The sequence below is a fragment of the Hemiscyllium ocellatum genome, chromosome 44 (genome assembly GCF_020745735.1).
Source record: "Hemiscyllium ocellatum isolate sHemOce1 chromosome 44, sHemOce1.pat.X.cur, whole genome shotgun sequence".
Taxonomy (NCBI): domain Eukaryota; kingdom Metazoa; phylum Chordata; class Chondrichthyes; order Orectolobiformes; family Hemiscylliidae; genus Hemiscyllium; species Hemiscyllium ocellatum.
The window spans coordinates 11347109-11583316 of record NC_083444.1 but is presented as its reverse complement, the minus strand read 5'-3'; the positions used below and the strand labels follow the sequence as shown (position 1 = coordinate 11583316).

General features: G+C 49.9%; 2 protein-coding genes across 3 annotated transcripts; one reads left to right on the top strand and one right to left on the bottom strand.

Moving 5' to 3' along the window:
- The first annotated feature begins 21316 nt into the window (after nt 1-21316).
- tfr2 (transferrin receptor 2) lies at nt 21317-76970 on the top strand. 2 transcript variants are annotated; one of them, XM_060854778.1, is made up of 19 exons: nt 21317-21390; nt 37730-37839; nt 38434-38644; nt 41190-41394; nt 42754-42894; nt 45096-45204; nt 45617-45739; nt 47734-47850; nt 50882-51021; nt 53735-53913; nt 55807-55926; nt 57756-57838; nt 60366-60429; nt 61414-61481; nt 61663-61736; nt 64799-64883; nt 68910-69140; nt 70326-70466; nt 72368-76970. In XM_060854778.1, the coding sequence occupies exons 2-19, from the start codon at nt 37807-37809 to the stop codon at nt 72611-72613; spliced, it is 2370 nt and encodes a 789-aa protein (XP_060710761.1). In that variant the 5' UTR covers nt 21317-21390; nt 37730-37806; the 3' UTR covers nt 72614-76970. The 2 variants fall into 2 exon arrangements, with proteins under 2 accessions (XP_060710761.1, XP_060710762.1); XM_060854779.1 differs by having other exon boundaries at nt 21360-21386.
- Nucleotides 76971-84633: 7663 nt separating this feature from the next.
- LOC132835344 (phosphatidylinositol 4,5-bisphosphate 3-kinase catalytic subunit alpha isoform) lies at nt 84634-160273 on the bottom strand. Its single transcript, XM_060854789.1, has 22 exons — nt 160113-160273; nt 127884-128139; nt 126416-126578; nt 122764-122973; nt 121577-121827; nt 119270-119515; nt 116034-116119; nt 113763-113868; nt 111203-111355; nt 109625-109759; nt 108355-108479; nt 107030-107111; nt 101349-101513; nt 99465-99568; nt 98023-98194; nt 97094-97200; nt 95635-95756; nt 94186-94264; nt 91741-91911; nt 89909-90026; nt 88612-88763; nt 84634-85721 (listed from the first exon to the last, which is right to left on the bottom strand). Exons 2-22 carry the CDS (start codon nt 128070-128072, stop codon nt 85457-85459), a joined length of 3201 nt encoding a protein of 1066 aa, XP_060710772.1. The 5' UTR covers nt 128073-128139; nt 160113-160273; the 3' UTR covers nt 84634-85456.
- Between the last annotated feature and the right edge of the window lie 75935 nt (nt 160274-236208).

Sequence of the window (236208 nt, the reverse complement as noted above, 5' to 3'; positions counted from 1 at the left end):
CGATCACCGTTTAGATCATATGCCACCTTTGCTGTTTCTGCTGTGAAATCAGTCAACCTCGTATTGATCCATGTCAGATGTCATCTGCCACACACTTGCCCACTTTGTCCAAGCTGCTGTGCTAGTGTTGCTCATGTAACCGACCCGCTCACCCCCTTACACCCCACCTCAGTGCAGCTTTTCCAGGACTCACACCTTCAGGAGGATGCCTCTGCCCCAGCTGGGAACAGACCCCAGTTATTACCCATGCTGCCGTGGAGGTAGCTTCCAAGCCCAGGATATTTCCAATCCCAATGTGACGGGCATCGAGCAGATCCATAAGAGACCGCGTTCTCTCACCCACAGGGCCACCCTGGAATGCCAGGATCTGATTCCCAAAAAAGCTGCTGTGGTAAATCCCCCAGCAGGCAACACGCGACTCAACACACAGGAACCCGGGAGGAGTGAGCCATTTCTAATCACCGCCCTTGCTCTTGACGGTTCAGAGTTAGATTACATGCAGTCAGACAGCCTGGATATAGCCTTCGGTCCAACCCGTCCATGCTGACCAGATATCCCAACCTAACCTAGTCCGACCTGCCAGCACCTGGCCCATATCCCTCTAACCCTTCCTAGTCATATACCCATTCAAATGTCTTAAATGTTGCAATCGTACCAGCCTCCACCACTTCCTCTGGCAGCTCATTCCATACAAATACCACCCTCAGTGTGAAAAAGTTGCCCTTTAGGTCTCTTTTATATCTTTCTCCTCTCACCCTAAACCTATGCCCTCTAGTTCTGAACTCCCCGACCTCAGGGAAAAGACTTGGTCTATTTACTCTATCCATGTCCCTCATGGTTTTATAAACCTCTATAAGGTCACCCCTCAGCCTCTGACATTCCAGGGTAAACAGCCCCAGCCTGTTCAGCCTCTCCCTGTAGCTCAAACCCTCCAACCCTGGCAACATCCTTGTAAATCTTTTCTGAACCCTTTCAAGTTTTACAACATCCTTCCGATAGGTGGAATTTAATGCAATATTCCAACAGTGGCCTAACCAATGTCCTGTACAGCCGCAACATGACCTCCCAACACCTGTACTCAATACTCTGACCAATAAAGGAAAGCATACCAAACGCCTTCTTCTCTATCCTATCTACCTGCAACTCCACTTTCAAGGAGCTATGAACCTGCACTCCAAGGTCTCTTTGTTCAGCAACACTCCTTACCATTAAGTGTATAGGTCCTCCCCTGAATTGCCTTTCCAAAATGTAACACCTCGCAGTGTTAAATTTCAGGGCTGGGGAGGAGGCCATTCAGCCCACTATATCTGGGCCAACCTCACTCTGCAAGCTTTCTGCAAATGGTTTTAGCCCTCTGCCTTTTTTGATCCCTTTGAGTGTTTCCCTGAGGAAGTTGCAATTTAATCTCTGGTTGGCAGCACTGGGGCATTACCATCCTCCCACTTATGGGACTTTGTGCCCTCGAGTTGTTTGAGGAGTTCACCTAGACTTGGCTGGGTTCAGTACACCTGAACCCTGACTGCAGTGTCCCCTGGGATGTGCCCCTGTCAAAGTGTGGGGCAGAAAACCAGGCTAATTCCCGCTGTGTGACTTTGACCTGTTGTTACGGTTCCTTCTCCTGAGATCCCTTACATACTTGATGCAACTGCAACACACCAACTTCAAAACTTTTATTCAGCGCAAACTTTCAGGAGGAACTTTGAACACCCACACGCACAAAACACACACCTTGCAGGGAGTCGTGTCAAAGCTCTTCCTGAACAAAGGAAACAGTCCTTCCTTTATACAAAATCTTTACATCACAGGTTAGCAATGCCCATAAGACAAACCTCCAGTCACTCCCCCAACAGCCACTCAAGATACAGTGCAGTGACCTGACCATCTCCAGAAACCATATAATGTCAGTAATCTGATAATGGTCAAATCTGTTACAGATAATTTATTTTTAACGACAGGGAGTGGTCAGAATTCCAACTATAATGTCCTGATTGATTTCTGAATAGGAGATGATGACAATGCAACTGGCTGTGAGTGGCCAGGAAATGGTCATGTGAATGGCTCGGAATAATAGGAGATGATAATATAAATTCCTTTCAAGCTACCTGTAAGTTAGAGACATCTCACCCTAGCCTCAGGACATCCAGTTTCCTGCAGGTCAGCAGAGCAAGTTAGCTCTTTAATATATTACTGTGACCTCTGACGTGACCCAGCAGGTCAGGGTCAGTTGGCTAGTTTTGCGATGCGGAGATCAACCAGGTCACTGTGTAAACACTGCCTTCTCACCCACACCCTCGCTTGATGTGTGGTGACCTCCAGTTCTCGCTCCCTTGATCCGGTCTTCACTGTAAGCTGGGGAGGGGTGACAGTGAGAGGAGAGCGACAGCCCTTCGATGCAATATTCGACCGAATGTGGCATCAAGGAGCCTCTCCCAAAGCTGGAATGGAGGAGCAGTTTCTCATACCTGGCATCGTTGTTGGAGATCAGTCACCTCAACTCCAGAGCATCTCTGCAGAGATTCCTCAGGGGAGTGTCCTGGGCTGCTTCATCAATGACCTTCCCTCCAACATGTGGTCAGAGATCGGGATAATGACACAATGTTCAGCACCAATCGTGACTCCTCATATACTGAAGCAGTCCGTGTTCAAACGCAACAAGATTGGGACGATATCACTCACAAATGATGCACTCCATGAATGACCTCCCTATCACAAGGTTTACCACTGAACTGGACTTGCTACATTAACACAGAGGCTGGGAATCCTGCAGCGAGTAACTCCCTTCCTGACTCCCCAAAGCCTGCCCATCATCACACGGACACAAGTCAGGAGTGCGAGGGAATACTCCCCACTTGCCCTGGATGAATGCAGCTCCAACAACACTCAAGAAGCTTGACTCTCTCCATGACTAAGCATCCCCCTCTTGATTGGCACCACACCCACAAACATCCCCACCATCCACCACCAACGCTCCGTAGCAGCAGCGTGTACCATCACCAAGATGCGCTGCAGAAATTCACCACGGCTCCTCAGACAGCACCTTCCAAAGCAAAGACCACTTCCATCTGGAAGGATAAGGGCAGCAGATACAGGGGAACACCAGCCCCCTGCAAGATCCACTCCGAGTCACTCTCCATCCTGAGTCGGAAATACATCAGCCGTTCCTTCACTGGGTTAAAGTCTTGGAGTTCTCTCCTTAATGTCTGGAGGGAAGTGGGTTTGGAAGGTGCTGTCGAAGGTGAGTTGCTGCAGGGCATCTTGTAGTTGGTACGCACATTATCAGGCACAGTAATCTGAAGGAGGTATCAGAGCTGATGAGTTTAGTTGTTTACCACACAATGTTAACACACAACTCCGGGACTGGGTGGAGACACTGCCCAGGTGAATGCGAGCTGGGTCAGAGGGAGATTTAAACGGAGTGAATGAAGGCAGAGAGGGAGTCTGATGAGAGTGTATTTGACAGACTAGGACATGAGCATCTGAAAGTCCAGGAGTGGAGGGGTGGGAGTTTGGAAAGGTCAGACCTGGACTGAGTGACTTACCAAGAGGCCGAAGGAAATGAGAGCTCCTGGAAGAGCTCCTGGAAAATGGATTGGGAACATTGAACCCATGAAATGCAACAGGTGTCAGGGAGAAAATGGGAAGAGCTGGTGATGGCCAAATCTGTACAGTCCCAATTCCCAAGGACTTGGATCCTGACTGATTCCCAAGCATCGGGATCTATCCTCATTCCTGAGCAGTGGAATCCATATGAATTCCCAAGGACCAGGATCCCTCGGAATTCCCAAGAACTGGGATCCATCCCAATTCCTGAGCACTGGGATCCACATGAATTCCAAAGGACCAGAATACATCCCAATTCCTGAGCACTGAGATCATATAAATTCCCAAGGATCAGGATCCATCCTAATTCCCAAACACTGGGATCCATCCCAATTCCTGAGTACTGGGATCCATTCCAATTCCTGAGCCTGGGGCCAATCCCAATTCCCAAGCACTGGTATCCATATGAATTCTCAAGGACTGGGATCTATCCCAATTCCCAAGAACTGAGATCCATATTAATTCCCAGACACTAGGATCCATCCCAATTCGAGAGCACTGTGATCCATATGAATTCCCAAGGATCAGGATCCATTCCAATTTCCAAATACTGGGATCCATCCCAATTCCTGAGTACTGGGATCCATGTGAATTCCCAAGGATCAGGATCCATCCCAATTTCTGAGCACTAGGATCCACACAATATTCCAAGGACCAGGATCCATTCCAATACCAGACACTGGGATGCATATGAATTCCTAACAACTGGGATTCATCCCAATTGATAAGCACTAGAATCCATATGAATCCCCCAAACACTGGGATCCAACCCAATTCCCAAGGACCAGCCACATCCCAATTCACAAGCACTGGGGTCCATATGAATTCCCCAGCACCAGGCTCCATCGCAATTCTCAGACACTGGGATCCATATGAAATCCCAAGCACAGGGATCAATTCAAATTCCAGAACACTGGGATCCATCCCAATTCCTGAGCACTGGAATCCATATGAATTACCAATCCTTAATTACCATCCCAATTCCTCAGTTTGGGATCCATTCCAATTCACAAGCACTGGGATCCATATGAATTCCTAGGGACCAGGATCTATCCCATTTCTCTAACACTGGGATCCATATGAATTCCCAAGCACAGGGATCAATTCAAATTCCAGAACACTGGGGTCCATCCCAATTCCTGAGCACTGGAATCCATATGAATTACCAAGCCTCAATTACCATCCCAATTCCTCAGTCTGGGATCCATTCCAATTCACAGGCACTGGGATTCTTATGAATTCATAGGGACCAGGATCTATCCTATTTCCCTAACACTGGGATCCATATGAATTCCCAAGCACCTGGATCAATCCCAATCTTAGAGCATTGGGTTCCATATGAATTCTCAACAACCAGGATCAACCACAATTCCCAATCACTGGAGCCATATTAATTCCCAAGGACTATGATCCATCCTGATTCCCAAGCACTGGGGTCAATATGACTTCCTTAGGACCAGGATCCACCCTAACCCCCCACTCTTGGAATCAATTTAATTCCTCAACACCAGGATCCATCCCAATTCCCAAGCACTGGGATCCATATGAATTTCCAAGCACAGGGATCAATCCCAATTCCTGAGCACTGGGATCCATCCCAATTCCCAAGTCTGAGATCCATATGAATGCATAAGGACTGGGATGAATCCCAATTCACAATCACTGGAACCAATCCCAATTCCTGAGCACTGGGATCCATGTGAATTCCTCAGGACCAGGATCCATCCCAATTACTGGGCACTGGGATCCATATGAACTCCCAACGATCAGGTTCCATCCCAATTCCTATGCACTGGAATCCATATGAATTGCCAAGCACAGGGATTAATTCCAATTCTGGAATACTGGGATCCATCCCAATTCCCAAGTCTGAGAGCCATATGAATGCACAAGGACTGGGATGAATCCTAATTCACAAGCACTGGGACCAATCCCAATTCCTGAGCACTGGGATCCATATGAATTCCTCAGGACCAGGATCCATCCCAATTCTAGAGCACTGGGATCCATATGAATTCCCAAGCGCCAGGATCCATCTCAATTCCCAATCACTGCGATCCATCCCAATTCCTGTGTACTGAGATCCATATGAATTCCCAAGGGACAGGTCCCATCACAATTCCCAATCACTGCAATCCATCCCAATTCCCAAGCGCTGGGATCCCTATGAATTCCCATGGACCAATATCCATGCTCATTCACAAGCCATTGGGAACCACATGAATTCCCAAGGTCTAGGATTCATCTGAATTCCCATTCACTGTGATCCTTATGAATTCCCAAACACTGGGATCCATCTCAATTCCTGAGCACTGGGATCCTTATGAATTCCCAAGCACCAGGATCCAACCCAATTCCCAAATACTGATATCCATATGATTCCCCAGCACATGGATCCATTTCAATTCCTAAATACTGGAATCATTCCCAATTCCTGAGCACTGGGATCCCTATGAATTCCCAAGGACTGGTATCCATGCCAATTCACAAGCACTGGGATCCATTCCAGTTCGCAAGCACTGGGATGCACATGAATTCCCTAGGACTGGGATCAATCCCAATTTTTAAGCACAGGGATCCATATTAATTCTCAAGCACTGGGATCAATCCCAATTCCTAAGCACAGGGATCCATATGAATTCCCAAGCACTGGGATCCATTCCAATTCCTGACTGCCAGGATCCACATAAATTCCCAAAGACTGAAATTCCTATGAATTCTCAAGGACTGGGATCCAATCCAATATTCAAGCACTTGGATCCATCTCAATTCCTGAGCACCTGGATCCATATGAATTCCTAAGGACCAGGACCTATTCACCAATTCCCAATCACTAGGAGCCGTATTAATTTCCAAGGACCAGGATCCATCCCTATTCCCAAGCACTGGGGTCCAAATGAATTCCCTTACACCAGGATCCATCCCAATTCCCAATCACTGGGATTGCTATGAATTCCCATACACCAGGATCCATCCCACTGCTGCGCTTTTCCAGCAACACATTTTCATCGCTATGAATTCCCAAGCACAGGGATCAAATTTGATTCTGAACACTGGGATCCCTCCCAATTCTAGACCTCTGAGATCCATATGAATTCCTCAGGACCAGGATCCATTCCAAATCCCGAGCATTGAGATCCATATGAATTCCCAACGACCAGCATCCATCCCAATTCCCAATCACTGGGATCCATATGAATTCCCATACACCAGGATCCATCCCAATTCCCTCACACTGGGATTGCTATGAATTTCCAAGCGCAAGGATCAATGCCAGTTCTGGAACACTGGGATCCATATGAATTCCCAAGCACCAGGATCCATCTCAATTCCCAATCACTGTGATCCACCCCTATTCCAGAGTACTGGCATCCATTTGAATTCCCAAGGGACAGGTCCCATCCCAAGTTCCAAACACTGGGATCCATCCCAATTCCTGAGCATTGGGATCCACGTGAATTTCCAAGCACTGAGATCCATGAATTCCCAAGGACCGAGATTCATCCCAACCCCCTAGTGGTTGGATCCATATCAATTCCTAAGCACCAGGATCCATCCCAATTCCCAAGCACTGGAATCCATGTAAATTCTCAAGCACAAGATCCCTATGAATTCCCAAAGACCGGTATCCATGCCAATTCTCAAGCACTGGGATCCATATGAATTCCCAAGGTCTTGGATTCATCCCAATTCCCATTCACTTTGATCCATATGAATTTCCAAGTACTAGGATCCATCCCAATTCCCGAGCCTTGGGATCCATTTGTATTCCCAAGCACAGGGATCCATTCCAGTTCCCAAACACTGGATCCATCCCAATGTCTGAGTGCCAGGATCCATATGAATTACCAGAGACCGGGATCCAATCCAATATCTAAGCACTGGGATCCATCTCAATTCCTGAGCACTTCGATCCATATGAATTCCTAAGGACCAGGACCCATTCACCAATTCCCAAGCATTGGGATCCATACAAATTCCAAAGGACCAGGATCTATCCCAATTCCCAAGCACTGGAGTCCATACAAATTCCAAAGTACCAGGTTCCATCCCAATTCCCAGCACTGAGATCCATATGAATTCCCAAGGACCGTGATCCATCCAAATTCCTGAGCACTGAGATCCATCCCAATTCCCAAGCACCAGGATCATTCCCACTTCCTTAGCACTGGAATCCTTATGAATTCCCAACAACCAGGATCCATCTCAATTCCCAAGGAGCTGGTCCCATCACAATTACCGAGCACCAGGATCATTCCCAATTCCTTAGAACTGGAATCCATATGAATTCCCATACACAGGGATCCATATGAATTCCCAAAAACCAGGATCCATCTCAATTCCCAAGGATCTGGTTCCATCACAATTCCCGAGCACTGGGATCATCCCAATTCACTTGAACCGATGGGCTGTTTCCAATTCACTGGGACCCAGGATCCATTCTGATTTCCTCAGACTCTTGGCCCTTGTGGAATGTTTGACAATCTTGGAGCCTGGTATTTAGAATTGTTTGTTTTGAATTATAATTGTTATACTTTTTTACCAGGACAGACTCAATGGGCCGAAGGGCATTATTCTGTGAAGCAAACCTCATCAAAGGCCACATTCCCCAGCCTTGGAGTTAGAGTCTGGGCAATTTAGCATGGCCAACTCACCCTCACCTACACATCCCTGAGCACTATGGGTAATTTAGCATGGCCAATCCACCCTAACCTACACATCCCTGGGCACTATGGGTAATTTAGCACGGCCAATCCACCCTAACCTGCACATCCCTGGGCACTATGGGTAATTTAGCACGGCCAACTCACCCTCACCTACACATCCCTGGGCACTACGGGTAATTTAGCACGGCCACCTCACCCTCACCTGCACATCCCTGGGCACTACGGGTAATTTAGCATGGCCAATCCACCCTAACCTGCACATCCCTGGACACTATGGGTAATTTAGCATGGCCAATCCACCCTAACCTGCACATCCCTGGGCACTATGGGTAATTTAGCATGGCCAATCCACCCTAACCTGCACATCCCTGGGCACTATGGGTAATTTAGCACGGCCAACTCACCCTCACCTATACATCCCTGGGCACTATGGGTAATTTAGCATGGCCAATCCACCCTAACCTGCACATCCCTGGACACTATGGGTAATTTAGCATGGCCAATCCACCCTAACCTGCACATCCCTGGACACTATGGGGTAATTTAGCACGGCCAACCCACCCTAACCTACACATCCCTGGGCACTATGGGTAATTTAGCATGGCCAATCCACCCTAACCTCCACATCCCTGGACACTATGGGTAATTTAGCATGGCCAATCCACCCTAACCTACACATCCCTGGGCACTATGGGTAATTTAGCATGGCCAATCCACCCTAACCTACACATCCCTGGGCACTATGGGTAATTTAGCATGGCCAACCCACCCTAACCTACATATCCCTGGGCACTATGGGTAATTTAGCACGGCCAAGTCACCCTGACCTGCACATCTTTGAACTGTGGGAGGAAACCGGAGCATCCGGAGGAAACCCACGCAGACACGGGGAGAACATGCAAACTCCACACAGAGTCATAGAGACATAGAGATGTACAGCACGGAAACAGACCCTTCGGCCCAACCCATCCATGCCGACCAGATATCCCAACCCAATCTAGTCCCACCTGCCAGCACCCGGCCCATATCCCTCCAAACCCTTCCTATTCATATACCCATCCAGATGCCTCTTAAATGTTGTAATTGTACCAGCCTCCACCACATCCTCTGGCAGCTCATTCCATACACGTACCACCCTCTGAGTGAAAAAGTTGCCCCTCAGGTCTCTTTTATATCTTTCCCCTCTCACCCTAAACCTATGCCCCTCTAGTTCTGGACTCCCCGACCCCAGGGAAAAGACTTTGTCTATTTACCGTATCCATTCCCCTCATAATTTTGTAAACCTCTATAAGGTCACCCCTCAGCCTCCAACGCTCCAGGGAAAACAGCCCCAGCCTGTTCAGCCTCTCCCTGTAGCTCAGATCCTCCAATCCTGGCAACATCCTTGTAAATCTTTTCTGAACCCTTTCAAGTTTCACAACATCTTTCCAAAAGTAAGGAAACCGGAATTGCATACAATATTCCAACAGTGGTCTAACCAATGTCCTGCACAGCCGCAACATGACCTCCCAACTGCTGTATTCAATACTCTGACCAGTAAAGGAAAGCATACCAAACACCTTATTCACTATCCTATCTACCTGCGACTCCACTTCCAAGGAGCTATGAACCTGCACTCCAAGGTCTCTTTGTTCAGCAACACTCCCTAGGACCTTACCATTAAGTGTATAAGTCCTGTTAAGATTTGCTTTCCCAAAATGCAGCACCTCGCATTTATCTGAATTAAACTCCATCTGCCACTTCTCAGCCCATTGGCCCATCTGGTCCAGATCCTGTTGTAATCTGAGGTAACCCTCTTCGCTGTCCACTACACCTCCAATTTTGGTGTCATCTGCAAACTTACTAACTGCACCTCTTATGCTCGCATCCAAATCATTTATGTAAATGACAAAAAGTAGAGGGCCCAGCACCGATCCTTGTGGCACTCCACTGGTCACAGGCCTCCAGTCTGAAAAACAACCCTCCACCACCACCCTCTGTCTTCTATCTTTGAGCCAGTTCTGTATCCAAATGGCTAGTTCTCCCTGTATTCCATGAGATCTAACCTTGCTAATCAGTCTCCCATGGGGAACCTTGTCGAACGCCTTACTGAAGTCCATATAGATCACATCTACTGCTCTGTCCTCATCAATTTTCTTTGTTACTTCTTCAAAAACCCAATCAAGTTTGTGAGACATGATTTCCCACACACAAAGCCATGTTGACTATCCCGAATCAGTCCTTGCCTTTCCTCATGTACGTCCTGTCCCTCAGGATTCCCTCCAACAACTTGCCCACCACTGAGGTCAGGCTCACTGGTCTATAGTTCCCTGGCTTTTCTTTACTGCCCTTCATAAACAGTGGCACCACGTTAGCCAACCTCCAGTCTTCCGGCACCTCACTTGTCATTATCAATGATACAGATATCTCAGCAAGAGGCCGAGCAATCACTTCTCTAGCTTCCCACAGAGTTCGCGGGTACACCTGATCAGGTCCTGGGGATTTATCCACCTTTAACCGTTTCAAGACATCCAGCACTTCCTCCTTTGTAATCGGGATATTTTGCAAGATGTCACCATCTATTTCCCGACAGTCTATGTCTCAGACGGTCACCTGAGGCTGGAATCGAACCTGGGTCCCTGGCACCGTGAGGCAGCTGTGCCAAACACTGAGCCACCGTACCACCCTTCAGGCTGCTTCTATTGTTCCAATTTTTAAAAAAAAAACCCCAAGGCCTCACGAGCTGTGGAACAGCCCACTCTGTCTCAAATCTTTTACATAAAAACAGACCAATCTACACCTCTTACAGCGGGAATGTCTTTATAAAACGGTAGCTACTGTATAACTGTCTCTACACCTCGATCGAGTCCTACCAGCTGCTGGTTTAAGGAAGGGCGCGAGTACACTGCAGGGAATGAGCCAGCGTGACACTTGGAAGGAGGGAGTTGCCTGACCAGGGAAGGTCAGACAGATCTGCTGGAGGGCTGGGGCAGGTCGAGCTGATCTTGAACCTCATTGACAAAGTGGACTGTGGATCCACCCAGATCTAAAGGGTATGGCTTTAAAATTCAAGTGGATGGGTTTTGATAAGGGTGGCACAGTGGTTAGCACTGCTGCTTCACAGCGTCAGGGTTCCAGGTTCGATTCCAGCCTCGGGTGCCTATTTTACTGAATCTGCCTTTGCCAAGGGTGTGTTTATGGGATGTTGCTGTATTGGGACAGTTAAAGTTTAGTCTCTAAATAATATATTATTCTGTTAACAAGAATAGAAATTGCTGGAAAAGTAAAGGGTCACTTGACCCGAAACGTTAGCGCTGGTTTCTCTCCACAGATGCTGCCAGACCTGCTGAGCTTTTCCAGCAATCTCTCTCTGTTCTTGTTTCTGACTTACAGCATCGCAGTTCTTTCGGTTTTTATTATTCTATGACGTTGTCCAATGGAGGTAAGTTAGATCAACAATTCTCGGTTTTGCTTATATTTTAACTCGTCTGAGAATAAACTATGTTTTGCTGAAAGTTGAGTCGTTTGAGGAGTCAGGTCATATCTGGAACATGGCATCCCTTAGACCTGCCTTTCAATAAGATAGAGAATAGGGGCTAGGCTATCTCCTTGTTATATTTGAGAGGGGTTTGGTCGAGTCCATCACAAAAACATGATGACAACTCTGTCGGATTTAGCAATGTTGATGGAGAGGTGAATTTTCACACCAGGAGGTGAGGCATATCCCTCAGCTTGGATAAAGAGTTACACAAGGGATGTCTCTTGGGCTGAATCTGCCCAGACATGGAGGCAGATTGGTGTCAGTGGGTAAGTCCCTGTGGATGGACCCAGCTGGTTTCCTGTTGACCACCTGGGACAGGAGGGAATGCATTGCTAGGCACTGCCCAGGCATCCTCCCATTGAGGAGGGGGAAGCGAGGATTGCATTTTTCTAGCACCTTCCTGAGCGTCCCAAAACCGCTGGGGAAGCACGTGGTCACGGTTATGAAGGGGGAGCTGAGGTGCGGATTCCGAGTGTCACAGAGCACAGGGAGAGACGCTGCCAACCAATCAGCATCCCTTTCTCCCACGCTATCAATTGTTGCAACAGTCTGAAGCTTGGCATTCTTGCCAAATGTGTCCTGAAGAGTGTGAGATGAAAGGCATCTGTTGAAAGGTAATGATGGCTCAGTAGTTAGCACTGCTGGGTACCCATCCACTACGGGTTAAGGTTAGTGTCAAGGTCAGGGTTATGGTTAGGGTTAGAGATAGGGGGTTAAGGATTAGGGTGAGCATTAAGGGGTAGGGCTAGGGTTGGGTTAGGGTTGGGGGTTAAGGATTAGGGTTAGCATTAGGGTTAAGAGTTAGAGTTGAGGAGGGGTTAAGTGTCAGGGCTATGGGTTAACGATTAGGGTCAGGGCTGAGGGTTTAGGATTGAGAAGGGGTTATGGGTCATGGTTAGAGGTTAAGGGTTAGGGTCAGGACTGTGGTTAAGGATTAGGATTGCAGTGGGTTTAAAGGTTTGGGTCCGGGTTCGGACTATGGGTCAAGGGTTAGAGTTAGCATTAGGGTCAGAGTTTAAGATTGTGGTTAATACTTGGGATAAAAGATTAGGTTTAAAGCTAGTGTTAGGGCTAGCATTTGTGTTCGAGTTGGGGCTAGGGTTGGAGCTGGGGTTAAAGGTTAGGGCTAGGGGTTAAGGGTCAGGGCTAGGGTTAAAAGTGGGGAATGGGCTAAGGATTAATGCTCAGGCATTAAGGGTTAAGGGTTATGGGTCTGGGTTAGCGCTAGGGTTAGGGATAGGGTTACAGAGAAAACTCAGCCCCTTGTGTTACACCTGAGTCCCATCACCCCTGGGCAGGCATTTGAGACTCTCCCAGTGTTCCAAGTCACTCTCATTGCTTTTTCAAACTCTGAGCTTGTCTCGAATTCCTTGCGCATTAGTTTGTAATGTTTCTGCATCCCGTTCTCCCTCCCCCTGCATCCGTCTGAAATCCTCCCCAGCTCTCCCATTCCCATTCCATGTTAATCGCTGCCTCTGCGAGACCGCAGTTTGGGGAGGGAGGGTGACGGGGTCAGTGTGTTAATGTTGTGTCAATTGCCCGATGTCAAGTTGACAGGGAGGGAACCTTTCACCCCCACCACTCCCCCCCCCCCCCACCCCCCTTCCTCCTGGCCATCGCCCGTGTTTGTATCTCCAGGTTAATGATTGTCTGGCTTGCGTTCCCCATCTACACTTGTCAGGATTTGGAGATGTCGGTGTTGGGCTGGAGTGTACAAATTTAAAAATCACACAACACCAGGTTATAGTCCAACAGGTTTATTTGGAAGCACTAACTTTCAGAGTGCTGCCCCTCCATCAGGTGGCTGTGGAGAATGAGGTTGTAAGACACGGAATTTATAGCAAAAGTTCACAGTGTGATGTAACTGAAATTATATATTGAAAAACACCAGGATTGTTTGTTAAGTCTCATCTTTTAGAATGACCATGTTGGTTTCAGTTCTTTCATATGTAAATTGCAAAACCTTTTTGAAAAAGTTGCATTCTCAAGTGCACTTTAACAATTGGAGTCATGTCGGCCCAGATAAAGTATTGAAGGTGTTAGCTGCCCTGTGTGAGGCTGTCTGTGCCACACTGTAAACTTTTGCTATAAATTCTGGGTCTTACAATCTTATTCTCTGCAACCACCTGATGTAGGAGCAGCGCTCCGAAAGCTGCTGCTTCCAATTAAACCTGTTGGACTATAACCTGGTGTTGTGGGATTTTTTTTTTATATAGATATTTTTATTGGGAATTTAACATTTTGACAAATTTACAAAAATAAGCAGAATTTTCAAGCACAAACATTAATATAAAAATAGATCTTAAATATATAATCATCAAAATTCAACTAATCCACAATCATCCAGCGTGTATAGTTGAGTCGCTTACATCCTTCAAATAAGAGAAAATGTTCTCTAATACACTCATAACAGTATGATTAAAAGGAAACTATTTCCAAACAATAAGAACAAACAAAACAAAATTAAACATGTTTGAATGGAGATCTTCCCCCTTGTTCTCAGGGGGCCTTACTACCTTTCCAACGTTCCACCATATCCTCTCCCAAACAGTGTCCCACCCTCAACCCGGGCGCTCCTTAATAGGATTTAGATATAATACCAAGCTAGAGTTAACAGTGAGCGCTGCACCCCCACCCCACCCCACCCATACCTGAGTATATCTAATAGCATCAATGCCACATACAAACACACATAACTATAAAATTACTTCTGAGAACTGCGGGGTCCCTTTGATTTACTCATTATCCACTCAGTATTAGACTATTTAAATATAATATTCAGCAGCTAATTAAGATTAAATAAATTTTTTGGGTGGTTTGGCAAGTGTGGTGGGGACAGGAAACCCACTTTACCCAGGTTTTGGGAAGGGCTCTGTAGACTCAGATTTGCTGAGTCGCCGCCATCTTGGATCTCCGTTGTGGGATTTTTAACCATCTGTGTGGAGTTTGCACATTCTCCCCGTGTCCGCGTGGGTTTCCTCCGGGTGCTCCGGTTTCCTCCCACAGTCCAAAGATGTGCAGGTTAGGGTGGATTGGCCATGCTAAATTACCCATAGTGCCCAGGGATGTGCAGGTTTGGATGGATTGGCCGTGCTAAATTGCCCGTAGTGTTAATGCGTTAGTCAGAGGGAAATGGGTCTGGGTGGGTCACTCTTCGGAGGGGACTGGTTGGACCAAATGGCCAGTTTCCACACTGTAGGGAATAAAAATCTTTAAAATCTTTAAAATCTTTAAAAACCACCTGATGAAGGAGCAGTGCTCTGAAAACTAGTGCTTCCAAATAAACCTGTTGGACTATAACCTGGTGTTGTATGATTTTTAACCGTCTGCACTGTGACTCCGCACCAATCAATACCAAACCCCCTCAGCAGGGGGTGGTGCACCTGACGTGGACTGGGCCTGGGCTCCCGTTATCTGAACTGAAATGAATCATTTACTGTCACATGTGTATTCAAGATAAAACAGTGAATCCTGTCGCCTTGCTTCGTCGCCATTCTCATTAACTTTAAATAAAATTTAAAAAATAAAGAGAGTCCAATTTTTCCTTCAGTCCTGTCCAGCCCACCCTGTAGCCTCACTGTCTCCAAACACTCCACAACGCATTGCAGCGACCTCCCTACCGAGAGAGCTCTCTGTCGTAGGGGAGACTGCAGTAAACTTCAAAATGAAACTGAGAAAAGATGAAGGGGAGCAAAGGAAAAGGGAAGGAAAGGGAAGTGGGTGAAGGGGGGAGGAGCCCGGACGCCAACTACTCTCTGGCGGCCATCTTGTTGGCAGGTGACATTATCCTGTTGACGTTATCTCCACGTTCCCAAGGGGTCAGTCAGGATTGATTACACAATGAAGCAGCCTGAGAGCTCCCAGAGAGAGGGAGAGAGACAGAGAGAGCGAGACAGAGACATAGAGAGAGACAGAGAGAGAGAGAGTGAGAGAGACAGAGAGTGAGAGAGACAGAGAGAGTGAGAGACAGAGAGAGACAGAGCCACTGCTTCCCTCCCCAACTCACTGTCCCCAAAACAGAGACCCCTCCCCAACTCACACTCCCCAATACAGAGACCCCTCCCCAACTCACTGTCCCCAATACAGACCACTCCCCAACTCACCATCCCCAAAACAGAGACCCCTCCCCAACTCACACTCCCCAATACAGAGACCCCTCCCCAACTCACTGTCCCCAATACAGACCACTCCCCAACTCACCATCCCCAAAACAGAGACCCCTCCCCAACTCACACTCCCCAATACAGAGACCCCTCCCCAACTCACTGTCCCCAATACAGACCACTCCCCAACTCACCATCCCCAAAACAGAGACCCCTCCCCAACTCACACTCCCCAATACAGAGACCCCTCCCCAACTCACTGTCCCCAATACAGACCACTCCCCAACTCACCATCCCCAAAACAGAGACCCCTCCCCAACTCACACTCCCCAATACAGAGACCCCTCCCCAACTCACCATCCCCAAAACAGAGACCCCTCCCCAACTCACCATCCCCAAAACAGAGACCCCTCCCCAACTCACACTCCCCAATACAGAGACCCCTCCCCAACTCACTGTCCCCAATACAGACCACTCCCCAACTCACCATCCCCAAAACAGAGACCCCTCCCCAACTCACACTCCCCAATACAGAGACCCCTCCCCAACTCACCATCCCCAAAACAGAGACCCCTCCCCAACTCACACTCCCCAATACAGAGACCCCTCCCCAACTCACTGTCCCCAATACAGACCACTCCCCAACTCACTGTCCCCAAAACAGAGACCCCTCCCCAACTCACACTCCCCAATACAGAGACCCCTCCCCAACTCACTGTCCCCAATACAGACCACTCCCCAACTCACCATCCCCAAAACAGAGACCCCTCCCCAACTCACACTCCCCAATACAGAGACCCCTCCCCAACTCACCATCCCCAATACAGAGATCCCTCCCCAACTCACACTCCCCAATACAGAGACCCCTCCCCAACTCACACTCCCCAATACAGAGACCCCTCCCCAACTCACTGTCCCCAATACAGAGACCCCTCCCCAACTCACCATCCCCAAAACAGAGACCCCTCCCCAACTCACCATCCCCAAAACAGAGACCCCTCCCCAACTCACACTCCCCAATACAGAGACCCCTCCCCAACTCACCATCCCCAATACAGAGATCCCTCCCCAACTCACACTCCCCAATACAGAGACCCCTCCTCAATTCACCGTCCCCAATACAGAGACCCCTCCCCAACTCACCGTCCCCAATACAGAGACCCCTCCCCAACTCTGACCCCAACTACTGAGACCACTCCTGCAAATGTGTTGCTGGTCAAAGCACAGCAGGTTAGGCAGCATCTCAGGAATAGAGAATTCGACGTTTCGAGCATAAGCCCTTCATCAGGAATAAGCTGGAGACCACTCCCCAAATCCAAACCCCATTACTGAGAGTCTCCACACACACACACACACACTCCCATACACACTCTCCCACACACAATCTTTCACTCACACACACTCTCACGTACGCACATTCTCTCTCACATACACATACTCTCTCTCAAAACACACTCGCTTTCTCTCACATACATATACTCTCTCACACACACTCTCTCACTCACACATACCTTCTCTCTCTCACACACACACTCTCTTTCTCCCTCTCACACACATGCTCTCTCTCACACATGCTCTCTCTCTCACACACGCACTCTCTCTCACATCTACTCGTTCTGTCTCACACTCTCTCTCTCACACACATATACTCTCTCTCAAACACTCGCGCTCACACACTTGCTTTCTCTCACACACGCTCTCACATACACATACTCTCTCTGTCTCAACACACATACTCTCTCTCACACACACTCACTCTCTCTCACACACATACCCGTCCCTCTCACAACACATACTGTCTCACACACACATCCTCTCTCTCTCTCTCACACACACACCCTCTCACACACACACTCGCGCTCTCACACACATTTTTTCTCTCTCTCTCTGACACACACGTGCTCTCTCTCTCTCACACTCCCTCTCTCCTCAGAGCGTCATTACCTCCCCCAGGCCCTCAACAACCACGGGCAAAGACAAGGGTGAGAAAGTACCTTGTTCCACCCAAAGGGCCAATACTGGACATACGTTTTAAATGCATTCTGGGGCCTGATTGGCCAAACATTTATTGCCCCCTTGAGAGGTTGGGGTGAGCCCGCTGCAGTGTGTGTGCTGTGGGGAGACCCACAATGCCCTTAGGGAGTGAGCTGCAGGACCCTGACCCAGTGACACTGAAGGAACAGCCGATATATTTCCAGGTCAGGATGGGGAATGACTCAGAGGGGAACTTGCAGGGGCTGGTGTCCCCATGTATCTGCTGCCCTTGTCCTTCTAGATGGAAGTGCTCATGGGTTTGGAAGGTGCTGTCTGAGGATCTTTGGTGAGTTTCTGCAGCGCATCTTGTAGATGGTACACCCTGCTGTTACTGAGCGTCGGTGGTGGAGGGAGGGGATGCTTATGGATGTGGGGCCAATCCAGTAGGGGGCTACTTTGTCCCTGGATGGTGACGAGCTTCTCGAGTGTTGTTGGAGCTGCCCCCATCCAGGGGCGAGTGGGGAGTATTCCCTCACACCCCTGGGTTGTGGGTGTTAGACAGACTTTGGGGAGTCCGGAGGGGAGTTACTCGCTGCAGGATTCCTCGCCTCTGACTTGCTCACGTGTACATCGGTGAGACCACGCGTAAACTCAGCAGGTTGTGAGTTCATGGAATGCCCTGCCAGTATCAGTGGTGGACTCTCCCTCTTTATGGTCATTTAAGCGGGCATTGGATAAGCATATGGAGGTTATTGGGCTAGTGTAGGTTAGGTAGGCTTCGGTCGGCGCAACATCGAGGGCCGAAGGGCCTGTACTGCGCTGTATTTTTCTATGTTCTATGTCTCACCAAGTATCTCAGCCAGGCCCGCAGGAGCCAACTGGACCTCCCAGACCCGGCCCATTTTAATTCCCCCTCCCCCTCCCTTTCCAACATGACCATCCTTGGCCTCCTTCATTGCCACAACAAACCACACCACAAAATGGAGGAACAACACCTCATCTCCCTCCTGGGCAGCCTACAGCACGGACGACTCAACATTGGGTTCTCCGATTCCAAATAAACTCCTTTCCCATCCCCCTCCCCTTCCCTGCCACCAACCGGGTCCATTCCCCCGACTGACCAACCTGGTCGTACCCTCTACCTGTCTTCACCTATCCCCACCTCACCACCCTGCTCGCGCCACCACCTTTACCTACAGCTCCCCCCACACCCACCACCAGTCCTGAAGAAGGATCACACCCTGAATAGTTGACCTCTCCACCTCCTGATGCTGTCTGGGCTTGCTGTGTTCCTCCAGCCTGGCTGATCTGACCCGCTCTGGTAGCCGTTGTGTTGACGTGGTGATTTCAGCTGAAGGTCTGGTCAATGGCAACCCCCAGGATGTTGATGGGGGGTCGAATTCAGTGATGGTAATACCACTAAATGTCAAGGGGCCAGTGGGCAGATTGGTGATGGTCACAGCCTGGCATTTGTGTGGCACAGATGATACTCGCCACTTGTCAGCCCAAGCCTGGATATTATCCCCATCTTGTTGCGTTTGGACACTTCAGTATCTGAGGAGTGGCGAATTGTACCGAACATTGTACATTCATCGGCGAACATCCCCCACTTCTGGCCTTATGACGGAGGGAAGGTCATTGCTGAAGATGGCTGGACCTAGGACAATATTTTCCCAAAGGAAGGTTCAGGTGGTAGTGTCCCCACGTCTGACCCAGGAGACTCAGGTCCAATTCCCACGTGATCCTGGGGATGCTTTAATCCCACTCTCTGATTTGAAGCTGCCTCATTTACTGAAGGCCCCAGTGGTTCTCGTTTTGAGTTAGCTCACCTCTAAACTTGAAAAGGTTCAGAAAAGATTCACAAGGATGTTGCTGGGGTTGGAGGGTTTGAGCTATAGGGAGAGGCTGAACAGGCTGGGGCTGTTTTCCCTGGAGCGTCGGAGGCTGAGGGGTGACCTTATAGAGGTTTACAAAATCATGAGGGACATGGATAGGGTAAATAAACAAAGTCTTTTCCCTGGGGTCGGGGAGTCCAGAACTAGAGGGGCATAGGTTTAGGGTGAGAGGGGAAAGATATAAAAGAGACCTAAGGGGCAGCTTTTTCACACAGAGGGTGGTACGTGTATGGAATGAGCTGCCAGAGGATGTGGTGGGGGCTGGTACAATTACAGCATTTAAGAGGCATCTGGATGGGTATATGAATAGGGAGGGTTTGGAGGGAAATGGGCCGGGCAGGTGGGACGAGATTGGGTTGGGATATCTGGTCGGCATGGACGGGTTGGGCCGAAGGGTCTGTTTCCGTGCTGTACATCTCTATGACTCTGTGACCTCGGCGAACTCTGAGGTGGCATTTTACAATAATTTCCTCTCTCTTCAGGGAAGCTTGGTGTGGTCAGGCCCCCACCTCCCCCCTCTTCCCCCTTCTCCGTCCCCACCCCCCACTATCTCTGTGACCATCCCCTGCCACCTCAAATGTGGCTTTTATCTGCTGAAGTAAAGTGAAACGGTCACCTTATCACCGTGGCCCAGTGCCTTCAGCTTGTCAGTCACCTCGAATATACCACATGCAAGAGTCAGCCGTTCGGTCCGTCTGCTCTGTACTAGCCCTGGAACAACTTCTTCTCCTTCCCCACCACCTCCTCTCTTCCCTCACCCTCCCGCCAATACAGCTTCTCCTTAACTCATGGGTGGCTCAGTGGTTAGCACTGCTGCCTCAGCGCCAGAGACCCAGGTTCAATCCCCACCCCGGGTGACTGCTTGTGTGGAGTTTGCACATTCTCCCCGTGTCTGCGTGGGTTTCCTCCGGGTGCTCCAGTTTCCTCCCACAGTCCAAAGATGTGCAGGTCAGGGTGAATTGGCCATGCTAAATTGCCCGTAGTGTTAGGTGAAGGGGTAAGTGTATGGGAATGGGTCTGGGTGGGTTGCTCTTCGGAGGGTCGGTGTGGACTTGTTGGGCCGAAGTTTCCACACTGTAAGTTACCTATCTATCTAATCTTAACTCTATCCTCCCTATCCACCTCAATTCCCCGTGGGGGCAATTCCCGCTGTTCCCCGGCTTCTCCTGACTGTATTTACTGAGGTGCTTATTTCAAATATATACTTTGTTCACAGCAAAAATATCTTCAGAGTCACAAACGCAGTTCCGTTCTGCACATCCCAGAAACAAACAAATACTGGAATTTGACTCTGTCCAAAAACTAGACCAAATGCATCCCTCTTCGACAAATACCACCCCTCGCTTCTGCGCCCCTCCTGCTGCAATCTCATCTCCGCTCTCTTCCCCGATGTCAAAGACCCGAGCAGACCCTCGGAATCTTCCCCTCAAACTGCCCCATCCCCTCAAAGGTGGGGCGAGTCCGTAAGGCAGATGGGAGTTACCCTATCTCCGGGCCACACCAAGGGTTAATCAGGCAGCTCAGGGGGTGGGAGGAGACAGATCAGCCAATGGCTGACGGTCTGTCAGTAAATTGGGAAAGGGCTTGTCTCTGTGACACCTCTGACACTCGGGACACGGACCTGCTGGTGGGTGAGTCGTCCTTTTAATGTGCAATCGCTCCTCGTCTTGGTTCGTGTCAGAGTGGGGAAAGGTATGGGAGAGGGTGTTTAATCAGGACGGGGGAGGGAAGGGGACCTGAACACCTCCCTCCCCAACCCCCCCAACTCCCTCACGCCCCAGAAAGAGAGAGGCGGGGGGGCTATTTCCGAAGCAGCTTCTATTTGGAGAGGAACAGGCAATTGTCAAATGTAGAATTGTAAAATGCTACGCTTAGAGTTCACTGAGTCTAGAACCATCTGAGCTCAGTGCGGTTCAGGACATTGGTTAGGCCACTTTTGGAGTACTGTGTACAATTCTGATTGCCCTCCTGTAAGGAGGATGTTATTAAACTGGGAAAGGTGCAGAAAAGGGACTGGTTGGTTTGAGAGGCTGGGGCTGTTTTCCCTGGAGTGTTGGAGGCTGAGGGGTGACCTTATAGAGGTTTACAACATCATGAGGGTTGGGGGTAAACAGAGTCATAGAGATGTACAGCACGGAAACAGACCCTTCGGCCCAATGCCGACCAGGTATCCCGATCCAAGTAAATCTTTTCTGAAGTAGCCACGCTAATATCCCCCAGGGTAAGGGAGTGCAAAATCAGAAGTTCAAGGCGAGAGAGGAATGAGTTAAGAGGGGACCCGAGGGGCAATGTTTCCACGCAGAGGTTGGTGCGTGTTTGGAAGGGGCTGTGAGACAAAAGTGCCAGGGGCTGGTACAATTATGTTACAAAGATAAGGTCACGGAAAACAGAAGGGTTTACAGGGAAGTGGCCCAAACGCAGGCAAGTGGGACTGGTTCAGTTTGGGAAACGTGGATGAGTTGGTCCGAAGGGTCTGTTTCCGTGCTGTACGACTCTGTGTAAGCGGGTGAGGGCATAGAGTAACGTCAAAGGGTGCGGGGATAGAGAGGGCAGAAGACACGCTAAGCTCAGGGGAAACTCCCGAGGGACGGGGCTCTCGGCTTTGGACCGCACCCCTCCTCAGCTAGACAGGTAGCCCTGCTCAAACTCACCAGGAGCTGAAACTCCCTTGCGTCGAGGGAATGAAGGTGCAAGCTCAACCAGGTGGATTGAAAAGGATGCGAAAAATTCAGACGTGTTTGCTGTCTGAGCTAGGGGTGGCAGGATTGGGGGAAAGGAAGTTGGCAGGAGGAGAACGGCTGCGAGTTGACCGGGTGCTAGGCAAATGCACATCCACGTTGCTGTCCCCGCCTGCAGCTGTGAGATAGGGCAGTCTGGGGGCCATTGATGGCTGCTGAGAGGGAGGCGATGATGTAACTGTGATCCAGAACTCTGGGCTCACACCGTAATGACAGGAGCTACAAATTGGGGCAGCACGGTGGCTCAGCGGTTAGCACCGCTGCCTCACAGCGCCAGGGACCCAGGTTCGATTCCAACCTCGGCTGACTGTCCGTGTGGAGTTTGCACATTCTCCCCTTGTCTGCATGATTTTCCTCCAGGTGCTCTGCTTTCCTCCCACAATCCAAAGATGTGCAGTTTAGGGTGGATTGGCCGTGCTAAATTACCCATAGTGTTCGGGGATGTGTAGGTTAAGGTGCATTGGCCGTGCTAAATTACCCATAGTGTTCGGGGATGTGTAATTCAGGGGGGATTAGTCAGGAGTAAATATAGAGTAATAGGGAACGTTTGGTTGGGATACTCTCCGGAGGGTTGGTGTGGATTTGTTGGGCCGAATGGCCTGTTTCCACACTGTAGGGATTCTATTAAATCCCATTTTAAAAAACCTCGACTTAAACATTTAGCCTCAGCTGTCACTTGTGGTAGGAGTTTGTACATTGTGTATCTGCCTGTTCGATGGATCCTTCAGGTGTTCAACTGAATTGAAAGGCTGTCTTTGTGACACTGTCATCGATGGCTGTGGGCTCTATTATGCCCCTTTAGGGAGGTAAATCCACCATCTTTACCCCCCCCCGCCCAGCCTACATGTGATGTCAAGCCCCACAGCCGTGCCCCTCTGACAGGGCCCAGAGTTCAGTCCAAGATGTAATTAAGGGGTGGGCAACTTGAAGGGGTGAGGGGGAGCAGGGAAATGCAAAAGGATGAAGGGGGAAGGGGTGGTGGTGAAGGAATGAGGGGCTAAGTCCCCAGCTGGTCTGCGACGTTCCTGGATTGGATGCCACATGGTTCTGAGGTAAAGTGATCTCGACGCACATATTTCAAAGCCACCCCCCTCACTATCTCGCTATTCCCCATCTCCTGCAGTCCTGTGGGTCTTCACGTCCCTACAAATCCAATTTAAGTGTCTCCCCTACCACCCATGGGCTTGAATCCCCCCACCCCGCCATTGCCCACTGCTCCTTTAGCTGCCTGGAACTCCCTCCTTCAACCTCTCCGCTTCCATCTCTCTCACGCTCCCTCTTGAATCAGGGGTGGAGGAGGGGTCCTCGTTTCTCCTGAGTCGGCCCAGGATCCTGCGAAGCACTTGGACGCAAAAGGGTGCTAGGCGAATGCACATCGATGTTGCTGCTCCATCTGCAGCTGTGAGATATGGGTGCACTGCCTTTTCTCTGACTAATGGCCCTCAGTCTCTGGGAGGGCGGGCATTAATCCTTTGCGGTTTTCATACTTTCAGCGATATTTTGTTAAGCAGCCTACTCTGGCCCGTAGCCTGCAGACATTTGGCACGGTAACTAGCAACCGAACCGCTAACACATGGGGCAGTTCCTCACGCGCTTTGGGAGGCGGGTTCGATGGGGTCGGTTAGGCCAAACTCAGTTTACCCGAAGCAGGGGTACAAACGAGACGTATAAAACCCTCTCACGCTAAGGACTGAGAGTTCGTGACAGGCAGGAGCCTCCTTTACCGAGAGGAAATGGCTGATCATGGCTGATCTGAGAGAGGGCTGCTAAAATGACCAACGGGTAGACATGCAAAACAGTCACCCAATTCAGGAAAAATGTCTGCGATTTATTTTCTCGTTTATGCTTTCACAGCACAACGTTTGTTACCCATTCCTAATTTGGCCACGCCACTCACTTCAAGGGCGTTTCAGACAGCAATGACGTGTCGGCCATCTTGCTGCAGGGCTCGGGTCAGGTGTAGGCCGAAGCCAGGGTCAGGACAGATTTTTCCCTCCCCGAAGGGCCATTAGCAAATCAGATGGGGCTTTTCTTTACGGTGGTTGGCGCCTTCCAAATTCAGTTGAACACCTGGAGGAGGTAGGGTATGTTGAAAGGCAGACACAAGAAGATCCACCCTGCCACCTTTCCCTGGCCGCCATCGCTTCCTTTGTCAGCCAAGAGTCTACTTCTGCCTTAGTCAGGTCACAACGTAGAGCGTCCGTGCAGTGTATAAATCCCAGACGGGCTGAATAGCCTGTTTGATGGTGACTGGAACGTTATGATATCTGGGGATTTTTCTACAGTCCGAAGATGGGTAACCCAGAAGCTATTGTGGCTGGCTACTGCAGCGTCAGCCCTCTTTTGGTAGGCCTCAAAACCTGCTTGGGGTTCACAAGACCCTGACTCTGAATCCCACTGAGCCTCCACTGGCAAGAGGTGACCTTTTAACAGCTCAGGGATCTTGAAGTGCAGGGGTCGGCCGCACACATTTCCCGATACAACCCGAAATGGCGGCACATCAGTTTGGCAGCGTCACAAGCACGTCGATGAAGCCAACGAGATGTCAAACTCAATCCTTTCCACTCTGACTGACTGACCAGCAGGGGACTGGCGGTGCTCGCCAAGACCTTCTAGAAAGTTCCATATGTCGGCTCCCTCGCGCTGACAGCGAGAAAGCAGTCATGCGCGGAATAGAGGGGCAGCTCCGCACTTCAGCCAGCCCTCCCCACGGTCATACCCAACACCATCCTGATTGCTAAACCAGCCTTGAGACCCACTCTGCTTCCTGTGGTGGTCAGTGGGCGGTCGCCATGGAGATGGGAGTGAGGAGAGGGGCCTTGCAGAGATGTGGGCCGTTCCCACTCTGCCTGTCTCCCTAAAAACTTACCTGGCATGGCACAGCACGGGATAGAAGCCAGAGGGAAAACGTAGGCCGTTCAGCCCATCGAACCTACACGCCGTCTTAGAAACGTGGACAACAGGATCAGGAGCAGGCCATTCAGCCCTCGGAATGGGGTATCAGGAACAGAGCCCCCACCCCCAGGTCCGGTGTAACACACTGTACCCCCAACTCAGCCAGGGGAATTGCCCTGCTCCATGGCCTCAGCCGTGATGAAAGTGACATGCATTTATGTACCAGCCAGGCTCTCCACAGCAGCGATTACCCGAAAGAAACCAAGGCGCGGCAGCAAGGGGATGGCCTGGGCCGCGATTAAAATCCGAGGGAGCTGGAGGGGCTGCCGATGTTGGAGGGCAGAGATGTCAGAGAGAGAGGGACGTGGGAATGAAGGACAAGCAGGGGAGAATTTTAAAATGGAGGCGTTGGTGGACTGGAATGTGGCAGTGTGAGATGTTGTGGCAGTGTGCGCACAAGGGCTGGCGATACATAGGTAGAATGTGGGCCCACAGAGGTCAGGCTGATCCAGAGCCCGGGGAAGGAAGGACATCTCCGGAACCTTTACTGTGGTGGGCACCTTCGGTGTGAGGAGGATCTAGGGAACTGACCTCCACCCTCTGGGATACTGAATCCTCGATTTGTGACGTTCGAGGTAAATGAGTAGTGAGAGGCAGACGGGCCAGATGACCTTCAGCCTTTGACCCTTGTGACAGCGGCCATATTCTGGGGCCACCCACATCGAAGCCGCGTACGTTGAACTCCCCCACCCCGCCACTTCCTGCCCCAAGTCGAAGGTCTGGAGATCGAATCCGACTGGTATTCCAGGGAGACTATTCCCTGACACGTGGCTCCCCCCTCCCCCACCCTGAGAGCTCTCTCTGCCTCTCGCACGTCCCAAATCGCGTGGACCTTGCCCCTTGACCCATGACTCTGGAATAAATAGCGCAATGATAATTACAGCGCAGCAACAGGCCCTACGGCCCACCAAGCCTGGGGTGATTCCCTTATCAGACCCACTACTTGGCCGCTTTCTACAAAGAGAATAAAGAATAGGAACAGTGGTAGGCCACTTGGCCCCTCGAGTCTGTTCTGACCCCCCCATTGAACTTCATCAGGGAGACTTTGGATGTGGTCTGTCCACACTGCGGCTTGGACAGTAACTATCCCTAACCTTCAACTCCTCCAATTCTGGTCTGTCAGACATCTACCATTTAAGACACCGAGTCAGGCTATGGAGAGGCTATTCTACAGTGGGAGCTATCACACTCGCTTGGAGAGGGGAGACGGGAGAAGGGGTACACCTTTGGTGACTGGGAGGGTCTCACGGTCGAATTTATTTTGCAAATTACAAGAGTAGGAGGGGTGGAGGAGGAGGGAGCACGTTTGTAAATTATTCTTTTCACGGGACGTGGGCATTGCTGGCTGGGAGCAGCACGTGTTTCCCATCCCTATCCGCCCCTTCAAGGGGCTGGCTCGCTCCCCTCACTGTGGGTGTGGAGTCACGTGTAGATCCACACCATGTAAGACTGGCAGATCCCATTCCCTCACTCAGTCAACCTGATTGGAAGTTTATAGACAATTGAATTCAGAGCTGCCAATGGTGGGAGCTGAACCCATGGCCTAGAGCTGTAGATCACTGGCCCAGAGACATTCCCACTGCACCGTCACCATCCAACTGAATCATAGAATCCCCTACAGTGTGGAAACAGGCCCTTCGGCCCAACAAGTTCACACTGACCTCCCCAAAGAGTAACCCACCCAGACCCATTCCCCTACCCTATTACTCTCTATTTATCCCTGAATAATCCATCTAATCTATGCATCCCTGAACATGATGGGTAATTTAGCACGGCCAATCCACCCTAACTTATACATCCCTGAACACTACGGTTAATTTACACGGCCAATCCACCCTAACCTGCCCATCCCTGAACACTATGGATAATTTAGCACGGCCAATCCACCCTAACCTGCACATCCCTGGGCACTATGGGTAATTTAGCATGACCAATCCACCCTAACCTGCCCATCCCTGAACACTATGGATAATTTAGCATGACCAATCCACCCTAACCTGCACATCCCTGAGCACTCTGGGTAATTTAGCACGGCCAATCCACCCTAACCTGCACATCCCTGGGCACTATGGGTAATTTAGCATGGCCAATCCCCCCAACCTGCACATCCCTGGGCACTATGGGTAATTTAGCACGGCCAATCCACCCTAACCTACACATCCCTGGGCACTATAGGGTAATTTAGCACGGCCAATCCACCCTAACATATACATCCCTGAACACTATGGTTAACTTACATGGCCAATCCACCCTAACCTGCACATCCCTGAGCATTATGGGTAATTTAGCATGACCAATCCACCCTAACCTGCACATCCCTGGGCACTATGGGTAATTTAGCACGGCCAATCCACCCTAACCTGCACATCCCTGAACACTATGGGTAATTTAGCACGGCCAATCCACCCTAACCTGCACATCCCTGAACACTATGGGTAATTTAGCATGGCCAATCCACCCTAACCTGCACATCTTTGGATTGTGGGAGGAAACCAGAGCACCCGGAGGAAACCCACGCAGACACGGGGAGAACGTGCAAACTCCACACAGACAGTTGCCTGAGGCTGGAATCAAACCTGGGTCCCTGGCGCTGTGAGGCAGCGGTGCTAACCACTGAGCCACGGTCCTGTTTAGTTTGTTCAAAAATAACGCAGCAGATCCTATACATGGGGCAGGTCTCTCCCGGTTTACCAGAACCACTTTAATTTAGTTTTGCCCCATATCTTTCCCAAATCCCTCTCCTGCCCAGGGTGGGTCTGATCTGGGGTGGGATAGAATGTTAAAGCTGACTTGAGTTGGAGTCACAGTACCGAGAGGCCTAGATGGAATGGAGATTTTTCCACTAGGTGGGAGAGAGCAGGGCCTGAGGGCACTACCTCAGGGTGAATGGATGACCTGAGATGAGGAGGAACCTCTTTAGCCAAAGGGTGGGGAATCTCTGGAGTGATTTGCCCCAGAGGACTGTGGAGGGTAAGTCATTGAGTGTCTTTGAGACAGAGATGGATAGGTTCCTGATTGATGAGGGGGGATTCAAGTGTTACGGGGTGGGGGAAGGCAGGAGAATGTGGTTGAGAAGCATGTTAGCCATGATCGAATGGTGGAGCTGACTTGATGGGCCGAATGGACTAATTCTGCTCCTGTGGTATGAAGCTCGATTTAAGGAAGCAAGGCCCATGAAGTGGGGGGGGGGGGAACAAGAGGAGTTGAGGGTGATCAGTTCAGCCATGATTTGATGGTCCAATTCTGCTCTGAAGACCAAGGCTGGAGCAATGTGATGGGGATCCATCACCAACCAAGAGGGAAAGGTGTGAGGGCATTGGCGAGGGGCAGAAGGAGGTGAGTGGGAGGTTTGTGAGGGTGGGACTGGTGGGCTTCAGCGATGATGTTTGTTACTCTTGGAAGGCTGAGATTGAGGTCTACGAACCCCCCGGTGGCCCTGGATGGGGCAAACATTGTCCTGACCAGGAACACACCCATAAAAACCGGGGGTCGCAACGTCAGCGGAAGGTTTGGGGAAGCCATGGGGTGGGGAAAAACCATCTCACCCTGAGGGTAGCGCCCGGAACTAAATTATTGGGTACCCACTTGGCAAGCTGTGAGGGGAGGGGGGGGAGGAGGACAACAGAGAGCAGGGAAGTTGAGCAAAGCCTTCATCCAACATGCCTTCCCACTGATGCCTCATTGGGGCCTGGGATTCTGAGGCTTTGGAGGAAACAGTAGAATTCAGCGCCCGCTTGCTTGGGGGGCTTTCTCCAGCTCCTCTCTGACACCGTTCCAGGAAGTCGAGCTGCTGTGCTCTCACCCGGCCTCCTCCGGGAAGAGTCCATGGCTTGCCGGGTCTCCGCATGGTGTTGACGCCCAATCTCATGGGCGTCTCTCTTCCATACACGTTCCCCTCCCCCACCCACCGTGCCCCATCTGCACTCCTGTTCTTGAGAGATAGGCCAAATACAAGGCAGAGAGAGACACAGAGAGAGAGAAGAGAGAGAGAGAGGTCAGTGACCAGTTCACATTACATCTGGGGCCAAGAGTTACACCCAAGTTACAGTGTGGAATGTCTCTGGGGCAGGAGGGTCTTGAACCTGGATTGTCTCGGCCCAGAGGTAGGGGTTCTGCCATCCAATCAGAAGGTTGGGGAACCGAGAACAAGACACATCAGTTTAAGGTTAGAGGGGAAAGAATAAAAGGGATCCGGAGGGCAACTTTTTTTACACAGACAGTGGTGCACGTATGGAGTGAGCTGCCAGGGGAAGTGGTTGAGGTGGGTACAGTAACAACATCTGAAAGGCATTTGGACAAAGAATGGACAGGAAAGGTTTAGAAGGATATGGGCCAAGTGTAGGGAAATGGGGTTCGCGTGGATGGATGTTTTGGTCGGCATGGACCAGTTTAGGCTGAAGGGCCTGTCTCTATGCTTTAGGTGATGACAGAAACCGGCCATTCTGCCCATCAGCTCAATGCCTGCTCTCTGGAGAACATTGTCCCTTTGCGCTCCCTCCCCTTCTTGTATTATGCCATGAAATAATACCCCAATTCTCTTTTAATCTTATACCCCCTCCCCACCTCGTAGGCATCAGGCCTCTCACTGTTGACCCAGAAAAATGGGTCAGCCTTGACGTTTCCTGCCAACGTCCTGAAAGCCCGCTGACCCCCATCATACTGGTCCAGTGAGGAGATCAGCCGCAGCTCCCTCAGTCCAAACCTGGTCAGTCAGGAGCCTTCTTCGTCTACCCTTTCTGGTAGACCTCCTTCGGCCCTCTCTCACGCTCAAAGTCCCTCCCTTTCTCAAATGGTGGAACCCGCACGGGGAGGGCACTGGATGTTGGTCGTGGTGAGAAACCGGGCAATGTCCTTTGGGTATAGGGCAAGGGCCAAGGGCTGTAGTAAACAGGTAATGCCACAGAACCACTAATGAACGATTAAGCCCAGGTTAGTGACGTGGGTACAAATCCCTAAATTCAATTAGTAGATTTGGAAGTAAAAGCTACCATCAATGATGGTGACCATGACAACCATCATCAATTGTCATAAAAACTCATCACTCCTTTAGGGAGGGAAATCTGCTGTCCTTCTCAAAATTGAGACTCCAGACCCACAGCGATGTGCTGGACGCTTATCCACATTCTAAAATGGCTGACCAAGCCACTCGGTTCAAAAGTCAGTTAGAGATGGGCAGTTACTCAGTGGCAGCCACATCCCGTGAACTGGATGAAGTCCCAGTATAATTGCTCCCATGGTCATTGAACTTTCACTCCTGGGCGTTTGTTCCCACCATTGCGGGGGGGGTCAAATTCCGTCAGCGCACGTTGTGTTCTGAGCATAGAGACGAGGTCGAAATGTTGGTGCCCGTTCAGGAAGTCACGGCAGCACAGCTCAGACTCGGGGAGAGAGTGTCCCGGCCTATTGGAAGGGCCTGAGCCTGACGCAGTTCAACCCTCACTCGATCTTGCCTCACGATGATACAACTCAGCCAGCAGACCAAAGGAAGTGCATTTGTGTAGCACCTCATCGCCTCAAGGTCACCAGGGTGCTTCCCAGTCAAGGTCACACTTTTACAAAGCACAAACAGGAATGTAATATTAGAGAACATTTTCACCAGCCATCTTTTACACAGTACAATCCCACAGTCAGATCCTTGAAAGTGGATTCGCAGGCGGATAGGATAGTGAAGACGTATTTGGTATGCTTTCTTTTATTGGTCAGAGCATTGAGTACAGGAGTTGGGAGGTCATGTTGCGGCTGTATAGGACATTGGTTAGGCCACTGTTGGAATATTGCATGCAATTCTGGTCTCCTTCCTATCGGAAAGATGTTGCAAAACTTGAAAGGGTTCAGAAAATATTTACAAGGCTGTTGCCAGGGTTGGAGGATCTGAGCTACAGGGAGAGGCTGAACAGGCTGGGGCTGTTTACCCTGGAGCGTCGGAGGCTGAGGGGTGACCTGATAGAGGTTTACAAAATTATGAGGGACATGGATAGGGTAAATAGGCAAAGTCTTGGGGGAGTCCAGAACCTGAGGGCATAGGTTTAGGGTGAGAGGGGAAAGATATAAAAGGGACCTAAGGGGCAACTTTTTCACACAAAGGGTGGTACGTGTATGGAATGAGCTGCCAGAGGAAGTGGTGGAAGCTGGTACGATTGCAACATTTAAGAGGCATCTGGATGGGTATATGGATAGGAAGGGTTTGGAGGGATATGGGCCGGGTGCTGGCAGATGGGACTAGATTGGGTTGGGATATCTGGTCGGCATGGACCGGTTGGACCAAAGGGTGTGTTTCCATGCTGTCTCTATGACTCTATAACTCAGAAAATGTTTCTCTTGGTGTTGGTTGTGGGATGAGTTCCGAGGACACTACTCTTAACCCTTACCCTAAACCCATTATAGCCATCTTTAACACCCACCTTCAGGGGTTCCTTGATGTAAAGTCTCTTCCAGAAGACCATGCCTCTGACAATGTGGCACTCCCTTAGCACCACACCATCAGCCCGGATCATGTGCCTGAGTCTCTGGATGAGAATATTGGGCAGGGAATGTGACCTGACCTACTCTGACCAGCTCCTGAACTCTCAATAATCTAATTCAAATTACTTTTCAAATTTCTTAGTAAAGAAACGCATGAAAGGAGGGTGACTGGATCCGAAACATTCACTCCAATCTCTCTCTCTCCCTCCCCCTCCCCCGTCTCCCTCTCTCTCCTTCTCTGTCCCTCTCCCTTTCTCTCTCTCACACACACACACTCTGTCCTTCTCTCTCCCTTTCTCTCTCTCTCACACACACACTCTCTCTCCATCCTTCTCTCTCCCTTTCTCTCTCTCTCCCTCTCTCACACACACATTCTCTCTCTCTCCCTCTTTCTCTCTCTCGCGCTCACACACACTCTCTCTCTTCCCCCTCTCCCTTTCTCTCTGTCCCTCTCTCTCTCTCAACACACACTCTCTGTCTCTCTTTCACACACACGCTCTGTGTCCCCCTCTCTGTCTCCCCCCTCTCTCTTTCTCTCTCTCTCCCTTTCTCTCTGTCTCTCACACACACACACACACACAGACTCTCCCCTCTCTCTGTCTCTCCCCCCTCTCTGTCCCGCTCTCACCCTTTCTCTCTCTCTCACACACACACACTCTCTCTCCCCTCGCGCTCTCCCTCTCTCTCTCCCCCCCGTCCCTCTCTCACCCCTTCTCTCTCACACACACACACACTCTCCCCCCTCTCTGTCCCTCTCTCACCCTTTCTCTCTCTCTCACACACACACACACACTCTCTCCCCTCTCTCTCTCCCTCTCACCCTTTCTCTCTCTCTCACACACACACACACACACACACTCTCTCCCCCCTCTCTTTCTCTCTCTCGCTCTCTCCCCCTCTCCACGGCTGCCCAGCCATTTTTGCTTTTGTTAAAGATCCCGTCTTTAAACCCTTTGTCCTCATCGTCACAACCTCCTGCAGCCCCACAACTGTCTAAGAAAACTTTGTTCTTGTATTCCTAACCTTGTTGTGATGACCCCCAACTTTAATCGTCCCTGTTAGACCCTTCCTCGGCAATGAGATCTAGAACTGCCTCCCCTAGGAATTATTTTTAATCAGTTCAGATGCAGCTCAGGGTCAGGAGGGATTTGAACCTTGACCTCCTGCCCTCAGCCCACCTTTAAGGCCCTCTGTAACCTAAAGGTCCCTTTGGTTATCATTGTGCTCTGTTGCTCAATGGCCCTTCATTTTTTGGCTCGGTGTCACACGCGGCCGGACTGTGGCCCTCTGGAATGTGTAAAGGTGGCATGCAAATCCCAGTTGTTGTTGTTGTTGCCTGGCAGAACCTTCCAGAAGCTTGTGGCCAGCAGCAAAGGCGTTGTCGCCAACGTTTACCTCCTGACCATATCGCAGCGCTGCCTGAATGAATCGATTAGTGAGAACGGGTGGAGATTAGGAAAAAGCCAAATGCTCAATCGCTGATAAGGAATTGTGAGCAGCCTCTATCACGGTGAGACCAGGCCTGGGTGTGTGCGCATGGGGCTCACTTGTTGCAAAAGGCCTTTGGGGTGTTGAATGGAAAGCAAACTCGATTTCAGACTGTCAGACTCCCCGACGGTTAGGCCTTGCTGCTCTAAATGGAGGAGCTCAGGTAATTTTTTGAGGAGAGAGGACTGTGGGGGGATTCTGGGAAGAAGACAAAATGGAGGCAGGTGCTGCCCTGGTACAGCACCAAGGTGAAGGCTGGACCTCTGTCAGAAATAAGCTGCCAATTGATTTGAGGCCACTGCTGCTTCCCTTCCTCAACCCCAAATCCACCTTGACAACACTCCCCTATGAGCTCACTTCATTCTTCCCCCTCCTCCATCTCTGTGGCAGCTCTTCCTGTGATCTTTGACCCCCGGCGGTACTGGATTGTCCTCCATCTTCTTCAGCGGCGGATTCCATCCTAGCTGCTATGGGAACAGCACTGGGGAGTGGGGTCTTCGACTGTGTCAGTCCCACCATCTCACAGCACTTCTGCCTCTCCCACCCCAGCTCCAGCCCTCCCCTTGTCACCGCTTACCCCCCCCAGTGGGGTCAATGGTCAACCAACCCCATGTGACACCAACAGACATGCCATCCCCTCCCTTTCCTCCGTCACATTCCAAAAGGGAATTCCCTCTGTGGTATTCCTCAGTCACCCCAAAGATCCTAGCACCTTTCCTTGCAACTAAGGCCTGGGCAAGGGGTCAAAAAAACTGAGCCTAGAACGGGGCGCAATAACCAGGACCCGGGACCAGGGGTAAAAAACAGGGTCTGGGGTAAGGGAGCAGAAACCTGAGTCTGGGGCAAGGGATTAAAAACTAGGGCCTAGGGCCAGGGGAAATAAAGCACAGCCTAGGGCAAAGGGTCAAAATCCAGGGCCTTGTGCAGGAGACATTAACTAAGACCTGGAAAGGGAGCAAAAACTAGGGTCCAGGGCAGGGGGCAAAAAAAACAGGCCCTGGAAAGGGGGTAAAACTAGGGTCCAGGGGAGGGGACAAAAAAACCAGGCCCTGGAAAGGGGGCAAAACTAGGGTCTGGAGAGGGGGCAAAATCCAGGCCCTGGAAAGGGGGCAAAACTAGGGTCTGGGGAGGGGGCAAAATCCAGGCCCTGGAACGGGAACAAAACTAGGGTCTAGGGGAGGGGACAAAATCCAGGCCCTGGCAAAGGGTCAAAACTAGGGTCCAGGGCAGGGGACAAAAATCATGGCCTTGTGCAGTGGGGCCTGGAGTGAGGGTAAAAACCAGGGCCTGGCACTGGGAGGCAGAAACCAAGGCCTGGGACATGTGGCATACAACAGGCTCCAATGACCAGGGCTTGGGGTACCAGAGGTCCCGTTGTCAGTGCTGGGGACAAGGTCTGATGCCTGGGCTTGGAGTAGCAGCAGGGCCTGTGATTTCTGCAACACCTTTCCTTTCACCTCCACCCCGAGCATTCCCTCTGGGAGGGGAGCGAAAAGATGGAATGATCCGTGGCAGGCAGGAGCTGGCGGCGTCAAGGAATTGTCTCTAGGCTCAGGTTCCTGGGACATGGGTTCAAATCTCACCAGGGCAGATGGTGAAATCCGAATCTGATAAAACCTTGAATTAAATGGGTGGCCATGTAGTCAGTATCAAATCACTCACTGCTGCTCTCTCGGGAAGGAAATCCATCGCCCTGACCCACTCTGGGCCTACACGTGACTCCAGACCCATGGCAATGTGGTTTTTGATTAGATTAGACTCCCTACAGTGTGGAAACAGGCCCTTCGGCCCAACCAGTCCACACCAACCACCAGAAGATTAACCAACCCCGATCCATTTCCCTCTGAATAATGCACCTAACACTATGGGCAATTTAGCACGGCCAATCCACTCTAACCTGCACATCTTATGTTATTGTGGGAGGAAACCAGAGCACCCGGAGGAAACCCACGCAGACACACGGAGAACGTGCAAACTCCACACAGACAGTTGCCCGGGGGGTGGAAGTGAAACTGGGACCCTGGCGCCGTGAGGCAGCAGCGCTAACCACTGAGCCACCACGCCGGACCGTTGACTCTTAACAGCTCAAGGGCAATTAGAGATGGGAAGTAAATGCTAGTGGGAATGCGACAATGAAACTGTTAAAAAGTTAGCCTGGCTTTAGTTATGCGAGGGGCACTGGAACGTAGCAACAGGAATAAGGGGCAAGTCAATTCAAATGTGGGATCATGAAAAGAAAACATATGTTTTACAAACCTGCTATGAAGTTGTGCATAGTTGTAGCTCACTGAGGCTGGACAAGGGGGAGCCAGTAGATGTAGTTTATTTGTGTTGCAATATTCCAAAGGTGCCACATAACACTTGGGATTGTGGGTAATACTGCAGCAGGGCCGGAGAACAGGGCATCACTAAATGTCACGTTCTCAGTTTGGGGACTAGGGCCCTCTGCCAGATTTACGTCGGTGACAGACTTTGAGTGTCACTTTTCCAAAGTTGCTGACGGTACAACGTTTGGCGGGAAATTAATCGGAAAAAGAATCTACAAAGTGATTGGTCGAGAACACAAAAATATTCGTTTATCTTGCACGGGACGTTGCTGGCTGAGTCCAGCAGTTATTACCCTGTCCCTAATTACCCCTTGAGAGTGTAGGGGTCACCCACCTTCCTGATCCGCTACAGTCCCCTGTTATGTAGAGACCCCCACACAGAACCCTTAGGCAGGGAGTTCCAAGCTTCTGACCCAGCGACACTGAAGGAATGACTGATATATTCCCAACTCAGGATGGGGAGTGGAGGGAACTTACAGGGGGGTGCTGTTCCTGTGTATCTGCTGCTCCTTGTCCTCCCAGGTGGAAGTGTTCGTGGGTGTCTGTCTGAGGATCTTTGGTGAGTTTCTGCAGTGCGTCTTGTGTATGGTACACACTGCTGCTATGACACACTGTGTCGGTGGTAGGGGGAGAAGATGATTGTAGGTGTGGTGCCTGGATGGTGTCGAGCTTCTTGAGTGTTGTTGAAGCAACTCCCATCCAGGGCGAGTGGGGAGTATTCCCTCACACTCCTTACCCGTGCCTCGTCGATAGTGGGACAGACTTTGGGAGTCAGGAGGTCATACACTCATAGAGATGTACAGCACAGAAACAGACCCTTCGGCCCAACCCGTCCATGCCGACCAGATATCCCAACCCAATCTAGTCCCACCTGCCAGCACCTGGCCCATATCCCTCCAAACCCTTCCTATTCATATACCCATCCAGATGCCTTTTACATGTTGCAGTTGTACCAGCCTCCACCACTTCCTCTGGCAGCTCATTCCATGCACATACCACCCTCTGTGTGAAAAAGTTGCCCCTTAGGTCCCTTTTATATCTTTTCCCTCTCACCCTAAACCTCTGCACTCTAGTTTTGGACTCCCCGACCCCAGGGAAAAGACTTCATCTATTTACCCTATCCTCGCCCCTCATGATTTTATAAACCTCTATAAGGTCACCCCTCAGCCTCCGACGCTCCAGGGAAAACAGCCCCAGCCTGTTCGGCCTCTCCCTGTAGCTCAAACCCTCCAACCCTGGCAACGTCCTTGTAAATCTTTCAAGTTTCACGACATCTTTCCAATAGGAGGGAGAGCAAAATTGCACACAATATTCCAACAGTGGCCTAACCAATGTCCTGTACAGCCGCAACGTGATCTCGCAACTCCTGTACTCAATACCCTGACCGATAAGGGCAAGCATACCAAACGCCGCCTTCACTATCCTATCCACTTGAGTTACTCAGTGCAGGATTCCCAGCCTCTGACCTCTTGCAGCCACTGTGTCTATAAGGTGTGAAGGCAGAAGACGTTTTAAATCTGGTACATGCTACTAATTGGAGACATTTAGATATTCTGTTAGATAAATCACAGAAAGCTGGTGCAGCAAGGAGGGAAAATGGTACGATATCAGCCCGTGCTGAGGCTGTAGGTCTCCTTCTCTAAGAAAGGTCACAGCCTGCCCTGGATGGAGTTTGAGGTTCCTGGATTAAGGACTCTTTCCCATGAGGAGAGATTGGACAAACTGCACCCACGTTCTCTCGAGTTACAAAGCATGGGAAATGATTTTGTGATCTCAGTTCCCTTGCTGAATAGCAGAGCGAGCCCTGTGGCTTCATCCTCCTCTGGTTTTCTTTGGGAGAGGGATGATGTGGCCTTAGTTTAACATCTAATGTGAAAGGTGGGTACCGCTGGCAGTGTGGCATTCCCTCAGTGGGAGGCTGGGCCCTGGACAATGTGCTGAAACCTCGGGTCTGGGGGTCCGGATCCATCAGCAATAATTCTTGTCGTCTCACCCTCCAGGATCGAACAGTGTGAGGGATTAACCTATCCAGGACACAGAGAACCCAGAGAGCGGGTGAGCGCTGCGTTTGTGAAGGATGGAAAGTATCAGGTCAATGCTCCTGAATGTGGTAAGGCCCGAAACTCAATTCCTTCCCCTCTCCCCATTCCTTAGTGTCCTCCCCTCTCCTAACCCAGAGGCTGTCCTCTGACCTGTCTCTGGGGAATGTGACCAGTCCAGGGGATGCTGGGATGGGATGCTCTGCACCCCGACACCGGGTTTGGTGAGGCCGACGAGGCTCCCTCAGCGTACCTGCCCTCACAGGCCCAATTGGGGACTTTTCCTCCTCCTTCCGTACTCCCCAGTGTGGCCTATCGATCCCACCTCACCTCCCTCACGAAGACACCCCCCCTCACGAAGATGCCCCCTCCCTCTGCCCTCAGCTCACCTTCGCAAGCCCCCTCGGGTGGGGGAAGGTGTGAGCGGGGCACTCTGTCCAATGCCTGGCGAACCATCGGCCCACTCCCCCCCATAAGCCCCACCTCGAGTCCAAGCCTCAGGGCTTGTGCTGCTGAGCCACCCTCTATACCCATCCCTCCCCCCCCACACAATATACCTCCTCATAATCCCCCTCCCCACTCCATCCCCTCGGTCGGCCCTTGTGCGGACTCCCTCCCCTGAGAAAGGTGCAGCTCACTCACCTCCGTTCGCTTGAATCTGACAGGGAGCCAAGGACCACTCGTTCTCGACCTACAGGAGGGAGAGGCTGGAGGACGAGCAGCAGGCCATCAGGATGGAGACCAAGCTGGATGGTGCTGAGCAGGAAGACCCCGCGGGGCATGGCGACTCAGTGGGCCTGGTGGTGCGGAGATCCCTGAACCAAAAGAGATGCCTGTTCTACCTGGTGCTGGGAGCCCTTTTCCTCCTCATCATCGGTAAATGCCGGTTCCGTCGAGGCGGTGCGCGTGAGGTGGCCTTTCACTGACCCTACCCACGCCTAGCGACTGACCCTAACCGTGCACTTGGAACAGGGCCCGGCCTGATGGGTCATTGCCATCGGGTGATTCATGTGGGATCTTGCTGTGTGCTGGATGGCAACCCCCCCCACCCGTATCCCTTGTGGTTGCAAAGTGCATTATCGTTCATGATTGTTTATTTATCATTACTGGCAGCACAGTGGTTAGCGCTGCTGCCTCACGGCGCCAGGGACCTGGGTTCAATTCCACCCTAGGGCGACTGTCCGTGTGGAGCATAGAACGTTACAGCGCAGTACAGACCTTTCGGCCTCGATGTTCTCCCCATGTCTGCGTGGGTTTCCTCCGGGTGCTCCAGTTTCCTCCCACAGTCCAAAGATGTGCAGGTCAGGGTGGATTGGCCATGCTAAATTACCCATAGTGCCCAGGGATTGGCTATGCTAAATTACCCATAGTGCCCAGGGATGTGCAGGTTAGGGGGGATTGGCCGTGCTAAAGTGTCCCATAGTGTTCAGGAATGTGCAGGTTAGGGTGGATTGGCCATGCTAAATTACCCATTGTGCCCAGGGATGTGCAGATTAGGGTGGACTGGCCATGCTAAATTGTCCCATAGTGTCCAGGGATGTGCAGGTTAGGGTGAATTGGCCGTGCTAAATTACCCATAGTGCCCAGGGATGTGTAGGTTAGGGTGGATTGGCCATGCTAAATTACCCATAGTGCCCAGGGATGTGCAGGTTAGGGTGGATTGGCCATGCTAAATTACCCATTTTGCCCAGCGATGTGTAGGTTAGGGTGGATTGGCCATGCTAGATTACCCATAGTGCCCAGGGATGTGTAGGTCAGGGTGGATCAGTCAGTGGAAATGTAGCGTAATTGGGTAGGGGATTGAGTCTGGGTCGGATAGTCTTCGGAGGGTCCGTGTGGACCTATTGGGCCGTAGGGCCTGTTTCCTCACTGTAGGGATTCTATGGATGCTGAAAATCAGAAACAGAAATCGCTGGAAAATCTCAGCAGGTCTGGCAGCATCTGTGGAGAGAAATCAGAGTTAACGTTGCGGGTCAGTGACACTTCCTCAGAACTGATGGTAGCTAGGAAAACGTTGGTTTATATACAGAAGATAGAGTTGGAAGAGAGGTGGTGATAGAGCTCAAATAGAGAGTAGGAGTGGATAATGTTCAGCCTAGGAAGGTGACTGGCTGCTCACAGGGACTGATAGTGGCTAACCATGGGTTGTGTGTAATAGCAGACTGTGTGACAAGGCCTGGTGTGTGGGGGTGGGTGAAAGGACATGGGAGATCTCAGGCCCGAAGATTATTGAACTCGATATTTAGTCTGGAAAGCTGTAGAGTTCCCAGGTGGAAAATGTCGGAGAAATTAGCCCAATAAAGCCGAGATCACAAAACACAGATCGAGGTGAAATGAACACAGCGGCGTCGCGGAGGTGAAAATGACCAAGCTGAAACAGCACCGACAGTCTGCCTGGGTAGCTGAATCTCTCTTCCCCGAGCTGAGAATCAAGCCAGGTTTTAGAGGAATACCGTAGAATAATGCTAATGAAAATTAGGGAAAATACAATGGTCTTGATTGTCAAATTCCAATGGTGATCATCGCAAAGCAGTTATTAGCAGAATGTCCTGATTGTAGATACAATGAAGCTTCCTGGCAGCATCAATCAGTTCCTGATGGGATCGGGAGATTCCAGCTCTCTTCCAGGGTAGGTGAGAATGTCCCTTTTCTTGGCAGTAAGGTGTTTCCATTGTTGCCCTCCTGTGAGCGAGGTATTCTGGTGCCTCTCGGTCTGACCTGAGCTCTGTGTGGCTCTGGTATCACTGGGGACTGAGGCTGCCCTAAGGTAAATGTGTTTATCATGTCCAGGAAGCTTATGCCTTGGGAAGTGTTTTCCCTGGTCTGTGAGTGACAATGGTCATGTCTTGGTTTCCCTTGTCAGCCTGTCTGGTCAATGCTGAGGCATTCTGGGTGTTTCTTGTCTGGTTTGGACAGGCTTTGATTTTCTGTGTTCTGTGCGGCCATGTCCGAAGTCAGATCTTCTCCTACAGAAAGTGAGATGCTACTCTTCCAGCTTGTGCTGAGCTTCACTGGAGCACTCAGCAAGACTGAGACAGAGATGTTGGCCAGGGACACGGGTAGGGTGGCGAAGGGGCAGGCAGCTGGGAGTATTGAAGACAGAAAGGAATGATGGGAAATGATGAGTGGGTGGGGAGAGCAAGAGTTGAGATTAGTGACTCCTGATCAGTTCTGAAGAGGGCTTACTTTGGGAACTCAGAGCATTAAAGACCAGACCCTACTGAGTTCCTCCAGCACTCTCTGGTGGGATGGGCTTCAGATTAGTATGACAGGGTGGCGCAACATCGAGGGCTGAAGGGCCTGTACTGCGCTGTAATGTTCTATGATCTATGTTCTCTGCTCGATTCCACATCTCCAACATCGCTTTCTGATATGAGTGGGATATTCTGTGACCTGCTTTTTGGTTCGATTGCCTCCCCAGCCTTTATAATTGGCTACGCCAGCTCCCGGAGATCCTGCAAGGCCTGTGAAGAGGTTGGCCTAGATAGTACAAGCGCCATGGTGAGCAGCGAGTGTGACTATCAGCGAGACACAGACACTGACCCGGATCCTGTCCTGCACTGGGGAGACCTCATGGCAATGCTCAAGAAATATACCAATCGACAGAACATCATCGAACACATCAGGTTGGGTCTGTCACTTCTGTTACCGAGTATTACACCGCAGAGTGTTTGTGGGTGTCACAGAGCAATTGCATTTGAGTATACCTTCTTTTTAACCTGAAACGTCAAATTTTGCGAGTTGAAGGCCTGATCCAACTCGTAGAGGGGTCCGAGAGGGGAAGGTGAAATCTGCAGCATTTGTCTCCAGAGAAGTTGACTCACCCAGCCATAACTGATCCAGGAAGACACCCAGCTCCAGCCAACACAGGGCAGGGTGAATTGATTCCATCCCCTGCTGTAGTCCACCACTGGTCACGACAGAGTTTGAATGGAATAGTATTTTCAAATGCGGCAGACCGTGGCTAGTTACAGTATGGGGAGCTATATAGCCAGCCCCTTCAGACAGCAAAGAAAGATCTAGTTGATGCAAAAAATGATCGACAATAGGTTTAAACTGCAAAAACAAGTATGACTCTCCTTCTCAAAAACACGAGCTCAGAAACCGGGGAAATGATACCAATTCCACAGGGTTTTATCTGGAAAATACTTTGGTCAAGTTACGGTGAAATTCATTAATAAAAAAAATCATTCACAGATTGTCCAGACAGTTGGACTCTTGCCGAAGTCACTTCCTACAGAAGGTACTGACATAAGAGTTTGGATCATTTCTGGGTTGGTTACAGCTGGCCAAAGACAGTTATCTCGATCAGTTATGGTTGAGGTCAGTTAAGGGCTCAGTGGTGAGCACTGCTGCCGCACAGCACCAGAGACCCAGGTTCGATTCCAGCCTAGTGTTTTGTTTGTATTTCTGATCTAAGGGCAGCACGGTGGCTCAGTGGTTAGCACTGCTGCCTCACAACACTAGGGACCTGTGTTCAATTCCCTGTGTGGAGTTTGCACATTCTCCCCGTGTCTGCGTGGGTTTCCTCCCACAGTCCAAAGATGTGCGGGTTAGGATGGATTGGCCAGGGGAAATTACCCACAGTCCCCAGGGATGCGCAGGTTAGGGTGGATTGGCCATGCTACATTGTCCCATTGTGTCCAGGGATGTATAGGTTAGGGTGGATTGGCCATGCTACATTGTCCCATAGTGTCCAGGGATGTATAGGTTAGGGTGGATTGGCCGTGCTAAACTGTTGCTTGATAGTTTATGTTCATATTTTCAGCAGACTTTCATCAGTTTCTAGCTTGTCTTCTGTTGAAGTGTAAATTCGGAAGAAGTGGGATGGAGGCCAACTTGGGGTACACTTGCAAAGAGGGCTGTTGGACGTACTGCCAACATTTTGCCTCTGTTGCTCCTGCCAGATTTCAGGATGAGTCCTATTCCCAGCAGGACATTACAGAGCTCAGCCTAATGGAGTGAAATCTCTTTCATTGTTGCAGGATGGTGAGTGAAGAACCACACCCTTCTGGCTCCTCGCGGCTCCATGAACTCACCACCACCATTCACAAGAAATTCAAGAGCTACAACCTTCATCACGTCTGGGCAGACTCACACTATGTCTCACTCCCAATTCCAGACAGGTCTGTACAGGGGTCAGGGTGCAGAAAGCCCCTCACTGTGACACCCTTCATCACTTTGACAATCTCCCCCCCCGCTCACTGTAACACTCTTCACTGTAACACCCCCCCCCCATTGTAACACTCTCTGATATACCCCACACCCCTCACTGTAACACTCTCTGATATACCCCACACCTCTCACTGTCACACGCTCTGATATACCCCACACCCCTCACTGTGACACTCTCTGATATACCCCACACCCCTCACTGTAACAGTCTCTGATATACCCCACACCTCTCACTGTAACACTCTCTGAGATACCCCACACCCCTCACTGTGACACTCTCTGATATACCCCACACCTCTCACTGTAACACTCTCTGAGATACCCCACACCCCTCACTGTGACACTCTCTGATATACCCCACACCCCTCACTGTAACACTCTCTGATACACCCCATCCCCTCACTTTGAAACTCTCTGATATACCCCACACCCCTCACTGTAACATACTCTGACATACCCCACACCTCTCGCTGTAACTCTCTCTGATATACCCCACACCTCTCACTGTGACACTCTGATATACCCCACACCCCTCACTATATCACTCTCTTGATGTACCCCACACCCATCACTGTAACACTCTCTGATATACCCCACACCCCTCACTGTAACACTCTCTGATATACTTCACATCCCTCACTGTAACACTCTCTGATATACCCCACACCCCTTACTGTAACACACTCTGATATACCCCACTTACTCAATGTAACACTTTCTGATATATCCCATACCCCTCACTGTGACACTCTCTGATAAACCCCACACCCCTCACTGTAACACTCTCTGATATACCCCACACCCCTTACTGTAACACTCTCTGATATACCCCACACCCCTGACTGTAACACTCTCTGATATACCCCACACCCCTCAGTAACACTCTCTGATATACCCCTCACTGTGACACTCTTTGATATACCCCCCAGACCCCTCACTGTGACACTCTCTGATATACCCGACATCCCTCACTGTAACACAATCTGATAAACCCCACACCCCTCACTGTAACACTCTCTGATATACCCCACAACCCTCATTGTGACACTCTCTGATATACGCCACACCCCTCACTGTAACACTCTCGGATATACCCCACACCCCTCACTGTGACACTCTCTGATATACCCCACACCCCTCACTGTAACACTCTGATATATGCCACACTCCTCACTGTAACACTCTCTGATATACCCCACACCCCTCACTGTAACACTCTCGGATATACTCCACACCCCTCACTGTGACACTCTCTGATATACCCCACACCCCTCACTGTAACACTGATATACGCCACACCCCTCACTGTAACACTCTCTGATATACCCCATACCCCTCACTGTAACACTCTCTGATATACTTCACATCCCTCACTGTAACAATCTCTGATATACCCCACACCCCTCACTGTGATACTCTCTGATGTACCCCACACCCCTCACTGTGACACTCTCTGATATACTTTACACCACTCACTGTGACACTCTCTGATATACCCCACATCCCTCACTGTAACACTCTCTGATATACTCCATTGTAACGCTGTGTTATATCTCACCACTGTCACTGTGACACTCTGATCCCTCACCCCACTCCCTCCCAGACAGTTTCCCTCACACACATACTGCGATACAAACATACATACAAATAGACGTATCGTGAAAACACATGCACACACATACTCACACTTATAAACATAGAGACACATGCAGAACAGACTCACACAAACAATCAGACACATGCACGCTCTCACACAGACACACACACTCATAAACACACATACACTCTCACAGAGACACACACGAACACATCCAGATACTCTAGCAGACATACCCTCACACAGACACAGACACACAACGACTCACACACACAGACACACACACATAGACACGCACACACAGAGGCACGCACACAGGCACACACTCACATTCACACACTCACCCAGACCCTCACACACACACACACACAGATACACACACACACTCCTCACCACTGTGCCATTCTCCCAAATATTTTTCTGCACCATCTTTTTTGCCTTTGTATATTTCTTAATGAGCAATGTCCATAACTGAGGCCAGTTGAGGGTGCACTGGAGTGGTACAAATTTGAGCTTCATAAGATGACTGAATGTTTGTCCTCTTCCCAAACGTAGCTCTTCTCCAAACTACCTGTGGGTGACCAATGAAAATGGCACAATTCTGGAGAAGGTGGACCTTGACAACGAGGCGTATTTTGCCTACAGTCCGAACGGAGTGGCCTCGGTGAGTGTTGTGGGTATGAACATGGGTAACCTGCATTAACCAATCACCTCCATAAGATGGAACCAAACCTCCAACTGCAGCTAAGTATTTGATTAATTCTTTTATTTTCAAACTCCGTGCTGTCCCTGTCCTGAGAGTGTTTGATGGGGGACAGTGTAGAGAGAGCTTTACTCTGTATCTAACCCTGTGCTATCCCTGTCCTGGGATGGGGGGAACTGTGTAGAGGGAGCTTTACTCTGTATCTAACCCCATGCTGCCCCTGTCCTGGGAGTGTTTGATGGGGGAGAGAATGCAGAGGGAGCTTTCCTTTCTGTTTAAAAGCATAGAGTTAGCTGTACTCTGTCTAACCCTGTGAAACTTTGATGATGTTCAGAGACGGTAAATGATCAGGCCTGTTTTTGTGATTTTGCAGGGAGGATTGGTCTATGGTTACTATGGGAGAAACGAGGACTTTGAGACACTGAAGAAGCATAATGTTGCTGTTCAAGGCAACATTGTCATTCTCCGGGTCGGACGCATTAGCTTTGCTGAGAAGGTTGGTCCAATCGAACTTACTGAAGGCTTTAAGATGATTACATCCAAAAACTAATGGAAACGGAGAATGGGCAAGGAAGGGGGTGCCAGTCACACTGGTTGGGGGAGCATGCCTGATGGGCTGATTGGTCTCTGTTGCTTATGTGTGTGTTCCAGCAGGATATTCCCTGTGGATCTCTCAAGGTGATGGTCTACATTTTTTTCTGGATGAGTTTACTCGAAGGTGGTACGAGTGAGGAAGCCTGGTGAAGGCCTCAGGCTTGAGTTCAGACCGCACGAGAGGCTGGAGTGAGAGACTGTAGGGAGGCTCCTGCTCTGTCTGAGCTGATCCAGCCCATCACTGATCCCACGCACATCAATCAAATAACCCCCTTCCTCAGGACCAGGATTGTCACCTGGTTGATAGACAGGACAGACAACATCATAACACTGTCTTTGTATTTTACTCTGTATCTAACCCTGAGCTGCCCCTGTCCTGGGAGTGTTTGATGGGGGGACAGTGTAGAGGGAGCTTTACTCTGTATCTAACCCCATGCTGCCCCGGTCCTGGGAGTGTTTGATGGGGACAACACGGTAGAGGGAGCTTTACTATGTATATAACCCCAAGCTGTCCCTGTCCTGGGAGTGTTTGATGGGGGGGGTCAGTGTAGAGGGAGCTTTACCCTGTATCTAATCCTGTGCTGTCCCTGGGAGAGTAATTCCTGCTGTAAGGTGACCTGATAGGGTTCTGAAGAAGGCTTTTGTTATCCTTCCCTTCATTGGTTAGTGCATTGAGTATAGGAGTTGGGAGGTCATGTTCCATCTGTCTGGGATATTGGTTAAGCCACATGTAAATCCAACCTCCCTGCTATAGGAAAGATGATGTGAAATGGCACAGTGGCTCGGTGGTTAGCACTGCTGCCTCACAGCACTGGGTCCCAGGTTCGATTCCAGCCTCGTGACTGTCTGTGTGGAGTTTGCACATTCTCCCCGTGTCTGCGTGGGTTTCCTCCGGGTGCTCCGGTTTCCTCCCACAGTCCAAAGATGTGCAGGTTAGGGTGAATTGGCCATGCTAAATTACCCGTAGTCTTAGGTGAAGGAGTAAATGTAGAAGAATGGGTCTGGGTGGGTTGCTCTTCGGAGGGTCGGTGTGGACTTGTTGGGCCAAAAGGTCTGTTTCCACACTGTAAATAATCTAATCTAAACCTGAAAGGGTTCAGTAAAGGTTTACAAGGATGTTGCTGGGGTTGGAAGGTTTGAGCTACAGGGAGAGGTAGAACAGGCTGGGGCTGTTTTTCCTTGAGCGTTGGAGGCTGAGGGGTGACCACATAGAGGTTTATAAAACCATGAGGGGGCAAGAATAGGGTAAGTAGACAAAGTCTTTTCCCTGGGGTGGGGGAAGTCCAGAAATAGAGGGCATAGGTTTAGGGTGAGAGGGGAAAGATACGGAACGGTGGCACAGTGGTTAGCATTGCTGCCTCACAGCACCAGAGACCTGGGTTCAGTTCCCGCCTCAGGCGACTGTCTGTGTGGAGTTTGCACGTTCTCCCCGTGTCTGCGTGGGTTTCCTCCGGTTTCCTCCCACAGTCCAAAAATGTGCAGGTCAGAGTGAATTGGCCATGCTAAATTGCCCGTAGTGTTAGGTGAAGGGGTAAATGTAGGGGAATAGGTCTGGGTGGGTTGCTCGGAGGGTCGGTGTGGACTTGTTGGGCTGAAGGGCCTGTTTCCACACTGTAAGTAATCTAATCAATATAAAAGAGACCTAAGGGGCAACGTTTTCACACAGAGGGTGACAAGTGTATGGAATGAGCTGCCAGAGAAAGTGGTGGAGGCTGGTACAATTGCAACATTTAAAAGGTGGATGGGGACATAAATAGGAAGGGTTTGGAGGCCAGCATTGGACCAAATGCTGGCAAATGGGACTAGATTGGGTTGGGGTATCTGGTTGGCATGGATTAGTTGGGCCGAAGGGTCTGTCTCTGTGCTGTACATCTCTATGACTGTTGGTGTTCACAGGTAGCCTCAGCTGAGCAGTATGGAGCGACTGGTGTTCTGATCTATCTTGACCCCAGTGACTATCAGCAGGGATTTACAGGCCAGGATTTCTACAGCAGCAGCAGTGTCTCAGGACATGTAAGTACACACCAGTGAACCCTGGCACCTCCCCGCCTTCCAACCCCACCTGGATTCATTTCCAGGTCTCACACACACACCCTTCCCCCCCCCTCCCCTGCCCATCCCCCACCAAGGAGGTCTCGGTCTTGTGGAGGGGATGGGACCTTGCCAGTAATGTATTGTGAAATGATGCAGACTCAACATGTATTCCCGGGAGCAAAGAAGGTCAAAGAATCGAGATGATGAAAGCTAATAAAGGCATGTTTTGTGGAAGTGTTCAATCTTGCACTCACTGGGCCAACTGGCCCACTCCTGCTCCCAGTTCCTATGTTTCTGAAAATAAATTGTGTTGTAGATTCACCAGATCCCTGTTTACAAGGGTTTAAATTCCAAGGGGAGGTTTGTCACAAACCGGAGTTCTATCCCTCTGGTTGAATGGGTTAGATCTTGAGGGGAGGGGTTTGGGTGGATACCAAGAGGAGATCAAAACGAATGAGTGTGCTTTAAGAAGAGGTCTCGCCATCGGAACAACGATGAGGGGGACTCTTCTTTATCTCTCAGAGGGCCATTCAAGTGAGGAATCCCCTTCTAGAGAAGGTCGGGGAGTTTGGCAGATCTTTGAGTGACAAGGGATTGACTTGATTGCACTCAGTGGTGGAGCAGGATGGACGGGCAGGGAACACCCTCTCAAAAAAAGGCACACAAACCAATCCAGAAGTGGGAAAGGGATTATTCATGAGAAGGAACATTTGAAAAGTGGTATGGGTTCATGAACAAATGGAGGAACTTGGATTTCTATATTCGTCCTCAGAATGCACGGTGGCTCAGTGGTTAGCACTGCTGCCTCACAGCGCCAGGGACCCGGGTTCAATTCCTGCCTCGGGCAACTGTCTGTGTGGAGTTTGCACATTCTCCCCGTGTCTGCGTGGGTTTCCTCTGGGTTCCTCCCACAGTTCAAAGATTAGATTAGATTACTTACAGTGTAGAAACAGACCCTTCGGCCCTACAAGTTCACACCGACCCGCCGAAGCGCAACCCACCCACACCCCTACATTTACCCCTTACCTAACACCTTACGGGCAATTTAACACGGCCAAGTCACCTGACCAGCACATCTTTGGACTGTAGGAGGAAACCGGAGCACCCAGAGGAAACCCACGCAGGCACAGGGAGAACGTGCAAACTCCACACAGTCAGAGGCGGGAATTGAACCCGGGTCTCTGGCACTGTGAGGCAGCAGTGCTAACCACTGTGCCACCGTGCCGCCCACAAATGTGCAGGTTAGGTGAATTGGTAAAATGCCTGTAGTGTTCGGTGCATTAGTCAGAGGGAATGTAGGGGAATGGGTCTGGGTGGGTTGCTCTACGGAGGGTTGGTGTGGACTGGTTGGGCTGAAGGGCCTGTTTCTACACTGTAGGGAATCTAATCTACGATCTCAAATTATGTTGTGGCCAATGTGAGGCACTTTCTGAGGCATAGTGGCCATGGTCGCTGTTAGGATTCACTGATCCTAGATAGAGTCATCCAGCAGGGAAACAGACCCTATGCTCCAACCAGTCCATGCCCACCATTATCCCAAACTAAACTCATCCCACTTGCCTGCGTTTGACCCATATCCCTCTAAACCTTTCCTATTGATGTACTTATCCAAATGTCTTTAAACCTTGTAACTGTACCCACATCCAACACTTCCTCAGGAGGTTCATTCCACACATAAACCACCCTCTGTGTAAAGACATTGCCCCTTATGTCATTTTTATATCTTTCCCCTCTCACCTTAAAAATATGCTCCCTAGTTTTGAACTCCGCCCCGCACCCCCCCCCCCCGAAATCCTAGGGAAAAGACCATGGCCATTCACCTTATCTATATCCTTCATGATTTTATAAACCTCTACAACGTCACCCCTCAGCCTCTGACACTTTCCAGTGAAAATTATCCCAGCCTTTCCTTACAACGCAATCCCTCCAGTCCCAGTAACATCCTGGTAAATCTTTTCTGAACCCTCTCCAGCTTTAATAGTACCCTTTCGACAGCAGGGAGACCAGAACAGGACACAGCAGTCCAAATGTGGCCTCATTCATGTCCTGTCCAACCTCAACGTGACATTCTAACCCTGATCTCAAAGATCTGAGCAAGGAAGGTAAGTGTGTTAATCTGCTTCTGAACTACATTGTCTTCATGTGATACAAGTTTCAAACAATTACAGAGTTTGGCATTTTACCACACTGGTTGCAGGAAGGAAAGGTTCTCAGATTGCAGTAATTGTGATGGGGTGAAAGAGGAATCTAGCCCTGAAAGAGACAAGAAGGAAAGGAGTGGATTGGTTAGGCCACTTTTTGGGATACTACGTTCAGCTCCGCTCTCCCTGCTACAGGAAGGATGTTGTGAAACTTGAAAGGGTTCAGAAAAGATTTACAAGGATGTTGCTGGGGTTGGAGGGTTTGAGCTACAGGGAGAGGCTGAACAGGCTGGGGCTGTTTTCCCTGCAGCGTCGAAGGCTGAGGGGTGACCTTATAGACACAGACACTTACCAAATCATGACGGGCATGGATAGGATAAATAGACAAGGGCTTTATCCCTAGGGTAGGGGAGTCCAGAACTAGAGGGCATAGGTTTAGGGTGAGAGAGGAAAGATTTAAAAGGGACCTAAGGGGCAACTTTTTCACACAGAGGATGGTAGGTGTATGGAATGAGCTGCCAGAGGAAGTAGTGAAGGCTGGTACAGTTACAGCATTTAAAAGGCATGTGGATGGGTGTATGATTAGGAAGGGTTTGGAGGGATATGGGCCAGTTGTTGGCAAGGTGGGACTAGGTGAGGTTAGGATATCTGGTCAGCACGGACGTATTAGACTGAAGGGTCTGTTTCTGTGCTATATGAGCCCGTTCAGAGATAGGGAACCGGAGAGATGGGCTGATGGGCCACTCTGTGCGGTTGCCTGACTTTGTTCTGGCTGGGTCTCCAGGTGAATGGGGAGAGACGGGTGGGATCCTCAATGTTTTTTTGAAGAGACCGCTGAGTCACTCCTCCACATCTTGTCTCCCATTCAGGTCCACCTTGGGACAGGAGATCCTTTCACACCCGGCTTCCCTTCCTTCAACCACACACAGTTCCCACCCATCAACTCATCGGCCCTTCCCGGAATTGTCGCACAGCCCATCAGTGCCAATGCCGCCATTCAACTCATGAGGTAAGCACAGAGTCCAGCATACACATACACACACACACACACACACACAGACACACACACACAGACACTCACACACACACTCACACACAGACACACACACTCAGACACAGACACACACACACATAGACATAGACACACACACAGACATTCACACACACAAGACACACACACGCACAGACACACACAGACATTCACACACGCACACAGACACACACACACACACACACAGACACACACACACAGATACATACACAGACATTCACACACACAGACACTCACACACACACAGACACACACACACAACAGATACATACACAGACATTCACACACACACAGACACTCATACACACCGACATTCACACACACAGACACACACACACAGATATACACACACACACATTCACACACACAGACACACACACACAGATACATACACAGACATTCACAGACACTCACACACACAGACACACCCACAGATACATACACAGACATTCACACACACACAGACATTCACACACACACAGACACACCCACAGACACTCACACAGATACACATACAGACAAAACACAGACACACATACAACACAGACACACATACAGGCACACACACACATACACACACACACAGACACTCAAACACAGACACGGACAAACACACGGAGACATTCACACACACAGACACACACGCACACAGACATTCACACACACACACAGAGATACATACACAGGAACTCACACACACAGACACACACACAGACTCACACACACACACACACACACACAGACACTCTCTCTCACACACACAAACACACACAGACACAGACAGGCACTCACACAGTCACACACACAGAGACACACACACACACAGACAAACTCACAGACACTCACACACAAAGACACACACTCACACACAGACACACACACAGATACACATGCATAGACACACACAGACACACACACAGGCACTCACACACACAGACACACATAGATATTCACACACACACAGACACATACACTCACAGATGCACACATAGACACAGACACACAGACACTCACAGGCACACACACAGACAAACACACACAGACACTTTCTCTCACACACACACAGACACACACACACACAAACACTCACACACACAAACACACACACACAGACAGACAGACATACACAGGCACTCACACAGTCACACACATACTGACACACACACAAACACACTCACAGACACAGACACAAAGACACACACACACTCACACACAGACACAGACACTCACACAAAGACACACTCACACACAGACATACAGACACACACAGATACACATGCATAGACACACACACACAGGCACTCACACACACAGACACACATAGATACTAACACACACAGACACATACACTCACAGACACACTTAGTCACGCACACATAGACACAGACACACAGACACTGACACAGACACACTCACACACAAACACTCTTTCACACACACACATACACAGGCACTCACACACAGACATTCACACACACACATACAAAGACACACACACACAGACAAACACACACACAGACACACACACACAAAGACACACACTCAGACACACACAGACACACACACACAGACACAGATACATACACACACAGACACACGCAGACACTCACACACAGACACTAACACACACACTCACATAGACATTCACACACACACACAGACACTCACACACACAGACACGCACATACAGACACTCGCACACATAGATGCACACACACAGAAACACACACACTCAAACACACAGACACATACAGACACACACAGACACACACAGACACTCACACACACACACACAGACATTCACACACAGACACAGACACACACACAAACACTCACACAACCGCAAACACAGACACACACACACAGACACTCACACACAGACACACACGCAGACACACACAGGCACTCACACACACGGACCCACACACAGACACACATACACACAGACACTCACAAAGACACACACACAGATACACACACACAGGCACTCACACACACGCAGACACACACATACAGACGCATGCACACATAGACACACGCACACACACACAGACACTCACATACAGACACACACACACTCATACACACACTCTCACACTCTTACACACACACACACACTCACAGAGACAGACAGACACACACACACACACACACAGACACACACTCACAGACAGACAGACACACACACACACACGAGGGGAGGGGTGGTAGTGTGTGTCAGTTTTTAACGGGGGATAGAAGGAGGGGTTTGTGGTGTCACTCCTGGCCAGGATCCATCAGAGGATTTGCCATAGCACCTGGATACATGCAGAAACGTGCACAAAACTCAGAGAGAGAGTGAGTGCCCCCTTTCAGAAATTGCGTGTGGAAACTCTGAGCATTATCTCAGTCTTGTTTACTGAGGTGCTGTCTAATTTCATAGGAAGGGTTTGGAGGGATATGGGCCAAGTGCTGGCAGGTGGGACTGGATTAGGTTGGGATATCTGGTTGGCGTGGACGGGTTGGACCGAAGGGTCTGTTTCCGTGCTGTAAGACCCTGTGACGATACGTACACTGGCCAGTTGAAGGGGTAATTACGGACAATCCCAAAAGATAGTGTCCAGTGGCCTCCAGTGGAACAGCCAATGAAGGTCCAGTTCTCACAGCATGCTCTTTTCTCTGGGATTTGCAGCAAGTTAAAGGGTCCTGCGGCACCCCCACTCTGGAAGGGCAGACTCCCTGGCCTCTCCTACAAGCTGGGCCCTGACTTGGAGAATCCTGGAGATCAGCTCCAGCTCAGCATCACCAGTCGCATGGTTCCCACGATGATCAACAACATCTTTGGCTCCATCGATGGCTTCTCGGAACCCGGTGAGGATGGCGCTGTGTTCTCGTGACTAACCAGAGGAGTAGGCTGTGGGAGGGACTGAGCAAGGGGTATCCAGCCCCATGCTTCCTGTCCCTTACCCACCCAGCGAAATCCCACCCAACCCACACCCCATCTCCTAACTCTTACCCTGTCCTGTTCACAACCCTGTGCTGCATTTACCCTGAGCCCAGCAAAACCCCCAAGTGTTCGATTCTCGCCTTCTGTATCTAACCCTGTGCTGTCCCTGTCCTGGGAGTGTTTGATGGGGGACAGTGTAGAGGAAGCTTTACTCTGTATCTAACCCTGTGGCTGTCCCTGTCCTGGGAGTGATTGATGGGAGGCACAGTGTACAGGGAGCTTTACTCTGTATCTAACCCTGTGCTGTCCCTGTCCTGGGAGTGTTTGATGGGGGACAGTGTAGAGGGAGCTTTACTCTGTATCTAACCCTGTGCTGTCCCTGTCCTGGGAGTGTTTGATGGGGGTATAGTGTAGAGGGATTTTTACTCTGTATCTAACCCCGTGGGGTCCCTGTCCTGGGAGTGTTTGATGGGGGACAGTGTAGAGGGATTCCTGAAGAAGGGTTCATGTCCGAAACGTCGATTCTCCTGCTCCTTGGATGCTGCCTGACCTGCTGCGCTTTTCCAGCAACACATTTTCAGCTCTGATCTCCAGTATCTGCAGTCCTCACTTTCCACAGTGTAGAGGGAGCTTTACTCTGTGTCTAACCCCAGGATGTCCTTGTCCTGGGAGTGTTTGATGGGGACAGTGTAGAGGAAGCTTTACTCTGTGTCTAACCCCAGGCTGTCCCAGTCCTGGCAGTGTTTGATGGGGGACAGTGTAGAGGGAGCTTTACTCTGTATCTAACCCCGTGGGGTCCCTGTCCTGGGACTGTTTGATGGGAGACAGTGTAGAGGAGGCTTTACTCTGTATCTAACCCTGTGCTGTCCCAGTCCTGGGGAGTGTTTGATGGGGGGACAGTGTAGAGGGAGCTTTACTCTGTATCTAACCCTGTGCTGTCCCTGTCCCTGGGAGTGTTTGATGGGGACAATGTAGAGGGAGCTTTACTCTGTATCTAACCCCGTGTTGTCCCTGTCCGTGGGAGTGTTTGATGGGGACAGTGTAGAGGGTATTGACAGTGTATTGATGCAGGCTGTCATGGTGTGTGCGTGTGTGTCAGTGAATGTGTGTATTTGCGTGTGAGTGAATGCGTGTGTGAATGTGTATGTGTATTTGTGTTTGTGAAGGTCGGTGTGTGTGTGTTTATGTGAGTGTGTGTGTGAGTTTCTCTGTGTGTGTTTATGTGTGAGTGTGAGTGTGTGTGTGTGTGAAATCCCGGTGGCTGAACTGGAGCTGTGAAAGTGACTGTGGAAGCACCCTTGCCTTCTGAGTGATTGATGCCAGAACACTGTGTGACTTCAAGAAAGAGTTGGATTTGGGACTGTAGGGTTTGGGTAGGTCAGAGGGACAGGGGACAGTCGGTTATCAGGCATGATCAGTGGTGGAGGCTCCAACGGCCAATTGGCTGACACTGCCTACCTTTGTGTGAGATGGGGAGCAGCCTCTCTCTCTCTGTCTCTCTCTCTCTCCGGGCTCTCTCTGTATCTGTGTCTCTGTCTCTCTCTCTCTCTGTCTCTCTCTCTCTGGGCTTTCTCTCTCTCTCTCTCTGTCTCTCTCACGCTCTCTGTCTCTCTCTCTCCGTCTCTCTCTCTCTCTGTCTCTCTCTCTCTGGACTCTCTCTGTGTCTGTCTCTCTCTCTGTCTCTCTCTCTCTGGACTCTCTCTGTGTCTGTCTCTCTGTCTGTCTCTCTCTCTCTGTCTGTCTCTCTCTCTCTCTCTCTGTCTCTCTCTCTCTCTCTGGGCTCCCTAACACTCACTGCTTTCTCTTCCCTTTTACAGATCGCTACATCATCTTCGGGGCACAGCGAGATTCCTGGGGGAAAGGGGCTGCAAAGTCCGGGGTGGGCACTGCCATTCTCCTCGAATTGGCCCAGACCTTTTCCCAAATGGTGGCAAACGGTAAGAACCAGCCCCTTTCCCCCGGCTTGGAAACGGCCATTCAGCCCTCTGGCCCCGTGCTACCACTGGTCCTTCCTTCTAGCCGTAGGCCACATCTACACATCTCTCTCTGTTCCATCCTCCTGCTCCTGTTTATCTTGCCCTGACCGTGCAGAGATGTTTTCGACCCAGTTTATGTCCCTCAGGTCGCCCATCCGCTAATCCTCACCAGCGGCTGGTCGCCCACGGGGGTCTTCACACCCAGCTCTGACTGATGCTGGATCACTCTGTACCCAGACAAAGCTGGGTCACTTGGTGGGGTGGAGTGGGGTGGGGGGTGTCGGGGTGAACTATGGGACCTGACTCCCACCACCCTATCTCCAAACCCGGGCGCAGTGCCGCTTCCACTGTCCTGACGTGACAGAGAGCGGGTGAGCCCCGGGTGTTGACCCATGACCTTTGTGCCTCTGGTGTTTCCCTCAGACCTCAGGACCCCCCCACAGTGTCTATACTCCTCCACGTATGGCCGCGTGACCTCTGATGACCATCACCTTGAACTTGTGACCCCTAATAATTGGGTCCCCGACTCTGGGAAAAAGCCTCTTGCTATCCAGCCTGTCTATACCTCTCATGATTTTGTCAACCTCAGTCAGGTCCCCCCCTCAGCCTCCATCTTTCTAATGAAAATAATCCTAATCTACTCAACTCCTCTTCATAGCTAGCACCCTCCAACCAGGCAACATCCTGGTGAACCTCCTCTGCACCCTCTCCAAAGTGTCCACATCCTTTTGGTAATGTGGTGACCAGAACGGTATCAGGATTCCAAATGTGGCCGAACCAATGTCCTGTACAACTGTGAAATGACATACCAATGATTTGGAGACGCTGGTGTTGGACTGGGGTGTACAAGGTTAAAAAATCACACAACACCAGGTTATATTTGGAAGAACTAGTTTTGGAGCGCCACTCCTTCATCAGATGGTTGTGATGACAGCTTCCTGATGAAGGAGTGGTGCTCTGAAAGCTAGTGTGCTTCCAAATAAACCAGTTGGATTATAACCTGGTGTTGTGTGATTTACGACATACCGGTCTCTTGCATTCAATACCCTGTCCGATGAAGGAAAGCATGCTGTATCCATTCTTGACCACTCTATTGACCTGCGTTGCCATCTTCAGGGAACAATGTACCTGAACACCCAGATCCCGCTGTACATCAATTTTCCCTAGGGCTTTATAACTTACTTTCTGAAGTAACCTTGTGACCCTCTGCCAGGACTATCTCGGTGTCAGACCTGCTCCTGAGAAAGGGGTCCCTTCACTGTGTTCAAGGATTATCAGCACGGGTTATTGTGGTCGGACGGTCTTGCTAAACCATTCCCATCGAAAAGACGTCTGGGTGACAGCAGCTTGCCCTATAATCATAGGTGGTCACATCTCACTGAGGGGGGTGGGTGGGAGCTTTGCAAATGGGTATGAGTGATTGCCAGCTTTTCTGGATTGGTCCGGAGCATCCTTATGCCCAGAGGTGAAGGAATAATCATGCCTTCAGAACCAGCAACTCCCAGCATGAACGCTGTGGAACAAATACTTTCCCAACTTCCACTGATCAGGACCAATTGCAAGAATGCCAAATTTCAGGCACTTGCACAGCAATTTATACCTCAGGGGAAAAGGGTGCTGATTGGTTGGCCAGTTGACTCTGATTAGCTGAGAAATTGCAGCATTGATCCTGATTGGCTGAGGCATTGCCAAGTTGATTACCAAGGGAGGCAGGCCAGGTTGACGTTGAGGATATTTACCTTCCCGCTGCGCTGACCCCAGCCGACACTAACTGTGGCCTCCTCCATTAGGGTTCAGGCCGCGGAGGAGCTTGCTCTTTGCCAGCTGGGACGCAGGTGAATTCGGCAGCGTCGGCGCCACCGAGTGGCTGGAGGTAGGGCATGGGGCAAAGGGGACTAGTCAGGGGAGGAGAGGGAAGGGGTCATGGTCAGGAGAAGGGAGGGGTCATGGTGAGGAGAGGGGAGGGTCATGGTGAGGAGAGGGGAGGGTCATGGTCAGGAGAGGGGAGGGGTCGTGGTGAGGAGAGGGGAGGGGTCGTGGTGAGGAGAGGGGAGGGGTCACGGTGAGGAGAGGGGAGGGGTCGGGGAGGAGAGGGGAGGTGTTGCAGTGAGGGGAGGAGAGGGGCCACTGGAAGGAGAGCGGAGGGTCATGGTGAAGAGGGGGAAGGGTCACTGGGAGAAGGGGAGGGTTCATGGTGTGGAGAGGGTAGGGGTCACTGGGAGGAGATGGGAGGGGCCAGGGGAGGAGAGGGGAGGGTCACTGGGGAGATGATTGAGGTCAAGGAATGCGTTACAGGGGTGGGATAACAGGAATGAGAGTGGTCATGGGGAGGAGAGAGTGAGGGGATACATGAGAGTGGTCATGGGGGAGGAGAGAGTGAGGGGGTACAGGAGAGTGGCCATGAGGAGAGAGAGTGAGGGGGTACAGGAGAGTGGTCATGGGGAGGAGAGAGTGAGGGGGTACAGGAGAGTGGTCATGGGGGAGGAGAGAGTGAGGGTGTACAGGAGAGTGGTCATGGGGAGGAGAAGGGAGGGGGAACAGGAGAGTGGTCATGAGGAGAGAGAGAGAGGGGGAACAGGAGAGTGGTCATGAGGAGAGAGAGAGAGGGGGTACAGGAGAGTGGTCATGGGGAGGAGAAGGGAGGGGGAACAGGAGAGTGGCCATGGGGGAGGAGAGAGTGAGGGTGTACAGGAGAGTGGTCATGGGGAGGAGAAGGGAGGGGGAACAGGAGAGTGGTCATGAGGAGAGAGAGAGAGGGGGAACAGGAGAGTGGTCATGAGGAGAGAGAGAGAGGGGGTACAGGAGAGTGGTCATGGGGGAGGAGAGAGTGAGGGGGTACAGGAGAGTGGTCATGGGGGAGGAGAGAGTGAGGGGGTACAGGAGAGTGGTCATGGGGGAGGAGAGAGTGAGGGGGTACAGGAGAGTGGTCATGGGGGAGGAGAGAGTGAGGGGGTACAGGAGAGTGGTCATGGGGGAGGAGAGAGTGAGGGGGAACAGGAGAGTGGTCATGGGGGAGGAGAAGGGAGGGGGTACAGGAGAGTGGTCATGGGGGAGGAGAGAATGAGGGGGTACAGGAGAGTGGCCATGGGGGAGGAGAGAGTGAGGGGGTACAGGAGAGTGGTCATGGGGGAGGAGAGAGTGAGGGGGTACAGGAGAGTGGCCATGGGGGAGGAGAGAGTGAGGGGGTACAGGAGAGTGGTCATGGGGGAGGAGAGAGTGAGGGGGTACAGGAGAGTGGTCATGGGGGAGGAGAGAGTGAGGGGGTACAGGAGAGTGGTCATGGGGAAGGAGAGAGTGAGGGGGTACAGGAGAGTGGTCATGGGGAAGGAGAGAGTGAGGGGGTACAGGAGAGTGGTCATGGGGGAGGAGAGAGTGAGGGGGTACAGGAGAGTGGTCATGGGGGAGGAGAGAGTGAGGGGGTACAGGAGAGTGGTCATGGGGGAGGAGAGAGTGAGGGGGTACAGGAGAGTGGTCATGGGGGAGGAGAGAGTGAGGGGGTACAGGAGAGTGGTCATGGGGGAGGAGAGAGTGAGGGGGTACAGGAGAGTGGTCATGGGGGAGGAGAGAGTGAGGGGGTACAGGAGAGTGGTCATGGGGAAGGAGAGAGTGAGGGGGTACAGGAGAGTGGTCATGGGGAAGGAGAGAGTGAGGGGGTACAGGAGAGTGGTCATGGGGGAGGAGAGAGTGAGGGGGTACAGGAGAGTGGTCATGGGGGAGGAGAGAGTGAGGGGGTACAGGAGAGTGGTCATGGGGGAGGAGAGAGTGAGGGGGTACAGGAGAGTGGTCATGGGGGAGGAGAGAGTGAGGGGGTACAGGAGAGTGGTCATGGGGGAGGAGAGAGTGAGGGGGTACAGGAGAGTGGTCATGGGGGAGGAGAGAGTGAGGGGGTACAGGAGAGTGGTCATGGGGGAGGAGAAGGGAGGGCTGGAAAGGGGTTGAGGACCAGAGGGAGGGGGGGAAGGGCTGGGGAAGAGGGGTAGGGGCCAGTCCCTGGTGTTGTGGGGGGCTGGATAGGGGGAGGGAAAAAGGAGCAAGTGGAACCAAGAGAGAGGGTATTGCCAGGAGGGGAGTGGGATGCTGATGTCATGGAAGGGGGAGAGGTCACTGGAGCGAGGGTGGTGAGGAGGGGCGGGTTTGGAGGGGGTGCAGTGAGAAGTGGAAGGATAGATGAACGGTTGGAAAAGGGAAGGATGATGGGAGGGGTGACAGAACAGGGAGAATGGGACAGATGAAAGGTCAAGGAGACAGAGTGAGATAGGGACTGGAGTAGAGAGATGCGGAGGGGATAATCCAGGCCTGGAGCAATAACCCTTTAAGGTATGTTTCAGGAGCTAATGGCTTCTGTAAGCCCTCTAGGATCTTAAAGCGTCTGAGTAAATCCTCTGTGAATCTGCCTGCAGGGTTACCTGACTATGATGCACCTCAAGGCAGCAGCTTACTTCAGCCTCGATAAAGCTGTCCTGGGTAAGAATCTTCCTTCCCTTCCATCCGAGAATATCCTGAGCAACCCAGTCGCTAATCCCTGAATCCAAGGGTCTCTTTCTTGGCCATTTCCCCATCAGCCTGACCTGTTCCCTACCACTCGGTCACTTTTCTGAACTTACACGGTGGATGTGACATCGTAACATCAAAGTGCTGAATCCACAGCCCAGAGACGCTGACTGTCATTCTCACATTGAGCCCTTCGGCCTGTTTAGAAATCTAGGCTGTTTGGCTCTCTCCACCCCATGGCCCAAGTGTCCACAAGGCTTCCCTGGACTAGGCCCAGAGCCTGCTGGGAATTGGCCAAATATTGAGCCTTGGAAACAGGATTCCTCCCTATAAAGCCTCCATTTTCAGTGACATTCCCAGAGGTAACTGGCCCCTCAATTGCCCCACCCCCAAAGGCCCCTCAGAATCCTGGATCACCCCAGGGCATCAGCCGTATAAGGTAATGAACCACAAAAGTGCAGGACTGTTCCCTCTCTAGCAGCTAATATCTCAACTGGGTGATCAGGCTTTGCGGCCTGCTGTTCTCCCACCTCAGTCTGAAGATGGCTCTTTGAGCTAGGCTTCAAGCCTGTTGCTTCTGTTCAAGTCATCAGGCTTTGCGGCCTACTGTTCTCCCACCTCAGTCTGAAGACAGCTCTTTGAGCTAGGCCTCAGGCCTGTTGCAGCTGTTCAGGTCCGTCCTGCGTTGTCTGACCCAGCTTCAGGCCTCAGCAGAATAGGGCTATGTGGGAGCGTACTCAGCTGAGAGCCCAGTAAATCTGAGAAACTGTGACTGCAGGCATCAGAAGACCTCAGAACTACCTGAAGCCTAACTACTGTAAGTTCAGACTCCATGTCTTTGTCACACTGTATAGTTCCCCAGAAGCATTTTGTTCTTTTTTTTAACAGAAACAATTTTCTATTTAATTCGAGTCAACCAGCGTGTAGTGCCTGCACTAATATTTATTCCTTCTCCAGGGAAAGGCAAACTACACACTGAGTCTAGTCCGCTCCTCCACAATTTGATAAAGGCGACGATTAAGCAGGTTGGTTGTACGAACCCCAGCTGCTGCTGGTTTGTTATACCCTTCTCCCCACATCCCACTGCCACGGCCCGTCCCCATTCCCCACCTCACCCCCTTTCCCAAGCCTTTGGCACGCGGTGTCTGACGGATATTGACGACTAGGGCCAATGTCTCTAACCCGGTGTGTCCTCTGTTATGGCAGATCAGCGACTCTTTGCAAGACAATTGGCGGTACTACAAACAGATCGTGAGTCGGCCTCTGGAACTCACCGAAATGTAGGTAAAAACTGGGCGGGGGAGGGGAATGTGGTTGCCACAGGGGGAAGGAGTTTAGGGGATGTTACGGGGGAAGGGGCATATCCCGTGTCTATTGAGGGCTGAGATAGATTTCCAAATGGTTGGGGAAACAATGGTGAAAGGGTAGGTATCGAAGGGGTGGAGCAGAGTCGAGGGGTGGAATGGCCTCCTCCTGTTCCTATTTCTTATAGTCTATATCCCAGCAGTGAAATCTCATACTCCAAAACGAAAGGGGCGACACGGTGGCTCAGTGGTTAGCGCTGCTGCCTCACAGCACCAGGGACCCGGGTTCGATTCCAGCCTCGGGCGACTGTCCTTGTGGAGTTTCCCCGTGTCTGCATGGGTTTCCTCCCACAGTCCAAAGATGTGTAGGTCAGGTGGATTGGCCATGCTAAATTGCCGGTAGTGTTGAGTACGTTAGTCAGAGGGAAATGGGTCTGGGTGGGTTAGTCTTTGGAGGGTTGGTGTGGACTTGTTGGGCTGAAGGGCCTGTTTCCACACGGTAGGGAATCTGATGTGGCTGGACTGTTGTAGGCAAGAGCGGGTGTGAGGTTGGGTTCGTGTCATGGGACCCTGTTTTTATGCTCTGCAGAAAAAGATCTGGTTTAATTTGACCGTTGGGTGTTAGGAGTGAAGCCTTATCGTTGGAGACTGAGGCTGGACTGACGTCGATCTGCTACCCTGAGCATCTCGTGGGTGGTGTCTGTGCTCACAGAGTGGTCACACTCCATCCTGAACCTCAGTGCCTGGGAAACGATTCCTGGTCCATTGTCCAGCACTGACTCCAGGCCCAGTCCTGAGAAGGAGGTTTGGCAGCACGAATTCCCAACCACCCATCCCCGGTGTCTGTCGGTTAGACATCGCATCACCTCGACCAGACCCAGAGGATACCGAGCTGGGCAGCTCCTGGGTCTTTTTCAGGGAGTGAGCTCCGTCAGTATGATCTGATGAACGTGTCCCATTTATATATAAACCCAATCATCACCGGATCACCCTGTGAGGGCCTGGCTATTGAGCATGACTATCCAGCGAGCCACCATCCAAGGTCGTGTTTGGGACATTTCAGTGCAATCTGCCCAGGTCAGGGGATGGATAGGTAGGCTCTGCAGCCAGACTGGGGGGCAATGGTTCCACTGTGCCCAGGTCAGGGATGAGAGAGCACATGTCCCGGTTAGGGTTAACGGCTCACTGTGTCCAGGTCATAGGGGTTAAGGGGGTGCTAAGTCCAGGTTAGGGTTAAGGGGCACTGTGTTCAGGTTGGGGTCAGGGGGCACTGTGTCCAGGTTAAGGGGCACTGTGTCCAGGTTGGGGTCAGGGGGCACTGTGTCCAGATTGGGGTCAGGGGGTACTGTGTCCAGGTTAAGATTGAGGGGCACTGTGTCCAGGTTGGGGTCGGGGGTACTGTTTCCGGGTTGGGATCAGGGGGCACTGTGTCCAGATTGGGGTCAGGGGGCACTGTGTCCAGGTTAAGGTTAAGGGGCACAGTGTCCAGGTTAGGGTTAAGGGGCACTGTGTCAAGGTTGGGGTCAGGGGACACTGTGTCCAGGTTAGGGTTAAGGAGCACTGTGTCCAGGTTGGGGTCAGGGGGCAATGTGTCAATGTTGGGGTCAGGGGGCACTGTGTCCAGGTTAAGGTTAAGGGGCACTGTGTCCAGGTTGGGGTCAGGGGGCACTGTGTCCAGGTTGGGATCAGGGGGCACTGTGTCCAGATTGGGGTCAGGGGGTACAGTGTCCAGGTTGGGGTCAGGGGGCACTGTGTCAGGTTGGGGTCAGGGGCCACTGTGTCCAGGTTAAGGTTAAGGGGCACAGTGTCCAGGTTAAGGTTAAGGGACACTGTGTCCAGGTTAGGGTTAAAGGGCACAGTGTCCAGGTGGGGGTCAGGGGGCACAGTGTCCAGGTTGGGGTCAGGGGACACTATGTCCAGGTTAAGGTTAAGGGGCACTGTGTCCAGGTTGGGGTCAGGGGGCACCGTGTCCAAGTTGGGATCAGGGGGCACTGTGTCCAGGTTAAGGTTAAGGGTGCACTGTGTCCAGGTTGGGGTCCGGGGGCACTGTGTCTAGGTTAGGGTTAAGGGGCACTGTGTCCAGGTTGGGATCAGGGGCACTATGTCCATGTTGGGATCAGGGGGCACTGTGTCCAGGTTAAGGTTAAGGGGCACTGTGTCCAGGTTGGGATCAGGGGGCACTGTGTCTAGGTTAGGGTTAAGGGGCACTGTGTCCAGGTTGGGGCCAGGGGGTACTGTGTCCAGGTTAAGGTTAAGGGGCACTGTGTCCAGGTTAAGGGGCATTGTGTCCAGGTTAAGGTTAAGGGGCACTGTGTCCAGGTTGGGATCAGGGGGCACTGTGTCTAGGTTAGGGTTAAGGGACACTGTGTCCAGGTTGGGGCCAAGGGGTACTGTGTCCAGGATAAGGGTAAGGGTCATTGTATCCAGGTTGGGGTTAGGGGACACTGTGTCCAGGTTGGGGTCAGGGGGCACTGTGTCCAGGTTGGGGTCAGGGGGCAGAGTGTCCAGGTTAAGGGGCACTGTGTCCAGGTTGGGGTCAGGGGGCAGAGTGTCCATGTTAAGGGGCACTGTGTCCAGGTTAAGGTTAAGGGGCACTGTGTCCAGGTTAAGGGGCACTGTGTCCAGGTTAAGGTTAAGGGGCACTGTGTCCAGGTTGGGATCAGGGGGCACTGTGTCTAGGTTAGGGTTAAGGGGCACTGTGTCCAGGTTGGGGCCAGGGGGTACTGTGTCCAGGATAAGGGTAAGGGTCATTGTATCCAGGTTGGGGTTAGGGGACACTGTGTCCAGGTTGGGGTCAGGGGGCAGAGTGTCCAGGTTAAGGGGCACTGTGTCCAGGTTGGGGTTAGGGGACAGTGTGTCCAGATTAAGGGGCACTGTGTCCAGGTTAAGGGGCACTGTGCCCAGGTTGGTGGGTGCCCCGACCACGGGCAGCACTAGGCTCTGGGATTTCTGCCCCTTGCCCCTGGGTCTAACTGTCTCTCTCTAATGGAGGCACAGTGTTCCTGAGCTCTCTCCCTCACCATGATTCTCCTCCACAGCCTCCAGCCCCTGACCATGGACAGCAGCGCCTACCCTTTCACCGCCTTCGCCGGAGTCCCCGCCATGGAACTCAGTTTCCGTGAGGTATGCCAGAGCGGGGACCACCACCCCAACACAACAACAACACTCTGCATTTCCATAGAAACCTTACACAGCGCCATTGTATCACCACGAGCTTGCAGGGTGCGATCTGACACAGGGTAGACCACAGAGCAGAACAACACGGGGGGACCACAGAGCAGAGCAACACAGGGGGGGACCACAGAGCAGAGCAACACGGGGGGACCACAGAGCAGAGCAACACAGGGGGGAGCACAGAGCAGAGCAACACAGGGGGGGACCACAGAGCAGAGCAACACAGGGGGGGACCACAGAGCAGAGCAACACAGGGGGGGACCACAGAGCAGAGCAACACAGGGGGGACCACAGAGCAGAGCAACACAGGGGGGGACCACAGAGCAGAGCAACATAGGGGGGACCACAGAGCAGAGCAACACAGGGGGGGACCACAGAGCAGAGCAACATAGGGGGGACCACAGAGCAGAGCAACACAGGGGGGGGAACCACAGAGCAGAACAACACAGAGGGGGGAACCACAGAGCAGAACAACACAGGGGGAACCACAGAGCAGAACAACACGGGGGGGGGGGCACAGAGCAGAACAACACAGGGGGGGGACCATAGAGCAGAGCAACACGGGGGGGACCACAGAGCAGAGCAACACAGGGGGGGACCACAGAGCAGAACAACACAGGGGGAACCACAGAGCAGAACAACACGGGGGGCGGGGGGGTGTGCACAGAGCAGAGCAACACAGGGGGGAGCACAGAGCAGAACAACACGGGGGGGGGCACAGAGCAGAACAACACAGGGGGGGGACCATAGAGCAGAGCAACACATGGGGACCACAGAGCAGAGCAACACAGGGGGGACCACAGAGCAGAACAACACAGGGGGGGAGGGGGGGGCACAGAGCAGAGCAACACAGCGGGGGGACAACAGAGCAGAGCAACACAGGGGGGGACCACAGAGCAGAGCAACACAGGGGGGGGGAACCACAGAGCAGAGCAACACAGGGGGGACCACAGAGCAGAACAACACAGGGGGGACCACAGAGCAGAACAACACAGGGGGAACCACAGAGCAGAACAACACAGGGGGGGAGGGGCACAGAGCAGAGCAACACAGGGGGGAGCACAGAGCAGAACAACACGGGGGGGGTGCACAGAGCAGAACAACACGGGGGGGGGACCATAGAGCAGAGCAACACATGGGGACCACAGAGCAGAGCAACACAGGGGGAACCACAGAGCAGAGCAACACAGGGGGGGACCACAGAGCAGAGCAACACAGGGGGGGACCACAGAGCAGAGCAACACAGGGGGGGACCACAGAGCAGAGCAACACAGGGGGGACCACAGAGCAGAGCAACACAGGGGGGACCACAGAGCAGAACAACACATGGGGACCACAGAGCAGAGCAACACAGGGGGGGAGCACAGAGCAGAGCAACACAGGGGGGAGCACAGAGCAGAGCAACACAGGGGGAACCACAGAGCAGAGCAACACTGGGGGGGGCACAGAGCAGAACAACACAGGGGGGACCACAGAGCAGAGCAACACAGGGGGACCACAGAGCAGAGCAACACAGGGGGGGACCACAGAGCAGAGCAACACAGGGGTGACCACAGAGCAGAGCAACACAGGGGGGGCCACAGAGCAGAACAACACAGGGGGGACCACAGAGCAGAGCAACACAGTGGGGGACCACAGAGCAGAGCAACACAGGGGGTCCTCAGAGCAGAACAACACAGGGGGGGACCACAGAGCAGAGCAACACAGGGGGTCCTCAGAGCAGAGCAACACAGGGGGGGACCACAGAGCAGAGCAACACAGGGGGGACCACAGAGTAAAACAACACAGGGGGGACCACAGAGCAGAGCAACACAGGGGGGGACCACAGAGCAGAGCAACACAGGGGGGGACCACAGAGCAGAGCAACACAGGGGGGACCACAGAGCAGAGCAACACAGGGGGGACCACAGAGCAGAACAACACATGGGGACCACAGAGCAGAGCAACACAGGGGGGGAGCACAGAGCAGAGCAACACAGGGGGGAGCACAGAGCAGAGCAACACAGGGGGAACCACAGAGCAGAGCAACACTGGGGGGGGCACAGAGCAGAACAACACAGGGGGGACCACAGAGCAGAGCAACACAGGGGGACCACAGAGCAGAGCAACACAGGGGGGGACCACAGAGCAGAGCAACACAGGGGTGACCACAGAGCAGAGCAACACAGGGGGGGCCACAGAGCAGAACAACACAGGGGGGACCACAGAGCAGAGCAACACAGGGGGGGACCACAGAGCAGAGCAACACAGGGGGTCCTCAGAGCAGAACAACACAGGGGGGGACCACAGAGCAGAGCAACACAGGGGGTCCTCAGAGCAGAGCAACACAGGGGGGGACCACAGAGCAGAGCAACACAGGGGGGACCACAGAGTAAAACAACACAGGGGGGACCACAGAGCAGAGCAACACAGGGGGGGACCACAGAGCAGAGCAACACAGGGGGTCCTCAGAGTAGAACAACACCAGGGCTGGAGGGGGTGACAGACATAGTGAGGGGGTGTAGGGGCTGGAGGAGGTTAGAGAGATAGGTAGGGGGTTTAGGGGCTGGAGGGGGTTACAGAGATAGGGAGGGGGTGTAAGGGCTGGAGGTGGTGACAGAGATAGGTAGGGGGTGTAGGGGCTGGAGGGGTTTACAGAGATAGGGAGGGGGTGTATGGGCTGGAGGGGGTTACAGATAGGGAGGGGTGTAGGGGATGGATGGTGCGACAGAGATAGGGAGGGGGTGTTGGGGCTGGAGGGGGTGACAGAGATAGGGAGGGGGTGTAGGTGTTGGAGGAGGTGACAGAGATAGGGAAGGGGTGTAGGGGCTGGAGGGGGTGACAGAGATAGGAAGGGGGTGTAGGGGCTGGAGGGTGTGACAGACATAGCGAGGGGGTGTAGGTGTTGGAGGAGGTGACAGAGATAGGGAAGGGGTGTAGGGGCTGGAGGAGGTGACAGAGATAGGGATGGGGTGTAGGGGCTGGAAGGGGTGACAAGGTAGGGAGTGGGTGTAGGGGCTGGAGGGGTGACAGAGATAGCGAGGGGGTGTATGTATTGGAGGAGGTGACAGAGATAGGGAGGGGTGTGGGGCTGAGGAGGGGACAGAGATAAGGAGGAGGTGTAGGGGCTGGAGGGGGTGACAGAGATAGGGAGTGGGCGTAGGGGCTGGAGGGGGTTACAGAGATAGGGAGGGGGTGTAGGGGCTGGAGGGGGTGACAGATAAGGAGGGGGTGTAGGGAATGGTTGGTGTGACAGTGATAGGGAGGGGGTGTTGGGGCTGGAGGGGATGACAGAGGTAGGAAAGGGGTGTAGGGGCTGGAGGGGGTGACAGACATAGCGAGGGGGTTTAGGTGTTGGAGGAGGTGACAGAGATAGGGATGGGGTCTAAGGGCTGGAGGAGGTTACAGAGATAGGGAAGGGGTGTAGGGACTGGATGGGGTGACAGAGATAGGGAGTGGGTGTAGCGGCTGGAGGGAGTGACAGACATAGTGGGGGGGTGTAGGTGTTGGAGGAGGTGACAGAGATAGGGAGTGGGTGTAGGGGCTGGAGGGGGTTACAGAGATAGGCAGGGGGTGTAGAGGGTTACAGAGATAGGAAGGTGGTGTAGGAGCCAGAGGAGGTTACAGAGATAGGCAGGGGGTAGGGGGTTACAGAGATAGGGAGGGGTTGTAGGGGCTGTGGGGGTTATAGGGATATGGAGGGGGTGTAGGGGCTGTGGGGTTACAGAGATAGGGAGGGGGTGTAGGGTGTTACAGAGATAGGGAGGTGGTGTAGGGGCCGGAGGGGGTTACAGAGATAGGGAGTGGGTGTAGGGGCTGGAGGGGGTTAACCCCTACCCAGTCTCTCCACCTGTACTTTTCTCTGACAGGCTGTCTTGCCCTGTAGTTACTGGCAGTACCTGAGCAATGTGAGAGGTGTGGTGATGTGTGGAAAGGGGCCCATCACTGTGTGGTATTGCCTGATCACAGCAGCCTGCCCTTTCCTCCCTCCTTTAGCAAGACAACCTGGTCTATCCCTTCCTCAACACTGCACAGGACACCTACGAGAACCTGAGAATCAAGACCAAAAACAGACTGCCAGATATTTGTGAGGGAGTGGCGAAGATTGTTGGCCAGATAGCTCTTGAGCTGACATTTAATGACCGGCTCCATCTGAACTACGCAATCTACAGTGAGGTTACTCTGGATTACCTTAACCAGTTCCGAACGTTCATGCCAGAGCTAAAGGTAACAAGCGCGAGATAATCACCAGAGCTTTATATTTCAGCCGTTACACCGGAGAACCCAGAGCCAATCAACCAACATACACAACATATCCAACCGCAGTCCCTGTCCTGGGAGTGTTTGATGGGGACAGTATAGGGGGAGCTTTACTCTGTATCTAACCCAGTGCTGTCCCTGTCCTGGGAGTGTTTGATGGGGACGGTGTAGAGGAAGCTTTACTCTGTATCTAACCCAGTGCTGTCTCTGTCCTGGGGGTGATTGATGGGGGACAGTGTAGAGGGAGCTTTACTCTGTATCTGACCCCATGCTGTCCCTGTCCTGGGGAGTGTTTGATGCAGGGACAGTGTAGAGGGAGCTTTTCTCTGTATCTAACACCGTGCAGTCCCTGTCCTGGGAGTGTTTGATGGGGACAGTGTAGAGGAAGCTTTACTCTGTATCTAACCCAGTGCTGTCTTTGTCCTGGGAGTGTTTGATGGGGACAGTATAGGGGGAGCTTTACTCTGTATCTAACCCTGTGGCTGTCCCTGTCCTGGGAGTGTCTGATGGGGACAGTGTAGAGGGAGCTTTTCTCTGTATCTAACACCGTGTAGTCCCTGTCCTGGGAGTGTTTGATGGGGACAGTGTAGAGGAAGCTTTACTCTGTATCTAACCCAGTGCTATCTCTGTCCTGGGAGTGTTTGATGGGGACAGTATAGGGGGAGCTTTACTCTGTATCTAACCCCGTGCAGTCCCTGTCCTGGGTGTGTTTGATGGGGTCAGTGTTGAGAGAGCTTTACTCTGTATCTAACCCCATGCTATCCCTGTCCTGGGAGTGTTTGATGGGGGACAGTGTAGAGGGAGCTTTACTCTGTATCTAACCCCGTGCTGTCCCTGTCCTGGGAGTGTTTGATGGGGACAGTGTAGAGGGAGCTTTACTCTGTATCTAACCCCGTGCTGTCTCTGTCCTAGGAGTGTTTGATGGGCGACAGTGTAGAGGGAGCTTTACTCTGTATCTAACCCCGTGCTGTCCCTGTCCTGGGAGTGTTTGATGGGGGACAGTGTGTTATAATTCTGTTATGAAGCCGGTTGGAAAGAATGACCAATACTTGCTTCTGTTTCACATTGTCCTGTTTGGTTTTCATTCTCTTTGTCTCTCACTGATGCCCCCCCACCCACCCACCTCGCCCGTCCTGTTTGGATGCGTATCAGAGTCGCGGACTCACTCTCCGGTGGCTGTATTCTGCCCGTGGGGATTTACTGCGTGCGGCCGAGCGACTGAACAACCTCATCAGCACGTCGACAGTGGACAATGAGGCCCTGAACCGCATGTACAACGATAAGATCATGAGGGTGAGTGTGAGACTGGGGTATGCCTATCCCAAAGGGGTTTGCAATGGTAGTTCTGTCTTAGGACAGCCTCTGACCACGCTCTCTATCCTGTCGCAGCAACAAATCGACAGTCAGGGGGTGCTTCGATTGCTCTTAAAGCCAATTGCAGAAGGGGACAAAGGTGGGACAGGAAGGGGCTTCACTCGCTGTAGGACCCTGGGCATATGGGATGGCAGACAACGATGGGATGGCCAGAACTGTGCTGGAGCGAGGGTGGGAGACAGAGGTATCTGTGTCGAACAGGGAAGGGCTATATGTGAGGGAGGGAGTGGGGTGAGGGGTATTTGTGAGAGAGGGATTAGGGAAAGAGGTATTTGTGAGGGACAGGGAAGAATGAGTATATGCGAGCAAGGGTGAGCAGACGGGTATTTATGAGGGACGGGGAAAGGACAAGAGTATATGTGAGTGATGAGGGTAACTGTGAGGGATGGGGGTAACTCTGAGGGAGGGGGTAACTGTGAGGGATGGGGGTATCTGTGAGAGACAGGGGTATCTGTGAGGGACGGGGGTAACTGTGAGGGACGGGGGTATCTGTGAGAGACAGGGGTATCTGTGAGGGACGGGGGTAACTGTGAGGGACGGGGGTAACTGTGAGGGACGGGGGTATCTGTGAGAGACAGGGGTATCTGTGAGGGACGGGGTAACTGTGAGGGATGGGGGTATCTGTGAGAGACAGGGGTATCTGTGAGAGACAGGGGTATCTGTGAGGGATGGGGTAACTGTGTGGGACGGGAGATATCTGTGAAGGATGGGGTATCTGTGATGGACGTGGGGTATCTGTGAGGGACGGGGAACACTGGGAGGGACGGGGGTATCTGTGAGAGACGGGTGGTAACAGTGTGGGACAGGGGGTATCTGTGAGGGACGGGGTATCTGTGAGGGATGGGCGTATCTGTGAGGGATGGGCATATCTGTGAGGGACGGGGTGTAACTGTGAGGGATGGGCGTATCTGTGAGGGAGGGGGGTAACTGTGAGGGACGGGGGGTATCTGTGAGGGATGGGGCTATATGTGAGGGACGGGGGGTATTTGTGAGGGAGGGGGGTATATGTTAGGGGCAGGGGTATCTGTGAGGGACGGGGTATTTGTGAGGGACAGGGGTTATATGTGAGGGACAGGGGTTATATGTGAGGGATGGAGGGTATATGTGAGGGACGGAGGGTATATGTGAGGGACGGAGGTATCTGTGAGGGATGGGGGGTATATGTGAGGGACAGAGGGTATATGTGAAGGACGGGGATATATGTTGAGGGACGGGGGGTATATGTGAGGGACAGAGGGTATATGTGAAGGACGGGGGTATATGTGAGGGACGGGGGTATATGTGAGGGACAGAGGGTATATGTGAAGGACGGAGGTATCTGTGAGGGACGGGGGGTATATGTGAGGGACAGAGGGTATATGTGAAGGACGGGGGTATATGTGAGGGACGGGGGGTATCTGTGAGGGACGGGGTATATGTGAGTTACGGGGGTATATGTGAGGGACGGGGGTATCTGTGGGGGACAGGGCGTATCTCTGAGGGACGGGGGTATCTGTGGGGGACAGGGCGTATCTCTGAGGGACTGGTGGTATCTGTGAGGGACTGGTGGTATATGTGAGGGACGGGAGTGTATGTGAGGGACGGGGGTATCTGTGAGGGACGGGGGGTATCTGTGAGGGACTGGTGATATCTGTGAGGGACGGGAGTGTATGTGAGGGACTGGGGGTATCTGTGAGGGACTGGGGGTATCTGTGAGGGACGGGGGTATATGTGAGGGACGGGGGTATATGTGAGGGACAGGGGGTATATGTGAGGGGGGTGTTGGTGGAATGTGCCTAGGATCTCCTGAAGCCCTCTGTGCGCTGGAACATTGCCAACAGGTGGAGTTCTACTTCCTGTCTCAGTACGTCTCTGCCACTGACGCACCGTTCCGGCACATTCTCCATGGACGGGGTGACCACACACTGGAAGCCCTTTACAGACATTTCCAGCTGCTTAAGGACAATCCGAGCAAGTTTGACGAGAAGAAGTTCCGGAAGCAGTTGGCCCTGGTGACATGGACCCTGCAGGGAGCTGCCAACGCTCTGAGTGGAGACGTCTGGAACATTGGTAACAACAGCTTCTAGAACATCCAGATCCTCAACACCATTGTCTCATTCTTCACTGACCCTTCACTGAGAGAGGGAGCGTGCTGTGGGCCTCCTCAAACCCAGACAGACTTGGTTCAATCATCACTTGTTCGAGGCTTCCATTCAGCTTCTCTCCTCTTCCATCTCTCCCCTCCTTTCTGTCCTCTGCTCATCCTTCACTCCTCTCCCCTCCTTTCCCTGCCTTCTCATCTCTTCCTCTCCTCTCCTCACCCTTCCCTCCTTCTCCCCTCTCCATCCCCACCTCTCCTCCACCAGTCTCCTCTTCTCCCACTCTTCCTTCACACACTCGGACGGCACGGTGACACAGTGGTTAGCACTGCTGCCTCACAGCGCCTGAGACCCGGGTTCAATTCCTGCCTCAGGCGACTGTCTGTGTGGAGTTTGCACGTTCTCCCCGTGTCTGCGTGGGTCCCCTCTGGGTGCTCCGGTTTCCTCCCACAGTCCAAAGATGTGCGGGCCAGGTGAATTGGCCATGCTAAATTGCCGGTAGTGTTAAGTAAGGGGTAAATGTATGGGTGGGTTGTGGGTCGGTGTGGACTTGTTGGGCCGAAGGGCCTGTTTCCACACTGTAAGTAATCTAATCTAATCACTCGCTCCCTCCGAACCTCTCTCTTCCTCCTCCAACCCTTCCCAGGATAACCAGGGGCGGAGAGGGTGAGTAAAGAGGACTCCCCGTTGCCATGTCTTTCTGATCAACACCAGGCAGCATGTCAGTTCATGTCCCACGCATCTTTATCTCTGTTTCCAACTCCCCACCCCACATCTCTTTCTCCCCATGTTTCTCTCCTCTATCTTTCCATCTTACTCTTCTGTTTTTCCCTCTTTCGCTGTCCACCTCCTTTTTCTCCACAAGATGGAATTGTCTGCACATTAACCATTTCACTTTGAATTCCTGCTGTTATTGATAAGTTTACTGGCGTCAGGATCAGTAACTCCTAGTTCAGTTCAACATTGAACCATCAATCTCTGGTTGGGAGTTCACGCCCCTCCCTGACTGAGGTGCAAAATTGATTTAACTTTTAAAAAATCCAATAATTTTCAGTTTAAATTTCAAATCTCTATTGCCTAAGGTTAGATTCTCCGACACAGATGGGGGTGTTGGAGGGCGGTTCATGCTTGACACTGGTCCTGTGATAACCTTTATGCCCCCTTCACGATCTGGTGGTGAGTAATCGGAGGTCATCGTGACAAAATTAAATATGAATGGTACCGAAACAGGCCATTTGGCCCACCTGCTCCATGCTGCTGTTTCTGTTCCATATGGACCTCCACTCCCATTCCTCCCTTTACATGTTGTACAAATATAGGAAATTAGGAGGAGCGGGCCTCAAGCCTGCTCCAATTTGAGAGAGCTTTGAAGATTCACAATCCTCAGAAGTGTCCCCTTGACCATCAGAGATAGGAGCAGAAGGCCATTCAGCCCATCGGATGTGTGCTGCCGTTCAGAGATCACTGCTGACCTGATAATTCTCAGGTTCTGAAACAAGGTCTTCTATGCCTCAGTCGAACTGCCTCTTAGCCTTCCAGCAGAGTTTCACCCCCATCACCTTCTTATTCCTTTCTCCCTCCTGTTTATCCAGTTTTCTCTTGAATGCTTTGACACTATATTTGCCTCAACCACTTTGAGGTAGCAAGTTCCCCATTCTCACCGATCATATACCACATAAGGATATTTCTCTTCACTACCACAGTGACTTTTTGGTGTTGATCTCTGTGTATCCGCAGTCTAATCTCTGCAAGAGTCTGTCTCATGAAATTTTCCAACATAGTTTTGAGGACATCTTATGATGGTCATGATTTGGAGACGCTGGTGTTGGACTGGGATGTTGAAAATCCCCCAGCACCAGGTTATTTTAGTCCAGCAGGTTTATTTGGAAACACTAGCTTTCAGTGCGCTGCCCCTTCATCAGGATGGTTGTGGAGAATAAGATTGTAAGACATGGAATTTATTGCAAATTTATTGTGTCTTTAGATCTTATGCTCCACAAGCACCTGATGAAGGAGCAGTGCTCCGACAGCTAGTGCTTCCAAATAAACCTGTTGGACTCTAACCTGGTGTTGGGTGATTTTTAATTTTATGATGGCTTCTCTTTTCTAGTGAAAATAATGTAGTTGTGTTCAGTCTTAATTCAATGCCTCTGTCACGTTCTTTTCCAGAAAGTAACTTAAATATGGGAATTTAAAGTGAATAGATGAATGGCTAAAAAATGTCACAGCAAATGAAATTAGATTGTGTGTTTGTCCCTCTATATCTAGTGCTTGTGTCAAGACTCTGGTTGTCATCAATGATTGTTTATCAGGGACAGTGATCACTATAAATTATTTTTTGTAATATATTGTTAATTATCGGAAGCAGTGCCTTCCATAATTCTAACAGTTATACTGGCTTTGAATGGAAAAGCACCTTCTGTTTGTTAGAAGCCAGGTGGTAGAGGCAAGTTGTTGGCATTGCTCAGGTTAGTCAAGCTGCCATTTTGTAGTTTTCTCTATCTTCAATAGCAGCCCTTTGTAGTCTTCCCTGTCTTCAATGGCAGCCATTTTGTAGTGCTCCCTATCTTCAGTGGCAGCCATTTGCATTGGCCCCATGTTAGCTGGCCACTTGCAGCGTCCTCTGTCTTCATCAGCAATCTGCTATCTTCAATGACAGCCATTTGCAGAGCCGTCTGTGTTTGTGTGGACATCTGCCATACCTCTATCCCGCCATCATTATGATTCCTGTGTGGAATCTCCTTGGGATTGCAGGCTGTCTGGTACGATTTTCTTTAATGCTTTCCTGAAGTGTAGACTGATCCTTAATTTGTTTTGAAAGCAAAAACTCTGAGGAGTTATTGGTGCTAAGTCAAACATCCAAAATCCAATGCGGGAACACCACTACCTGCAAGTTCCCCTCCATTGCCCATCCTGACTTGGAAATATATCGCCATTCCTTCAGTGTCACTGGGTTAAAATCTTGGAATTCCTTCCTCAATGGAACTGCGCATGTTCCAACACTTAGGTGAAGTGCAGGGGTTCAAGAAAACAGCTACCTCCCACCTCCTGGACAGCTAAAGATCGACAATGGTGCTTATGATCCCTTTAGAAATGTATCCCTTGCAATGCCCAACTTCCCACCTACATCCTAAATCTAACTGCTCTTGAAATAGAGACAAAGAAATGGCAGTAGAGCATTGCCAATAGGAGAGGCATCATTGTACGAGGGGCACATCAGCATTGGGACCCTCTAGTACGAATACTGCCATTAATCTATCAGCTATTGATAAAGAAAACGTGTTAATTATCGGGAACAGTGCTTCTCATAGTTCAGCACATTGCTTGCTTGTTGACGCCGAGTTATTTATCCCCACTGACCTGAGTCTGTTGTGTGCCTATTTGTTTATGCTTTGGTTGGTTTGATGTGCCAGTCTAATGAGGGGGTCAACCTGTAACCACATTGGCCTTCCCCACTGCCCTGCCCCCTCTCTTCCTTTCAAGCGTAACGTGCTCTGGATCGAGGGGTGCAGAGTTGGGGGAAGATGGCACTGTACCAGTAACTGAGGATTGGGGGGGGAGGGGTGGGGGGAAATGTTCAAATCCCACCACAGCAGCTGGGTGGAACTTGAATTCAATTACTAAAATCTGGTCTCGGTGACGGTGATTGTGAAAATATCACTGATGCGATTTCAGGAAGGAATGATGCCCTCCTTCTGCCTGGTGTCAACATGCTGGTGCCTAGGCATAGTGAACTTGTTCAAGAGGCATCAGATTTCAGGGCCCATCTGTTCTCTCTCCACCCCCGCTCCCCATCAAAGACTCCAGAACCCTCAAGTGGAGCTCGTGGAGAAGGACAACATGGGCAGCTTCCTGACTAATATTTAGCCATGTGCACAGCAGCTGGGATCTTGCTGTGCAAGATTCATGTGCAAAATCTGCGTAAGACTATTTTTTCAATAGTACTCTTCCCCTTTCGCCCCACAACTTCCCAAGAGCATACCATGCTTCCTGGGACATCCTGAAGCAGTCTAAATTAAACTCGTGCCCATGGAAACAGACCCTTCGGTCCAACCCGTCTATGCCGACCAGATATCCCAACCCAATCTGGTCCCATATGCCAACATTTGGCCCATATCCCTCTAAACCTTTCCTACATGTAGCCATCCTCATCAGAGCGTTCTATAATCACGGAGTAGTACTGATGACAGAGGTGACCTCACTGCAGACTGAGAGTGGGTTTGTGTTTTCATTTTAAAACCATCTGTCAGAGCTTTGTGCTGTGCTGCTCAGACTGGCCCAGAGTCACCATAAAATGCTTCAATGTATCACGATTGGAGAATTAAAAATATAGTCAAACTACAAAGCTGCCTTGGGTTTTTTTCCTACGTAACTCGGTTGCTCCAACCAGAGACATCAGCAAAGCTGATACAGGTCGTTCTGCTAGAACGTGTTTCGTTAACGTGAATTCGTGATTGATGAATTATAGAGACATAGAGATGTACAGCACGGAAACAGACCCTTTGGTCCAACCTGTCCATGCCGACCAGATATCCCAACCCCAATCTAGTCCCACCGCCAGCACCGGACCCATATCCCTCCAAGCCCTTCCTATTCATACACCCATCCAGATGCCTGTTAAATGTTGCAATTGTACTAGCCTCCACCACTTCCTCTGGCAGCTCATTCCATTGTTTTTAAAGTGCAAACTTTTAAAACACATGTTGGCTGTGACAGGACTGCATCACCAACACTTTAAACACTGTTTCTAAAGCACAATTTTTTTTATACGGGGGTGGGGGGGGGCACACAAGAACATAACTATGTCATTACAGAAAAACTACCTGTAGGTGTGAGCCAAAAACACTGAACGGTTCTCAGCCAGTGGGTGTGTAGGGGAAAGAGGTGACTTCTATAGAATGCTTATAGGACAGAGAACTTTAAATTGACTCATCTGGTCTCTTTCATTGCACTGTCATTCACTTTATTTCTGCTGACAGGTGTTGGTCCACTCTCTCAGTAGTAGCAGCTGCATGTACCATCTACAAGATTCACCGCAACACCTTTCTAACTTCTAATCGCATTACAGAGACTAGGGCAGCAGATACATGGAACAACATTTGCAAGTTTCCCCTCCCACCATCCTGACTTGGAAATTTATGAGCCGTTCCTTCAGTGTTGCTGGGTCAGAATCCTGGAGTTCCTTCCCTAACGACACTGTCCCCATACAGACTGCAGCGATTTAATGCAGCAGTTCACCGCCACCTTCTCCATTACCGATAGGCAACAGTTGCTGGCCTCAACATTAATGCCCATATGCTGTGAACAAACATAGTGTGGCCTATGCTAAATCTGGCAAGGCTTTGGTGCTCTGAGCAAGGCCCAACTTTCATTCTGCAAGTCAGCCTGATCTGCAGAACAAGGGAAGAGAAGGCGGAGGGGGGACATAAAGGGGTGTAGGTTAAGCACATGATCAGACTGGATTGCAAAATGTGATCAGGGAGGAGAGGTCCCTAGCCATAGGGAGATATCAGTGTAATGGAAATGACTTTGGACCAGTTATTATCAGGTCGAGAGGTATTATCACAGAGACCCAGCTAATATTCTGGGGACATGGGTTTGAATCCCAGTTAGAGTGGTGCTGGAAAAGCACAGCAGGTCAGGCAGCATCAGAGGAGCAGGAAAATCGACACTTTGGGCAAAAGCCCTTCATCAGGAATGAGACAGGGAACCTCCTAGGTGAAGAGATATATGGGACGTCGATTCTCCTGCTCGTCGGATGCTGCCTGACCTGCTGTGCTTCAGCATCTGCAGCACCCACTTTCAATTGGTGGGTTTGAATCCTGTCAGGGCAGATGGTGGAATCTGAAATCAATACAAATCTGGAATCAAGGGTATAATTAGATTAGATTAGATTACTTACAGTGTGGAAACAGGCCCTTCGGCCCAACAAGTCCACACCGACCCGCACATGGTGACCATGAATCCACTGCCAAGAGTCGGATAAACCCATCTGGTCCACTAATGTCCTTTGGGGAAGGAAACTGCTATCATTACCCGCTCCTACCTACATGCGACTCTCAAACTGCTCTCTGGGCAATTAATGCTGTCCTCAGCACTGTTACCCTCATGGCATGAAGGAATTGAATTTTAAAGGGTATTCCAGAGGCCCATACTCATGCCTTGGGGACACAGGTTAAAATACCACCATGACAACTGGTGAAATTTAAATTAACAAATCAATCTAGCCAGCTAGTTATAGAAACACATGGCTGAGACATGGGAACTTGGAACGCAACAAAGAGAAAAATCAAACAGGATTTAAAACAATAGCTGACGCCTTTATTAAAACACCATGTGGGGCCCAAAGGGGCATAAGTACATTTGGTCGGACTTTACATTTGTACAAGTTCTATTTTTTTTTGCAAAGTGCAAATACAATTCTTTTTTTAAAATTAAAAAAAAATCTGTTGTGAGTTTACACAGGACTTTCATTCATTCTGACATCCAAATCCCGATTAATGTGCACAGATCTTCAAAAAAAATGAAAACACGCACACACACGCACACACACACACACACACACGCAGAAAACCCAGAATATATATTAAAAAGTTACAGCGCCCCAGTCGGTGACAACCCCTATCATTATTTCGAGCACATGCACACATGCAGCAGCAATCTGGGAATTTCAGGCTGGAGAGCGGCAACCAGAGGTCAACTCTGCAAACCGTTGTTGAAGGAGATTATGTCAGCTTCTTGCTGCACTGAGAAGGTGGACAAGGCCTAGAGCACAACCTCCCAATGAGACCCTGACGACAGCACATAGCCATGGTGCACAGAGGTCTCCTCACATGGGGACCCGGTTCCTCCCCTTTCCCAAAACATCCCTATCCAGCCCACAACACAACTAAAAACACTCCGCTCTCAGTCCTGCTAACCCACTACCCTATTGAAACAGACAAAGTCCGTAGCTGGATGGGGCAAAGATGATTAGCTGATTAAGACCCACCCTAGCAACCCTCATCCTAACCAGTCCTAGAGAGTTGGTTGCCGCAGTTGCTTCTCCCTCAGACTCTGTAGTACTGAGAGAACACTGATGGGTCAGGATTAACCGTCGCTTAGTTGGAAAAATTTCTTCAATTTGAGGGAGGATTAGTCAGGCAAAACATTCCACACCAAGGCTCCCAGAACAGGGATAGCACAGGGTAAAGCTTCCCCTCTCTCTCTTTCAGCATAGGATTGTGTTCAGCTGCAGTACACACCACAGGTGAACATCCTACACTGGGTCCACAGGGTGAACAGTCGCCTAAAACATCAGCGAAGGACAAGGTGAGGCTGGAAATGTGCCACATCAAGACAGTCTTGGTCAACTCTGAGCTGCTCCCCACTCCACTCTCACTAACTCTGAACTTATCCAAACAAAATCAAGAACAGCTCCTTTTCTCCTGTTCAACATTCCCAAAGCCCCCTCCCTCCTCCACCCCCAACCCAAAGGCATCTCCTACTACACATTTTAATCTCTCCCACTTTCCCCCATCCAAGGTCACTCATTCACTCCAGTTACTCCCACCTTAGGCCAGTCAAGTGCCCCACCTACAGGGGCCAGTCTCCAAAAGAGATAAAGTGCTCAAGTACCGACCAATTGCCGGACCACTCGCATGAGGAACCTTCCTTTCTTGCAACGCATGCTTTTCCAAAAGTAGGGAACTAGTGTCTGGACTTTATAAACCTTATTGGTCACAGTCTCTATTACAAGTTGTCTAGAGGCAGTACTCTGAATCAGTGGGCGTTGTTAGTGTCAACAGAGACCTGGAGTTAATGGAAATAACGGAGTGCATTTCAACCCAGGGATCACTGGTTTAAAGATGTGCAGCACATTCCCAGGCAATTGAGGGACATATTTATCTGGGGCACTGGGGAGTGCGTCCCTTGTCCTGGATAAAATTCAACTGATGGAAGAGCAAACCCCTTCCCCTTTGTAGAAATACTCAAGCATCGGTCAGCAGGAACTAAGCGTTACAGACTCGCAGTGCAAAGGGGGAGTTCACAGATTCACAGGAAAACCGAGAAAACAAACCCAAGAGACGACAACCCACAGGAGAGCCCATCTGAACATTACTGGTGAACGAGATCTCCAAGGATTGTGGGGTCGGACCACCGTCCCTTTGTCAGAAAAATCAACCGGCCCACAGCCGGTTGAAAGGTAGTACAGCACATCATTTCTTGGTTCCAGGAAACTGAAACAGTTAGCTCTTCGGACAAGAGGTGGCCATTCAGCCCTTCCAGTCTGGCCCAACATTCAATAAGAGCACAGACACCACACCCTCTGGTTACAAACCATTGCTCCATATTCATCCAGCAAAGATCTCAGTACAATGGTTTGAATCCAGGCAATACAGTCCCCTTTTTTTGGGGTGGAGGGGGTTAGGAGTTGGTCTTTACCAGCAGCGTCTGAAATAATGTAACTTCTTCATCTCAATAATTCCATGTTAAATTTACACCAGCTTATACAACTGTAAGACCAGGCTCCTGCGAGCCTGCTCCATAGTGCACACACTCACGGTGAGAGAAAGGTTTCACTTTCGCATCGTTCTGAAGGGACTGTAAGATTAAATTTCCTTCATTGTAAATGCAGTCACTGTAACATGGGAAATATGGGTTCTCTCCAGTCAGAGCCCAAATCCACCCCCAGTCCGAAAGCCTGATCGAGAACCAGCCCCACAGGAGAAGGGATTCAAGGGTTAAACCGGAAAAAGACAGTGAAGTGGAAATGACAATCATTAGATCGAACTGAATGACAAAGCAGACCCTTCTGTTTGCACATTCTGCAGTGAGAAAGCTGTGAGCTCACTCACCTCCTGCACCTCTACACGGTTTAACAGCAACTTGGAAAGCAGGAGCCGCCTACTCTGGCATTCATTATCAACAACTCCGTCCCTAAGCCCTGCTTTTGCCCAGTACCCTTTCATCCCTCACTGGGTGAAGTGGTTTCCCATCTCAGTCCTGAATGGCCTAACCTGTATCCTGGCTCTGGACTCTCCAGTTCATCGGGAACATTCTTCGTGTGTGATCTAACCCTGCTGGGATTTTATAGGTTTCTGAAATTTCCACCCCTCGTTCCTCAGAATTCCAGCGAACACATTACTTGATTCACACACCAACATTAGCCTCCAAACCGCTGCAATGCAACTCCACAAATACATACTCCCAACATAACTGTCCACCCTCCAAGTAAACCACAGTTCAAACACTTCTTGGTACAGTACTTACTGGTTCCAAATAATGGGGATCAAGAGCAAAAGCAGTCGGTTATTTTTTCTCTTATTACAGGGAGAGCAAAAATAAGCTTCTTCATTCAACCTTACCAGCCACACTGGGGCTGGAGAGAGACAGAGCCTGAGGGGCCAGCATTGGAAAGTGACAAAGATATACATTTTCCTTCATGTGCGGTCTGGACAGAGTAGATGGGGAGAATTGATTGCCAAGGATGAGGGGGAACATGTAAAAGGAGCAAGGGTGAGACGGGGTGAAGGAAAATCTTCTTCACCCAGCGAGCAGTTCTAGTCTGTAACACACCGCCTTGAAATAGGGTGGAGGCAGGTTCGGCCGAGGCATTCAAGGGGGGCACTTGGATGGGTGTTGGGATTGAAGCAAAAGGGTACGATGAAAAGGCAGGAGAGTGGCACTTGGGGGATGGGGAGGAGGGAAACGAGAATTTACAAAGTGCAGATGTTCCTTCATGCTTTTCAAATATCATGAGTGGGAGAGGAGTAGATCTGTTTCAGATGAGTGAGAGTGGTATGTCTCTGTGTCTCTCTCACAGAAACGTGTATAATCCTGATGGATCTGGACAGGCTACATGCAGGAAGCATGTTCCCAATGTTGGGGAAGTCCAGAACTAGGGGTCACAATCTAAGAATAAGGGGTAAGGCCATTCAGGACTGAGAAAAGGGTGAACTTCTTCACTCAAGAGAGTTGCAAACCTGTGGAATTCCCTCCCACGGGAAGCTGCCTGGGCCAGTTCACTAGATAGAGAGTGAGAAAGGAGGAGCGGGTGGGGTGAGGGGAGAGAGAGGGAATGTGCAAGGTGGGGGGGAGAGAGAGAGAGAGAGAGAGAGAGAGACGCAGGTCTGAACCAGGGGTGGGGGGGATCGGGGGGTGGAAAGGGTGGGGATGGGGGGGAAAATCTGGCGTGGAGGGGGCAGGGATAGGGGTGGAGGAGGGGATCGGGGGGTGGAAAGGGTGGGGATGGGGATGAGGGGGAAAATCTGGCGTGGAGGGGGCAGGGATGGGGGTGGAGGAGGGGATCGGGGGTGGAGGGGGGAATCGGGGTGGAGATGGGGGGGAATCGGGGGGTGGAGGGGGCGGGGATGGGAGTGGAGGGGGAATCGGGGGGTGGAGGGGGCGGGGATGGGAGTGGAGGGGGAATCGGGGGGTGGAGGGGGCGGGGATGGGGGGGAAATCAGTAGAAGGGGCGGGAAGGAGGTTTGCACCAAATGGGACGCTCCTCTGAGTAGGGGGCTAGCACGGGCGCGACGGGCTGAACGGCCACCTCCTGCGGGATAACCTCAGGGCACGGAGGTGGCGGGGGGGGGGGGGGGGCGGAGTAGGTTGTAAATTTATTAAAAGTAAACACACACACACGGGGCTGGTGGTGGGTACCAGGGAAAGAAAAGGTTAAACCGGGCCGAGGGCGGACTTGGGGATAATCCCCCCACCCCCCGGGAGGGGAGAGTTCACAAACAAACCGGAGAGAAACACCTCAACAATAAAACAAACAATATACTGCAGCGGAACAGCAGCGTTCACTCACCGAATGGCCGCCTCCCCATCCCGCGATCAACTGGCGCCGCCCGCCACCGCCGTCTACTCAGCCCGCGCCTCGCGACCAACCGCCGCCTACTCAGCCCCCGCCTCGCGACCAACCGCCGCCTACTCAGCCCCCGCCTCGCGACCAACCGCCGCCTACTCAGCCCCACCCCCGCCTCGCGACCAACCGCCGCCTACTCAGCCCCCGCCTCGCGACCAACCGCCGCCTACTCAGCCCCACCCCCGCCTCGCGACCAACCGCCGCCTACTCAGCCCCCGACTCGCGACCAACCGCCGCCTCCCGCTGGCCAGCAGCGAACCTCAACCTCTGCCGCCCCCTTTCCTTGTGCAGTTCCCCCCTTGGTGTAGGATCCCGGTGAAGCTGAACAATCCGGGCAGTTGTGAAAGTGGATCACTAGATCCCCCTCTCTCCTTCCCCACTGTGATCACCCCCTCCTACACTGTGATCCCCCCTCTCCTCCCCCACAGTGATCCCTCTCCTCTCTCCCCCAACAGCGATCCCCCCTCTCTCTCCCCCTTGTGATCCCCCTCCCTCTTCCCCCCACAGCAATCCCCCTCCCTCTCCCCCAGTGATCCCCCTCTCTCTCCCCAGTGATCCCTCCCTCTCCCCCCCACAGCAATCCCCCTCCCCCTCGTGATCCCCTCTCTCCTCCCCCCCACACTGTGATCCCCCTCTCTCTCCCCCACAGCGATCCCCCCACACTGTGATCCCCCTCTCTCTCCCCTTGTGATCCCCCTCTCTTTCTCCCCAGTGATCCCTCTCTCCTGCCCCCAGTGAGCCCCCTCTCCCCCCACAGTGATCCCCCTCTCCCTCCCCCCACTGTGATCCCCCTCTCTCCCTCCCCTGTGATCTCTCTCCCCTCTCTCCTCCACATTGTGATCGCTCTCTCCCCTCCTTCCCCCAACACTGTGATCCCCCTCTCTCTCCCCGTGATCCCCCCCCTCTCTCCTCCTTCCCCCAACACTGTAATCTCTCTCCCTCCCCCCACTGTGATCCCCGTCTCTTTCCTCCCCCAGTGATCCCCCTCTCCCCTCCCTCCTCCACACTGTGATCTCTCTCTCCCCTCCTTCCCCCAACACTGTGATCTCTCTCCCTTCCCCCCCACTGTGATCCCCCTCTCTCTCCTCCCCCACAGTGTGATCTCTCTCCCCTCCCTCCTCCACACTGTGATCTCTCTCTCCCCTCCTTCCCCCAACACTGTGATCTCTCTCTCCCCCAACACTGATCTCTCTCTGGGTGGATTCCCCAGCACACAGTGTGAGATTGCTCTTCCTCCCCCAGTCCAACATCTCTCCCCACACTCCAGGCCTGCAGCCCAACAGGCGACCAGGGGGCTGCAGAGAGAGAGAGACCCAAACAAAATCCCCTCCTGCCTCTGTTCCTTCCAATGCTGAACAGAGTTTGGCCTCAGGACCTCCATCATTCCCAGGTTGCGCGTGTCCCTGAAGATAGCGTATAGTTCATGTCCACTTTCTCCCTGGTCCTAGACAATCCCCCACTGCCCATCTTCCAGAGATAGAGAAAAAGGGGAAAAAGAGAGAGAGAAAAAGAGAGAGAGAGAGAGAGAGAAAAGCAGCAAGGGGGGAAAAGAGGAGAGAGAAAGAAAGAAAAAAAGAGAAAGAAAAAAGAGAGAAAGAAAGAAAGAAAAAGAGAGAAAGGAGAGCAGTGAATGGGGAGAGAGAGAGAGCGAGAGGAACAAGTGGGGGACGGGAGGAGCAGCAAAAGGGGGGAACAGAGGAAGAGAATAAAAAGGAAAAAGGAGAGACAGAATGAATGAAAAGGAGAAAGGAAAAATTTGACCCAGACCCAATTCAGAGTTCAACTCCTAGTTGGTTATCAGACGTTAATAACGTAGTGTTAGAAAGAGATTGGTTATAGACAATCCCCAGGGTAGGAATGTTGCCTGGTGTCCAAGGTAACGCTCATTCAAGTCAGTAAAACGACAGGTCCCTTGCCTGCAGGGCCGCTGACTTCAGAGAACACACTGTTTGCACCGACTGCCCTGGGCGAGAGGCCACTCAGGGCATGTGACGGATGGTGTGGAAGATCCAGTCCATTTTGGTAGTCCACCCGCCATGGTGGGCGTCGTTCATCTGCTTGGTGAAATACTCCAAGGCTTCCTGCTCCATTTTGTCCAGAGCTAGGGTCTTGCGGATGTAGGCGATATCGTCGAAGGACTGCAGCTCAGGCATGCCTGAGCCCAGCATCATGGAGAATAGGTTGATGAAGAGGTTGGCGTGCTGTCGGATGGCAAGGTATGCCTTATAGCACATTTCCTGGAACCTGCACGAGCAGAGAGACAAAAAGCACCACACATTCAGTAACCAACCAACCCAATACTCTAGGAGAAAGTGAGGTCTGCAGATGCTGGAGATCAGAGCTGAAAATGTGTTGCTGGAAAAGCACAGCAGGTCAGGCAGCATCCGAGGAGCAGGAGAATCGACGTTTCGGGCATGAGCCCTTCTTCAGGAATGAGGAGGGTGTGCCCAGCAGGCTAAGATAAAAGGTAGGGAGGAGGGACTTGGGGGAGGGGCGTTGGAAATGCGATAGGTGGAAGGAGGTTAAGGTGAGGGTGATAGCCCAGAGTGGGGGTGGGGGCGGAGAGGTCAGGAAGAAGATTGCAGGTTAGGAAGGCGGTGCTGAGTTCGAGGGTTGGGACTGAGACAAGGTGGGGGGAGGGGAAATGAGGAAACTGAAGAAATCTGAGTTCATCCCTTGTGGTTGGAGGGTTCCTAGGCGGAAGGTGAGGTGCTCTTCCTCCAGGCATCGTGTTGCTATGGTCTGGCGATGGAGGAGTCCAAGGACCTGCATGTCCTCGGTGGAGTGGGAGGGGGAGTTGAAGTGTTGAGCCACAGGGTGGTTGGGTTGGTTGGTCCGGGTCCCAGAGGTGTTCTCTGAAACGTTTCGCAAGTAGGTGACCTGTCTCCCCAACATAGAGGAGGCCACATCGGGTGCAGCGGATGCAGTAAGTGATGTGTGTGGAGGTGCAGGTGAATTTGTGGCGGATATGGAAGGATCCCTTGGGGCCTTGGAGGGAGGTGAGGGGGGTGGGTGTGGGTGCAAATTTTGCATTTCTTGCGGTTGCAGGGGAAGGTGCCGGGAGTGGAGGTTTGGTTGGTGGGGGGTGTGGACCTGACGAGGGAGTCACGGAGGGAGTGGTCTTTTCGGAATGTTGATGGGGAGGGGAGGGAAATATATCCCTAGTGGTGGGGTCCATTTGGAGGTGGCGGAAATGACGGAGGATGGTACGATGTATATGGAGGTTGGTGGGGTGGTAGGTGAGGACCAATGGGGTTCTGTCCTGGTGGGGATTGGAGGGGCGGGGCTCAAGGGCAGAGGAGCGGGAAGTGGAGGAGATGCAGTGGAGGGCATCGTCGATCACGTCTGGGGGGAAATTGCAGTCTTTGAAGAAGGAGGCCTTCTGGGTTGTACGGTATTGGAACTGGTCCTCCTGGGAGCAGATGCGGCGGAGACGAAGGAATTGGGAATATTTACCCTCACCTTAACCTCCTTCCATCTATCGCATTTCCAATGCCCCTCCCCCAAGTCCCTCCACCCTACCTTTTATCTTAGCCTACTGGGCACCTTTCCTCATTCCTGAAGAAGGGCTCATGCCCGAAACGTCGATTCTCCTGCTCCTTGGATGCTGCCTGACCTGCTGCACCTTTCCAGCAACACATTTTCACCACAATACCCTAGCCCAACAAGGGGCAGCACGACCAGCACAGTGGCACAGTGGTTAGCACTGCAGCCTCACAGCGCCAGGGACCCGGGTTTGATTCCACCCTCGGGCAATTGTGTGTGTAGAGTTTACACTTTGTCCCAGTGTCTGTATGAGTTTCCTCCCACAGTCCAAAGATGTGCAGGTTCGGGTGAATTGGCCATGCTAACTTGCACAGAGTGTGTGGGTTAGGTGCATTAGTCAGGGAAACAGGCCTGGTTGGGTCACTCTTTGGAGGGTCAGCGTGGACCTGTTGGGCAGAATGGCCTGTTTCCACACTGTAGGGAATCCATGAAAAACAATTTGTATTTATATAGTGCAAAAACAGAAGGCAGTTAAGAAGGGGTGAGAGGAGGGTCGAGTTTAGGGAGGGAATTCCAGAGTTTGGGACTCAGGCAGCTGAAGATATCACTGCCGGTGCCAGTGGTGTAACAATGGTGGGGGGGGAAAGAGAGAGAGAGAGAGAGAGAGATCACTGCTGGTGCTAGTGGTGTAACAACAGGGGATAGAGAGAGAGATAGAGAAATAAACAGGAATACAGAGGAGTCTGGGAGGGTGGTGGGCAACGTTCCCTCTAAGCTGCGCCTATGGGCAGCTTCTCCAACATTTCACATCCACGGTCAGACTGAAAATCAGTCCCTGAAGCTGCACATGAACGTCACAGGCTCATGCAGAAGAAAAAGAAACTACAGGGAATGTTGGGCTGGAGGATGTCAGATAAAGAGGAGCAATTTCCATCTGAGCCACTGGGAGGTGTCACACACACCACTCAATATACTGACACACTGACACCCAGTTTTTGGAGTCACTGATTTAGACCTTGGATATCCACAGGAGTAAGTCCAGGGAACCTAAACAGAGTCTCTGATGAAGAGTCATCTAGAGCTAGCTTGCTCTCTCTCCACAGATGGTGACTGGTCTGCTGTGCTATCCAACAGTTTTTGTTTTCAGAACTTGGAAGAATATTCGGTTTCCACTAGTTAGTTTGTCAGCAATTACAGGGTCACAACTGCAAGACTGGCACTGAGAGAGATAGAGAGAGAGAGACACACAGAGACAGACACAGAGAGAGAGACAGACAGACAGACAGAGAGAGACAGACAGACAGAGAGAGACAGACAGACAGAGACAGAGAGAGAGAGAGAGAGAGAGAGAAGTGTTAGGATTTGGAATGTGCTGCCTGGGAGAGTGATAGAGGCGGATTCCATAGTAAGTTTCAAAAGACAGCTGGATATATAGATATTTGCAAAGGGATGAATCGAAAGGGCTACGGAGATGGGGCTGGAGATCGGGACTGGGAAGGAAGCTTTTTCAGGGGCTGGTACAGACACGGTGGGACCCAACAGCCACCGTCTGTACTGTAAGCTTGACGGTTCTTTCAGAGGAAGGAGGCCACGCCAGGGATTGGAGAACCCAGCTCGAGAATCTTGACAGCATAGGGGCCACACTTACAGCTCAAACTCCTTGGTTTTGGTGCACTCCTGAGCACCCTTACTGATGACAATGAGGAAATCCTGGGTCAGAACAAAAGGCACACGCTCCCGCTTGTAGCCAAACTTCTTCTTCTTGTGGTCCAGAAAGTGGCCAAAGTCGATGTGAAACAGCTGGGTGGGTGGGGGTGGGGGAAGAGAACCAAAATTAACACATGGAGCAACAGATACAATCCCCAGCCCCAATGTTCTAGGGACATGGGTGCAACTCTCACCACAGAAGATAGCTTCATTTCAATCCAAATTTAAACCAAATCTGGAATGTAATGCTGGCTGACGAGCAAATGATATTGTTTGCTGTCAAAAACCTATCTGGCTAATTAGAGTCAGAGAGAGGTACAGCACAGAAACAGACCCTTTTGATTCAACCCGTCCATGCCAACCAGATATCCCAACCCAATCTACTTCCATTTGCCAGCACTTTGCCCATATCCCTCTAACCCGTTCCTATTCATATACCCATCCAGATGCCCTTTAAGTGTTGTAATTGTACCAGCCTCCAGCACTTCCTGTGACAGCTCATTCCATACTCGCACCACCCTCTGCGTGATAAAGTTGCCACTTCAGTCCCTTTAAAATGTTCCCCCTCTCACCCTAAACCCAAGCCCTAAATCCAAGTCGTGGATTCCCCTAACCTGGGCAAAAGTCCTTGGCTACTCAACCTATCCATGCCCCTCATGATTTTATAAACCTCTATAAGGTCACCCCTCAGCCTCCGACATTCTAAGGAAAACAGCCCCAGCCTGTTCAGCCTCTCCCTGTAGCTCAGATCCTCCAACCCTGGCAACATCCTTGTAAATCTTTTCTGAACCCTTTCAAGTTTCACAACATCTTTGCTAAAGCAGGGAGATCAGAATTAAATGCAGTATTCCAACAGAGGCCTAACCAATGTCCTGTACAGCCGCAACATGTCCTCCCAACTCCTGTACTCAATGCTCTGATCAATAAAGACAAGTGGACCAAACACCACCTTCATTATAATGTCTACCAGCAATTCCACTTTCGAGGAGCTATGAAAGATCTTTGTTCAGCAACACTGATGTCTTTTAAACCCAGGAAATCTGCCAAGCTCATCCAGTCTGGTGTATATCTGCTCTGAGCCACCCAACGCCATGAATAAACAACACAAAAAAAATGAAATTATGAATTTTCAACAAAATGCTCAAGTTCTACTCTCTCTCTTTTCTATCCCTTCAACGCCCCCCCCCCCCCCCCCCAGTAATTCTGTTCAGAACATCAGCATCTTCCAGCTCACTCACCTGGCCATCATCTTTCACCATGATGTTACTGTTGTGTCTGTCTCCAATCCCCAGAATGAACGTGGCCACGCAGTACCCAGCGCAGGAGTGGGTGAATAAATCGATGGCAGCATCGTAGCTGGCAAGCAAAAAAGGAAAGTCAGATATTGACACAAAACGGGAGACGCTGTCACCACAGAAACAGGCCATTCAGCCCATCAACACCACTTGTCTTCATTGCTAGTTTAGCTCCCCTCTTTCACCTGCCCATCAGCAGATTGTCTGATATTCCCCGAGTTTGTCCAGTTTCTCCCCTCTATGGGAGTCCCATACTCTCCCCACTCCTCATTCACAAGCTTTCTCCTCCATTCTGGATTGGGGTCTATTGCAGGTAAACAGCAGCTCCCTGCCTCGTCTCAGCTTGGGATACCCCACGGGCACAAGCATCTCAACATCAACTGGGTCAAGCTGCCGGTCATAATTCTCGACCCCTGAAGCAGAGTGTCTGGTCACTGTGGTTTGTGGGAGCTTGCTGTGCTCAGTTTCCTGCCGCGTTCCCACCGTGCTCTGCCCCCACTACGTTTATAGCCTTCAAACACCCAGATTTTTCTAGTAGCCACCCCCCGCCATCACTGTGGGCAGTACACCCCAGATCATTAACATACACAGACAGAAAAAAAACACATTCTTCCTCTCATTCTGTAACCCTGTACTTCCCATGGCTAGCTTCACCCCCCTGCCGCCCCGCACCCCACCCAAGCCTGCACACCCCCAGGCACTATGGGTAATTTAGCACAGGATTCTGGATTAGAGTGGTGCTGGAAAAGGATCCGAGAAGCAGGACGCCAATCCACCCTAACCGGGATACTATGGGTAATTTAGCACGGCCAATCCACCCTAACCCGCACATCCCTGGGCACTATGGGTAATTTAGCATGGCCAATCCACCCTAACCCGCACATCCCTGGACACTATGGGTAATTGAGCACAGCCAATCCACCCTAACTCGCACATCCCTGGGCACTATGGGTAATGGAGCACGGCCAATCCACCCTAACCCGCACATCCCTGGGCACTATAGGTAATTGAGCATGGCCAATCCACCCTAACCTACACATCCCTGGGCACTATAGGTAATTCAGCACGGCCAATCCACCCTAACCTGCACATCCCTGGGCACTATAGGTAATTGAGCACGGCCAATCCACCCTAACCCGTACATCCCTGGGCACTATGGGTAATTGAGCATGGCCAATCCACCCTAACCTGCACATCCCTGGGCACTATAGGTAATTGAGCACGGCCAATCCACCCTAACCCGCACATCCCTGGGCACTATGGGTAATTTAGCACAAGATTCTGGATTAGAAAGGTGCTGGAAAAGCACAGCAGTTCAGGCAGTATCCGAGGAGCAGGACACCAATCCACCCTAACCTACACATCCCTGGGTGGCTATGGGACAAGTTATCACAGCCAATCCACCCTAACCTGCACATTTCTGGACCATGGGAGGAAACCGGAGCACCCAGAGGAAACCCACACAGAGACGGGAGAATGTCTGTATGGGTCTTGCACAGTCATCCAAGGCTGGAATTGAAACTGGGTCCCTGGCGCCGTGAGGTGGCAGTGCTAACCACTGAGCCACCGTGCTGCCCTAAAGGATGAGCATGATCTTGTCGAATAGTGAAGCAGAATTTAATGGGCCGAATGGTCTACATCAGCTCCTGCAGCTCACCCTGAGCTTGCCTGCAGTGACCACCTGACAACACCGACACAGACATCCCCATACCTCCCCGGCTGGCCCAGATGTGCAGGAGCGAGGGAGGGAGGGAGGATCAGAAAACAGGACTTACGCCTCTCCTTTGTTCTTGTCCTTCAGCCACTGGTGCAGCGTGTGGCTGTTGAATTGCAGAGCGCCCTTCAAGCCACCCTTGCACTGGATCTGCATGATGGTGTGGGAACTCCTGACAGCCTCTATCAGACCCACACAGTCACCTATCGACAGGCAGCCATAGGGCAGCATCCTGCAACAAGGAGATCATCAACAGGAGACACAATCGCGTCACAGCCAACACGGGATTTAAAAGTTTGCACTTTAGAAACAATGTCCCCAATTTATCAATCGCGAATTCGCGTTAACGTTCTAGCAGAATGACCTGTATCAGCTTTGCTGAGGTCTCTGGTTGGAGCAACCGAGTTACGTAGGAACAAAACCTAAGGCAGCTTTGTAGTTTGGCTATATTTTTAATTCTCCAATCGTGATACATTGAAGCATTTTATGGTGACTCTGGGCCAGTCTGAGCAGCACAGCACAAAGCTCTGACAGATGGTTTTAAAAAGAAAACACAAACCCACTCTCAGTCTGTAGTGAGATCACCTCTGTCACCAGCTGAAAATGTGTTGCTGGTTAAAGCACAGCAGGTTAGGCAGCATCCAAGGAATAGGAAATTCGACGTTTCGGGCATAAGCCCTTCATCAGGGCTGAAGAAGGGCTTATGCCCGAAACGCCTATTCCTTGGATGCTGCCTAACCTGCTGTGCTTTAACCAGCAACACATTTTCAGCTGTGATCTCCAGCATCTGCAGACCTCATTTTTTACACCTCTGTCACCAGTACTACTCCGTGATTATAGACCGCTCTGATGAGGATGGCTACATGTAGGAAAGGTTTAGAGGGGTATGGGCCAAATGTTGGCAAATGGGACCAGATTGGGTTGGGATATCTGGTCGGCATAGACGGGTTGGACTGAAAGAGATGTACAGCATGGAAACAGACCCATGAGTCTATGAGCACCATTAACATCAGACAGGGGCGCGCGCGCACACACACACACACACACACTGACAGAGAGAGGGGGAGACGGCCGACAGAGAGAGAGAGATGGCAGACAGAGACAGATGGCAGACAGAGACAGAGTTCTGCACTATTAAAGCTTCAGATAAACAGGTGGAGGGTATTGATTGGCATACTGTGTCCTGTTTTGATCGCCCTGTTGTAGGAAGGATATTATCAAGCTGGAGGGGGTTCAGAAGAGATTTACTGGGATGTTGTCAGGAATGGAGGGGTTGAGTTATAAGGAGAGGCTGGATAGGCTGGGACTGTTTTCACTGGAGTGTAGAGGGGTGACCTTATAGAGATTTATAAAATCATGAGGGAAGTAGCTAAGGTGAATGACAGGTGTCTATCCCTAGGGTGGGGGTATATTTTTAAGCTGAGAGAAAAGTTTATAAAAGAACACAAGGGGCAATTTTCTCAACACAGAGTGGTTTGCGAACTTCCTGAGGAAGTGGTAGATGCGGGGACAGTTACAGTTGGGATGAATACGTGAATAGAAAAGGTTTGGTGGGATATGGTCCGGGAGCAGGCAGGTGGGAGTGGTTCAGTTTAGGATTGTGGTCAGCATGGACTGTTTGGGCTGAAGGGTTGTTTCTGTGCTGGATGAGTGTTGCATTTTAGTGAGAAGTCACATGACACATTATAGTCCAACAGGTTTATTTGAAATCACAAGCTTTTGGAAGGTTGCCCTTTCGTCAGGGGATTTTACCCACTGCCCCTCTCGTGTGTGGTTACATGCTTGGAGAATTGGCACACAGTGTCCACCAGTACCCTCCTGATTGCACAGTAAAGGGGGACGGTGAGCGGGTGGGCAAGTGGATCCGAGTCCATGAACAAGATCAGCCGTGTTCTGGGTGCACAGTGAAGGGGACTCGAGGGGTCAGACGGCCTACTCCTGCGTTTCCATAGCCAGGTGAGGTTTCCATCGCAGGACAGCTGGAACACAACATCTTGGCCAACCGCTATTCGAATGGTGATGTGAAAAGTGCTCTGAACCTTCGATTATTATTACAGTGCCACGTCAAGGCAGGGTGGAGCGTCTGAACATTTTTAGGCCTCTCCCCTGGGTACGGGATAAGCCTCTGTCCCTTACTGTCCAACCTCGTGGGTCCGGTCACCTTTGGCTTAAATTTTACAAAATTTCAAGGGAGGATGTATCTGTCTCGATGCTCCCCCTCTCTTGCCTACTTTGAACAACCATGCGAGAAAAGGCTTCTCACTGGTTCACGTCTTTCAAGAGAGTTGACAATGACCAGGGCTCATGAGGCGGTGGAGAAAATCCTGCCCCCTGCAGTTAGCTTGAACCCATTACATTCCACCCAGCATCAGGCAAGAATCAATGGCCATGCAGCATACAGTAGCATCAATCAGTGTGTGTGTGCACATTTTACCGGAGTATTATATCGACTGAAGTGCAGAGAGGGTTGTGCTAGCCTGTGAACAGCAGACTATTCGATACGTACCGGAGATCCAGGCCCTGATTTTGCCAAATATTCTCCATGATTCGAATGATCTGCAGCGTCAGCATATCCTGTCGCAGATCTGCAAGAGATACAGCTGGTTATAGAACTCCTCATTATTTGAGGCGACATCCCCATTGCTCGAGAAAAGACACGTTGAGACCGAATGTGTCTTTCAGGTGCGGGGCTAGACTCAAAAGGATGTAACAGATGAACAACAGGATTGTCGGGATGGGGTAAACTTCTGACAGCAAATTTGAGCAGCAAATATCAGTGGGCACCCGAATCAGAATCCCTACAGTGTGGGAGCAGGCCACTCAGCCCATCAAGTCCACAATGACCCTCTAAAGAGCATCCCATCCAGACCCAACCCTGTTTTCCTATGGCCAATCCACCCTAATCTGCGCATCTTTGGAGGAAATGGGGAGAATGTGCAAACTCACACACACACACACACACACACACACACACACACACACAGTCGCCAGGAGCTGGAATCGAACCCCGATCCCTGGTGCCATGTGTTAATCACTGAGCCATTGTGCCGCCCTAATTCCACATGGGGCAGAAAAAAAACCAAACAAGGTACGAGAAGCGATGGGCAGCCTGGGACGAGAAGATACGGAGCCATAGATCGAACAAGGAGTACACGCTGAGTATACAGCCAGTTAAAAAGCAAATCCCTGATCGATACTGGGTGGAGAATATTGGGGAGGTGTGTGGTGTGTCTCTGTCTGTCATGTTCACAATTTCACACCTTGGTCCGAAACAGGAATGCCCTCCTCTCCTGTTCTCTCTGCCCTTCATTTCCCTGCTAGCCCTAGAATCTCATTCAACAAAACAAATTGCTTGCAAACACCATTGTATTTGATGGGGAAAGACTTGAATTTGACTCGCGCCTTTCCCCAACCAGTAAGATATCTCAAAGCTCTTTACAGCCAATGAAGCGCCTCCTTTTTTTGGGAGGGGAGGGAGGGGAAGAGATGTGAAATTGTTGTTGAAATGTAGAAAAAGCATAGCAAGCTCCCACAGAAACTTAAGGACCAAGATCGTAATTTTTCACTCATGTGTGTGCCTCTGTGTACGTACGTGTCTCTGAGTGCATATGTCCCTGTGCGCATACAAGTGATTTTGGTTGTGGTGTAGAATGAGTGGGAACGGGATGGGGAGGTGCTAGGCAGACCCCACTGTTCAACTGCTCACCAAGAGGCAGCCCCCTGGATGCTACAGGACTGTTGGGGGGGATCCACAGTCTCAAACTAGTGACCTTCTGAGCAGGGGAGGGAGAGGGTGGGCGGGAGGGAGTGGGGGGAAAGAGGGAGGGAGAGAGACAGAGAGAGAGAGAGAGAGAGAGAGAGAGACAGAGACAGAGAGAGGGAGAGAGAGAGACACAGATACTGACACAGACAGAGAGAGACAGACAGACAGGTGCTGGGGTGTGTGAGAGCTCACCATCCCCGTTCTTGAAGATGATCTCGTTGTTGGTGAAGAGGAGCTCTGACATGATGTCGGGGTTTTCCCAGTTCAGCCAAAGGGGGCGTTTCGCCGAGGACATGATCCTGCACTCCTCCAGTCTGAGAACACAAAACAGTGACGATTCAGAATCCGACCCAGACCACAGTTTTATAGCACAGCCCAATGTAGAGCCGCCCATGAATCCTGTGGCAGCTGAGGATTTACGAACCTAGATAAGAATCCTTTCCATCGAAAGGCTGGCTCATTGACAGAGTTAAAAATGTGTTGCTGGAAAAGCGCAGCAGGTCAGCAGCATCCAAGGAGCAGGAGAATCGACGTTTTGGGCATGAGCCCTTCTTCAGGAATGCCGAAATGTCGATTCTCCTGTTCCTTGGATGCTGCCTGACCTGCTGCGCTTTTCCAGCAACACATTTTCACCTCTGATCTCCAGCATTTGCAGACCTCACTTTCTCCTCATTGACAGAGTTAACCGAGAAACTCAATTTAAAATCCAAAATGGCACCAGCGGAGTAAGCAATGTGTGGGATCAGCCTGGGGGATTCTCCTTTCAGTCTGGCTGTTTATCCCTTTTCTTTGTGAATTTTTCTTGACGAAAACCTACCTTGGCTTGTGGAGGAGCCATAGCAGCTGAGTGTAGGGGGGGCCAGTGGTCACTGGGAGGGGGCCAGTGGTCACTGGGAGAGAGGCCAGTAGGCCTGAGCTGGGCAGCCTGGGGCCCAGTGTGGTCAGCCTATCAACAGATCACGAGCCCGGCAGTGTGGGGACAGCAAGACCACGTGTGGAAAGCCCACAGCGCGCAGAGACCCTCGGCTGTAGGAAGGACTGTAGCATTTCTCTTTTAACTTTATTTCTTTATCTTCCTAATTCACGCTATGAAGAACTGCAGCGTAGAACTTTTAACTTTTCTCTTTGGCTCTCTATTTCTGAATCAAGATAGCCAAATCTCCCTGTATCCCATAGGCCGCATGTGGCGACAGTCCTGCTATAACGCTCATTTTGTCAGCGTGAATTGGCCGGAACGCAACTAACGAATTATGGGCACAGTTTGGATAATTCTACTGAACGGGTATAATAATCTTCTACAGCCTGGTTTTCTAAAACTATTTTCCATAGCACAATTTTCTAGAGCCTGATGTTGCAGAGGAACACAGCTGTCGTATTACAGTAAGGCAATAAGGTCAATTCTAAAAATGGACATTTTGCACACAGAGGTCAGGTACTCCAGGCCACTGAGTGCAGTGAGATTGCCAGCAGGCACCAAGTGCCTTTTCCAGGGTGACACCCCTCTCCACACAGTAACTAGGGATGCACGCATCATGCTCCAACACACATCAGACAACCAACTCGAGTGGGAGCCCTCACTGAAGGCCAGAACTCCCGAGTGCAGACATCAGGTTGGGAGGAAGGGAAGGGAAGGGCAGGGATGCAGGTTTACCTCAGGTTGCCTAGTTGGTGCACAGGGTTGAGCGGACAGATAAATCCTTGCAGAGCCTCCATGTAATCCGGGCGACTCATCTGCTCCACCAGGAATTTCATCTGCATCTGGGGCGAGAGGAGAGATGGCGACGAGACACGGTCAGCGGTGCAGCTCAGTGAACGGTGCATGGTCCTTCATCACACTGAAAGAGACCCTGAACACGAGGCTGTTGGGTCCAGCAGCCTACTGAAGGGGCTATCTGATTACCACCAACGCTCCCCCACCCACCACTCTCACTCACTCCTCCTCCAGTTGTGATCAAATTATCCTCATAGATCCTGCACCACTTGCATTTTGCCGCCTGCTATGTTTCCTATGCCAAACCTCAGCCATCGTATTTCTGCCCACCTGACCAGCTAATCCCGGTCAGTACTGCATGGTTGTGCAGGAACAGTGGAGCGAGTGCAAGAGAGAGTGCGCGAGGTGCGGGGGGGGGGGAGAAAGAGGTGCAAAGCCCTCACTTAGAGGGCGGTGCACCTTTGGAATTCTCTCGGTCAGGGATTCCAAGGTTCAACATCAGCTTGGGATGACAGATCTCAAGGGGGAATACCGGGAGCAGACGAGAAAGTCGGGTTGAAGCCCAAGATCAGCCGTGATAGTACTGGATGGGCACTAGGCTAGGTGGACCGAATGGTCGGCTCCTGCTCCTGTTTCTCGTGATCACGTAACCAAATCTTTCCCTTAAACCTGCGCTCCAAGGAGAGCGATCCCAGTTTATCCAGTCCGTAGCCCAAAACGCCTCGCGCCCCCCCGGCTCCAGTAAAATTGCCTCCTCGCTTTCTCCAAGGCTGGCCCACCCTTATGGAGGAGGGAACCGGAGACAAGTCACTGCCTGGAAAGGGGGCTGTTCGGGAGGAGCCCAAAAGGTTTAGCCGGAGCAGCATTACCTTCTGGGTCTCGTCTTTTTTTTCTTGCTTGAGGATGTCTGTCAGGTTGATGAGTTTCTCCATGGCTTCCACCTGCCGAATGAGGTGCTTCAGGTACATGCCACACGCTCGGCAGAAAGACTCCAGCAGCAGGCCGAACCTCTGGCTCACCGTCTTGTTGTGCATTTCCGACCTGTGGAGGCGATGGGGGGGGGGGGGGGGGGGAGTTTAGTCAGGATCGCTTCTGGCCCAACCTGCACCGAGTTCCGTGAACACTGGCCAGAGTGGAAGGAACCTCCATCACCATTTCCCACACCCCAGCCCCAACGGCACTCCACACCATGCAGGACAACGCGGCCCCTCACTTGACTGGCACCATGTCCACAAACATTTACCACTGATGCTCAATACTGTCCACATGATGCACTGCAGGAATTCAAAGATCCTCAGATGGCCTCTTCCAAACCCATGACCACTTCCACCCAGACGGACGAGAACAGCAGATACCTGGGACCCACCACCACCTGCAACTTTCCCTCCGAGCCACTCCCATTCCTAACTTGGAAACGTAACGGCCCTCCCTTCAGTGTCGCTGGGGTCAAAATCCTGGAATTCCCTCCCCAATAGCATCGTGAGTCTACTGTGGTTCAAGAAGGCACCTCACCATCACTCCCTCAAGGATCACTAGGAACAGGCGATAAATGCTGGCTCAACCAGTGACGTCTGCATACCATAAATCTTTTCATGAGATAGTATCGTAGTTTATCTGCATTGTATTCATCAGAGTAGAATAGCAAGAAAACCAAATCTCAAAGTCAGCAATTTATACTGCCTTAGCAAAAAATGCAGTCGATCAAGCTACCAACCAGCATGCACTCTCTAATTCAGATCGCTCCCTTTGAAATTTGGCATTCTTGCAAACCTGTCCTGACAAGTGCGACACTGCCTCACTACCAGGGCTCCTTTTTTTTTTTAAAAAAGGCAGTCCTCCAGTTCTGCGCTACCACATGACAACAAATTAGTTTTTAATTAATTCATTCACGGGATGACGGAGTCACTGGCTGGGCCCAGCATTTATTGCCCAGAGGGTGGTTTAAGAGCCAACACATTAGCTGTAGTTCAGACCCTAGTAAGGATGGCAGTTTCTTTCCCTAAAGGATGTTAGTGATCGAGATTGTCACTTATTGAAAAACCAATGGATTCATGGTCATCATTAGACTCAACGCCAGATTTTTCATTGAATTCAAATTCCGCCATTTGCCATGGCAGGATTTGAACCCAGGTGTTCAGGATATTACCTAGCTCTCTGGATTAATAGTCTAGTGATAATACCACTGGACCATCACCTCCCCCGTCGTGATTTGGAGTTGTTTCACGTCCGTTGGAGGCAGCTCAGTAGTGGACCCAGTGTGGGGACAAATCCCCACGGCTCCTGGAGGGGAGAGGGGTGGTCAGACACTCACTTAAGATGCCAGAAGAAGAAGTGACCTATCCTCTGGTTGGTCAAGGCTTTCTTCAGCAGGAACCTCCCCAGTGGGTTGTCCAGATACTGTTCGTATTTCAGGACCTGAGAGAAACCCAGACGCAGTGAGACAAGAGGGTGCAAAAACAGGTTCACAAAATACAGCTCAATTAACCACCGCCTCTCCAACGCACCGTCTACCAATGTTGGCAATACAAATGCATTTTTATGAAATGTGGAGCTAGAATAGGGAACTGTTTGAACATGCAGAATTTTTTTTAAAAACAAAGGATTTTGCCATGGGATTTCTTGGAAATGAGAGCTATTAGCCATCTTGGTGGCAGTCAGTAACTTAGGACAGCAGATGAGCAAAGCTTTTAGGGAGATAACAGATTGGTTCATGGCTTTGGTTGTCTGAAAGTTTTGGTGTGGAAGTGATGGGGCCTGTGTTGATAGTAGTCTAGTGGCTCAGTGGTTAGCACTGCTGCCTCACAGCACCAGGGACCCCAGGATCGATTCCAGCCTCAGGTGACTGCGTGGGCTTCCTCCCACAGTCCAAAGATGTGCAGATTAGGGTGGATTGGCCATGAGAAATTGCCCGTATAGCGTCTAGGGATGTAGAGGTTAGATGGGTTGGCCATGGGAAATGCAGGGTTATAGGGATGGGGGGGGGGGGGGTTGGATCTGGGTAGAATGCTCTTCAGAGGGTGAGTGTGGACACGATGGGCCAAACAGCTTGCTTTCACTCGGTAGGGATTCTATGACTCAACAGCCTTTTAAACTTTAATGTTCAGTACACATCCTGCTGCGTCAGTTGAAGGAACTAACCTCCAAGAATTTAGCTGTAAAAATAAATCTCTTTCTACCTCTCCAAAACAAACCCTTGAACATCAGGACAAGCTAACACAGACCTCTCTCAGTAACGCATCTTCTGGGAACCATGAGGAAGTATCCCCAAACTCAGAACTTTCATCTAAAAGAGAGATCTGCGTCTAATTGGCGTGCCATCGGAAGAGGGGGTGGATTTAAACATCTCATTGATTCTAATGGCTGACAACTGCCCTGATAGGGAGTCGACTGGACTGGGAGAGGTCATTCCTTCAAAGTGTGGGCCCTTGACCCACTGGGGCATTTTCCCCAATTGACTTTTTCTGAAAAGAAAATGGACATTGGTTAGACCGCTGTTGGAATATTGCGTGCAATTCTGGTCTCCTTCCTATCGGAAAGATGTTGTGAAACTTGAAAGGGTTCAGAAAAGATTTACAAGGATGTTGCCAGGGTTGGAGGGTTAGAGCTATAGGGAGAGGCTGAATAGGCTGGGGCTGTTTTCCCTGGAGCGTCGGAGGCTGAGGGGTGACCTTATAGAGATTTATAAAATCATCAGGGGCATAGATGGGATAAATAGAAACTTTTTCCTGGGGTGGAGGAGTCCAGAACTAGAAGACATAGGTTTACGGTGAGAGGGGAAAGATTTAAAAGGGACCTAAAGGTCAACTTTTCCATGCAGAGGGTGGTACTTGTATGTAATGAGCTGCCAGAGGAAGTGGTGGAGGTTGGTACAATTACATCATTTAAAAGGCATCAGGATGGGTATATGAATAGGAAGGGTTTGGAGGGATATGGGCCAATGGGACGAGATGAATTTGGGATATCTGGTCGGCGTGACTGATTTGGATCGAATGGTCTGCTTCCATGCTGTACATCTCTAGGACTCTAGTGGGGCTCACTCAGCAGTGTACCCTTTTAATTACAGTCAGAACACAATGCAAACCATAGAGGGACACATAGCCCTAAGTGATTTTGTGAAGGGTGCATTAACGAGAGACCAAACTGCAGAGGCTAGCTATTTGAGAGACAAAAATTGTAGATCATAAGGGAAACTTACTTGAACCAGTTGGATGAGGTACTGCGAGAGACGGTCATCAGACAGCCCTTTAACCAAACACTTCACTGCAAACTCTCGCACCACCGGGTCAGGGAAGTTGCAGTCCAGCAGCTCAAGTGCCTGCTCTGGTTTAATAAGCGGCCAGTCTTTCAGCAGGCAGTACATCTGGGGAGAGACTGAGAGAGTGACACAGAGACAGAGAGACCGAGAGAAGGACCAAGACAGAGAGAGTGACCGAGACCGAAAGAAGCTGCAGTGAGACATTAAGAATCACCAGAGGTAGGGATGTCCCAAAACCTAGACCCCTGGAGTGGTCTGTATCCTAACACATTTGCTTCCGAGGTCACAATCAGATCAGTCATGTTGTTTACTTGGACTTTACTAAAGCCTTTGACAAGGTTCCACATGACAGACTGGTCAGTAAAGTTAGGTCACATGGGATTCAGAGCGAGCTAGCCAATTGGATACAAAACGGGCCTAACGGCAGGAGGGAAACTGGAGGAGGAGGGTTGCTATATGTCCTGCAGGCCTGTCACGGGTGGTGTTCCACAGGGATCACTACAGCGTCCACTTTGTCTGTGATTTAGGTGAGGACATGGTTAGTAAGTTTGTGGACAATACTGAAACTGGTGGCATAATGGGGACAAGGCAGGCTTTCTAAGATTAGGAGGGGATCTTAATGAAACGGGTCAATGGGCTGAAAAGTGGCAGATGGAGTTTAATTCGGATAAGTGCAAGCTGTTGCGTTTTGTCAAAACAAACACGGCAGGACTTATACAATTAAAAGTGGGGCCTTGGGTAGTATTGTAGGACAGAGAGATGGCAGGGCTCAGGTAGACAATTCTTTGAAGTTTGTGTTACCTCTAAACAGGGTAGTTAAGGTGCGCTTGCCTTCATTGCTCAGTCCTTGGAGTACAGGAGCTGGGACGTCATGCTTCGGTGAGGCCCCTTCTGCAGTTCTGGTTGCCCAGTTATAACAAGGATATTAAGATGGAGGGGGTTCAGAAGAGATTTACTATGATGCTGCTGGGTACGGAACCTTTGAGTTATAAAGAAAAAGGCTAGGACGTTTTCCCATTGGAGTGTAGGAGGTTGCGAGGCGACCTGACAGAATTTTACGACACAGTGAGGGTTGTGGATAGTTAATGGGAGTTGCCTTTACCCCAGGATGGGGTATTTCAAGATTAGGGGGCATACTTTTGAGAGAGAGAGGGGAGAGGGGGTGGGCTCATAGCGCCATAGACCAGGGTTCAATCCCCACTTCAGGCGATTAACTGTGTGGAGTTTGCACATTCTCCCAGTGTCTGCGTGGGTTTCCTCCGGGTGCTCCGGTTTCCTCCCACGGTCCAAAAGATGTGCAGGTCAGGGTGAATTGGCCAGGATAAATTGCCCGTAGTGTTAGGTGAAGGAGTAAATGAAAGGGAATGGGTCTGGGTGGGTTGCTGTTTGGAGGGTGTGGACTTGTTGGGCCGAAGGGCCTGTTTCCACACTGGAGGCAATCTAATCTAATCTAATCAAAAGAGACAAAATTACAGAGTATGGAATGAACTTCCTCGGGATGCGGGTACAATTACAATATTTAAAAGATATTTGGATGGATACATGAGTAGGAGAGGTTTGGAAGGATATGGGCCAGGAGCAGGAAGGTGGGACTAGTTTAGTTTGGTATTAATGTTTGGCATGGACTGGGACTCTGTTTCCGTGCTGTATGACTGTGACTCTATGAGCTGGGGCCACCAGGGGGAGCTGGTCACGGAGGTCAGCTGGCCCATTGACACAGCCTATATGCTCCTGGGAATGGTCCCAGTTGTATGAAAAGGCTATTCCATTGAAAACATTCTCCATGCCTCCCATGTCAACTCCTTGTCCTCCCATACTCCTTCACCCTCTACACAACCACCTGATGAAGGTGCAGCACTCCGAAAGCTAGTGCTTCCAATTAAACCTGTTGGACTCTAACCTGGTGTTGTGAGATTTTTAAACTTTGTACACCCCAGTCCAACACCGGCACCTCCAAATCAATCCAACCTTGGCATGCACGGAACTTTTCGCAAAAACAAACCCATCATCCCATCGCAGATCTCCTTTCCCTACAGTGTGGAAGCAGGTCATTCGTCCCAAAGAGTCTGCACTGACCTTCCAAACACACCCCACCCAGACTCACTCACTCTTCCTATCCATGTAACCCTGCATTTTCCATGGCTAATCTATCTTGCATGCTCATCCCAGGACACCTTTGCATGGCCACTCCACTCTAACCTGCACATCCCTGGGCAGTGTGGATAATTTAGCACGGCCAATCCACCCTAACCTGCACATCCCTGGGCAGTGTGGATAATTTAGCACGGCCAATCCACCCTAACCTGCACATCCCTGGGCAGTATGGGTAAAAAGTTTGGGAATCGGAGTTGTTCATATGTGGCGCTTAGGCAGTTAGCACAGGATTCCCATTTCCTAGCTTGTCTTAGCGTCACAAGCGCTTCACAGGAGGCTCCCAAGCACTGAGGATGTCGTCTAGAAAGGGGACGAAACGTTTGCAACAAAAACTCCCAGCTCGGCGAACAGAACCACAACAGTATGGGTAATTTAGCGCAGCCAATCCACTCCAACCTGCACATCTTTGTGACCATGGGAGGAAACCAGAGCACCTGGGAGGGAAATCCACGCAGACACAGGGAGAACGTGCAAACTTCACACAGACAGTGGCCCGAGGTTGGAATCGAACCCAGGTCCTTGGTGCTGAGGGGCAGCAGTGCTAACCACTGAGCCACTGTAACACTGCTGTTTCTACACGTCCATAAAAGTGTCAACCACACAAAGTATCGGTAATCAGAAACTTCACATCTCTTAATCTTGCGCAAATAACATTGAGACACTGACAATAGAGACCACAGAAAGAGCTTACAACTGCTAAAGAGAGGTGGTTGAAGGAGAGTCTCCTGTTCCCTCTAGACGGTAAAAATAGAAAATTCCTGCCAAGTGAATCCTTTTTGAGAGTCTATGCTCTCAGCCAAACATTCACCATCTACTCACCCAGGGTTTTGGGGAAGGGACACTGCATTTGAAATATTGAATGTTTCTCTCTCCACAGATGTTACCAGATGCATTAAGGACAAAACGTTAACTACGGAGAGAATAGGCCTCTCAAAGATCAGCAAGGTGGCCTTTGTGTGGAGCTGCGGGAGATACTAAACGAGTATTTGCAGTGTTTACAGTGGAGAAAGGACACGGAAGATTTAGACTGGAGGGAAATAGATGGGGACATCTTGTAAAATGTCCAGATTACAGAGGAGGAAGTGCTGGAGGTCTTGAAATGCATAAAAGTGGATACATCCCCAGGACCTGATCAGGTGTACCCTAGAACTCTGTGGGAAGCTAGGGAAGTGATTGCTGGGCCTCTTGTTGAGATATTTGCAAGATCGATAGTCACAGGCGAGGTGCCAGAAGACTGGAGGTGGGCAAACGTGGTGCCACTGTTTAAAAAGATGGTCAAGAAAATCCAGGGAACTATAGACCTTTTTAGACTAGAGGCCTGTGACCAGTGGTGTGCCACAAGGATTGGTGCTGGGTCCACTAGTTTTCGTCATTTATATAAATGATTTGGATAAGAGGTATAATTAGGAAGTTTGCAGATGACACCAAAATTGGAGGTGTAGTGGACAGCGAAGGAGGTTACCTTAGATTACAACGGGACCTTGATCAGATGGGCCAATGGGCTGAGAAGTGGTAGATGGAGTTTAATTCAGATAAATGCTAGGTGCTGCATTTTGGAAAAGCAAATCTTAGCAGGACTTATAACACTTAATGGTAAGGTCCTGGGGAGTGTTGCTGAACAGAGAGACCTTGGATTGCTGGTTCATAGCTCCTTGAAAGTGGAGTCGCAGATAGATAGGATAGTGAAGGTGATGTTTGGTTTGCTTTCCTTTATTGGTCAGAATATTGGAGTACAGGAGTTGGGAGGTCATGTTGCAGCTGTATAAGACATTGGTTAGGCCACTGTTGGAATATGGCGAGCAATTCTGGTCTCGTTCCTATCGGAATGATGTTGTGAAACTTGAAAGGGTTCAGAAAAGATTCACAAGGATGTTGCCAGGGTTGGAGGATTTGAGCTACAGGGAGAGGCTGAACAGGCTGTTTTCCCTGGAGCGTCAGAGGCTGAGGGGTGACCTTATAGAGGTTTATAAAATCATGGAGGGACATGGATAGGATAAATAGACAAAGTATTTTCCTTGGGGTGGGGGACCTAAGGGACAACGTTTTCACACAGAGGGTGGTACGTGTATGGGATGAGCTGCCAGAGGAAGTGGTGGAGGCTGGTACAGTTACAGCATTGGATGGTTTATGAATAGGAAGGGTTTAGGGTGTAGGTGTTGCTCGCTGAGCTGTAGGTTTGATACCCAGATGTTTCGTTACCTGGCTAGGTAACATCATCAGTGGCGACCTTCAAGTGAAGCGAAGCTGTTGTCTCCTGCTTTCTATTTATATCTTTCTCCTGGATGGGGTTCCTGGGGTTTGTGATGATGTTATTTCCTGTTCGTTTTCTGAGGGGTTGATAGATGGTATCTAGATCTATGTGTTTGTTTATGGCGTTGTGGTTGGAATGCCAGGCCTCTAGGAATTCTCTGGCATGTCTTTGCTTAGCCTGTCCCAGGATAGATGTGTTGTCCCAGTCGAAATGGTGGGTTTTTTCATCCGTGTGTAGGGCTACGAGGGAGAGAGGGTCGTGTCTTTTTGTGGCTAGCTGGTGTTTGTGTATCCTGGTGGCTAACTTTCTTCCTGTTTGTCCTATGTAGTGTTTGTGGCACTAGGAAGAGTTGAGAGGGATATGGGTCAAGTGCTGGCAAATGGGACTACATTAGGTTGGGATATCTGGTCAGCATGAATGAATTGGGCCGAAGGGTCTGGTTCTGTGCTGGTTTTCCTCAGAGATCTTCAAAATTCAGTTTGCGGGACACGGGCGTCGCTGGATGGGCCCAGCATTTATTACCCGACCCTAGTTGCCCTTTGAGAAGGTGATGGTGAGTTGCCATCTTGAATCGCTGCAGTCCACCTGCTGTGGGTCAACCCACATAGCACTCTTAAGGAGGGAACTCCAAAATTTGGACCCAGTGACACTGAAGAAAGGGCCAATATTTTTTGAACTCAGGATGGAGTGTGGCTCAGAGGGGGGATTTGTAGGTGGTGGTGTTCCTATGTATCTGCTGCCTTTGTCCTTCCAGATGGAAGTGGTTGTGAGTGACCTAAGGATCTTTGGTGAATTCTTGCAGCTCATCTTGTAGATGGTACATACTGCTGCTACTGAGCGTCGGTGGTGGAGGGAGGAGGAGATGTTTGTGGATGTGGTGCCAATCAAGTTGGGGTGGGGGGGCTGCTTTGGTCCTGGATGGTGTTGAGCTTCTGCACCCATGTAGCATCTGCAGGTCTGTCTGTCTGTCTGTCTGTCCATGTAGGTGACTAACCTGTCATTGACTGAACTCGCTTCACCAACAGACCCACACAACAGAAGGCAGGGACAGCACACCCTGCGGTGAAGAGTGTATGCGAATGACAGGAGACGACAGTGCGCAGCAGCGAAGAGTTTACGCTTGCTCTCTCTGATACGTGCATTTAAATCAGCACTTCACCGCCCCAAACTCCCCAAGCGCCCTGCCCCCACTCTCCGCTGACAAAACCGTAATTACCTGAGCCACCTCATCCCGCGAGTTCCACTTCACAGAGAGCAGTAACTTGGGCAGCGTCTCGGGCACGTTGACACAGTAATGCCTAAACAAAGAGCAGGCGGCAACAATACATAAGGCAGGATCACTCAGCACGTTCCCGCTACCCTCCATAAGCAGCATCTCAACAGCAAAGGCCAACTGACTTCTGTCCAGTCTCCATTTGTTACACGCAATCTTAATCTGTTCAACTACAGAAGGCATCACCGTTGACTTGCTCCCACCAGTACTGTACCCCAATGTTATACAGCAACAGATCTGTCTCCACCAGTACTGTACCCCAGTGTTATACAGGGCAGACCTGTCCCCACCAGTACTGTACCCCAGTGTTATACAGTGACAGAGCTGTCCCCACCAGTACTGTACCCCAGTGTTATACAGGGACAGAGCTGTCCCCACCAGTACTGTACCCCAGTGTTATACAGCGACAGACCTGTCCCCACCAGTACTGTACCCCAGTGTTATACAGCGACAGACCTGTCCCCACCAGTACTGTACCCCAGTGTTATACAGTGACAGAGCTGTCCCCACCAGTAATGTGCCCCAGTGTTATACAGTGACAGAGCTGTCCCCATCAGTACTGTACCCCAGTGTTATACAGCGACAGACACATCCCCACCAGTACTGTACCCCAGTGTTATACAGGGACAGACCTGTTCCCACCAGTACTGTACCCCAGTGTTATACAGGGACAGACCTGTCCCCACCAGTACTGTACCCCAGTGTTATACAGTGACAGACCTGTCCCCACCAGTACTGTACCCCAGTGTTATACAGCGACAGACCTGTCCCCACCAGTACTGTACCCCAGTGTTATACAGGGACAGACCTGTCCTCCACCAGTACTGTACCCCAGTGTTATACAGGGACAGACCTGTCCCCACCAGTACTGTACCCCAGTGTTATACAGGGACAGACCTGTCCCCACCAGTACTGTACCCCAGTGTTATACAGGGACAGACCTGTCCCCACCAGTACTGTACCCCAGTGTTATACAGTGACAGAGCTGTCCCCATCAGTACTGTACCCCAGTGTTATACAGCGACAGACACATCCCCACCAGTACTGTACCCCAGTGTTATACAGGGACAGAGCTGTCCCCACCAGTACTGTACCCCAGTGTTATACAGTGACAGAGCTGTCCCCATCAGTACTGTACCCCAGTGTTATACAGCGACAGACACATCCCCACCAGTACTGTACCCCAGTGTTATACAGTGACAGAGCTGTCCCCACCAGTACTGTACCCCAGTGTTATAAAGCACATAATTCCATGATCCTGCCTTTACCTGTGTCTCCACAGGAAGTCCTTCTCCTGCTCTGTGATCTCAGACAGTGGGTCACGGTTGCAGATATTGCGAAGCTGCTCAATGTCACTGTCTGTCAGACTGCTGTCCCTTGCCAGGCGATTACTCTGAAAGACACACAGGATGGAAATCAGGCAGGGTCCCAGGGACTGACTTTATGGGGGAGGGTTAGAAGATTAGAACGGGGGCTCTGAAATTCCACGGAAGCAATTCGGATTTCAGGTAACATCACAACTCGACTGGATGCCTGCAGATTAACGTCACTGCGACAGAGTGAGTAGGGGACCACCCAACACCAATGGAACCTCCCTCCAACCCCCCCCACCCCTCCCCAGGCATGGGAGCCTGCCCTGCTGTTCAGAACTGTTGCTGCTGACTGACTGCACTATTCGGCCTCCGCTTCAGATCCCTCAACGGGTTTTGGGGATGAAAGGACATCGGAATCGATCCCAAAAGGCGTCCCAAGATAGTCAGAGGCCACAGTCCTGTGGGAGTGGGGAAAGAGTTCCAAATACCACCAGAACAGTCCGTCACATCGAGGTCCCTGTGCAGAGTGCCCGGGGCTCGTTTTGAAGATCCTTCCCCCTCCATTCTCAACTCCCCCGCGCTCTCTCTCATTTCTGTCCTGCCGCCCTGTCAGGCACAGCAAGATCCCACAAACCAGCGGACCCCACTTTCTGCATCAAGCACAGACAACTCAAAAGGAAACAAAAAAAAAGTGGGTGACTCGCTGTCAAATCCAGAGGCTGTAAACAGCGGCTATACAAGTTCAGGGCAGCACGGTGGCTCAGTGGTTAACACTGCTGCCTCACAGCACCAGGGACCCGGGTTCAATTCCCGTCTCGGGCAATCGTCTGTGTGGAGTTTGCACATTCTCCCTGTGTCTGCGTGGGTTTCCTCCGGGTGCTCCGGCCTCCTCCCACAGTCCAGGGTGAGTTGGCCGTGCTAAGTTGCCCCATACTGTTGCGTGCACTCGTCAGGGGTAAAACATAGGGGAATGGGTCTGGGTGGGTTGCTCCTCGGTGTGGACTTGTTGGGCCGAAGGGCCTGTTTCCACACTGTAGGGAATCTAACCTAATCTCCGATAAATGAAAAATTAATTTTGTTGATTCTTTCCCGACAGGGTCTGTGAGAGAGACGGCGGATGCTGAAAGGAAGGTTCAAGAGGCCAGAGTGAGAACGCGTGAGAGAGACCTATGACAGTTGACCTCTCTGTCCCCACCTCGCACCACCCCAGCGCTGGCTCACTCACCAGTCCCACCAGGCAGTAGTTGAAGCCCAGCTCCCTGGACATGCTCCAGTTAGCGTGTTCCTCGATCTCCGCAGCATCGGGGAACTTCACCGAGTTACTGAACCAGTTGAACTCAAGCTCCAAGCATGGGGTTTCCTGGGGGAGAGGGGTGCGCAAGGGGAACACAGCATTAACCAAAAACACCACACGTTCACAGGCCTCCAGAAATTAATAAGTCAGTCGAGGCTGGCTTTAAAATATCACCGAGCTCGAGTAAGAGTTAACCACATGGGAGAAAGTGAGAACTGCAGGTGCTGGAAATCAACGTCGAAGTGTGTGTTGCTGGAAAAGCACAGCAGATCAGGCAGGATCCGAGGGGCACGAGAATCGACGTTTCAGGCCCTTTAAATCAGGATGAATGGCTTTTGCCTGAAACATCGACTCTCCTGCTCCTCGGATGCTGTCTGACCGGCTGTGCTTTTTCAGCGCCACATTCTTAAGAGTTAACCACGGGGAGTCTTTCCTTACCCCCACTTTATCTTTTACCTCCCATCCTCGGGTGATATATCCAGGGTGAAAGTTAGCGCAGACTCCCGGCTTCAGCGTGGGCCCGAGCTCCCAGCCTCGAGGTGAAGGTCTGGGTTGGAAGGACCGTTATCCTGAACTCTCTTTTCTCTATTTTTTTAATTTAGTGCTGGGCTTTTTCTAGTTTTTTTAACCACCCCCCCCCAAAGAATTTGTACTTAAAAATCTGTACCCTGATACCCAAGATGGTGCCATAAGTGGCACCTTGTAGACCTTTTACTGAACTCATGTGAGGAACGCGACATTCTCAAGGTATTCTTGTGTTGACATTAGCCCTTGTCAAGTAGATCACGCCACGTGTGATGGGTCATATCCGGCTCCCTCTTAAATTAAGAGGAACTCATTGGATAAGCATCACTGGTTAGACCTGCATTTGTTACTCGTCCCTAATTGCCCCTCAAGGTGGTGGGGGAACTGCTGTACGGGAGGGAGTACCAGGACAGGGGGGGAGCGCGCGGAGGGAACACTAGGCCGGAGCCTGTGAATTCTCACCCGCAACCGAAACTCTGAGGGATGGGAACCAACCACCAGGTAGGACACTCTTTGGAGGGTCAGCGTCCACTTGATAGGCCATGAGGCAGCACGGTGGCTCAGTGGTGAGCACTGCTGCCTCACAGTGCCAGGTTCGATTCCAGCCTCGGGCGACTGTCTGTATGGAGTTTGCACATTCTCCTCCGTGTCTGCGAGGGTTTCCTCTGGGTGCTCCAGTTTCCTCCCACAGTCCAAAGATGTGCAGGTTAGGGTGGACTGGCCATGCTAAACTACCCATAGTGTCAGGTGCATTAGTCAGAGGGAAATGGGTCTGGGTGGGTTACTCTTTGGAGGATGGTTGGGCCGAAGGGCCTGCTTCCACTCTGTAGGGAATCAAATCTTAAAAAAAAAGCTTGTGTGTGCACCGCAGAGAGTCTAATGAACCTGGCACTGCATTGCAGGATTATGTTCGCAACGGTGGCAAGTGTGGAGACAGACAGACTCCTGGATAGGGTTACCCGAGGGATGGAAAAGCAAACCCACCTTATTGGGGTTTGATCCTGTCACTCCGATGGGATTCAGGAGATCTTCTAGCCCATGAGGCACTGGCCAGAGATTCAGGGCCATCTTCCCAGATACCAGGCTGTCCATGTAGTCAAAAAGGTTGACGTTCCCCCAGGCCAACGGACAGTGTTCCTGCGCAGGACAAAGTCAGAAACTAAATGGCAAGTCAGCCCAACGAACCAATGCTAGGGTTGAGTGCGCAGTCAGCACCACTAGCCACGAGTCTTTGGAACTCCTCCCCGGAGAGTACTGGAAGGAGCGTCATAGAATTTGTTACAGAGGCACACATGGCATGGAAACAGACCCTTCAGCCCCTCCAGAATCCAAAACCAAACCAGTCCCACTTGCTTGTGTTTGGCCCATACCCCACCAAACCCTTTCCTATTCATGTACTTATCCAAATGTCTTTTAAACCTTGTAACTCTACCCACATCCACCACTTCCTCAGGAGGTTCATTCCACACAATAACCTCTCTCATGCTTAAACAGAAAACCCTCATGTCTTCTTTAAATCTTTCTCCTCTGACTTTAAAAGTATGCCCCCTAGTTTTGAAATCCCCCAACGTGGGGAAAACGACCCTTGCTATTCACTTTATCTGCGCCCTTCATGATTTTATAAACCTCCATAAAAGTCACCCCTCAACTTCCTATGCTCCAGTGAAAACAGTCCCGGCCTCTCCGAAGAACTCTAACCCTCCATTCCTGGGAACATAATGGAAAATCTCTTCTGAACCCCCTCCAGCGTAATATCCTCCCTGTAACAGGATGACCAGAGCTGGACACAGTATTCCAGAAGGGGCCTCACCAAGATCCTATACAACCTCAATGTTATATTCCACGCTTGGAAAATATTCACTCTTGGGACATGGGCACTGCTGACCGGGCCAGTATTTACCATCCATCCCTAATTGCCCCTTGAGCTGGCAGTCGGCTGCCTTCTTGAACCGCTGCAGTCCACGTAGTGTAGTGTAGGGACTCCCACAGAGTGCTTTGGGGAGAGAATTTGACCCAACAAGCCCCCCCCCATAAAGAAACTGCAATATAATTCCAAGTCAGGATGGTGAGTGACTCAGAGGGGAATTTGCAGGGGGTGGGGTTCCCCTGTATCTGCTGCCCTTGTCCTTCCAGATGGAAGTGGTCGAGGGTTTGGAAGGTGCTGCCTGAGGATCTTTGATGAATTGCTGCAGGTCATCTTGTAGATGGTACACGCTGCTGCGCCTGAGCCTCAGTGGTGCAGAGAGTGAATGCTTGTGGATGTGGTGCCAATCGACTGCTTTGTCCCTGGATGGTGTTGAACCTCTTGTTGGAGCTGCCCCTTTCCAGGCAAGTAGGGGATACCCCACCGGACTTGTGCCTCGTAGATGGTGGACAGGCTTCTGGGGGAAGTCGAATAGTGTGGTGCTGGAAAAGTCAGGCAGCATCCGAGCAGCAGGATTCCTGATGAAGGGCTTTTGCCCGAAATGTCGATTTCCCTGTGCTAAATTGCCCCACAGTGCCCAGGGAAGTGCAGGTTAGGGTGGATTGGCCATGCTAAATTACCCATAGTATTCAGGGATGTGCAGGTTAGGGTGGACTGGCCATGCTAAATTACCCATAGTATTCAGGGATGTGCAGGTTAGGGTGGACTGGCCGTGCTAAATTACCCATAGTGCCCAGGGATGTGCAGGTTAGGGTGGATTGGCCATGCTAAATTACCCATAGTGTTCAGGGATGTGCAGGTTAGGGTGGATTGGCCATGCTAAATTACCCATAGTGTTCAGGGATGTGCAGGTTAGGGTGGATTGGCTGTGGGAAATGCAGGGTTATGCGGTAGTGGTGAGTCTGGGTCAGATGTCCTTCAGAGGGTTGGTGTGAACTCAACGGCCTGCTTCCACACTATGGGAACCATTGACCCTGTAGGGATTCTAACTCAATTTTTTTGTATTTTTTTTAAGGTGAGAGGAGAAAGATATGAAAAAAAAAGGAAAGGCAAATCTTTAACAGATAGTGGCTCGTGTGTGGGATGAACTTCTAGAGGAAGTGGTGGATGGGGTGCAGGTACAATGTTTAAAAGACATTCAAATGACTATACGGAGAGGAAATTTTTGGAGTGATATGGACCAAGGGCAGGCAGGTGGGACTAGGTTAGTTTGGGATGATGGGCTGAAGGGTCTGTTTCCACGCGGTATGACTCATTGCTTGGATTTTGAATTACAATAAATAGCAGTTTCTTTTAAACCTGGTAAGCAGAGAACCTCTATCATGCAGAAAACAGACCGCTCAGCCCATCAAATCCACACTGGTCCTCCGAAGAGCTTTCCACCCAGATCCACCCCCCCCCCCCCCCCCCTACCCTCCAACAGAGGTCAGGCAGGAAAACTAGGGGGGGGGCAGGGCAATTGCAACTTTAACTTTGGTTACCACCCTGGGAGGAGCAGGCATAGAGATCAGCGTGGTTTCCCAAGTGGGCGGACAGAATATGAAACAGTATTGCCCTTGTCCTCTGTAGAGGAGCTCTATGAAGTGAGCACCCTCCCCCCTGCCATTCCCAGGGACCCACCTCCTTTGCCCCTTTCCTCCCCTTGACGGAGCAGATGGAGAGACAGAGGCGGGCAGCACGTGGGAGGTCAATGAGGTAGATGTCGTACGAGAGCCACTCGTTCCACCTGGAAAGATACCAACAGAGAAACGACAGTCAGTAACAGCTCGACAGAAGGCAGCGAGGGAGACGGGAACACGATCGGAGTGGTGGGGGGCTGTGACATTAAAAAAAAACACTTACAAAGACAATACCCGAAATGGCAGTTAGAAAATGAACAAACAGACAGGGTTCCCCTCTACCTCTTCGGGGGTTGGGGAGAATAAAGACACCAGGTTATAGTCCAACAGGTTTTAACTGTGTGTTTGGAGCACTGCCCTTTTGTCAGGGGTGCCCTGAGGCAGCAGTGCTAACCACTGAGCCACTGAATATTCAGGGAAGAGGTAAGTAAATGCCAGTCTTGGCAGCAATACCCACATCCTACAAATGAATCAAAACTTCATTATTTAGCTCAATTTGGTATTCTTGCGATTTGTCCTGATGAGTGTGCGACTGAGAGATGGGCAACACAGCTGTCTTCTCAGCAGGGAACCAGCGACAACCAATAAAGTGCTGGCCCATATCTGATGAACGAAAAAATACTTTAAAAGGAAACACTTCTTTAAAAATTGGGAATTAACTGGAACTTGCCAAAAGTCAAAGTATGCAATGAGACCATTCAGCCCTTTGTGTGCTGTCTGAATGTATGGGGACAGGAAAAAGGGTGGTGTGGTGGGTGAACTCACTGGACTAGTTATCCAGAAAACCAGCTAAGAGGACCCGAGTTCAAATCCCACAAAACTGAACCGAAAAAAATACCCAATAGTAACGGTGATGACTGTTTTAAAGGATGATTGCTTTAAAGGTCTTTTCCAGAGTACTGTGTGCAGCTCTGTTATAGGAAAGATATGATTAAAGTGGAGAGGGTTCACAAGAGATTTACCAGGATGTTGTCAGAATGGAGAGTTTGAGATACAAAAATAGACAGGGAAGGCTGGGAATTTTGTCATTGGAGTGTAGGAGGTTGAAGGTTGACTTTACGGAGGGTTATAACATCATGAGGGGTATAGCTGAGGTCGATAGTAAGGGACTTTTCCTGAGGATGGGGGGGGATTTCAAGACGAGGGGGGCATATTTTTAAGGAATAAGATTTAAAAAAGGACAAAGGGACAACTTGTGTGTGTTCTGGTGGGTTGAATGAACTTCCTGGGTAAGTGGTGGACGCGGGGTACAATTACAACATTTGGAAAGACATTTGGATAAGTACATGAATGAGAAAGGTTTGGAGGGATAGGGACCCAGGAGCAGGCAGACAGGACTAGTTTAGTTTGGGATTGGTTGGGCCGAAGGATCTGTTCCTGTGCCCTATGTGTTTGTGACTCTCAGTCTTGAGGGAAGGATATCAGCCATCCTCAACTGGTCAGGCCAACACGCAACTCCAGACAAGTAATGTGGTTCATTAGGTTAGCTTCCCTACAGCATGGAAACAGGCCCTTCGGCCCAACCAGTCCACACCAACCCTCCGAAGAGTAACCCATCCAGACCCATTTTCCTCTGATTAACTGACCTAACACTATTGGCAATTTAGCATGGACAAGTCACCTGACCCGCACATCTTTGGATTGTGGGAGGAAACCCACGCAGACATGTGCAAACTCCACCCAGACAGTTGCCCGAGGCTGGAATTGAACCCGGAACCCTGGTGCAGTGAGGCAGCAGTGCTAACCACTGAGCCATTGTGTTGCCCCAGAATTTTAGACTACATTCCCTACAGTATGGAAACAGGACCTTTGACCCAACAAGTCCACACTGACCCTCTGAACAGCAACCCAGCCAAACCCATCCCCTACCCCACCATCTACCCCTAACACTACGGGCAATTTAGCATGGCCAATTCACCGTGACCTGCACATTTTTGGACTGTGGGAGGACATCTGAGCACCCAGAGGAAATCCACACGGACACTGGGAGAATGTGCAAACTCCACACAGTTGCCCGAGGCTGGAATTGAACCTGGGACCCTGGCGCTGTGAGGCAGCAGTGCTAACCACTGAGCCACCGTGCCACCCCAATTCTTAACATTCTCCCAAGAAACAGCCATGCAAACCATTCAAGTTAAACTTGTACTGTAATATTTTAATCAAGTTAAACTTGTACTGTAATATTTTAATAGTGTAAGGGCAATTAGGGATGCTGAATAAAGACCGATCCTGCGAGTAACACTCACACCCAGTGATTCCTCCTAAAACATACCGTGGATTGGAGCAGGGCACTCTCTGAGTGTTCACATTGTCACAGAGCGGTTCACCTCCGTGGTAGATCCCTGTTCTCACGTAGATCTGGGGGGGTGGCATTTGTAAGGAAAAAGCAAACAGCATTAGTTTATATATTCCCACTGGCTTAGTATAGATTAGATTCCTTATAATATGGAAACAGGCCCTTCAGCCCAACAAGTCCACACCGACCCTCCGAAGTGTAACCCATCCATTCCCCTATCCTATATTTACTTCTGACTAATGCACCTAACACTATGGGTAATTCACCCTGACCTGCACATCTTTGGATTGTGGGAGGAAATCAGAGCACCCAGACGAAACCCACGCAGACACAGGGAGAATGTGCAAACTCCACACAGACAGTTGCCGGAGGTGGAAATCGAACACGGGTCCCTAGTATTGTGAGGCAGCAGTGCTAACCACTGAGCCATTGTGCTGCCCTGAGGTAAGAAATACAAACAAAACACTAGATAGATACACAACAATCCCAAGATCCTGCAGAAATTCCAACCTGAAAAGGCTTGGTTCCGCCACGGTAGAACCGAAAGCCAGACCTCAGAAGCTATTTTGGAAAGTCTAGTGTGACGATATCTGTGGTTTTAAGGAATATATTTTGTCCTAGTTTGCTTTTAACTTTGAAGAGGGGTTTGTCAGAGATGCTGAGCTGTCTACGCAGTCACTAAAGCAAACAGTTTGAGAGACCTGAGAATGTTTTTTAAAAATAAAAAGCAGCAACAATAAAAGCAGCCTGAATGGGTGTGGCCTAGCTCTCTCAGAACCAGGACCTTCAGGGTAGCAGTTATGGCTGCGGTCTCAGGAGGGTTTGGAAGCTGCAGTATATCCCTCCCTGTTACACACACACACACTCAGATTTCCTGCTGCTGGGAATTGCATGTGAGATTCTGGATTTTTCTGAATTTGCCTTTGCAAAAGGTGTGTTTATGGGATGTTACTATATTAGAACAGTTAATTAATACTAGGTGCTGGATCTATTATTCAATAGTTAGAGCGAAGCCAATTCTTTTCTTTTGCTGTATTTTACCTATTGTGTATGAATAAAGTACAGTCTTCTTAACATCAAGTAGTTTGGCCAACTGAATTGTTATCACCTTCCACTTGTTTCAAGAGCAAGTTAGGGTCTAGGCTACCTTCTTACTGTATTTTGATAGGGTTTGGTCTGGTCCATAACACTATACAAGTAAGAAACTGAAAAAAACAAATTCCCAACATGACACGACAGAGCTCCAAACGTTGGATTTGTCCATTTATCAGTTTGTATAGGTTGTGTTTATCGGTGCCACCCACCTCAAAGAAAGCGCCTCCTGTATGTTCAAGGGTGTATTACAGTAGAGCTTCCTAAATCTCTTACCTCATGTCACCCCATTTGATCACTGGAGTGACAACTTAAGACTGAGAGAATATTACCCTGGGGTATGGCTTCAGCTGTAGAATGGGCGGGGTGAGGAGTGACATTTAAAAAGTAGTTTTCTTTTGTTAAAAGAAATCATCTTTTCCAGCAGCAATTAGGGGTCAAAAGACCTGTGAATTGGCCGTGCTAAATTGCCCGTAGTGTTAGGTGAAGGGGTAAATGAAGGGGAATGGGTCTGGGTGGGTTGCGCTTCGGCAGGTCGGGGTGGAGTTATTAGGCTGAAGGACCTGTTTCCACACTAAGTAATCTAATCTAAGCTAAAAATAAAACCGGTCACGAAGTCATGTCCACCATTACAAAAAAAGGGATTCAATGCAGCTCTCTCCGTGTCTGTGTGGGTTTCCTCAGGGTGCTCCGGTTTCCTCCCACAATCCAAAGATGTGCAGGTTAGAGTGGATTGGCCATGCTAAATTACCCATAGTATTAGGTACATTAGTCAGGGGTCTGTGTGGGTTACTCTTCAGAGGGTCGGTGTGGACTTGTTGGGCCGAAGGGTCTGTTCCCACACTGTAGGAAATCTAAAAGTCCCTACAGAGTGGAAAGAGGCTTTTCAGTCCATCGAGTTTACACTGCCCCCTCCAATTAGCAGCCCACCCAAACCCATCCCCTACCCTAGCACTGTAATGTTGCACATCCACCTAGCCTACACATCCCTCAGCACTGTGTAATTTAGCACGGCCAATCCACCCTAACCTACACATCCCTCAGCACTATGGGTAATTTAGCATGGCCAATCCACCCTAATGTGCACATCCCTCAGCACTATGGGTAATTTAGCATGGCCAATTCACCCTAACCTACACATCCCTGGGCACTATGGGTAATTTAGCATGGCCAATTCACCCTAACCTGCACATCTTTGGACTGTGGGAGGAAACCGGAGCACCCGGAGGAAACCCACGCAGACACGGGGAGAAAGTGCAAACTCCACACAGACAGTCGCACGAGGCTGGAATCGAACCCGGGTCCCTGGCGCCGTGAGGCAGCAGTGCTAACCATCGTGCCACCCCAGTTAGTACTCAGCTTTGGGACAGGGATAACAGGATATATACGTGGCCTAGTTTGTGGAAGGCCAGGACAGAAAAACGATAAAGTGAGGGGGGGGGGGGGGGGAACAATGGTGAAAACAGCAGCAATGCCACCTAACGGGAAGCATATGCCAAATCCAGATGCCTTCCGGAGAACGGGAACGCTGGAAACATGACGCTATTCAGCCCCTTTAGCCTGTCCTGCCATTAAAGAAGATGGCGACTGATTAGATTGTAGCGGGATATATGAATAGGAAGGGTTTGGAGGGGATATGGGCCAAGTCAAGGCAAATGGGACTAGGTTGGTTTGGGATATCTGGTCGGCATGGATGGGTTGGACCGAAGGGTCTGTTTCCGTGCTGTCCACCTCTATTACTCTCAGCCTCTCCACGACCCCCTCCTGACTGTCTCTCCCAATCGGAATTCCTGTTCAGCTCAGCCTGGAATATATTTGTAAGGACTCTGCCCCCTTCTTGGGGGGAGGTGCCACAGACCGATGACTCTCGAATCTCGCCTCAAAAATCACGAGAAGAGGTGTAAACGAGGGTTTCCACCAGCAGATCAGCCGAGAGGGGGTTGCGCCGTGGTGGAAAATGGCTGTGGAGGTGGAGCTGGGGATTTGTGGACCAAGCCGGGGTTGGGGGTGGAGTGGGTGGGGGGTGGGAGAGAGGGATGCACCAAAGTTAAAAACCCACCGCCTCCCTCACCAATCCCGCTGCGACCACAGGACAGACGCGCCCCCCCCCCCAGCCTCACCTTGTCAATGTCACGGATGTTGACGTTCACATAAGTGGCACACAGGATCTTGATCCGCAGCAGGTTGTTGAAGGACCACAGGGATTTGGCGGGCACCTCTCCGTTCATATAGGAAGTGGCGGTGGAAATACGGCGGGCGTACGAGGGCATGACAAACGTGTTGGCCGGCAACTGGCTGTAGAGACTCTCCTTGGACATCAGCATCAGGTGGGGTAACCGGCCAATCATAATGCAGCTCCTTATGTACTGAGACAGTATAGGGGGAGGGAAGAGTATTGTTAACCCTCAGGTCACCGAGTAACACAGTCAGTAGTAAAAAGGACAGACTCTGCTGGATTATCACAACCGCATTCATCGTGCAACTTGCACAGGCTTTACCAGCACTTCCAAAGTCTCAAATATCTGACTTATAAATAAAACAGGATAACCCATTCCAAACCAGTTGAGAGATAGCGACAGCCAGAGTTTATTGCCTTGCTCAGTCTTACGCCTCGCATCCCACATCTAGTGTCATTGTTGGTCTCTGTTTGTTATGTTGCTCCCCATTTAGCTACATTCAGACAATTAATAACCACCAGTTGATTTTCTTAATTTTAGCAAACCTTAAAAAGTAGTAGTGACTGACCCTACATTGACAAGACACACACAGGAGCTGGCACTGGACAGCTTTCAGTATACCACACGTGTTTGTCTTCTTTAAAGAAGACACCAGACTCTGGGCCCAGGACACCGATGATCAAAATGGGGACCCATCACTAATCAGCTCTCGACCGAAGCAGTCAGCCTGTCTTTGGCAAGCTCCGTGCATCGGTGGAAAGTGAGGTCTACAGACGCTGGAGATCAGGGCTGAAAATGTGTTGCTGGAAAAATGCAGCAGGTCAGGCAGCATCCAAGGAGCAGGAGAGTCGACGTTTCGGGCATGAGCCCTTCTTCAGGAATCTTTCCAGCAACACATTTTCAGCTCCGTGCATCGGTGACCAAGTAAACCCGAGAGGGACGGTCATGTAGGAATCCACTTGGAATCCCAGTATCGATCCCCGGAGAGGGGGACACTGGACTGTGGCATCGGGCATACACTGACATCACCTTCCCTTCGCACTCTGTTAATGCAAGGGGCATTCTCTTGCTCTCTCACATTGCCAAAGGGTCCCAGGGTTAGAACACAGAACAGTACAGCGCAGAACAGGCCCTTCGGCCCTCGATGTTGTGCCGACCAGTGAACTATTCACAGCTCATCCCCCACACTATCCCACAATCATCTATGTGCTTATCTAAGGATGGTGTAAATCTCCCTAATGTGGTTGAGGTGACTACATTGGCAGGTAGGGCATTACACGCCCTTACCACTCTCTGAGTAAAGAACCTGCCTCTGACATCTGTCTTAAATCTATCACCCCTCAATTTGTAGTTGTGCCCCCTCGTACACGCTGACATCATCATCCGAGGTAAAAGTCTTTCACTGTCTATCCTATCTAATCCTCTGATCATCGTGTATGTCTCTATCAAATCCCCTCTTAGCCTTCTTCTTGCCAATGAGAATAGACCCAAGTCTGTCAGCCTTTCCTCAGAAGACCTTCCCTTCAGTCCAGGCAACATCCTGGTAAATCTCCTCTGCACCTTTTCCAATGCTTGCACATCCTTGCCACTAAAAAGGTAGTGCTCTGATGACAACCCTGCTTTTTGGGAATCTCTCATTGCATTCCAGGCACAAACCCCCACCTCAAGTTATGGGGCAAGAGGAGACTTTGTTTCTTCCGATTCCTGCAGGGAATACCCCACACCTGACCACTGGGAAAAATACAACATTCATAGAAAGAGAGAGTCCAAGACCTAACACTAGTCCCCCGGATGTCTGTAATGATAATGTGAAGCATTAACCACTTCAGGAAGCATTCACGTCTTCATTAAGAGAGAGCGCGAGAGATGGAGAGCACCAAGGCTATAAGACATAGGAGCAGAACACTATGGGTAATTTAGCATAGCCAATCCACCCTAACCTGCACATCCCTGGGAACTATGGGACAATTTTGCATGGCCAATCCACCCTAACCTGCACATCCCTGGGAACTATGGGACAATTTTGCATGGCCAATCCACCCAAACCTGCATATCTTTGGACAGAGGGAGGAAACCGGAGCACCCGCTGGAAACCCACGCAGACACGGGGAGAATGTGCGAACTCCACACAGACAGACAGTCACCCAAAGATGGAATGGAACCCGGATCCCTGGTGCCGTGAGGCAGCAGTGCTAACCATTGAGCCACCATCCCTCCTCCCACAAAAACCAACCATCACAGGGGGCTCACCTTGTACTGGCTGATGGGGTACTTTTCCAGCAAGTACTCGTCACAGCCGCAGACTTTCAGGATATACTTGCCCTGGTACTCCTGCACACAGAGTTTGAGCTGCTCCAGCGACAGGTGCATGCTCCTAGTCTTCTTGCGAATGGCCTCTGCGATCACCTGCTCCGGCATGTAATCGTGCGGGATCTTCAGCGTGTATTTCTGCTTGTCATTGGTGGGCGACACAATCACCCAGATCGTCACGATGATGCGGCCTGCAAAACAACAGAGAGACACAGAGAGACAGAGAGAGGCACAGAGAGAGAGAGAGAGACAGACACACAGAGAGCGAAAACACAAGCATGTCAAAGCTCCAGGTCCAGAAAGCTAATTAATAAGCACCGCGAAACACACAGCGGCTGTTTGAAGGATGGCTCATTCACCCGAGGGATGGGCAATAAATGCTGACCCAGCCAGCAACCCCACACAGGAGTTTAAAACGTTGCCTCTCACTGTGCCAGGAACCTCCTATCTCGCCACGCTTTCAAAGCCACTGTCCGGTACAGTTCAGATTCCAAGGAATAAGTCATCGATTTCATAGAAGAATCAGAAACCCCACAGTGTGGAAACAGGCCATTTGTCCCAACACATCCACACTGACCCTCTGAAGAATAACCCACCCAGACCTCTTCGCCATAACAATTGCTTTACATCCACCCTAACCCGCACATCCCTGGGTACTATGGGTAATTTATCTTAGCCAATCCACCCTAACGTACACATTCATGGACACTATGGGACAATTTAGCATGGCCAATCCACCTAACCTACGTGTCTTTGGACTGTGGGAGGAATTTGGAGCACCCAGAGGAAACCCACGCAGACACAGGGAAAATGTGCCAACTCCACACTGGAGTTGGCTGAGGCTGGAATCGAACCCGGGTCCCTGGCGCCATGAGGTAGCAGCGCTAACCACTGAGCCACCGTGTTGCCACCTTTATCCCAGCCTTAAACAAAAGATTCTCATGGGATCTTTATGTCCTCGGCTACTTAGCACAACGGGCCAAAGGACCTCCTCCTGCAAGTTTCAATGAATCAAAGATAGGCAGCCATCTCTCGGACATGTTGTGGTAACCACGTCTCTCGCACACATACAGCCCTCCCCAGTCACCAGGAGCTGGTCAACATCCCTGCACTGAGCCCCTCCTCACCTTTATCCAGTTTGTTGAAGATGTGTTTGGGGAGATCGGCTGTGGACTCCACGTTGGGAGGGTAGACGTACAGCGATTGGCTCTGGGGACCGTTGGCATCCCGAAGCTCCACTGCCTCTTTGCAGACGCTCAGGATGTTTCGGCGGAAATCCTGGACCTCTGGGTCCTTCACCAGCTCAAACTCACAGATAGGCATTCCGATCGCAAACCCTGCGGTTTGGGGGGGGGGGGGGCGGGGGGGGGGGGGGGGGGGGGGGGGGGGCGTGGGGGGGGGGGAGCGTGTGGAGAAGGACACCATTAGGGGCCATCTTCTTTCCATCGCGTCCACCCCTCCCACCAGACAGGCTCGGACTCCAGCAAATGACTGATGACGGTTTTACTGATCAATAATCGCACGCTGAGGTGTTGGGGAAACTGAAGAAGTAACATTGAGGGTTGATGAGGGCAGAGCAGTTAACGTGATCTATATAGGCTTCAGTAAGGCAAGGTTTCTTATGGTAGACTGGTTAGCAAGGTTTGATCACATGGAGTACAGAGTCTAGATTAGAGTGGTGCTGGAAAAGCACAGCAGTTCAGGCAGCATCCGAGGAGCAGGACTGCTCCTCGGATGCTGCCTGAACTGCTGTGCTTTTCCAGCACCACTCTAATCTAGACTCTGGCTTCCAGCATCTGCAGTCATTGTTTTTACCCACATGGAGTAGAGAGAGAACGAACCATTTGGATACAGAATTGGCTCGAAGGTAGAAGACAGAGGGTGATGGTGGAGGGTTGTTTTTCAGACTGGAGGCCTGTGACCAGTGGAGTGCCACAAGGATCGGTGTTGGGTCCACTACATTTTGTCATTTACATAAATGATTTGGATGTGAACATAGGAGGTACAGTTAGTAAGTTTGCAGATGACACCAAAATTGGAGGTGTAGTGGACAGCGAAGAAGGTTACTTCGGATTACAACAGGATCTTGGATCAGATGGGCCAATGGGCTGAGAAGTGGCAGATGGAGTTTAATTTCGATAAATGTGAGGTGCTGCATTTTGGGAAAGTAAATCGGGGCAGGACTTATACACTTAATGGGGAGTGTTGGTGAACAAAGAGACCTTGGAGTGCAGATTCATAGCTCCTTGAAAGTGGAGTCACAGGTAGATAGGATAGTGAAAAGGCGTTTGGTATGCTTTCCTTTATTGGTCAGTGCATGGAGTATAAGAGTCAAGACATCTTGTTGTGGCTATACAAGACATTGAATGCAGAATTCCAAATGTGGTCGAACCACGTGGTTTCCCTGCTATAGGAAAGATGTTGTGAACCTTAAAAAGGGTTGTAGAAAACATTTACCAGGATGTTGCCAGGATTGGAGAGTTTGAGCTACAGGGAGAGGCTGAATAGGCAGGAGTGTTAGCAGCTGAGGGGTGACCTTATAGAGGATAAGAAAATCATGAGGGGAATGGATAAGGTAAACAGTCAAGGTCTTTTTCCCAGGGTAAGGGAGTCCCAAACTAGAGGGCAGAGGTTTCAGGTGAGAGGGGGAAGACTTAAAGGAACTTGAGGGGCAACTTTTTCATGCAGAGGGTGGTGCCAGTATAGAATGAGCTGCTCTATAGATACATGGATAGGAAGGGTTTAGAGGAATATGGGCCAAATGCTGGCAGACGTGACTAGACTGATTTAGGATATCTAGTCAGCACGGACCAAGGGCCTGTTTCTGTGCTCTAGGATATTAACCCAGAAAACCTATACTAGAGAGAAAACAGCGGACATTAATTTGCATGCGCGCACGCACAAAACAAGGAGTAAAGATGACAAGAGATAGGAACAGGAATAAGCCATTCGGCCCTCCCCCAGGGATTGGCCGTTCTATAATCCATCCTAGGCCACAACTCCTGATATTCCAACAATCTGTCGGTCTCCCTCTTAAAAACACGTTCAGTGATCTAGCCTCAACTCTCTGGAGTACAGCATTCCAGACGTTCACTCCCTTCAAAGCACGTTTATTCACATCTCCAATTCAAACGAGCGGTTCTTGTTCTGCAGTTGCTTCCCCTCGGCTGCTAACGGGGACCTCATCTCAACGTCTACCCTGCGAAGCCTCCTGAGGATCTCGTATGTTACAATGAAGATAACTCCTCAGCCCTTTAAACTCGAAAGAAGGATGTTCTCGCCTGTCTAACCGTTCTTGTTGAGTCAATCCCTTCATCCCAGGAAGCCGCTCCTGGATCAGTGGCACCCCTTCTCCAATACAGAGGTACCAACACTCTGCACGGTACTCCAGGCGTGGCCTCACCTACACAGTCGCAGCAAGACTCCCTGACACAATCACAATTATTTGCCACAACGGTTAACCAATTTTTTACAGGACAAAGAGGTCTGCAGCTATTGGGAAACATTGCAAAGGCTCCGGTGCTTTAAGCAATGGAATAATTACCTCACGAAGTCGAGGTGCTGCAAGGATGTAACAAAGCAGATCAATGATGGTAGCAGAAATGGCCAGAACTGGAGAACAATGAGGAGGAAGGAGGGAGGAGGGAGGAGGGAGTACCACAAATGCAATAGGAACTGACCAGTCACCAATAAAGCCAGAACATCAGACTAATACAAGTTCACAGATGGCGACTACAGATGGGAGGTGCAAGACCTGGAAAAATCGATGCACTGAGAACAACCAAGCTCACAATGCCGTCAAAACCAAGGAACTCATTATTGACTTTCGGCGAGATGTCACTCATTCCACTCCCCCCACCCCACACACAGATTAACAGCACAGAGGTGGGGACGAGCGGAGAGTGTCAAGTTCCTGGGAGTAGTCATCGACAACAAGCTTTCTTGGACACTTCATGTGGACGCACTGGTTACAAAGGCCCAACAACGTCTCTTCTTCCTCAGGCAGCTGAGGACATTTGGCGTGACGGCGAATACCCTTGCCAACTTTTATAGGTGTGCCATTGAGAGCATTCTGCCTGGATGTATCACCACCTGGTACAGCAACTGTACCATTCAAGATCGGAGACGGTAACACAGAGTGGTGAACTCAGCCCGGACAATCACAAAGGCCAACCTCCCATCTACAGAATCCATCTACCAGGCCCCACTGTCAAGGAAAGGCTGCCAGCATTCTCAAAGATCCATCCCATCTCTACAACCTCTACCATCGGGGAGAAGGTACAGAAACCTGAACACACACACACACACACACACACACACACACACACACACACACACACACACACAAGCCGGTTTCACAACAGTTTCTATCCTACTGTTGTTAGAATACTGAATGGACTCACAAACTCCTAACATTCCCCTGTACCTGTGTCTTTGTTTTTACTGCTGTTTACCTATTATTTATTTATCTACGCTACTAAACTCTGTGGTCGGCCTGTATGCTCACAAGACATAGCTTTTCACTGCGTACACGTGACAATAAATTCAACTCGAGGGTGTGGGACTTGCTCCCCTTTGGGAAGAGGGAGGTGAACAGATAAATTGAAGGGCAAAACTGAAAGAGAAGAGGAGTAAGTAACAGGGTAAAATGACAAGGGGGTGAGGGGAGGCCAGTTGGGCCGTATTGTAAATTGGCAGTAGTTTTATCGTGTGGATCCTGGCCCTGCCGACAGTGACCGGGGCGGGGGAGGGGGTCTGAAGGGGAACCCGGAAACTCACCTATCTCCCGGTTCAGGATTTTCTCCTCCCTGTTGCCCACCGGCTCGATCACCTTCAGGAGCGGCTGGAACAGCCTCAGGTCGCACAGTCTCCGCGTCTCATCGTAGAACTCTTCCCGCTCCGCCTCCTGGGTCACCCCGACAAAGATGTACGAGGACTCGTCCTGCAGGAGGAGAACGGACATTAGCGCGGTGCCGTGGGTGAGCAGCGAATCATCAGGAGGGGAGGTTCGCCCAGCTCGACGGGGTCAAAGGTCCGTGGGCCTGCAGCAACTTGGCAGCTCAGGAGTCACGAGGTGGAGGAGCTGGTGTTGGACTGGGGTGGACAACGTTAAAAAAAATCCCACAACACCAGGTTACAATCCAATAGGTTTATTTGGAAGCACTAGCTTTCAGAGCACTGCTCCATCTCCACTAACCACCTGATGAAGGAGCAGCGTTCCATAAGCTAGTGCTTCCAAATAAACCTGTTGGACTATAAGCTGGTGTGGTGTGATTTTTTTTTAAAAAGTCTGTGCCTGACTGTTCTCTCCATCCCTGGTGCAGCTCATTTTAGGATTACAGGAAGGATGTGGAGGCTTTGGAAGGGATGCAGAGGAAATTTACCAGGATTTGGCTGGTATGGAGGGAAGGCCGAGGAATGTGAGGCTGTTTTCGTTAGAGAGAAGAGGGTTGAGAGGTGACTTAATTGAGACACATAAGATAATCAGAGGGTTAGATAGGGTGGACAGCGAGAGCCTTTTTCCTCAGATGGTGAAGGCTAGCACAAAGGGACATAGCTTTAAATTGAGGGGCGATAGAAATAGGACCGATGTCAAAGATAGTTACTTCACTCAGAGGGGCGTGGAACGCACAGCCTGCAACAGTAGTAGACTCGCCGACGTTAAGGGCATTTAAGTGGTCATTGGATAGGCATATGGATGAGAATGGAATAGTGTAGGTTAGATGGGCCTTCAGATTGGTTCCACAGGTCAGCACAACATCGAGGGCTGAAGGGCCTGTACTGTGCTGGAATGTTCTAATTCAAAGGATAAGTGACGGTGCAAGCATAATGGAGCCAGGAAGGGACGGGTTCCTGTGAGTCTGTGTATGTGTGTGTCTGTGCCTCTTTGCAAAGAACCATCCATCATTAAGCTGCTGTCTCCCCTTTGAAAGGTAGGCCTAGTCCGCAGCTCCATGATGACCCCTCTCCAGAAGTAGGGCAACCAGGCAAGTTCCCAAGTCCATTCCAGTCAACATGAGGATGGAGCTTGGGTGAGATCAGCACCAACCCGACCCACACTGGCCTCCCAAGGCAATAACCCCTGCAGCCACCCACCCCGTTGCAGTGAGAAGCTGCAAATGGTTGTGTGCGTGCTACTACTGAGTGCTGGTGGAGGGAGGGGATGTTTGGAACTGTATAACCAGCTCAATTCCAAAACAGCGACACCACCCCCTTCCACGGATTCCCGCCCTCCCGAGACACGAACCTGAAGGAGGTGGAAGAGCGGGTACTTTCGAGATTCCCGGAAAAGCTCGTGCTTGATGCTCGTCAACGTGGCCTCTCGCAGACACTCCAGCGTGACGATCATCCCGTTAGGAAGGCAGCAGTCCACCAGGATGCGGGGGGGCATCAAGTGTAGGCCCCATAGCTCCCCCGAGGACGGGCGGGGAGGCATCCTGGCCGGGGGCGTGCGGGCGAGAGGTCCCTCAGCTCACGTTCGTCGCTGCAGCTGCCTGGATTAACTGGAGAGACAGGGAGAGACAGAGAGGAAGAGATGATCATCAAGAACATCAGCAACGCGACACAATTGGAAAGGCAGTGCCCAACTCAACAACAACAACAACAACATGCTGCATTGGTATGATGCCAGACACAGACAGAGAGACAAAAGAACCATTCCAAGGCACTGAAACAGAAAACGGAATTGTTGGAACAGCACAACAGGTCTGGCAGCACCCATGGGAGAGAAAGTGGAGTTCACGTTCCCCGTAGTGTTCGCCTGGCCCTCTGCCATTATTAGCTCAGTAATGTCCTGACCATTCCTCAGGACGGGCAACGTGAGTATGAGCCGGCATGTGGGAATGCTGGGAGGCTGACCACTCTCGACGCAGGCAGGTTAGAAAAAGGCATGTATCATTTAAACAGGGAGAGACTGCAGGACAGAGGGATCTGGGTACATTCATCCACACACACACACACACACACACACACACATATAAAAAATACAGATAGGTATGGGAACATCTGAGGAACATCAATGCAAAAACAAAAAAACCACTGCTTTTGTGCAAGGGTTCACAGCAAAGAAGCCGCAGCAGGACATTTGAGACGACCCTGTCTGGGAGCAGGGTGTTGCAGGAAGTGACCACATCAGTTGCCCAGTCTCGGAGCCTGACACTGCACTGGGTCCCAGGTGAATCCTCCTCCCTAGCAGGACCAGGAGAGGAAATCCTGCAGGGATGCCAACCAGGAGGGCTGATGCGAAGGAAACGTAAACCAATCTGGAGGTTGCCCTGAGTCTCTGTGGGAGACAGCACTTCAACCTTCCTGTGTAGGGGCCAAATGGAATAGGAACCCCTGAGCAAGCCTAACCTCCGCCCACCAACCCAGAAGTTGCTATTAATGGGCGAGGATCTCAGTGGTGGAGAGGGTGACCTAGGTCACATTCAGCCCAAAAGGAAGATTCCTTCCAGGGCACTGACAGAATTGTGACAGCGGTGGGCTGAATGGCCTCCATCCACAGAGGGCCAGGAACATCAAGGTCAAGTCTCAAAAGGTCACGGTCAGAGAACCTTGCGTTCCTGCACACTCCAGGGGCTTGACCAGCCTAGAACAGTGACTAGCAGCACTGGGGCATACCAAGTCACCCTCCACCCCCAGATTGGAGGGTGAGGGGGGGCATTCAGTAGTAGCAGGGTGTACCATTGAGAACATCCTTCCTGTAACAGGGTGACCAGAACAGGACACAGTTACTCCAGAAGAGGCCTCACCATCGTCCTGTACAACCTCAACATGGCGTCCCAACTCCTGTACTCCAAGGTCTGAGCAACGAAGGCAAGCATGCTCAAGGCCTTCTTAACCAGCCTGTCGACTGGAATGCAAACTTTAAAGGATTATGTACCGGCACCCCTAGGTTCTGCAACACTATCCAAGGCCCTCCCATTAACTGTACAAGTGGAGTGCATGGTTTGTTTTACAAAGGTGCAATACTTTACACTTATCCAGATTGAACTCCATCTGCCATTATCCAGCCCATTGACCCATTTGATCAAGCCCCCTTAGTAACCTTTCTCACTCTGTTCATATTCAATTCATTTATATAAATACAAAAAGCAGTAGTTGGGTCAGAGGCCTACACAGTCTGAAAAGCAACCCTCTGTCTCCTGCCTTCAAGCCAATCATAACCAGCTAAAGAAAGGGCACCAGTTCACAAAATAACACATCGTTTAACACTGACCCCAAAACATAGATGTGCTGAGTTGCAGCCAGGAGAGACACAGAGAGAGAGAGAGAGAGAGAGAGACAGACAGACACAGAGAGAAGAGGCACACACAGATGTACAGAGAGAGAGAGACAGATTGAGAGAAAGGAGAGGCACATACAGACGTAGAGAGAGAGAGAGACACACAGATGTACAGAGAGAGAGAGAGAGACACAGATTGAGAGAAAGGAGAGGCACATACAGACGTATAGAGAGAGAGAGAGAGAGAGAAAAACACACACACAGCCAGCAAGTGAGTGAGAGAGAGGGTAAAACAGAGGGAAAAAAGAAAGAGCACAGAATAAGCTGAGAGGGGGCAATTGATGCCCTTATCACATCCTAAATAGATGGGGAGGGGAGAGAACAGCAGCACTTACAGATATTATCCCAGTTTTGTGACTGCCTTTTGCTGTGCCCCTTGTTTAAATAGGATTAACAGGCCCCTCTCCCATCCCTGTCCAAACAACTCCTACTGGGAGGGGGGTGTACAGTAACTGACGTTGCTGATGCAGTCCGTGTGTCGAATAGCGATTCGGTTTTTCCCAGAGACACGGACACGGAAAGCCAGAGGTTTGGCACCGACCTGCAACTTAATGTTGACCAGCCAGGCGGTCGGCAGATTTCAAAACTGGGGGCAGTCTTTTGTCCAAAAGACAATAGAGTAAAAGTAGACACGCCTGTGAGAGCTCTGGCTGTTGTAAAGCCGCAGCACACTTGTTACAAAGTCCTGTCCTTGCACTGACAGGAGCTGGTGTCTCTCTCCACAGGCCAACACAGCATCCTGTTTACCTCAGAGCTGCCTGCAGGAGAGAGAGGGAGAGACACACAGGGGGAGAGACACAGAGGGAGAGACACAGAGAGAGAGACACAGAGAGAGAGAGAGAGAGAGAGAGAGACACAGACACACACACACACACACACACACAGACACAGAGCAAGACACAGAGAGAAAGAGACACAGAGAGAGAAAGAAAGAAAGAGAGAGAGAGACACAGAGAGAGAGAAAGACAGAGAGAGAGACACAGTGAGAGAGAGAGAGACACAGAGAGAGAGACACACACACACACAAACGGTGGGGGGGAGACAGAGAGAGAGAGAAAAACTACTGATTGGAATCTCCATTTCCTTCAAATCAGGAGGCTGTGGGCTTGCCCCCCATACCCAGAGAGGGGCAGGTAACCCATGTGTTCACCCCCGTGCGCAGGTACGGGTACCAAGGGAGTGCTGCGCTGTCAGGAGATGCCAACCCTTGGATAGGCTGCTGGACGGAGGGGTCTGCCCACCCAGTTGTGTTGTCAGAGCCCCCACAGAAACATTGTGCTACGGCAAAGCCTGGGACCCTGGAGCAGCTGGAGAAACTCTGTAGGCAGCGACTTTGCTGTATCCCATTGGATTCAGCACCCACTGATTAATTACAATGCCTGAAAACCATCGTCACCACCCTTATCCCTCCCACTGTCCCCAATCCAGAGGGCAACAGTGGTGGCTCAGTGGTTAGCACTGCTGCCTCACAGCGCCAGGGACATGGGTTCAATTCCAGCCTCGGGTGACTGTCTGTGTGGAGTTTGTACATTCGCTCCGTGTCTGCGTGGGTTTCCTCCGGGTGCTCCGGTTTCCTCCCACAGTCCAAAGATGTGCAGGTTAGAGTGGATTGGTCATGCTAGATTACCCACAGGTTAGGTGCATTAGTCAGGGGTAAATATAGGGTAGGGAAAATGGGTCTGGGTGGGTTACTCTTTGGAGGGGCGGTGGGTGTGGACTTGTTGGGCCAAATGGCCTGTTTCCACACTGTTGGGATTTTAATCTAATCCAGTTTCCACACCTCTCAGACACACACCCAGACCTAGAAACACCATGATTGATTGGTGGGAGACAGTGCCCTACAGAAGCACAGAACCCCGAAGAGCATGGAAACAGGCCATTCTGTCCAACAAGCCCACACCAACCCGCCGAAGAGTAACCCACTCAGACCCACTCCCCTACCCTATTATCCTATATTTACCTCCGACCAATCCCCCCTAACCTGCACATCCCTGGGCACTATGGGTAATTTAGGTAAAAACAATGACTGCAGATGCTGGAAACCAGATTCTGGATTACTGGTGCTAGAAGAGCACAGCAGTTCAGGCAGCATCTGACGATTTCCCTGCTCCTCGGATGCTGCCTGAACCGCTGTGCTCTTCCAGCACCACTAATCCAGAATCTGGTTTCCAGCATCTGCAGTCATTGTTTTTACCTAGTTGATTTTAACCCTACTGCGAATCCTCTTGCAAGGATGCCTACCTTGAAGAAGTTTTCCTCCTCTCTCTACTATGGGTAATTTAGCATGGCCAATCCACCCTAACCCGCACATCCCTGGGCACTATGGGTAATTTAGCATGGCCAATCCACCCTAACCCGCACATCCCTGGGCACTATGGGTAATTTAGCACGGCCAATCCACCCTAACCTGCACGTTTGGAGAAAACCCAAGCAGACGCGGGGTGACAGTCGCCCAAGGCAGGAATCGAACCCGGGTCCCTGGCTCCATGAGGCAGCAGTGCTAACCACTGAGCCACCATGCCACCTACCATCTTTCAGGATGGTGGCAACGTGTCCAACAGGGTGGCTCGGAGTGCCAGCATCGTAACTCACAAGGGCGAGGGAAGGAAGCAGAGAAGGAGGAGCAATCAAAGGCCTGGCTCCCCCTGTGCCCCGCGAGCCATCCTGGCCTGTGTGCCCACGGCTCGGCCGGTGGATGGAGCCGGGTCAGTTCGGCCACAGGAAAACCTGGAGCAGACGGCCCGCAAACCAGAGCGGGGGGGGGGTCCCCTTCGGGCCGACCACAGCAACAGTGTGAGGATGGGGGGGAGGGGGAAGATCAGAATGTGTCCCGCATCTCTGACCCTACAACTCTGCTAGCTCAGTGGATGGGAAAGATGGGTGAGAGATTGGGGCGGGGGGGGCAAGTGTGCGTATGAGAGAGAGAGAAAAAAACAACTCCACATTCACCCTGGAAGATGCCTTCTGCTCCCTCCCCATAATTCTGGGCTCCCCGTCAAGAATGAATAACTCTCTTCCCTTCCCCCTCTCATTTAATTAGCCAATTTTGAGCTGGATGAGCTATAAATCAGGCCGAAACCCGGCCTGACCAGAGGGATGCCAGGGAGCCAGAGCTGCTGCTGCCACCATTTTGATGCTGAGGGAGCTCTGCATTTAATAAACACCGAGCCAGTACAACATGACGGGCAGGGGAGAAGGGATGGGGGGGGGGGGGGGTGATAAAAAAGGTCTCTCTCACCGCGACAGTACACCCACTTCTGGTCCCCGCAGCCCTTACTGAGAACCTGCCTCACTTTCCGAACCAAGACAAAAATAAAAGTGAGGACTGCAGATGCTGGAGATTAGAGCCGAGAGCATGGTGCTGGAAAAGCACAGCATCCGAGGGAACAGGAGAATCAAGGTTTCGGGCAAAAGCCCTTCATCAGGAATGATTGGATGTCACGAGGCCCTGGGGCAGACAGCGATCATGGAGACGTCCAGGCCCAGTCAGTCAGGGAAATGGTGAAGGGACTCTAATCACCCCACCGTCAGTCAGAAAAATCGAGATGGGGCAGGATACAAAAGCCAGAACTGCTGGGTCCAACGGACCATAGAATGCCTACAGTGCAGAAGCAGGCTGCTCGGCCCATCAAGCCCATGCCGACCCTCCAAAGAGCACGGCGCTGGAAAAGCACAGCAGGCCAGGCAGCAATCGAGGAGCAGGAAAAATGATGTTTCAAGCAAAAGCCCTTCATTAGGACCTGATTTTAATGATGTGGAGGAGCTGGTGTTGAACTGGGGTGGACAAAGTTAAAAATCACACAGCACCAGGTTATAGTCCAACAGGTTTATTTGGAAGCACTAGCTTTCGGAGCGCTGCTCCATCATCAGGTGACTGTGGAGCAGGATCTTAAAACACAGAATTTATAGCAAAAGAACTTTGTAACTTTGATTTTTAACTTTGATCATTTTGCCTGAAACGTCGATGCTCCTGCTCCTCGGACGCTGCCAGACCTGCTGTGCTTTTCCAGCACCACTCTCTTGACTCCGATCTCCAGCACCTGCAGTCCTCCCTTTCGCCTCCTGTAGAGCATCCCCCGATCCTTGCAACCCTGCATTTCCCCCTGCGACTAACCCACCGAGCCTGCGCATCTCCCAGACGCTACGGGACTATTTCCCACGGCCAATTTGCCCTAATCTTCGGACCGTGGGAGGAGACCCACGCAGGGGGCAGGGGAGAACGTGTAATCTCCACGCTCAGTCGCCCGAGGGTGGAATCGAACCTGGGTCCCTGGCGCCGTGAGGCAGTGGCACTAGCTGCTGAGCCCCACCCTGCGCTGAGCGCTCACAAGAGGGAGGATTCCAACCTGGGTGACACCTGCATCCCATGATGTGATTTTAAAAACAAAACAAACGGGACTTTCCTCTTATCTGAGCTGGCTGTTTGAGAGAGTCAGCACTTTAACCCTCCAACACGGCCTAGTCTGTACACCGGGGGGTCAAATCCACCATTCCCACCCCCCCAGTACCCTACTACAGGGAGAACCTTCCAGCAATGTCACCTCAGGAGGGGCCATCTCTTGACCCAAGCCTTGAAATGAAGGCCTGTTCTAGCTTCGGGGTTGGACTTAAAATGATCAAAAGTTAAAAGTTCTTTTGTTATAAATTCTGCGTCTTAGGGGCCTGCTACACCTGATGAAGGAGCAGCGCTCTGACAGTAGGTGATTCCAAATTAACCTGTTGGACTATAACCTGGTGCTGTGTGACTATTTTTTTTTTAAAAAGCTGTCCAACACCAGCTCCTCCAGATCATTAAAATGATCGAGCAGCGCTACTGGAAGGGGAGGAGCAGTCCAGGTTTTCCCCAGGGTCAATATTCATTCCTCACAGACGTACATTTACAGGAAGGATATTATTAAGCTGGAGAGGGTTCAGAAGACATTGACCAGGATGTTGATGTTGCTGGGAATGGAGGGTTTGAGTTATAAAGGACAGGCAGGGACATTTTTCATAAGAGCACAGGATGCTGGAGGGGGTGACCCTTATAGAGAGGTTTATAAAATCATGAGGGGCCCCGCATGGGGGATTTGAAGACTAGGGGGGGACACGCTCTTAAGGAGAGAGGAGAAGATTTATTAAAAGACATGAAGAGCCATTTTTACAAAAGAATATGCACACAGTGGGTCGTGTGTGGAATGAACTTCCAGAGGAAGTGGTGGGTGCAGGCACAGAATCCACACAGTGTGGAAGCAGGCCATTCGGCCCATCTAGTCCACACCGACCCTCCGCAGAGCATCCCCCCCCCCCCCCCCCATTCTATCTCTGTAACCCTGCATTTCCCATGGCTAACTCACCTAGCCTGCACATCCCTGGACACCATGGGCAATCCATCCTGACTTGCACATCTTTGAATTCTGGGAGGAAACCGGAGCACCCGGAGGAAACCCATGCAGACACGGGGAGAAGGTGTACGTTTAGGAGACGTTAGACAAACACGGGAATAGGAAAGGCTTAAAAGGGATACGGGGAGAAAGTGAGGTCTGCAGATGCTGGAGATCAGAGCTGAAAATGTGTTGCTGGAAAAGCGCAGCAGGTCAGGCAGCATCCAAAGAGCAGGAGAATCGACGTTCCGGGCATGAGCCCTTCTTCAGGAATGTGGGATATGGGCCAAACGCAGGCAGGTGGAACTAGTTTAGTTTGGGATTATGGTCAGCACAGACTGGTTGGACTGAAGGGTCTGTTTCTGTGCTGTACGTCTATGGAAAAAAAAAATCTGGTCTATAATCACAATGCTGTGTGTGGGAGTTTGTTGTGCACTGTTGCCCTCTCTCTGCTGTGGGGGAAGACTACATTTCCTCAGTGGTTCACTAGCTGTGAAGAACCCTGGGCTGGCCCGAGGTTGCGAAAGGTGCTATTTAAATGCAACTCTTCCCCTCATTCACACTCTGCATTTAGCCACTTCCCACGCTGATGAATCAGAGAAAACTCAGCACTCCGCTTTCTTTCATCTCTCTCTCTCTCTCTCTCTCTCTCTTAATTGCGGGCTAGACCTGACACACACATTTTCGCAGTTACTGAGCGGAGGGGCAGTTTTGTAACACAGAAGCAGCTAAGTTAGCAACCCGTCGCCCACATCAAAAATCAGAGAGAGTGTGGCACGATCGGCTTTGTGTGAGGGGAGATCACAGACGCACAGAGATGAAAATCTCTGCGGCGTTTCGGCAAAGCCGGTTCCGGTACGTGCTCTGAAAGAACCAGGCAGATTCAATTCACTGGCTACGTGAATGAAGCTACAACGCTGTTGCTAGGCCGTCCTCTGGAGAAAAAGGGAGGGAGCAGAATGTGAAAGGGCACCAGAGGTCAAGACAAAGAGATGGGCTGGAGAGAATAAGAGGGGGGGGGTGACCCAGAGTGTGGCAGAGAATGACATGTCTCCATCTTCCCCCATTCCCTCTCCCACAGCTCCCGGAATCGACAGAGTGCAAAAACACTGCAGCAAACAACACATCGCCTGTTAGTGTCAGGCTGTCTCTGTAAAAAACATTCACATTTTTCTTCTGGAGTCAGAGGTGTAAAGCATGGAAACACATCTTTAGATCCAACCCGTCCATGCCGACCAGATATCCCAACCCAATCTAGTCCCACCTGCCAGCACCCGGCCCATATCCCTCCAAACCCTTCCTATTCATATACACATCCAGATGCCTGTTAAATGCTGTAATTGTACCAGCCTCCACCACATCCTCTGGCAGCTCATTCCACGCCCGTACCACCCTTTGTGTGAAAAGGTTGCCCCTCAGGTTCCTTTTAAATCTTTCCCCTCTCACCTTAAACCGATGCCCCTCTAGTTCTGGACTCAGGGAAATGACTCTCAAAACTAAATCTTCCCCACACCTCCCTCCAAACATAGAGCTACAGGATCCATTCTATCCACTTACCCCCACCCTCCCACCCCCATGAGCTGGACATCTTCGACCTAGAGCACAGCAGGAAAGGGATGCCATTCGGCCCACTGATACTGCTGGGCTAGTCAATCAGATCGTGGTTGATCTGGTGACCTTCCACCCCCCCTCCGCTTATTCGCCCTCGATTCAAACGCGGTCTCAGCCGTCAATACAGGGATCCCCTGCTTTTCCAAAGTTCCCTTTACACCACTTCACTTTTAAAGACAGACCTACATCGGTACCTGCTTTCGCTAACCGAAAGAAATCCTAAGAGGATTATCACTTTTACGAAAATAATTTTCCCCATTTAATTGCTTTTCGATTTACGCCATTTCGGCTTACAAAAGGTTTCATAGGAACGCTCTACTTTTGGTTAGTGGGGGGGGGGGGGGGGAGAGAGAACCTGTGTTCTTAATGACCCAGCCTTGACAGCTCTCTGCAGTAAAAAGAATTCCACAGACTCATTCCCCTCAGAAGAGATTCTTCCTTGTCTCGGTCTTAAATGGGAGAGAGAGCTGGGGTAGACTTGATGGGCTGAATGACTTTCTGTTGAAAATGTGTTGCTGGTTAAAGCACAGCAGGTCAGGCAGCATCCAAGGAATAGGAAATTCGACGTTTCGGGCATAAGCCCTTCATCAGGAATCAGGCTTATGCCCGAAATGTCGAATTTCCTGTTCCTTGGATGCTGCCTGACCTGCTGTGCTTTAACCAGCAACACATTTTCAGCTGTGATCTCCAGCATCTGCAGTCCTCACTTTTTACTGAATGACTTTCTGAACTAGTGTGAACGTTAGCGTTCGTTCCCCACTTTCCCTTTGACCCAAGTCGTGTGTCAGACTTTGCACGAGGTGCTGTAACACACATTAATTCTCAGTTATCTGGAAACAAGTATTTTTACACCATTGAGTGTGAGAGATTGCTGCTGTCACCCCCACACCCACCTCCCCCCCCCCAAACAACAGGAGGGGGACAGATGCAACTCCTTCCACTAATACAAACAGGAGACAGCGGACTTCTACTGACAGACCGAACACACACCCAACTACAAGCACAAGAGAGGGGCTGTTTTCCCTGGAGCGTCATAGGCTGAGGGCTGACCTTTTATGGAGGTTTATAAAATCATGAGGGGCATGGATAGGGTGGAGGAGTCCAGAACTAGCGGGAGGAGGGGAAAGACTTAAAAGGGACCCAAGGGCAACTTTTTCCACAGAGAGTGTGGTACGTGTATGGAATGAGCTGCCAGAGGAAGTGGTGGAGGCTGGTACAATTACAACATTTAAAAAGGCATCTGGATGGGTATATGAATAGGAAGGGTTTGGAGGGATATGGGCCGGGTGCTGGCAAATGGGATGATTTTAGGTTGGGATAACTGGTCGGCATGGATGAGTCGGACCAAAGGGTCTGTTTCCGTGCTGTTCATCTCTAAGACATATTTAGCAAGCCTCCTTTCACAAGCTCAGAACATCACCACTGAAGTACCTTTGCAGTGTATGTACTGTCAGAAATAAGGATGCTGTGAGCCTTTCCCACACCCCACTAAACCATCAAATAATTTAAAGAATACAAAAAAAAGAGTACCGAAGTCGAGGAATTTATTTTGGCAGGGCAGCAGGAAGGGTACCCTTGTTCCTTTCCGATATATTCGCTTTGGATTTGGACAATCCCACCGAGAGTGTAGACATGGGGCTGGAGCCCCATCAGAAAGGTGGCATCTCCGACAGTGCAACACACTCACGACACAGCCACTGGGGAGCTTCAGCCTGGACTGGCTCCCAAACCAGAAACCTGGGGCAGCACGATGCCTCAGTGGTTAGCACCGCTGCCTCACAGCGCCTGGGACCCAGGTTTGATTCCAGCCTCGGGCAACTGTCTGTGTGGAGTTTGCACGTTCTCCCAGTGTCTGCGTGGGTTTCCTCCGGGTGCTCCGGTTTCCTCCCACAATCCAAGGATGTGCAGGTTAGGGTGGATTGACCGTGCTAAATTACCCCATAGTGCCCAGGCATGTGCAGGTTAGGGTGGATTACAGGGTGACCTGGACAAGTTAGGTGAGTGGGCAGATGCATGGCAGATGCAGTTTAATATGGATAAATGTATGATTATCCACTTTGGTGGCAAGAACAGGAAGGCAGATTACTAACTCAATGAAATTAATTTAGGTAAAGGGGCAGTACAGAGAGATCTGGGTGTTCTTGTACACCAGTCAATGAAGGCAAGCGTGCAGGTACAGCAGGTAGTGAAGAAGGCTAATAGCATGCTGGCCTTCATAACAAGAGGGATTGACTATAGAAGCAAAGAGGTGCTTCTGCAGCTGTACAGGGCCCTGGTGAGACTACACCTGGAGTACTGTGTGCAGTTCTGGTCTCCAAATTGGAGGAAAGACATTCTGGCTATTGAGGGAGTGCAGCGTAGGTTCACGAGGTCAATTCCTGGAATGGCGGGATTACCTTACACTGAAAAACTGAAGCAACTGGGCTTGTATACCCTTGAGTTTAGAAAACTGTGAGGGGATCTGATTGAGACATATAAGATTATGAAAGGATCGGACACTCTGGCAGCAGGAAACATGTTTCCACTGATGGGTGAGTGCCGAACCAGAGGACACAGCTTAAAAATACGGGGTAGACCATTTAGGACAGAGTTGAGGAGAAACTTCTTCACCCAGAGAGTGGTGGATGTGTGGAATGCTCTGCCCCAGAGGGCAGTGGAGGCCCAGTCTCTGGATTCATTTAAGAAAGAGTTGGATAGAGCTCTCAAAGAAAGTGGAATCAAGGGTTATGGAGATAAGGCAGGAACAGGATACTGATTAGGAAAGATCAGCCATGATCATATTGAATGGTGGTGCAGGCTCGAAGGGCAGAATGGCCTACTCCTGCACCTATTGTCTATTGATTGGCCATGCTAAATTAGGGTGGATTGGCCATGTCTTTCCTCATTCCTGAAGAAGGGCTCATGCCCGAAACGTCTCTTACTTCTTGGATGCTGCCTGACCTGCTGCGTTTTTCCAGCAACACATTTTCAGCCATACTAAATCATCAAGTTGTGTCCAGGGTGTGCAGGTTGGGTGGGTTAGCCAAGGGAAAGGCAGAGTTACGGGGATAGTATAGAGGGATGAGTTTGGGTAGGATGCCCTTCGGAGGGTTGGTGTGGATTTGTTGGGCCGAATGGCCCGTTTCCACATTGCAGGGATTTCAGTTTAGATACAGATGAGCTGCAGACCCACTCGCTTACACGGGATGAGTGTAAAAGACAGATTTCATAATTAAAGAGAGTGTTCAGAATTTCTTGACGAAAGTGACAGAAGCAATCGCACTCAAATGGTGTAAAAATACTCGTTTCCAGATAACTGAGAATTTAATTTATGGGCGGCTCAGTGGTTAGCACTGCTGCCTCACAGCGACAGGAACCTGGGTTCAATTCCTGCCTCGAGCAGCTGTCTGTGTGGAGTTTGCACATTCTCCCTGTGTCTGTGTGGGTTTCCTCTGGGTGCTCCGGTTTCCTCCCACAGTCCAAAAAAGTGCAGGGTAGGTGAATTGGTCACGCGAAATTGCACAGAGTGTTGGGTGAAGGGGTAAATGTAGGGGAATGGGTCTGGGTGGGTTGCTCTTCAGAGGGTCGGTGAGGACATGTTGGGCTGAAGGGCCTGTTTCCACACCAAGTAACCTAATCTAATGTGCGTTTCAGCTAATGTGGAAAGGCTGACATGAGATTCCGGTCAACAGGAAAAAGGGGGAAGGAACATGAACATTCACACTATTTCAGAAAGTCATGGGTGGCCATTCAGCCCATCAAGTCTACCCCAGCTCTGAGTCAGAGTAGGGAAGACCACAGGAAGTCAGTGATCAAATCTCTCAGCCATAATGACCCACTTGCTACAACCTCTGCAGTAAAGGATTCCACAGATTTATTACGCACAGGAGACAACATTCCTCCTTGTTTCCGTCTTCCGAGAGGATACCCGCTGGTCATAGACTCTCCCACACCAGTCAGAACCGCAGTCACAGCCAGCCAGTCCTGTACCCCTGGATCTCGGACAGACACCCAGTCTCCCAAGTACACGTCCAACTTTCCAACCGGGTTTCGATATCAGAGGATGTTATATACCCCAACAAATCAAGAGTCATACAGCGCAGAAACAGACCCTTCGGCCCAACTCTTCTGTGCTGACCAGATTTCGCAAGCTGACCTAGTCCCGTTTGTCTACATGTGGCCCTCAGCCCTCTAAACCTTTCCGATTCATGACCTGCCCAAATGGTTTTTAAACGTTGTACCTACACCCACCACTGGCAGCTCATTCCATATACGCACCACCCCCTGTGTCAGAAAAGTTGCCCCTCAGGTCCCTTTTAAGTCTTTCCCCTCTCACCTTAAACCTATACCCCCCAGTTTTGGACTCCCCTACCCTGGGGAAAAGACCTTAGCTATTCACCCAATCTATGCCCTTCATGATGCTTTTAAATCTCTAAAACAAAAGGTCACCCCGCCTCCCACACTCTAGGGAAAAAGTTCCAGCCATTCCCTGTAACTACAGTCCCAATTACATCCTTGTATATCTTTTAGATTAGATTAGATTACTTACAGTGTGGAAACAGGCCCTTCGGCCCAACAAGTCCACACCGACCCGTCGAAGCGCAACCCACCCATACCCCTACATATACCCCTTACCTAACACTACGGGCAATTTAGCATGGCCAATTCACCTAACCCGCACATCTTTGGACTGTGGGAGGAAACCGGAGCACCCGGAGGAAACCCACGCAGACACGGGGAGAACGTGCAAACTCCACACAGTCAGTCGCCTGAGGTGGGAATTGAACCCGGGTCTCAGGCGCTGTGAGGCAGCAGTGCTAACCACTGTGCCACCGTGCCACCCTTTTCTGCACCCTTCCCAATTTAATAACATCATCCTACAGCAGGGAGCCCAGAATTGTACCCAGTATTCCAAAAGTGGTCTCACCAATGCCCTGTACAGCCACACATGCCCTCTCACCTTCTATACTTGGTGCACTGACCAATAGCTGAAGAAGGGCTCATGCCCGAAACGTCGATTCTCCTGCTCCTTGGACGCTGCCTGACCTGCTGTGCTTTTCCAGCAACACATTTTCAGCTCTGACCAATAAAAGGTTCCAAATATCTTCACTATCTTGGCTACCTGCGACTCCACTTGCAAGGAACTATGTACCTGCACCCCTAGGTCTCACTGCTCAACAACGCTCTGCAGGACCTCTACCGTTAAGTGAACAAGTCCTGCCCTGGTTTGCTTAGCAAAACGTTAACACCTCGGATTTATCTAAATTAAACTCAGTGGCCCAGCTGATCAAGGACGGTGATGAAGAGTTGGTAGGCAAGAAAAGGCTAGATTTCACAGTGCAGCAGATTAAAACGACAGGACATCATCTCCAAACATACTACAGTGGCTCAAGGTTGAAAGGAATTTACTGTAGACGATCCAAAATACTTCAGCTGTTCATTGGGAACAGATGGAGAGAGCACGGTGAGGCAACATGGAGCCCTATATAAATATCGCAAGAAAAGAAACAGCAATCTCCCCGTTCAAAGCAGTCTCTTGCTCTTGGCAAGGCTGACATCTCTGGAATAAAAATTACAAAGTTCTGGAGAAATCCAAATCTTCACTCCTCCAAAAAGCAAGCTTCACATCCAACCAGAAGATCTGATCCGATTTGCAGCCCCTGCTTCCCCCAATAATACCCCAATCAGCTCTACATTCTCATGTCCGAGCCTAGAGGAGGCCATTGGGCCCATTAAGTCCACTCTGCCATTCAATTAGATCACGGATGATCTGATCACCGACGTCCTGTGGCCTTTCCCACTATCCCTTCCCGAATAAAAATTTCTCTCGGCCGTGATACACTCGCCACAATCTCTGCTGTAAAGAATCCCACGGACTCATTACTCGCGGGGTGGGCAAGAATTCCTCCTCCTTTCCGTCTTAAAATGGGTGACCCCTTATTCTGAGGCGATGCTCTCTGCTCCTGGACTCTCCCACACAACGAAGAAACAACCTCTCCACACCTCACCTGCCAAGTTCCTTATGTCTCAGTAAGGTCACTTCTCGTTATTCTAACGACCATTTCAGAGCACAGGCCCTATTTACTCAACCTCTCCGCTTAAAATAGTCCCTCTGTTCCCAGAATTGGCCTAATGAGCTCTCTCTAGGCTGTCACCAAAGCCTGCATTTCTTCCCTTAGATAAAAGGGGACTAAAATGGTTCACGGTACTCCAGGTGTGGTCTGACTAATGTTTTATACAGTTTTCAGCAAAACCTCGCTGTTTTAATATTACAGTCCCTGTGAAATAAAGGCCAACATCCCATTTGTTCGGAGGAAGGGTCACTCAACCTGAAATGTTAAGTCTGGGCTTTCTCCACTGAGCTTTTCCAACAACTTTTGATTTTGATTCCATCGATCTCCCTATTGAGCTGAACTTGGGTGCCAGCTTTGCAGAGATTCAGGCACGAGGATGCCCAGATCGCTCTGCGTGGATAGTGGTGGGAGAGCCAAGATGGCGGCATTGGCACGGTCGGGAGCGCTAGGCTTCCCGAGCTGGTAAAGCACCAGGCCAGGCACATCCTTCTCTCTCTCTTTCCTGTCTTTTTCTTTCATCTTCCGACGTCATGGGGAAGCTGGAGCGTGGTCAGATGGGTCTTCGGCAGCAGCGATGGCAGGAGCGTACACTGCTGGCCGTGGTAGGCCTGGAGCCTGGACTCAGGAACTCAGTGGGCCGTCGGTTGCTATGGAGCCTGGTACCCAGAGCAGGGCTGTGTTAGACCCATGGCGGTCCCGGTCCGGACTGCATTAAAAAAAAAAGACCCTAACGCTGGACTTGAAAACATATTTATTTTTCTAATTCATTCCTAAAATTTTGCACCTGGGTACCTCTGTAACCAAAATGGCGCCGTAAGAGGCGACTTTGTAAATTTGTCACTGCGCTCACGTGACGATATACCTAATTCTGATGCTAACTCCTTTTGCCAGAGCGCACAACCCAACATTTCCCTCACATTTTCTCCAATGGCCAAGTCCCCTCTCGCTGAACCGGGCAACATTGTTCTGACCATCCTCACCGGTCTTCAATACCTCCTCTCCCCACGACCCGCAATCCTCCTCCTCCACAGACCCAAGAAACTAGGCCGACATTCCCATCTGTTGACACTGAGGGAGGGCCACACTGCTTTTTTTTTGGGAGGTGGTGTCACTGTGACATGGCTCCGAGCTGAAGGCCTGTCTGTCCTTCCCTGCTTGAAGCAGCCTGAGCACTCATTTCAAAACAGGAGGTGGTTGGCAGACCTTCTCCCAGCGCCTCACCTGATGTGTGGCCTTCAATCCGTTCATCGTCGTGTCGGCGTTTGTGACACCTCATCACGCAGAGTTTGGGGAGCCGGTTTCCCACTTTACAACACTTCAGCATGCCGTAAACCACAGTGCAAACTCGGGACAAGTATAAATCGCAACTCTCTTTCGGCGTGGATTTCTGGGGTTTATCAAATTCGTTGAAGAGTCACTGGATACCTGCATCTACACGATCGCTCTAATTCCCAGAGAATAGCTATCTCCGCTCCCTGCTTCCCAGGAGGAATGGACACCAACTTTTCTTGGGGACCAGTGTGTACAGCCTGTTTAAAGATTTCTTTGTACTGATGGGGTTGAATTGCACATGGTCGCTTTGGCATTCACACAGGGAGCGACGCGGGGCACACGGCCTAGTGAGGCGATGTCTAGGAGAGTGCCAACACTTTCAGTGAGTCACGGATATCTTCCATCCAAGTCGTCCGTGCTGACCAAGCTTCCCAAACAGGACTAGGCTCATTTGTCTGGGTTTAGCCTATATCCCTCCGAACTTTCCTATCCTTGCACCTGCCCCAATGTCTTTTATTGGTCATAACTGTACTGCATCTCCCACTTCCTCTGCAATTCATGCTCGGTGTATGAACTGCTCACTGTAAAAGTTGCGCCTCAGGCCCCTTTGAAATTTTAATCCTCTCGCCTTAAAATTACGCCCCCCCTCAAGTTACAGAGTCAGGCAGCATTGTTAGGTGGTGGCCCCCAGGGATCTATTACTACACGCAAGGTGCTCAGAAATGTGGCAGTGATCACAGGAGCTGTTTGGAGTGGTTCACAATGCTTCTATGAGGTGAGCCAATTTTTGCAGAGACTATTTTTGTAGGTGATTCAATAGTTAGCACTGCCTCACAGCACCTGGGACGCGGGTTCGGTTCCAGCCTCGGGCGATTGGCTGTGTGGAGTTTGCACATTCTCCCCTGTGTCTGCGTGGGTTTCCTCCGGGTGCTCCGGTTTCCTCCCACAGTCCAAAAGATGTGCAGGTTGGGGTGGACCGGCCATGGGAAATTGGCCAAAGTGCCCAGGGATGCACAGGCTAGGTAGATTGGCGATGCCGAACTGCCCATAGTGTCCAGAGGTATGCAGGTTAAGTGGGTTAACCGTTAGAAATGTAGGGTTACAGAAGTAGGGTAGGGAGGGTGGGTCTGTGTGGGATGCTAGATTAGATCACCTTCAGCATGGAAACAGGCCATTTGGCCCAACAAGTCTACACTGACCCTCCGAAGATTAACCCACCCAGGCCCATTCCCCTATCCTATATTGACCTCTGACTAATGAGCCTAACACAATGGGTAATTTAGCATGGCCAATCTACCCTAACCTGCACATCCCTGGGCACTATGGGTAATTTAGCATGGCCAATCCACCCTAACCTGCACATCCCTGGGCACTATGGGTAATTTAGCACGGCCAACCCACCCTAACCTGCACATCCCTGGGCACTATGGGTAATTTAGCATGGCCAATCTACCCTAACCTGCACATCTTTGGACTGTGGGAGGAAACCCACGCAGACACGGGGGAGAATGTGCAAACTCCACACAGACAGTGGCCTGAGGCTGGAATCGAACCTGTGACCCTGGTGCTGAGCCACAGCGCTGCCCCAAAAATGCTCGTTGGACATTCAGTGTGGATTCAAAATGGGCCGAATGGCCTGCCTCCACACTGTGGAGATTTTTTTTTCTCTGAGAAAGAATAGGTAGAGCTGGGTAGATTCCTGCTAAGCAGGGGGGTGACAGGCTTGGGGGAGTGCGAATGAGGTGATAAGTCAGATCAGCCACAATCTGACCGAGTTGTGGAAGGTCCAGGTGTCACCTGCTCCTGATTTCGGTGGCCGAGTTTGATGGCATTTCGAGGGATGGTGGGAGCAGGCTGAATTTGGAAAGGGTACCACATGCAGCGTCAGCATCTCACCTACACACCACCTCGCAGTGACAAACACAACATGCAGCATTTGTCTGCACGTGTACCCCAGTGTCCTCACCTCAACCCCCCACCCTCCCTTCTGAGCGACTCTTGAACATCTAGTACTGGATAGGCAGGTAGCTGGCCCTCCAGTTCAACATGGGGATGACTGACGCCAACTGGTTTCAGTCCCTGTGCCAAACTTTGTTCCTCCACGCGCCAAACCCCATTCAAGCTTCAAAACCATTGGAACATCAGAATTAGGGGCTGAATTGCCTAATCCCGCTCCTCGATACTGCTCAGGCATTCTACGTGACTATAGCTGCTCTAACCTTGGTCTCAACACCACTCTCCTGCCTGCTCCCTTTATTCTGCTTTTCATCAGAAACATAAATCAATTCTTTTCTTCAACCTGTTGATCGATTCTGCCTACACTGCACCCTGGGGCAGCACGTCCCACAGATTCACAACCTTCTTAGACAGAGGTCATTTCTTCTCAGTCTCAGTTTTGTACCTAACCCCCCCACCCACTGTATCTTGTTCGGGTCTGTCCCAAGTGGGGAAACATCTATTCAACGTCCACCTCATTAATCCCCTTTAGCATTCTCATTCTTGACTTTGGGTGGGACGTTACTCATGTCCCCCCTACACACTAACAGCACAGAGGTGGAACGAGTGGAGAGTGTCAAGTCATCCACAAGCAGCTTTCTTGGACACTTCATGTGGACGCACTGGTTACAAAGGCCCAACAACATCTCTTCTTCCTCAGGCGGCTGAGGAAATTTGGCATGACGGCGAATACCCTTCCCAACTTTTATAGGTGTGCCATTGAGAGCGTTCTGCCTGGATGTATCACCACCTGGGATGGCAACTGTACCATTCAAGATCGGAGACGGTAACACAGAGTGGTGAACTCAGCCCGGACAATCACAAAGGCCAACCTCCCATCTACAGAATCCATCTACCAGGCCCCACTGTCAGGGAAAGGCCGCCAGCATTCTCAAAGATCCATCCCATCTCTACAACCTCCACCATCGGGGAGACGGTACAGGAGCCTGAACACACGCACCAGCCGGTTTCAAAACAGTTTCTACCCCACTGTTGTTAGAATACTGAATGGACTCAAACTCTTAACATTCCCCTGTACCTGTGTCTTTGTTTTTGCTGCTGTTTACCTATTATTTACTTATCTACGCTACTAAACTCTGATCTTCTTGTATTGCTCATAAGACAAGGCTTTTCACTGTGTACACGTGACAACAAATTCAATTTTACATACCTTGATCAGATCCCCCCCTCCTAGTTATTCTGAACTCCAGTGAGTACAAGCCCAAAGTATTCAACCGCTCCTCGCACGACCCTGGAATCAACTCTGAACTGCCTCCAGTGCCACCACTGGGCAGCACGGTGGTTAGCACTGCTGCCTCACAGCGCCCGAGACCCGGGTTCAATTCCCGACTCAGGCGACTGTCTGGGTGGAGTTTGCACGTTCTCCCCGTGTCTGCGTGGGTTTCCTCCGGGTGCTCCGGTTTCCTCCCACAGTCCAAAGATGTGCGGGTTAGGATGGATTGGCCAGGGGAAATTACCCACAGTCCCCAGGGATGCGCAGGTTAGGGTGGATTGGCCGTGCTACATTATCCCGTAGTGTCCAGGGGTGTGCAGGTTAGGTGAATTGGCCATGCTAAATTACCAGTAGTGTTAGGTAAGGGATAAATGTATGGGTATGGGTGGGTTGTGCTTCGATGGGTCGGTGCGGACTTGTTGGGCCGAAGCCACACTGTAAGTAATCTAATCTAATCACTCCCTCTGTCTGACTCTCCCTCAAGTAAGGAGACCAGAACTGGACACAATACTCCAGGGGTGGTCGCACCAACGCCTTATCTAACCGTAACAACACTACTTTTATAATCCAGCCCTTTTGCAATAAATACCAGGATTCTATTTGCAACCCTGGTCTTTTATTTGACAAGCTATCAGGAGTATGTTGGAAATATTCCCTATTTGCCAGCTTTAATCAGGAAGTTCAATACCATCCAGGATAGCAAGCTGATAGATTGGAAGGCCATCCAATACCTTCACCTAATGGCATCTCCAGAACGCATTGCAAAAACTAATAATACAACTTCTGAATCCATGACCCCTTCTATCTAGCAGAAGATACATGGGAACACCACTCCCCTGCACGTTCCCCTCCACGCCTCACCATCCTGACTCGGAAATCCAGCACCGTTCCTTCCCTGTTGCTGGGTTAAAATCTTTAGCAGCACGGTCGTTATCCCAACATCCCAAGGAACACTGTAGTTTTAAAAAAAAAGAAGGTGGCAGCTCTTCAGGGAAGGGAAATCTCTCCCCCTTACCTGGTCTGGCCCGCGTGTGGTTCAGGAATCATGTGGCCGACACTGACTAAATAAACCACTCAGTTCAAAGTCTACTCGGGATGGCCGACAGGTGCTGGTCCAGTTGGTAATACCTAGGGTATCCCAGGAATGAACTTGTATCAGTGACTCCAAGTTGAAAATTCTTCATGGAGCGCTCTGGGACATTCAGAGACGACAGAAGGTGCTGCTAAACCAAAGGTCTCGCATTCTCATCTTACAAAAAAAACGAGTTTCTGACTGCTGCTGATCGGAACTCACTCTGTCTCTGAAGCGATTATTTAGCAGCAAGGTGCTGGGCTGCAGGGAGTGTGGGCAAACTCTGGGGAGCTACACTCGCCCTCCAGCCCTTGGCAAGACAACGGGCAGCGTCACCACATCAGCCCCTCTCTTCAAATCTCCCACGATGGAGGCAAGAGCATCACAGGCAGAGGAAGAATAAGCTGTCGGAGACTGAAACGATGATTTCCTGTTTCGGTGGCTGACATTTACCACATTGTGGCGGTCTGTCGATAAACGACTTCAAAAGTAGGCCAAAAGGCGGAGCCACATGCGGTTACCTGGCTTTTTCACAGAATCGTTATGGCAGAGTGATGGAAGCCTTCGGCCCAGTGCACCCCTACAATGTGGGAGCACGCCATTCGGCCCATCGAGTCCACACCGACCCTCTGAACAGCATCCCAGCTAGAGCCACCACCCTACCCCATGACCCTGCATTGCCCATGGCTAACCCACTTAGCCCGCACATCCCTGGACACTATGGGCTTGGCGGTTCCTCAGGGTGCTCCAGTTTCCTTCCACAGTCCAAAGAACGTTGCGTGCGATTCTGGTCTCCTTCCTATTGGAAAGATGTTGTGAAACTTGAAAGGGTTCAGAAAAGATTTACAAGGATGTTGCCAGGGAGAGGCTGAACAGGCTGGGGCTGTTTTCCCTGGAGCGTCAGAGGCTGAAGGGTGACTTTACAAAACCATGAGAGGGCATGGATAGGATAAATAGACAAGGGAGAGGCTGAATAGGCTGGGGCTGTTTTCGCTGGAGTGTCAGGTGCTGGATATGTTGGCAATAAGAAGTGACCAACCTTGCACAGAGGGAGCACATGGCTGGGTTAGTCTGACAGCCCAACACACAAGGGAGAGAAACCACACTCCAGGAGCTAGACACTACCCAGGAGAAAACAGCTTGCCTTGACTGGAACCCCATCACCTCCTCCTCCAACAACAACAAACACTCCCTCACGTTCAGTCGGAGCGCCTACCTGCAACAAGACGCACGGCAGCAACTCGCGAGTGCTCCTGTCCAGAACTGATAATCCCCAACACCGGAGGAGGGGGCAACAGATACACGGGCACGTTTAAACGCCCTCAAACCCCATCCCGAGCCGCTCACCACCCAGATTTGGGAAAACGTGTCAGCCTTCCTGTACTGCGGCTGGGGCCAAAACCCCGGAGTTTCCTCACCCCCATGGTGGGCGGGTGGGCCCTACACTGCATGGTTCAAGACAACGCCACCTTCTCCGGTGGCAATCGACGCCGGGCCCAGTCGGAGACTTGCACCTCTCCCGAGCGAAACCGCGGCCATTCAACCCGCCCTGACTGGTTGACCCTGTCGTTACTTTTGCCGACCACCCCCCCCCCCGCCAATCACCCGACTCCTGTTGGTGAACCGCTGCGTGTCAGGCAGCACAGTTCAGATCACAACAAGCCGCCCAGCAAGAACAATTCATATCAGGAGCTGAGCTGATGACCATTAATCTGTGAGGTGACTGACTGACCGACCCACCTTCCAGCCGGGTAGAAACTCTTACCCCGTTGTTCGCTCCCTTTGAACTTCAAATACACTATCCTAACCTAGTCAACTCCAACAGGCACAAACCCTCCTCCTCCCCCAGTCTACACCAGGACTGTGCACCCATCCCTGCAACAGTCCAATAAATCTCCTGGACACCCGCTAGAGCAATGACGTTCTCTGGAAGGGGAGTGGATTGAGAAATCAAATTGTGCTCTAAGATGGGTCAGGATACACAGGAAAACGCACTCCAATTTCTAAAGCTTGATTTCCATTCCTAAAAATGGAACTAGGGCAAAAAGGACGAGGTCACGAACCTGAGGTAAACGGAGCTGGTTTGAAAACGGAAACCGGTACACTCGACTCTGAATTAGCCATTTCAAACTCCAAAACTGAACGGAGTATGAACTCAAGAACATAACACCTCACCAACTTTTACAGGTGCATTCTGTCCAGGTGTATCACGGCCTGGTATGGCAACTGCTCGGCCCAGGACGTTGAGAAACTACAGAGGGTTGTGTGTCCACAGCCCAGACCATCACGGAAAAGCGAGCCTTCCGTCCATAAGCTCCATCTCCCCCTCGTGTAGCTGCAGAAAGGCTGCCAAAGACCCCTCCCACCCCGGTCACACTCCCTTCCAACCTTTCCCATCAGGGAGAAGATACAGAAGCGGGAACACACGCACCAAGAGGTTCAAGAGCAGCTTATTCCCTGCTGTTTAGCAGACTGGTGAACGGACTCTCCAACTTCAAATAAGTGCTGATCTTGCTCTGTGCATCTCCTGTCCAGTGTAACCTGCTAGCCTCAAATCGGTCCAAAGCACCTTATGATCTGGATGTTCATTTTCTAAGGTAATATCATTTCCTGTTCTTTTTCTCAGGGGGTGGTAAATGGGATCCAAGTCAATATGTTTGTTGATAAGAGTTCCGGTTGGAATGCCATGCTTCTAGGAATTCTCGTGCATGGATCCCATTTATCACCCCCTGAGAAAATGAACAGTAGAGAAAATGTCACTAGAGGAAATGACATCACCACAGGATATCACATCACCAACCCAAGGAAACCCAAACATATAAATAGAAAGCGGGCTATACCACCAGTGCTTCATCCAGAGACTCACTGATGTTACCTAGTATGGTGACGAAGCGTCTGAAAACAACCCTTCAGCTCAGCGACCAAGCCTACATCTAGAACCTCAACCTGAGCTACAAATCTTCTCAAAACTCACCTTATGATCTAGAACATAGAAAAACACAGCGCAGTACAGGCCCTTCGGCCCTCAATGTTGCGCCGATCCAAGCCCACCTAACCTACACTAGCCCACTTTCCTCCATATGCCTATCCAATGCCCGTTTAAATGCCCATAAAGAGGGAGAGTCCACCACTGCTACTGGCAGGGCATTCCATGAACTCACGACTCGCTGAGTAAAGAACCTACCCCCCCTTAATTTAAAGCTATGCCCCCTCGTAACATCTGACTCCATACGTATTGCCCTTGCTTGCCGAGATCTGCCTCAAACTGCTCACAAACAAAACTTTTCACTGTACTTAGGTACACATAATAATAAATTAAAATAAAATGGAGATGAGGAGGTATTGTTTCGCTCTTGCCCTTGACCTTCATTGGCATTACCATTACAAATCCCCCCCACCATCGTCATCATCCTGGAGGTTATCATGTAACTGAACCGGACAGTGGCTACAAGAGCAGGTCAGAGGCTTGGAATACTGCAGTGAGTAACTCCCCAAAGCCTGGCCACAAGGCTGAAGACAGGAGTGTGAGGGAATACTCTCCACTTGCCTGGATGAGTCCAGAGCTAGCGGCTCTGCATCGAATCAGCCGCACCACACACACAGCCGGAGAACGGTAGCGCCTGTAAAACTCAAATCCTCCTTCCAAACCTGTAACAATAACCAGCTGGAAGGACAAGGGCAGCACAGCCATGGGAACACCACCACCAATTACCAGCCCACCCTGACTGGGATCTAGTCTGGCTTAACTAGTATTGGCTCAAAATCCGGGAACTCCCTCCCTGACAGCGATGGGAGATGGAAGATTCCCACCACAATCTCAAGGTTACTTCGGGATGGGAGGTCATGTTGCGGCCATACAGGACATTGGTCAGGCCACTGTCGGAATATTGCGTGCAATTCTGGTCTCCTTCCTATCGGAAAGATGTTGTGAAACTTGAAAGGGTTCAGAAAAGATTTACAAGGATGTTGCCAGGGTTGGAGGATCGGAGCTACAGGGAGAGGCTGAACAGGCTGGGGCTGTTTTCCCTGGAGCGTCGGAGGCTGAGGGGTGACCTTATAGAGGTTTACAAAATCACGAGGGGCATGAATAGGGGGTATAGACATGGTCTTTCCTCCTGGGGTGGGGGAGTCCAGAACTAGAGGGCACAGGATTAGGGTGAGGGGGAAAAGATTTAAACGGGACCCAAGGGACAGCTTTTCCCACGGAGGGTGGTATGTGTATGGGATGAGCTGCCAGAGGAAGTGGTGGAGATTGGTACAATGACAGCATTTAAAAGGCATCTGGATGGGTATATGAATAGGAAGGGTTTGGACGGATATAGACCTAGATTAGGTTGGGAAATCTGGTCAGCATGGAGGAGTAGGGCCGAAGGGTCTGTTGCCGTGCTGTACATCTCCATGACGCTAAATGCTGCTACAGCCAGTGAGACCCACGTCCCATGAATGAACAAAATAAAAACCCCTCAAGAGGGCTGTGAGACCCCACGCCCCCCCAGGGAGAGTGGGGGAAGAAAAATGGCAGAGGGGGAACGAGCTGCCATCATCTGTTTGGAACAGCGAAGCAGGGTTAATGGGCTGAGTAGCCTCCTTCCTTTTCCTGTGCGACAGGAGGGGAATGCCATCACCAAGGGCACTGTCGCTCTCCCTACAGCGGGTTAAGATGGTAACTTACCACCACATCCTAAAGGGGCACTCAGTGACAGCCCAGAGAACCCGACGCTGCGTTCAGTACAGGCTGGATGGGCCAAATGGCCACCTTCAACTGTGAGACTCAACAAAACCTCTTCTTGAATACGAAATTCAGAAAAAGGATTCCTCTCCGTGCCCCCGCCTCCCCTCCCCTCCCCTCCTCTCCCCTATGGAACGACCTTCCTGAGAAAGTGGTGGGTGCAGGTCTAGTTCCAACAGTTAAAAGACATTTAGGTTAGTACACAGGTAGGAGAGGGTTGGAGAGATATGGGCCAACGCAGCTCGGGGTGGAGGGGACAAGTTTAGTTTGGGATTACGGGTCAGCATGGACTGGTGGGGCCGAAGGGTCTGTTTCTACGGCATATTCATTGCTGGCACTCATATCGTAGATGTTATTAAAATAGCAACACACCACCAGAGCAGGTGGGACTCAAACCCAATAACCTCCTGGCCCAGAGGCTGGGACACTACCCATGGAGCCACACAAATCAAAGAATCCCTACAGTGTGGGAGCAGGCCATGAGGCCAAACAAATCCATGCCGAACTCTGAAGAGCATCCCACCCAGATCCATTCCCCCTATCCTATCCCTGTAACACCCATGGTTAACCCACCTGTCCTACACATCCCTGGGCACCATGGGATAATTTAGCATGGCCAATCCACCCTAAGCTGCACATTCCTGAGCACTATGGGTAATTTAGCACGGCCAATCCACCCTAACCTGCACATCCCGGGAAACGTCTGTGTGGAGTTTGCACAGTTGCCCAGGACTGGAATTGAACCCGGGTCCCTGGCACTGTGAGGCAGCAGTGCCAACCACTGAGACACCGGGCTGGCCTTACGGGGCCCTCATCATTTCAGTGTCACATGATTAGCCTTTTTCTGACCCTTGCTACGGGGACTTTGCACCCCTTGATTATCAGCTTTTGACGACATATTGGAACGCCCCAATCATTTACCTGAAATGGACGAGGACTTTCAGAGATAAGGGTCAGTTGGAAGCGGTGTTTGAGGTCAGGGGCTGCATGTATTGATGAGACGTCAAGATTTAATCAATGCTGATAGGTTTTAGATCAAACGTCCACCCATTGGTAGCTGATAGCACCAGGAGGGCGAGGGACATACTTAAAGATTCTCTTTAAAGGAAAATTGCACAAAGTGGGTAACAAGCTGTTCATGAGGCTCATTAATTCCAACAGGAAACATATCAGACACCTGAGAGAAATACCCTTGTTGGGGGGGATCCAGGGATTGAGCGGAGAGCAGGGGGAGGGGTGGTGGTGGAAATTGAGACTGTCTGGATTGTCCTACAGAAAGTCAGCAGCAGCTCAATGGGCCAAAAGATGAGAGTGGTGCTGGAAAAGCACAGCAGTTCAGGCAGCATCGGAGGAGCAGGAGAATCGACGCTCCAGGCAAAAGCCCTTCATCAGGAACAAGGCAGGGAGCTTCTGGGGTGGAGTCCTGGGCCGCCTCCTCACCACCTGGAGGAGGAACGCCTCGTCTTCCGCCTCCAACCCCAGGGCCTCAATGTGGACTTCACCAGTTTCCTTATTTCCCCCCCCCCCCCCCCCACCACATTACCCCAGTTCCCCTCCCCCATCACCACCTTACCCCAGTTCCAACCTTCCAGCTCAGCACCGTCCCCATGACCTGTCCTACCTGCCAGTCTTCCCTTTCCCCCCTACCCACTCCACCCAACACTTTCATCCCCACCACCATCCACCTATTGTACTCTTAGCTACCTTTGCCCCACCCCCCCACCCTCCTCTCATTTAATCTCTCCACCCCTGCCTTCATTCCTAACGAAGGGCTTTTCCCCTCGAAACGTCGATTGTCCTGCTCCTGAGATGCTGCCTGACCTGCTGTGCTTTTCCAGCCCCACTCTCCTCTCGACTCTGATCTCCAGCATCTGCAGTCCTCACCTGTCACCTCAATGGGCCAGAAATGACATACTCCCACAGTCCAAAGACACAAACCCACAGAGGTGTAGCTCTGGGATTCTCAGCAGCCTTGCTGGTCATCGCACAAACCTTGTGTACACTTTTCAGACAGACAGACAGACAGACACAGACCTCCTTCCTCAGGTGGCTGAGATTCGGCACACCCACGAGGACCCTCACCAACATTAACCAATGCACCACATTCTATCCCTGGGCCTAATGGCCTGGTGAGGTAACTGCTCTGCTCAGGACACTGAGAATCTCCAAAAAGGTGGTGTGCGCAGCCCAAGACCATCATGGAAGCCAGCTTTCCATCTACACTTCTCATTGCTACAGAAAGACTGTCAAAGATTCTCCCTTGGGAAAGAGCAATAAATACTCACCCAGGCCCAGATTTAGGCCCAGTGAATTAGAAATTTTAAAAAGGGGGGGGGGGGGGGGGAAGTACAATGAGGCAGCACAGAGCACAAATATGGTGCCCACATCTCAGCTATCAAGGTCTTAAAAAACACACACCTTATGGGAACACGCCTTGAGCAAAAATATTAGGATCTGCTGTCACAGGACGCGTGATTTCACACAGTGCGCTACAACAGAAATGACGACTCATTGTGTTTTAGGAGAGCCAGGCAGACAGGGAGAGCGCCAGACAGGGAGAGCGCCAGACAGGGAGTGGGAAGCAAGACCATGAGAAGGGTCCTTCCCCCATTCAAGGACGGTCAGTCCCGTCCATCAGGCAGAAGACACAGAAGCTTGAACCCATCCACCCTCAGGTTCAAGAGCTGCTTCTTCAGGAAGTTGCTGAATGGACCTCTCCAATTTAATGTTGACCTTGCCTCCTGTGCAGCTGTAAGCTACATGCCTTGCTCTCTCTACGCACCCTATAAGAACATAATTTAGAGGGGCCGGTGTTGGACTGGGGTGTACAAAGTTTAAAAAAATAAATCACAACAGCAGGTTATAATCCAACAGGTTTATTTGGAAGCACTAGCTTTCAGAGCGCTGCTCTTTCATCAGGTGAAGGAGCAGCGTTCCGAAAGCTAGTGCTTCCAAATAAACCTGTTGGACTAAAACCTGCTGTTGTGTGATTTTTAACTTTATAAGAATATAAGAACCAGGAGCAGGAGTAGGCCCTGGAGCCTGCTCCACCACTCAATAGGATCATGGCTGATCCGGTCATGGACTCAGCTCCACTTACCCGCCCTCTCAGCGTATCTCCGTCATTCCTTTATTGTTTGAAAAAAATCTATTACGCTTTAAAAATGTTTACTGAAGTAGCGTCAACTACTTCCCTGGGCAAGGAATTCCATAGATTCACTTCTGGGTGAAGAAGTTCCTGCTCAATTCCGTCCGAAATCCTTTAATCTCGAGGCTATGCTCTCTTGTCCTAGTTTTGCCCGCCAGTCGAAACATCCTCCATAAAATTATGAAGGGAATAGATAAGATAAAAGTTAAATTTCTAAAAGGAGTACCCCCCCAATTCCAATGAATATAATCCCAGTCTACTCAATCTCTCCTCATAAGCCAGCCCCCTCAACTCCGGAATCAGCCGAGTGACCCCCCTCTGCTCCCCCTCCCCAGTGCCATGCCGTCCTTTCTCAAGTCAGGAGACCAAAACTGCACACAGTTCTCCAGGTGTGGCCTCACCAGTATCATGTACAGCTGCAGCAAAACCTCCCTGCTTTTCAACTCAACCCCTTTAACAATAACAGACAATATTCCATTTGCCGTCCTATGATCTGTACGACCTTGTTTGCTAATGATCTGACCGTACTGCTCACAAAACAAAGATGTTCACTGTACGCGGGTACGTGCGACTCCAATAAATCCAACGGAATCACTTCATCCCCATCCTTCTCCCACATCCCACTACTAGCCCCAGAGCCCCAACTTCACAACCGACATTCAGAGCATGCACGGAATCGATGGTGATGGGAACACAGGGGAAAGAGTCTGAAACGCAACCCTTAAAGCGGAAATTGCTGGAGAAACTCAGGTGGCGTTGGTACAGGTAGAAAACAGAGTCAACATTTTGAGCAGATCATTTGAAAAAAAGACGACAAACCAGACTGGCGACTCGAGGGAAAGTTGTTTCACACACAAAGGATGGAGGGGAGAGAGTCTGGAATGGTCCGCTCAGAAGGGTAGCTGAGGCAGGTCATCTCAACATTTCTTTTTCAAAACAGTGCTTAGGTTAGCACTTAATGTCAAAACATTCAAGGTTTTGAGTCATGGAATCCCTATAGTGTGGAAACAGGCCCTTCGGCCCAACAAGTCCACACCAACCCTCCGAAGTTTATCCCATTCCCTTACCCTATTACTTTACATTTACCCTTGACTAATGCAGCTGAAAATGTGTTGCTGGTTAAAGCACAGCAGGTTAGGCAGCATCTCAGGAATAGGGAATTCGATGTTTCGAGCGTAAGCCCTTCATCAGGAATGAGGAGAGTGTGCCAAGCAGGCCAAGATAAAAGGTAGGGAGGAGGGACTTGGGGGAGGGGCGATGGAGGTGGGATAGGTGGAAGGAGGTCAAGGTGAGGGTGATAGGCCGGAGTGGGGTGGGGGCGGAGAGGTCAGTAAGGAGATTGCAGGTTAGGAGGGCGGTGCTGAGTTGAGGGAACCGACTGAGACAAGGTGGGGGGAGGGGAAATGAGGAAACTGGAGAAATCTGAGTTCATCATTCCTGATGAAGGGCTTATGCTCGAAACGTCGAATTCCCTATTCCTGAGATGCTGCCTGACCTGCTGTGCTTTAACCAGCAACACATTTTCAGCTGTGATCTCCAGCATCTGCAGACCTCATTTTTTACTCCTTGACTAATGCACCATTCCTGATGAAGGGCTTTTGCCCGAAACGTCGGATTTCCTGCTCCTCGGACGCTGCCTGACCTGCTGTGCTTTTCCAGCGCGGCTCTGGTTTCCAGCATCTGCGGTCCTCACTTTTTGCCTAATGCACCTAACCTGCACATCCCTAAACACTACTGACAATTTAATACGGCCAATCCGCCCTAACCTGCACATCTTTGGACTGTGGGAGGAATCCGGAGCACCCGGAGGAAACCCACGCAGACACTGGGAGAGAATGTGCAAACTCCACACAGACAGTCGCCAGAGGCTGGAACCGAACCAGGCCCCTGGCGCTGCGAGGAAGCAGTGCTAACCACACTGAACCATGGTGCCACCCCCAGTATAGATTTAATCAATTCTTGATGGTACAAAATAAAAAAAACCAAAAAAGAACTGTGGACGCTGTAAATCAGAAACAAAAAAAAAGAAATTGCTGGAAAAGCTCAGCAGGTCGGGCAGCACCTGGGAGAGAAAGCACCGTTAACGTTTCGAGGTTGAGTGAGCTTTCCTCAGAGCTCACAGGTGGTGGGTCGCTTCTGAACAGTACCATTGTATGGTTCGTTAACTCTGCTTCAGAACTCGAAATGTTAAGCGTTTTCTCTCTCTCCCCCACCCCACAGAAGCCGCCAGACCTGCTGAGTTTCTCCAGCAATTCTGTTAATTGTTTCAGATCACCAGCATCCTGTTTCATTGTGGAACCTGCAAAGTTTCACAGGCAGCGTTCCCCTGTGATGAGAGATAAGCAAGGCAAAATGTGACCAAAGTTAAACAGAAACACCAAGTAAAACTTACACAGCGATACTGGACTATCGCACTGCATTGAATCCTTGGGACTCCGCACTCAAGAGATGGACAAGCAACCACAATCTACAAATTTGATCAACTCCTGCGCTTCCCACGCGCTATGGGAAATGCGGTCACCCAGGATTGTGGCACCGTGCACTTTTTAGACACGCGATAGCAACAACAACAAAAAAATGAGCCAAACGCCTTAGAAAAGAACTCTGGTCAACACACAGAGAGAAAACAAGAACGGGGAAGTTTAAAAATGAATTTAAAAAGCACACTGGCAGAGGGATAATCTTGCACGGTAAAATGCTGAACACATTCAGAGGATAGATGATTCAGGCCTCAGCGAGAACAGGGGAGGAGTTCGGGAGGGGGAGAACATTAATAAAATCACTGGATTTTTTTCTTGTGAGAAATCTGATCGATTTAGAGGCAAACAGAACCAAATTCAAACAGGAGGAACACTGCAGTCCAGGCCCCAAGGACACAGGGTGGACAGCGTTTTGTTTACGATGTGGGATTCTCTCTGGCCTCCTGTACAGTCACCGCAGTCTCTTCCACTGGGTGTGGGGACAATAAAAAAAACACCACTGCCACAGAAGGGGAAAAACAATCCTGGAAACACCCACTGCAGCCAGCACCCCCACCTCCTTTCCAATGGGAGGGAGGGGGGGGGAGAGAGAGAGAGAACAGAGAACCCACCACCACCACCTCCATTCCATGGGGGGGAAGAGAGGGAGGGGGGGAAAGACAGACAGAGAGAGAAAAAACAGAGCGGCAGTGTCAGGATCATCTGGGCACACAGTAAGGAGCTGGAATTTGGGGGGGGGGGGGGGGGGGGAGAAAGAGGAAGAGGTCAGGGTAAAGGGGGCTGAAGTACTGAAAGAGGGACAATGGGACAGGGCTGAAGGAGGGGAGGAACAAGGGGTCAGGAAGGAGAGGGGGGAAAGAGAGTGGGGGGCAAGAGGGAGGAAAGAGAGAGAGGGGGGAAGAGGGAGGGAGAGAGAGGGGGGAGAGAGAGAGTGGGGGGAGAGAGGGGGAAGGGGGAAAAGAGGGGGAGAGAGTGTGGGGGGAAGAGAGAGAGAGTGTGGGGGGAAGAGAGAGAGAGAGTGGGGGGAGAGAGAGAGAGAATGGGGGGGAGAGGGGGAAAGGACAAGAGGCATTGAGGGGAAGGGAAGAAAAGGGGCATTATTGGGGGGGACACAAGGGGTATAATGGTGGGGAAGGGGGAGGGGAGGCATTGTAGATTGGGGGGGGGGAGAAGGGAAGGAGCAGTGTGAGGGGGGAGGGGGAGATTGAGGGGGGGGAGGGTGTAACTGGGGCACTGACCTCGGGCATGGGGCCTCCTTCCCGCGGCCTCCCGCTCCCTGTGTCCCAGGCCCCGGCCTCAGGATCAGGCTCAGGCTCCCGCCGCCTCCCGAGGCCCCAGGATCCGCCTCCGAGAGCCCGGCTTCCCGCTTCCAGCAGAAAATATAATCCCAGGCCCCAGCTCCCACAGGGAGGGAGGGAGGGCCTCTTAAAGGGACCACCCCCCTCACTGTCACTCACTGAGCCTCTTAAAGGGACCACCCCCCCTCACTGTCACTCACTGAGCCTCTTAAAGGGACCACCCCCTCACTGACAGTCACTGAGCCGCTTCAAGGGAGCACCACCCCTCCCACACTCAGTCACTGAGCCGCTTAAAGGGACCACCCCTCCCACTGTCAGTCTCTGAGCCACTTAAAGGGACCACTCCCCCTCACTGCCAGTCACTGAGCTGCTTAAAGGGACCACTCCCCCTCACTGCCAGTCACTGAGCTGCTTAAAGGGACCACCACCCCTCACTGAGCCGCTTAAAGGGACCACCTCCACTTACTGTCAGTCACTGAGCCGCTTAAAGGGACCACCCCCCCTCACTGTCAGTCACTGAGCCTCTTAAAGGGACCACCCCCTCACTGTCACTCACTGATCCTCTTAAAGGGACCACCCCCGTCAGTCACTGAACCACTTAAAGGGACCATCCCCCTCACTGAGCCGCTTAAAGGGACCACCCCTCCCACTGTTAGCCACTGAAAGGGACCACACCCCTCACTGTCAGTCTCTGAGCCACTTAAAGGGACCACTCCCCCTCACTGCCAGTCACTGAGCTGCTTAAAGGGACCACCACCCCTCACTGAGCCGCTTAAAGGGACCACCTCCACTCACTGTCAGTCACTGAGCCGCTTAAAGGGACCACCCCCCCTCACTGTCACTCACTGAGCCTCTTAAAGGGACCACCCCCCTCACTGTCACTCACTGATCCTCTTAAAGGGACCACCCCCGTCAGTCACTGAACCACTTAAAGGGACCATCCCCCTCACAGTCAGTCACTGAGTTGCTTAAAGGGACCACCCACTTCATTGTCATTCACAGAGCTGCTTAAAGGGACCATCCCCCTCACTGTCAGTCACTGAGCTGCTTAAAGGGACCACACCACCTTCATTGTCAGTCATGAGCCGCTTAAAGGGACCACATTCCCTCTTTGTCAGTCACAGAGCCGCTTAAAGGGACAACACACCCTCACTGTCAGTCTCTGAGCCACTTAAAGGGACCACCCCCTCACTGTCAGTCACAGAGCCACTTAAAGGGACCACACACCCCCACTGTCACTCATGAAGCGGCTTAAAGGGACCACACCACCTTCACTGTCAGTCACTATGCCGCTTAAAGGGATCACCCACCTCACTGTCAGTGACTGAGCTGCTTAAAGGGACCATCCCTCCTCAGTGTCAGTCACTGAGCTGCTTAAAGGGACCACCTCCCCTCACTGTAAGTCACTGAGCCGCTTAAAGGGAGCACCACCCATCCACACTCAGTCACTGAGCACCTTAAAGGGACCATCCCCCTCACTGAGCCGCTTAAAGGGACAATCCCCCTCACTGTCAGCCACTGAGCCGCTTAAAGGGACCACGCGCCCCTCTGAATGTCACTCACTGAGCCGCTTAAAGGGACCACGTCCCCCACTGTCACTCACTGAGCCACTTAAAGGGACCACACCCCCACTCACTGAGCCGTTTCAAGGGACCATCACCCCATAATGTTAGTCACTGAGCCGCTTAAAGGGACCACACACCCCCATTGTCACTCACTGAGCCGCTTAAAGGGAATACCACCCATCCACACTCAGTCACTGAGCACCTTAAAGGGACCATCCCCCTCACTGAGCCGCTTAAAGGGACAATCCCCCTCACTGTCAACCACTGAGCCGCTTAAAGGGACCACGCATCCTCTGAATGTCACTCACTGAGCCGTTTAAAGGGACCACTCCCCCTTACTGTCACTCACTGAGCCGCTTAAAGGGACCACACCCCCACTCACTGAGCCGTTTCAAGGGACCATCACCCCTCACTGTTAGTCACTGAGCCGCCTAAAGGAACCACACCCCCCCATTGTCACTCACTGAGCTGCTTAAAGGGACAAACCAATCACTGTCAGTCACTGAGCCGCTTAAAGGGACCACCCCCAATCACTGTCAGTCACTGAGCTGCTTAAAGGGATCACCCCCTCCACTGTCAGTCACTGAGCCGCTTTAAGGGACCACTCCCCTCACTGACAGTCACTGAGCTGCTTAAAGGGACCATCGCCCCCACTGTCAGTCACTGAGCCGCTTAAAGGGAGCACTCCTTCACTGTCACTCACTGAGCCGCTCTAAGGGACCGCACCCCCCCCCCCCCCACTCTGTCAGTCAGTGAGCCGCTTAAAGGGACCTCCACCCTCTCAGTCACTCACTGTGCTGCTTAAAGGGACCAAACCCCCCTCACTGTCAGTCATTGAGACACTTAAAGGGACCACCTCCCCCACTGTCAGTCACTGAGCCGCTTAAAGGGACCACACCCCTCACTTTCAGTCACTGAGCCGCATTAAGGGACCACCCTCTCCACTGTCAGTCAGTGAGCCGCTTAAAAGGGACCACCCCCCTCTCAGTCACTCACTGTGCTGCTTAAAGGGACCAAACCCCCACTCACTGTCAGTAACTGAGCCGCTTAAAGGGACTATCCCCCACACTGTCACTCACTGAGTCGCTTAAAGGGACCAAACCCCCCTCATTGTCAGTCACTGAGACACTTAAAGGGACCACTTCCCCCACTGTCAGTCACTGAGCCGCTTAAAGGGACCACCCCCATCACTGTCATTCACTGATCTGCTTAAAGGGACCACCCCCTCACCGTCACTCACTGAGCCGCTTAAATGGACCAAACCAACCTCACTGTCAGTCACTGAGACACTTAAAGGGACCAGCCCCCTCACTGTCAGTCACTGAGCCGCTTTAAGGGACCACCCCCTCTCACTGTCACTCACTGAGCCGCTTAAAGGGACCACCCCACTCCCAGTCAGTCATGGATCCGCTTGAAGGTGCCATGCCTCCTCACTGTCAGTCACTGAGCCGCTTAAAGGGACCACCCCTCCCACTGTTAGCCACTGAAAGGGACCATACCCTTCACTGTCAGTCTCTGAGCCACTTAAAGGGACTATCCCCCTCCCCCCACTGTCACTCACTGTGCCGCTTAAAGGGACGAGCCCCCTCACTGTCATTCACTGAGCCGCGTAAAGGGACCACCCCCCTCACTGTCAGTCACTGAGCCGCTTAAAGGGACCACCCCTCCCACTGTTAGCCACTGAAAGGGACCATACCCCTCACTGTCACTCACTGAGCCGCTTAAAGGGACCACGCCCCCCACTGTCACTCACTGAGCCGCTTAAAGGGACCACCCCAATCAGTGAGTCACTGAGCCGCTTAAAGGGACCACCCTCTCCACTGTCAGTCACTGAGCCGCTTCAAGGGACCACCCCCCCACTGTCAGTCAATGAGCGTCTTAAAGGGATCACCCCATACCCACACTCCATCACTGAGCCGCTTAAAGGGACCATCCTCCTCACTTCAGTCACTGAGCCACCTAAAGGGACCACCCCCCCATTGTCAGCCACTGAGCCACTTAAAGGGACCACACCCCTCGCTGTCACTCACTGAACCGCTTAAAGGGACCACCCCCTCACTGACAGTCACTGTGCCGCTTAAAGGGACCACACCGCCCACTGTCAGTCACTGAGCTGCTTAAAGGGACCACCTCCCCTCACTGTCAGTCACAGAGCTGCTTAAAGGGACCACCCACCTCACTATAAGTCACTGAGCCGCTTAAAGGGAGCATCACCCCACCCACACTCAGTCACTGAGCAGCTTAAAGGGACCAATCCCCTCACTGAGCTGCTTAAAGGGATCACCTCCGCTCACTGTCAGTCACTGAGCCGCTTAAAGGGGCCACCCCTCCCATGTTAGCCACTGAAAAGGACCACACCCCTCACTGACAGGCTCTGAGCCACTTAAAGGGACCACACCCCCTCACTGTCAGTCACTGAGCCGCTTAAAGGGAGAACCCCCCTCACTGTCAGTCACTGAGTTGCTTAAAGGGACCACACCCCTCACTGAGACGCTTAAAGGGACCACCTCCACTCATTGTCAGTCACAGAGCCGCTTAAAGGGACCACACCCCTCACTGTCAGTCACTGAGCCGCTTAAAGGGACCACACCCCTCACTGTCAGTCACTGAGCCGCTTAAAGGGACCATCCCCCTCACAGTCGGTCACTGAGTCGCTTAAAGGAACCACCGCCCTCACTGTCACTCACTGAGCCGCTTAAAGGGACCACGCCTCTCAGTCACTCACTGAGCTGCTTAAAGGGAACACCCCCCTCACTGTCAGCCACTGAGCCACTTATAGGCACCACCCCTCCCACTGTTAGCCACTGAAAGGGACCACCCCCCTCTCTGTCAGTCACTGAGCCGCTTAAAGGGACCATCCCCCTCACAGTCGGTCTCTGAGTCACTTAAAGGGACCACCGCCTTCGCTGTCACTCACTGAGCCGCTTAAAGGGACCACGTCCCTCTCAATGTCAGTCACTGAGCCACTTAAAGGGACTACCCCCCCACTGTCACTCACTGTGCCGCGTAAAGGGACCACTCCCCTCTCAGTCACTCACTGAGGCACTTAAAGGGACCACGCCCCCCCTGAATGTCAGTAACTGAGCCGCTTAATGGGACTATCCCCACCACTGTCACTCACTGAGCCACTTTAAGGGACCAAACCCCCCTCACTGTCAGTCACTGAGACACTTAAAGGTACCACCTCCCCCACTGTCAGTCATTGAGCCGCTTTAAGGGACCACCCCCCTCTTAGTCACTCACTGTGCTGCTTAAAGGGACCAAACCCCCACTCACTGAGCCGCTTAAAGGGACCACGCCCCCCGAATGTCAGTAACTGAGCCGCTTAAAGGGACTATCCCCCACATTGTCACTCACTGAGCTGCTTAAATGGACCAAACCAACCTCACTGTCAGTCACTGAGATACTTAAAGGGACCACCTCCCCCACTGTCAGTCACTGAGCCGCTTAAAGAGACCACCCCACTCCCAGTCAGTCACGGATCCGCTCGAAGGTACCACGACTCCTCACTGTCAGTCACTGAGCCACTTAAAGGGACCACCCCTCCCACTGTTAACCACTGAAAGGGACCATACCCCTCACTGTCAGTCTCTGAGCCACTTAAAGGGACTATCCCCCCACTGTCACTCACTGAGCTGCTTAAATGGACCAAACCCCCCTCACTGTCAGTCACTGAGATACTTAAAGGGACCACCTCCCCCACTGTCAGTCACTGAGCCGCTTAAAGGGACCAGCCCCCTTCACTGTCACTCACTGAACCGCTCTAAGGGACAACCCTCCCTCACTGTCAGCCACTGAGCCACTTAAAGGGACCACGCCCCCCGAATGTCACTCACTGAGCCACTAAAAGGGACCACTCCCCTCACTGTCAGTCACTGAGCCGCTTCAAGGGACCACCCTCCCCTCACTGTCAGTCACCTGGCGGCTTAAAGGGATCACCCCACACCCATACTCCATCACTGAGCCACTTAAAGGGACCATCCTCCTCACTGTCACACTGAACCACCTAAAGGGACCACACCCCCCCCATTGTCAGCCACTGAGCCACTGAAAGGGACCACACCCCTCGCTGTCAGTCACTGAGCCGCTTCTAGGGACCATCCCCCCTCACTGTCACTCACTGAGCCGCTTAAAGGGACCAAACCCCCACTCACTGTCAGTAACTGAGCCGCTTAAAGGGACTATCCCCCACACTGTCACTCACTGAGCCGCTTAAAGGGACCAAACCCCCCTCACTGTCAGTCACTGAGACACTTAAAGGTACCACCTCCCCCACTGTCAGTCATTGAGCCGCTTTAAGGGACCACCCCCCTCTTAGTCACTCACTGTGCTGCTTAAAGGGACCAAACCCCCACTCACTGAGCCGCTTAAAGGGACCACGCCCCCCGAATGTCAGTAACTGAGCCGCTTAAAGGGACTATCCCCCACATTGTCACTCACTGAGCTGCTTAAATGGACCAAACCAACCTCACTGTCAGTCACTGAGATACTTAAAGGGACCACCTCCCCCACTGTCAGTCACAGAGCCGCTTAAAGAGACCACCCCACTCCTGGTCAGTCACGGATCCGCTCGAAGGTACCACGACTCCTCACTGTCAGTCACTGAGCCGCTTAAAGGGACCACGCCCCTCAGTCACTCACTGAGCTGCTTAAAGGGAACACCCCCCTCACTGTCAGCCACTGAGCCACTTATAGGCACCACCCCTCCCACTGTTAGCCACTGAGCCACTGAAAGGGACCACCCCCCTCTCTGTCAGTCACTGAGCCGCTTAAAGGGACCATCCCCCTCACAGTCGGTCACTGAGTCGCTTAAAGGGACCACCGCCCTCGCTGTCACTCACTGAGCCGCTTAAAGGGACCACGTCCCTCTCAATGTCAATCACTGAGCCACTTAAAGGGACTACCCCCCCCACTGTCACTCACTGTGCCACGTAAAGGGACCACTCCCCTCTCAGTCACTCACTGAGGCACTTAAAGGGACCACGCCCCCCTGAATGTCAGTAACTGAGCCGCTTAATGGGACTATCCCCCCCACTGTCACTCACTGAGCCACTTTAAGGGACCAAACCCCCCTCACTGTCAGTCACTGAGCCACTTAAAGGGACCACCCCCATCACTGTTACTCACTGGGCCGCTTAAAGGGACCACCCCCCTCACTGTCACTCACTGAGCTGTTTAAATGGACCAAACCAACCTCACTGTCAGTCTCTGAGACACTTAAAGGGACCACCTCCTCTCTGTCACTCACTAAGCCGCTTAAAGGGACCACCCCCCCTCACTGTCACTCACTGAGCCGCTTAAAGGGACCAACCCCCACACATGTCAGACACTGAGCTGCTTCAAGGGACCCCCCCCCCCACTGTCAGTCTGTGAACCGCTTAAAGGGACCACCCCTCTCAGTCTCTCACTGAGCCGCTTTAAGGGACCACCCCTCCCACTGTCACTCACTAAGCCGCTTAAAGGGACCACCCCCCTCACTGTCAGTCACTGAGCGGCTTAAAGGGATCACCCCCTTCACTGTCACTCACTGAACCGCTCTAAGGGTAAAAAATGAGGTCTGCAGATGCTGGAGATCACAGCTGCAAATGTGTTGCTGGTCAAAGCACAGCAGGCCAGGCAGCATCTCAGGAATAGAGAATTCGACGTTTCGAGCATAAGCCCTTCATCAGGAACCGCTCTAAGGGACAACCCTCCCTCACTGTCAGCCACTGAGCCACTTAAAGGGACCACGCCCCCCGAATGTCACTCACTGAGCCACTAAAAGGGACCACCCCCCTCACTGTCACTCACTAAGCTGCTTAAAGGGACCACCCCCCTCACTGTCAGTCACTGAGCTGCTTAAAGGGATCACCCCCTCCACTGTCAGTCACTGAGCCGCTTTAAGGGACCACTCCCCTCACTGACAGTCACTGAGCTGCTTAAAGGGACCATCGCCCCCACTGTCAGTCAGTGAGCCGCTTAAAGGGACCTCCACCCTCTCAGTCACTCACTGTGCTGCTTAAAGGGACCAAACCGCTCCCCCCCCACTCTGTCACTCACTAAGCCACTTAAAGGGACTATCCCCCCACTGTCACTCTGAGCCGCTTAAAGGGACCAAATCCCCCTCACTGTCAGTCATTGAGACACCTAAAGGGACCACCTCCCCCACTGTCAGTCACTGAGCCGCTTAAAGGGACCAGCCCCCTCACTGTCAGTCACTGAGCCGCATTAAGGGACCACCCTCTCCACTGTCAGTCAGTGAGCCGCTTAAAAGGGACCACTCCCCGCTCAGTCACTCACTGTGCTGCTTAAAGGGACCAAACCCCCACTCTCTGTCACTCACTGAGCCGCTTAAAGGGACCACCCCCCACACATGTCAGACACTGAGCTGCTTCAAGGGACCACCCCCCCTCACTGTCAGTCTGTGAGCCGCTTAAAGGGACCACCCCTCCCACTGTCACTCACTAAGCCGCTTAAAGGGACCACCCCCTCACTGTCAGTCACTGAGCTGCTTAAATGGGACCACCCCCCCCTCACTGTCAGTCTGTGAGCCGCTTAAAGGGACCACCCCTCCCACTGTCACTCACTAAGCCGCTTAAAGGGACCACCCCCTCACTGTCAGTCACTGAGCTGCGTAAATGGGATCACCCCCTTCACTGTCACTCACTGAACCGCTCTAAGGGACAACCCTCCCTCACTGTCAGTCTCTGAGCCACTTAAAGGGACCACTCCCCCTCACTGCCAGTCACTGAGCTGCTTAAAGGGACCACCACCCCTCACTGAGCCGCTTAAAGGGACCACACCCCTCACTGTCAGTCACTGAGTCGCTTAAAGGGACCACCCCCCCTTACTGTCAGACACTGAGCCGCTTAAAGGGACCACCCCCTCACTGTCACTCACTGATCCGCATAAAGGGACCACCCCGCCTTACTGTCACTCACTGAGCCGCTTAAAGGGACCACGCCCTTAATGTCAGTCACTGTGCCGCTTTAAGGGACCACCCCCCTCACTGTCACTCACTGGGCCGCTTAAAGGGACCCCCCCCCTCACTATCACTCACTGAGCTGTTTAAATGGACCAAACCAACCTGTCAGTCTCTGAGACACTTAAAGGGACCACCTCCTCTCTGTCACTCACTTAGCTGCTTAAAGGGACCACCCCCTCTCACTGTCACTCACTGAGCCGCTTATAGGGACCACACCCCTCACTGTCAGTCTGTGAGCTGCTTAAAGGGACCACCTCCCTCTCAGTCTCTCACTGAGCCGCTTAAAGGGACCACCCCCCCTCACTGTCTGTCACTGAGCCGCTTATACGGACCATACCCCCTCACTGTCACTCACTGAGCCGCTTAAAGGGACCACGCCCTCACTGTCAGTCACTGTGCCGCTTTAAGGGACCACCCCCCTCACTGTCACTCACTGAGCCGCTTAAAGGGACCAACCCCCCCTCACTGTCACTCACTCAGCAGCTTAAAGGGATCACCCCACACCCATACTCCATCACTGAGCCGCTTAAAGGGATCATCCTACTTACTTCAGTCACTGAGCCACCTAAAGGGACCACCCCACCCCCCCATTGTCAGCCACTGAGCTGTTTAAAAGGACCACACCCCTCGCTGTCAGTCACTGAGCCGCTTAAAGGGACCACCCGCTCACTGTCAGTCACTGAGCTGCTTGAAGGGACCACCCCCTCACTGACAGTCACTGAGCCGCTTCAAGGGAGCACCACCCCTCCCACACTCAGTCACTGAGCAGCTTAAAGGGACCATCCCCCTCACTGAGCCGCTTAAAGGGACCACCTCCGCTCACTGTCAGTCACTGAGCCGCTTAAAGGGACCACCCCTCCAACTGTTAGCCACTGAAAGGGACCACACCCCTCACTGTCAGTCTCTGAGCCACTTAAAGGGACCACTCCCCCTCACTGCCAGTCACTGAGCTGCTTAAAGGGACCACCACCCCTCACTGAGCCGCTTAAAGGGACCACCTCCACTCACTGTCAGTCACTGAGCCGTTTAAAGGGACCACCCTCCTCTCACTGTCACTCACTGAGCCGCTTAAAGGGACCACCCTCCTCTCACTGTCAGTCACTGAGCCGTTTAAAGGGACCACCCTCCTCTCACTGTCACTCACTGAGCCGCTTAAAGGGACCACCCCGTCACTGTCAGTCACTGAGCCACTTAAAGGGACCACCCCCTCACTGTCAGTCACTGAGCTGCTTAAAGGGACCACCCGCTCACTGTCAGTCACTGAGCTGCTTGAAGGGACCACCCCCTCACTGACAGTCACTGTGCCGCTTAAAGGGACCACACCGCCCACTGTCAGTCACTGAGCCGCTTCAAGGGAGCACCACCCCTCCCACACTCAGTCACTGAGCAGCTTAAAGGGACCATCCCCCTCACTGAGCCGCTTAAAGGGACCACCCCTCCCACTGTTAGCCACTGAAAGGGACCACACCCCTCACTGTCAGTCTCTGAGCCACTTAAAGGGACCACTCCCCCTCACTGCCAGTCACTGAGCTGCTTAAAGGGACCACCACCCCTCACTGAGCCGCTTAAAGGGACCACCTCCACTCACTGTCAGTCACTGAGCCGCTTAAAGGGACCACACCCCTCACTGTCAGTCACTGAGTCGCTTAAAGGGACCACCCCCCCTTACTGTCAGACACTGAGCCGCTTAAAGGGACCATGCCCCTCACAGTCGGTCACTGAGTCGCTTAAAGGAAACACCGCCCTCACTGAGCCACTTAAAGGGACTACCCCCCCCTCACTATCACTCACTGAGCCGCGAAAAGGGACCACCCCCCCCCCCCACGCTGTCAGTCACTGAGCCACTTAAAGGGACCACCCCTTTCACTGCCACTCACTGAACCGCTCTAAGGGACCACCCCCCCTCACTGTCAGTCAGTGAGCAGCTTAAAGGGACCACCTCCCTCTCAGTCAATCACTGAGCCGCTTAAAGGGACCAGGCCTCCCCCGAATGTCAGTCACTGAGCCGCTTAAAGGGACCACCCCCCCCCGTCAGTCACTGAGCCGCTTAAAGGGACCATCCCCCCTCACTGTCAGTCACTGAGCTGTTTAAAGGGACCACCCCCTCACTGTCAGTCACTGAGCCACTTAAATGGACCACCCCCCTCACGGTCAGTCACTGTGCCATTTAAAGGGACCACCCTCCCTCACTGTCAGTCACAGAGTTGCTTAAGGGGACCACCCCCTCTCACTGTTAGTCACTGAGCCGTTTAAAGGGACCACACCACCTTCACTGTCAGTCACTGAGCTGCTTAAAGGGACCACCACCCCCTCCACTGTCATTCAGTGAGCCTCTTAAACGGATCACACCCCTCACTGTCAGTCACTGAGCCACTTAAAGGGACCACCCCCATCACTGTCACTCACTGAGCCACTTAAAGGGACCACCCCCCTCACTGTCACTCACTGAGCTGCTTAAAGGGACCACCCCCCTCACTGTCACTCACTGAGCCGCTGAAAGGGACCACCCTCTCTCATGTCACTCACTGAGCCGCTTAAAGGGACCACCCTCCTCTCACTGTCAGTCACTGAGCCGTGTAAAGGGACCACCCCACCCCCTCACTGTCAGTCACTGAGCCGTGTAAAGGGACCACCCCACCCCCTCACTGTCAGTCACTGAGCCAGTTTAAAGGGACCACCTCCTCTCAGGGTCAGTCATTGAGCCGCTTAAAAGGACCATCCCCCCTCACTGTGACTCACTGAGCCACTTAAAGGGACCACCCCCCTCACTGTCAGTCACTGATCCGTTTAAAGGGACTACCCCCCTCATTGTCAGTCACTGAGCCGCTTAAAGGGACCACCCCCCTCACTGTCACTCACTGAGCTGTTTCAAGGGCCCACCTTCACTCACTGTCAATCACTGAGCCACTTAAAGGGCCCTCTCTCCCCTCTGTCAGTTGAGTGGTCCTTAACAATGCTGTATTGCATTTTATACAATGGAAGGTTCTGTCTTACTCTTACTCTGTGTAGATGTTGTTAATGGTTAAAGGGTCTGAGATATTTTCTAATCAACTTATTAAAGTGTCTGCCTGCCTTGCTGCAATTGTCTCTAAGACTGATCATTGTCCAATCTAGTGCCTCTACCTGCCCCCTTTGTGAGCTCTGACAGTGCGTACCCATGCCTGATAATGTGCACCCTTTGGCATTGGGCTCTCTGACACCTCATTTCCACTCTATTTTTCTGCGACCTGCTACAGCAACGTTGATGATAATTTGATTCATTTACTTAATTTGATTTACTGGTTACAAAAATACAGCGAAAAGAGTTGTCTCGTGGCGCCACTCTCCGGCGCCATCTTAAAACACAGAAAGACAAAATGTAAGAATATAAGTAGCAGAAGAATAAAGAAAAAGGGGTCAACTTTACACTCCTTCTTGTGAAGTACTCTGACAAGGGCCTTAGGCCTAATGACCAGGCATGAGTCCCCTTCACCCTGGAAGAAGAGTCACCTCTCTTCGGCGCCATCTTGCCTCCACCAATGCTGTTGCCACAATGAGTCTTCACCAGACCCAGCCAACACTGCCTGGAACCACACTGGCCTAAACCCGACTCCGACACCGCATTTGGCTCCACTTTGGGCCACTTCGTCGGGTCTTGTATTGGGCCCAAATTCGCCTCCCGTCGCCAAGAATCTGCAGCAGACACAGACTCTGCCGGGAACCCAACTTCAGCTCCTCTGCAGCAGCTAGGAATGGACGCGTGGGATTAGATACAGAGTAAAGCTTCCTCTACACTGTCCCCTATCAAACACGCTCTACACTATCCCCCAGCAAACACTCTCAGGACAGGGACAGCACGGGGTTACATACAGAGTAAAACTCTCTCTACACTGTCCCCATCAATCACTCCCAAGACAGGGACAGAACGGGGTGAGATACAGAGTAAAGCTCCCTCTACACTGTTCCTACATCAAACACTCCCAAACACTGGGACAGCTTTGGGTTAGGTAGAGAGTAAAACTCCCTCTACACCGTCCCCCATCAAACGTTCCCATAGACAGGGACAGCACGTGGTTCGATACAGAGTAAAGCTCCCTCTACACTGTCCCCATCAAACACTCCCAGGGACAGGGACAGCACGGGGTTAGATACAGAGTAAAACTCTCTCTACACTGTCCCCATCAAACACTCCCAGGGACAGGGACAGCATGGGGTTAGATACACAGTAAAGCTCCCTCTACACTGTCCCCATCAAACACTCCCATAGACAGGGACAGCACAGGGCTAGATACAGAGTAAAACTCCCTCTATTCTGTCCCCCATCAAACACTCCCAGGGACAGGGACAGCACAGGGTTAGATACAGAGTAAAGCTCCCTCTACACTGTCTCCGTCAAACAATCCCAGGGACAGGGATAGCACGGGGTGAGATACAGAGTAAAACTCCCTCTACACTGTTTCTACATCAAACACTCCCAGGACTGGGACAGCATGGGATTAGATACAGAGTAAAGCTTCTTCTACACTGTTCCATCAAACACTCCCATAGACAGGGACAGCACGGGGTTAGATACAGAGTAAAGCTCCTCGACACTGTCCCCTATCAAACACTCCCAGGACAGGGACAGAAACGGGAGAGATATAGAATAAAGCTCCCTCTACACTGTCCCCTATCAAAAACTCCCACTCACCCTGATCTTCAAACACCTGCGAGATCTGCAGCTGATCCCCTCCACCCCAAGACCCGCACACATTTTCCCTCCACCCAATCTCTCCCTCTGCACACCACCTCCAGACCCCTGACACGTGACATCAGATTGGAGTTTTCTCCAATTGTTGCTTCCTTTCACCAATTTTCCATCTGACAAAAGGGAATTAGAATTTCCCTTTTGTACAATTTATTTACTGCTAGATGTCAATTAGTGGCAAAAATCTAGAATTCTCTCCTCAGCAGCAGTACAGATGTACCTTCACCCCAAGTTCAGACATGGTTCTCAATAGATAATTGGCAATGTATGCAATAAATATTGACTTAGCTCACACTCCATGTCCGAACAAAAAAATGCTATAACACATACAGCTTGGAATCTCCGATATCATTTCAGAGTGGGTCATTAACTTCAGCTTAAACTCCCCCCCAACATGTCTTCCCCTCCTGACAAAGGTCAGAGTAATGGTGAGGGAACTTAGCAGGGGGAATTAAAATATTGTTAGTGAGCAACCCTCCCTCAAAACCCATTCAAATCGACACAAACCCTAATCAGGCCATTGATGAGCTAAAAGGCAGGCCTGACTGATGTGACAATGCTGTGGCTTTAGGAGGTTATTCTGTTCTGGTTTCTTTGAGAGAGAGATTGGGGCACATGTGCTCAGCAGTCTACAGGAAGATAAACAACTTGTGAAACCTTGGGTGTTTTGTTTTAAAAGCTGGAACAATAGAAGCAGCCTGACTGGGTGTGCTTGAGTTCCCACAGGACCAGGGATTTTGGGATTAGTTTTCAGCAGTGCCTGTTGGGGTCTTGAAGAAGTGGAAGCTGTTATTTTCTTCTCTGTGCTGCTGGAGTTGCATGCAAGGAAACCTGTTTTCTGAATTTCCCTTTTGTCAAAGGTGTGTTTATGGAATTACTATATTGAAACAGTTACTGTTTAGTAGTTAAACAATCTATTAATAATCTATTATTCTGTTAAGTTTTCCAATAGAGTTGTCATTCCAAGTTCCTCCGATGGCCCAGGTTCAATTCCACCCTCAGGCGTGGGTTCCTCCCACAGTCCAAAGATATGCAGGTTAGGGTGGATCAGCCATGTTAAATTATCCCATAGTGTCCAGGGATGTGCAGGCTAGTGGGAGGTGAACAGTTACAGGGATGGGGTAGTGGGTGGGTCTGGATGGGATGCTGTTCAGAGGGCCGGTGTGGACTCGATGGGCTGAATGTTCTGCTTCCCCAGTGTAGAGGATTCTATGAATTTATACATTGGCACAGTACATAAGGAGCTGTGATCTTGAATAACAGGTGAATTTAGCTTCCTATACAATCATCACGAATAAAAAACACAGCGGCCAGCAAATGGAATTTTTAAAGGTCTATTTTAAGAACCGAAAATTACGCTTTTCAATAATAACATGCAAGGTTTTAAATTTTACAAACACTTTGGAACTATCAAATGCTGTCACAAATGTGCGGAAAAGGGTAGAGTTAACATGAAGAAGCATTCACATGAGACAATGGTGTAAGTGATTTTGATGTGTTGTAGCACTTGTTATTAGAAACTATAAGCTGTTCTGAAAACCCAGGCTTAAAGACAGCTGAAACTTCCAGCCCGTTTGTACATGTGGCCAGGGGCCAGGAACAAAATTGCATGTTTCCATTCAACCGTCTACTCCCCACATCCCGTTAGCTCCAACACAGATACTTTCTGGTTAGACTTCACTCGGAGTACCCTGAACTATTTGGGTTCTCAATTTTACAAAAGGCGGCACAGAGGCACTGGAGAAAACCCTGCCCCCACCCCCAAAGCAAAATAAATTCATCAGAATGATCACGAAACTGAATTGCAGCTCTTTACCATCAGGAGAATTGAACAGTCCGGGGCCATTTCTTTAGAAAAGAGAGGGCTGAAGGTGTAGCCCTGATGAAATGACAAAGGGTCAGTGTAGAGAAGATGTTTCTGGCTGCGGCTAAAATTGAGGGACCACAAACGTACGCCTAATAAATTGAGAAGGCAGAAGGAATTCCGTTAGCCAGAGAGAGGTGAGAACGTGGAAACTGCTTCCACGTGGAGTGATTGAGGTGAACAGTACAGTGTGCTTAAGGGAACATAGATAAATACACAGAGAGAACAGCTGATTAGGGTGAAATGAATGGGGGTGGGGGGGAGACGACTAGCAGGGAGCATTAACGAGGGCACGCGGATCTGTTGGGCTGAATGACCTTCGACTTTTGTCCAATTTTCCTCAAGTTTTGATCCATTCCTGCCAGGATGAAAGACTGGGTGAAATTCCAGAGCAGCGCAAAGAGAAAAGGCAATGGCTCCATCCTGGATGTGTGCACCTTGGAGGTAGGGCATCCTGTGAGAACTGCTGTAACTCTGCCAAGAATTTTCGTCAGAGGCAATGATACTGAGACCAGGCAGCTTCGCTGCTCATCATTTCGAATATCAGTGTCCCTCTGAGCAGTAAAGGTGAAGTCCTTAAAACAAAAGAGCAACACAAAACTGTACTTATCCAGTATTAAAATAAAGTGCGGAACAGTCCCCACCAACAGAATCACTCCCCTCATAATCTTGTCAGTATTACTGAATGATATTGTGAAGGAAGAACAGATGGTGGAGCCCCCACCCCGGCTAAAGAAAACAGGTCTGATGATAATTGTACTGAGAGATGAGAACTGGTGAAGGTGTGGGTGATTACTGCGCTTTGGCTGCGTGTGAAATACAGCAGCTTGCTGTTTTATACAGCAATGAATCAGTGTCACACTGCAAAGTGCTTACGTCTGTTTTAACACACACACACACACACACACACACACAATTTTACACACTGCCTTCCCTAGTTATTCTTTGCTGTTGGATGAACTGTCAAGCCAGCTACAACATTCACTAGGTATAGTATTTACTGTATATACACACACACACAGTCACGCTCACCCACATGCACTCTCACACTCACTCTCAAACACACACTCACTCACACACACATGCTCACCCACACAAATACTCACTCACACAAACACACACTCATATAAACACAGACACACACACACTCACACACACAAACTCCAATTTAATAATCAAACCTAATGCTCCAGGGAATTGTGGACCTACCACAGAGTGAGACCTGACATGTGTTAAAATACAAAGGAATAAGCAGTTTCCAAAGCAGAGTCTGGAGATCTGCTGACTCCCAATGCTACAGCATACAGTTGCCATAGAAATGCTAACATGTACCGCGGCCTGGCAGCATCCCTGATGGTCTTTCCGGTTAATTCGGGTGTTTTCTTGGCAAAAGGCTGTCTCTCCATGGAGGGAGCAAGAGCCAGTCAAGCACTCAAACCCAACAACAAAGACAGCGGGAAACCTGGGGAGACCTGGAGCCCAGGCCGGCTGATGGTTCCTGCAGTGACTTGGGGGGGAGGGAGCGGGGGGGGCGCTTCTCCGAATGACAAACACCAGACAGGAGCAAACTGCCGCTCCGGCTGCAAGTCTAGCGCCTCATGTTCTGTGCTCAACTTGAAGCTGCCCCCACCTCTCACTCTGTGAATAGTTTAGGTGAACAGTAACCATCAAAGCAGTGTCAACAAAGGCTCTCGAATCGGTAACAAGCTACGTTTGAATGTCCAAACTAACCTTGGTGGTTCCTTCCTCTATATAAAATTTGTAAAATCAATGAGATTTAAATAAGCCTTAGGTAAGCACATGGATGATTTTGGGATAGTGTAGGGGGACGAGCTGAGAATAGTTCACAGATCGGCGCAGTATCGAGGGCTGAAGGGCCTGTTCTGCGCTCTATTATTCTATGAGACTCCCTCCCCAAACCTATTTTATCGACCTAGTTTGTCCTATCCCTGCTGAAGGCAAGACACCAGTCACCTTCTGATATCTCACCCAAGTGGTTACACTTGGAGCAAGAGTCTCGTCCATTGCCCAATTCGACCCTCAGCTCGGAGCTTGGATCAAAGAGCTTCCAGCTGCTGAAGGGATAATAACCAGAGGGCAGACAAGTCAAGTGAATGGTAAAAGAAACAGACAGTGAGAGGGAAAGCCTTCTTCCTTGGCGAGTGGACAGAATTCACTGTCGTGGGGGTGTGCGTTGAAGAATGGTTTTGAAAAAAGTAATCCAACACACGGGGAAAGCTACTGCTGGAGTTTGGGGAATGGGATTAACTCTTCGCAAGGGACAGCCAGTCACAGACCTGATGGGCTGAAAGGTCTCTGTCCATGTTACGACTGTGCTGTTGCTGTCAGGATCAGGGGCTATCCCCCCCTCTTCCTAGTCCTGGAACAATTGAATACTGCAATTTCAGGCCACGGACGTGGGGGGGAATGGACATATGGCAAATGGCCAACAGGCAACAGAGAGGAATGCAAGGCTGAGTCTATTCCATCTTGTGACACCCTGGACTACAGCGGGGGTTCAGGAAACTGCAGCTGACGATCGAACCGAGTGTAGATTCAAAACATCAACACTGGATCTTAATGAAGTAATACAAAACACCCACTTTAATTGGGGTTATCCTCAGAACAACTGCTGGCAAGGCGATCACAAGAAGCGGTAGGGGTTATTATTCAGATAAAGGAATAAATTTATATCAAAACGGAGGAGTGGGATGGCTGGATCAAAGGGAAAGATTGTCACATAGCTTGAATATTCTTTAGGGGACAGAGTAAGATGACCACTCAAGCACCCGCTCAAACATCTTTCCTGGAATCTAAATCAGGAGAGGCATTTTTGCCTGGACTCCACATCAGTACCAGGCATATAACAGCCTCCAACCATCTAGAACGAGCCAGCATTAACTCCAACATGAGACTAAAATTTGGCGTCAGATGAGACAAAACCTAAACTAAAAGCTTCGGCCAAACTTCAGTAACCATCCATCTCAAACATACAGCGGGTGTACAAAACTAAACCTCACCACTCAAACATGTGGTGGTGCTCCATTGAACAACTGGATTACAGCCTGAATATCTGATAGGCTTACAATAAACCTCTGGAACACAGCCCAAATAGTCACCCAACCACAGACCCTTGCTTCCAAATAACTATCATCCCAAACCATGGTTATCATCGACCACACTTGGGCTATTGTTTCCATATTGAACATACAGGCTCTAGAGTTAACTGATACATTTGTGGAGCACTGGTGTAGGGTCCAACACTACGACTGTTACTCTCGTTCACTCCTCGAACATGAAGTCAGCAAACTCCTCTTCATCTTCTGATTTCTTCAGTGTTAGGATTGCCATGTCATCATCTGAGAACGTATCTGCATCTTGTTTCTTTTCCATGACCCCTTGGAGCAGCTTGGCAAACCCTTCACCGGCTGGGCCACCTCCAGGAGGCGATGGGGCTTCCTGGAACAGAGATTTCTTCCCCTTCAGTGATTCCTCTTCATGCAGATCAGTTGTAACACTTGGCTGGGTGTAGGGTTTGGGGCTGAGGAAATCCTTGCACCGAGTACGGTCGTGCCCGCTGACATTGTGCTCAGTAACCTTGGCTTTCAGGGGCACCAGCTCCATCTCGTCAATCCCATTCGAGATGGCTGATTTCCCAGTGACTGTGAACGAGAGGAAGAACACACAGATATTAACAGAGGCCAACAGGAGAGAGGGCAAGTGCAGAAAAACTAAAGTAGGTGTAGAGAGGCACTGGCACCCACATCGAGGTGATGGTCAAGAAAGCACAACAAGGTCTCTACTTCCTCAGGAGGCGAAGGAAGTTCGGCTGGTCTACAAGGACTCTTACCAATTTTTGAGGGTGTACTTACATCTCATCTGGATGCAACATACCGTGGTTTGGCAACTGCTCTTCTCTGCAAGACTCTGCAGAGAGTTGTGAACACAGCCCAGTCCGTCACACAAACCAGCCTTCTGTCCATTAGCTTCATCTATATTTCCTGCCACTTGGGGAAAGGGATCTTGGGGTTCAAGTCCATAGCTCCCTGAAAGTGGCCAGTCACATAGATAGGAGAAAGTGAGGACTGCAGATACTGGAGATCAGAGCTGAAAAATGTGTTGCTGGAAAAGCGCAGCAGGTCAGGCAGCATCCAAGGAGCAGGAGAATCGACGTTTCAGGCATGAGCCCTTCTTCAGGAATGAGGAAAGTGTGTCCAGCAGGCTAAGATAAAAGGTAGGGAGGAGGGACTTGGGGGAGGGGCGTTGGGAATGCGATAGGTGGAAGGAGGTTAAGGTGACGGTGATAGGCTGGAGAGGGGGTGGGGGCGGAGAGGTTGGCAAGAAGATTGCAGGTCAAGAAGGCGGTGCTGAGTCCGAGGGTTGGGACTGAGATAAGGTGAGGGCAGGGGAAATGAGGAAGCTGGAGAAATCTGCATTCATCCCTTGTGGTTGGAGGGTTCCTAGGCGGAAGTTGAGGCGCTCTTCCTCCAGGCATCGCGTTGCCATGGTCTGGTGATGGAGGAGGCCAAGGACCTGCATATCCTTGGCGGAGTGGGAGGGGGAGTTAAAGTGTTCAGCCACAGGGTGGTTGGGTTGGTTGGTCCGGGTGTCCCAGAGGTGTTCTCTGAAACGTTCTGCAAGTAGACAGCCTGTCTCCCCAATGTAGAGGAGGCCACATTGGGTGCAGCGGATGCAGTAAATGATGTGTGTGGAGGTGCAGGTGAATTTGTGACAGATATGGAAGGATCCCTTGGGGCCTTGGAGGGAAGTGAGGGGGGAGGTGTGGGCGTAAGTTTTGCATTTCCTGTGGTTGCAGGGGAAGGTGCCGGGAGTGGACGTTGGGTTGGTGGGGGGTGTGGACCTGACGAGGGAGTCACGGAGGGAGTGGTCTTACCGGAAGTAGATAGGTTGGAAAAGTGTAACGCTGGATAGGTACAGCAGGTCAGGCAGCATCTGAAGAGCAGCAGAGTCGAAGTTTCGGGCATAAGCCCTTCATCAGAAATGTGTGTGTGTGTGTGTGTGTGTTTGTGTGTGTGGGTGGGGGGGGAGGAGTTGCTGAGAGATAAATAGGAGGGGTGGGGATGGTGATAGGGAGCTAGGAAGGTGATAAGTAGATACAGGTGAGGCGTGATAGTCATAGGTCAGAGGGGAGGTTGGCGAGGATAGATGGGAAAAAAGATGGACGAGAAGGTTCAACAGTTCATCAACTTCACTAACACCTTCCATCCCCTTCCTGGACCTCTCCATCTCCATCTCCGGAGATCGACACAACACAGACATCGACTTCAAACCCATCAACTCCCATAGCTACCCGGACTAGATCTCCTCCTACTCCCTCTCCTGTAAAATGCCATCCCTTATCCCAATTCCTCCACCATATCTGCTTCCAGGAGGAGCAATTCCACTCCAGGCCATCCCAGATGGCCTCCTAATTCAAGGACCGTAATTCCCCTCCCATGTGACCAACAATGCCCTGCAGTGCATCTCTTCCACCTCCCACACCTCTGCCGTTGAACCCCACCCTTCCCTCCAACTGTAATAAGGTTAGAACTCCCCTGGTCCTCCTTTCCACCCTACTAATCTCTGGATGCAGTGCATTATCCTCAGCCATTTCCGCCACCTACAAATAGACCCCACCATCACAGATATATTTCCCTCCCCACCCCTATCTGCATTTCACAAAGACCAAGCCTCCCGTGACTCCCTTGTTAGGTCCACGCCCCCCGCCATCCCACCCTCTACACCCGGCACCTTCCCTTGCCGCCACAGGAGGTGTAAAACCTGCGCTGACACCTCCTCGCTCACCTCCGTCCAAGGCCACATCTAGCAGAGATTTTCCTGCACATCCACCAACCTCATCTACAGGGTCCATTGCTCCCAATGTGGTCTCCTCTACATTGGGGAGACAGGACGCCAATTCGCGGAATGTTTCAGAGAACATCTCTGGGATGGACACACAAACAATCTCACTGCCCTGAACACTTCAACTCCCCATCCCACTCCGTCAAGGACATGGAAGGGCTTCCACCACATTCAAAGTCACCTGACTGCTGGAGGAAGAAGGCTTCATCTTCCGCCTTGGGACCCTCCAACCACATGGCATCAATATTGACTTCACTAGTTTCCTAAGCTCCCTCCACCCACCTCATCCTAGATCCAACTCTCCAATTCGGCACTATCCTCTTGAACTGTCCTACCTCTCTATTTTCCTTCCCACCTATCCGCTCCATCCCCCTCTCTGACCTATCACTATCACCACCCCCATCTGCATCTACCTATCGCCTTCCCAGCTACCTTCCCCCCACTCTTCTATTTACCTCTCAGCCCCCGTTCCCCCACCCCCACATTCCTGATGATCGGCTTATGCCTGAAACATGGATTCTCCTGCTCCTTGGATGCTGCCTGACCTGCTGCACTTTTCCAGCAACACATTTTTCAACTCTGATCTCCAGCATCTGCTGTCCTCACTTTCTCCTAAGACTTTGGTCAGGCCACACAGTTTTGTGTTCAATTCTGGTCGCCACATTATAGGAAGGATGCATGATGGCTCAGTGGTTAACACTGCTGCCTCACAGCGGCAGGGACCTGGGTTTGATTCCAGCCTCCGGGTGAGTCTGTGTGTGGAGTTTGCACATTCTCCCTGTGGCTGCGTGGGTTTCCTCCGGGTGCTCCGGTTTCCTCCCACAGTCCAAAGGTGTGCAGGTTAGGTGAACTGGCCATGCTAAATTGTCCATAGTGTTCAGGGATGTGTAGATTAGGTGCATTAGTCAGAGCTGAATGTAGAGTAATAGGGTAGGGGAATGGGCTAGGTGGGTTACCCTTCAGAGGCTCTGTGTGGACTTATTGGGCCAAATGGCCTGTTTCCACACAGTATGGATTCTATGATGTAGAGGCTTTGGAGAGGGTATCAGGATGCTGCCTGGTTTAGAGGGTATAAGCTACAAGGAGAGGTTAGAAAAACTTGGGTTGCTTTCTCTGGAGCGGCGGAGGCTGAGGGGAGACTTGATAGAAATCTGTAAAATGATGACATACATAGGTAGGATTGACAGTCAGCGTCTTTTGTTTCCCTGGAGTTGAAATGTCTGAAACTAGAGGGCATGTATTTAAGGTGAGAGGGCAAGTTCAAAGGAGACGTGAGGGATGAGTGTTTTACCCAGAGAGTGGTAGGAATCTGGAATATGCCGTCAGGAGTGGAGGTGGTGGAGGTAGATACGACAGAGGCATCTAAGAGACTTTTAGATAAGTAAGGAATGGAGGGACATGGGCCAAAGGCAGGCAAAAGGGATTCGTTTAATTTGGCATCATGTTTGGCATAACAGCGTAGACCAAAGGATCTGTTCCTGTGCTGTACTATTCGATGGTCTATGAAAGCAACCGACTTAATCAGAGACACCTCCCACCCCAGTTACACTCTCTTCTACTCTCTTTGGTCCGGCAGAAGATACAAAAACTTAAATACATGTACAATAAATTCAAGAACTGCTTCTTCCCTGCTGTTATCAGACTTTTGAATCGACATCTTAATTGTTAATTCTGATCTCTCTCTCTTTCTCTCTTTCCCTCTCTGCACCTTCACTGCAGTTGTAACACTGTGCCCTGTTCAGAGCAGAGCAGGTCGTACAAAAGACCATTTTTCACTGTATCTCGGTACACATGACAACAATAAATCAATCAATCAATACGATAGCCTGGTCTCTAATGTATATGGCATACTCCTGCAGGTGTGATGACCTGCTGGGAATGATTCTTCACTGATCCACAGAGGGAGGAGGCAGCCTGTCGAATCTGTCTTAATGATGCTCTGCCAGTGTAAGTAGTAATTGTGTCTTCCTGCTGCCCTTGCTGCTATGTTTATTCCAATCTCTGCTGTCCCACATCCTAACTCACAAAGCAAGTCCTGCTTAACCATTGCTCCCCCTCGCTGACCCAGGTCGGGCTGTATCTCAATTTTAACTTTCACACCCCTTGCTACTCCTCCGAGATCTTTGCACTCCTCCAACTCAGCCCCTTTTGCAAAATGAATCTCCTCCATTGATGGCCTTGCTTCCAGGGTGGATTGCCTGGGCTAAATTGCCCACAGTGTCCAGGGATGTGTAGGCTAGGTGCATTAGCCATGGGAAATGCAAGGTTACAGGGATGGGACACTCTTCAGCGTGATTCAATAGGCCAAATGGTCTCTTTCCATGCTGTGGAGATTCTATGATTCCATCAGCTGCTGTGGTGGGATGTGAACCCACATGCCCAGAGCTTTGGCCTGGACCTGTCACTACACTACCATCCTGTCTGGTCTATATCTTAATATTGGCCTTCAAATGCTAAGAATCAATTTTGATTGGATTTTTTTTGTAATCACATGCACCTAAGTTTTGCAATCAGTACAGGTAGATCATAGCTAACAAGGACACACAGATCATAGGGTGCTTAGACAGAGCTCGGCACACTAAGGTTACGGCTGCACAGGAGGGACACGATGCAAGATCAACATTATCAACAAGGGAGCACCTCAGTTAAAATAGCAGAAAGATGGAAATGTTTAATATTTGCATGCTATATCAAAGACTCAATTTCCAGGATTACAACTCCAGGGACGTTAATTCAGAAGGGTAAGAAGGAGTGGACTACTTCAAGCAGGTGAGATGAGTTAACACACTCCATAACAATGGTCAATGAATGAAGGCTCACTTTATTTTTGACAGCAGTTGGAGTGGGAGGAATGATAAAGGTAAAGCGATAGAGGAAGGTAAATTTTAAAAGATATAAATGTTTACTTCGTGTATAGGCGGAGCTCACACTGAGCAGCAGCGGACACGGGACTGCTGGGTAAGTGAGGCTTTATATTTGGGTGGTTGCTTTACCCGAAACACTACTCAGGTAGTGTCTCCCACCCGTCCTCCACCTCTAACCAAAATAAAAGGTTCTGTGCGCCAATTGGTAAGGTGATTGGCTTCTTTATTTTTTTAAAGTTTTCGGTAGTCTGGTGAGGAATTTAGAACAGTGGGAATGGAGGTTAGGGCAGTTGAATGTTCCTCCTGAAGAATGTGGGAGGTCAGGGTCACCACGAGTGTCCCTGCTGACTGCATCTGTGGGAAGTGCACCCAACTCCAGCTCCTCGAAAACTGCGTTAAGGAACTGGAGCTGGAGGAACTTTGGGTCATTGCGGAGGCGGAGGCTGTCATTGAGAGGAGTTACAGGAAGGTAGTCACAGTTCAGGTAAAAGATGAAGGTAGATGGGATACTGTCAGGGGACGTAAAGGGAATCAGAAGGTGATGCAGGGATCCTCTGTGGCCGTTCCTCTCAACAACATGTATATTGTTTTGGATACTGTTGGGGGGGTACGACTTACCAAGGGTAAGCAATGGGGCACAGAGCCTGTCCCTGTTTTTCAGAAGGGAAAAGGGAAAAGGAGCAGAGCATTAGTCATTGGGGACTCTATAGTTAGGGGGATAGATAGGAGGTTCTGTGGGAACAACAGAGACTCATGTTTGGTGTGTTGCCTCCCAGGTGCCGGAATTTGTGACATCTTTGATCTGAGGGGGCGGGGGTGGGGGAGCAGCCCCAAGTCGTAGTCCACACAGTCACTAATGACATAGGTAGGAAGAGAATTGGGAATTTAAAGCAGAAATTCAGGGAGCTTGGGTAGAAGCTCGGAGCTAGAACAAACAGAGTTGTTTCTTCTGGTTTGTTGCCCATGCCATGTGCTGGCAAAATGAGGAATAGGGAGAGAGTGGAGTTGAACATGTGGCTACAGGGATGATGCAAGAGGGAGGGTTTTGGATTCCTGGATAATTGGGGCTTTTTCTGGCAAAATGAGGAATAGGGAGAGAGTGGAGTTGAACATGTGGCTATAGGGATGGTGCAGGAGGGAGGGTTTTGGATTCCTGGATAATTGGGGCTTCTTTCTGGGATTGTTGGGACTTCAACAAACAGCATGGTCTTCATCTGAACCAGGGGAGTACCAATATCCTGGGGTGGGGGGGGGGAATTTGCTAATGCTCTACGGGTGGGTTTAAACTAATTCAGCAGGGGGGTGTGAACCGAAATTGTAGTTTGAATATATGGGAGTTTGAGTGTAGTTACGTCAGAACTAAGATTTCAAGATCGCAGGAAGAGACCGGCAGGCAAGAAGTTGGTTTGAAGTGTGTCTACTTCAACGCCAGGAGCATCCGGAATAAGGTGGGTGAACTTGCAGCATGGGTTGGTACCTGGGATTTCGATGTTGTGGCTATTTCAGAGACATGGATAGAACAGGGACAGACATGGTTATAGCAGGTTCCGGGATATAGATGTTTAGTAAGAACAGAGAAGATGGTAAAAGAGGGGAAAGTGTGGCATTGTTAGTCAAGGACAGTATTACGGAGGCAGAAAGGACGTTTGAGGACTCCTCTACTGAGATAGGATGGGCTGAGATTAGAAACAAGAAAGGAGGTTACTCTGTTGGGAGTTTTGTGTAGGTATCCAAATAGTGCTAGAGATGTAGAGGATAGGATAGTAAAAATGATCCTCCATAGGAGCAAGAGTGACAGGGTAGTTGTTGTGGGGGACTTCAACTTTCCAAATATTGACTGGGAATACTATAGTTCAAGTATTTTAGATGGGTCAGTTTTTGTCAAATTTGTGCAGGAGGGTTTCCTGACATAGGCCAACAAGGGGCAAGGTGGCATTAGATTTGGTACTGGGTAATGAACCCAGACAGGTGTTAGATTTGGAGGTAGGTGAGCATTTTGGCGTTAGTGACAACAATTTAGTTATGTTTAGTTTAGCAATGGAAAGGGATAGGTATATACCACAGTTATAGCTGGGGGAAAGGCAATTATGATGCGATTAGGCAAGATTCAGGGTGCATAGGATGGCGAAGGAAACTGCAGGGGATGGGCACAATTGAAATGTGGAGCTTATTCAAGGACCAGCTACTGTGGATCCTTGATAAGTATGTACCGGTCAGGCAGGGAGCGCAGGAGCCTTGGTTTAGTAAGGAAGTTGAATCTCTCGTCAAGAGGAAGAAGAAGGCTTCTGTTAGGATGAGATGTGATGGCTCAGTTAGGGCACTTGATAGGTACAAGTTAGCCAGGAAAGACCTGAAGAGAGAGCTAAGAAGAGCCAGGAGGGGACATGAGAGGTCATTGGCGGATAGGATCAAGAAAAACCCTACGGCTTTCTATAGCTATATCAGGAATAAGAGAATGACTCGAGTAAGATTAGGGCCAAAAGTGAAGTGCTGGAAATGCACAGTAGATCAGGCAGCATCCGAGGAGCAGGAAAGTCAATGTTTCGGGCAAAAGCCCTTCACTATGACAATTTTCCTGCTCCTCGGATGCTGCCTGACCTGCTGTGCTTTTCCACACTCTCAACTTTAATCTCCAACATCTGCAATCCTCATTTTCGCCTAAGATTTGGGCAAATCAAGTATTGTAGTGGGAGGTTGTGCGTAGGGGATGTAGGGGAAGCGCTAAGTGAATACTTTTCGTCGGTATTCACACTAGAAAAAGACAATCATTGAGGAGAATACTGAGACACAGACTATTAGACTAGATGGGATGGAGGTGCATAAGGAGGAGGTGTTACCAATTCTGGAAAGTGTATAAATAGATAAGTCCCCTGGGCTGGATGGGATTTATCCTAGGATTCTCTGGGAAGCCAGGGAGGAGACTGCCTAGCCCTTGGCTTTGATCTTTTTGTCGTTATTGTCTACAGGAACAGTGCCAGAAGACTGGAGGTTAGCAAATGTCATTCCCTTGTTCAAGAAGGGGAGTGAGGACAACCCTGGAAATTATAGACCTGTGAGCCTTACTTCGGTTGAGGGTAAAGTGTTGGAAAGGTTTATAAGATATAGGATTTACAATCATCTAGAGACAAATAAGTTGATTAGGGATAGTCAACATGGTTTTGTGAAGGGTGGGTCGTGCCTCACTAACCTTCTTTGAGAAGGTGACCAAACAGGTGGATGAGTGTAAAGTGGTTGATGTGGTGTATGTGAATTTCAGTAAGGCATTTGATAAGTTCCCTACGGTAGGCTATTGCAAAAAATATGGAAGCATGGGATTGAGGGTGATTTAGCAGTTTGGATCAGACATTGGCTAGCTGAAAGAGCACCGAGGGTGGTGGTTAATGGGAAATATTCATCCTGAAGTTCAGTTACCAGTGGGGTACTGCAAGGATCTGTTTGGGTCCACTGCTGTTTGTCATTTATATAAATGACCTGGATGAGGGCATAGAAGGATACGTTAGTAAATTTGCAGATGACACTATGGTTGGTAGAGTTGTGGATAGCGATGAAGGATGTTGTAGATTACAGAGAGACATAGTTAAGCTGCAGAGCTGGGCTGAAACGTGGCAAATGTAGTTTAATGTGGAAAAGTGTGAGGTGAGTCACTTTGGAGGGAGTAACAGGAATGCAAAGTACTGGGCTCGTGGCATAGTTCTTGGTAGTGTAGATGAGCAGAGAGATCTCGGTGTCCAGATACATAGATCCCTAAAAGTTGCCACCCAGGTTGATAAGGTTGTTAAGGAACCATATGGTGTGTCAGCTTTTATTGGTAGAGGGATTAAGTTTCGGAACCATGCGATCATGCTGCATCTGTACAAAACTCTGGTGCGGCCACATTGGAGTATTGCGTACAGTTCTGGTCACCGCATTATTCGGAAGGATGCGGAAGCTTTGGAAAGGGTTCAGAGGATGTTGCCTGGTATGGAGGGAAGGCCTTATTACAAGGAAAGGCTGAGGGACTTGTGGCTGTTTTCATTAGAGAGAAGAAGTTTGAGAGGCGACTTAATTGAGACATATAAGATAATCAGAGGGTTAGATAGGGCGGACAGCAAGAGCCTTTTTCCTTGGATGGCGATGGTTAGCATGTGGGGACATAGCTTTAAATTGAGGGGTAATAAATATAGGACAGATGTCAGAGATAGTTTCTTTACTCAGAGAGTAGTAGGGCTGTGGAAGACCCTACCTGCAACAGTAGTAGACCCACCAATTTTAAGGGCATTTAAATGGTCATTAGATAGGCATATAGACAAGAATGGAATAGTGTCGGTTAGATCGGCTTCAGATTGATTCCACAGGTCGGCGCACTGAGGGTCGAAGGGCATTATAATGTTCTATGTTCTAAGGTTGAGGGCGCTGGCTGTTAACCTGCTCCTCAGCATCTTCACTTTCAGACATCTCAACGACAGCCTCACCTGAAGCAGATGAACCTCCCTGAACTGTAAAGCATGTTTGAAGTGACAGGCAATCTAGGAGGTGAACTCACAGCTTTTAAGTCTGGAGTTTCTCAATTTCTTGGGTGGCCACAAGTCTCAAGATTAATGGGTGTTCATTACAGCAAGATAGAATTTCCTTTGTTCACACCCAATGTTCACTCCCCAACTGATGTCATTCAGTCTCCTCCACATGTGCCCGTGTTCAGTAAATTGCTCCCAGCCATTACCTCACCAGCACTCGGGCTAATCCAAAACATTCTAGAAACATTAATCAAAAATAAGCAGTGGAGCTTTTGTTCACTTGTGCTTTTAAAATACAGTTTTACGCTTGCAAATACGTCACGACAAGATATTCAACTTCGACTCTGCATTTCACAGCAAAAAGTGGTTAGCACTGCTGCCTCACAGCGCCAGAGACCCGGGTTCAATTCCCGCCTCAGGCGACTGACTGTGTGGAGTTTGCACATTCTCCCAGTGTCTGCGTGGGTTTCCTCCGGGTGCTCCGGTTTCCTCCCACAGTCCAAAGATGTGCAGGTCAGGTGAATTGGCCGTGCTAAATTGCCTGTAGTGTTAGGTAAAAGAGATAAATGTAGGGGAATGGGTGGGTTGCGCTTTGGCGGGTCGGTGTGGACTTGTTGGGCCGAAGGGCCTGTTTCCACACTGTAAGTAATCTAATCTAATCTAATCTAATATTGGACAGTGATTGTCAAGAGAAGCAATGATGACATGAGGAGAAACTTGTCAACACAGCGTGTGGTTAGGATCTGGAATTCCTGAAAAAAATGGGATGGGGGCAGGTTCCATTGAGGATTTCAAGAGGGAATTGGTTTACCTTCAGAAGGGGAAAGATGGACAGCAGGGAGTGTCACTTGGTGAAGCGCTACTTTAGACAGTGAGACAGTGAGCACAGGTATACAGTCCTCAAGGAAGGCTCCTGGTAGCTCTATGATAAGTATGCGATATTTAAGCATAGGAGGACATTTGATCCATCATTCCAATGCTAACTCAGCACCAAAGCTCCATTTTTGCCATCACTAAGGAAAAAGCAATGGGGAAGGTGGAGGATCTGAAAGTGATTTAAACACCTGGACTGCATGTTGCTGAACAAAGGCACCTTGGAATACAGATTTATGGTTCCTTGAAAGCAGAGTCGCAGGCAAACAGGGTGGTGAAGAAAGTGTTTGGTATGCTTTCCTTTATTGGTCAGTGAATTGAGTACAGGAGTTGGGAGGACATGTTGTAGCTGTAGAGGTCATTGGTTAGGCCACTTTTGAAATATTGCATCCAATTCTAGTGTCCCTGCTTTAGGAAGGATGTTGTTAAACTTGAAAGGGTTCAGAAAAGATTCACAAAATGTTGCCAGGGTTAGAGGGCTTGAGCTATAGAGAGAGGCTGAATAGACTGGGGCTGTTTTCCCTGGAGCGTCAGAGGCTGAGGGGTGACTTTGTAGAGGTTTACAAAATCATGAGGGGCACGGACAGGGTGAATAGTCAAGGTCTAGGTAGGGGTGGCAAAGGCATAGGTTTCAGGTGAGAGGGGAAAGGTCTAAAAGGAATCTAAGGGGTAACTTTTTCACATGGAGGGTGGTGTGTGTATGGAATGAGCTGCCAGAGGAAGTGGTGGAGGCTGGTATAATTACAAAATGCAACCGGATGGGTATACGAATAAGAAGGGCTTTGAACCGAAGGGTCTGTTTCCATACTGTTCAAGTCTATGACTCTAACTACACCCGAGTTCTGAAGGAGATAACTGAGGTGATTGTGGAGGCATTGGTGGTGATCTTTCAGGAATCACCGGAGTCAGAGATGGTCCCAGAGGACTGGGAAATGACTAAGGTAACACCCCTATTTAAGAAGAGAGGGAGGGAGGCAAAAGGCAGGAAGCTATAGGCCAGTTGGCCTCACCTCTATTGTTGGTAAGACTTTAAAAATGCATTATTCAGGATGAGATTGTGGAGTACTTACAAGTGCATGGGAAAACAGGGCTGAGTCAACACAACTTCATCAAGGGGACCTCATGCCTGACAAATCTGTTAGAATTCTTTGAGGTGGTAATTGAGCAAGTTAGGCAAAGGAGAGCCAGTGGATGTAATCTATTTGGATTTTCAGACAGCCTAGAACATAGAACATTACAGTGCAGTACAGGAGGCCATTCAGTCCTCAATATTGCGCCAATCTGTGGAACCAATCTGAATCCTACACTCTTCCATTTTCATCCATATGTTTATCCAATGACCATTTAAATGCCCTTAAAGTTGGCGAGTCCACTACTGTTGCAGGCAATGCGTCCCATGCCCTCTGATTAAAGAAACTACCTCTGACATCACCCCTCAATTTAAAGCTATGCCCCCTTGTGCTTGCCATCACCATCTGAGGAAAAAGGCTCTCACTGTCCACCCTATCTAACCCTCTGATTATCTCATATGTCTCAATTAAGTCACTTCTCAAACTTTTTCTCTCTAACGAAAACAACCTCAAGTCCTCAGCCTTTTCTCATAAGATCTCCCCTCCATTCCAGGTAACATTCTAATAAATCTCCTCTGAACCCTTGCCAAAGCTTCCACATCCTTCCTACAATGCGGTGATCAGAACTGTACGCAATGCGGACACACCAGAGTTTTGAACAGCTGCAGCATGACCTGGTGGCTCCATTCCTGATGAAGGGCTTTTGCCTGAAACATTGATTTTCCTGCTCTTTGGATGCTTCCTGACCTGCTGTGCTTTTCCAGCACCACTTTAATCTAGACTCTGATGGCTCCGAAACTCAATCCCTCTATCAATAAAAGCTAACACACCGTATGCCTTCTTGACAACCCTATCAACCTGGGTGGCAACTTTTAGGGATCTATGTACATGAACAATGAGATCTCTCTGCTCATCTACACTACCAAGAATCCTACCATTAGCCCAGTACTCTTTATTCCTGTTGCTCCTTCCAAAGTGAATCACCACACACTTTTCTGCATTAAACTCCATTTGCCACCTCTCAGCCCAGCTCTCCAACTTATGTATGTCTCTCTGCAACCTGCAACATTAGATTAGATCAGATTCCCTACAGTGTGGAAACAGACCCTTCAGCCCAACCAGTCCACACCAACCCTCCAAAGAGTAACCCAACCAGACCCACTTCCTTCAGACTAATGCACCTAACACTGTGGGCAATATAGCATGGTTGAAAATGTGTTGCTGGTTAAAGCACAGCAGGTCAGGCAGCATCCAAGGAACAGGAAATTCGACGTTTCGGGCATAAGCCCTTCATCAGGAATGCGAATGAAGCCCTCCTGATGAAGGGCTTATGCCCGAAACGTCGAATTTCCTGTTCTTTGGATGCTGCCTAACCTGCTGTGCTTTAACCAGCAACACATTTTCAACTGTGATCTCCAGCATCTGCAGACCTCATTTTTTACGGCAATATAGCATGGCCAATTCACCTGACCTGCACATCTTTGTGACTGTGGGAGGAAACTGGAGCACCCGGAGGAAACCCATGCAGACGCAGGGAGAATGTGCAAACTCCACACAGATAGTCGCCCGAGGCTGGAATCAAACCTGGGACCCTGGTGCTGTGAGGCAGTAATGCTAACCATTGAGCATCCTTCAGCACTACCCACAACTCCACCGACCTTAGTGTCACCCACAAATTTACTAACCCATTCTTCTATGCCCTCAACCAGGTCATTTATAAAAATGACAAACAGCAGTTGACCCAAAACAGATCTTTGTAGCACACCACTAGTAACTGAACTCCAGGATGAACATTTCTCATCAACCACCACCCTCTGTCTTTTTTCAGCTAGCCAATTTCTGAAACAAACCACTAAATCACCCTCAATCACATGTCTCTGTATTTTGTGCAATAGCCTACCATGGGGAACTTTATCAAACGCCTTACTGAAATACATATACACCACATCAACTGCTTTACCCTCATCCACTTGTTTGGTAACCTTCTCAAAGAACTCAATAAAGCTTGTGAAGCACAACCTACCCTTCACAAAACCGTGTTGACTATCCTTACTTGACTTATTCCTCTCTAAATGATTATAAATCCTATCTCTTAAACCTTTTCCAAGTCTTTACCCACATCTGTGTTGGATTGCTATTTGTGCCGGTTAAATTTCATCTCTCAAGGCAGTGGTGAGGAAGGAGGGAAAGACCAATAGGGTTTATGTTAAGGGTGTGCCATTTAGATTTAAAAATATGATTCTTGAAGGGAAAGAGAAGCAGCTCTACCAACACACTTAAACGGCGACTAATAAACCTAATGGGCGGCATGGTGGCACAGTGGTTAGCAATGCTGCCTCACAGCACCAGAGACCCTGGTTCAATTCCCGCCTCAGGCGACTGACTGTGTGGAGTTTGCACATTCTTCCTGTGTCTGCGTGGGTTTCCTCCGGGTGCTCAGGTTTTCGCCCACAGTCCAAAGATTGGCCGTGCTAAATTGTCCGTAGTGTTAGCTACGGGCTACTAACTAACCTAGTGTTAGGTGCAAGGATAAATGTTGGGGAATGGGTCTGGGTGGGTGCGCTTCAGCGGGTCAGTGTGGACTTGTTGGGCCGAAGGGCCTGTTTCCGCACTCTAATCTAATCTAATGAACCGAAAGGATCCATTAGATACCACTAGCAAAACTCATGTCATTTACAAGATACCTTGCAAGAACTGTAAAAAACATTACCTCGGACAGACTAGCAGGAAACTTGCCACCAGGATACATGAACACTAACTGGCCACCAAAAGACACGACCCACTCTCACTAATTTCCACACATACAGACAAAGAAGTCACCATTTTGACTGGGACAACACACATCCTAGGACAGGTGAAACACCTTTGTTGATCCATGGTTCTCAGTCTTTCCTCACTATTGTCTTTCTTTGGGTCCAAAGTCTACATCAGAGAGGGAGCGGGCACGGTGAAATTCAGAGGGGGTTCAGTGCAAGTGGTGCTAAGTCAATGTGAACCAAAACTGGAGGAGGGGAAGCTGTGAGCCAATATTAGAGATGAAGATGGATCACCATGATTGGGTGGAAATGGGGGAGGGGAAGAAAGGTCAAGGCCTGTGGTGAATATCAAAGTGAGGAATGAATGCTTCAAGTAGGAATTCTCTGGGGTACAACAAGTGGGCGGCACGGTGGCACAGTGGTTAGCACTGCTGCCTCACAGCGCCTGAGACCCGGGTTCAATTCCCGACTCAGGCGACTGACTGTGTGGAGTTTGCACGTTCTCCCCGTGTCTGCGTGGGTTTCCTCCGGGTGCTCCGGTTTCCTCCCACAGTCTAAAGATGTGCGGGTCAGGTGAATTGGCCATGCTAAATTACCCGTAGTGTTAGGTAAGGGGTATATGTAGGGGTATGGGTGGGTTGCGCTTCGGCGGGTAGGTGTGGACTTGTTGGGCCGAAGGACCTGTTTCCACACTGTAAGTAATCTAATCTAATCTAAAGACACGCACGAGAATTCTTAGAGGTAAACCATTCTAACCAGAACTCCATCAATAAACACATCTACCCTCCCTTGATAAAACGAGCCGAAAATGACATCACCCACCTTAAGAAACCAAGATCTATAAACAGAGAGGTGGGACATACCACCAGCACTTCACCGGCGACTCTCACTGATGACGTTACCTAGTATGGTGACGAAATGTCAGAAAACAAATCCTCCAGCTCAGCGAGCTACCTTACATACTTATCATCAACCTGAGCTCCAAATCTGCTCAAAAAATCGCTAGGAGCTATCCTTGTAAGAGAAAATAGAATACAAATATGTGGTACACAGAGAAACAGCCTAACTGGTATGTGCTAACGTTCACAAGCCTCCTAACACTCTTTCTGTATCCAATTCTTTCAATATAGTAAAAGAATACTGATCACAAATACAGAGTAAAGTCTCTATAAGCACTACAATGCAAAAACACAGTCACCGTCACAATGTAAAGGATGATGTCCTCAGGTGGCAAACATATCTGTTCTTACAGCTTAGCTACACCTAGCGAAAATAAAACACAGAACTGCGGGTGTGGGGAAGCTAAAACAAAAAACAGGAATTACCGGAGAAACTCAGCAGGTCTGGCAGTATCAGTGGAGAGAGAAACAGAGACAATATTTTGGGTCCAGGTGACTTGAGACACCTAAGTCTGGTGATTCTTCTTCAGAACTGACAGTAGTGAGGAAAAGGTAGTGTTTATGGTATAAGCCAAGGATTGGAGGAGGGAGGATAAAGGAGTAAGTGAGAGATGGAGACAGTTTTCAGCGAGAGAGAAAGACAGTGAGGCATAATTGTAAGCCATGGAGAAAGAAAAGCTGATAATGTAGACAATAAGTAGGTGGAAATGTGCATGCTGTACATCTCTATGACTCTATATCATGACAGGATCGACAAGGGTGGTGCTGGACATTCAGGGACCGCACATTTCCCCTCCCACATGATCAACAATGCCCTCCAACATATCTCCTTCACTTCCCGCATCTCCACCCTTGAACCCCACCACTCCAACTGCAACAAGGATAGAACCCCCTGGTCCTCACCTTCCGCCCCACTAATCTCCAGATACAGCTGATTATCCTCCACCATTTCTGCCACCTACAATCAGACTCCACCACCAGAGATATATTTCCCTCCCCATCCCTATCAGCATACTGCAGAGACCATTCCCTCTGCGACTCCCTTGTGAGGTCCACTCCCTCCCCCACCAACCCACACCCGGCACCTTCTGTTGCCGTCGCCCAAACCTCCACCTTCACCTCCATCCAAGGCCCCAAAGGATCTCTTCACATCCAGCAGAGATTTTCATGCACATCCGCCCACCTCATCTACTGTGTCTGTTGCTCTCAATGTGGTCTCCTCTACACTGGGAAGACAGGACACCAACGCATGGAGCATTTCAGGAATGTCTCTGGGACACACACACACCAAACAACCACACCGCTCTGTGGCTGACTACTTCAACTCTCCCCCACACCCCTCCCAAAGACATGCAAGTCCTGGGCCTCCTCCACCGCCAAATCAAAACTGCCCACCAACTGGAAGAAAAACGCCTCATCTTCCACCTTGGGACCCTCCAACCACACTGCATCAACATCCACTTCACCAGTTTCCTAATCTCCCTCCCCCTACCTCATCCCAAATCTAACCCTCCAACTTGGCACTGCACTCTTGAACTGTCCCACCTGTCCATCTTCCTTCCCACCTATCCACTCCACCCTCCCCTTCGACCTATCATCACCCCACCATCTGCACTGACCTATACCTTCCCAGCTACCTCTCCCACAGCCCCACCCACATCCTCCTATTTATCTGTCATCCTCCTTCCCCCTCCACATTCCTTACGAAGGGATTATGCCCAAAACGTCGACTCTCCTGCTCCCCGGACGCTGCCTGACCTCCTGTGCTTTTCCAGCATGACTCTTTCTGACCATGATTTCTCCAGCATCTGCAGTCCTCACTTTCTCCATACCACGACGGTATTCAGGATCTAAAATTATTGAGCTTGACACTGAGTGATGAAGGCTGAAGAGTCCCCACCTGGAAAATGAGATGACGCTCCCAGCTTGACACAAGCCTCACTGAAGCACTATAGAAGGTGTGAGACCAAAAAACGTTGGCAGTAGAAATGTTGGTGCGTTGAGGTGGCAGGCAACTGAAAGCTTGGGGACAGTTGTGTGGACAATACGTAGATTTTCGCAAAGCGGTCATCCAGTCTGCATTTCATCCCCCAGTGTAGAGGAGACCACATTGTGAGCAGTGCTAGTTGTTTCTATTTGTAACTCGTTGTGCCGTAGTTTATCAGACACTGACTGAGTACAGTAAACTGACTTTGTCCATGATAGAACTTGTATGGTTTTCATTTCAGTAACAAACACAGAGAGATCGCTGGAGAAACATTTGTGGAGGCAGGAAGCGCCTTAGCATTTTGATTCCAATATGACTCCATGTTGGAACTGTGCAGAACGTTGGCTCGGCCGTTGATGGAGTACTGTGCGCAGTTCTGGCCAGCAAACTACAGGAACAATGCCATCGCCCTGGAGAAGGTAAAGAGGAGATCCACCAGGATGTTGAGTGGGATGGAGCATTTCAGAGATGGAGGCTGTGAGGGGGTTGGGGAGCTGACAGAGATGCTTAACACCACGAAGGGGCATGGACAAGGTGAACAGAAAGCAGCTGTCCCCTTTAGTCAAAGGGTCAATTACAAAGGGGCATAATTTTAAAGTGGAAGGCAGGAGGTTTCGAGAGGTTTTGAGGAAATCGTATTTTTCACCCAGAGGGTGGCATGGGTCTGGAATGCAGTACTTGGGAGCGTAGTTGAGGTGGGAAACTTCACAGCTTTTAAAAAGTACTTGAGCTCTTGAAGCGTCATCACATTGAAGCCCTGGTGCAGGGAAGTGGGACTAGTGTACTTTTGGGCTGCACAGATTCAATGGGCCAAAAGGCCTCTTCTGTACAATTCAATTCTTTGGAACACAAGGACTTAAAACATTGACATTGTTTCTCTCTCCACAGATCCTACCAGACCTACCGAGTTTCCCCAGAACTTTCTGATTGTATTCCAGGTTTCCAGCATCCAGTGTGCTTTGCTTTTGTTTCATTTCAGTATTCTCACTAAACAAAAACCAGGAGAAGGCTCCACAACGAGCAGGCTATCTACTCCACCAGGTCACCTCACCGATCAATGTATCTGTCACATTATAATCATAAGACACAAGAGCAGAATTACGCCATTCCACCCATGGATTCATCATTCGATCATGGCTGGTATGTCTCTCAACCCCATGCTCCTGCCGCTCCCCCCATAACCCTTGATCCCCTTCACTATCAAGAACCTATCCATCTCTGTCTTAGAGACACTCACGGACTTGGCCTCCACAGCGCTCTGCGCCAATGCGTTCCACAGATTCACCACCCTCTGGCTGAAGAAACTCCTCCAACAACGTTGGCTAGGCTAAAAGAGACAGTGCTCTTGTTCAATATGGCGATCTAGCCTGTAATAATTACTGAAAAGTATTGAGCCAAATAGTGATTTGAACCAGGGCCAGGTGGATCACATTGACTGTGAGATCCTTGAATGGGACTGTTAACCTGGGCCAATCAAGGAGACCTGGCTGACAGGTATCACCAGGAGATTCAGAAGGTCTCCTCACTCTAGGGACTGGCTTTGAGCTGGCTGGTCACAGCCCATGTAGAGTGCACATGGAAATAAAGAGTGACTTGGTGACGGGATACTAGCCTCTGTGCAGTTATTTCAAGCTTTTTTCTGTCTCTTCTGTTTAGAGAAGGATTCCACCACAAGACATCATCAGTTTGAAGGATAACAGGGAATCTATAAGTGATGGAGTGGCATTATGGTAAAACCATTGCATTCGTATTTTGGAGGTCTAGATTAACCCTCTGGGTTCAATCACACCACAGCGGTGGTGGAAATTAAATTCAATTGAATAAAATCTGGAATTCTAACGCTAGTCTCAACAATAGTGACCATGACAATCATCATCGATTGACATAAAGATTCACTGACACCTTTATTAGATTCTTTTTTACATTACATTAGATTACATTCCCTACAGTATGGAAACAGGCCATCCGGCCCAGCAAGTCCACACCGATCCTCCGAAGATTAATCCACCCAGACCCATTCCCCTACATTTACCCAAACTATGCGCAATTTACCTGGCCTGCAAATTTTTGGATTGAGGCAGGAGACCAGAGGAAACCCATGCAGACACGGGGAGAATGTGCAAACTCCATACAGACAATGGCCCAAGGCAGGAATTGAACCCAGGTCCCTAGCACTATGAGGCAGCGGTGCTAACTACTGGGCCACCGTGCTGCCCAGAAGGGAAAGAAATCTAAGAGCGTGCAAAGAGGAGATGCTGGTCCCACGGTAAGTAACTGGAATGATAATCCATCAGCCCAGGCTAATGCTCCAGGGACACAGGTTCAACTCCCACCCAAGGAAGGTGGTGAAACTTGCATTTCCAATGAATAAAAGCTGAGTTTGAGAAATAGTCTCAGTGGCGGCAACATTGAAATCATAGGTGATTGATGTACAAACCCGCCAGGTCTGTAATGCCCTTTGGAAAAAGAGAATATTCTATCCTTACCCAGTCTGGCCTACAGATGACTCCAGGCTCTGAAATGTCTGACCAGCCCACTCAGTTCAAAGGGCAATTACGACTGGGCTACAAATGCTGGCAACTGTCCAGCAACACCCACACATTCCACAAAATCATTTTTAAAAAAACGGCTGGCAGATTCAGTCAGGCTGACACAGGGAATTAAAACATCAGCTCCTTAAAATTAAAGATTGTTCGGAAGGGTTCGTTACAACGTCAAATCTTTTCCACCAGATCCTTCCAGTAGAAACTATGACAAGAGGAAATAGCTTACGTAGTTATTGCCACCTTGTTAATTGTTGTAAAGGTATAACTTGAAAATGAATCACTCAACATTTCTAGCCCAGCAGGTGTACGCTGCGTCTCTTCCAACCCATTCAGCAAACAGTGGGTGACAGGACCTGCTCAGAGGAAGCCACAAGCAGAGGGACCAGCTTGCAGCAGGAGGGACTAGCACAGCTGGAAACACGTGCAGAGGGTAATGCAAGGAGCCGGGACACTGCCTCACATCGTGAGAACTGGGGTGTGCAGGGGAAGGCAAGAAACCGAGACTCCATCAGAACTGGCACTGTGGGGGAGTAAGGTCACCGTCACTGTGAGAAAAGTGATCCCTATCAGGCTGTGTTATTGAAATGCCAACACTACGTTCTCCGCTGGGAGATAAGTTTTTGTGGACCTGAGACTTATCCGTCAGCAGAAAAACGGTTTCGACCGGAACGCTTTGTTTCAGCACACGACCAACATTCCTGAAGAAGGGCTTTTGCCTGAAACGCCGACTCTCCTGCTCCTCGGATGCTGCCTGACATGCTGCATTCTTCCAGCACTGCACTCTCAACTCTATCGCTCCATCAACAGCACCCCTGCCCCACTTACATCCCCAAATCAGCTCTCTACGTTTTTGCAGAAGCTTTCCTGTTTTTTTGAATCACCTGAGAATGAAGATGCAGCACACCCTTTAAAGCTCAAATCTCAATACAGCCACATCATGATTAAGCCAACTGCTGAGGGGACCAACTCACATGCCTGCCCCTAATTAAAAAAAAACCCTATCTTTCTAAACAATCTGTTCTTATGTTTTTATTCACTCAAGGCGGCCCTATCTATGACAGCATTTACTGCCTATCCCTAACTACCCAGAGGACAGTTAAGTATCATCCACATTGCTGTGGGTCTGGAGTCACCAGACCAGGTAAGGATGGCAGTTTCCTGCCCTAAAAGATGCTGCCTGATCTGCTGTGCTTTTCCAGCAGCACACTCTCAACTCTGATCTCCAGTATCTGCAGACCTCACTGTCTCCCACCTCCAGATGCTGCCTGGCTTGCTGTGTTCTTCCAGCCTCCTGCCTGTCTATTGTGGCAGGATTTGAACCTGGGCTCCCGGGACATTAGCTGAGTTTCTGGGATAATACTGGAGGGTAAATACCACCATGCTATTGTCTCCCATGCAGAGACGTTACTACATATCTTTGGACCATGAGAGACTTGAACCTGGACCTCCCGGGTCCTGAGGTGGAGACACTGACACTGTTCCAGAAGTTTTTCCTCATGGATACTGTTAAGGATTTCATTGCTCAGAATGTTGAGTATAGGAGCTGGGACATCGTGTTGAGGTTGTACAGTGAGACCACTTTTGGATTACTGGGTACAGTTGTGGTCACCCTGCTACAAAAAGAATGTTATTAAATTGGAGAGAGTTCAGAAAGGATTTACCAGGACATTGCCATGTTTGAGTTATAAGGAGATGCTGGGACATTTTAGACCAGAGTTTGACGGTGACTTTGTAGAGGTTTATAAATTGATGAGGTGCATAGATAAGTGAATAGCCAATGTCTTTTCCTTAAGTTGGGAGAGGTCAAAATTAGGGGCATATTTTTAAGGTGAGAGGAGAAAGATTTAAAAGGGATCACAGGGATAACGTTTTCACACAGAGGGTGGTCCGTGTGTGGAATAAACTGCCAGAGAAAGTGGTAGATGCAGGTACAGTTACAACGTTTAAAAGACATTTGGACAGATACATGAATAGGAAAAAATCATAGAATCACTACAGTGTGGAAGCAGGCTATTCAGCTCATTGAGTCTGCACTGACCCTCCGAATAGCATCCTACCCAGACCCAGCCCCCCCCCTACCCAATCTGTTTAACCCTGCATATCCCATGGCCAATCCACCTAATCTGCACACCTTTGGAATGTGGGAGGAAACTGGAGCACTCAGAGGAAACCCACGCAGATATCGGGAAAACTCTTCACTGTACTCATGTGACAATAAAAGAAATTTAATGTGCAAATCCCACACAGACAGTCGCCCACAGATGGAATCAAACCTGGCGCTGTGAATCAGCACTGCTCACTTCTGAGACACTGTGATAGCCCAAGGTTTCGAGGGATATAAGCCAAATGCAGGCAGTCGGGATTGGTTTAGTTTGGAAAACATGGTCAGCATGAACAAGTTGGGCCAAGCGGTCCGTTTCCATGTTGTATGACCTTACAAGTATGTTTCCACAGGGCTCTCGGTGATGGGAACAGGACATGGTTTCCAGGCAGATTTGCAAGAGGTAGGTTTCTGTGTGTCTCGCTCACATTATTACATCTCACTCCGGGGAGCTGTACCTAAGTCGAAACAAGTAACTCCTACTCAGCTCACCTCTCTGATTGCTCCCACTGCTGTCTCTCTTCAAGGTGGGGCCTCTAAACTGCTTGGAGTGGTTCAATAAGGCCTTCCTCCGTAGATGTACTGGAGATTCCTGTTTGCGTGATCTCCTCTGATCAGCAGCGAGGTGAACGCCACCTGTGTTGCAAAATGATAAGCGACTGGTCGGCGTGCTGGGAGCTTTCAATAACGGGTAATTCATCAAATATACTGCATAAGTATTTTCCCACCAGCGTCTCCCATTTTTCAAATGCATTGATTCACAGGACATGGGCTAGGCCAGCACTTACTGCCCACCCCTAATTGTTGGAGGGCAATTAGAAGTCAATCTCATTGCTATGGGTCTGGAGTCCCATGTTGGCCAGGTAAGAACAGCAGATTTGTCTCCTTGATGGATGTCAGTGAACCAGGTGGATTTTTCCTTGGCCATTCTTCATTAAATTCAATGTGGTTGACTTTTTAACGTTGTAATGTTGTGGCTGTACAGGACATTGGTGAGGTCACATATGGAACATTGCATTCAATTCTGGTCAATTCTCCCTGCTATAGGAAAGTTGTCGTGAAACTTGAAAGGGTGCAGAAAAGATTTACAAGGATGTTGCTGGGTTTGGAGGGTTTGAGCTACAGGGAGAGGCAGAAAAGGCTGGGTTTTTTTTCCCTGGAGCGTCAGAGGCTGAGGGTTGACCTTACAGAGGTTTATAAAATCATGAGGGGCATGTTTTCTTTCTTGGGTGGGGGAGTTCAAGATGAGAGGGTCTGGCTTACAGGTGAGAGGGAAAAGATTTGAAAAGAAGCTGAGGGGTAACTTTTTCACACAGAGGGTGGTGCATATACAGAACAAGCTGCCAGAGGAAGTGGTGGAAGCTGGTGCAATTGGGGCATGTAAAAGGGATTTGGATGGGTGCATGAATAGGAAGGGTTTCGAGGGATTTGGACCGAATGCTAGCAATTGGGAGAAGGTCAAATTGGGATGTTTGGTGGTGGATGAGTTGGAGGGTGTGTGTGTGTGTCTGTATGTGAGTGAGTGTGTCTGTGTGTGTGTGTGTGTGTCTGTGAGTGTGTGTGTCTGTGAGTGTGAGTCTGTGTGTGTGTGTCTGTGTGTGTGTGTCTGTATGTGTGTGTGTCTGTATGTGTGTGTGTGTCTGCGAGTGTGAGTCTGTGTGTGTGTGTCTGTGAGTGTGAGTCTGTGAGTATGAGTCTGTGTGTGTGTGTCTGTGAGTGTGAGTCTGTGTGTGTGCGCGTGTGTGTGTGTGTCTGTGTGAGTCAGTACGTGTGTGCATGTATGTGTGTCTGTGTGTGCGTGTGAGTGTGTCTGTTTCCTGATTTAACGTGTCTCTACACTTTCTAACTTTGATTGTGCTCCACACTAAGCATATTGGCCCTTCACCTAGTTTTCCCATATACAGTAAATATATCGATATAAATTATACCGTTCTTCCCTTTTCCCTTTCTGGCTGTTAGCTGTTGGTTTTCAGGCTCCTTCTCTGCACAGTCCTGGAAACAAACACATTTTGAAAATAAATAAAAGTTGAAATTTAAAGCCATAAAATGGCATGCATTTCTTATACATTAATGTGTCACATCTCTCATTAATTTAGCTTTAATTATATATGAAGGAACGAGTACAGCCAGGCAAAGCACAATTGGAAATCATCAAACGAATTCCCACAGGTTCCCATAATTAAAAATCCCCTCATGCTACTCTGGATAATCTATTTACTGGCTTATCCCTTGGGTAGCTAAGCTGCACAGAAAAGGAATATCCCAGAGCTGATATGAATTTCATGTTGCATTAGATGGCTTTGGGATAGCAGAGGAAAGAGTACGGGAAAATGAGTCAGGATTCCTACTTCTGATCGTGATGATTAGCAACCTCTATATGAACTAGATTTGAGTTTATTGTCACGTGTATTCAAATTACAAAAGAACAGGAGTACAATGAAAAGCGTACAATGCCACCAACATACAGCACCATGTTAGGTATAACGTACTCAGGTACAAATCTTACATACAAAAAAAATGGAGAAAATAAAGAAATAAATTCCACTACAATCTTGGATAAGCACATGGATGACGATGGGATAGTGTAGGGGGACGAGCTGAGAATAGTTCACAGGTCAGCGCAACATCGAGGGCCAAAGGGCCTGTTCTGCGCTGTATTGTCTTATGTTCTATGTTCTACATTGGAGATGTAACAGTCAAAAAGGCACAGTAACGCCTCTTCTTTCTCAGGCGGCTTAGGAAATTTAGCATGTCCATAAGGACCCTCACCAACTTTTACAGACGCACCATAGAAATACTGTCTGGGTCATTAACAGCCTCGTACGGCAAACTGCCCTGCCTAGGATCGTAGAAACTACAGTCCAGATCATCATGAAAGTCAACCATCCATCCATGGACTCCATTTACACTTCTCATTGCCATGGAAAGGCTGCCAACATCACCAAAGACCCCTCCCACTGTGGTAATGTTCCCCTACAACCTCTTCTCACACACACACACAGACACACAGTTTCAAGACCAGCTTCTTCCCTGCCATTATTCTACTGACGAATTGACCTCTCTAACTTCAACTAATGTTGATCCTGCTTCTATCAGACCTCCTGCAAAGCTGTAAGCTGTATACCTCACTCTGTCCCAGCACCCAGTGATCTGTAGGCCCTCACTTACAGATAAGTGCGCCTCCAGTGAAGTTTTGGTGTGCTGTCCCACTTGCTATTTACGTGTCCCAGTTTGGTGAGGTGGGTCTTAAGAACTTCAAACACCACTTGACATCTTCCAGCCTCAGGTGACTCTCTGTGTGGAGTTTGCACATTCTCCCGTGTCTGCGTGGGTTTCCTCCAGGTGCTCCGGTTTCCTCCCACAATCCAAAAATGTGCAGGTTAGGTGAATTGGCCATGCTAAATTGCCCGTAGTGTTAGGTGAATGGGTAAATGTAGGAGTATGGGTCTGGGTGGGATACGCTTCGGCGGGTCGGTGTAGACTTGTTGAGCTGAAGGGCCTGTTTCCATACTGTAAGTAATCTAATCTAATCTTTGGTTGTATCTACTCTGTTCAGGTTCAGGCTCATTTGGCAATCTCTCTCAGCAGTTACACTGGACTCTGATTGCGGTCTGTAATGGTGTCCTCCACGGATTCCCCACATCTGTAGACTTGCAGATTGTTTTAAAAAATAGAACACCTACAGCGTGGAAGCAGGCCACACCCACTCAGTTCCACCCCATCCCTGTAACCCTTGCATTTCCCATGGCTAACCCACCTCGCCTGCACATCCCTCGACACTATGGGCAATTTAGCCTGGACAATCCACCTGCGGGAGCACTCAGAGGAAACCTACGCGGACACGGGGACAGTGTGCAAACTCCACAGAGTCGGTTGCCCAAGGTTGGGAATTGAAACCGGGTCCCCGATGCTGCAAGGCAATAGTGTTAACCACTAAGCCACCTTTCTGCCCATTCCAGGAGGTTCATTGAATACATCACACTGTCTACATTGCTACTATTCTGCAGCAGTGGAAATGCTGAACAGCATTTGTAACCATCTATATCTCCCGAATGGAATCCAGAATGTAGATAGTGCTGCTTTCATCCATCTTCAGTTGCCACAATCCATCCTCTATGGCCAAGGGTGGTATAGACTTTGGACTTAGCAAGTTGTGGCTAAATGTCTTCTATGGGATAATGAGACATCTTCAAATCTTTAGTCCGAACTTTGGATCTATGCGCACTCCCAGTTTTCCTGGTTATTTCAGTTCCTCTAATCTGTCTTTCAGGCTGGATTTGAGGGTAGCTGGAACTCCCCTCAGCTGATGCTGCATCTACTTCGGGACAATGCTCACAGGATGACATCCAAATCCTTTATAGATAAAAGGCAGGCTGGAAGAACACAGCAGGCCAGGCAGCATCAGGAGGCAGAGAAGTCAACGGTTTCGGGTGTAACCCTTCTTCAGGACTTCTAAAACCTAGACAGACATCTTTGTAACCTTTTAGGATGATCCACGGTCAACGGCTCAGTGGCCCTTGAAGAGCCGCGATCTCGCCTGGCAGATTGAGGTTTACTTCTGAAATATTTGAGCTGTGATGAGTAGATTTTGCTTAACGTCTGCCATCCGGAATTCCAGATCACCATTCTTCCCATTGCATCGGACTCTCAGTTTCATTTCGTCCTCTTGGAAAATAGGGCGCCACACTTTGCTGTGGTTCAGTGGATAATTGCGAGGAGCTGCCTTCAGTCAGGGAACTCGAGATGGAGCAGAATTTAATTTTATCAATACAAACTCTGATGTTGGTGGCAGATTACATTTGCACCTTTCTTCCTGTGCAGCTTTTAATTACCTTGTTGCAAAAGTGCTGAGCCATGCTGGGGTACAATTCCACAAGCACTCGATGCTCTTCAATACCAAATGCATATAAACTAAAAGAATAACTATGGAGTGGAAGCAGGCCAATCGGCCCATTGAGTCCAGGCCAACCTTCCAAAGAGCATTCCATCCCATGAGCTGGTAGGATTTTACACAGGTCCGCCCCATTAATGGACAACTTACATATCCTGTTGCCCTCCCATCTTGGGGAGCTGCACCGTGCCCTTTAATTGGCAGCATGGACACTGTGCCAGGTTTCTGCACGCATTTGATGCATAATAATTCCGCAAGATTATTTAAATAAATACCTAATATTTATACAGCACCCTCTCCCATTGTCAAAGTGACTCAAAGACCTTCAGACAATGAAGTACCTTTGGATTGGACTGTTCCATCTCCCTCAGTGAGCTAATGAGTTTTGAAAGGTTACGAGGTTTCCTGCCTCAATTACCCATTCCAGATTCCCACCAGCTTCTGGGTGAACTCTCTTTCCTCAAATCCTGTCTAAACTTCCTGCCTTTAACGTTAAAATTATGCTCACTTGTTATTGACCTTTCAACTGTAGGGAACTGCTGCTTCCCATCCCCCCTGTTCATGCCCCTCATGATCTTATACACCTCAATCCAGTCCCATCTCAGCCACTTCTGACCTAAAGAAACAACCCAAGCTTATCAGCATCTCTTTGCAGCTAAAGCTGTCCCAGCCCAGGCAACATCCTCTGCACCCCCTCCAGTGCAATCCCATCCTTCCTATCGTGTGGGGACCAGAACTGCACATAGTCCCCTAGCTGTGGCCTAACCAAAGTTCCGTACAGTTCCAACATTGCTCCCTGCTTGTTTAATCTACGCCACTATGTGGTATGTGTGCCACTTGGATCTTAGAATGTAAGAACATAAGGAATAGGAGCAGGAGTAGGCCATCTGGCTCATCAAGCCTCCTCTGCCATTCAATCAGATCATGGCTGATCTTTTTGTGGACTCACCTCCACTTACCCGCCCTCCCACTATAACCCTTAATTGCTTTACTGTTCAAAAATCTATCTATCTTTCTATCTTAACTCCCATTCCAATCCCTCAGCCGGAAGGATTTAAAAACACCCACTCACATCTATATCAGTGTAAACAGTAGGACCCTCCTCCCTTAAAAGTATATGAAAATTAACAAATCAGTTATTTGTTAAAAGCATCAGTATGCATTTCACAAGCCTAAACCCTTGCCTAGATTGCAAATTGTAACTGATTGCTGGGTATTAATTACATCGCATATAAGCCAGCTGAATCAACTATTTTGTACATAATCCATCCTAACTCCTTGATTAAACGGCAGTATAAAAAAATCAAAAGAACTGTGGAAGCTGGAAATCAGAAACAAAAACAGATATCGCTAGAAAAGCTCAGCAGGTCTGGCAGCATCTGCGGAGCGAAAGCAGAGTTAGCCTTTTGAGTTCAGAGATCCTTCCTCAGAATGCAGTTGACTCTGATTTCTCTCCACAGATGCTGCTAGACCTGCTGTGCTTTTCCAGCCATTTCTGTTATTGTTAAATTACAGTATGTTGCTCATTTTCAGGTATCCAATATTATTTAATCTTCAATCCATCGATGCCTCCATGAAATAAGACTTCACCCCACCCCCTCAACACCGTCCTCAGTATATATCTAATGCAAGAATTATTGAAACAGCAGCAGAGTTACAACAAAAGCAGTGCTCCATCAAAGAACAGTCCTTGGGTTCACCTCCACTGCCTCCAATTGATTGGTTCACAGAGCCACGCGTTCCTCCGTGTTTGTACATGAATGGAAAAGCCTTAAAACCGTTTTCTTCAATTCACTTGTGGGACATGGGTGTCACTGACTGAGTCAGCACTTATTGCCTGTCTCTAGTTGACCTTGAAAAGATAGTGGTGAACTGCCTTCTTGTCCACATGCTGCAGTTTGAACCTAATGTTCTTCCCCCACTGAAGGTGCTGATTCTTGTCAGGGTTCAGATTGAGAGGTGCCACCAGCCTACACCAAAATAGCTGCCTGTGCTGTTTTCAAGTGTGGACATTAGATTACTTACAGTTCGGTCTGACAAGTCCACACTGACCCATTCCCCGACACCTGACACTACAGGCAATTTAGCGTGGCCAATTCAGCTAACCTGCACATCTTTAGACTGTGGGAGGAAACCGGATCACCCGGAGGAAACCCACACAGACACAGGGAGAATGTGCAAACTCCACACAGACAGTTGCCCAAGGTGGGAACTGAACCCAGATCTCTGGCGCTGTGAGGCAGCAGGGCTAACCACAGAGCCACCATGCCACCCATTAACTGGTGTTGCTCTCCTTTGTCTCCAGGATGAACTATTCCATTAGACTCCTGACTTAGCTTCCCACCTACCATCCTCCATAAATATCAACCAAAACTCTTTTGTCCTGACCGCCACATCCCTGTGCACTTATCCCCACTGTGCTTGCTGACCTGCCCTGATTCCTGGTCTGGTAATGCCTTGATACTTGAACATTTCATCTTTCTGTTCAGACTCCCCATGCACTTGTGTCCTCTTTACTTCTGTCATCTTTTCCAGCCCTGCAAAGCTCTGAGATTTCCCTCCAACTCTTGGAGTTTCTGATTTCCTTTGCTTTACACCTGTTACCGGCCACACCATCAGCTGCCTAAAACCCAACCTCTGGAACTCCGTCCATTAACCTCTCTGCCTCTGAATCTCTCGTTCTTTCCTTCTTTATGGTCCTCCCCTAACATCTGCAACATTGGGCAAGCTCTTGGTCATTTGTCTTGATATCCCTCTTTGTGTCCTGAGGTCAAGGTGTGATTGATGCTACTGTTGTGAAGGACATCTTCCTAGGTGAGAGGTGCTACAAAAATGCAATTAGTTGTATTCACTCAAGTGGAACCTTGTAATCACACCTGATATGCACTTTCCAGCAAAGATCATTGCAGTATGATAAAATAATTAAAATTCTATATCTTTTCTTCCTCCCAGCCCAAACATGCATGAAGTTCTTACAGTCACTTCACCTTAGATCAAATAAGGGGTGACCTTGTAGAGGTTTATAAAATCATGAGGGGCATGGATAGGATAAATATACAAAGTCTTTGCCCTGGGGTGGGGGAGTCCGGAACTAGAGGGCGTAGGGTTAGGGTGAGAGGGGAAAGATATAAAAAAGACCTGAGGGGCAACTTTTTCACACAGAGGGTGGTACGGGTATGGAATGAGCTGCCAGAGGAAGTGGTGGAGGCTGGTACAATTACAACATTTAAAAGGCATCTGGATGGGAATATGAAGGGTTTGGAGGGATATGGGCCGGGTGCTGGCAGGTGGGACTAGATTGAGTTGGGATATCTGGTCAGCATGGACGAGATGGACTGAAGGCTCTGTTTCTGTGCTGTACATCACTATGACTTTATAACTTGGGGACTGCTTGGGCTGAACACTTTACTGAGACCCACCGTGCTCCTCGTCTCTTCTTTGTTCCTGGATGTTGGTCTTTTTGCATCCTTCACAATGCAGGGACCCTCTGTGGAACAAAAGTAATAACTTCAAAGCTTTCAGAACAGGCAGTTTTACACAACAGACACTTCAGAGGGCGCAACAGCCGCTGGTATCACAGCGGTATGCTCTAGAAAAGACCTGAGGATCAATCTCCAGCTGGGCTTCAGCTGAGAAGAATAGGGGCAGATCTCAATGACACTCATAAAATTCCAGCAGGAAACCTGGTCGGCATAGACACATTGGGACGAAGGGTCTGTTTCCAACAGGGTAGACGCAGCAAGGATGTTCCCAAAGACGGGAAGAGTTCAGAACTAGGATTAAACCATTTAGGACTGAGATGAGTAGAAATTTATTCACCCATGGAGAGTGGTGAGCCTGTGGAATTTACGGTCACAGAAAGCAGTCAAAGCCAATTCATTGAAGAAGTTAGACATCACACTTGGGGATAAATGGATCAAAGGATATGGGGAGGAAATGCTTTTACTGAGTTGGATGATCAGCCAAAAATGGCACAGCAGGCTTGAATAGCCAAATGGCCTACTCCTGCTTCTACTTTCTATGTTCCTACATTTCCAGTGTTGGGTGCACCTCCATCACTGCACCCCAAACCAGGTGCCAGCAGAGTTATGCCCCATTGTCTCTGTCATATTTTGATTTTCTCCCCACTGTCAATAACGTTCTGAGGCCTATGTGAATGTTATTGCAATTGACATCACACTGGTGCATTATTAAACAGAGTTGCCAGGGTTGGAGGTTTTGAGCTAGAGAAAACGGCTGAACAGGCTGGGGCTGTTTTTCTCAGGAGCATCGGAGATTGAAGGGTGACCTTATAGAGGTTTATAAAATCATGAGGGGCATGGATAGGATAAATAGGGAAGGTCTTTTCCCAGGGCTGGGCGAGTCCAGAACTAGAGGGCATAGGTTTAGGATGAGAGGGGAAAGATGTAAAAAAGACCTAAGGGGCAACTTTTCCACATAGAGGGTGGTATGTGTATGGAATGAGCTGCCAGAGGAGGTGGTGAAGGCTGGTACAATTACAGCATTTAAAAGGCATCTGGACAGGTATATGAATCGGAAGGGTTTGGAGGGATATGGACCAAATGCTGGTAAGTAGGATTAGATTAGGTTGGGATATCTGGTCAGCATGGACAAGTCAGACCGAAGGATCTGTTTGCATGCTGTACATCTCTATGATTCTAACTGGTTTTGTAAAGAACTCAAAGAAAATAGCACCTTCTAGTTGTTCTAAAGCATTGGAGAAATTATAAACCAGTCCAATAAGATACAGAAATTAATTACCCAGCGATTCCTGACTGGAACTATCTTCGGACAGATTGGCACCTTCAATTCCCTTATATCTGACAATAAAGCCAAACTGGGATATTCGGTCCTGCAAATAAAGTATTTCAGAAAGGCGAAATAGCACTTTAGTGCATTAGTCACACACACACACACACTCATGCGCGTGCATGCGCCCACACACATATACACACACGCCCACACACATACATACACAGAGACACACATGCACGCGCCCACACACATATACACACACGCCCACACACACACACACACACACATGCACACACGTTGTTGTAAACAGGATCTCTTCCAAAGAGAGCCCATGCAAACTCGCCATGGGATAGGTTAGGTTTGTGTTGGAAGCACGCACACAGAGCCCATGATATCAAGGTCACCATTAACAAGTCTAGGGTTCATTTGTATTTCATGTTTCATCACATTTTGGTTGGATTGGAAAAGCTTTCCCAAAACTTGCCAGGTTAGAGTTGCTTTATTCACTCATGAGCGTGTCTGGCTAGGCCAGCATTCGATGGCCATCCCTAATTACCCCAGAGGGTAGTTAACAGTCAACCACCTGGGTCTGGAGTCACACATAGGTTCGACCAGGTAAAGAAGGCAGAATTCCTTCCCTAAAGGACATTAGTGAACTAGATGGCCTTTTCCCCAATGGTTTCATGATCATCATGAGACCAGATTTTTTATTGAATTCACGTTCCATCATCTGCCTTGGTGGGATTTGAACCCGGGTCTTCAGGGCAATCAGCTGAGTCTCTGGATTAATATTCTACTGATTATACTACTCGGTCATTAGGTTAAGGAGCCTTGAGAGAAGTGAGCAGGAAGAAACATTCAGTTAAGGGTTAAACGGTTTGGTAACTCAGATATCACTATTAGATGCTCACTTTTACTCCAGGGATTGATCTCAGGGTTCTGTCCTGATGGGGCATGCATGGTGTTAACATGGGACAACGGCAGTAAGAGAAGTCATGGAGGGTAGATGAGGAAACTGAAGCTGAGGCAGCATAAGAACAAGGTAGAGAGCTGGGCCAATGTCCCAGACAACCCAGGAGGAGTGGGGTGCGTTCTATCCAGGCCGGTGGGCCACTGCACTGCTCCAAAGCTGCCCCAGGCTGTATAGGGAGGAGGGAGGCCTGAATCACCTCTGCCCACATTTCTAGGAGACACAAATTGGTAGGGATAGGTGTTCCAATGGAGAGTTATATTCCACTGGAAACATTAACTCTGTTCCTTTCCCTGCAGATGCTGCAGATTCTCCAGCACGTGTTATTTTTATTTTGGGCTTCCAGTCCCCACTGTACTTTGCTTTAAGGCTCACTCCCTTAATTTGCTTAAGTCCTTCCTTTCTTCCATGTCTGTGAGGTGCCGTTTAAGTCCAAAGACTTGTTTAACTATCTCGAAAAGAGCAACAGAAGGCAGCTTTAATGCTAAGATTCAATGAGGGCCTCTGAGACACCTGTATTTTCACTTTCTGAGCCTCTTCAGCCATCTTCTTCGCAGTGTTTACCCTCTTTGAGAAATCACGTTTCTACGTACAAGAGAAATCAAATGAAACAGAAATGAATTCAAACAGCACATCACTGAAATGTCTCAAAGGGTTGCTAGAGATATACCGCCAGTTGCGCGAGAAACCTGTGCACCCATTCTGTGAATTTTTTTAATGCACTCACAGAATGTGGTCGTCACAGGCTAGGCCAGCCAGTACTGTGTGTCTCGAATTCCCTAATTACTCAGAGAGTAGTTGAAAATCAACCTCGATGCCATTGATCTGGAGTTACGTGTAGGCCAGACCAAGTAAGGAAGGCAGATTTCCTTCCTTAAAGGATGTTAGTGACCCAGATGGATAACTCCCGGCAATTGACAAAGTTTCTTTCTTAACAGTTCTCTCTCCATTCTCTCCCTTTATAGGCTTCCTTTTTTCCCAATCAACCTGATGTCCAGATGTTTGACACACCACTGTAGCAGATGAGACTTAAAAGTCATACAGCACGGATACAGTCTCTTCAGTCCAACTCGGCCATGCCGACCAGATATCCTAAATAAATCTAGTCCCATTTGCCAGCACTTGACCTATATCTCTCTAAACCCTTCCTACTCACTTATGCATCCAGTTAAATGCTGTAATTGTATCCGTCTCTGCTACTTCCTCACTCCATACACGCACCACCCTGTGTGTGGAAAAGTTGCCCCTCAGGTCCCTTTTAAATCTTTCCCCTTAAACCTAGGACCCCCCTACGCTGAGCAAAAGAACTTGGCTATTCACCCTATCCATGCCCTTCATGATTTTATAAACCTCTACAGGGTCACCATCCAGCTGTGGGGATACTAACACTGCATCACAACAGTGTAGCGTGCCTTCACTGGAGTGTCAGCCTTGGCTTTTAGTCATTTTTAATCAATCTATGAGACTCACTTCTGGAGCAGGTGGGATTTGAACCTGGTTCTTCAGGCCCAAAGACAGGAACATTACCACTGCCCCACAAACTCTCTCCAATCATGAGCAAATCAACCCACCGATCTTGATGGCTGGCGGGATTCAAACCTAGCTCCCCACATCATCACCGAGGTCTCTAGATTAACAGTCTAGCTACAATACCGCTGGGCCATTGCCTCCCCTTACTGATTCAGGGACCAATACTGGCCTGGTCCCCTTGACCCCTTCAATCTGGGCTCTTTCAGCTATCATTAAACCAGCAGGACAGGAATTGGACATGAGGAGAGAAATGCTGCAGGATTTTGAGGAAAGGGGTGAGATAGGAGTGAGACTAGTTAGATTGGTCGACAACACAGCCTCAATAAATTATATTGTCCTCCTATGTTATACAAAGTCTCTATCAATGTTTTTATAATTCATTCACGGGATGTGGGCATTACTGCCTAGACCAACATTTATTGCCCATCCCTAATTTAAGAGTCAACCACATTGCTGCGGGTCTGGAGTCACATGGAGGAAGACTAGGTAAGGATGGCAATTAGTGGATCAGATGGGTCTTTCCACCAAATTGACAATGGATTAACAGTCATCATTAGACAGATTTTATTGAAATCTGTCGTGACGGGATTCGACATTACCTGGGCAGCTGGATTACAGCGCTAGGCCACTGGGAAAGCCAGCATTTCTGGCATTGCAGCACTACGCACAATCTGAAACAACAGGAGACCCCATTGGGGATGGGAAAATGGTGGGCAGGCCTCCATTTTAACTGCTCCCCACTTGGTGGATAGCAGGAAGAAGTGGTTAAGATCAAGCTCCATGTTTCATATGGAGGAAACAGCAGTGATTCAGTTTAAAAGAAGATCACATTTCCTGCTAATAAAGTTTACTTACTGCCATGTTTCTCTCTTGAGGAATCTCCTGGAAACTCTTTATCAGTGGTACCGGGATCCACGCATGGCTTACGGTCGTGTCAAAAAATGTAATGTGATATTTTGACTGGAAAAGCAGCAGAGTGCAGAAGGCAGTCACAATCAGCATATTCACCTCAAAAACCATCTTCCAACCAGTTACACGATTCTGAATGTGTTCCTCGCCCCACACCTTGCCCCTCAGTGGAGCACTGAGTTAAAGTTTGCAAAGACACTCAATCTCAGTGAATGCCCAGTTAACAGACCAGTGGTGGGACAGTACAATAATGACTAAGTTCAGTTCCTGCTTACAATCAGTACCCTATGGTTACTGTAGGAAAATGTGCAGTGTTTGGTTGCAAATTTGGCACCACAGCATCTGACAACTTTTTAACAAACTCATTCGGGGGGTAAGCATCGGCGGTTTAGCCTCTATTTGTTACCCACCTTGAGAAGGGGGTGGTGAGCTGCTTTTATGAATAACCGCATCCATATGGTGCAGGGACACCCCCCGCAATGTTGTTTGGGATGGATCGCCAGGATTTTGACCTAGCGACACTGAAGAAATAACGATATATTTCCAAGTCAGGATGGTGAATGTGCAGGGGTGGTGTTCCCATGTATCTGTTGTCCTTGTCCTTCTGGATAGTGCAGGTCGTGGGTTTGAAAATTGCTGTCGAACCAGGCTTGGCGAATTGCTGTAGCGCATCTTGCAGATGGTACACACTGCAGCTACTGTGTGTCGGTAGGCAAGGGAACTTGCTTTTAACGTAGTAGAATATTCTGATGCAAATCACAGAAATGGTATCAGACCAAAAGTTGACACTGAGCCACACTCAGTAGTTCTGAGGACTGTAGCACATGTCCTTGCATTCCGCCATCATCCCTGTACTTTCAGACCTCCACTCGCCACCTCAGTTAAGAGCAATCTGTATTTTAAAATTTTCACCCTTGTTTCCAAATCCCTCCCTGTTTCTCTATATCTATCGTCTTTTCGAGACCAACAGACTGAAGTCTCTGCATTCCTTCTCTTCTAGCCAACTGAGCATTTCACCAAACTCACTATTGACCTTGCCTTCAGCTTTTCAAAGAATCACAGAATCCCTCTGTGGTGGAAGCAGGCCATTCAGCCCCTAGAGTCCACACTGACCCTCCTAACAGCATCCTACCCTATCCCTGTGACCCTGCATTTCGCATGGCTAACGCACCTAGCCTGCACATCCCTGTGCACTACGCACAATTTAGCACGGCCAATCCACCCTAACCTGCACAGCCTTGGACTGTGGGAGGAAACGGGAGCACCTGGAGGAAACCCACACAGACATGGGTAGGATGTTCAAACTCCACACAGACAGTCGCCTGAGGATGGAATTGAACCTGGGTCCCAGGAGCTGTGAGGCAGCAGTGCTAACCACTGAGCCGCCATGTTGCTGTGGGATCTGGGATCTCAACTCTAGAATTTCCTCTGTGAGCCTCCGAAACTCTATCTCCCTCTCGTCTACTTTGCTCCGTAAAGTCTAACTCTTCTTTGGCCACTTCCTTAGCACCTCGCTCGGTGCTGAGTTTAACTTGGCAGTGCTCCCAGGTAGCACCTCAGGATATTTTTGGCTCAGTGGGAGTGCTGTTTGGTATTATTAATTTGTTGCATCCCAATACTCTTGGAATTTTAAGAAGGAGGAAGTGAGGACTGCAGATGCTAGAGATCAGAGTCGAAAGTGTGGTGCTGGAAAAGCACAGCATCCGAGGAGCAGGAGAATCGATCTTTCCTGATGAAGGGCTTGTGCCCGAAACGTTGATTCTCCTGCTCCTCGGATGCTGCCTGACCTGCTGTGCTTTTCCGGCACCACACTCTCGACTCTTGGAACTTTAGCCTTACAACCCACGCAGTTGTCGAAACTTCCTCCCTTTCAAGGGAAAATAAGATGTGGGCACCGCTGCATTCACAGAACTCAGCACGGACTGAGAATTGAACTGTGACAGAAGATTATAAGAAACAGAAGGAGTGGACAACACAGCTCCCTGAATCGTTCCAGGATCGAACAAGATCATTGCTAATCTGACTGCAGCCTTAACTCCACTTTCCTGCCTGGTCCCCATGATCCTCTGTGGATAAAACTGAACTAGGGACCTATTGAATGATTCAGCCTCATAAGTTCTCTGGAGAGGGATATTCCAAAGACTAGCAACTCTCAGAGAGAAGAAAAATCTTCCACATATCCACCTTAAACTGGAGACCCCTTATTTAAGCTATGTTTAGACTGCACCATGAGGCGAAACTTCCTTTCAACATTTACCCTCTCAAACCCTGTCAGAATCTTGAATAAGATCACCTCTTATTCTCCAAAACTGCAGTAAGTATAGGACTAACTGGTTCAACCTTTCCTTATAAGGCAATCCTTACATCATTGGGATCAGCTGAGTGAATCATCTTCGAACGCCCTTCAATGCAAGAATCTTCCTCCTCAAGACGTATGCAATGTTCTAGAGATGGTCTCACCACCTTACTCCACAATGGCTGCAAGGTTTTCTTATTTTTATAGCACTTTCTCTGCAATAAAGGCCAACATTTCCTTTTCCTTTCTGGGCTACTTGGTATATCTCTGTGCTAACTGAAATAACTCCACAGCGGCTGGTATCTTGTCACCAAATCACCCTTTATTTATACGTGCATAGAACATGACACTGGCCCAGCTCCCTCAGAGCTAGCTCCTAGAGTGAGCAGAACTACTGACACTCCTGTTCATTTTTTGTCCCTTTGTAGAGAAAAAGAACAAATGTGTAAATGTTTATTTACTTTCCACCACCAGGAAGAAAGGAAACACCTGACTGGGTAGTGACAAGCAGTGCCCTTCTCAGAGGGCAATGCTGCATGATCGAACAGTGAAGGTGAGGGCAGGGATTAAATCAGAATAGAGTTGGAGGGAGTATTAATACACTCCACTCCTTGCGGTGCCCACCTTTCCCTGAAAATCTGCTCCTGTTTATATCTGTCAGCCAGGTTTCCCTGACTGGACCAGGATAACTGCCCCAATCAGGGAACTCCTCTTCTATGAGGTCCACTGTGCTGACCTCGTTCCAATCGCTACCCTGACCTTTTGTGATTCATGTACAAGGACACTCAGATCTCTCACAAAGCTATCGATAATCTCAATTTAAATATACTGCCTTTTGTTATTCCTTCCAAAGTGGGTAGTTTCACATTTTACTACATTATTCTCATTTACCAACATTTTGCCGACTCATTTATCCTGTCTATATCCCTCTGCAGACTCTCTATCCTCCTCTCCATTTGCTATCCCGTCGTAAATTTGACTACAATGCACCTGCATCATTAATATCTGTTAGTAACTGAAGTCTGACACCGATCTCTGCAGCGTTATACTTGTAACTGACACAAAACCCAAACCTGTTATTAAAATTCCCTGTTTCTGTTGGTTAATCAGTTCTCTCTCCATGATAATAGATCACTCTGAACACCATGAGCTCAGAATTACCTTTTTCACAGGCTGTGTGATATTGAAGGAGTGTTGCTGGAAAAGCGCAGCAGGTCAGGCAGCATCCAAGGAACAGGAGATTCGACGTTTCGGGCATAAGCCCTTCTTCAGGAAGGAGGAGTCCAGCAAAGGTTCACCAGACTGATTCCCAGGATGGCAGGATTGACATATGACATATAAGCTTGTACTCACTGGAATTTGGAAGAATGATGGGGTATCTCATAGAAACATATAAAATCCTGATGGAACTGGACAGGCTACATGCAGGAAGAATGTTCCCGATGTTGGGCAAGTCCAGAACTAGGGGTCACAGTCTAAGAATAAGGGGTAAGGCCATTCTGGACTGAGAAGATGAAGAATTTCTTCACTCGGAGAGTTGTGAACCTGTGGAACTCTCTCTGACAGGAAGCTGTTGGGGCCAGTTCTCTAGATATATTCAAGAGGGACTTGAGGTGGCCCTTGTGGCTAAATGGATCAAGGGATATGGAGAGAAAGTGGGAATGGAATACTGAGAATGCATAATCAGCCATGATAGCACTGAATGGTCATGCAGCATTGGACAGCCAAATGGCCTACTCCTGTCCCTATTTTCTATGTTTCTATGTGGGTGTTGTGGGGCAAACACCAGAGTTTGTTGTCCATCTCTAATTGCCCTGAAACTAAGTGGCATGCTAGGGTAATTTCAGAGGGCAGATAAAAGTCAACCACATTGCATTGAGTCTGGAGTGATATGTGGGCCAGACCAGGCAAGAACAGAAGATTTCTTCCTCAAAACATATGCACAACTGATGATAATGTGGGCGGCACAGTGGTTAACACTGCTGCCTCACGGTGCCAGAGACCCAGGTTCAATTCCCGCCTCAGGCAACTGTCTGTGTGGAGTTTGCACATTCGCCCCGTGTCTGTGTGGGTTTCCTCCAGGTGGTCCATTTTCCTCCCACAGTCCAGGTTAGGGTGAATTGGTCATGCTAAATTGCCCATAGTGTTAGGTGAAGGGGTAAATGTAGGGGAATGGGTCTGGGTGGATTGCTCTGCGGAGGGTCAGTGTGGACTTGTTGGGCTGAAGAGCCTGTTTCCACACTGTAGATAATTCACCTAATTGAGATCGGATTTATTAATTGAATTTAAATTCTACCAGGTGCCGTGGTGTGGTCCCATGTCCCCAGAGGATTAAGTTCGGGCCCTCAATTTACTTTTCCAGCAACATATTTATTACATCTGCTCTCCCCCCCACCCTACCCCCAATAAAATTCTTATTTTGTGCATTAACAGTGGAACAGGAGAAGTCCATTCAGCCCCTCGAGCCTGTTCCACCCTTCATTGCTGATATCCCTTGCTTAACAAAAATTCATCCATCTTCAGATTTAAAATTAACAAGTGATCCGGTGTCCTTCTGTTTGTGGAAGAGAGTTCCAAACCACTGACTTTGTACATAGAAGCTGCAGCCAATACTCCCTATCGTTTTTCTAACTGATGCGCAGATCACAGAAGCCCTACAGGGTGGAAGCAGGTCATTTGGCCCATCCCTCTTACCCCTCCTAAGAGCATCCCACCCAGATGCATACCACCCAGATCCTATCCCTGCAACCCTGCTAACACACCTCACCTGCACCCAATAGGGCAATGTAGCATGGCCAATCCACCTAACCTGCTCGTCTTGGGACTGTGAGAGCTCTCCATAGACTCAGAGAAAACCCACGCAGACACGGGGGAGAATGTGGAAACTCCACCCAGACAGTCGCTTGAGGGTGGAATCGAACCCGGCTCCCTGACGCTGTGAGGCAGGAGTGCTCACTGCTGAGCCACCATGCTGCCCTGGATCTCCAGGGTTTGACCACCACAGTGGCTCCCGGAAACGGACGCCATGCAACAGCAGACTGATGAATGAGTGCAAGGCCTTCCCAGCAGCAACAAATGATCCCAAGCTTCCAGCTGCCTGCCACTTCAGCATTCCTACGCTGAGATTTCTGCCACAGGCCTGCCACAGTGCTCCACTGAGCCTCAGTGCAAACTTGAAGGACTCTGCAGCCCCTGGGAGTCAACATCGAGTTTAACAACTCTCGACCCTGATTCCATCCTTTCATGTATGTTTACCCGCCCGCACACCCGATCTTGTTCCCAAAGTACAAAGGGATCTGGGAGTGCTCCAATGTACAAAGGGATCTGGGAGTGCTAGTCGAGGATTCTCTAAAGGTAAACATGCAGGTTGAGTCCGTGATTAAGAAAGAGAATGCAATGTTGTCATTTATCTCAACAGGGTTGGAATATAAAAGCACCGTTGTGCTACTGAGACTTTATAAAGCACTGGTTAGGCCCCATTTGGAGTACTGTGTCCAGTTTTGGTCCCCACACCTCAGGTAGGACATACTGGCACTGGAGCGTGTCCAGCAGAGATTCACACGGAAGATCCCTGAAATGGTTGGTCTAACATATGAGGAACGGCTGAGGATCCTGGGGTTGTATTCATTGGAGTTTAGAAGATTAAGGGGAGATTTAATAGAAACTTACAAGATAATACATGGCTTGGAAAGGGTGGACGCTAGGAAATTGTTTCCGTTAGGCGAAGAGACTAGGACCCGTGGACACAGCCTTAGAATTAGAGGGGGTCAATTCAGAACAGAAATGCAGAGACATTTCTCCAGCCAGAGAGTGGTGGGCCTGTGGAATTCATTACCGCAGAGTGCAGTGGAGGCTGGGACGCTAAATGTCTTCAAGGCAGAGATTGATAAATTCTTGATGTCACAAGGAATTACGGGCTACGGGGAGAATGCGGGTAAGTGGAGTTGAAATGCCCATCAGCCATGATTGAATGGCGAAGTGGACTCGATGGGTCGAGTGGCCTTACTTCCACTCCTATGTCTTATGGTCTTATGGTTCTGACACAAGTTGCTTTTAGCCCAGTCACCCATTCTCACCTCCTCCTGGGCCTTTTGTGAGTTGCTGTCAGTGCAGCTCACCCATTTGACTATGCCATGTTGGTGATGATCTCAGCGTTGAGGTGGAAGACCTCTGATCCGGGACCACTTAAGAAGGACAGTAACGTTGAACTTTTATTCCTTTATTTTTCCACTTCATACCCAAGATTTTGCAGCTAAGATGATGTCAAAGGATGGCGACATTGTACACTTTTCACTGTCCTCCTGCATCCCCGTACTTCAGACTTCACCTGATGAAGGAGCGTCGCTCCGAAAGCTTGTGGCTTCAAGTAAACCTGTTGGACTACAACCTGGTGTCGTGTGACTTCTGACTTTCTCCCCCCCAGTCCAACACCTCCACATCATCCTGGTACTTGAGTACATGTGCCAATCAAGCCTAATTCTATTTCTCCTATTAGCCCACATTATCAATTATTAATTACCTTTCCTTCTGTCCTGGCCTGCTATAATCTCCTTGTTTCTCTAGACCTTTGCTCCCTCTCCATCTCCACCTCTCCCCTTCACCCACCAACCTCGTCTCCAGCATAAATACCACATTTTTCTGAGCTGCTAACACCCAGAAATGTTGGTTCAGTTTTTCTTCCCAGACCTGCTGAGTTTCGCTAGCAATCTCTGTTCATGCCTCCCAGTGGCCAAGCAGCTGAGAGGGAATATTGCTGGTAGAACTTCATCTACTTTGACTGCTACGTCCTCCGTTTGGTAGCTATCACTCAGTGCTACACTAGAGAGTAAGATTGTACTAGACTTTTGCTTCATACTGACCGGAAACTGGTCTGAGTCGGTTGTGAACATAAAGTACTTCCCAGTCTGCGGATCATGTTCCACCATCCCTGGCCACCTGAATAATTAAAAATTTGCAGTTATGCACTTGACAGTAGCAATTAGACTCCAGGTAAGATACTTATTTATAATAATCTAATAGTTGAAATCAGCAAGAACAGAATTTTTAATGCAGATACGGGCCTAGCACTTTACAGTCACAATTCTACCCCCAAGTCCCCACCTTCAGCCCCTGTTAGAGATGAACCCAGAAATTAAAGGCCGGGGGGGTCCCACAGCAGTGGTAGGGAAACTATTGGAGAACATTTTTGAAGGAGCGAATTAATACCCATTTGGGAAGGCTTGGGATAATCAGCACAGTTTTGTTGGGGTGGGGGGGGTTTGGCATGCTTAACAAATTTGTCAGAATGCTTTGAAAATGTGTGCAAATAATAGAAGTTCAGTTGATATAGTTTATATGGACTTTAGTAAAGCTTTTGACAAGATCCCACATGGGAGACGGATTGAGAAATACATGGAATTGAAGAAACATTGGCGAGATTGATCAGAAACTGGCTTGTTTCAAAGGGTAGTGGTTGAAGGCTGTTTGAGTGACGGGATGCTAGTGTCCAGTGGTATACCAAAGGGATCAGTACTGGGATCCTTATTGTTTACTATATATATAAATGATATAGATGAAAATATGGGAGGAGTGCTACAAAAATTTACAAACAACATCAAGATCGTTAGAATAGTTAAGATCGAAGAAGAGGGTTGTAGAAAGATGTAGATGGGGCAGACCAGTGACAAACAGTATTTCTCTAATATGTGAGAGGTGATGGACTTTGGATGAAGACACAAGTTAAGGAAGTATTTAACGAATGGCAGGACACTGGGTAGCTCAGAGGAACAGAGGGATCTTGAGGTAATTGTTCACTGATCTCTGAAATCTGCAAAGCACGTTAATGGGTTAGTTCAGAAAGCACATGGGGGACACTTGCTTTCATCAGTCGTGGCACAGGGTATAAGGGCAAGGAGGTAATGTTGGAGTGTACAGAGTGTTGGAGGAAGTGAGTACTGCAGATGCTGGAGATCAGAGTCGAGAGATTGTGGAACTGAAAAAGCACAGCAGGTCAGGCAGCATCAGGAGAAGGAGAATCGACATTTCGGCAAAAGCCCTTCGTCAGGAACACACAGCGTTGGTCAGGCCGCAGTTGGAGTCGATAAAGTGTGGAGCTGAAAAAGGTACAGCAGATCAAGCAGCATCAGAGAAGAGGACAGTTGGCATTTTGGATCAGGACCCTTCATTAGGACTCACGATGAAGGGTCCCAATTTGAAACGTCGTCTCTCCTGCTGCCCGGATGCTGCCTGACCTGCTGTGCTTTTCTAGCTCCACACTCTCGACTCTGATCTCCAGCATCTGAAGTCCTCACTTTCTCCAACACTATGTACACTCCAGCATTATCTCATTGCTCTTATACCCGATGCCACAACACTGCAAGTGTCCCCCGTGTGCTTTCTTAACTAACCCATTAACCTGCTTTGCCGACTTCAGGGATCTATGAATAATTACCTCAAGATCCCTCTGTTCCTCTGAGCTTGACCTGCTCCACACTTTATCAACTCTGACTTTCCAGCATCTGCATTTCTCACTATCTTCAGGTCACAGCTGGAGTGCTGTGCCCATTTCTGGTTGCCTCACTACAGGGAGGATGTGATAGCACTAGAAGGGGTATAGGGAAGGTTCACCAGGATGTTGCCTGGGATGGAGCAATTGAGCTAGATAGACTTGGATTGCTTTCCTTAGAGCACAGAAGGCTGGGGGTAGGTGGGGCCATGATTGAGGTGTATAGGATTAAGAGCGATATAGATGGGGTGAGTGGAGAGCAGCTGTCCCCCTTTGTTGAGGGGTCAATCCCAAGAGGGCATTGTTTTAGGGTAAGGGGCAGGAGATTTAGAGGGGATTTGGGACAAATATTTTTACTCAGCAGTTAGTTAGAATCTGGAATGAACTGCCTGGGAGGACAGTGGAGGCTGGAAACCTTGCAACCTTTAAGAGATTTTTGAACGAGGACTTCAAATATTGTAACATTCAAGGATATGGAACAAGTGCAGGAAATTGGGATCTGTGGTAGTTAATGTTGGTGCAGGCTCAATGGGCCAAAGGATCTTTTCTGCGCTGTATGAACCAACATAGGGTTAAAAGTCAAGGGGGAGCAGAAAAGTCAGAGAATAGGATTTAAATTATCACCGGCAGAAATTGTCCGAAATGTGCATCAGCACAAATGGGACCCGTAAGGAGGAATCAAAACTAACACTTCAAGGTGTAGCCTCCCTCAGATCTCCTGCATAAACCCACTAGCATTCAAATGGGTCACGTGAGCAGGTCAGGCATCTCTCTTTCAAGCCAGTAAGCTGGTTAGAAAGGGAAGGACCAGCCAATATGTTTGTGCCATGTACAAAGCTAATTGCCTCTCACATAAATCCCAAAGGATTTCACAAACAATAGACCAGTCAGCTGTGCAGTGTGCTGTTATTCAAGCAGATGTGTCAACTGTTTAGCACACAAGATTCCACAAGGATGGTGTATTCTTTTAATTTTGGTGGGGGAGGTGGGGGAATTGGCTCTCTATGTGCTTCCTTTAACTGTGACACAGAATCTATATTCCAGCTCTGCAACCGGAACAGGAAGACCTCACTTTAACCTCTTGTAGCATGCATCACATGGAGATCTCTTTCAGAGCTGAACAACATCAGTAAGTATGCCTCCATAGTAAAGTAATGAGCAAAGTTTGGTGTCAAGCCTTACCAGTTACGGTGACCAAAGGTTTGGTTAATGGTGGAGGTTTTACGGAACTTCTTAAAAGCAGGAAAATGAAGTTGGGAGATCAATTCCTGAGCTTGCAGCCCAGACAGATAAAGTGATGACCTCCAACACTAGAGCGATTAAAATCATGGACATTAAAGAGAACCAAGTTAGAATCATAGAATCTCTACATTGTGGAAGCAGGCTATTTGGCCCATCAAGTCCACAATGACCCTTCGAAGAGTATCCCACCTAGACTCACCACCTCCCCTACAATATCCCTGTAATTGATGGGTGGCACAATAGCATGGTGGCTCAGTGGGGGCTGGCACGGTGGCTCAGTGGTTAGCATTGTTGCCTCACAGCACCAGGGACCCGGATTCGATTCCTGCTTCGGGCAACTATCTTTGTGGAATTTCCACCCACAGTCCAAAGATGTACAGGTCAGGTGAGTTGGCCATGCTAAATTGCCCGTAGCGTTAGGTGCATTAGTCAGAGGGAAATGGGCCTGGGTGGCTTACTCTTCGGAGGGTCAGTTTGTACTTGTTGGGCATTTCCGATGGCCAAGCCACCTAGCCTGCATATCCCTGGACACTATGGGGCAATTTCGTGTGGCGAATCCACCCTAACCCGCATATAAATGGACAGTGGGAGGAAACCAGAGCACTCGCAGAAAACTAGACAAGTGTCGATGATTACGCTGGGTTGTGGGACTGGAGGAGATTATAGGGATTGGGGGCAGGCAAGGCCAGGGCATAGCTGAAAATAAGGATTTAGAATTCGAGACATTGCTCAACCAGGAGCCAATTAAATGCCGGTCACCACAGCGATGATAGAGGAAATGAGCTTTGGTGCGAATAAGGAAAAGGGCAGCATTATTTTGAATGATCTTGAATTCCAGGAGGGAAGAAAGCAGAAGGACTGTGTTGGGATGGTCAAGTCCAGGAGTGACAAAGGCATGGACGAGAGTTTCAGCAGCAGGTGAGTCAGACGATACTACAGAGGTGGAAATACAGGATCTTTAGCAGCTTGATCCTGGTGTGGGTCTAAAATGTACAACCTTCTGACTAATAATTCCACCAACTAAGGCAAGCCAAAGGGTGCAGTAAATGAAAACATGAAGGGTTTTCACAGAGGATAATAACAAATAAGTGGCTGAGTGGGTTGGCAACCAAGGGGGCACTTGCTGATGACACAAAACTAGGTGGGAGGGCAGGTCGTGATGAAGGCATGGGAATCTGAAAAGGTTCTAGATAGGTTGAGTGAGTGGGAAAGAACCTGGCAGATGGGGTTTAATGCGAGAAAGTGTGAGTTCATTACCTTAGCAGGAAGAATACAAAGGCTGTTGAAAATGGAGAGAGTGTCCAAAAGAAAATGCAGTGGGATCTGGGTGCATCATACTCAAAATGTTAGCATGCAGATGAATTTGAGAAAGCAAATTGAATTTATCAATTGGGGCTTGGAGTTTAAAAATGGGGAAGTCTTCTTGCAACTTTGGGGGGGTGGTGGGGGAGAGGCGGAGATGAGGTCGCAGCTGGAGTATTATATACAGTTTTGGATCCTGTATGTGAGCAAGGATATAATGGCATTACAGACACTTTGAAAGAGAAACACGAGGCCAATTACTAGGCTCAAGGGGTTCACTTATCAAGGATGGCTGAACATGTCAGGTCTTTATTCATTGGAAGAATGGAGTTGGGGCAAGGTGATCTTATTGAAATATACCCGATTCTGAGGGGGCCTGGCAGTGCAGAGATGTAAGGAAAATGTTTCCACTAGTGGGGGAGTCTCAAACTCATTTGAAACTGACATGAGAAGGAATTTCTTCCCTCAGAAAGTTAGTGAATGTCTGGCATTCTCTAGCCCAGAGAGTTGTGGAGGCTAGAGTAATACTAGTAATTGGAAGTACTTTAAAAGGAGGCGGATAAAATTAAGATTAAGGGATATCTGGGAGTTTAGAGCTCTGAGGAGCTGACACTAAAGAAGGGTTGAGGGGGGATAGATCAGACATAATGTAATAGATTGGCTGGACAGACATGAGAGGCTCAATATCCGACTCATGCTCCTATTTCTTACGATCTTCAACCATTTAAGGTGAGGAAAACATTTTTTAAGTAGCGTTATTCTACACAGGAACACATCACCTGAAAGGTGATAGAAGCAGGAGCTTGCAACCCCTCTCCCCAAATTGGATAAAAATTGCAGGAGAGAAAATTCCAGGGATACAGTGAAAAGAGCTGGGGTGTCGGACTAATAGGATAGCACCTTCAAACCACAGCAGTGGTACGACGGGCCAAATAGCCTCCTTCTGCGATGTATGATTCTGCATCTCGCTGTATTTTAAAATCAGCAGGAGGTGGGCGGCAAAAATGAACGGCGGCGTATAAAAAGAAACAGGAACTGTAAAGAAATATTGATGAGCTCACCACGGGTACCCAAACTGCTTTGCCCACACTATGGAACCAGGAACCAGCTCAGCATAAATAATGTCATTCTCTCTTCCATCCCAGACCTCCTCTGGCAGGTCGCACATATTGTACAGGGGGTCTGCAACACACAGTTCAACAACATTATTCAAAATAACATCATTTGACTGAGCAAGCAATTGCGATTACAACTAGGACATTGTCTTCCCTTCATGACAGAAAAATACGGCAAACTTTGTTTTAACTGGCACTTAATGAACCAACACTTGAGAAGCCTGCAAAATATATATGCCTCAAATACCATGACGTTTACTGTATTATTGTGAGCCACCACCATGACTGAAGAGTCAGTTGACGGTGCGATTGAAAAGGCTCTCTGTTGGTAAGCTTTATTTATGGAAACGTTGCATTATTATTTAAGTGACGTGCATACTCCCCACATTATGTTTCTGTCTCTCAGTGTGTATTTTTACATTCATTATGTGGACCTTTTGATTGTCCGGTAGACAGTCAGTTCTTCTATAATGCGATAGTTGCGTTCTTGTGCAACCCTGCGTTATCAAAAAGTGGTACTTTAGAGACAGCGCTTAAAGTGCTGCTGATGTAATCACGTAACGTGTTAAAAGCTCACATGGTAGAAACACCACCCCTAATTCATCAATCGCACTGCAGTGAATTTGCGTTAATGAAATGCACTTTATAGCAGGATGACTGATATTTGATCGCACTCCTGGTCTCATAGGTGCCAGTTAATTAAAGGTTCGCTGTGTCACATTTATAAAGCGAATCCCTAATCTCCTCAGCTGAGGACTGACTCGGAGCTGGCTGGCCACGTCCAGAGTATTACTGTGGGAAAAAGTCCTCTTGGTCTGGGGAATAAAAAGAAAAACAAAGCAAACAAAAAAAAAGGCAATTTCCATTACCGCCCATATCTTAAGACCCTTTACGTACAGTTTTTAAACAAACTGTTCATCTGCTGGTGTTGCTGGTATCATTTGTTTCCCCCCCACTAATTTGCTGGGCCACTTCAGAGGGTAGTTAAGGGTCAGCCACGTTGGAAATGGGTCTGGAGTTGCATGCATGCCATACTGGGTAAAGACAGCAGTTTGTCCTCTCTAAAGGGCATTAGAGTCATGTGGTCATAGGGATGGAAACAGACTCTTCAGTCCAACTCATCCATGCCAACCAGATTTTGTAGTTTTGGACTCCCCTACCCTGGGAAAAGGATCTTGACTATTCACCCTCATGATTTTATAAATCTCTATAAGGTCACCCTCTCAATGCACCAGGGAAAATAGCCCCAGCCTATTCAGTCTCTCTCTATATAGTTCAAACCCTCTAACCCTGCTAATAATCTTTTCTGAACCCTTTCAAGTTTCACAGCATCTTTCCTGTAAAAGGGGGACCAGGATTGAACTCAGCATTCCAAATGTGACCTCACCAACGTCCTATATCGGTGAACCAGGTGGGTTCTGATGCAAATTGCTGGTAGATTCATGGGGGTGGATGGCATAGGTGGGGGTGGACTGCTCCCCTTCCTGACTGAAAAGTGTGACAGAAGCCTGGCAGCAATAACACGGCGGATGACAAGGGCAGACTCACTGGGGATCTGACCTAACAGGCCAGCAACTCCAGCTCACGTAGGCTACTGCAGCCAGACCCATGAAGGGGACATCACAGACCCTGGGGCAATGCAAACTCCAGGATAGCATGGCAGAGCGAGGTGGGAGCATGGGGCAAACTTAGGGAGTGGGGCAACAAGAGTTGGGGGTTGGAACGGTACAGAGCGGGTCAGTAGGAAGGAAGTGGGGGCAAGAGCGATTGCTACTATCTTCAGGGATACACAAAACAGCATCCTAGAATGGAGTACTCCTGCTTTCTTGGCGGCCTTGTAAAAACCTATGTTTGAAAAGCAGGCTGTCTACAGCAACCCCAACTATTTATCCACCCACCCAAAATCCGAAACCCTCTGTATTGTGGGCTTCGAGCCCGACGGTGGGCAGGTAGTGGGTTGGGCATCCATCGTTGTTTTCTAGTCCCACCCGCCAAACACGTACTTGGCAGTGCCATGTGATTGTAGCCTGTGGTCACCTTCACCGAGGCCAGCTTCCGATTCCGGATTTATTAATGGGATTTAAATTCCGACAGCCACGGGCGGAGGATTTGAAAGCACACCGCACGGAGTCCCACACATGCCAACACTTTGATATCCGGTTTCGGAAGTCATTCTGGCAAGAATATTTATGAGGGAACTTCGGCAGTAGCCCAGTGACGTTATCACTGCAGCATCAACACCTCCGAAAGGTAAAGCACTTTTTGAAATATGCTAATGTTTCTTCTTATTCATTCAAGGGAGGGGGCGGTGGGGGGGGCGTCATTGTCCATCCCTAATTACCTAGAGGGCAACCACATTGCTGTGGATCTGGAGTCACATGTAGGCCAGACCAGGTAAGGATGACAGCTTCCTTCCCTAAAGGATATGAGCAAACCAGATGGGCTTTTGTGATAATTGACAACGGCCTTCATTAACTGCAGATCGTAGACATTTATTGAATTCAAATTCTACCATCTGCCATTTGAACCTGGGTCCCCAGAGCATTACCTGGATCTCTGGATTAACAGTCCAGCGATAATACCACTAGACCATCACCTCCCCTGATGCAGCACTGGAAAGGGGCTGTCATATGTGCACAGCAAGACGACCAGAGCATTTTTATTTCAGCGATTCTGGTTGAGGGATAAATATTGGACAACGCACAACAGACAGAGCCTGTAGCTCTAATCCCAATAATGCCATGGGATCTTCCAAAACCGCCAGAGACAGCCAGAATGGTCTCATGTGTTAACAGAAACGAATGGTCGATTTAGACAATCTTAAGCCGACCATCCAAGATTAAAAATAACATAGGTCTCATCTCAGATATTCTGTCCAAATCTGGATACTGCACCTTAGTAAGGATGCCAGTGCTTTTACGGAGAGGGTGGAGAGGAAATTGGCTCCAGTGCCGGAGAGTCATAGAGAGGAAACAGACCCTTCGGTCCAACTCATCCATGCTGACCAGATATCTTACATAAATCGAGTCCCATTTGCCAGCACTTGGTCCATATCCCTCCAAATCCTTCCTATTTATGTATCCATCCAGATGCCTTTTAAATGTTGTAATTGTACCAGCCTCCACCACTTCCTCTGGCAGTTCATTCCATACATGTACCACCTTCTGCCTGAAAAAGTTACCCTTTAGGTCCCTTCTAAATCTTTTCCCCTTTCACCTTCAACCAATGCCATCTAGTTTTGGACTCCCTCAACCCCGGGGAAAAAAACCTTGTCTATTCACCCTATCCGTGCCCCTCATGATTTTGTAAACCTCTATAGAGTCACCCCTCAGCCTGTAATGTTCCAGGGAAAAATAGCTCTTGTGCTGTTCAGCCTCTCCCTGTAGCTTAAACCCCAACCCTGGTAACAACCTTTTCTGAACCTTTTCAAGTTTCACAGCATCTATGGATGAGGGATCCCAGCTATGTGGAGAGCCTGGAGATTATTCTCCTTGGAGCTAAGGGAAAAGGCTACGGGTGGGGGAGGATAGATTTAATAGAGATGTTCAGGAGTTTTCGAATGAGTAATTCAAGAGAAACTGTTTCCTCCTGACGAGGAAGGTCAGTAATCGGAGGAACCAGATTTAGGGGAAGTGGCAAAAGAGCTGGAGGGCAGGTGAGGAGAATGTTTCAGCGTAGTGACTTGTTATGATCAGGAAAATGTAGCCTGAAAATGGAATGAAGGCAAATTGAATTAGTACTTTTAAAATAGATCTGAGGAGATGCTTAAAGATTTGCAGGGCTAATGCAGAAAGAACAGAAGGGATAGTGTACTATGAACGGTTCAACACAAGTACGATGACCTCCGTGTGTGCTGCATTAGCCAATGTGACCTTGAATGAACCCAAGGGTTTTTGCCTTCAATATCATACCCAGGTCAAAACATTTTCAGAATTCTTATGAAAATTCTTGCATCCCTTTTTAATTTGAATTTGAATCTCTGGGGTCTCTCGTTCACCCAGCTTAACAACATGGCTTGGTGGTGCCGATGTTGGGCTGGGGTGGATACAGTTAAAAATCACACAACACCAGGTTATAGTCCAAAACCTTCATTTGGAAGCACTAGCTTTCGGAGCGCTGCTCCTTCATCAAGTGGTTGTCCTTAACAGCTTGACAACAGCAGCCTGCATTTATTTATCACCTTTAACACAGGAAATGTTCCCACTGTGCTATGACAATAATAGTTAAAAATTGATTCAGTAATGACCTCCAGCTGACTGTGCCTCCTGTGGAAGACAGACTAGTAGGAGCAATAGCATAATTGTTTTTACTTCTCGGTACCTGGATTCTGACTGCACACCCAGTCATCTGGCAGAGTCACTGGATCCACATTGTCTTCCAAACGTCTCCACTTCCCACACTTTTCCTTGCTGCACTGAACCCAGGCGACATATTTATCTGGAAAGGAAACAAAGTGCGCGGATCAGTGAAGGCCACTTTCAGTAAACAATCATGTTTGCCCGTGAGCGAGGAAACTAGCGATTGAGTTAATAACAGCTACAGCTCCTCCGGCTGCCCTGCCGCTGGCGCAGGACTTTACAAAGCTCACGTTGACATTTTGACAACTTGTGGAAATCCTACAGTGTGGAAGCAGGCCATTCGGCACACTGAGTCCACAGTGTCCCTGTGAAGAGCATTTCTGCCCAGACACAGCCCACCATCCTATCCCTGTAACCTTGCATTCCCCATGGCTAATCTACCCAGCCTGCACATCCCTGGACACCATGGGCAATTTAGCATGGCCCATCCACTTGAACCTGCACATCTTTGGACTGTGGGAGGAAACTGGAACTCCCTGAAGAAACCCATGCAGACAGGGGGAGAAGGGCACTCGTCTGAGAGTGGAATCAAACCCTGATCCCTATACTGTGAGGCAGCTGTGCTCCGAACTGAGCCATCATCTCGCCCCTAATTGTTGGCCCACTGAAAGAATTAACAAGGCTTCTTCTTCCAGATGAAAGAAAGGGAGGGAGATAGGAAGGCAAATCTGGCCGTGACAAGGCACAGCCAACTTTCAACTTTGCTCGACAAATTAACAGGGAGGTGCCAATGGCCGTGTGTTATTATCGCTGGACTGTTAATCCAGAGGGGAGAAAGTGAGGACTGCAGATGCTGGAGATCAGAGTCGAAAAGTGTGGTGCTGGAAAAGCACAGGAGAGTTGCGGTTTCAAGCATGAGCTCTTCATCAGCTCCTGCTCCTCAGATGCTGCCTGACCGGCTGTGCTTTTCCAGCACCACACTTTTCAACTGTTAATCCAGAGGCCCAAGTAAGGTTTGAATCTTGACCCAGCAGATGGTAGAATTTAAATTCAATAAAAGTCTGGAATTAAGACTCTAATGATGACCATTGTCAGGGCAAAGCTTGCTTGCTTGTGTCTTTTAGGGAAGGAAACTGCCGTCCTTACCTGGTCTGGCCTACACGTGACTCCACACCCACATCTTATCCATTCTCTAGGCAATTAGGGTTGGGCAGTAAATATTGGCATAGCCAGTAACGCTCTTAACCCATAAATGAATTAAAAATTTAACACTGAGCGTAGGTCTGGGTGGGATACTCTTTGGAGGGTCAGTGTGGACTTGTTGGGCCAATCAGCCTGTTTCCACACTGTAGAGGATTCTATGATTTCTGATATGAGCTACAAAAGGCAACATTAGGACAGGTAACCAAAAAATGTGATCACACAGGTAGATATGATGGAGCTGTGTTGTAAAGGACAGGAGGTTTGAGTTATAAGGAGAGGCTGGATAGACTGGGAATTTTTTTACTGGAGTGTAGGAGGTTGAGGGGTGACCTTACAGACGTTTGTAAAATCATGAGGGGCATAGATAAGGCGAATGGCATTGTCTTTTCCCAAGTCTAGGGGGTATATTTTTTAAGGTGAGAGGAGAAAGATTTAAAAAAGACATGAGAGGCAACTTTTTTTACACAGAGAGCATTTCATGTGTGGAATGAACTTCCTGAGGAAGTGGTGGATGCAGGTACAGTTACAACCTTTAAAAGACACTTAGGTAAGTACAGGAATGTTTGGAAGGATATGGGCCACGCGCAGCCAGGTGGGAAGAGTTAAGTTTGTGATTATGGTCGGCAGGGACTGGTTGGATTGAAGGGTCTGTTTCCATGCTGTATGATTCTATGATTCTAGGTAGAGGAACAGGAGAGGTTTAAGGAGAAAATTCGAAAGCTTGGGTCTTGAAGATACAGTGACCAATCTGCAGCAGTGAAACAAGTATCCCAAGAGCCCAATAAGCTTCTCATTGAAGGCTGTTCATGCAATATTGAAACATGGATGCATATCAGCATTGCACACACATTCACTCGACTGCAACACTTGGGAACCCCTCTCTTCTTTTCTCTGTTTTCCGTGATGCAATATGTCATACCACAACAGATAAGGTAATTAGCCTTGGACACAAAGGACCATAGGCATCTCACTCCATGAGAGAGAGAGAGAGAGAGAGACATTTATTTATACAATACTCCAAACATGGGACAAGTTAAGCAGCGGGTCTGCATGAGCTACCTCGGACAGTGCAACGCTGGAACTAGTACCTTTGGCATTTTCCTGCACCAGACTCTCCTCAACTGAGCTATCCACCCCCACACGCAGAGTTAATCTAGCACTTGGTTCTTGGTGGCATAATTTGCGTGACCTAAGACGTATGCATAAGGCATTCTGCTTTATTCGAAAGTGCAAAGCCTTTTATTTGAGTTGTAAGTAAAAGTTATGCAGTGCAGTTTGCTTTGTGCACTTTTGTTTTAAAGATGATGCCCCTCATCTCCTTCAAGGAAGGAAACTGTTCTCCGAATTTATAATGCCTGGCGACTTCCTTCCTGGTGCCCTAACAACATGTCAGTGAGCCGGAACAAAAGTGGGCAGAGCCACGCTCAAGTGGTCACATTCACATTTGCACACTGACGAGTCGTAAGGGAAAAGGAAGGCCGATGAGAAATTCAGTTCGTAAAAACAAAATAAGAGTGCATGTTGCCCATTCCTTGTGCTCATAAATCAGTGGAAGATAGTTAAAAGAGACTAGTCCTCTACTCTAAAGTGTTTGCCTTTTTAATTTGGCCAAAAAAACAGCAAGTTATTTTTTTGCTGCAACGGTATTACACTCCTGCCAGCAGATGGCTGTACTTCTGTATGAAATGACTTGTTGTTTTGTTCAGAGAAGTGTTCTGACATCTGGCCTAAGTCCTGCTTACAGCAGGGGTAAAACTGGTTTAGTTACAACTGCGGGCTGGGGTTTTGTCAGCTGTGCTTCATGTTATAGTACAGTCTCTTCGGCCCTCGATGTTGCACCGACCAGTGAAACCAATCTGAAGCCCATCTAACCTTCAATTATCATCCATATGTTTATGATACATCTTTCAATGAGTGTTGTGATTGGTCTTCAAGAAACATGCTCATGATATCATCACTACGTCCTGAGGTTACCCAAAGATCTGTCTCCATCTTACCTCGGATCACCTGAAACAGGTCACTACTGGGAACACGTACTTGTTGTAACCTCGAGGTTATTCACTACCTGACTACAGACCTTGGAGAATTCAGCTACTTGCTTTGTTGAATCTATAGTGATGTAGTGGCAGAGTCTTCCATTACAAATGATAGAGCAGGGTGGGGAGAAAGTAGCAAAGTGTACAATAGGCGAGTGGGGGAGGGGATGAAGGTGATAGGTCGGGGGGGGAGTGGATAGGTGGAAAAGAAGATAGGCAGGTCGGACAAGTCATGGGGACGGTGCTGAGCTGGAAGTTTGGAACTGGGGTAAGGTGGGGGAAGGGGAAATGAGGAAACTGTTGAAGTCCACATTGATGCCCTGGGGTTGAAGTGTTCCGAGGCAGAAGATGAGGCGTTCTTCCTCCAGGCATCTGGTGGTGAGGGAGCAGCGGTTCTACCCTTCAGGCTCTCTGCCTGTATTCCTGATGAAGGGCTTTTGCCCGAAACATTGATTTTACTGCTCCTCGGATGCTGCCTGAACTGCTGTGCTTTTCCAGCACCATTCTAATTTAGACTCTGGTTTCCAGCATCTGCAACCATTACAAATGATAGGCTTGCTATCCAATGTTCTTGCCTCAGGAATCACAGGATCTTAGGTTCAAGTCCCTCTGCAGTGCTTAAAATCCAAGACGGTGCAAAGACAGCATTGGGCTCTCTTTTTTGAAAAGAGGCTTCGTAGAATAGAATCCTGACAGGGCGGAAGCAGGTCATTTGGCCCACTGAATCCACACCGAACCTCTAAAGAGCATCACAGCTAGGTCCACACCCCTCTACCACATAACCCTGCATTTCCCATGGCTAACCCACTTCATCTGCTGAAAATGTGTTGCTGGTTAAAGCACAGCAGGTTAGGCAGCATCCAAGGAACAGGAAATTTGACGTTTCGGGCATAAGCCCTTCATCCCTCCCTTCGACCAACCCGGTCGTACTCACTACCTGGGTTCATCTATCACTACCTCATCATCCTGCTACTCTCCCCATCCCCACCCCCTTTCATCTGTAGCTCCCCCCAACCTCACAGCTAGTCCTGAAGAAGGGTTATACCAGAAACGTTGACCTCTCCACCTCTTGATGATGCCTGGCTTGCTGTGTTCTTCTAGTCTCCCATTTGTCAACTTTGCACAGCCCCTGACACTATGGGGCGATTTTGCACGGCCAATCCACCCTAATCTGCACACTTTTGGAACCCACACGGACACGGGGAGAACATACAAACTCCACACAGGCAGATTATTGTCGGATATTCCCTAAGAGTTCTCTAAGTCTGACTTTCCTATAGTCACACAGCTGGTTCAGAGTGTAAGCCCTCTGAAAGAGAAGCCACTTTGAGGAGCTCGTTCTGCATAGTTGGTGCTTGTGAAAAGGAAAGCGGGAGGGAGTTGAAGGAGATAGGAAGAAAATTGAGAGAGAAATGCTAGCCAACCCTCACCACGGAGACCAAAGATCAGGAGTGAATTAACTCAGGCCTTGATATCGTAGGGTGAATTGTGAAGTGTATAAGATCCTCAATAGTGTTCATCACAGAGTCTCACAAGTGTGGAAACAGGCCATTCAACCCATCATGTCCTCAGTGATCCTCTGAACAGCCACACCCACTCCCCCCTACCCCATCCCTATAACCCTGCATTTCCCATAGCTAATGGACTATCCTATACTATGGGCAATTTAATACGTCTAGTCCACCCTAACCTGCACATCTCTGTACCGTTGGAGGAAACTGGAGCACCTGGAGGATACCTGCGCAGACACAGGGAGAGAACGTGCAAACTCCACACAGACAGCCGCCTGAGGCTGTAATTGAACCTGGGTCCCTGGTGCTGTGAGGCAGCAATGTTAACCACTGAGCCACTTTGCCACCCCTAGCGTACTGATAGTGTGGATTTCTCTGAGGTTCAGGTTCCACCTGCCACAGGGGTATGTCACAACCTGTCCAAAACGGTTAATCAAAAAAATTCTGAGTTCAATATGTAGTGCAGATTTGGTAGTGAAAGAGATCGTCAGAAAGCATTCCACTAAAGGGTTACAGAATAACATAAATCTGACAGTAAAACTGTAATTCAGCATTTAAAATATTTCAAACCGCAACTGATTCAAACATTTAGCTTTGCTATAAGGTTGCTGGCTTAGCGTTCTGCATTTTGTAAAGTCAGTGCACATTCTACACATTCTAACTTTTATGCTTTTGCAAAATCAGACAGACAAGTTCAGCAGGTTGGTAACACTGAATAAAAGGGCGTGAATTTAAATTCCTCTTTGGGACTCACAAACATATGAATTTGGATCAGGAATGGGCCATTTAGCCCCCTCAAGACTGCTCTGCCTTTAAATAAAATTGTCTGCGTTTTGAATTACACATTCCCCTTAATCCATGCTGATAATCCAGAATGCCCATATTATTGAGACCACTGCCCTTCTGATGAGAAGTTAAAATGAG

Bases quoted from the DNA above. Each gene is read 5' to 3' on its own strand.
- tfr2 (XM_060854778.1), top strand. From the start codon at position 37,807: ATGGAAAGTATCAGGTCAATGCTCCTGAATGTG. The intron at 42,895-45,095 runs GTCTGTACAGGG...TCCCAAACGTAG, and splicing joins TCACTCCCAATTCCAGACAG to CTCTTCTCCAAACTACCTGT. The intron at 45,205-45,616 runs GTGAGTGTTGTG...GTGATTTTGCAG, and splicing joins GTCCGAACGGAGTGGCCTCG to GGAGGATTGGTCTATGGTTA.
- LOC132835344 (XM_060854789.1), bottom strand. From the start codon at position 128,072: ATGCCTCCCCGCCCGTCCTCGGGGGAGCTATGGGGCCTACACTTGATG. The intron at 113,869-116,033 runs GTATGTTTTAGG...GTATCTTTCCAG, and splicing joins GTGCCCTGCTCCAATCCACG to GTGGAACGAGTGGCTCTCGT. The intron at 101,514-107,029 runs GTAATTACGGTT...GTCTCTCCCCAG, and splicing joins CGCGGGATGAGGTGGCTCAG to ATGTACTGCCTGCTGAAAGA.